The sequence below is a fragment of the Xiphophorus maculatus genome, chromosome 2 (genome assembly GCF_002775205.1).
Source record: "Xiphophorus maculatus strain JP 163 A chromosome 2, X_maculatus-5.0-male, whole genome shotgun sequence".
NCBI lineage: Eukaryota > Metazoa > Chordata > Actinopteri > Cyprinodontiformes > Poeciliidae > Xiphophorus > Xiphophorus maculatus.
This window is the reverse complement of record NC_036444.1, coordinates 9602610-9871185: the sequence shown is the minus strand read 5'-3', so window position 1 is coordinate 9871185 and position 268576 is coordinate 9602610. Positions and strand designations below refer to the sequence as shown.

The window sequence follows — 268576 nt, the reverse complement described above, 5'->3', positions numbered from 1 at the left end:
AAATTGTCTTTAATATGATTTCATTTGTAATGTCAGAGAAAATACACTTATTGGCATTCAATCCTTTGAAACAAAGCAGTGATTCTTGAAAAGAAGGACAAAACAGGTCCTATGGATAAAGCAAAAACATTGAATAAAGTATACACAAAATATATTTTTTTCAAATATCTGACTAAACTAACCTGGGCCATGTGAGCACAACAATGTATATTTTCCTGGTGTTTGCTGAATATTTTTTTATTTTAAACATTGTAGTAGGTGGATGGTGTCTGTAAAATCCCTTGTCCTGAAGAAGAACTCAGTACATTATAATAGTTTAAAACAAATAAAGGAATACTAAGATAATATATTATGACAATTAAGTATAAGTATTCAAATAGATAATTATTAAAGTATCAATAAATTGAATTAAAAATAATTTTTATATATTTTCCAACTCAATTGAAATTTGTCCCAAGTTTTTGTCAACACCGTCAGACATAAAAAGAATGTAAAAAAAATCAGGCATTATTGGTGGGCATCAGAACTTCTGAGGACCCCATGACGTCTTCCTTTCTCTTCCTTTGCTAAGAGGGCTAGGCACCTCTGGTTAGCTTATGTTATTCTTTAGTTTTTTTCTTCTGTTTTATTCCTAAATTGTTCTTCACAACCATATGTCAACACCATAACTGACAATTTACAAAATTTTGATGAAGTTTTGTGAAATAAATGGTTAATTTTGGTGTACTGTAAAGATTTTATGGACCTGATGAGCTACAATACTTCAGAATAACATCATATAAATTGAGGTAGTTTGGCATTTTGTCAACGCTGTCAGATGTCAATTCCATCAGAGTTTGTAACACTTTCAGTGATGGTGTTGACAAATCTCACTTAAATGTGCAGTTCAGTTAAAGGGGATTTATTTCACATATATCAAGTATTTTACTCACTAGTTTGTCACCACTTTCAGTTCTGTGTCAACTCCGTCATGCACTGTCAACTCTGTCAGATGGACTTTATGTTGTTTTTTGTTTTAAATAATATTTCTTTTGTTTCTTGAGAGGCATTGTCTGTAAAACTGAGTAAAAATATCACTAATGGGGTAATTAAAAAAATATTTTAGATTTATTTTTGGTGATGACAAAGTTCTAGGTCAGGTCCATTAAAGATGTAATTTTCGGGGACGTGCTGTGGTTCGATTCCCGGACCCAGCGATCTTTGCCGCATGTCTTCCCCCCTCTCTTTTCCCCTTTCCTGTCAGCCTACTTTCATATGAGGGACACTAGAGCCCACAAAAGACCCCCTGGAGGGGAGAAAAAAAAAAAAAATTTCAAAAAAATGTTGCAACTGGGAGCCTGCACCTTAAGCATCTTTACATTTCCAAAACATTATTTGTCATATTTGTATACATAAGCTTGAGGAATAATTACATTTTTTGGGGGGGGGGGAATTTAAACCCATTTTGTCCCACTTCTCAAGAATCACTGAAAGATAATCTGAGCATTTTACTGCATAATTTATTTGAATTGGTAATCCAAGACTATTTATTCATCTAGTGTGTAAATATGACAAATAGGCCTGTTTCCTTTAACCACTGGACACAATTAGAAGAGTGGTAAGATGTTGGAGAACTGCAGTAGAGAACATCATTGAGTAACCAAGTCTAAAATGTGAAACAGAGGAAGAGTATGTGGAAGTATCTCATTACTGTTGTTAAGTCATATGGAGGAACTGTGAATCTCTGGTTCGTTCTATTTTCTAAGTATTTTAAAGAGTTTATAGTGCCATGTACTCTCATAATATTTCATTTGAAAGAAAAATAGATCTATAGGATCAGATACTCAGTGTTAACTGTGATAGAGGATATGTGATGCTGTGGGTCTGTTTAATCTTCAAGATAGTTTGTGTCAACTCTTTGAAATGCCAGGAGCCTTTTACATAAAAATATGATGGTTTCTAATGGACAACTGGAAATAGGTCATTTTGGGGCCTTTCATCAGAAACATGATCCAAAACATACCAAAGAAAAACAGAAGTGGTTCAGAAAACATCAAATCAACTTTTTTCTTTGACCATTTTAGTCATAAATATTATATAAAACCTAAGGGGCGAGTTGAGAAAAGTGCATAAAAGAAACCTAAGAGTCTGGATGAGAAGTCCCTCTCTATGTACTGTATGCTCAAACATTGTGAAATGAAGGCTAATAGCTGTCCGAATGGTAAAAGGTTATACAGCGGGGATTTTTTAAAAAGCTGTATTTTTGGCCCCACTGAATAAATTCAGACACATTAAAACTTGTACCTTAAAAAAATTAAGTGTGAACTTGTGTTACTATCATGAAAGTTTAATCCATTTTAAGACTTTTTACACATCTTTACCAAAAAAAAAGTAACAGGAAGTAATGAGGGTGCTGTATCTCTTCTTTCACGTAAAATAACTTCAGGTAAAGGTACAACAGATAAAATCGTATTTTTCAATGATCGGCACCAATAAATCATATCTGAAGTTAATCTGTAATAACTACACGTACACTGCAGACTTTAGACTGACTATTGATAGTGAAGGGAGATGTGATAACTGGTGAGTGAATCTTGATAAAAAGTCCCGTTCAACATTTTTTTCCCCCAATCCCTTCCACGTCTCCAACGCATCTGATCTCACTTGAAACGCGGTGCTTAAAAAGGTATAATTTAATCTTCAATAACAAAATAACATTTCAGTTCTGGTAAAATATACATGGAAAAAAAGCTGTCGATATATAATAGGAAACAAACTATTTTGTACAAAAATGTACATCATTGCTCTTATTCTAGCAGTTGTAATAATATAGTATAATACAGAAACTGAAGGGCAAGGCTGAAACCAAAATAGATCAAGCTCTTCATAAAAAAAGTAACTGAAATTCATTGAATTTCAATTTGATGAAAACAGAACAATTAAATAAAAGCAAATAAATGAGCACATTCAAAGTACTTAATAAAAATCACATCAGCATTGCACATCTAGCTAGAACAGTATCTACTAGTGCCAGTGAATCTTTGCTCATCGTGAGGATTTCTCTAATTGTATCAGACAGTATCGGGCCACATGACACTACAGCTTTAGTTCACTGGATTCTTAGAAAATAATTGAAAAACTACTTTCATATCCATCAGCTGATCTTGTATAGCACTGTATATGGATGTTCAATAAGACTTAAGCAATTGCCCCCAAAAATCTAAACAGTCATAAATATGTTTTCAAAAAAGGCATTTGGTAATCACCCTGTCTGTTTTCCATTTTAACATCTCTTTTCTCCCTTTTCAAGCTATTCCTCTCGGTCTTTTATAAAGAGGTTAACCAGCTCTTTATCTTATTATAATAATGAATAGACATCAAAAGACCTTGACTCCATCGCAGCAGTTGGCCTTTCCAGACTCTTAACTCACTTGCATCTCTTGAAGATGAATCAACTTCCTGGATTGACATTCATTACCTCCCCTTCTTCTCTTCATTACATACAGTGGCTCTCAAATATCTAAGCACCCCTGATAAAAAGGCAGATTTTTTTTGATAGACCATGTTACAATATGAGATATTGCTCTGTATAATTTAACAGAAAACATAAATCTGTTAGGGGGAAAATCTAGAAACAAATAATGCGCCGTACTTGATTGCAGAAGTGTGTATAAACTGAAACTAATACCTTACAGAAGCATCTTTTGATTCAGTTTCACCATCCAGTCTCATCATCATACCACATCATGACTTGGTAATATTGGATTACTCTCCCATTCTGAAGACAAATCCTGTTCATAACCCTCTGCAGGGGAACCAAACGACTTTGAGAGCTGCTGTATAAATCAAAACTTTACTTTTTCTTTAGTGAAGCCATTCATGTGTTGATTTGGATGCGTGCTGGGATGCTGAAATGTTATTTTTTCTTATACCTGAATGTGTTTGGAACCGCTTTCTTTCTGTGAAGAGAAGTAACCCCAGATTATGATGCTGCCGCTAACACGTTTTGCTGTGTGAATGATGTCCTTTTAAAACTGTGCAGTGATTTTTGTTTGGGGAAAATGTCTTCCTTTGTCACCTTAGTTACAAATCTAGAGATATAAAAAATATACTGCACTGTTGAGCACAGCTAGTACTTTGCAGATTTTCTGCAGCCTGTTCAGTTCTGATGTCAGCCTCTTGGCAGCCTCCCAGAATAATTACCATCACAGCTTTCAATAATTTCTGAGAAATGTCTGCATTTTGGTGTACCACAGACTGAGTATTGAAACTGCGACAAAAGCTACTTCAACAAACTATTAGTTTAATGGTTGGGCGAACAACTTTATCTTTTTCTAACAGATTTGTTTATTTATTTGTTGAGGAAAAATTAAATATGTCACATTAAAGATGGAAAAAGTCTTGAAATTATTTGTCATGATCCAACTTTTTTTAAAACATAGAAACTTGCAACTGGGGTATTTAGCCTTTCACAGCCCACTGTATGCTTCTCAGAAATAAATAACCATCTGCAATGCTAATCCGTGCCAAGAAAAAAAAAAAATCAACATATTCCATTCCACAGAAACATAAATTTTAGGTTCCTCAGTTACTTATTTTCATAATTTTTTTTTCTTTTGTGTTTTTTGTAAAAATAAAGTTCCTGAAATGACTTAAAAAACGCAAAAAAATGTCTTCAGGCTTTGCTAAGCAAAAAAACAAACATGGTAGTAGGAGGGAGGGGTGTGCAACTAAAGAGTTGAGGTGATGGGAGAAAGATCCTGGCTTAGTGTTAGAAGGAGAGGTCCAAGTTGTTTTGTTTTCTGCAGGAGGAAGATGAGAAGCTGGGTTCTTGGTTCGGATGAAGTTGTCCTTCAACAACACTCCAGACTCCTAACAAACTCTTCTCACAAACCTGAACTGTCTTTGTGATGCTACAACCGCACCCTCAGTTGTTAATGAGCAACCCGCCCACCCAGCGGAGCTTGCAGGCGAACCACCGCCTGAGGGGACAAAAGTATTCATAATGGAACTGTTCAAACTCGGGGGTTTGACGGATGTCGCTTAAAAATGCGATGTCAAGGTCTGACTCGGTGAGGATGATAAGGAGGAGGAGCAAGACAAAAAGGAGTCCAATGGTGACGAGGAGCAAACGGAGGACGCTTAAGACAAACTTATTCACCTGTTCCACCTCGCTCAGGGCTGAGTCCTCCCCTGCTCCTTCATGTGCAGCTCTACCATCCACCCCGAAATCACCCTCTTCCCCGCGCATCGGGGTGCCCGCCTCTGACTCCTTTTCCTCCTCGATGCTGCAGGGTGCACCATTTATTTGGCGTGAGACGGCCATGTCTGTGCTGTGTTCAGCCACCGGGGTGGGAAGGACGCTATCTGAGGGACTGTAGGCCTCGTCCGAGATGACTGCCATCCCCTCACTGGCATCTGTAGCGTGGCTGCGGGACCGGGGTAGGAAAGACTCTCCATGGGACACCGAACGCACCGGTGTAGAGTGGGCACTGTCACGCAAAGACTCCAGACCTGGGGGAATAGGTAAAAGGACAAAAAGTGAAAAAAAAACTGCAATATTAGGTTGGAAAGGTTGGCTTGAAAGACTAAAATGTCTATGTGAAATGTTAGCACATTCCTCAATCAATCAACCAAGTCCAAGAATTTCCTCTGTTGTCTAGATAATATGGTTGTAAACAAATATGTAATCCATTTAACAATTTAGTCACATGCTGAGCCAGTTTAAAGTGCCAAATATAGTGTCAAAATGTGGTACACCAAGGTTAAGCAGGGTCAGCTTATAAAATACTATTTCTAACTTCTCATCTCAAACATCTCACCATCCAAACCATCATCCAGCAATAGACAGGGCAAGAGGAGCAGTAATAAGAGAAGCATCCAAGAGGCCTGTGGTAACTTTTGGGGAGCCACAGAGACCCAAAGCTTCAGTGGGAGAATCTGTTATTAGGAGAATTATTAGCAGTGCACAAATTTGGCTTTTATAGAATACCGGCAAAAACAACCCCCAAACCTCCCTAAAAAAACAGTTAAAAGTTATAAAATCCAAATTGTAGTTTACTAAAAATTATAGGAGAAGTATCAAACACATGGAAAAAGGTGCTCTTGTCAAATGACTTCAACATTTTTGGCCTGGTTGTACAACACCAAGAAAAACAAGATTTAACATCACCTGAATACACCATTGCTACATGGAGTTAGCAGCATCATCCTGCTTTATTTCAGCAGGAACATGGAAGCTCGTCAGTTTTGATGGGTGAATGAATGGCACTAAATGCACTCTTAATACTTGAAGAAAAGTTTATAGAGGCTGCAAGAGACTTTAGACTGCAGTGAATATTTGTCACCTAGCAGGGCAACAACCAAAGCCAAGAGGTGGAATGTGGTACAAATGTATTTATTTGTACCATAAATATTAGTATTTATGGTACAATACTAATAATACAATACTATTTGGTGTTAGTTTATCAAAAAAAATAAAAATGAATTACATTGCAAATGCTGGCAAATCACCCCCACAACATAATGTTCCCATGACCAAGGACACAGAACCTATCAGGCATTTTAATGGTAGTGTTAGCGTTTGAATTTGAAGAAACTAATAAAAAACATATCTTGCTCTTTATTCTGCCATTTGGCAAATGGGAATTTGAGTTTGATTGGTAAACCTAGTCAAACCCAAGAAGGAAGGTTTAGTTTTATTTAATGCCTGACAGTAAAAATCAAAAGGTTTTGAGTGTCTTTTAATGCCTGGTTTCAACAGTAATGGGTGTGCCGTTCATGGACAAGCTGCAATGTATTTCTGAAGATTGAGATTTTCATGTCCTTTTGGCTCACTGGAGGTCTGCCATAGAGCGGAGACAGTCACACCCTGTGTCCGATAATGCTTTTCTTAGAGTCAAAACATCAATGAATACAGTTTGTATTTCAGGGACTTTCCAACTAGAATAACAAAAGAATTCAACCTCGGGCAAGAAATACTAAACAGATATGTTTCAGCAACAGCATCCATAAGGTAAGATGTAAGGTACAACGCTGCCTTGCCTTGAATTTTGAGCTTTCTCATTAATCTATGTTAAAGTTTGCTGAAATGCTTAAACAATTTAATACACAGCCTCAAATAATTCCTGGAATCACAAGAATACTTCAATAATTAGAAATTCACTATGAAGTTTCATTAGCCAATATGAACTGTACAAGTTACAAATTACCATCATAAAAGAGGGGAACTACATTATTTGAATAAACTTCAACTCTGTTGACAATGTGTTACACATTTCAAAATGCACAAATATAAAACATAAGAAATATTTTTAATCATGACATTTTTAATATCCAGAATAAGCCAGAATGATGTAAAGAAAAATGTGCTTAAATATGATGAATTAGTTCTTGTTCTTTTGCTGGAACACATAATTTAGGACAATCTGATTTTGAAAGTTTTTTGTGTCCCCCTGTTGCTGAGCTTGGCTATAGCCAAGTCCCCTAAATCAAACAACAAATATTTACTAGCAGGGTTTAAAAAGTCAGATTATAAATTGTCCACTCTGCTGCAAATGATAAAAGTACAGTAAAGGAAAGACGCTCTACAGTAAATATGAGCCATGGCAGAGTACTTTGCTGATGGTATCACATTCTCACAAGGGTCAGAGCAGCAACATTACACCGTTACTGTAAAATGAGGGGGATTAAATTTAAGCATTTCATGAGAAAACAGGTCATAGAAATATTGTTTTAGACTCTTAGAATAGCAGAAAGGATTACATCTAAAATCCAAACATCTGCTGACATTAACAATAGTCAACAAAAGTTTTCCTTTAAAACAACAGCTGAAACCAAATAACCAAGAAACAAGGGGAACTGCATGAAGTGTGTCTCTTTACCACAATAAATATGCAAAAAACTGACAAGAAAACAAAACAAAACAAAAAAAGCTTCATTTGAGCCCACTTTACCTGCAGGACCACTGGCGTGAGAACAGGGCAGTGGAGTACCCAGACGAGGACTGAGTCTACTGGGCTCCTGCTGCCCCATCAGGGAAGGGTAGAGGGGCAGGACGCCGAGGGCCTTGCCCAGCATACGAGGCCCCAAGCTCAGCACGCGGACCTTTACATCCCGGTAGCAGTGGTTGATCATACGCAGGTGAACGTTCACCCGAGTGGTGATGCGGATCAGACACTTCACCATGGCTGCAGCATGCAGAAGCCTGTTCTGTCTTTATGGTCCCTGCCCAAAGTCCAGGCTTCGGGTTAATGTCTTTATTGCTTCTGACAGAGGGGGAAACAGTGGCTTTCTGCGGGCACTGCTATGATCAGCAGCATTAGCCTCCCAGCTTGGCCCCACCCAGGCCAGTGACATACATGGAGCAGAAGACCCTGGTTATTTTCAGCTGAGGTATTTATACCTCCCTAAGACATCTAGTCAGCACACACCGATGGTGGGAAAGTCTTACTGCTCTGCTTAATATATACGACACACCTACTTCTGTCTTCCATCCATATTATTGTACACAGAGCATAAAGTTAAGAGTATGACCATGTGTCACTGCTTTACCAATCGGTTCTGGAGCAGAAGACTGCAAGTAACTTCAGATGGCAGTATGTTGACAGAACAGAAACACAAGCGTACCCACATAACTTAAAGGCTCTGCTGAACTGTGTCAAAGTGACTGAGCGATGCTCACGCCTGCAGTAGCCTGTTTTGACATGAACTCAAACGGCTCCAGTTTCAGGAAGAACGTGAGAGTTTGAGATGTTTAGCTCAAGAGAGGGGAGGAATTCTCTAAAAACAGGCCAAGAGGATCTCTAATTCTGTTTGAGTTCAGAGTCAGAGACATTGCGGATACATAAAATAAAGGATTGTGTCTTGCAAAAGCATTCATTGGGCTTGAACTATTTCTGCAAGTTGTCACAGTACAAACTCATAATTCAAGGTGCTCCATTAGGATTTTAGGTGATAGATCAAAAACACCAAAACGAGTAAGTGTGATGGAAGGAAAATGATACCTGGTTTTCAAAATTTTCAACAGATACCATCGCTGCTCTGATCCTGCTAAAGAAACACACCCCCACAGCATGATGCCGACACCACCATGTGACATCACTACAAGGATTGTGTGCAGAGTTAGCTTTCCTCTACACATACCATTTAGACTCTAATCATGTAGTAAATGATATCTAATGACGTGGATTCTATTTTAGGACTTCAAGGTAAAGCACGTTAAAGACATATGAACAATTTTATTTCATAAACTCATAAAAATTCATAAATGTTTCATTTTCATCTCACTTCACATTTATACAACTCTCTGTGTTATGTTTCTGATATTAAATCTCAGAAAAAGTTTTGAAATTCTGGGTTACAACTTGACAAAATAGAAAATGTTCAAATGTTAGGAATGTATGATTGGCTTGCTATTGAGAAACACATGGGTTTTATCTCCCAGTAACTATTTTCTTACCCTCCATGATAGATATGTGCACAGCTCTCCGACGTGTACGGGGAACACTGCTGAGGCGAGGCCCATGGGTGATGGATGGACAACTCCTACTGGGCACAAGGCCAGACCTGTTATTTAAAAAAAACATAATACAGGTTTCAATATAAAAGAAGTAAGCAGAATGTAATCAGTAGGAGGCAGTGCTGTAGAGATATCTACAACAACAACTAAGTATGTGAGGTAATTTTTACCCTACCTGTGTATTTCTGGAGGTTCACGTTTGATTCTGGCACTTTGCTCCATTACCTCTTTCGCTACTCTTCCACTGTTTTAAGATAAAGAAACAGTACACATTGGAAGTTTTAAATACATTAAAACATAGACAGAGTACATAAAAGTTATCACTGCAGTAATAAGTAAGTATAGTACAAGAGCATACATGCTGCTATATACATGTTAGCAGTTTCAAAGTGTAATCAGTTGCCCTTCATTTCCACCTCTACCTCCCCTCTCCTTTTAGGTGTCACAACCATCCTTTGGGAAGAAGCAGCACAAAAGGTCGGGAGGTCACATCCTCTGGAAATAATTATATCCACCTCCAACTGTGTTTTTTAGTTTCAATGTCCTCCCTCCCTGTTATCACTCAGGCTGCGTTGCTGGGTAGTCTTACCTGTAGCGGAAACGGCTGCCCTTGAAGAACAGGTTGCTGCTGGAGACGGTGCGAACCTGACTGGACTTCTCAAGTCTGACCAACGAAAGGAAAAAAAAAGAAACAAGTCAGTTAAATTTACAGAAAGGACAGAAAAAAAGAATCATTAAACAAACTACTATTTTCTCCATGATTTGCTTGCCAGTAGCAAACTATGAGGAAATGCGTAAAAAACAAAAATAAAAAAACAGTACTAGGAACAGAAAACAGGATAACTAATATCTATTTGCATTGCACAATATAGATAATATACACAGGGTTTTTAGTGACACTCACAGGTTAGCTAAGCATATTCTATAGGTCAGGGGTGTCCTGCAACTTTTAGATGTGCCTCTGCTGCACCACACCTGAATAGCATAATTAGGTCATTTGCATGACTCTGGAGAACTGATCTACACAAGAAGGAAGTAATTAAGCCATTTCATTCCAGTATTTTGTACCTGTGGCACATCTAAAAACTGCAGGACACCGGCCCTTGAGGACTGGAGTTTGACACCTGTGCTTTATCTGAAAATGGCAGCATTTTGGGCTATATGTGCTTAAAAGTCTGAAAAGTGGAAAACAAAAGAAAAAGAGTCAGACCTAAAAACCCCTTCACATGCTTCAGTAGAAGAGCTGTCTTTACTGCACCTCTTTTAACCACTGAGGACAGACTCAGTTTTTAGGTTCTAATGACCTTTATTGTACAGTAAATAAAGGGGAGACAGAAGAAAATGTCCCAATCAAACTCAGGACAGCTATGTTGAAAACTATAGCCTCTAACCATGGTGCTAGCATTCTTCCCAGCACCCCAGACTAATTGCCTTTTGTTAATCAACTTCTATCAGCTGTAGATCATGGAGATCCTGACCTGTAACTCATGGATAAGACATTGGAAGCATCTATCAAGAAAAGCACTGAAGTGTTTGGAGTCTAAAAATCAGCATGACCTCACATCTCACTTCTCCAGTTGATAAACAAGCTGAAGGGAAGGGGTTTTAAGGACACCATCATGATGTGATGGTATCCTGTCTGACACTGTTCAGGGATGGAGAGAGGGCGAAAAAAACAGCCTAATAAGATATGAAAGCTGCAAACTCACTTGTAAAACGCCTGATTCTCCACACCACACTTCCAAAGGTGCTTGCATGCCTCTGGCGTGGGCGCAAAGTATGTTAAAATGATCTTTCTGTCCTGCACAACAGAGATATGGAGATTTGCGGGAAAGATTAGCCAGTTGTGACAAAAAGCCACACTCCAAGCAAGACACATTAAATAAATTCACTTGCTCACCTCCTTCTGATTTGCATATATGTGGAAAGTCTTGGCCTCAAATTTGAGCTTGGACACCTCGTTCCTGTCCGGGAGAGCAAGCGCAATCACGGGTACACGTACAGCCGAGCAGAAACAGAGAGCCACAACCTCTTTAAATATTCATGCAGGCACTTTGAGATCACATAAACAGCCAAGGCGCTCCATGTTAAGCTGACAAAACAAATTAGTGATAATATTCCCCAGAGGAAGGGAAAGAGAGAATAGAGGATGAGGGAAGCTGGAGAACAACTGAAGGCCAAAAAAGTAAGCTATTAAAAATACACAAAAGTGCATGTTACATTTGCCATACCACCATCATACCAAGGTGGCCATACCAAGGCCACCTTGGTATGATTATTGATGGCAACAATCATACCAGTTAAAGAAAACAAAATTACTCTGTTGTAGGTGTTTTTAAATGACCTATTATATCTTTCGCCAGTAAATGCTGTTGGTATGAGCCACTTTTCTGCTAAGATGTTCAACACATCTAGCTTCTGTAATTAGCCATCTGTTAGCCGCTGTCTCGAGGCACAGGCACAGGCAGATGAACAGGCTGTTGACAGTGGCTGTACAACCAGCTGTAGTACACATCATGTTATAAATAACAAAGAACAGGTGTGTCAGACTACATAAAGTAAAGGCCTGCCTCTTTTTTTAAGTCTGTGCTGTCTGACGTCCACACAAGATGCCACAGACCATGATGAGAAAGCTTTGGAGTTTTGTCATAAGAGGAAATGGATAAAGTCACTTTATAGAAAATAGATAAACATGTCCAAATAAATAAATTGCCTTTAAACTAATCAAATTTGCTTCTGGTGTATAACAAGGTTCTGTGATTGGCCCTGAATATTTTCTAATACACATAAATGGTTTTAGTGGGTAGACTAATGGTCTTTCAATCAGAAAGTTGCGTGTTAGTTTCCAGCTTCCTCCTGTTGCATGTTGATGTGGTCCTGGCCAAGCCACTTATCCTCAAGTTACTTACTTATCTGCACTTTATATGAAGGCGTGAGTGTTAGCACATCATATCTATCTAAGAGTCTTCATGTTTGCTCTCACCATTTAAGAAAGTGAACTCTCTTGTTTCCCTGAAGAACCACAAAGCCAAATGGCGTGAAGGCGAGAAAAGCGGGGTTCCCCGACACATCCTAAAATATTTTAAGATATACAATCAGATTTAGATGCAACAAAAAACAAAACAGAAGACATAGAGATATGGACAAAATTTTGAGACACAAAGGTAGGTAAAAGGCCATAAAATAAAATTATGTTTTGTTGCAACAGTGATGGTAGGATGGAAAAAGCTTTTCTCCTGTACGATTCCCAGACAACCGGTGGCAAGTAGACAGCATTTAGTGGTTCTTAAGACTACATTAGTATTAAGAATTTATTAGACACTGTGATCAACCATTCCTTAGTATAATATTTTTTCCTACTGAACAAATGTACTCATGTTTAAAATAAAAAAAATTCAAAAATTAGGAGTGAGATTATACAACTGCAAAGAGATTCTTCTTTTCATTTTGTAACATCTTATATAGACAATGACTAATATGTAGGCCATTGTGGCAAAAATGTGTGTTTGAGAAACTTCTGCCCTTTCTGTGGCAATAGTTTAACATGACAGCTTGGACTGAAATGCCTTAGAAATGTCTAGTAATTAGTAACATGGTAGTTAAAAAACTGCTTCTCACCTTACATGGATGCGGATCAACACCATATGTCTCCAGCATCTGGGCTTTCAGCAGGAAATTTCGCTCTGATGTTTCAGGGGTCTGTCCGCTGAGAAAAAGCAACAGCCCAGATGTCAGTCCATAATGAGCCACAAAAACAGCTGCAGAGGAAAGGCTTTGCCACAAGTGGGCAGCAGTGTGTTATGCTATGCAGCATTCATCCCTAAACATCTGACTCGATTGATACAATTAGAATCCTGTTGTGTCTGTCATTAAATATTTTAATACTTATCTATGCAGCAGCCTACATTTAACCTAATTTATCCAAAAAAAAAAAAAAATGCAAGCAATATATCGTTTTGTGAATACGTGTAATTGTGTATGAATGACATGTAAAAAACATCTGTAGCCTGAGTAACAAAAAATATTGTTTGTCTTTGATGGTTCTACTTTATAATTTAGGTTTTGTACTGATGCTAATGCCTATTTCCAACAATAGCCATTTATAATTTCACCTATGCAAAATGAATAAAAATGAGAAGATCTTACTTATCTTTTCCATCTGTTTAGACAACTGATATTTACCAAGTAGTGCTTCATAATATAGGCAATTACAGAAATATAAGGAGATGTTTAGTGATTTTTTAAAAGTAAAATCTGAATTAGACATTTATCTGTCATCTCTTACATCAGCTCAGTTTTGTGTATTTCTGCGATCCGGCGCTCCAGTTTCTCCGAGTGCTTGGGAAAGAACTGGAATTTGGAGCTGTAACCTTCAGGATGCTTCCCAGGGTCGTAATCACCAATCTCAGCTAGAGGCGGCATCAGAAAAAAGATAAAAGGAAGTTAGCTCATTCCCCAATCCTGGCCGGGATTAGCTGAGGTCCTTCATGCCACATTGCCCACTCTAAGCTGACCGTGATGCTGATTTCTCTTTACAAGGAGAAGCTGACTAGGCAGGCCATCTTTAATTTATCAGCACATCTTCCACCAAACAGGAGCCTGCCCTCCCATGAACGCGGTGCTTTCTGTGAAGCTTGCTGTGCCAGACTTCAGCATCATCTCTTGGACATTTGTTTCTGTAGCTGTGCACGTCTGACAAGATCCCAGATTAAATATTGCACCAGCTGAGAACAATTATAATTTACACAAATACTAGAGAGCAAGCCAGTACAAACAAACTGAAAATTAGGTGTGAAATGATGATTACATATCTTACATAAAACCATCTGCAGGTACTTTAATGGGCCTTTTTCACATATCTAGAAAAGCCACCGGAAATTAGCCTTCTAGCTAAACTAATCTGTAGAATATAGAAATCAGTGAGCAGCACTCATTTCTGTCTCTTTTACTTACCTTGAAGGATGTGGGCAGCCAGCATGGCAGCGTCTGAGGTTTTGCACAGGAGACGACCGTGATAGAGGTCTCTCTTTAGCTGCAGGAAGACCAAATATCTACAAAGGACAAACATATATGTCAAAGAAGCATTCAACGCAGAAATTTTGAAAACTAGAGTAGAAGTAGCGGTACAACAAACTCAATTAATTTCAAATCACTTTATCGAGATCACCTTCCCTAAATGTGGGTTTAATAATTATGTTTGATTTTCAGCTCTTTTTTATTTTTTGTAAGAGTAGAAACACCCTACAGGAAAGAGCTGCTCCTCATGCTTGTTTTTGTAGCCTCCAAGACTAGTTTCAAACTGATCCAACCGTTTGGCTCCTCAACCATGAACGTTAATGAGGCAACATTTGTAGCAGAGATTATGATAATGAGAAGTGGTGCTGACTATTATTTCCTGCTATCATTATTCTTTGTATTTTGGAGACACTGCAGTGGAATTACTGAACATCTGCTTTTAGGCAATAAAACAGTCAGGCAGACCTAATTTCTTCACTCTGTTACCTCCACAAAAGCTGATGACATCTATTTAAAAGTGGATATTTTTGTTGAATACAAAATGAATATTAGATCATACGACAGGACATATTTACTCTGCCTCCATTTGTTTACTTATCCTACTATTTCTGTGCCTTGCAGAGCATTCATACCATATGAGTATTTTCCCATTTTGTCATATTACTGACGAAATGTTTACCATACTTTTTTTTGTGCTATTTTTAGTCCCCTTTACTTTGATAGCCCTGGATAAAATCTTACCAAATGCCTTCAGAAGTCACCTAATACATACAGTTTAATCTCCAAGAAAATCCAGCTGCACTGTGAAGATTTGTCAGAGAATATTAGCGGACAAATATGAAAACCAAGAAACATCGCAGCAGCTCAGAGAGAAGTTTAAAGTGGAATTAGACTAGTGGAGATCCTCATCAGTTATGACAGGAGTCGCTAAATACTTGATAGTGTCGACCTTCTCGTTGGACTGTGACCCCAAGCGAAATTTTGACTTAGTAGCCAAAATATATGCCACACTTTCACATTAAAAAGTGTTTAAAATGTTACAAATCTTTCATCGTTTCCTTTTTGAATTGATGACAACATTGTGTTAATTTACCATGTAAAATAAGTAGAAATTTGTCACTGTAAAATGACAACCTTTGGAATAGCTCGTAGTGTTTTAGTCTCTTTGTAAGGCTCTAAATAATAACTCCTAAACATCAGAAAACTTTTCCAACTTCCTTCATTGGATTAAATCTCTGGGGGAAAATACACATCCTGGAAAAGCTGCTTATTTGTGTGTTTTATTTTTGTGTTTTGCTATGCAGCACACAGAACAGTCTAACCAAATCATGATGATTTTTTGCTCTCCCACCCTCTGCGCAGTGACCTCTCCACTGTCATAATCATGTATCATGCTGTCCTCCTTCCCTCCCACTCTTCTTTTTGCTTCACACTTTCAATCAGCCCTCCTTGCCCCTTATCTCCTCTATCCACTCTATTCATTATATACACTCTACATGCGGTGCACACTGACTCTCATTATGCCTCAAACAGAGTGGACTCCTCTCTCTTCAGTCGGGTAATGAAAACATGTGGACACAAGACACATTCACCAGCTGGCTGTGCTTTGCATCATCTGGAGGAAATCTGCCTTTTTTATTTCTGTAACCTAATGTGGGTATTAGGAACTGTGACATATATTCAGAAAAAATTACCAAGTTGAGGAAATGTGTTCATTTACACAGAAAAATCCTGCCTTATGTTGCTTTTAATGTGCTTTCCATTGTTCTGGAGAGCTACTAGGAGAGGCTTTTATGTTTCTCGCTGCTCCTCCTAAAAACTGCAATATTTAGCATAATGTTTTCAAACCCAGTGCTCGGTCATTTTAATTATGAAATGTTTACAAGTAATGTTTCAAAAAGAACCACGTTCGGCCAGTCCAAAGATTTCATACAAACATCTGCTCTGAAATTAAACATAAAAATAATCTTTCTGTAAAAAGGTCTTTGCTTATCATCGACTGAAACAGATGCAAATTACCTCTGTAGAAGAAAAATTAGGGTAAGAAGCATTTATTAACTCCTTTTAGCTGAATGCCACCACATGTCATACCGAGTGATTTCCTCCTTGAGAGCAACAGGATCAGGAGGGTAGAACTTTACTCTCAGACACATGGTGAACGGAGGCTGAGCTGCAGGAGGCAAAGAGAAAAGCTTAGACAGCACTGTAAGGGGAAATGAGCAAGAAGATTTAGCTTTTGTACACAGAAAAGAAGTTAATATCTTTTGTCAAATGTGCTCATAAGATGTGAATTTTGAACATGTTTACATATAAAAGTCCATATCTTTAAGAACACATGATGGTGGCATCCTTAAACCCTTTACATGCAGCGCGCTGTTTTTCCATTGTATTTTCCAGGGGTGAGGGTTGAGGGGTTTAAACAATAATGTGAAAATCCTCCAACTAATGTCTAGTGTTTCATATTTCTCTGTCTGCTGTTCTTTAGTGAAACAAACTTTCTTGCACTTAATATAATATGAACTGAAGCAAAAAGCTTTGTTGCCTCAAATTTAGGAAGGATCCGTGTTGGTTTACATACTTAAAGAGAAGTGAAGTAAACTTAAACAGAAGGTACTTACATTTCATTTGCTTTGAAATTGATTTGGTGAACTCCAACCAGTGCTGCATCAGGAATGAAAAAGAGCGACAAGGGAAAATGGCAAAATGTCTAAGCAAAAATTACCTCAGCAGTAGAAAATTCTCACATTGTGTCATTAAGCAGACACTTCCAATCTCAACTGCCTGAATGCTCGGTTGTTACTACTGACAGTTTTCTGGAGAAACCCATTCAGACAACAAGTGATGATATAACAGAGCTGACTGTGAAGTGCAGTGACATAAAGCTGTTTGGAATATAGATGATCTGTAAGTTTCAAGCAGATCTTTAGAAGATGTGAAGATGCAATACTGTTACATATCAGTGGAAGACACATTTCTCTGGGAGATCAACTCTTCCATGGAGACAAATACATTCTCTTTGCAACCTTGTCGGACCCACGTCCTGTAAATGGAACCCTGATTCTGTAACATATTTTTCCTGTGGTGCATTCTCATCAACAAAATCCGCCTACTCACAGCAGCTAATATAATAGCTCTGAGCAGACGTGTTGGAGATGTAGCATTATCGTGGGTCACCTGATGTCAGAATTTCTAAATGGTTTCATCCATAAAGCAAAACATCTATGCCTCCAAGTAGAAGCACACAAGCATTTCAGTCTAAACATAATCATTTCTATGAATAAATTCCATCTATTTGCATTATTAATTCGACTAAACAAAAAGAAACACATTTGAGCATCTCTGCTTGTACTTTTACAGTGGAAATGTACATTTTTAATTCAAAGACAAACTCAGTTTTTTCTCAGTATCTTCTTTTAAGGCAAGTTGTTGAATATTTATTGCAAATGAGAGCAATGAAAAGCCATCCCGTGGATGACCTTCTGTAGTAAAAATATTGTATCTTATTAAGAATAAAATGAATCTAAGAATAAAATGCCTCCAAAGATCAAATATCCAAAGCCAGAGTTCAGTCAAACACAGATGCTCACCCGCTGCTTGTCTGGATCCACATATCTGATGCCAAAATAGTCTTTCTCCAGTAGGTTTAGATGGTGGCAGAGGAGGTCAAACAGATACTGTCCTTTTGCATCCCGCTGTAAAAGAGGACAGGAAAAACTACACTTAGGCCACCATCTGTGCATGAATGTTCTGGAAGATTCAAAAACAGATAAGGCTGGGGAGAGATTTAATACATGAAACTGTATAGCTTGTCTTTTTTCAGATATCTGTGGTAATAATCCACAGCCAGAACCATCTGTGTCTGAAATAAATCCTGTCACACAGCTCAAAGAGAAGCGAGAAGACGGAGGACGGATTAAAAGTGCCCCGCTAGGGAGTTTTGTTACTATGTTGAATTCTGAATCTTCTAAGGGGCACAACAGCTAGAGGAGGAACACTTGAGAATCTTGAACTGGATCCAGTCAACTATTCGTAGTAGTGCAGTTCAAATACGGTTGCAGACAGTATAAGATAAACCGTTTTCAATGCAGTTAACACCTCTTAAATAATTATTTAGTAGAAAACGATGAACTGTTTCTTTTGACAAGTGTCAGTTTGCTTCAGGAGTGTCAGCCACAACAAGGTCATCACTGCACTGAGCTGGATGGAAACTAAGCTAATCACAAACCTTTTTTATTCTTATTTTTAACTAAATTTTTTGAATTTCTTTTAAAGACATGAATTTCTTTGTACAATATTACATTTAGTGGAATATGATGTTGTATAAGGATTCTATTACAGTTTAGATTCCTAAAAATAAGCAACATCTATCTGTCTGTCTGTCTGTCTGTCTGTCTGTCCGTCCGTCCGTCCGTCCGTCCGTCCGTCCGTCCGTCCCTCTCTCTCTCTCTCTCTCTCTCTATCTATCTATCTATCTCTCTATCTATCTCTCTGCTCCTACTCTCACTCTGTGTTAGATGAAACTGATGGTGACTGAAATGCCCCAGGCAGCGCTTTCCTCCCTGCTGTAACTCATGCTGCAGATAACAGGCACTTCATTAGGACAAAGGGCTGTCAATACCAGGCATGTTGTTTAATCAGCCTGACTATATATGACCAAATGCTGACTGGAGTGCAGCGGCCGGAGGTAGCTGACCTTTTTGCAGAGCGATCGAGGAGCTTCATGGGTGCGCACTGCTGTCACTTTAAGACTATTAGTCCAATGTAATGTCCCTAACAAAGCTGACATGCCTGCTAACTGACCAGACTTAAATAACTGAGGAGTAGCTTTCTTCCTGGAAGAAAAGAAATGAATTATTTTAATTCCAGTACATGAAACTAACAACTCAAGGTGTTAAGCACCTAAATCTCAATTACTTTTACAGGACCATGATCTCTAAACTACTAAAAGAAAATGGTCAGCAGCTTAGAAATAAGATGTGCCTGTCTTAAATTTGCACCTAGATATGTTTCTTAGAGCTTGCTTGTTTTGCTAAATGATTTCTATATCAGCATGTTCTGCTTCAAAGGAACGAGGCTGCGTTATTTTTTATACATGTATATTCTAAATTAGTCTTGTTCAGACTTTCTGAAGGATTTTTAAGGTTTTTCTTTGGACACAGGATGCATTTAAGTTCTTTGTTGAGTAATTTGCAACTGTTATGTAAACTCCTCAGGTAGAAAAGGTTCCAAAACTAAAGGGATGAATCAGTGTCATGTCTACGCAATGACATGAACAAAAATCTTTTCACAAAGACAGAAGGGCAAATTCACAAATTCAAGGCGATAAATGTGTACAAACGTGTCCTTCTGTTTCTGAAATGAAATACAAAGTCAGACCAGTTCTTAAAATACCTCTACTGAGCAACAAGCAGCGCTTTAGTCTGACACAATTTGCTTACATTTAAATTACATATCATGCTTGCGTTTAAGTGAAGGTCAACACATATTTATCTATATTTTTGTAGACTACAAGGAGAGCAAATAGCTTTGCATTTTCACAGGCCACAGTTTTCAATGTTACACTGGCTGCATTTAAAAAAAAGAACCATCTGCTGAAAGCTGATGGTAATTATGGTGCAGGGCAGAAAAATTAGACAGGGACCTCTAATGACATCTGCCTGGTATTTTTTGTCAATATATTCTTTCTTTTAAATTGTTTATTTGGCATTTAAAATCATGGTGTTAATTGGTTTAAAAATACAGATTCCTAGACAAGTAATTACAAAGTAAATACAAAGAAAAAAACCTACACATTTTCAGAACGTTCTGCAGCAGAGGACATACAGAGTCAGGAAAGGCATCTGCTCTTTTGTTACAAAGAAAGATCAGGCTTTGTTTAATTTTCAGCATCACTCCTATCAGCCTCCCTGCTTCTGCCCCTCCTCTTTTCTGGCTCCCGGTGGATCCTCAACAGACCAGCTGCATTGCTCTCCAGCATTCTCTCTAATTACCATGTTAAAGTGATTGCAGTAGAGAAAGGATGTCCTGATATTTCTAATTAATTCTAATGAACACTTCCTCATCTGGATAGTAGTCACATAGCATCAGGAGGTTCAGCAGTTTTAAGAAAACAGTATTTTGGCTTTAGAGCAACATCCAATGTTTTAAAAAGATCAAGTTAGTCAGGTTTGACACATGCTGATCTGCTGTTAATACGTGATTTTCACCTTAAAAATATTGTCACTTGAGGAGTCAAACTTTTTTACTCTTGACCAAAAGTGTCTGATGTATATAAAAATCAGAAAATCGTACATAATAATCGTATGTTAATACTTTATCTTTTTATCTGAAGAAGGATATGACTTTATATGTTTGTTTACATTTACACTCAGATTATCTTGCTTTCTCTAAGTATTATTTTATAGTTTGTCTTATAATATCTTTTGTAGATTTTTTGTGGTTACCCATGCATGGATCCAGCTTGCAAAGAGTTGTTCTGTTTCATAAACTGAGCACTTAACTTTGAATATTGAAAACAATAGTGAGTAGTATTATGGCACCATGCTGTGCAGTGCGTAGGTCATTCCTCAGCAGTGCTGAAACCATGCATAACACCCACTTGCCCTTGGCTGGACATGCAAGGAGACAATAGAAAACTCTTCCTTGATTGGTTATATTCAGACATAACCAAGTTGTCTATACTTCAGTTTATATATTGTGATGAATTTTTCAGTGTCCTCTCTAATGAATGAATAAGGTTGCACACTGAGTTGAACTCTCAAACTCAAAAACTCTTTCTGACATCTATCTACGTGGGAAAAATGCTCAGCGGTTCTGGAACATTTCAAAGCTTACAATGGGCACTTTCCTTTGAGATTAATCATTAAAATGGTCTCTATGTCGACACAGCAGCCCAGACCATTAATAAAAGATTGTATCACTTTATAGTGAGAGGAGCAGAAACATGATGCCTTTGACTGGGCCTGTGTGCGTGTATATAGGGCTAAAGGTATTTTAGGTCCTGAGGGGATTTCTTTGGTTTCATGAGCAGATTCCTTTCTGTTGTCCCAGTAGATTGAGTGATTGCCTTGTTTAATATGTCAGAGTGATTCAGGTCCTGATTGAGCAGCTAAGGTTTAAATCTCAACGGCACTTCAGCTCCAGCTCAAACAAAAACTGAACACGCAACCACCTGCAGTTTACATGGAGCCCACTTAAACTACAATGCCAATCAAATATTTTTACATATTTATGTCTAAAATGGTGGTTCAAACTCTTGAAAAGAATAACAGTAAAACTGGGTAAATCTGCCACTACTTGAAAATGGTGATTTATTCCAACATAGGTAATTGGCAGGTTGGTGTTATCTCCAAGAGTCAGGGGCCAAAGAGATGGGGAACAGCCCAGGAAAAGGGCATCTTAGAACCTCCAATAAACCTTGCAATATTTTTTTTATCTGCAGGAGGAAACCAGAGAACCCAGAAAAGGCCAGGCCAGGATTGGAACAATAGATCTTTCTTGCAGTGACGCAACAGTGTGAAGGGCAGGGCTGTTGTTAACGATTATCACTGTAGCTAACACTAATTTGACCATTTAGAACAACAAATCCATGGGATGCTTCCTATCTCGAGCTATCATTGGGTGAGAGACAAGAAACAACAAATCATACAAAAGAAAGCATCTTTGGTACATGTAAGCCACTACTCTAAATCCAAATAATAGATTAGATAGATAGATAGATAGATAGATAGATAGATAGATAGATAGATAGATAGATAGATAGATAGATAGATAGATAGATAGATAGATAGATAGATAGATAGATAGATAGATAGATAGATAGATAGATAGATAGATAGATAGATAGATAGATAGATAGATAGATAGATAGATAGATAGATAGATAGATAGATAGATAGATAGATAGATAGATAGATAGATAGATAGATAGATAGATAGATAGATAGATAGATAGATAGATAGATAGATAGATAGATAGATAGATAGATAGATAGATAGATAGATAGAGGGGGATGGATGGATGGATGGATGGATGGATGGATGGATGGATGGATGGATGGATGGATGGATGGATGGATGGATGGATGGATGGATGGATGGATGGATGGATGGATTGATTGATTTAGGAATAAAGTGTTATAAAGTCACTTTTGATACCCGAATTAATGTTTTTATTTCCAGTAGTGTTGTCAAAATTATGTATATTTTTTATCGATGCTTATTTAAATTTTTTAGGATTGCCATTTGCATTAAAACCAATAGAAATGTTCCTGAGGTATGAAGCAGACTATCTATGGTTAACATCTTGTTGAGCTCCCCCACCAGCAGCAAATTTACAATAGATGGCTCTTCCTATTTGGACCTCTGATTTTTCAGAAGTTGCTGTATAAAAATAGCTGTTAAAAGGAATCAACAACAATACCAGAATTGGGACTATTCACTATTCATTCACTGAAATGTTCTGGATACGTTTTTCATTCCAGACAATCTAGTTTAGTGACTCATTTGGCACAAAAATTGTTTCTTCAATTTATTCTCTCAGCTTGGTGTTCCAGCACTCTGTCCTCAATATTGGCGCTAAATCTATTCTCTCTAAAGAGCTTGTCTGCAAAAACTCTTCAAGAGATTTCTTAAAGGTTAAGGGAGAAGATTTTAAGAGCTTTCATGTCTCGTCTCTAGGCGAGCATCACTTTAGAAACACCTGTGCAAAATAAAGCTGCTGATATTCAATATGAACTAATACTGACACAATTATTGAGAAAATACAGAAATAAAAAAAAACACAACAAAAGGATTTACCAACTGTGGAACCAATTGATCAGCATATGGTTGAATTTTGCTGTCATATTAACTCAACAGCAGCTGTTAAAGAGAGTTATTAGCCCATAATGTGCAGCCCTGAGGAGAAGAGGGACACATTAAACATTTAATAGATAGTGACAGAACATCTCAAGACGAATCCAAATATTTTACTCTGAGTATCTTAAATCATTAAACCTTGCAGCACAACCAAAGTCGCCCGATCGTGGGAAACCTCCAGGACTTATGCAGCATAATGCAATATAGACAACACTGAAGTCTAAATAGACAAGCAAGAATGGAAGAGCAGATTTTTTTTTCTTTACAGAAACTGAAAAAGAATACAAACATAGTTAGATCCAACAAGTAAAAACATCAGACATTAAACTACAACAGGGATGAGTCTGTTTTTAATTTAAACTTCATTTGACCAGGTAAGTTATTAAGAACAAATTCTTATCTACAATCTGGAAAGAGAGAAGATTTGCATAAGTACTTTCAAAGTTATTCAACAAATAATTTAACAGTACATAGTGTGAAGTGCTTTGGGAAGCATTAGATAAGTACAGGCCATTTACTTTTTTTTAAAATCCAGGACAAACAAGCACTTGGATTTAAAGCTGGTATTGAAGTTATGAACATTCACTTTAGAGGTAAAGACAAGGCCATAATCTACATAATTCATATGATTCGGTGGATCATGTTATATATCTTCAAATAAAATGTAGCAATATTTCATAGTAATAAATCTTATATCATTGGACAGTCTGTTTGTTATCTCTTTGTTTCAAATAAAAATGCATTTGTGGGTTGCTCCTCCCTGTCGATAGCAAACAGCTTATTCTACTATCGACTCTTGTCCAGAAATATTTGAAGTTTAATAGTTTATTCATTTAACAAACAAGGGGCTCATGAATTCATTTCCCCTCTTCCTTATGCTCATTGGTAACTTGGTCACATACTGCTGTGGAATACCATCCCCTTCCCTCAACCAGCAACTGTCACAAGTCAGTTTGTGTGGTTCTTGGGTCACTCTGGCATAAATAGCACACTCAAGTTGATCTCACAAGTGTTCAATGGCATGGAGGTCAGGACTTCAGAGAAGGCTCTTCACCCTGTCCACTCCTAAACTCTGGAGGAAGTCTGTGGGGGCCAGTGCTGTCATCTTAGAGAATACAATTTGCTCCTAGGCAGTGAAGATATTGGTTTTCTGTTTGTTGCAGAATCAGATTGTCTCCAGTAATTGACAAACCTTGTTTTTCAGTGAGGGAGATGCAGATCCACACAGTATGACTGAGACATCATACTGTCTCTATCAAAAGTTGGCTTTGGCAGATGGTCACAACCCACATATTCGTCTCAGCTGCTCAAACCACAATTGCATTTTACTAACATTTTACTGACAAGAAGCGCTCTTATGACAAATAAATAATTGAGCAAACAAAAATATCCTTACTTAAGAGCAATTTAATATACTTGGTACACTGAACAATGTGTTATAAACAGCAGAAGAATGGTAAAAAGACCTTTAGAGTGTCAAGAAAGTTCACTGTCAACAGTGATTTATTTCTAAATCAGACACCCAATTATGTCAACATGCTTAATAAATGTATTGTTACTGTTTCTACATATAAGTTACAGTGTTGTGTTTAAGTAATAAACCACTGCCAAATGTTTTTTTTTTAACAATTGGCTTTCACATTGTAGGTACCAACATTTTCTTTGAATTTTTATTTGCACTTTATTTTAACAAGGTTTCTCCTCACTCCTTATCTACTTTTCTTATGTAATATTTCTCATGATTCCCAATATTAAGTCACATTATTTTTGTTTTTCTGTTTTTGAAATGGATTTTAAAAATCCTGACTGTAGCTTTCAGGGTTCTAAATTGTCAAGTTTCGTCTTATACTACTAACTCGTTGAAGTCAATTACTACAACTCAAACCCTTAGGTTTAGAAACTAAAATCCAGAGTCCCAAAGACCAAATGTTAAACTTGAGAGATCACTTTTTCCAAACTTGGTTGTGGTTTTATCACAGTCTGAACTTAGTACAAAGTAGTGAAAGATGTAAATATTTAAATGTGAAGATCTTTTTAAGTATTTGTTTGTTACTATTCACATAACATAACCTGTTTTTAGTGCTTTTAATTATGTATTTTAATAATCTTTTAATGTTTATGCTCTCTTTTTGATTTTCAATTAAAATTATTTACATACATGTTTACTAATGTGCTTGTGAATATAATACAGTTTTTCTCCTGCTGTTAGTCTCCATGCTGATGTAATTCATAATGTCCTGCCTAGCTTACCTGGTTTAGCTCTCATTGGTATCATTTAATGTTGTTCCATGTTTGTTAAACTCCTGCTCCTCAAGTGTTTGGCATTAAGCGTGTCCATTAAGATGTCAGAACCGCTGAGAAGATCCACAAACGTATGCTGGACACAACAGTATTTGACAAGGATAAAATTACACTAATCAAGGATATCATTATGAATACTGACAGGTGTGGTGAATCATCTTTATTTCTTCATCATAGTGAGTTAGTGAGTGCAGTCTATTAGGAAGCACATAAACCTGGTTTCCTCCTAGTCTGTGTGCCAGAAGAAGGACAACTGGGCATCAGGCCTTGACTTAGTTTGACAAGAACCAAAATGTGAAGTTGAGAAAATTAGGTCAGAGCATCTTCAGAACTGTGCCTCTTGTGGGTGTTTCACATGTGAAGTGGTTAGCATATATTAAAATGGTACAAGGGAGAGCAGTGGTAAAAGCTGCAACAGTGTCATGAGACGCCAAGGGTGATTGATGCTCGTAGGGAGTGAAGGCTGGTGCAAGTGGTCAGATATAGGAAATTAGTTATTGTAGGTCAAGTTTGGTCAAGAAATGATTTTTGTTTCTGAAAGAAAGTTTCAGAATTAACAGTGCATCACAATTTGTTGGGCATGGGACTGTATGAAGGTCAGGGTCCTTGCTGATCTCTGTCCAACACCAAAAACTCCAACAATGGCCACATGAGCACCTGATCAAGAATAACAAACCTGCTGTGCTTCATGATTTGTTTTACATCACAGGGACTCCTGGGGGAAACTTTAAGGATCTCTTGAATGTAAAACGTCCAGGTGACTTTTATTATATAAGGGGTCCTTAAATAACATTGTAGCTGAACGTGGATTCCTGCAAATTCTGCAAAAATACTAGAGTCTGTCCACAAAATGTCAAAATCAAAAAGATTCAATAACAATATTGACAATTACTCAGAACCAGTCACTGCAAAATATTTTTAGCAGCTTTACAAGGTTTCTAGATTCCAAACAGATGTACCATGGCCAATGAAAAGTGTCTGTATAGATGCAGATTTATTGCAGCGGTGTTTGTGACATCTGTGCCTAACTGATTCTTCCTGCAAGCAGGCAGAAATAAATGTTTCTCAATGAGGAATTCTGAGTCATCCAGCCCACCACTGATGGATTTCTCTGCCAGTTTCACCCTAATAGCCTTTCTGTCACATCTCTCAGCTCGTTGTGGGTAATCTAAGGTCCGCTCAGATTACACTGCCGTGTGTAAAATTTTAAAATAAGTCCAAAAACCACATTATTCAGTTGCTGGATTCCTTTTTGTCAGCTAATTATTTTTTATATTCAAGTGATGTTGTAGTTGTTCGCCAACTGTACAGCTTTAACTAAAAAGTGTGACAAATATCCCTACAACAAAATAAGCAGCACAATGGGTGTCATTCCAAGGATTAGCATAAAAACAATGCTTGATATGTTTTTCTTTCTGGGCTTTCTGCGCAGTTTGAGCTCTGATGTGCTGCCTTATTCTCCCCCAGTATAGAGAAAGCCTTTGTAAAATTGACTCAGCATGGCTAATTCAGTCTGTAATTTAGTGTCATGTATAATTTATAATTTTCAGCCCCTGAGACCTAACATTTTTTCTCACGCACTGATATCGTGCTGCAGATTCTTAGAGCATACCGCATAACTCCATCTAGTTTTAGCTCACAGCCGTGACGCATCGTAGCAGACATGCACACTGGAGATGCTGGCAAAGATTTGTTCACACATACAGGAATTAAGTTGTTAAGCAGCAACTCAGCCAGAAGCACTGCTTTATGGGTTACCCAGAGAAGATTCTGTGTATATAAGGTTTTACTGTTTCACCTTTATAAATTTCATTTAAGAACATCAGAACACTTAGCTAAACATTTTTTAAAGCGTCTTCAACTCTGAGGAGTTTCTGCTAAAAGAAATAAAATTGCTCATGATTTCTAACCATGCCTTGCGAAGTATTCACACCCCATCACCATTTTCACGCGCTCTCAAATCATAATCACAAATGTCAATGTTTTTATTAGGCTATTATATGGTGGATGTGTTCGAAGGAAAATTATATATGGTTTTCATAAGTCACCAATGTGAAACTTCAGTAAGAGAACATCATAAAGACCAAGGAGCTGTTTGATGCAGAGTAAAGTTACAACATAATACCAAGTTTTCAACATCTCATAATGCAAATGGAGATAGTCTTTCGCAACTGCAAACAGATCAGCACATGGCTGTAAAATCAGAGGCAGTGCAAGGAAGACTTGAATCAGAGAAACATTAAAAAGGTGCATGGTAACTCTGGAGGAGCTGCAGAGATCCACACCTCATATGGGGAAATCTATCAGGACAGCTACTAGTCAGATAGTCCACAAATAAATCTTTGACAATGTTGTTGAAATAAAGCCTTAAGAAGTCAGGGCTGGAGTTTGCTACAAACTGTGTTGGGGACAGAACAAACAAGAAGATGTTCAGATGGGGACAAATTTGAACTTTTCGCCAACATGCAACACGTATGGTGAAAACTAACATTGCATATCGTCATTAAGACACTACTTCACATGGTCCATCAACTTTTGCAAGGTGTTATCTGTATAATTTCTTCAAGGCTAAACCACTCCTTGCTGTTTCATCCCTCTGCCCCTTTACTTTTAAGCAATTCAGCAGTTTTTGTTCATGAAAACTATTCCTCAGTAACACAAAGCAAGGGCAGCCTTCCAGGTAGTGTCCTCAACTCTTTGTTTCTATAAAATGTGCACAAGGAACCATCAGGATTATTTTTTAGCCCCATGAGCTACATTTTAATATGAACTTTAGTTGTACTGTGCTAGTAATGTAACCTTCTCTCAGAAACCCAAAGGTGTTTTTTTTTTGTCTCTTCTGATGAAAGCAGTTTAATCTTCCCCTAAGACATCGTGTTTTAATCTCCTGTGTCAAATTAAACAAAACACTTTGCTATTTTTGCTACTTTGATTCTCCAATAACACAAACAAAGCCACTCATTAAAACTTTATGTTTCCCTTAATACCGCTTACAACTATTAGAAGAGGAGTGACAGTGGCCAAGAAAGTAACAAAAAGTGGGACTTTTGCCAGACAGAGAAGTATTTCTGTCAGTCTTCTTATATCCCCTCTGAATTTTTGCTCCTTTTTCATTATCACTGAAAAGGCATATCTCCCTGGCTCCCTATGATAATCTATCAAGAAAGATGATTCAATCTCAAGTGAGGAGGGATATCATTAAATGGAAAGGTCCCTTTTGCCTTCTCATGGCTATTACTGATGACATGATGAAATAAACTTTGGTGTAATCATTAATATACATATATGGAATATAATGAAATTCATGTAAAGGTTACAGCATAGGAGACGGTTCAGTGAAGGATGGTGGCATGGGCTTTTTTTGTAAAGTATCAGGTGTGTTTTACCTTATAGTTATAATAATTAACAAGAAGTGTATGGGTTCATGCAACAGGATTATCAGCTCTCTCTCTGTTGTTCCAAGTTTTGTTCAAGTCTTTCTTAAGAAATTTTATGAAATTTAATGTGAAAGGAAAACTCAATGAATGACAGATTTTGTGAAAAAAAAAATGTTGAGCATGCTCAACATTTTTTTATGCATACTAAGAGCCTAGAGTTGTTTTAAACACCTTATGCTGAGCAAAGTGCCCCCCCTGAAACCAGTTCACCCTCTTTGATTGTTCCCGAAGCCCCAGGAAATATCAGTGTCTGCTGGGGAATCCAGCCATGAAAATGGAAAAGGCCGTTTTGGCTCTGGAGAAAGGGTTGTGTGTGCACACAAGCGTGAACAGCCCACCATTCCCCTTATGTGCCAAAGCTCTAATGGATGCCCAAGGGAGATGCAATGTTCTCAATAAATTATCCACATAAACGCACTTATTTGTATATCCCAGGACTTTTTGTGTGGCTACATTTAGCCAAGAATGGGTCAAACCTCTTCAAAAAAAAAAAAAAATAGTGAATCACTTCATTGGGAGACATAACACAGACATCACTGAACTCTGAAGGTTTTTAACATTGAATTATTTCCTGTTTTGTGGAATGCTGCAAAATGATTTAAATCTCTCAGGATTTTCTTAAGTTTAAAAATAAAACTTAAAGTACTTTAAAAAAAAAAGCCTATGTCTTTCTGGCTTTCAAAAACATTTAAGATTGTTTTTAAAAATTGGAATTACTGTTGTTACAATGTCAAGTTAGTGATATAATACATAAAACCATGACAAAACATTAATCTATTTTTTACCATTCTAGCAGATACTTGTAGGTTTTGTGTTAAAACTTACTGATACTTTTACCTTTTATAATTTAATTCACATTCACAAAAATCCAAAGATTCATGTAAAAATGTTAACAACAAATCATGACCCTACCCCTAAAACCTTTCACTGTGGGTATGCTATTGTTTTAGTGAAGTACAGTACTGCCTTTTGTGGTCTCAAACTATTTTTGATGATATCAGACCTTAACCCATTTTCAAAGAACAGATGAAAAGGATGTAAAAAGCAGAAAACAATAACTATTTGATGGGAATTCAGGCTCTTCTGTCTTTTCTCTTTTTTTACGTTTGTTTCTAAATTGCGTTATATAGGACATACAATATATCACATTAATAGTGTAATTTTCAAAAAGAAATGATCTCTTACTCATCACGTTTCTTTTACATGTCAGAACCTGACAACTTAACATGAGCGTCGTCTGAGCTAAATCACATGGGCTAAAAGAGAGACCAACATTTTCAGTATTCCAGTTATACGAGATTTTACTGAGATGAAAGCACCTTTGAATATCTTATGCTCTAATTAAAGCCAAGTAATATCAGGCACCACTATAATGGGAGACACTATCTTATTGGTCACACATTCTTGGTTGACCTACACTGTAACAAATGGCTGTAAAAACTACAGCATGAAAATACAGTAAGGTGGCTGGGTTTTGAAAGCTCTTTACTGTGACCTGAAATGCGTATGGGAAGTATATGGGACGTGATTGGACCGCTGGATCACGTGCAGTTGTATTGCAGTTTTTTGTTTGTGTACGAAAATATATTTTATGTAGTTATATTGAGCTACTCTCGCTTGTTTGCTAAAGCTAACTTCAGTTATTTCTCAGTTAGCATTATGTGCAACAGAAGTGCATTTTAGTTCAGTTCACCTAGAATATGCAGATGGCTGTATTCTGGTCTTTTTGCGGAAGTTGTTTGAGGGTAGGATGCCTCAGCTGTTTTTTTTGTTTTGTTTTGTTTTTTCTCTCGTACATTGGGCTGTCAATGGTAACGCATTAGCGCACGCGATTAACCTGAACATTTTAATGCGTTAATATATAACGCAGCTCAATCGAACCATCTATTTTGACATCAAAGCCTCTGTAATTAGGAAGGTCAGAGAGAGTGTCTGTCCACTAAATCTTTCCTTTTCATCCTGTCTGTCTTTAACTGACATAAATGCAGTTTAATGTTCTGTTTATCTCATGTATTAAAACATGTTTTTCTTTCTTTATATTCTAGCAACCCTTTGACGATTTCTGGAGAAGTTCAGGACTGAGACCAACTCAGAACTCAGATTTAAATTGACATTAAAATAAAGCGATTTTGAAAAAAATATATATATATATATTTTTTAAATTAGAAAAAAAAAACATTTTTTGAGAGATTGGTAAATGAAGTTGCAAGTTCACATTTAAACTTTTAAAAGCTAGCAAAGTTTGCAGTTTCATGAACTACTTGTCAAGAAAACTGGCATAAGGGTATGAGATCTTTCCAGGCACACGCAGAAAAAGGTGCATAATGGCTTGGAAGAAATAAAGTAATCTTGTAGTTTGATTAAAAGTTAATTAAGTTGAATATGTCTGAATAATATGAGTGTAAGTAATCGCTCAATAACTGTCTACAAAAAATCTCTGATTAATGATCTGTAATGATTTAACAATGTGATAATTATGTTTAATGATTAATAATAAGAGAAAGATGTGATTTATTGTCAATGAATGTGAAGTTGTAATCAATTTGAAATTAATTCGAACAGGTTTAACAACAGGTTGAATGTGTTTAAGGAGTTATAATAAATAATAGTGAGTTATAGGAAAAGAGAGGAATGCAGTACAGTCCTGAAACAGGAAATGTCGCAAGCAGTTCTGAACAGATGGCCAAAGCGCACAGGATGGGTGGTGTGTTGAGTTTGGCTGAGGCAACGGAGAAAGGGGAAGTACGGGACTTTCCACTACGGTCAGCAGAAACAGGTTGGGCAATGTGGGGACTTTTTCATGAGAAAACAGCAGATGTGAAGCAAGTCACGTAGACCAAACCTCCCCATACACACACATGGTGGAGAGATGCATAAAAAGGGGCTGAGAAGAGGAACCAGTTGTTCCCAGTCCGGCGGCGCAGAAGGAGAGACAACTTTCAGAAGCAGATTGAGCCACGGACCGCACTTCAGAACCACGGGGGAGCTCGGACTTCACCACGCCAAGAAAGGACTGGGTTCCATCGCCCCATCTCTGGTTCTTCATTCGACCGTCGGTCTCGTCTCAACCCAGCAATTTCAACTCTGCAACAAGACTTGGAGGAAGGACAAAGGCCCCTCAGGGATGAGGAACTGGGTTTTGCAAAAGGATTCGGACCCGTTCTGCTTTGTTTCCTTTCTAAGGAGGATTTTTCCACACAAGGCAAAGACCTCAACCAAGGATGCTAGAAATTCCTGTTGCCAAAAAATCCATCATCGTCTGGGTATGAGTTGAATCTGCTCATTGAAATTCCATTTCATAACGTGCGACTTAAAGTTAGGGAAAGGAGACAGGGTAGTATGATTGTACATGTAAATTTTATTACACTGTTTTTGAATTATATACGATTGATTATTGATTTGTATGTCGCATATCCTTGCTTAAGCTTGCTTAATAAATTTATACTATAAAATTCTAATGAGGTTGGTGGACATTGGAATTAATAGAGTCATTTAATCTTTGTTCAGTTCTTGTAATTAAGGTAAAACTAATGTACATGATTCCAGTAAATAGGAGGCTTCATAATTTCCTTTGGTGAGAGTAAATAATGACCCTGGGACTTACATCTAAGTCACTAAACATAATCTAGCCGGTTCCAAGTGCAAGTTATGATTTAGAAAGTGGGCTACCGTTAACAGAAGTGGTTATTGGAATTATGCAGCTGTGAGGGCTACTCAGCTGATTGTTTCTTAACTGTAAAGGGTCATAACTTCTGGATTGGAGGTAGTTAGAGCTAGACGAATCACTTTCGCCACCAGTTTAAATAGATTATCTCTTATAGAGTACTTTTAGGGTAATACCCAGGTCTCAGAGATTTTCCGGACCTGTTAGACAGAGAACTGGTCAGTAGGCAGCCCTGGGACGTAGTGAGGAGTGGGCGGGGCTGACTATTGCAGGATAACCTTCATACTGTACTGTAAAATGACAACTTTTTGTAATTCTACTACAGGGATACTGTCATTTTATTATGATAAACGTGATGAAATCGCAGTAACCATGTTATATAATTACTGTGCTATTTTAAAGAAATTACAGTAACACTAATCAAATCACAGTAAGATAGTAATAAAAATTACAGTAAAACTGCAATAAAATCACAGTAATACTGTAATAGAATTACAGGCTACTGTAAAAAAAATTACAGCAAGGTTACTGTAAAGTTACTGTAGTTTCTTCACCGTAAAAATTACAGTAACTGCCTGGCAACCCTGCCGCCAGTCAGTTACTGTAAATCCTACAGTGACTTTTTTTACAGTGCACCTTAGAACAAAGAGACAATTTTAATAATTCTAAGCCCCGCGGTGTTCCATAACACCAAGCACTAAAGAGGCCATTATAACTCTTTTGATCTCTGCAGACAACAAAACCTAAAGAAACCTGCTTTAATGGATGCTTTATATTTTCATAAAGTGAATAAATTTATTATGTTTTTTGTGTAAAAGAACAGCATGTGCATCATATGTTGTAGAATAGGTGGAAACATTTTCTTTATTATCCTGATTTTGCTCTTTTCATTACATTGACAGTACAACCTAAAGCTACTTCTCCTACAGAACAACACAGTGGTCTGAAAGAGTTCTTACTTTTACCACCTCAGGAAATAAAAAGAGTGAACAGATCTGCTTCCTTTAAACTTGTGTTATTTGCCTGTATTATTTTGTATGACAGGCATGGAGGATTTATACTGCTGCTGCTGCTGTCATGCATTTTTGGTCGGCAAGAATGCATGACTTGCCGACCAAACGGTGAGCAGGATGAGCTGAAAAGTGCTGCTGATTTGCTGGTTGGGTATTCGGTGTGACAGCTTATTTCAGAGATTTACTGTGGTGTCACTTTTACAGGTCTACTGAGATATCCTCCAATAACATAATCCTTCACAATGCAGCTGATTTATTTTATTAGTGTATTTTAAGGGGATTTACTGTGCAATGGGTAGAACTGACTTTTTCACATTACAAGAGTGGACATTTTAGGAAGGATATATGACAGTTTTGGGTAAAAGTACAATGAAATATCTGAAACCAAACTCTTAATGAGGGGCTGAGCATGTGTATTTAGATGTTTTTTTTAAATGGTTGTAACAAGCATGTCCATTTGTAACAACTTACTTTATACATAGTGCTGAAAATATCTTCTCAAAAGTCTTCTTGAAGAATTTTAGATTAGATTATAAGTAGTGACACATTGTTTAGCGAAACCCACTTGGAGACATTTTCACATGGTTTCCCTTTGCCCAGTTTCAAGCTACATTGGGAAGTTTAAGAGTCTCAGTGTCTGCAGTTTAGTACCTTGGGATGTCCACAGGGAGAAGGAGAACAACCTAGAATAATTGGTCTGCATGTCTAATTAAAAAGTGGTATTTTAAGAGCAATGTGAACAGCTAATCTAAAATAAGTCTCTTAGGATAAAATCATAAAAAGAAAGAGCAGAAATAGCAATTTCAAAGAGCACTTTGAGAAGTCTTGGCTTCCTTTCAGTCCCAGTTTAATGTACTTTAACTTGTTCTCCAAAAAAAAGACTGATGATGTTGCTTGTCTGATGGTCAACAGATACAGGAAGGATCCTCCAAGCAAATATGTGGTAAGCTGTCACAGAAACAACTACATCTGTGACATTTTTCGCTTGAATAGAACATTGTTTCTTTTGTAGTAAATAATGTCTGTTTTCAACATTGGTCTCCCTGAGAAGTAAAAATGTTTCTCATAAGCTGATAGTAAAAGATACAGCTGAGCAGAACGTGTGCTTTTACAGCTCCTTATTCAAACGACTTTGAATAATGAAACTAATAGCAAAGGGTTTAACCTAATTTTGGCATATATCAGCAAGAGCATTGAGAATATTTCAACTTCTATCAGAACAGGTCTGTGCTTCAAACACATTTTGACAGTTTCATAGCAACAGTGGTATCCATGAGCGCCACTTTATACAAGGCTCTCTTACTCATGGCAGGGCTCTGCTTAAAGGAAGGTGGGCAACTTCTCGCAAAACATGCACAATGTAAAGATAGCACTGAGTTTTCAAGGTAGCAGTCTTAAATTTGTCTTTAGCTCTCACCCACACAGCTTACGTAATGTATTGATCAGACTATGCCAGACGTCAAATGGAAAAATAAGTAAGATGGAACTCCAAATAGCCCCAGTAGGGAAATTCAATGCAGTAAACAAATTTGTATAGTGTCATGCATATATTTAGGAACATGCCTGGATGAAATCATTGGAAAGTTGTGGTTGAATGTCCATGTAGCCTGCAGTCATATGATTCTCCCAGCTGCGTAGGATTGGATAGGTAGAAGGAAGTAGAGCAGGAGTCATTTTTAATTTTTGACCTGTGCACAGTAAGGTCATAATATAAACAGTGATTATTATCAGTGTTGTCCGCTACTATTTTCAGACTATATTATGTCTCAATATTTTTGTTAAAGGTTACTAATGTAAATACTTAGACATTTACTAAACTAAGTAAAATCTTAATGTGAAGAAAATAGAATAAGATGTTTTAATTTGAAAACGTACAAACTGTAATTCTAGATATAAAATAATTAACAGAAAGTTATAGCATAAAAAGGACAAATAAAATATTTAACAGATACTGTTGTGTAGGCACTGATATTGTATTTTAAAGTGTAATATATGACAACTGACAACACGTCAAAGCCAAAACAACAAAGCTCAACCATATAGCATAATAAAACTTAGAGAGAGTCCAAACATCATGTGGATCATCATCTAAATTTTCAGGGTTTTCAACACTCCAGCCTTTTAAAACTTTAAAAATCTAATATAAACCGGCCTATTTATGTGTAACCAGATGCTTTTTCTTCTACGATTGTCTTAAAATAGTAGAACAGATGGAGCCAGACAATGACTGTGGCTTTTACTTGACTGATTTAAGAAGCAGACATGAAGCAGTAGACAACACAAAAAGCAATTTTGAGAAAAAATGTTGTAACTTTTGAAAATAAAATAAATAAATAAATAAAATAAGACGAAATTTCTGAGTTGAACAAAAATATTAAATGTTTGAATTGTGTAGTCAACATAGTGATAACATCAACAAACTGCTGCAACCCTAGAAAGTTTTAACCCATAGTTACCATAGTAAGGTAGAAAAAATGAAAATCTCAATATGTGTGTATGCAGCTCAGGTACTAATAAACCAAACAAGTTGCTTTACTTCAAAGGTATCGCCAGTGCCCTCATTAAACTTGCATCAGTGTGCTGCAGAAAAAGCTTCCTTTTACTAAACAAGGAAACCTCCCAACGAGAAACTGTGTGGGGCACATCTGTGACAATCATGTTGGCTAAACAGCAAACATCCTCTCAGTTCAGCTTCTGTCACAGTTAAAGTAATGTCACAGCAGTTTGAAGGAGCTCAGTTAACCCGCAGGATGTACGCCAGAATGTAAGCTGCAGTTTTCAATGGTTTATTTATAAATAGATTTGCACAGCAACGTACAAAGATTATATTCATGACGAAGATAAAATGCAACTAACACAAAGAAAAAAAAAACAATTGGCTAAGCTCGATATGAGGTAGTTTCATTGGCATAACATTTTCAAACTCTAATAAATAAAAGCAGCATCTTCAGAACAGAACATTAGAATGTATCTCTAAAATTAGTTTTTCTCAACAGAGCTAATGGAAAAAGTAGGCAACCAGCATGCTGGAGAAATAGAGAGGCTTTTGTATTCCCTTGTTGATGCAAAGAACTACAAGAAAAACACTGCTTTCACAGATTTCAACTACAGCTAGCGACCAGGAAAAATTTAGATATTTATTCAGTTCGGAATTTTCTCATCCTTATCCATCTTCCAAAACGTTCTTAGTTTACCTAACATCAGTAAAGAATAAAACAATAAGAATATCTTACATGCAACATTTACTTTTCACATTGTGAATTGCAAGATAAGATTAGCAAAATGAAATATTGGATGTATTCAAGGCTTTTTTTTCCCAAGGCTAAGATCTTTTTGACACCTTGACAAGCGCACTATGTCACTGATTGAGGGCAGAGGATTGATGCTGCAAGAAGAAAGAAGAAAGACAAGGTGGAAATATGACATCTTGCCAGTGGGCTGACAGGAGTGCAGGTGAGTGCTGGTCCACTTAGACGAGTATGAACCTTGTCAGTCAAACAAACAGCATTCTGAGCCTTGAGCATCCAAAGCCATCAGCAGTAATGTAAGTTTAGGGCAGTCACTCAATATCCATGATGTGCCCTCATGTACTGTCCCCATTTTTTGCTAAAGCAACCCATTTTATGAAAAGCCTAGACTGCAGGATGTGGATGACTGCTACATTTGATAAGTGCTATTTGATAGTGGCATGTTTCCACATGTTTCTTCCCCAGGGACAAGCAGAAACAGTCATATTCAATAAATTAGAATAGGTTTTCAGGCACCCATTTGTCAGATTAAAAGTACTTATTGAAAATAACCTTTAAACTGCTATTAAACATACATTTCATTCATTCAATATTTCTGTATTTTTATTTTAGTTTTTCATTTATCTGATGTAATATTCTAATTTTAGATGCTATATTTTCATCACAATCAACAGAAATAAAGTCTGGAAACCCCAGTTTGTGTGTAGTTAATCTATACAATGTGTTTGACTTAGTGACTAGGCTCCTGCAATAAAAGGGAGTTCTCAGTAATAATCTAATTTATGGAATGGATATATCTTTTAATCTAATACCAGTAAATATAACTTCATGATTTCAGATTTTTTTTTCCTCCACATTTATGATAATTCTGTAGTTTGTGTTGGTTTATCATTTTAAACAAAGTAAGCCTTGTGATTACAATGTTAGAAAATGTGAAAACATTCAAAGAACATGAACACTTTTGCAATGTCTGTGAATCCACTCTGAAGACACAGACACATTTCCACAGACAGCTGACATATTGGTTGACATCCACCTTTGTGCCCTTTTATAGACCAACAGGTCTACATAAAAAAAAATATCAAAAAGCACAACCAATCCAGCTGGTTGAGCAAGAGAAAGACTGGTTCAGTTCACAGAGAGCAGCCAAGAGGAACAGATTGCTTCTGCTCCATATGATCACAGTAAGGACTGGTCTGAAAGGGGTCTTTGTTTACCCGGGGGGAAGCTACGATGGCATGGCCTGGCCACGCAGGGTGACATGTGTTTGGCACAAGTGGGTTTGGGGATGTTGTGGGAGGCAGCACATTTTGCTGCAAGCCCTTTCCCACCTTGTCTTTGTCACTTCCACTCATGCCAATCTGGAAGAAATGATGTTATTCCATCTAAAGGCAGGCGGCACCTTCAGTGGGTCTTCTTTTTTTTTTTAAAGAAATCCGTAAATATAAAAAAGTTTTGATTTTTACTGCTTATGAGTTGATTGGCTGCATATTTGAAAGCTAAACAACACTTCTTCATGCACACCCCTATTACAAACTAATACATTTACTACAATGTACTGTACATCTATCACCTTATAATAAACCACCCAGAGTGCAGGAAGTGCCAATGGCCAAACAATGTGTCTTGTCAACCATCTTTGCAGACTCTGCTGCTCCTGTTATGCTAGATGGATGAGTTGGTATGTGTTGAAGTTCTCAACACCTATTAGATGAGCACTTCCTTAGTCAGCAAAGGAAAACTGCAAGAGGAAATGTGCAGACAGAGTTGTCAGCAGACTTCATGGCTCTTAGGGAATTCAGGGTGCCCACTAAGAAAATAACAAGGCTGAACGACAAGAAATATGGATTCCCTGTTGTACAAAATATGTACCCACAAGATTCAGTAAAAAGAACAAAGTGGAGCATTTTATTGTTTTGTATCAAATTGAAAAAAATTTCGTCTTTTTCATATATTTGCTGATGAAAACTTGATGCCGTTGAGAAGTTTCTTGTAACATTTCATTCATAGCAATAGAAGATTTGAGCTAGAAACTTGTAATTTATCAAGGTCACATTTTCTACAGAGCGGTCCTGATCCGATATTGATATCGGAAACCTAACCAATAACTACCAAAAAACAAGTATTGGATATTGGCATACAAGCACACTGTTAGAAGGACTCCATTAAAGCATTTAGTCTGACCCAGCAGTGCTTGTGTCCTGCATGCAAACCCAGTTGTTAATAATAAATCAGTTGTTCTCATACCTTTTGTCATTGACTGTAATACCACTTGATCAAGCCTTTTCTAACATTCCACACTACAAAACAAGTAATAAAAGGATGAATGATTTGTGCTGACATCATATCAGGTAAATATCGGTATCGGCTGATACTCAAAGCACAAAATCCTTATTGTACCTTGTGTATAAAGTGTGTTTGGATAGTTGCCATAATGCAATTTTTTATTTTTTTCTCATGGCTTATATCTGTTTAAGTCAGCACTGTACAACTTTTATATATAAAAATGTCATCATGCCTGATGGATGGAGCCTTTTTATAATTGTGTTGAATCCCTGGAAATTCAAAATAATGGTGCATAAATGCATCCTAAGACAATTGATGGATTACATCTAGCGAGTTTGGGGATTTCCTCCTTTGATCCTAATTAAACTATTGTCTGTACAAATTCTGATGAGATTCTTTTTAGACATCCAAGACTGAGTCCTTGAAAATTCCATGTTGCATAATAAAAAAGTCCTCCAAACTTTTCAGCCTTGAGAGAAGTGAATCTTCAGCAAACCACCAGCCTTGAGCACAAACTGCTGATCTCATTAGCACCATGAAATCGGGCTCTTTAATGATTGGGGGGCCCCATCAACCCCCCTCTCACATCACGTCATCCATCTGCTCCACTGGGATTCAGTCCTACTCTTTAAACTGTGAGCCCACTGGAGCACCATGGCTGGATTAGCAGAATGTGCTTATCCTGCAACCTTCAGGCACTAATTACTGCACTAGAACAAGCAGATTTTCAGCCCCAGGCTGTAGTGCTTGCTGTACTGGACTGAGACATGCTCTCGTTTCCCAGTCTTAACTGGTATGCTGAGTATTGAAAAACTAAACCGGATATACACTACGATGGAGAAATTAAGACAAACTGAAATATAAATATGTCTATGAATATAATGAATACATTATTAAAAAAAATATTGCCACAAAAATAGCAATTCTGGAATTATGGCTGCATAAAGATGCAGTATAAAGACAAAGCAATGAAGAATGAAGTGGCTGCCATGGTGATCAGGTGCTACAGCCCTGCAAAACAGCCAAGATGCCATGCCCATGTCAGATTGAATCTTGGCAATAACCTTGAAACATTCAGCCAACTGCTCTTCACACCAGCAGTATTTTTCCAAACATGCAACATGACAGACAGTGCGGCAGCATCTTCTCGGTTCTAAAAGCAGAATATTCTTCTATAATCCTCTTGGATTAGCAGTTACATAAAATATCTTGATTGAGAGAAATAATCCACCACCGAATATGAGAACAAGGTCACAGTGGAAAAGAAAAATCTCTGGAGTGGGTTATTATCTCAACATTGCCAGACTATGTAGAAGGAGGTGGAGAAGATACAAGAGCAACGAAGGACAGTTAGTCCAGCAAAAACTACACTTTTGCTGCATTTCTCTTGCATTCGTTGAAGATAAAGTATTAGCTGAATGAAAAAGTATCTTTGAGAATAAGGGCAGGGAAAGATAATTCTATGTAAAGAAGCTTTAATTGTGCCCCATGTATAATTCTCTGTGGATTAAGTTTTGGCTGCCTTACTACAACCCTATTCTCTTAAAGATATACTCCAAGGCCTCCATCACTCTGTCTCAGGCGCTGCTGAACTGAAATATTTGTGACTGAGCTTAAACAGTATAATATTGTTCATCTGACAAGCTGCTGTGCCCCCTCTTACTGCCTCCCCACAGTGACTCATCAGGCAATAACCTTGACAAACAACCTTCAACACCCACACTCCACATAGCAACACTGATAAGATTTACAAAGTAATTTAGAGCTACTCTCCTCCATCTGTCAGCTTCCCAATTATATAAGTTTCCAAGCATTTATGTGCGCCCATAATTCACTCAAGAGTCTGTGCAATGCAGAGAGTTATTTCTGACTCCAGGCAATCAATGCTGGTGGCAATCTTATGGTGTATCTGGATTGTTGTTAAAGCTGTGCAGACTGATGATCAGAGGCCAACCGTGAGTCTGACACAGCGGAAGGCGGTGCTATCTCTTTGCATCAGTGCTAAAACAAATGACAATGGGATTGTGAGTACTACTATTGGTTTCTCTTACTCAAGATGACAGAGTGCAGAGAGAAACGCCAAGCACTGATCTGTGGGATAAATCCAGTATTAAATTATTAGCCAATGTGCCTGTTCAATCTGCACAAAGTGTGCATGAATTCAATACCTCATGTACTTGCAACATGGAACTGTAGTTATTGACAAGGTGTCGTGTGTATTACCTTGCAAAAAGACTGCAAGGTAATGAACTTTTAGAAATACCCATGTTGCAATGACAGATTTCAAGTTTTATTGGGATTTTTAATACTAAACCAACAACAAAGTTGAGAATAATTGTGAAGTAAGACCAAAATGATACACAGTTTTTTAACAATTGTTTAAAACTACAAATCTGAAAATCCTTTTTATTCATCTACCTCCTTTACTTTATAATCCCACATAATGTTGAACATAATGTGCAAAAAATAGTCAAATTTGAAATTTGGTCTCATTTTTTTCTATGGTGACAAGGAGAAAACCTTAGACATAGACATAGCTGAAACTGCAACAAAATTTGTTTCTATAAAGCATTAAATCAGGTTTGAATACAAATGAATGCCATACTTTAGAAATAACTTTAAAAATGCATCACTACCCTTCACCTGCTCAAATTTGAAATGGTAAAATAAGATCCAAATAAAATACAGAAAGATTTGTGATTGTATTGTGAAAATTGTTGAAAGGTAATGTTCAGCAAGGCGCTGTATGTTGCAAAGTTATAAGATTAAGACGGATGCTTCGGGGTTAAGATTTTGTACATTATGCGGAATTTACCCCCACATTGTGTCCAAAAGTGTTTACTACTACCAATAGAAAATCTATTACATATGAAGATATCTTCTCACAATTTATTCCATATTACTGTTCTAAATGAGTCTTAAGGCCTAGACGGCTTGGCAGAGCCATGGAGAGATAATGCAACCCTGATGGAGATAAAGGATGCATTAAGGAAAGGAGGAAGCAATAAATAATCTTTTAACAGTCAATGTGAGGATGTGCAGAATTTTGAATCAAAACGATTAAACCACTTAGCTTTCATGCAGAAAACAAATGGTATGTAAAAAACAATTTACATGATAAAGTAAACAAGACAAATTTTAAATATTTGAGATAATTCTCAGTTACTCACCCCCACTGGTCCATAGCAGTCAGTAAACTACTTTTGAGTTTGGTTCTAGAAAGTTCAGTTTTCTGTGTACTATGCTTCATAAACTGCTGGGAGACTCTAACCACTAAGAACATAATTTTGAAACAGAATACCTATATAAACTAAAAATATTTCATTTGATTTGGGGATTTTTTTGGATTAAATTTATGTGTAGATACCATAAAAATATAGCATTTTTACTGAAGGTTACAATGCAGTGGCATTTCCTGATTTATAAACAAAAGTAACAATCATAATTGAATAATTAGGTTCTTTCTTATTCTTACCATTAGAAACTTCCTGTGATTGTTATATATCATTCCTCAGCCTTCTATACCAGGGCTGGAGATACTGACAAAAGAGCAGAGAGACACTTTGATCTCAAAGTATTCTGGCATATGGCCGCTGCCTGCAGCAGACTAAAGGGAGCAGGTCAGGGGAATGGCAAAGATCAGATCAGCCAAAGCATCTTGACAGGTTGCAGTGTTTGGCGGTCAATGCAAGGCTAAATTTAGACAAATCTTAGGCTAAAAACTGAACAAAAAGGCTACAAGGAAAGCCTACTCTTTAAGCCGGTATTGAGTACTTTACTTCAGAAACAAAAATCTTAATAATAAATCAAAACAGAAATATTAGCTGTGAATGAGTGGGCAGTGAATTATTGACAAGAGTCTAACACAGAAGGAGCAGGCCTGACATCTTGGCAGTAATTACAGCACAATTTTCAACACATCCTTAGCTAAAGCTCAAAAGTCAAAAATCTATTCTCTCAATACTTCAGAAGGATTTTTTTTAAAGTAAATGTCTAGTCAATATGTGGATTTACAATAAATTAAACTTAATCAGCACTGAAAACCTGTAACCCTATAGCATAGCATTATCTAAGACTGTCTAGAAATATCTTAGTATTTGAAATTTTCTCTTGGTATAACAAATGAATTATTCATGTAGTCTTTCATTGATTATTTAGCTGATTGCTACTATAAAGTAAAGCTCAATATATGTGGTGATGCAGCTACTGCAAAATAATTTTAAAAAGTTGACCCACCCTGAATGTCATAAAATCCTGTATGGTTTAACCTGGTGAGACGATACTGATGCTGTTTTTGCAATTTTTCTAAGTCACTTTGGTGCATTTCTTGAATCATTCTCGACATTTGTAAAACAGTAAGCAAATTTCTCAAAACAATTCATACAAAAAGCAACGCATCATTGATCACTTGTAAACGTGAGTCTCTTTCTCAAAATCCTTATTTCATCTCTCAATAGTAAATACCTGTGTCAGTGAACACCTTGTGTCATTGTGTATGCATAAGATAGTCAAATTGCTTTGTCATGTGGTCAGAGATCAAAGGCAAGATTCACAATTACATTTTTATTGTAATTTACTGGCATTACAACAACTACAATACAAAAGAGTTTTGCAACATGTACACAGAAACAAGAAACTACTTTTTGATATGCACAAGTGACACAATGATTTAAGATTGAACAAGTTACTTTGAAATTTTCGATTCTTATCTGAGAATGCACAAGGAAAAACTGAGAAAAATCAAATTTGACCAAGAATCCAGCAAACACACAAGACACTTGTAATTGAGGAACAAAAATCCACAAATCACAGGCGGTAGCTACTACAAGGTAGGAAACTAACAGGAAAAAAGTGCATGTTACTCATGCAACATTATCTCTCAATGTTGCATGACAAAGCCTACTCACGCATTGATTGCACCGCCTACGGTCCATGGTGATCCCCTGCCTTCAATGTCAATAAACCATATGACTGCTTAAGATTGACAGCCAATTCACACCCACAGGAGGAAAGATCTGAGGATGTCGTGAAGGGTATTCCTGTGGGTTTTCTGTAAAGCTCTGCTGCCACTCACCAAATATCAATCCTCATAAATATAGGGGGGCAGTTAATGCCAGCTGAAGAGAAGGCCTTTCAATGAAATCCTGAGCAGACAGAAGATTGATAATTTGTCTTTGAAGATGGTGGAATAAACTTTATGCTCAACACAGAAAGTTAGGAAACTGAGTAACTGACTGTCAGGGTTTATCCAAATGAGAATGATTATCTAAGACTGTCTAAAAATATCTTAGTATTTGAAATTTTCCAAACCCTGACAGTCAGTTACTGTAACTGTAACTGACAGTTACTGTCAGTTTTATTATTTTATCATAATAAAATAGGAGGAATAGTTTTAAGCAGCTGGATGAATCAGCTGAATCTTCTGATGTATATGAACCACCATCAATGACAAACGTAACCCAATCTGCATTAAATTATTGCCCTGAATAAAACAAACATTTAATCTAATACTGTTAATCAGTGTTGGACTGTGATTTCTTCTTTTATCCAAGAACTAAAAGTGACAATGATGAAGGCAGGCATTAGAATTCACTAAAACAGACATTACATGTAGTCTTTCAAGCAATACGAGGGGCCTCCATTATTTAATCAGAATTTGTGATTTTTTAATTTCTCCAGCATCTTAAATAAAAATGTACGTAGTTATAAATTATGTTGTTACTAAATTTATGTATGTACTGGTATTTTTTTCACAGACAAAGATACTACTACAGCTGTTAAGACTCTTCACACCTCAAGAAATGCACGAAGATGTAAACATTACAATAGAACCAGCCTTCACAGACACCGATGACCATAAATATGTTTATGATTAATTATCTCTCATGCATGTAGAGGTTATTAGACACTCTCTTCTGTAGATTCCCCCTCTCTGCACCTGCAATGAGAAATGACTGCTGCTAAAAATAGCTAAGCTCACCACAACCCTGACCACATCATCATCATCAGTTTTCCCCATGGTTTACCTCCTGGTATCTCTATTGATTGTGCTGATTCTAACTTAATTGCATTTGGATTTTCCTGTATTACATGAACCAATACCATATAAATACCTGTTGGCACATAATCAGTATAAACATAATGATATCATCCCGTTTCTTTTTCAGGTGTATATAAAGCTGTATATTCTTGTTCATCTCAATAATTTTGAAATCATAGGAAAATGTCAGGGGTTTTTTTTGGGGCCCACATTTAAAATATTCAACATAAATTGAAGAACAGATCTGATTAGATAGCTTCTCCAACCAAAGAAGCCTCAGATGTTTCAAGCAGAACTGTAAGAATGACATTTTGAGCTGCAGTGTAAACAGTCCTTTATTACCATCAGGAGCACCCCCCCCCCACCCCCTTGGGGCAGCAGCGAGCTCCATGAACACCATTAATAAAGAGAGGAGCGCCTCTGGTGAAATAATCCCCTCCAGAGTGTAATTCAGCAGCCATATGGTACATTTCTGTCTATGCACTGAGCCAAAACAAAGACACTGCTGCCCCTAAAAGCAGCTTTTACTGTCCAGAATATTTTTTCTTTTTGTTTGTTTTTCTACAACATTTTGAAAACTTCCAATATCACAGGTGTAATACTAGCCTGGTAAAAACCTACACCTCTTTCTATGCTTTGATACAGCTATTAACCCTCAGAAATTATTAGTTGCTGATTTGATTGGATATGATTTTACCCTATTGCTAATGTTTGGACATGATATACATGACATACTACGATATGAAGCTCACTGGAAACTGTGTTCACTTCCTCTGCTGCCATTTCTAAGCGACAACGCAGGCAAACTGCAATTCTAAAACAGCGCAGAAACTCAACTTCTTCTGTTTGCTAACTGGCCACGATGAAATGTGTCCTTCTTCCATAAAATGGATTATGAATGTGCAACATAAACACTGAGAACTAAAAAGAGAGCTCCACTCACTCTTATTAAAAGGACTTTTAAAAAAAAATATTGAAAGTTTTGACCTTGTGATGTTTTCAAAATTTGAGTCCAGAGTTTATTGAAAATGCACTGTTTACCATTTTCATAGTTAAAACACAGTCAACCTTGCTTTCACCTGAAGTAGGGTTTTATTTAATTCTATTAAAAACAAAAAAGCTACAAATCAGCACATTCATTTACAACCAGTAAACAGGACTACATTAAAGCATCTTCTTCAATATGTTTGTCAAATGATCATCTCCCCTGTGCTGCCCTTTGACAGACATCAATTAGATAAATACAGACATTAAATGATCCATTTGGACAGAAATAAAAGGAACAAATCCCTAATGTATTTATGTTGTTAACAATACAAGTAAAAAAAAAAAAAAAAAACATGATCAACTTCTTTTAAAATTTATTTTAGGGTAGTATCAAAGGGCTGTGAGAGCTCATTTAGTGGAAAATATGAGTTAATAAAAATGCTGATTTCCTTGCTTACATAACAGTGAGCTCAAAAAGAAATTAAGACAGTCCCTGAGAAACATGAAGCCTTAGGATCAAACACACAACTGCTCAATCTGAACCTCGAGTCAGAATTTGGCCTAAAAACCCAATTTCCTTGAAGTGGTAGCTTTTTTTGACTCCTTGCACTAGACTTGAGTCCAGTTTCTCATAATAGCTATATTACTGCACACAGATGGGAAATGTGTGAATCTCATTACTGGATTTGCTAAAATGAGCAGACAATTTTTGGAGACAGGAAAAGAAAGGAAAGAGAGGCAAAAACAGACTTACTGCCTAGTGTATCTGGACACAACCTAATGGAACAAAAGTGATTATTAGTGTTTTCTTTGATTTTTAGGCACTGTAGTAGCAGAAAGATGAGGACACCAGGAACATATGCTGTGACAGCCACTGTGTCCCAGGCTAATTAAGAACTGATGGGAACAAATTGAAACATGAAGAGTAATTTGGACAAGGGATGAGAAGTAAGATAAGATTTGCACTGTTCGTAAATCTGATGAACAGGATAGTTTAAAAATTCTAAAGCTTGACATTTTCATTACTCATTAGCTTCTCTGTAAGTGAAATCATTTTTTAGAAACAAAACATGAAAAATCATGATTTTTAAAAAAAAAAGAAAGGTTTGAGATTTGTTGCTTATTTAGCAGATTTTTATTTTTTTAATTAATAAACAAATCCCCAAAATCTGCATATTTATTTTAGTAAATTTAAAATCCTGATAATACTACTACAATACATAACACAGCTTGAATAAAAATGATTATATTTGGAAAATACATTTTCACAACAGTAGAAATCCATTCAACAAAGAAAGAAATCTGATATCAACCATAAGGTCCTTTACATGGTTTAGAGAAATTTATGGTCTGTGAGCTAAATAACAATAAAACATTATTTATACTAGAAAGCTTTTCTCTCACTTAATGCATTCAAGAAATAAAAATCCTAACAAATAAACAGTCTACAGCCAGAGTAGTGTAAGACAGTCTAAAAATGTCGCACTATTGTTACTGCTTTTAATCAGAGCACATTTGCTGATTGGAGCAGGAACCTGCAGTGGACAGCTCCCTTTGTGTCTCCAGCTTGTTGTGTGTTTGTGTGCGGCCTGTCTCTTTGTCTACTTTGTGTGTGTTCATCTATCTCCTCCTCCAGAGACATGCATCTCTTATGACTGCTCTGACACACATATACACACACAAAGGGAAGGAAGACTGATTGCTTGCATGAATAGCTGTTAGTGTAATCTGCCAACACAGACGCATGTAGAGTGATGGGAGATGCCCAGGCTTTTTTTTTGTTTGTTTTTTATGCTAAGATGGAGCAACTATTAATTAGCATAATGCACAGAGATAGTGCTAACATACAATGCTTTTAATAAGGAAACCTGTCTAACTTCCCATTGAGGAAAGTGTTTCTCGAGAGGATGTCTGTGGTGAGTGGGTGGCAGATGAGACTTGGATGAACGTAACTTTCTACAAGTATTTTGTCAAGCTGTAACTGTAAGTAACAAAAATCAGAATCAGTATATGTTATTTTGACATAATGATACACCACTACACATGATTACCAAAATGAAAAATAAAACAAAAAACTCTATGTCTTCCTAAATTCCGGTAGATGATTTGGCTGTTTGCCATGGAATACCTAAAAGGCACCAACAACGTTCACGTTCTCTATCGCAGACGTGATAGATGGCTAATAAGGGAAGGAGTGAAATAGACATGTGAACAGAGCTCCTCTGTTCAGCTCAAGAGGCTCTCTTCATCAGTAAGAAGGTGACTGAGTCTTAAGAGCTGCACACTTATTGATGAGAGTGCAGAGGGGGTTTCCTAATGAACTCCTTTTTTTTTTTAAGGTACGGAACAATATCAGAAACCTTTGTGGTTGTTGCAGATCATGCCTCTTTAAAGAACATTCTTCCAAATACTGACATTTTAGATTAGGGATGCACTATGTATCTGCATTAACATTGGTATCAGTGATTGTTTAACATATCAGTACAGGTCCCATAAGTAAAAGTGGCCCGATATTAAGAACTGATGTTTATTTCCACCCTATTTACGTTTGTTTGTATGTGTGCGTGTGCGTGCATGTGTGACAGTGATTGTGATCACTGTCACACATGCCAAGACATACCAATTCGACAATGATTAAGATATTGTCGAATCGGGGTGCCTATGTTCGAGTCCATCCAGACTTTTTCCATATGTTGTTGAACAACGGTGGAATAACCTACCAAGCACAACTGCAGTCTTTCAAGGGGTAGTATCATGTAAAATCAACAATTTTGAGCTTTACAATATGTTATAATGCCATTCTCTCATCAAAAACATACTTCACAGAGCTCCCCTTCCCCAGAACTCTCCGATTCAGCTCCTTCAAACTAGCACCAGCAGCAATTAGCACACACCTGGTGGAACTGCACATCTGCTGAGCTCATCAAATGAGCTAGTATTCAGTGAAATGCTTAACAGAGGTGTGATGTGTTGATGACTTCCTGAATGCGGCTCCTTTAAGAAACTCTTGAACATCCAGTTCTTCAGAGGGCATGTCCTGTCCCACCTAGTCCTATCTGTTTCTGTACATCATTCAATGCCTGTACTTTATTTCTACAATGTACTGACTAATAGTCTTCATTTCAAGTAACCTATTAGCTTTGATAACAAATGCATTGTTATATCCTCTTTAGTAAGTTGCAGTAAATTGACTGAATTTTATATAGCGCTTTTCTAGTTATAACGACTACTCAAAGTGCTTAACATTAGAGCCACACTCACCCAATTGCACTCACAAACACATTTATACGCAGATATGCCGATCAATAGGCAACTTGAGGTTAAACGCCTTGTCCAGGGGCCCAACAACACTGAGCAGACAACACACAGATGTCTCAAGTTTCTCAAAAACATGCTCAGGAATCTTTGGATAACTGTTGTTATCAGGAAACTATGGTATCACCATTCATCTGCAATGAGCAGAACGGCATTAAATACACTGTACATTGTCAATTAATGAATTCAGATTTTTTTTGTCTTTACTTGAAATACTGCATATTTTATAGGATACTATACCATCACAAAGTCTTTACTGAAATCAGATTATTTAGAAATTAGTCATATCTTGTCTTTTAAATTAAAGACAAATAAATTAAGAAATTAAATTGCAAACTAACTATATTTACTTATACAGAACCATACCTTGATGAAATACAGATGAAATTCTTAATAAAATGCACAACACAATTCAAATAATCTAATAATATATAAGGTCCTGGCCAGCACCAAAACAATAATGTGTATTCACAGATGCAGAGGCAAAAATCAACACAGATCAGTTAGTTGCCTGAGGTGACAAAAGCAATATGAGCAACAAAGGTGAAGATGCAAAAAGGAAGAGAGAAATGGTGCTAATTAGTTTTCTTTTTTTACTGTGCAGCTGAGCTATGAACTTCACTGTTATGGCCCCTGGCCTCTTGAGGCTATACAAGCTCCTTTTTTGTTGTTATGCAGGTACAACTGTGAGGGCACACCTTCCTGATTGGCTGCTTGGAGGTTGCAGGAGAGCAGCCACCCCATTGGACCAGCAGAGATTTGTAATGCCGATCAGACATTGATGAGCCTCACCTGCTCCCTATAAAAGGCACCTGAAATCATTCCTCCAGGAGGGCAGCTAGCAGGAAGTGGTTTTGTAAAGCTGTTCCCCCACCTTTGGGCAATTTAAATTATTTGTTCTTGCTTTTTCTGTTAAGTAGTTTGAATCTGCTTTAGATTGGTTTGTACAAGCTAGAAGCTTGTGTTTGTGTTTGGGAGGTTTGGTGCTCCCTTTTGTCCTTTCATTTGGGTTGTTTTGAGTTTACTTTAGACTGACTTGTTTGAACATTTTGTAATTTAATTTGCACTTAACCATTCTTGAATTTGTTAGCCCTTCTCTTTTGTTTTAATTGGGTTAAGTTGTATTCTGTTTTGGTTTGTGAAATCATCTTTTTTTGTAATAAATAATTTTACATTCCATTATTTTTCTCTGGACACATTTTTATGTTACCGCCCCTGAACCCCTAGACCTTGGGGGTGTAACATTCACGATTGAGGCAGAGAGAAAAGGAGTGGCCCATGGAGTAGATCACAGCGGGATGAAAGTAGGACAAGGCAGGAGGACATCAGGAAAAAAGGCTCTCATAATGTAACAAATGTTCTTTTATGATACTTTAAACTTGAGGGCATTACCGCGGTTGCTCTCTTTTTCAAACGTCTGGAGCTGCTTGGCCATGAGAAGCCTGTCACGGCTGTCAAAACCCATCTGATGTTAGTTCAGCACCTGGCCTATGGGCTGGTTTACACCCATGTTAGAGTTCATTTCCATCACAAAGGAACTTTAGTGGCACTGTAGAGTATGCCCAAGGATTAAGAAACAACTACCATATTGGTTGAGAAAAATATGTTTCCATGAAAAAGTATAAACTTAGAAATTAAGAGCAGAGCTGCACTATGTTAACATTATGCATTAATAAATCTGCTGCACTTCAGCTCACCAGCACTTCCGACTGTTCTTAAGACAAAGTACATCACTGCTGTTTTTGTTTAAGTGTACTACGAAACTTTTCCTGTGCTTCCTCATTAGTCTGCGGAGGCACACGGGCCTGGAGTTTAGAGAAAGACAAAGGCTGGAGTCTCTCAAACAAGAGAGAGAGAATGAGTGAAAGCTCCAAGGCCCATGAAAAACAGCAGCAGGGTGATGACGGGCTAGCTTAGAAGGAAGAAGTGAAAACAGTTCTGTAAAATTTGTTCAGCTTAATGGCAAACCTTTCTTTAAAAACCACTCAGTAAAATAAAGTGCCACAATCGGTTTCACCCAGTTTATTGCAAACTATGATTTAACTGCAACAAATGTGATTCACAGTAAAACAACTATAGCATTCTGTGTGTGAGAACACTGCATAGGTTTTTAGACTTTTAAAAATGTGTGAAAGCAGTTTATGAAGAGGTCTAGAGCAGACTAGATAAGTTAGATTTATAATTTATAAAACATCCTTCAGCCACCAGAGAACAATCACCAAGCAAATAAATTGATGATGGATCCATTCAAACCAGTTTGTCCCACCATGCCTCCACCTGCAGTACAGCCTGTTCCATCATTATTCAAGCTAAGAGTCAAAGTTAATTCAAAGTCAAGTTTGAACAGAAAACATGATCCAAGATACATTGCAGGGGAAAGTAAGTCTTCTGCTTTGTTTATATGCCTTATAGGACATTAATCTAGCTATTTGAGGCAGCACCAGTACATATGTGTTTACAAGAAGATAATGGATTATTCCATTTTAAAACTTCAAATATGAGCATCAATAGATTTAAACAAGTCCTGATTTTTTTTTAATGCATGAGACTAGATAAATCCATATCACAATCTGTCTTAAGTTCAGCACAGCGCAAGAAAACGTCATTATGACGTTTATCACACCCTTGTCATGAGAAAATCCAGATTGCTTACTGCTTTTCTCAATCTCTTGTCAGTTTCTTTTGACCCCCACCAATCTCACAAACCCAGATTCTCATTATATCATAAATACATTTAAATAAATGTTTCCAAAACTTTATTTTTACGTTTTGTATTTTTGTAAATTTGTGCAATTGAAAACTTTTCTTATCCAGCTATTTTTTTTTTACAACTATACAGTTGTTGAAAAGGTTTGCTCTTTTTAAACTCTGTATTTCAATAGCACCTCAGTACAACTATGTTGCAAAGCAAAAACAGGCTCAGAAGGGAAAACATTTTAGCTGTTGGGTATCAAAACTGCATCCACTCACAGACAGCGATGAAAATGCTGTGGGATATGGTTCACAACCCGGAGCAGAATGGTCTTGAGGGGGGAGACATAAGGAAACAAACAAAAGGTGAGTCAGACTCTGACTTTTCATTTTTCAGTTGTCGTTTTGCATGTCCAACTGCTGGGAAATGCTCATTAAACATCATAAAACACTGCGAGTAAATCAGGTATTATGTTGCAGCTAGCTAATTAAGCTGGGATCTGAATCATAACATTCGGGAATCTGCACTACATTTGATTCTCAATATATCACAGTCTGAAATGACTCGAACTGGTCAAACGTGAGCTGGATAAGTGTAGGCTGTAGAAGATTTGTCAAACCTTTATTCTGTATTATAAAAAATACAAAATATGCATTTCATTTTTTTAAATATTTCAACTTATCGATCTCAATAGCAAATTGTGGGTTATTGACATTAATTATAAGTAACATAATAAATTCTTGCGTTTTTGTTTTTTTTCTTTGCAGGATGGTGTGAGCATGGTGCGAGTATGTGCCTGGATAGGTGTGAGCTGTTGTGTGTTGGCCATAGAAGGAAGTGCTTTTCCAGGGCAGCATTTATGCAAAAAATATGTGCACAAAATAATCTGACTGAACACAACCTAAAATTCAACTTAGGATGTTATTTACTCCAAAAAATACTTATTAAAATCTCTTGGATATAACCATTAGCATTCTGTTTGAATGTAAGCTATACACTTCCAAAGATACCAGAGATAATAGTCTGGTATTTGATTATCTCTGAGCCATTTATATCACTCCTGTACATTAGGGCAGGAGTTACTAACACCCATTATTAGTCATAAACTTAACCTTTTTTTTTTTTTTTTTTTTAAATAAGGTACTTTAAGAAATTTCCAAGTTGGTTTTCCCCAGTAGTCTAAATGTGGAGTTCCATTGAGTTGTGCCAACTCATTTGCAAGGCTGCTGCTACCAACAAACCGTGCAATCTGTTTGTGGTACTATAGCTCCAGGCTTGGTCCTTTTTGTAAAAAAAAAAGAAAAAAAAAATGAAAGAAAAAATTTACAGTGTGAGGGGAACGGGATAATCAACCTCTGCTCTTTTCCACCTTTCTAATTAGTAGAGTGGTCAGAGCACAGATTTATTGCTCCGGCAGGGTGTTTAATAATCATGCTTTCAGGTACAACATAATGACCTCAGGCTTTACTTTGTTTCTCTTTGTCACACAATACATCTCAGTAAGGACAATGGAGGGCTCAGCAGACTGATCCCGACATGCTGACAGACTGCCTCCATGCTGCCCACACACGCACATTCACCCCTTCACACAAACACAAGACACACTGGGGGAATACAAGAGGGCCCTTTGGTCAGAGGGACCTGAGCAGGGTCTGCATTCTTATTTAGTAGTCTGATCTAAATATCATAAAGAGTTGTGGATTCTAAGGTCGTGTTTCATTTCTGTAAGTGTACACCAAAAGTCGTTTGACATTGTGTCTTCAGATAAGCACAGTCATAAATCCCAATGAGCCAGTGCAGGTCATGCACAGCTTAATTTCCATGAAATACTCTGCTGTACAGCAACACTATTTGAGAGGCCTCAGTGAAACACAGGAGCATTCTATTATACACTGCGTCCAAAGGCACTAGTAGCTCTTTCAACACCATGGTCCAGCATTCCTATCACCAACAACTAATGACCGGCAAAGTGCGACTGGCAAAAGTCATCCCTCACATCAAATCCCAATGAAGGAGTCTGGATTTTTCCGACAGGAGCTGCCATTTAGATGCAAACTGAAGTAATCCTTAATTACCACAAATCATGCTTCACAGGTTTTAGCCAATCAGCTGTTCAGCACAGATGCTGGTAAAGAGACGTGACATTCCCCTGAGATTCTATTTCATGAAACATTCAGACAGAATCGGCCACTATGAGGAATACACATAAACAAACATTTCTATTCTGCCATGTTAGACGGGCTCAGTTTAAATATGATATTTTTGTCACTGATATATTTGTGTCCAGAAGGAACAGAGGAACAACATGTAGCACGTGGAGCTTCTGTGCATGTTCTCCTTCAACTTTGGTTTCCAGTTTAAGCCATAGGCAAGATGGACTCCATCATATGTTTGGAGACTATTATCTTGAACCTTCTGGTTTGAGATTTTGATTGTAACTATCTTGCTTTTAAACAGATCAAAGCTAAAAACTGGTTAGATTCAGAATCATACAGATAGTTGTATCAATTGGGTACAGAATGACCTAAACAAGTAATTTTTTAGAGGATAAGTCGAAGACATATCATTAGAATATACTTTATCAGCTTCCCCTTTGCTTCTGTTTCTTACCCCATTAACATTTTCAACTGTACTTTTATTTAAACTGATCTATGGGATAAAATAAACGAAAATCATCAGACTTTTAGATGAAGGAAATCAATGCAACACAAAGTAAAACAGAACAGTTTCATCAAACAAATCCACCGACTATAAAACTATGACATCTAAATTAGCTTCAGTTGCTTTTAATTTTATACTTCACATTCTTCTTCCAATAAAGAGAACTAGAAGTAGATAAGAGATATGTTGTGCACTGAATGTTTCCAATGTGTTCCGAATAAGAGTAAAGAATTTATTTTCACATGAAACTGTAGATAATATAATAACTCCCAAGTGTCAAAAATTCTGCCAGGAATTTATGTTATCTAAAGTTGTAAGACTGAGTTGTTTAATGGGAACAGTGGGGCAGTTTCAGGAATGTCTGAGCTGATGTGGACAGATGACCACTTGTGTCCTCTCATTCCAGTATGGAAGGCACCAGTGCTTGCCAGTAGTTTTATAAGACGTCCTGACCACCGAGTGATCCCACAATTTCTCAGCGTAACTGCACAGTCACCGGAGCAACAGCTGAGGCACTGGCATCCTGCTTCAAAGTGAAGCACCCCTCAATACACAGTGTCCCATCCCCCAATGGGCTCCACTCAAGATGTCAGCACAGCTCTAGATAATGTTCAAAGGTTTTCTTTATTCAAGGCACTAACCAAGAAAGCCCTATTCTTTCATCTTCTCCCCATTTTTTGTTGAGGTAAAATAAGTGGCATAAGCAGAACTAGCACACTAAAGCAAGATTTACTGAAAATAACTGCTTATTGTACAACCAGAAAAAAAACAGAGTAGAATTTATTGTGTAGATTATTACTTTCAATGTTTCTCATTAAGTTCTTTAGGACGATTTTCATCTAAGAAAGACAATTGTATAATTGGACACATAGGGGTTACTGTCTTCTGGAGATGTAAGAATCTATCAGTCTATGTCCTCTCTGTCAATTAATACTGTAATATTTTCCAAGAAATCCACCTATGAATATTTGATCGTAATTGTTGCAACTTAAAGACACAACAAAAAAAAACATATAGAAACTATTGTTAGAAAATTTTACAAAACTGTTACACAAATCTCTTCGGAATGAGAGTAATAACATTATTTAATATCTTGATACGCTGTGCAGACACTCTCTCTGCACTGATGAAGACTAACTCACACAAATGCCTAAAGTGGCTGACAAGGCAGAAGAGTGGGACAGAGTGAAGTGTCTTGCTCAAGAACACATTAACTGAGACAGGCAGAGCTGGGGTCTGAACCCGCAACTCATTGGTTATAAGACGGACTTCCACCACCGTTGCCCAGCATATGAGAAAATGAAATCACATCTAAACAACTTTTGCTATCACAAAAGTAACGGAATGTCTAATGTGTTTAGATTTGACAATGGAGGCAAAATGATCAGGCTTTTTTTTAGCACTTAATGTTTTACAAAATGTCCCACTTTTTCTCATGTACGGATATGTGGAAAAACAACATCTGGCATGCAATGATTGGTTACTAATGTACCCCAAGTATCACAATTTCACAGTTAGGATGTCAATAAGATATTCAACCTATTGAATGAAGTCTCTCTGCTGTTGGTGCCAACACCTGACAGATCATAGCATCCATACCAAAGCTTATAAAGAGTTTAAGAAGCACAGCAGGGAAAAAAGCAGTCCATAAACTTAAAGTGATCGCATGTGATATCATAATGATGATATTTACTAATAATAACAAATCTCATGTAGCTTTGTGTGGCAAAATAAAAAACTGAAAAATGATTAATGGTACTCCGATAAAAAACAACTCTGAATGAAAAGTCCAAAACCCATTAAATATGCAGAGTGCTTTGGGGGTGTGATGAAGAAAAATAATAAAAATGTTGAATATGTATTCAGCTTTGTTACTTTGTATATTTCAGTCATTAGGAAACTGCTAAACAGTTGATTCTGCTTTGCAGATCGACTGAACTCACAAAGCAAAGAAGGCATGGGGCTCTTCATTCAATCTGCAGCTTGGTTGAATCTACTTGTAGTGGCCTACGTAATTATAAGTGCTCACTTTTCTACCCTCAGCATACTGGAAATCTCTATAATTTATTAAAGTAAAACTAAGGTTCATCCATCATGGTTGAGAGTGCACTAAAAAGATGGGTGCATTTTCTGTCAAACTGGTAAAAACCTCCCGTGTCCTGCTGAGTCTAATTTTGTACTTATAAGTTCTACTGAAGATGGCTGTAACATGTAGGGGACACAGGGACAGGAATTAGGAAGTAACTAAAAATATTACAAGATAGGAAATTCAAGGCAAGACAATGGTAGGATGATGAACTAAGCTAGGGGCAAATATGAGAATGGAGCCATTAAAAAAGTTTGGTTGAAAGTCAGAGTGATGGAATCAAGTGTCTACTGGAAATAAGTTCACTCCACTCTGAAAACGGGATAGGACAAATACAGAAGCAGGACAGAAAGAGACTGGAACACAGAGAGAGAGAGAATAAAGTGCGGCTTTGAGAATCTATGACTCGCCTCTTACTTTGCATTCCCCAGTCTCAGTGTCCTGATATCCAGCGTTTTTGTTTTTTTTTTTCCTTTCCCCTGGCAGGCCATAAAACCTGGAGGGAAGCGACTAAATGTGGAACACACACAAGTAATGTGGCCAGTCAGGTGGATTATCTTGCTCCCTTACAGGACGGGGTTTTGACGGAAAGATAATCAGGATGCCAGACAGTCACGGCAGAGCTGGAGCATTCTCCTGTTTCATTCTGCTCCATGCTGCCCCTCCATCCACTCCGGTGACGTCAGCTACCCGACTCTGCTGCAAACAGCACACCTGCTGGTATCACAGTCCATCTGGCCCAGCTCCATCACTTGCTCAGCTCTCTAAGCACAAATACAGGTCTGTTTACAACCTAGGCGCACTCCCGCAGCACTACAGTAAATTTCGTGTCGGTTTCACCGTGGCTTATTGGGGAGAAGAGGAGCAATTACAGTATAACCTGTTGACAATATTGCAGTGGCAAGACTTATTAATATCAGCGTTTCATTGTTTGACAGGTGCAAAGATCTATTTGTGATGTGCAGAGCGTCTCTAAGGATGGCTTTTCCCATTTCTTACAACTAAAAAGGATCAACAAACTGAATCGTTTTCACTAGAAATTGAAGTGACAGGTTCTCTCACCTGCTTTTTTGTCTAATGGGCATGAACACAGAACCTGCACAGTTATCAAAGCAAGGCTGTCAGAGACAAATAGCTCAGGGAAGCATTTTGCAAGAGTGCTGGCTTGTTTTAAGTTTCAAAGCAGCATGTTTTCTCTGAGAAAATCCAGTTTCTCTACTTGATGTTATTAAAAAAATTAATTAATAAATGTGACAGCTGCACTTCAATAACACATGGTACATTTTGGAAAAATATAGATCAGCAATGTGCAACTTCAGAGTTATTTCATGGGATTGCTTAACGTGTGTAACTAATGGAAAACTGCATGAAAAGCTGAATGGACAACCGAAAATCAATGGCAAATAAACTGATGTAAAATGGGAGACACATCATTTAAATAAATACCTTTAATACCTTTAGGAATGTGTGTTTTCATTCCTGTGTGTAATGAAAGCACAAAGGAATTGTGCGCTTTCATTACATACCAACAACCATCTTAAGGCAGTTGGTTTTTAGGAACCATAAAGCAAATTTATGAAGGGCACCGTACAAACATAGAGAAGAATAATTGACTCTGGTCACACATGACCAAAACCAAACTTTCTAACCTTCTGAAAAACAATATGGTGTGGCTGTCTACTCATCATTCAGATCACACATGGCAGTGGAAGCATCATGCTGAGGGGGATGCTTTTTGTCAGCAGAGAAACCAGTCAGAGTTCATGGAAACACAGCTGGAGATAAATACAGGGCAATCCTGCAAGGGAACCTTTCACAGTATGCAAAAGACTTGGACCGGAAGTCAACGATCCAAAACATACAGCCAGAGCTACAAGGATACGATCTAGATCAAGACTGAAAATCTTGCCTCAGGACTTAGAAAAATATAACGTGTCTTCTCCACCCAATATGAGCTTGGAACTATTTTGTAAATAATGGGTAAAAACAACATAATTCTCATTGATGGTTAAAGCAACTGTGGGTCAATGCCTCCCTCCACTGCAGATTTGTAAACACACTGCACTATTTTTGGGGTGTTTTTGGTGGGAGTTAACGCCAGCATTGTGGCATTCAGGCACTGATCCACTGTTCAAACACTCGCATGAGCACACACAATTGCAGCACTATTCGGTCCTCTGCGGAGCGGCCGACAGGTGACTAACCTGAATGGTGCACGTATATTCCGTATCGTCCAGCAGCCTGACAGTGCAGCTGTATTCCCGCTCCAGATTCCTGAGGCTGCCACTCATGAATCGGCTCAACATCTTCTCCACAGATTCGCCGCTGTGCCTCTGCGTCTACGGGACCAGAACAATAAAAACTCCACACCAGCGTGCAAGTGAATGTCACACCGAGCGCACTCCCCGGTCCCCTACACGACCAGCAGCCGCGTATTCAGCCACCATTGTTGTCCCGATTAAGTTTTCTTTGCAGTGGGGGTCCGTGTTGTTGAGCGCAAAATCCAAAGGATGCCCGCATCCAGATCCGGAGCCAGATCCAGGAGGCAGCTCGGGGGATGGTGTGTGCCTGTGGTCGAGCAAAGGATTATCTCTCACCATTCACCGCTGCCACTTCGGCAGGCGGGCGGGTCCCAATGCAAACTGACGTCAAAGTGAGCCAACAGGAGAGTGAGGCGTTTTGTCTGGGTTTTAGGATTATTTCCAATACAGATTTTTTTTCAACTCTGCAGCTTCTCTGACACAGCTATCTGCATAGCCACAATACAGGCTTACAAATCATAAATAGGACAATTCGGGTTTTTTTTTGTTTTGTTTTGTTTTGGGTTTTGTTCCAGTACTCATTACACTAGTGTATTATTTTTACCCAGATTCATTCACCCAAGAGAACCAAGAGTCTTTTGGGTCGAGATATAAATAAATAATTTTGTGTGGGATCGAAACCATTTTTAAAAAGACATCCTTGTAAGGAGTTACACGTAAAATAAATATATTTAAAACAAGCCAGTTTGATTTTCTGGTTTTCAATAAATACTCACAAGGTTGACCCCCAAACCTCTGACCTCAGGTGTCTCAGCAATTCATGTTTCTGTTATAGAATGAAAATGAACTGGATTGGTCTGCCACCTGCAGGTCGTACATTGAAATTGACCTGAAATTGACTGATGTGTGTAGAGGAGCACACATCATCAATAGTCGTTATTTTGTACCTAATTAATGTCACCATGAGACTGCCACAGGTGAAAAAGCTATTTAATAAATTGTGTGCATTGTTTTTTTTTTTGGGGGGGGGGGTCAAAATGCAAATGACGGTTCATTTTTAGTAAGTTATCTGGGATAGACAAAGTAGGCGACACACACAAATACTAATACTTTGCCCTACAAAAGTTCCCATTAATAATAAAAATATAGCGAGATATGTTCAGAAAATAATATTTTTTATTTGAAAAATGATGCCCGAAAGCCTTTCAAACCTCCTTGCCGTGACCCGGATTCGAACCGGGGTTGCTGCGGCCACAACGCAGAGTACTAACCACTATACGATCACGGCGAGCTATAGCCAGAGCTGGGGAGCGGGAGTTCAAATTAGAGTATATGTAGAGACAATAGTCCAACATTGCTGTGTTGCATGAAATATTTTAGGAGCTGTAAAATGTATTCTGCTTGTCAGTCAGCAGCGTGCACCTCGAAGGTTAATTTGTTTTATGTTGACTTGCTGCACATCGCGATAAGGAAGGTAAGTAACTGCTTTATTCAACTTCAAAATAAATTGTAGCTTTACTTCGACTCCCTTCTAGATGAAAGTAAAACTCGGTTATCTTCTGACGCTGTTAACAGATTTTGCAACTTTGGCTAGCTAATGATACATTTAGTAGCCAGATAAACGCCCAAACATTTCTCTTTCATGTGAATAAATGCGGTCAATAACTTATAATATTATTAACTTATAATATTGTCAAATTACTATGCCAAATAATTCGTCCTAAAATAATGAAATTCTTTTTTTTTTTTTTTTTTTTTTTTTTTGCAATAAGTGATTTTGGCATTGAAATCACCCCCTTTTTATTGCCAAAAGGTGATGTTGGCAAAATTACTTTAGGCAAAAAATGACTTGGGCCATTATGACGAATTGATTTTTATCACAGTGCGCTGCAAAAAGTATTTATACTCATTGGAACTTTTCCACATTTTGTCTAATCTTTTTCTACAAATGCAAATTATTTCATTGGGATTGGTCTACTAGTAAACCATTATAACTGTCTTACTATATTCATTGTCCTTATGTGAACCTCGCCTCGGTCTGCAGTTTTTTGCAAGCTCTAACAGGTTTCTTTCCAAGATTACTCTGTATTCAGCTCCTTCCATCTTTTCATCAGCTCTGAGCAATGCAACTGTATTTCTGCTAAAGCAAAACACTTCTAGAGCATAATGCACCATTGCATTTGAGCGCACAAAATCGTTAACAGATTCTCTCATCTGATCTGTGGACATCTGCAACTCCACCAGCGTGTGCAGTGAGCCTTTTTACTGTTTCCGTGGATTAAGTAGATAAGCACGTCTTTGGTTTGCAGGTGTGCAATACATTTCCCGTGCTTGAATGACTTGTTCAAAGCCTGGTAAATTCTTTTAAAACCCATCCCTGCTTAAAACTCTCCGTAACTTTATCCTCGACGTTTCTATAACGTGCCTTCTTCTTTATGATATTGCTAATTCTCCTTAATAAACTTTAAAATCTATCTAAAATAAACTTTATTTATGCTGAGTTTAAAATGCATGCAAGTGGGTTGTATTTACTAACTCATTCCACGGGTTCTTATTTTGAGTAACAGAGGTTTAGGCAGATGGCTAAAAATACTTTTCAGATTTCAGTTTGGAGAAACGTTTTAATTTAAAATAATAAAAAATGTATTAAAGGGACGAAGTTTAAGGTGTATGAAGATTTTTTTCAAGGCACTGCACAGTAATGTGGTCAAATGAATTCAAGATATCCCTCATGAAATAAGCTTACCACTCAGTATCCAAAAATGTACAAATTCCCTGATGAAAAACAAGTTTTGCTAACATATTTGACTTTCACATTGGTTATTGTGCGGATTTCGTCAGGGAGAAATTAAATTCAGCATACTTTTGTGATTTAATTGTCCAAAAACAAAATGAATGAAAAACCACCATGTAAGGAAAAATTACAGTATTTATTCTTATGTTAAAACAAAACTACATATCACAATATTTTCTAAAGTTTCACAATGCAGAGATTAAAGGAGTACTGTTTATGTGATAAATTATTAAAGTAATGTCTTCAATAGGCCAGCCAGCTTGCCACTGAAATAAAAAGTGTTCTTCACAAGGAAAAAAATCGAAAATATTACTGTCATCTTTTAAAATTCTTTACAATGTTTATGTATTTTATCCATTTCTGTTCTGCAATGGAAACGAACATAAGCAGAGTATATATCTTCTCAATCTACTTATTATCATCAATTGTGTATTTGATAATGCATTACAGAGAAAATGCATTATCAAATACTGTAAAAAAAAAAAAAAAAAAGAAAGAGAGAAAATGAAAAAGCTTTTTTACAGTATTTACTCAGATGGTCGGAAATCCAGCAGTTCATTCTCATCGTTCTCTTCAGGTTCGTTGCTCCATGTAGTTGGAGTTTTGGCAGCGCACTCTGCCTTTCTGGTGAAATGTCGATGCGAAGGAGCCAGATTCTGATGCTGCTGTGATTTGCTGTGTGAAATGTTGCCCGTGGTTTGAGCTGTAGCACCGTTTGTTTTTTTGTCTCTTGTGTGATTCTCCCTGTACAGCTTACAGGATGCAACCAGAGGCTTTCCAATGTCCACCTGCTGGCTTTCTGTGTGCCGCAGATTACTGTCCTTGTTAGTATAGTGTAGATCCACCTTGAGTACTACTGATTCCTATCAAAATGACAAAGGAATCACACTCATTGTAAAATGAATAAACAAAATGTTAACAGAAAATTAAAAAAATATATTAGTGCCTACATACCTTCAGCTTCTGGAGAGAGCAAAGTCTTAAAGTACAGTCCGGGTTAAGCGTTTCATTTAATAGTAGTGAGTCCATATCCTCCGAGCGACCCGGTCTGGAAAATATGTCTTCCATTGCCTAAGGAATGAAACCATACAAATTTTGATTAATATTACATGTGTTGAGTAACTACAATAAAAATATTTGCTCTACATCACCCCTGGCAAATTCAGAAAACAAACTAACCACACGATGGCAGTATAATCCGAGATTACACATACAGACAAATACATGCATTGCACAAGAGGAGTGTATGACACTGCTTTGATTTCAGGCTTTGTCATTGGTTGCACTATGCTGGAAGCCCATATTTGGAGAGGACTTCCTCAGACATGGAAGGCGGGGGTGTTAGTGGTCATTATAGAAACCGGGAGTGGAAACTAACTACATTCTATCACGACCAATGTGGAATTTATGTAAATACAAGCTGCAGTGTTTAAATCCAATACTGACAAATATTTGCGATTGAAGGCATGAAGGAAGTAATGTGTGTTTAAGATCTAAATTTGTGCACACTGCACACCTTTTTTTACTCTCGTTGTATGCCGTTATCACCTTTCAGATCTATGTATTTCCTGCTTTGATAACAGTAAAGTCTGAAATAAAATATCTGATTGTTTAAGTATAACGTAAATACTTACAGGGTTGCTACTTAGCATGACAGTACAGTCCTGGGTTTGATCAGGTGTAGTTTTTATAGTCGCAAAAGCAACCAGTACATTGGAGAACAGAGCTGAGAAGCTGACTTCCACTTTCACGCCGCATAGAAATGTCAGCTGCTTCTTTCGTGGCAGCTCTGAAAGAAGAAATGAAAACCTCTCTTATATATAAACAAAAAAAATATATTTTCCTATTCAGACTTTTTTCCATTTAAAGAATGAAGATTTTATTTTCCAGAGCTACTCACTGCCTTTCTGCAATTTCAGTTAGCCAACTTAAGCAACACAATAATTTCTGATCAAGAAAAAATCTCACCCAGATTGTGATATCAAAACTGAATTTCACAATGGGTAAAATTCGTTTTAAGTACGTCTGACATGTTTAAAAATAGCCTCAATCGAAGTAAAAACAAAAATAGGTATTGAACCATGAACAAGTTCCCTATTTTGAGGAATCAAATACTATGACTGGCCTTTTTTTTAATGGTATTGAAAATATCTTAAACCACAACCATTTCTCATGGGCTTTCACAGGCTGTGGCATAGGATCTATGAAGATCACTGAACAGTAGATTTACTCTTTTGAATTCATGGGGCAGTAAATTGAGATTAGCTTTGAGGAAACCTATCTGTCAGGGTGTGTTTATATCTGGTATCATCAGCAAAGTTTTCTTAAGAACCTAGACAGAATAAAACACAGATGGGGACTTCTCCATACTCACCATTTGCCTGCCTCCAGCAAACATCTCGTAGGTGTAGTTCTCTTGTGTGACCTGCAGTTCGAACTTTATCTTTGAGGGATCGTGGTTCTTTCATGGTGTGTTTTATCTCCACTGCCTGTTTGCCAGTTACGAGAGGGTCTTTACCAACATCTGATTTAGAACCAAGGAGAAAGTGTACGTTAATGATGACACAAAGCCAAAACCGACTTGTATTACTGTGCTGTAAAAAGTATTTTCTCCCTTACATGTTTCTTCCCCATTTCTTTTTTGTCACACTTGACGTACAGTATATGGTTGGACTAATTTAAATGTCAACAAAAGACAACCTGCAACATTCTAATATTCTTAAAGCTATTTACAAAAAATTGTGTGGAAGGAAAAGACAGACATGAAGACTTTTGAAAAGTTTTACATCTAATGTAAAACTAACTCAGCATTTCAGAAAAATAACATAATATAGTATGACGCTTTCAAAACAAAAGAACTAAAGTGAAAAGTTCACTGTCTTACTCAAAGTGTTTTACCTTGAAACTTAAATCAAATTTTGATTATGCGGTATGACCTTAAACCAGCCTCCATGCCAAAAAAACCCACCAACATGCCTGAAATAAAACAGTTCTGCAAAGAAGGTGCCAATATTCCTCCAGAGTAAAAGCTTAATGGTTGTTTTTACCAATATTGGTGGCTCATTCAAATTAGGTTTAGGTTTTCACATAACTGCCTCCTAGGATAACTATTTTTCTTTAATAAATCCAAATAGCTTTTAACTCGAATTAACTTTGCTTTTAAAACTAGTTTGATGATCTGAAACATTTAGGTGTGGGAAAAATAATTCTGGAACGTGACAAATACTTTTTAGCAGCATTGTTCAAAACATCAGGAGACTCTGAAATAATAAAATGCTTTAAAAGTTTTAGTGAAAAGTTGATGTATTTCTCTTCTGATCATGGGACTGGATGAGTTCTCCAAATGAGAAATGATGAATGAGTACGTTATGGAGGATATGATTCACATGAGCAACTTTGAGGAACTGGGGATATTTGAAAAATTGAATAATGTTCAAAACAACTGATTTGTCAGCATTATAATTTTTACAAGTTATTCTATTGAAATTCAGAAAATATAGAGATTTCAAAAGCTGACAGTTGTTTAAAAGACCAGTGCAAAATTGGGGAAAAAAAAAAAAAAAAAGAGGATGTGCCTTTGTCTGTGGCTCCTAAAAAGATACATTTTACTGAGATAGTTTTCTGACCAATCGCAAAAACAAATCTACAGATTAGTTTGTCTAAATAAGTTCTCGAGCACTTCGACACAGATTGCCATCAGCAAGGGCTCATGTCTCGCTTCTACCGATTTCTGAGTGACCCCTTGAGAGCGGAGGCAGGGGGGGTGCCGAAACGGCAAAGCAGCTGTCTCGTTCCACGCAGCTCTCAGGTTTCTTGGTGTTCTCTCGCCAACAGTGTGAATTTCCAAAGAATGAGGTCACATGCTACTGGTACCCCAAAAATGTATTTCCTCAGAGCCCATCGAAAAAGACAACCATGCTTTCTCAATGGGAGAATTTGATATCCTTACATCTGTGATCAGTTGACCACACCAAAAAAATACCAAGTAAACAACATTAAAATGCAGTGCTAGGGGTCATAAACCTTGTCTGTGCTTCAGGCAGCATATCAAAGGACAACCTGTTCCCTTCAGTGCTGTTTACACTGAATCTCTTGGGGCCATTACAAAATAACACTGAAAAAATTTAGCCGAATAGCAGATAAAGTATTAGATGCTATTATGCGCTAGTCTGACAATTGCTTCTTCAAAAAGTTTCAAAAAATAAAAATTGAACTGATGCCAAAGGTATTTCTGTAGTACTTTTGAAACACTCACCTTCAGACACTCGCTCTAAGACATGCGTGACTTTGGCTTCCTGGAGAATATGCTTGTTCAGGTACTTTGTGAAGATGCCAGTACTCTTGCCTCCATCCTGGACCTCGTAGGCCTCAGCATCCTCGCATCTGAAAAGATTTACAAGGTTAATGTGAATCAAACAATAGTTTTTTTTTATGTTGCTTTGGTTTTCAGTGTCGACCAATTATTGTTTCAACATTTAAATAACAATATTATCTATATAAATGTATACATACGTGGCATAACCATACACTGTGTTCCCATTTGGTCTCAGTGACTTAATGACTGATGGTATACAACCCTGGTTGTACCTAAAGAACATTGTTTGAAAAAATTCTGGTGAGATTAAATTTTTTTTTAATTGATACATCTTTTTGTTCTCTCCTATGAAAATTGAAGTTGATTAGTACACATACCACTTTCTACAGGTGTCCAGCAGGATTACACTCATGGCAGTCTGCCTTTCTTGCATTTGATTCATGACCCTCTGAACACAGACACAATTTTTGGTTTGGTACGGCTGTGGAGCGTCGACTGCAACCAAATAATTCCTCCCAGCATGCTCATACCCATGACCCGCATAGTAGAAAAGCCCTGTTAAGTGAAAAGAAATTGTATTAAATAGGAGTTCAAATCTGCTAATTTCATAACGAAGGGATTCTAAAGTCCTGGGGTGGAAAAAACGTAATATTACATCACGATCACAAAGAGAATCAAAAGGACAGCTGATGTCTTTTTTAAGACACAGATCACACTAGTACAGTATTCTAGTGTGCCATGACCATTTCCTTCTTGTTGCTATTTTATCATAGACACAATTTCTAACTACGCGTCTATACTAGTGTTTCCCTTTCCACTGTTTAAGAATAGTATTCACTTACTTCCCTTTTAACATTCAAAACTACTTTTTGATACTAAGTGCTGTAACACATCTTTAATAAATAAATAGTTTTTATACTAATGGTTTTTTCTAAAGTTCTGCCTAAATCAAGTCTAGTAGCCACTTATAAAAAGTGTTCTCATCTGCATACTTAAATACACCTACATGATTATAAACAAGACAATAGTTCAGGATCTATGAAAAACAGCAAAGGACGTGAGAAGGGGAAGTTAAAAGCAGCATTTCACAACTGTGAGATGCTTAATTCACACTGCTCAGCACGTAGCTAATTTAGTCAAAAATAGACTCACCATAAACTCCCCTGTCAAGAAGCTGAATGAATTTGTCGATGGCAGCCATCATCTCCTGTCTGGTGAGGTCCAGCAGGGAAACCACCCTAAACCCAAGCTGCTGCAGCAAGTTGCCCAGCTCGTGGACGTCCATGACGGGCGCCATCAAACCAGGGTGGCAGCTGTAATTCAAGTTGCCAATGAGAAGGGCAACCTTATCAGTGGCTGAAAGAGAGAATGAGATGAAGAAAGAGCAAATTATAGCGATACTTTTCTTTTGACTGTGTATTAGAAATGGTGTCTTAAGCGAAACTGTACCTGTTAGTGGAGGCTGTTCAGGTTGCACTAAAACATTGAAAGAAAAGCAACACAAGATTAGCATAAGTGAAAAAAGAAATGAGCTGAAATAGTAGAACCCTTTGTGGTTATTACTGCATTAAACAAAGCATGAACCATAAGCAGAAGAAATGTTGGTTTCACTTCACATCACTTTCCTGCTTTGTGTCTAAGACATGGACTAAGCACTATTTGGAGACTCACAACTTCCTTTTTACTCTGAAGAAATGGGAAAGTACCTCTACCACAATGGCAAAAAACCAGCAGAACAGAAGGAGTATGAAAAAAATCTTGTCTACCTACAGTTTCTTTTACTCAGAAACAAAGACAGTTATGCAGGAGGAAAGGATAAAAATTAGGAAAATATGTTTACAGTTCTGTTTGAGACTTACCAATATTGATATCAACAGGTTCTGTCCATCTCTCTTCTAGGACGTTAGATATCGAGCACAGATAGGATCCGCCATGTTCTGCTGTTACACCATCAATCTGTAAGATTAAAAAATCAAATTACTTTTATTTAAGCACACTTCCACAAATGCAAATAAGAGTTTATTGAAATATTGACCATAAAATATGGTCAATATTTTATGGTCAATTATTTCCCGACCTGTTTAAACAATCGGGTTGGGCTTAAACCTGAGCAATCGTTATCAGTAGCATAGTAAGCAAACCTTTATTTTCTTGCCTCACCTGCAGTATATCACTGGTCTTGTCCAGCAGTGGCTGTCCATTTCTGTACCACTGGTAGTGTGGAGTGGGGATGCCAAAGGCAGCACAGCGAAGGCTGAGTTTTGTTCCCAGTTGAACTGTGTCTGGTTTGGGATTGATAGCGATGTGAGGCTCACCCTGCCAGTCAACTGGCAAACCTGAAAAGGGGCAGAGATTGTTATACAGGTATGGAATTTGTCTTATGTGGAACATATGGTTGTACAAATTAAATTAGCATAATACCTGATTTATCAATGTCCAACACTTTCACCTTCACCCATTCGCTGAAGACGTAATTATGAAAGTGGTCATTGACTCGGCAGACATATCGCTGAGTTTTAGAAGCTCTTATAGTCAGGTCTGCTTGAGTACCACCAGGCACCTGACGAAAAAGCATGTGTGAACACATTATAATGTTGTTAACTGAAATCAAAACTCTCAGTCATTTCACCCCTTCACAAATTTCTAGACACCAGTTAGTCGTTTTTTTGTTTCCTACTACTTCTATTTGTTACCCACAAACAAACCATTTCAGATCAATGTACTCAGCTGTTGAGTACCCATTTATTTCACTTAGAAGATGGTGATGAAATGTGGAGATAAAAAAATAAAAATAATTAAAAACTTGCACACAATACAATTGTATGTTCTTTTCTGATGATAACGTATATATATATATATATATATATATATATATATATATATATATATATATATATATATACGCTATACGTACTGGGTTGTACCTTTATCAGTATTGAGACAAATTTCTGACAATTGGTGTAAATAAAAGTAATAATTGATCATTAAAATTAGTAGTGCACGATGTGGAATGTGGCAGTAAGATTCAAAGTATTCCTTTAAAATACATATACAAGCAATTTACTTGGATCTATAACAGATTTGACGAATTTCATAAGCGCTGACAGATCCAAATAAGCATGAGAAGCAAAATAAATACAAGATTGGGTATAAGTACTCGAAATATGTACAATTGAATTAAGCTGTGACTATTTATTCCCATAATTCATGAAAATACTGAACTCTAAAGATACTCAATGGTACATGGACATACAAAATTGTTTATTTCTGAAAAATAATTCGCAACGAGTGGGTGAGAAAATGGCAGGAGGCGGAGTATGAACGCTGCAAGATATTTGTTGTACTTACGTAATCTATTGATTTAAATTAAAATATTTACTTTTACAAATCAAAACATCAGTTGCCGACTTGTGGTGCCTTGTTAAAGGTACGAATTGAATTGTTCTACGAATCGAACAGTGACGGCTCCATTTCACCAAAACATCCATTTCAACATTTGTGGCGCAAATGACCAATTCGAGATCTCCCGTTTCAGGACAAACAAACACGGAAAAAGTTCACCAAAGTTTAATGTTTTAATAAATCCCCTCACCTCCTTCTCATCTTCAGAGAACCACTGGTAGCTGAGAATGCCTTTGCCCTCAGCACGGACTCGCAAAGTCACCTTGTGATTCACGGGTACGCACACCGAGACAGGGTGGCGCACAATGACGATTTCTGAAACAAATCACGACAGAACATCAGTCATATGAAATCACACGCCGTTGTGTTTGTTTTCACATGGATCGTACTGAATCGTATTTGCGGTGGCAAATACAAACCTGTAATCATTATGGGGCAAGATCCAGTCATTTGTGCATTTTCCTCTTCTTACATCAGACTGTAAGAACAACACTGTTAAAAAAAAGAGTATATAAACACAAAAAAAAGTCCCTAACACATCCGGCTGAATCACCCATAAACGTTCACTTCTCATTTCGTTTTAAGTAACGTTTTAGTTATTTCTGCTACGGTTTGTAATATTTTACTGCATACCTGCCGTCAGCCTCGGACCTGATGAGCAGTTCTCTGATCTCTCACAGAATGTGCTTTCCTGTCCTAAGCCTAAAAAAACTTCTAATATATAAACTCCCTTTCCCGGAACAAGAGAAAGCGCACATACATTACCGTAATTGTACTATGAGAGCATTCAAAATACAGGCAAAACGTGAAATTATGAAGAAAAGCCCGTCAGAACCTTTAATTTTCGTCAGCTGTGAAATAAAATTCAGCTTCATACTGAAAGAAATACATGATATGAACTCCAAGCTTTCCTACATCAAAATTAAGCATGCAAAGGAAATCCAAAGCGAGCTTCATTTTGAGGCTTTACGGTAAATGAGCGAGTTGTCTCCTTTTCCATGCAGCACAAACCGCAGACTGAGGTCACAGTTAACGGAGATAGTTAAAGACACTCCGCCAAGGTTCGTCAAACTTAATGGAACAGAGATAATTTTTGGTTTAGCAGCAAGTTCCAGATCAAATCATTCCAGCATCCTTACAAATGAAGTGATGGAAAACAGGCTTAAAATTTTCACATTTTTTTAAAGCTATTACACAACTTTCATGTACATCGTAATACAGTGAAAGTAACAAAAATAAAGCACAAGAAAGATTTCTAAACCTCGAAAATATGAGTATCAGTTTGGATGCATAAGATAGGTGTCCAAACTACATACATACTTACCAATCTGTAATTTTTCTCTCTGTTTTGGAGAAAACATATTTTTCAAAAGATCTTCATGTTAGTACTTTATGTTGTTTAACCAGTTAGATTTTTTTTCCCCATTACATTGTGAGGAGAAAACTGTCTAAATTAGATATATTTTAGTAAACATCATAAATGTTAGTGATATTTATGATGTTTACTAAAATATATCTAATATGATTGTTTCAGGGTCAAAATGTGATATCACATTTTGACTGAAACAACCATATTTTTCAAGCTGTAGACATGCAGCAAAATGAATAATTCAAAATGTCCACACACCAAAGTAAAAAAAAAACGAAAACATAAAACAGAAATAATTTCAAATAGTTATATTTTTCTTGTCTACACTGAATTTAACCAATTCAAACACTTCACAGTGCCATGGACTAGAAATAGCTCTATGGGAAATATGTGTCCAACAACACCTCCTCTCAGGGTCATATGTATATATTTATTGAGCAATTCAGTTATTGACTGATTTATTATTTTTAAGTCCTTCTCTGGTAATCTCTCTTGATGCGAGCTTGTATGGCAGGTGTTGTCCTTCAGTGATTCCCGAGAAAGACTTTGGATGTAAGCTTTTAACTCGCAGCAGCTGCATTTTGAACCTTATTGCATTGACATGATCAAGTGTATATTTAATCCATTGCTTCAAGCCAGCAGAGTTGGATCCAAACAAAGCAATGACTTTTTTTCTTGATGACTTTCAATTAAAAGTGATCTCTATGACAAAGTGTATATGGTTATAACTTTTGGTTTTCATTTCTTTGTTTAGGCCAAAGCCTCGTTCTGGAAAATCTGATGTTCTCCTGCACCTATTTGTGGGCGTGCTATTAATAGGGCCCCCACTGGCAACACATGCATGTCTATGATAGGCGGTTACAGATTTTCCTCACACACTCTAGCCCCAAAGCAATACCGACAACCACTCAATGGTAAGCTGGATAGTCTAACCTTTTTCATAGAGACAAATGCTTTGGCTCTGCTTTTGTGACATGGAAGTCAATAGCTGATTTTATGTTTGTGCCTTAGCCACGAACAGTTCAACTTGATAGTGCATACTATTTATAACTCACTTCAATCTAAGAGCTTGCTTGGTCAAAGGACATTTAGTCTAAACTTTGTCTCTGAGTAAAAGGTTCTGTTAGTATTATAAACTTACTTTATTTTCACCCACAGGTCCTTCAGCTGAAGAGGATCTTTTTATTTCCCAGGGAACTTTTACATGGACAGCTCAGTTCATTTTGAGCCCCCCTTTTTCCCCTCCTTCATCGTATATTTTTTAACCACAGGTTTATATATCTGGGATTTTTTTCTATATATTTTTTTTGTTTATTGCCTTAGTGGACAATGACTTCCAGAAGGCCAATGACTCGCTCATTTTCTGGCAATGGGAGAACCAGCAGCTTCAGTGAAGAGGAAGGCAGCTCTTCCAACGGCCGATCTGAGAGCCGCAATACTTATCTGTCCAATGTTAGGCCTGAAAACAGGTAGGGGAACTTCTTTTATGATCCAAGTCTTTGTTTGCATTGCTGCTATCATGGTAGTCTCTGAGTCAGACGGGTCAAGTTAAACAATCACTAAGACCTGCAGAAAAAAATGTAGGTGGAAATGTAAATAAACAATGTTCAGCACAAGAATGTTATCATACTGAGTACCCAAAGTGGCTGATCCAAAAAAAGTTTCCGTTTTAAATTGCAAACTATCTTAGAGTTAAAGTGGTTCTTGTACCTTAAGAGGAGCGTAGTTACAACAGGCCAGGTGAGTTAAGATGATCCAGATTTTAATTATTCACTGACGCTCCTTCATTTGCCTCCTTCTGAATAGCTATTCAAGGTATTCTCACTACAGACCAGCGAGGTAATTCCCTATTTTAAAACATTCCTCCCGAGATCCCAACTAACATGTTAACCACAAAAACTGGTTTATCCCCAGAATGAAGCCAACGCGTTTTAACTGCCCAGTGTTCAGTTCAGTTGACACCTTTGTTTTGCTTGATCTCTCACATGTTTCTGTGTCACCTTTTTCCTTTTTACAACCTCGCCTCTACTAGACATTTTCATTAACATGTTGCTTAAGAGCACCCCATGAATGTACTGCACCGAGGTGGAGAGGACACTGACTCTAATGTGGCCGTGTTTCCTTCTAGGAGCACGCTGTGCAGTGTTATGGCTCAGCTGACTGAGGACATACAGCCATCTTTTGAGACCACGCTGAAATCTAAAGCTGTGTCAGAAAACTGCAATGTGAAATTCACCTGCGTTGTATCAGGTAGAGCCGCTTCCTCGTCTTGTCTTGTCAAAAACCAACAAGAAATTCTTGTTGGTTTTTGAGAAACTGAAACTTCTCAGGTTGAAGAGATCAATACACACAAAGACACAGGATGTGACTAATATGGAAACAAAGGGCAGGATTTAACTCCTTGGGCATTATATTAGATACTTCCGGAATTTAAGAGCACAATAGACTGGTTGGTTCTGGGTGTTTTTAACTGCAGGCAGATTGTTTGGGTGGGACCATCTGGCTGCAGCAGCTGTTAAGTGTTTGGCACATCAGCAACATGATGCAACAGACATGAAACATGCTGACTCTATTATTCATAGAGGCAATAATAAAGTAGATCCATGTTGAGTTTATTATGTTACCACGTAGCTTTTCAAGAGAATATGCTGCGTAGACAATTTCACATTTGTAATGCAGCACTTTGTGGTGTGAGGACTTTATTTATTTTTTTATTTTTTTAATATAGGTTACCCAGCCCCAGAACTGAAATGGTATAAGGATGACATGGAAATGGATCGCTACTGTGGACTCCCTAAATATGAAATCCACCGAAATGGGAAAACTCACACTCTTCATATTTACAAGTATGTCTAAGGAATTTGTCCAAATCATATAGCGTGCCAGTGAGTCTGATGTTTACATACACCCATCACTGCCATGAATCACATTTAATCCTGGGCTTTTAATAATGTGTTTCAATCATTCTTTTTCCTGGGTTGAATGATCAGACAACTGGCAGCTTGAATGAAATTAAAATGTTATATATGAATTTATATGTGTTATATAATGCACACAGGTATATATACAGTATATATATATATATAATTTAAATTGGCTGTTCTTTGGTCATCGTTTTAACATGATGACCAATAAAGAAGCTGCAAAAGTGATTCCCTGAAATTAGTTGTTGCCTGCATTAACAAGACCTTTGGGGAAAACTCTTATAGTCAGATGAGACAAAGATTGAGCTCTTTGATCCCTGTCACAAGAATTATTTGTAGGAGTCAAGGTGCCCCTCTTGACTCCTGTCCTTAGATTTGAAGCTTTCAAATCTAAGGACAGTGCCTCAGCTGTGAAGATTCGTGGTGGCATCTTGCAGGGGATCTGTTTGGGCTGCCAGTGAGACAGGAGCATGATACAGTTTATCATCTTCATCATCAAACCTTTGGCTTAAGAGTTGAAACTTATACACAAGTGGGTGTTCCAACAGGACAAGCTCAGAAGAGGCTTTGTAATGAATATAGTAGACTAACACCAAGCGTCTGGAACTGCCTCAACAAAATTACAAATATTTGGATTATACTGCCAATAACAGAAAACCAAATAATTTAAATGTGTTCTAATGTTTCTAATTAGAACAGTGGCCACTTATCAATCATGAAACATACCAGAAGTTTGTTGATGATTCTAGAAAGAGCTAGGTTTCTCCAGAACCCACTGACAGATATTTATCCAAATATTACTGGAGTTGTATGTCTTTGAAATGTTAGACTCAAAAAAATTAACAATAGGAGACCTAAATTCTGTTTTTAAAATGTATTAAAGCTGTTTATTGTCTCATCATTTCACCAAAAAAGAATGGGTTAAATGCACTGGATAAAGTCCAACACTAATGTGACATTAATGTTGTAATTCCTGCATTCAGAGTGATGCAATGACAAAGTCAGAATATAAGAACAGGATTTTCTTTTTTCAGCTGTACATTGGATGATGCAGCGATCTACCAGGTCTCAGCCAGCAATAGCAAAGGTATCGTCTCCTGCTCTGGAGTTTTGGAGGTCGGTACCATGAATGAGTACAAGATCCACCAGCGATTCTTTGCTAAACTCAAGCAGAAAGCAGAGAAGAAGAAAAGAGACATCGAGGAGAAAGGCAAGAAGGACAATAAAGAAAATATTAAGAAAGAAGAGCAGCAAAGTAGCCCAGAGCATCCATACAGGAAACGCTCTGTGCCACCACTGGAGGAGAAGCCAGTGGTGAACAACTCTGCCACAGCAGAGCAGCCTGGGGATGTAGCTCAATCAAAGGCACTTATTGCAGAGGGCAAAGATGCAGGAGACATCGCCTCTGTAAACAATTCTTTGGGGAAAGAAGAGTCAGCAGAAACATTGGCTAAAAAGAGAATAAAGATGTCAAATGGTGTAGATATTGGGGTCAACACCAACATTAGTAAAAGCCATATGATGGGGAACGGAGGTGAAAATTCATATGATGGCGGAATCAGTTTGGCACAGTTTTTGGCAGAGACTATTCAGACCCAGTCTGGTGAGGAAAGTCAGGAGGAGAAAGAGACGAGCATAGTTACTTTAAGAGATAATAAGGAAAATGATACTGAGGAGAAGTTGGAAGAGCAGAATGAGCAAGAATGCATAAGTGAGAAAAGGAGACAAGAGGAAATAGTGATAGACAAAGAAAATAAAAAGGAAAACCAACCAGAGGCAGCACACACAATAACTCACAGCAGACTCCAGAAGCCCAGTAGTTCAGAAGTCAAACATTGCAGCAAGGGTCAAAAGGATCATGACCAGCATAACATTCATACCTCCATATCCTCAATGCTGCACTCTGTTAAGGACTTCTTTTTTGGTAAGAGCAAGAAGGACTCTTACAATATCTCGCACACGGACAATGAAGATGAACATTTTGACCACTCAACAGTTCTCCCTGAACCAGGTATGCCTCCATCATTTCAGCTGCAAGCAGGGCATAGTTCTGAGGTCCTGGAAAATGATGTTGTACCAATGGAGACAGATAAGGCATCAGAACCCTCAGAAATTGTGAAACAACAAGCAGCACCAGCAGAACCTATTCAATTTAACTGTGAAGACACAGGTCTACTACAAGATCATAAACTGATTCCTGAGATCGTGAATGAATCTGCAGGAAAGAGAATAGAAGAGGCTAATGAGACTGTGGAGGCCATGGAGGAATCTACAGAGGCAGAGAGGAGCAGTCCAGTGGAGAAAAAGTCATTGTCTGGGTTTCAAGTTCAAGCTGAGGTAAGTAGGCAGTCTCTCTAGGCCGCTATCTGTCATTTCCAGATTAAGAAATGGTTTTATCAAACAAAGTTGAGCTACACCATGTTAATTTCTTAACATCAGGTAACCATAACATAGCATGCACATAGACATTTATGATCGTTTGCTATTTTCCTCTCACATGTGAAAAAGTTAGACAGTGCAATTACTTCATGGCATACAGTGTAATGTCACTGATATACTACAGATAACGTGAGTCATCTATGAGTGAGCAGAGTCGAGAGTTAGTGTGTGTGGGGGTGCGTGTGTGGAGAGTGGAATAGGGAAGTTATCACAAACTTGCTGTTGATGCATGTGGGGGTGGGGAATATTGGACATCAAAACTGCACAGTGCGAGACAGCAGGTGAAATATCTTCGATGTCGGCCTTTCTGATTGGAACACTGGTGCGTCAGAGATTATGATGAAACATGAACATCTGAAACGGCTCTTGCATTACTTTGCTTGGCAGATGGTTGGGCAGGTTCGGCAAGGAGTCGTAGAGAGTCTAGGGGCAGGTTCCAGCATGAAAGGAGGGCCATGTCACTGTGGTCAGATTCCTCGCTGACCCCCAACCACCTCCCTCTTTGGGTGTCCTAAAATAAACCTTTTCCTCATGCAGCCAAGAGGGTGGTGGTCGGCAGTTCTTTAGTCATCTTACTCTGCTCATTTGAGAATTGTTTCACTTCTGACGAAACATTGCTATATTTAAAGTTTGCTACGCTTGAAACACAATCACGCATGTTCTTGCTGAGCTTAAACCTTGGACTATACTCCATATCTGACTGTCTAAAAGTGTTGTGAAAACGTATGTGCCTTCATGCAGAATCTTATATTAATGGAAAAAAGGCATTGCAAACCAGTCTGGCTTTATGTGAAAAAATAATTGCCCTCTTGTTGTATCATGAATGAACATATCTTGGTTCTGTTTATCTAGCCACACCCAGAGCTGTAGAATCTAGAAATCACATAAAGAGAACTTACTAATCTAAGAAAGGAGGCTAAAAGAACTCAAAAAGCCCCAATCAAAAGAAATTCAAAAAAAGATGGTTACAAGCCTTTGGGACTCCAGGAAACCATAATATCCATGGAAGAGTTGCAAGACCAAAACCATTGCTGACCAAAAAGGCCACAAAGGCTTGCCTCACATTCCTAAAAGAAAAAAAATATCATGATGATCTTTTAAGAATTTTTTGTGGAAATCTGGTGACCCAAAATGTGGAACTTTTTGGAAGATGTCTGTTGAGTTACATCTTGCATAAACTAGACCAGGATCTCTGCATAGATTTTGCATATTGTTCCTGTGCACTCAAAGGTTCTCTCTGGGTATTCTGGTTTCCTATCATAGTCCAAAAAATATGCATTTAGGTATAAGCATAAAATGCATATTTTATGCTTATATTTGTTATGGTTGTTTTTCCTATGTATCAATATAAATAACTAGCAGTTGTTGCTGCAATGGATGGCATAAACAGTGACTAGGTTTAAGTGGCAATTATTTTTTCATAAATGCCATTTTCTTCATAAATTCAATCATCATTGGGCGTGCCATGGTGGCGTAGGGGTTAGCGCGACCCATGTTTGGAGGCCTTGAGTCCTCGACATGGCTGTTGCAGATTTGACTCCCGGACCAGACGATATTTGCCGCATGTCTTCATCCCTCTCCTTCCCCCTTTCCTGTCAGCCTACTTTCATATAAGGGACACTAGAGCCCACAAAAGACCCCCTGGAAGGGTAAAAAAAAAAAAATTTAATCATCATTATGAATTTACTTTTTGTCTCACTCAGGCTCCTTAGGTTATCTGTGTCCTGTGAGGGAACTGAAGTAAATGTGTTTATTCGCACATCTGTAAAGTTTGTAGCATACGACTTCTATGATTGTGTCATCGGAGAGAGTTAAGTGGTTTTTTTCTCAAATGGCTGTTGCAGTTATTTATACAGCAGTGTCAAAGCACTTAATTTGTACTGAATGTGACACCAGTTCCCATTCCACAGAAAGCAGTCACTTCTTGTTTTCCTCATAGTCACTGTGAGCCAAGCATGTTGTCACGAGGAAACACTTGGCTGCTGGATGCCTTCTGTATAAAACTGAAACATGTGAACATGTGCATAGATTTTGCATATTGTTCCTGTGCACTCAAAGGTTCTCTCTGGGTAATGTGGTTTCCTATCATAGTCCAAAAAATATGCATTTAGGTATAAGCTTGCAGGAATGGTTGTTTTTCCTATGTATCAATATAAATAACTAGCAGTTGTTGCTGCAATGGATGGCATAAACAGTGACTAGGTTTAAGTGGCAGTTATTTTTTCATAAATGGCATTTTCTTCATAAATTCAATCATCATTGGGCGTGCCATGGTGGCGTAGGGGATAGCGCGACCCATGTTTGGAGGCCTTGAGTCCTCGACGCGGCTGTCGCGGATTTGACTCCCGGACCAGACGATATTTGCCGCATGTCTTCATCCCTCTCCTTCCCCCTTTCCTGTCAGCCTACTTTCATATAAGGGACACTAGAGACCACAAAAGACCCCCTGGAGTGGTAAAAAAAAAAAATGTAATCATCATTATGAATTTACTTTTTGTCTCACTCAGGCTCCTTAGGTTATCTGTCTCCTGTGAAAAAGGGAACTGAAGTAAATATGTTTATTTGCACGTCTATAAAGTTTTTAGCATACGACTTCTATGATTGTGTCATCGGAGAGAGTTAAGTGTTTTTTTTCGCAAATGGCTGTTGCAGTTATTTATACAGCAATGTCAATGCACTTAATTTGTACTGAATGTGACACCAGTTCCCTTTCCACAGAAAGCAGTCACTTCTTGTTTTCCTCATAGTCACTGTGAGCCAAGCATGTTGTCACGAGGAAACACGTGGCTGCTGGATGCCTTCTGTATAAAACTGAAACATGTGAACACCACAAGCAGGAACACCGAAAGCATTAAAAGACGATTATGTATGTTGATGTTTAAAGTGTTACATGTGTTTCACCAGTAAGTCATTTAATGTTTGTCTATCATAGGTTATGTTACACAACCTAGTGACAGCAAAAAAAATATCTGTCAGCAGATTTTTTGTTTTTTGTTTTTACACAGATTTGTCATTCTTTCACTGCACAGTACTTTGTGTAAACAGCACACCTTTGCCTACAATGTGGGGAATTCCTGTGTCTGACTTAATTGAGCACGCAAGGACTTCTAAACTCTGCTGCAGTTCTTTTGGGGGTGGTGTTTGTGTTTTGTTTTGTTTGAATTTTTTGTAGTTAGAGCTGTGGACCTTTGATTAATGATTAAAAGTAGTTGGAGTAAACAAAAACTTCTGAATCCAGACTTCTAGACATGCTATTGGACCTTTCCGTATGTACACACGTTTGGTTTCAGCTACCTTACATGTGACATGAGGTCAGTGTCCTAAAATAAACTGACATCTTATAAAACTGAATACTTTATTGACTTGAAAGTCATTTTTTTGTTCTCATCATTGTTTAATAACTGATCAGCTTTATTAAATGACCAAAGAGTTTTGCCTGTCTGCTTGGCTGTATATGATGGCATTGTAATACGAAGTCTGCCAGGAACTGTCAGTGTCAATGCTTCTGTTGATTTACAACAGAAATACTTGTCTGGGTCTAAATGTGTCACACTGTCAAAGGTCAATGCTGTAAGTTCTTTTTAATGAGCTTCTTAAAAATATTATGATCCCACAACTTGGCTCAGAAATGTTTTAAAGAAGGTGTCTGTTTACCACCTATGCATCTATACAGCATAAGTAAGCTGTTTCAAAATATGTTCATATTTCTTCAAAAATCCAGTCTCATTGTCATAATAACTTAATATTAAGAAGTTATTCTTCTTAATATGAAGAATAACTTGATTAACTTTCTATGAAGCTATCATAATCCTATTTAAAAATAAAGAATCATGAAATATATGGGATTAAGAACATTAAATTAAGCAACAGCCATTAAAAATAATTAGGAACTAGTAATTAATGAAGACAATAATTAAGTCTTAAATCTTACGAAGATTATATTATATTAAGAAAACCACAATACAAATATAAAAACAAGACACTGCTACCCTAATTACTAATTTAATGACATGCAACTACAAATTACAGTAGTTGATGTTTTGTGACAAGGAATTGAACAAATAAAAATGTTATCTAAACTCACTAAAGATTTGACATTTGTAAATATCTTATTGGTCTCTCAGGAGCCTGAAGAAAAGCATTTTCTGGTCTAATTTTAAGTTTTATCCCTATTTTATTCTGAGAGTGAAAAGGAAAATGAACCAAGATTAGGAACCAGCTTTGCTCTGTCAGCTTTTTCACCACTAACATAAAACTGAAGAGTACTTAACTTTTGCAGGACCACGTGTGCTGTCTCTTACTGAACAAGCTTGTAGAGCTGCATCTGTGGTTAACACCTATGTCTTTCTCTGAAAGTCAACATTTTCATCAGAAGCACTTTTTTATCTTAGGTAATCCTAATACCAGCAGGCTGAATGTTCTGTTCCAATTTCTTAGATGGCCAGCTTCCTCAATTTGAATCACGTATGTAATATTGCTTAAAAATAGTACAAAGTAATGCTGAGCACAAATCCAAGTAGTGAAGAAAAAGCTTGACTACTTGCTGGAGCTGTATGCAAACATAAGCAAATGTAGCAGCATACTATGCGAAGAAAAACAATGATCACAATGCAATATAAAGTGTTTATCAGAGGTCTTTGTCCCAGTGGGATAAACCTTTTTGGGATGAGTTCAAACTGAGCTGCTCACTAAGATTCTAAGGTTCTTAGGTGAGGGAGACATCACAAGCCAGTCAGGGGAAGACCCAGAGTACTGAGACAGCTATGCAACACTAAACACATTTTTTTCTATGGATTTTCATATTTTTCAAAGACATTATTCTCTATTCTGGAGGTGCTTTAATGTCAACAGTGATTGTTTCATTTTAAGCAGACCACGGTTTGTTTCTTGAAATATCCTGAGTCATTTGGGCAGGTGTGAAAGAGCACCTGCCCACCCTAAGAGAGGCAGTGATTATGTATTTACTAGAAACATAAAGCTGACTTATGACTTTTTTTGCATTGATTTTTCATACATGTAATCATTGAGACCTTAACATATCTCTCTGCATACATTAAAGCAAGTTGTTTGGATTTTGGAGAAACCTCAGAGAATTCATAAATGTAAAGCTTGAATGCACTGCCTTATACACTGTTTATTTAGAGGAGAAAAGTCTTTTTTTTTTTTTTACTTTAACATCAGTACAACTTTTCTATCCTTGTTGTCTCTGAGAGATCTTTCATCCATACTGCAAAAACTGCAGATCTTTCCATTTTCTTACAAACAAACATTGCTGATGATGTTTTTCTTGTCCTGCTTTTGATTTGACCTGACCTTTTTTTTAATCTGCTACCTGTTGGCTGCCACCCACTAACTGGTTTTGTCTAAACTAGCCAAATAATATGGGTAATATCCTAAGAACCTCTAATATATTTACACTAATATATTTAAAAAAATAAAAAAAATACATATTTATTATTAGCCCTATAGGCAGTTAGGACATTTTGAAGAGACTGAGAAAAAACAGGTCTTGCATGCATGTAATATAGTAGGTGTTTGTATGTAGTGCAGCAAGCAAATTCTGTTTCAAAACTATTTTTAGGCTATGTGAAAGACTACTGGAGGGGATGTAGAATTAATAATATTACTTTTTATTTCATGTTCTAACAGGAAGGAAAGAAAAACTCAGAAATAGTTTCAACCATAGAAGAAGAGCTACCACAAGATCAGGGGACAGGTCGACCGCTTGTTCTTCAAAAGCCTAATCCAGATTCTGGAAGAGATGACTCTTTATCTCAAAAAGATAAAGAATACTCCCTTCTACCCCCCCTTCTTAAGGTAGAAGATTACTGCACATTACCTCAAAGTGTTATCTCATTAACAGAAAACCATAACCCTGGAGTAGCACTTATGGAAACTTTAGAAAAGGAGGAGGCCAGTGTTCTTAATGTGGACAAAGAAATGCCTGACATTCAAGAGTATCACTCCTCCCACAGGCTATCTAAGGAAGAGAAAGCTGAAGTGAAATCAAACAAACAACCCTGCTTGAATATAAACAAATCTGAGATTACAAATATATCATTCTGTTTTCCAGAAGACAAAATCAAGCAGTGTGAATCTGAAACACCGAATAGGGTGCTGCCTGCTCTTCCTGCCACGGTAGCTTACAGTGCAGAGAAAGATCATCTAAAAGAAGAGGCCAAACGCTCTTCGCTAATTCAGGAAGCTAATGTTGCATATCCGCCCTCTGAAGTCCCACAATGTTTAGAAATGGGTGACCTAAAAAGTCAACGTGAGCAAGCCACTGTGGTTGAGGAAATCGCAGAAGACCACCAACGTAAAACCCTACCCAGTTTAAATTTCAAGGAGATGTGTGAGGTAAAAGAGAAATACAGTTCTGCCTCACGGGATGATGTGAAAATGAATTGGTGCAACAGCCTAAAAACACAAGAGCAATTGTCTCTACAAGTTGATAATAGAGAAGTGAGGAGTGAAAGTTCACAGCTAGAGTCAATAAAAGACACGATACTGAATGATGAAGAGTTGAGCAAACCAAAGACACTTGTAGTAACAGAAGACAATGCAAACAGCACTTATGTTCTAGAGGAACACAGTAAAGCTTCTTATTCAAAAAGCAATGACTTAGCTTGGAGTGCAGAGCATGATTGTAGCACGGTAAATATCCCATCAGTCCAAATATCTACCACTGAAGACATCCCAGATATTAAACTGCCTATGCCAGAGATGAACATGAGCGAAGAATTTATAATTCCAACCATCAATACAATGGAACCTGATCTGAAAGAGTGCACTCTGCCTCTAAGTATTTTGGTTCAAAACAAGCCAGGCTTAAATGATTTGCAAAAACATGATGAAACTCATGAGTCAAAGACAGGAATCCAAGAACAGAGAGAGGCTGATTTCCCAGGCACAATCCCCACGCAGAGAGGAATGCAGCATACTGATGACCTCTCACCTACAGAAAAGTTAAAGGAAGTTGCTCAAGAAATGGACGAACACCAAAGCAGTGCACAGCTCCCTCTCATGGAATGTGCTTCAATTCCTGTTATAAATGTTTCCTGCAGTGATGATCTTGAGAGTAATACATTGAGTATCAGCAGTGGAGGTGGGACAGAAAATGAGGCTTTCGAAACTCAAACAGAGACTCTGTTTGTGGTTCCACCAATATCAGTCTCTTGTCATGAAAGCGGAGCTGAGCTTAAACCGCCTGCTCCCACCAAGACGACAGAAACCGAAACTTCAGCTGACACGCCAAGGGGAACAAAGCAAGGTGTAACTGAAAACCTGAGTGAGAAGCCAGAAATACCTAAAAGAAAAAAATACTTAAAGGAAATCTCTGATAAGAGCCTAAAAGAGAACACACCAAGTATGGTTGGTGAAACTCCAATGTTAAAAGTTGGTGGCAGTATGCCAACTTTTAGTAAACCAACAGATGACAATATTGTTCCTGAAGCACTGAAGCAAAAGTCCCCAAAAGATGGCAAAAGAGAGAGTTCTGTTGAGGATTTTCTAAAAAACAGACCATCTGTTGAAAGACTAAGCTCCAAGCCCCCAACATACCCATCTTTAAGTCCATCCAGTCTACGCAAATTTATGTCCAAAGCAGCTCCAGAGTTGGACAACGAGACTACAGCCAACGTCCCTGCAATCTCTGTGGAAGATCGACAAAGCGACAAGGCAGATGAAGATTTCAGCGGGGGGTCGACGCCAACATCATCTCTCTCCTGTGAGAGCAGCCCTCGGCTTAAGCGCCGGGACAGCCTGACACTTATACGTTCTGCCACCCCTGAGGAGTTGGCCTCTGGAGCACGACGCAAAATCTTTATCCCAAAAAGAGAAGAAGAATTGGAGGGAGCAGTGTTTAGTGTGCTAGAGGGCAAGAAGGAAAGTCCCTATATGTCACCAAGCCAGGCTCGCAGAGCTGCGTTGCTACAAGCCTCCACGGGACAGAAGACTCCACCAATGGAGAGGCGCTCTCCACTGATGAGTCGCAGAAAGGCTACATTGGAAGTGCCAAAGGTTGTGGAAGAGACTCCCACCATAGAACCAACCAGCACTAAGGTAGAGGAAAAACCAGCTGGAAAGAAGACAGATCCTTTGAAAGGTAAACAATCAATAATTTTCATTCATAATTTTGTCCTATGATTTAAGAAATAGGTAATGCTATCTAGGAAGAACTTTAGGTCAACTTGTTTTTCAGAATTTAACATTCAATAAAATATGTCCTGGGAAGGAAATCCCCAATAAGTTCTTCACATACTTTTACAGTGTTTATTGATTTTAAGTACACTGTTTCTCACCAGCTCCCCAAGTTATCCGCAAGATCAGAGGAGAGCCCTTCCCAGATGCTTCTGGACACCTGAAGCTGTGGTGTCAGTTCTTCAATGTGCTTAGTGACTCCACCATTAAGTGGTTCAAGGATGAGGAAGAAATACTAGAGATGAAGAGAAGGTAACCCCCCCCCCCCCCCCCCCCCCCCCCCCACAGATGTTTCACCAAAGATCAAACCACAAACATTTTTAGACATACTAAAAATAAATTAAAGACATAAACTAAATTATATTTACATGATGCGATCTTTGACAACCAAAAGCTGGACAAGTTGTAAAATCAAGACAATTAGGAAATAAGTATTATTTGGACCCCCATCCCCATGGTCCTCTGTCATTCTCATATTTTCACTGCAGAGTTGACCAGCTCATGTGACTGTGAATCCCACAGCCATGGCACAGAGGGGCGATTCTCTGGCTAGACACATAAACTGTAATATGACACAATATTTTCCCATCTCATGGGTGCATTATAAGGTCTATATATGTGCTACTGGTTGCTGTGTCAGCAGACTGCTTCCACATAACGTGACTTCCTTACTTAGAGTGACACCTTGTGGATTTTTGATGAATTTGAATGTAAATCTAACGAGGCTCTCATTTCGTTTTTCTCTCTTAGTGGAGGAGATGAAAGCCAAGTAGCTCTGGCAGTTGTGCATGCATCAAGCCAAGACTGTGGAGTATATGGGTGTTCAATCAGTAATGAATATGGGACCGACACAACTGACTTTTTGCTCAGTGAAGAAAGTAAGAAAAGCAATCAATTGATTAAATTATATAATTCAATTTAATTTAAAATATTTTTTGTCCTTTTTTTTTTGCAGTTCTGTCTGAATTCTTACTCAAGGAGGACTTGGAAGGTACTTTTCATTGCTTCTTAAATCTAGAAAAAAACACATTATTGTTTTTTTTTAACCTAACCCTGCTTTAAGCCCACCTGTGTTCCTCCTTGGTCTTCATGAGGCTGTTGATTCACTAATGTCCTCCAACAAACTTCTGTGGCTCTAACAGAGGGTCACAGATGTTTATACTGAGATCAAAATACATACAGGGGGGACTCAGTTTACTAAAAATATAACTACAGAATTTTATTGTCTACTGGGTTTCATTTAGGTGTAGTCAAGTAGAAGGGGGTGACTAGAAATAGCCTAAACTCTTTTCAGATTTGGATTTGTAAAAGATTTTTTAAAACAATATATCCTTTTCCAGTCACTGAATAATTATCAAACACTTTGGTTTATTAAATAAAATCCCAGTAAAATACATTGATGCATTGTTGTTGTGTTGAGACAAAACGTTGAAACACTGAATAGATTTGCAAGGGACAATAAAGCATTCCTCTATATATTTTCTCCAGTTGGAGAGGAGATCGAGATGACCCCACTGGTGTTCACCAAAGGCCTGGCAGACAGCGGCACTTGGGGGGAAAAGTACTTTGGTCGCCTTTTTACCGAGACTGTCCACATTGGGGAGGGCTGCACTCACAAAGCCAGCAGGGTGAAGGTTATCTATGGCCTTGATCCCATCTTTGAGTCCGGAAGCACCTGTATCATTAAAGTTCGAAATCCCATCGCTTACGGGACCAAACAGGAGAGCACCCTTGCAGAGAGAAATTTGGACATTGCAAAGCAAGTGAGTGCAATTCAAATTGCAATGTGACAAATCTAAGCAAAATATGGTAAACAACTTTTTTTTTTTTAAAGGAGTGTAAAGTCCAAGACATGATCCGAGAATACTGTAAAATATTTGCAGCTGAAGCGAGAGTAAATGAAAACTTCGGCTTTTCATTAGAGTAAGTACTGCTTGTACAACTGAAGTATAAAACTATAATACGCTACTTTTGATAACCCTAGTAACATATCTTGGTTCTTACAGAGTTATCCCTCGGTATCTAATTCACCGCCCTGCAAACTCTGTGCCATATGCCACAGTGGAGACTGATCTTACAGGAGACTTTGGGAAATATTGTACCATAGATCTCAAAGGCAAGCTGTTTTCACAAAACATTTCAGAGCTGGATCAGAAATGCTGCACCTTCCAGCATTGGATCCATCAGTGGACACATGGAAATTTGCTGGTCACTCAACTGGAAGGTAAGCCACACATATAAGTTATTAAGGAAAAAGTGATCAATTATGTAATTTGTGATTAATGCAAAGAGATTTATTGATATTCTTTTATTTTTGTAGGCGTTGAAACAAAAATTACAAATATTAAAGTTGCCACCAAGTCGAAAGGGTTTGTATCTCCCTCTCAATATGCAGATGTTTCTGATTGTTTGCTTCAAAATCAAAATGCAAAACCAGATTTGCCTCCCGTGTTTCAGATATCAAGGACTAACTGAATGTGGCTCCCCGGAAGTATTTGACCAGTTCGTGATGTATCATCAATGCAACTACTACTGTGGACTTCTTGGGCTTCGAGCGCTTAAAACAGATCTGCAACAACCGGCCAAGCTAAAGGGCTCCAGAAGCCCCCTGCTCAACCGAAAGCTAGGCTCCAACAGCCCACAGTTGCAGAAAAAAGGGCAAAGCCCACAGATGTCTAGAAAGACCAACGTTAGCCCAAAAGTAGCCAGGAAAGCTCAAGAAACAGATAATAATAACTCAGATGAGAAACAAAAGCCCGCAGAAGGTCTTTCCTGAGGTAGGAAATAAGACTTTCATTTGATTCCATCATGACGAATCATGAGATATGCGACCCATCTCTAGTTCCAGGCTTAAAAAGACAAGGACCCTAAAGAGTAAAAGCTTAGCACACCAAAGGTTATTAAATCCTGCTTATGAAGAAAATTGGGAATCCCCTAAATATCTCAACGTTGAAGATAATCCTTTCCTTTATTTCATAAGTCAAAAGTGCAATACAACTAAATCTTTTCAAGAAAACTATTGTAACCATTAAAGTAAATATTTTTCAGCTTCCCAAGAGTCTTAGCTTCTTAGTGAGTGGAAAGAATAGTGTCTCCAAGCAAACTCTGCCAAATAATACAAAGGAAAAATCAACAAAGAGGTATTTAAAATTAAAAGTTTAAGTTGTACTGTACCTGACCGCAGCCACTGAATGTGTATGTATTATTACTGAGTGTGTACATCTGTGATGTAGATTATATATAAAAAAAAAATATTAGTACACTTAAAGCTGCCATTGCATCTTGTTTAATTTCTTTAAACACCAAAGTCCAACACACGGTGTGGAAAAGCAGCATGAAACACTAAAGGTTTCATTGGGCACTTTGCTTTTGGTTTTATAATTACTATATATATATATGTGTGTATATATATATATATATATATAGTCTATTTATTACAAGTCAGTATGTTTCATCACTTTTTGCAGAATTTGAGGTCATGTTTTTGTAAATTGATCTGCAAATCAATATGTTTGAATGTAAAACAATCCCAGTGAATGTTCAGAAAATCATATTTTCCACATTTATGAGGACTGCTGTGAAAGATTTATGAAATGTGTTGAAATAAATCCACATTTCATTGTGATAGCACAATTGTTTTAACAAAATCCCTGGTATGTTGTTGCAATTAAAGCAGAATTTATGAATTTTTACAAATCATTATCTGTAGTGCCAATAGGTGTAAAAAGGTGCTGTATTAGCTTAACTTGTGAACTGTAGCTGAATAATAAAGTAGCAACAAAATAGCAGGAATAATTTTTAAGAATCCTTTGATTCCTTTTCCTGCATTTTATCTTAAACAATAAGATTGAGTAGAAAAGGAAAGCTAGAAATCTGACCAATTTTTAACAAAAGCCTTTTCTGTAGAATTGACATAAAAAACAGAAATGTTCAGGAATTTCTGGAATGGGTTCAGTGCTAATGATTAATGAAGTATTTCTTCATACTGCATGAATCTGTAATACTGCCAGAAAGCACAACAATTGGGGAAATTTTTTAAATGAGGCAAAAGATTGCTTTTATGTGTACATATAAAGGACAAAATCTAACATCTGTGTGAAGAAAAGTGACATATTCTTGAGGGGAAAGATGTAGAAAACTGACTGTTTGCACTGAGTGCTCTCTTAGGTATCTTACAGAATGTCAGCTGATGTATTTTTTTCTTTTTTAAATAAATGCATAAAATCATATCAAATCCAAGCATTAGTTTTATTTACAAATCTTTTCAGAAGTTCATATTCAACTTTGCAATTATCAGCAGTATTGAAATTTGCTACACACTTTAATTCAACCTTTTTACATTCACCAAAGTTTGGATTTAATAAATTATTGAAGCAAAATAAGTGCTTCACTTGTGTTAAATAAATTAAATTACAGCAAATTTAATTAAAAAAAAGATCAAAAAATATTTCCTATGTCAAATATTAAAACCTTTACATTTTCTATTCCTACTACTATATATATATATATATATATATACACTTGCATAGAAAGAAGCTGGGCTACATGCAGAAAATAAAAAGAATCCAAATACATTTGCTAATTACTAGTTGAAATTAGGCATGTTTTGGTAATCAGACTCTTATCAGAAACCCTGTAATAAAAAACTAACTGAACAAACAAAACAATAAAATACTAAATAAGGGGTTATTTGATCTTTTTATGCTTTTAAGATTATTCTAAGATTATTCTTAATAATATGAAAAGTCAGACCAATTTTTCTTTTGTCTTTGCCAGAGATGTACTTTTATATGTGTTTAAAAATGAACAGAAAATCAAGCTGATATAACTTTCTCTTTTTGACAACAAAAAGAAAAACTACTTGCATTGTAATTTAACACTTTTAAAGAAACTAACATTACCACTTTTTTCACATTTCTTTTCATGCCCTTGACAGATGTACGTATATTTTCCCTTTTGAAAGAAAACATCTACTCAACTAAAAATAATACGAACCTGCCTAATACAGATCCACACAAAATGCCTTCTAACAGTTTTGATCTTTTTGGCATAATGTTTGAATTACAGTTGCCTCTTCATCAACAGGTGGAACTCACAAAGATTATTATTTATTTACTTCTTTTTTTTTTACTATAGGAAGTTTAGCAGCTTTAAAAGGCTGCAAGTGCAAACTTCATGAGGATTTTTTTCTTTGTGCTGGTCATGTCTACATGCAACCTGACACATCATTAATGTTACAACACTGGCAACAGTTTGACAAAAATATTGTGACATTTTGAACAGTATTCCAAGGTTCCTCAAACCAGATGGTGCCATTGTTTATGGTGCTGCAAAACAAATTAGAAATGTAAGAACAAATCTGATGTATCATACAACCTTTTTTTATTGCACAGTTATCATAAAGAACTACATAAATAAAAATAGAAATGTGTACCTTTCAAATAAGTCTTGGCAGCACTTTTTAATATTTTCATCAGTATCAGCGAAGGGAGACGTTTTAAACAACTGCACACAGTCAAGTGGGGGAACAAAGAGGAGTCCTGAAAAGCAAAGTTACATCTGGTCTATTACATTGCCTTGAAACAGACTCTGAAATTGCACAAAAACAAATTTTTGACTTTTACCAGCAATGCAAGCGTTGACTAGAGACGTACAAGTCCCAGTGATCATGGCTCTCACCACCAGAGCTGAGATGTCTCTTCTTTTTGGTGGGCATATGGCAGCTATAAGAATAACGTGTGAAAAGGAAAGAAAGGAAAATATTACTGTAACAAAGACTCAATTATGGGTTTAAAAAAAACAACAACATGATAATGTAAAACAAAGATACTCACACAAGCCTCCAATCACAATGCCGAGTGAGCTGAAATTGGCAAATCCACAGAGAGCATAAGTTGTAATTATCTCCGAACGAACCTGAAACAAGAGAATCATGTTTTTTTCTGTTGGGTTTTTTTTTGGCGCTTGAACATTATTTTCCTTCTGTTTTTTGCCCTATGTTCTTAGAAATGCATTCAAATCAAGGAAATGCTTTTTCTCAACAATTCTCTGTCAGAGTATTGTGTCTGCTGAACAACAGTCAATTCAGTAGTTTTCAACATCAATATTTAGACCCAAACATAATTTATCTACATTAAAAAGCTTTTTATATTGGTTTATGTAATGCTACAAGAATTTTGGCTTCTCATTAGCTATAAATTACAATTATCAAAATTAACAGAAATAAACGCTTGAAGTACAGTATGTCACTATATGTAAAGTTAAAATTACATAATATATGGATTTTACTTGTTGAAATAAATTACTAAAATAAATTAACTTCTGATATAATTTATTAAGTTACACCTGTAATACTTACAGATATCCACATTCTTTTGCCTCCAATCACTTCATCAAGTCCATTGAGTCTGTTACTCTTCAGATCCGACAGCTTCTGATAAGCGACAAACTCATTGAGGAAGAGCTTTGTACCAATAAGCTCAGCCACGGTGAAACTCTCATCATATGGTATTCCCATCATGAAGGTGATGGGCATGAACACATATGAGCAAATTAACTGCAAACAGCAACAAAGAAATAATTAAATTTATACCTGATTGCTTGCACCTTTTTTTTTTAAATTACTAAATTATATTGCAATAATTAACTGTAAAGTAGCAAATTTAGCTTCTGTTACCTCAAAGGTGATTTCAGGATATCCGACCATACCTCCAAGCCAACTCAACGCGCTATTTATGAAGCCCAGGATAGCAAGAAATGCTATGAGATTAGCTGCAATGTTAGCAACAAGGCCTATAGATGCAGATGCACCGCTGCTAGCAGCCTCCAAAATGTTCTGTTCATCTCTACAAAGATAAATAAATTGTAAAACAATTTTACACACAAAGCAAACAACTAAATCAGTGCTGTGAAAAAAATATTTGCACCTTTATTTTGTGTGTTTTTACACCTAAATGTTTTAGATAGTCAAAAAAAAGATAAGAAAAACAATTCATTCTGATCAAAGATATCTCAGAATCAGAATATTCTGTTAGTTTTCCAGTGATGTTCACTTTATCATTAAAGTTAAAGAGGTAACCCTTGTTGGTAATAATCGGGTTTGGGTGTGGCTCAAGACTGCATGATTTACTAACAGTGATGATTACTGTTTCACAACACAATAGAATGCTCTGAAAGTGCAAACTCACCCAGCAGCCACTTTGATGTTCTTTTCTGAATTAAACTGACTCTCTTCTGTCTCGGGATAGGACAGCTTAGACATAGCCAAAGCACATGGTGCAGCCATCACAGAGGCCGATATCAACGAAGACGCGTCAATCTGAAAAAGATTAAGTTTGCATATACTCAACATGTTTTCCCCAGGTTTTGCTACGTTTTGCTAAATTTAAGAACATTTCGGCAGATTAGTTTTAATATTTCACATATACTGACATCAGCAAATTCCAGTCTTTGTTTTCTAAATATTACACATTGTCAGCATTTTTCTCATGTTCAATAAAATTTTAAAAGATAGATTGCATAAAACCTGTACCTTCTTTATAGGACACATGTTGTTATGTTCAGAAAGTGATGGTAGGTTTGCATATGTAAAGTTTAGTTTGAAGTCTTTTAAATCATCTCCCAGTATGTTGCAGCAAATTTGAACAGTAGAGACAAATCAGAATTCCTTTTATTGTCATTGTGCAAGAAAGAAAGCGCAACACATCATCAAAACTGCTTCAATGTGGTTCAGTCTTAATATAAACTTAGCAGGCAGGAACACAGAGTTCTGCTCTTTTAAGTTTATTTCCACAGAAGAACTTATCTTTACAAGCCTCCTCTGGGGAGGAGAGAATACTTTGTACAGCACAAAAAGATTTTCTATGGTTCATGAAAGTTCTGATCTTTCATAAAACATGAAAGTTTATGTTAACCTTTTCGAGTTTTTTTGCACCTACTGAGTTTATTGTAATCTTTTGAAGTCAGTTTTTATCATTGACATGTTGTAGGTCAACTACAACCCCTGCCAGCCCAGAATACTCCCAATTTGTGCACAGGGAGTTGGGAGTACTCTGCTTAAGGCAACAAAGACCAATCAAGATTATAATGATCATAGTATGACCTTCATATTTTCTTACCATTGTCAGAATGTCGATGTAATATTATTTTTGGGAATTTTAAAGGTGTATTTAACTAGTTCTTTTCCTTTGTGAAGTGATGATAAAACCAATAAATCCAATGAGGTTGAAAATCAAGAATCTGGTGTTGAAGATTTTTTCTTTCAACTCAGGCTTGGACACAGCCTCAGTGTGTCCAAACAACACTGCAGCAACCAAGACTCTAACCTACAATGAAGTGAAAGAGGTTTCAGCATCAGCGCCACCGTCCAGGGTCAAGGGCCCTGGACGTAATATTGTGTAATGTGCACCACGACTTTTGGCGTACAAGCTGCCTTCATTTTGTTTAAATTAATTACCTGAACATGCCTTTTATGAATTTACATTTGTATATTTTCATTCACTCTCTACTTCCTTTATATTTTACGTTTTATTACTATGAACTAGCGCCCTTTTGTATAGAAAATACATTCCAAATATCTTATGGGCAACAGATTAAAGGGTTGTTTTTCTTTTTTTTTTTTAAATGAGAACAGGTGGAACATTTTAATTTGATACCTGCCTGTGCCTGTAATATGCTGGCATGTGAAGAACTTTATCTCACCCCAAATGAGATGAACGCCCCCATGACGCTGCCTGCAATAGTGGCAAAACCACCAGTCATAACAGCATGGATCTCTGATTTGGTCATGTCCTTCAAATAGGGTCGAATCAGCAGCGGAGCTTCAGTCTAATGCAAAAACATAAACAGTAATTAGGCATATTTAAAAACTTCAGCTTTTTTCTACACTTGATATCATTCTTGATTTGCTTGCCAAACTAAAAATATTTCCTTTAAAGTGATGCAAAATGATGAAGGGCATACCTGCCCAACAAATATGTTTCCTGCCACGCTTAAGGTCTCAGTGGGCGAGGTTCCCAGCGTTATCTGCATAGCCCATGAGATCTGCATGGACAAAAACACATGGCTTCGAGTTACAGTACATTATAGCACACACACACAGAGACCTACAGAAATATGTGTGATGCTTTAAGAGACATTTTTTACCTTTAAAATGAGCCACTGCATTGCACCCAGAAAGTAAAGGACAGACATAATGCTGCTGAAGAACACAATGATGGGTAAAGCCTGATAGGAAAGTCATAAATTAGTTCAGTACATTCAGCACTTGGTACTTAAAGTGCTCATATTTTTGAGTTTTCCTACACACTCACTTGAAAGGCAAAAATGTTGCCAATCAGGTCACCGAAAACAAACGATGATCCCTCTTTGGTGTAGTCAAGGAAAATCTGTGATCATATGGTGCACAAATGAAAGAAAGGTAATAAAAGAAACAGGGGTAAATTATTTAAAATTGTTATTAACTTTATAAGTACATGCAGGGAGATGACAAGTAGTTGTTCTGTTTTATCACATGAAGTTAATTTACAACTTTGTAGATACTTGGAGCACACTTTAAAAAGTAATTAGGAGGCACGTGTGTACTCATATTCTGCTGACTTAGGCCTGGATGCTCAATAAAATTGCTGAAGATAAGAGTGTATGTAGATTCACTTAGTTAAATATTACATCACTAACTCTGTTTATCATATAAAGAAAGCATGTAGTAGAGAGAAACATGTTTTGAGAATAGAATAATCTCTGTCACTCAGTGGGAAAATTGTAGAGAAATAGAAGCGCACATATGGACATATTAAAAAACTAAAAAAATGAATACTTTTATTATTACTGATATAATGTAGATATTCATATTATTTAAAAATGTTGTTTGTTTATAATATATACTGTTCTTTATAAAGCTGAAGCCTATTTGTGAATGTACAACAACAAAAAATGGTATTGTTTCTATATTTTCTTTAATGGACTCATTTAATCCACAAAAACAAAGTCATACCTGCACTTGTTTTCCAAGCCAATCGAAGGCTACAAGACCTGGTTGGGTTCTTATAATGAACAGTCCAATACAGAACTGCAGTCCCAGACCCCAAAACACTGGCCTCCATGAGATCTACAAAAACAAAGCTGTTATCTTTATCACTTTATTGGGGCATGTTCATTCACTTAATACAGGGAGGCACTTCAGCTGAATCATTAAATCACGAGAGCAACCAAGCTTAGTGATATCCAAGGTCTCTGTGAAACAGAAAACGTGACTGATAGAAGCCATGCATGTTTTAAAAGAGTTGTAAAGGACTATTCATCGTTGATTAGAGCCGGTGCGTGCCTAAGGGAACTCACCATTGCCCTGTGAGCCGAGAAGAGGAATAGAAGCACGATAAACATGCACACACCTCCGAATGAGATCAGCTGCTCGGGACGTTTGCGTGTGTCTAAAGCAAGCCACACCACAAGCAGGCCCACGACTGCTAGGATGAAAACCCTGCCAGACACAAAAGAGCAACATGCATTAGATGTTTAACATGTGCCATCGTTTAGGGGGCTGCTTTAACACAGAATACATTACATACATACATACAATTAAAGATGTTAAAACTATTCACCATTTTAGCCATTTCAGGTTGGATTTGAAGCATCGAACTGCGGGTTTGAAACACCGGCTGATGCTTTTCCCCTTGTGCTTCTTCACAAGTTCGTATGATACAGCAGCAATTGCCAGACAAGTTAGGACTACGAGAGCAATGGCCCTCTGGAAATTCAGCACACAGGCGGCAATAAAGTACGCCACATATCCTGCAGGGAAGAGTACAAAATAAGTTACTTGTAATAACTGAACCAAACAAAAACATGTGCATAAGTCCTTACTGCACTAGTTTTCAAACTTTTTTTCTATTACAAGTACCACATAAGTGATTCCAAACACCACCGAACTATTAAATATTTTTAAAATAGTACAATAGCAGGACTTGGAATTATTTAGTTTGTTGTAGAACCACTTCCACCAATGGTACTTTTATCACATTGTCTTACCGAATAAATCTCTGCTAAATGAATAGACTTGGTTTATTACCTGCTCCAAGTATGCCCAGCACAATGTACTTAAAGATTTTGGAGTGATCCTTGATGTAATGTTCTGTGGCATCAATTGGCTTGGAAATCTTACTGAAAGATTAAGCAAAAAAACAAACTAAAAATACAAGCATGTTACATTTTCTTTAATGCTTTCTATCAGTAAAACTTTCTTCAGTGATTGAAGTTTTCGTGATTTGGATGTACAGTGAACCCTCGTTTTTCGCGGGGGTTACGTTCCAAAAAGGGGAAATCCGCGAAGTAGTAACCATTATTTTTTTATAATTAGGCTATTATACAATGAAATACTCCATAATACATTGAAACCAAAGAGCAAAACTTTTTTACAGGCCCAAACATTTGTTTAACAAATAAAAAGTAGCCTACTGTATAAACTTTTTTTTTTTTTTTTTTTTTTTTACAAATAACTACTGTACTGTAAAATAATAATTTTAATAGTGACTCGCGTGTATTTCACTGCTCTTCTGACTGAGCCGCTGCATCCTGACTCCGCTCTGTAGCGTTTTTTTTTGTTTTTTTTGTTTTGTTTTTCTTCTTCTAAAGCAGGTGTGTTTTTTCGAGAGAAGAACATAGTTGTCGGTAGTAGCGGTCGCTCTTTTTTCTTCTGGGCAAAAAGATTCTTATAAACCGACATGCCACCATCGATTATGTAAAATTTGGCAAGCTGTTTTACGTACGTGTACATATTAAACCGCAACGTTGTTTATACACTAGGATCTAGGTAGAGAAGAAGCGGAGAGACTGTTTAGCCAATCAGAAAGCACAACACAATGCACTACGCAAATCCGTGAAAGGTGAACCACGAAATAGCGAGGGTTCACTGTACTGCAATTAACACTTCATGTTGAATGAGGCAATAGCAGTGCAGAAATGCTGTTCAGATTTTTTTTATACGGACAGCCACATGCTAAAGGTGTAAACTAGACTTCCTGGGCATAATAAACATTTACATCCAGGAGGACTCTCTAATTACAAAACAGTTTCTATGTTTCCAACACAAAACTTAAATTTCATAATCGGACAAACCTGAGGTATGATCCTAGTTTCTTTCCTGATTTTACAGGCTGACTTTTGATGCTGTTTGTGTCAGTAGTTTTCTCCTCCTAGCAAGATAAAGGCATTTTATGAAAGCAAAAGGAATACGGTGCTACTTTCTTTGACTGATAATGAAATAAATACTTACCAAAACTTCAAAAGCATGGTTGTCGATGCCATCTTCAGGGTTTTGGCTTAGATTTTTAAGCTTGACACTGTTTTCGTCCACTGAAAAACATAATCATTGTTTACTTCTACCCAGCAGCCAATGTGAAAAGCAGCTTCAACTTGCAAACAAACAAGAATGCTTTTTTTAGGCCGAGCCTCTGGGAACTCTACGAGATAAAGCAGTTTTAAAAAAAAAAAAGCCTACAAAGTCCTTAGGGTTATCATACAACCCCCAAAAAAGCCAGGTGAAAATATTCAAAATACATAGTTTAATTCAAAGAAAAGTAGAGCTAATGGCTTACTTTCTGTGTCCTCCCAAACCGAGCTGTCAAATGCTGGACTGTAAAACACACCTCCAGGAAATATACTCTGCCCTGGAAGCATGTTATTATTAATTAACAGGCATGATTTCCTTTCTCCTTTTTTACAGCTTTTTTAGGAGGTGAGAGTCAGAGGTTAGAATCAGCGTCACTTGGCGAAAATGACAGAATGGAGCTTACAAAACAACACATGATTGCACATCATGCTGACTGTGTTTTTAACTGGCCAAATTACTAAAATAATAAATGATAAGATGAAAAGCAAATGATGAATCATGGGAAGTTGTTATTTTTTTCAACTTTTCAACTTTTGAAGGAGTAGTTTGAAGGGACACACCCATGACACACTATTGACTGTAAAGACTTTTTGGGGGGTGATAAAAAGAGTATAAATGCCATTAGGTTCTTAAATAAATCTATTACAGTTTTATTACCTGAAATACAACATTTAGAGAAACATTTACTCTCCTATTTTTAGGGAATGCCAGAAGATTATTGGAAGTATCCTGCCTGTGATTCAAGTGTGTCTGCACTCTATAACAAAACCATACATAATAAGAACAGGTAAAAAATTGAAAACACTGGAATGAAATGACTGAAACAAGAAGTAGCAACATTACTTGTCTGCTGACTTGAATAAATTGCAGCAGTCTGTAACAAACCTTCAGCATGCTTTGATTTTTTTCATTTGTTAACAATCATAAACTTCAGTGTATTTTTTTATGAGTTTTTGTAGTCATTCAAAAATAATACAAATCTGTGAAGTGGATGGAAGGTACTCCCAAAGTAAAAATCTGAAAGGTGTGGCATGCATTTGCATTGAGCCTCTTTTACACTTTATTCCACAATTGTTTTATTTCACCTATTAATAAAATAGTGTCCACCTGTTGGTAATTTTACTTCAGTAATTCAGAGATTTGATTTATTGATGGAAAACTAACTTGAGCACATCATGCCCCATGTGAAACATGGTAGTGGCAGCATCTTGCTATGGATGTTTTTTCTTAGTGAGAGGGAAACAGAAAATGGATGGAACTAAACAAATGCTAAGGAACACATATTATAGACTTGAGAGTGGGATAGATATTTGCCCACCAGCAGGACAATAACTCTAAACATGCAGCCAGTGTTACAATGTAATGGTTGATCAATGCAATGGTTCCCAAAGTGAGGGGCGCGCACCTTAGGGGGGGCGCAGTGCCATTGCATGGGGAAGCATTATGGATGAATGGAAAAAAAAAAACAGTTACACAAAAGTGTTTCACTGTAAAGATTGTTTGTAGTGTGTTTTGTTGCAACCTGATGTGTGAAATAAACTTCAGTGGAGTTTGAAAACAAAATATGTGTATAGGTTTATGTCTGGTTGAACGATGTGTGTGCCCAGTTGATTTTACTTTTCTTTTTTGGGGGGGATTTTATTGTAATTCCTAGGGGGGGCCAGGAAATCTTTGGGAACCTCTGGGGGGCCCAGAAGAAAATCTTTGGATCAATGCATATTTGTGTGTTAGAATGACCTCGACCAAAATCTGACTGAGAGTTTTTAAGGTAAAGATGGATGTTCACTGACATCTTGTGTTCAATCCGACTGAGCTTGAGCTATTTTGGGAAAGAATGTCAGCCTGTAGAAGAACAAAGCCGGTAAAGACACAACTTAAAAAACTATTACAACAAGGATCTGAATACAACTTCACATCACACTTTTCAGATTGTTATTCTCTGTAAATTTTGCAGAACAATTTTGGTCAAAAAATAAATAAATGAAAGTTACAAAAACATTTCTTCCACTTCACAATTGAGTGCTACTTTTTGTAGGTCCATCACATAAAAACACAGTAAAGGTTTATAGCTGTTAATTAGTAAAAAAAAACGAAGTAAAAAAAAAGTTTAACATGTGTGAGTATTTTTTTCAAGGTACTGTAGCTGTTTATTGTTTCTAAACTGTTCTAAAACATTATTACACCACATAAAGTTCTGTTTTGTTGCAAAATGCAGCTATACCATGGTTCATAACACTCAATGTGGACACATGCCTGTCTGGAAGAATATATTAAATGATTGTTGATGCTTAGAAAGTGCTACTTAGTTGTGTCTGATTAATATTTAGAGAGCTTTTGAAATGCTTAAACCTATTACATGAGCTTAATGATCCGTTGAAGGTTTGAGCAACAGAACCATTAAACTCAGGTCCAGTAACTTTAAATATTTGCTTCATTATTCCTGCTAAATTATGTAGCTACAAACAATTTGAAACTGTAAATACTCAAGTCAATGATCTGCTGAGCAATGGACACAAAAAGAGACGAGACACTAAAGCAAAGAAGACAAAATTAGGATTGTACTTTACTATTAATTAATTTATTTGTAATATAGGCCTAATGTCATCAATAGTGGCTGACTTTGCACGCAGTGTATTTTTCCCATAGTGTGTATCTTGTTTCGTCTGATTCCAAGGAACTAGACTTGTTGTTGTGTTTCTGCTCTACCCACTGTGACTAGCGGGAAGGAGAACACGTTGTTAATAATTCCCTCAGTTATGTCTTGCAGGTTTTGTCTTACCGGTATCTTGGTCAAAATCCAAAGCTTTCTCAAGTCATAGTTAAATTCAAGTATAACAAAGGTACTCTGCTTTATCAAACCATTATCCATCAATCCTGGATCGTCTTCTTGGTTCGTGAAGGTAACAGACAGGTATCCCTGTTGTTATAGTTCAAACTGAGGGATCCTAAGGCATTGTTCTAGAGATGCTCCTGAGTCTTTTTAAATTTGATTTATTGCTATATAACACAGATTAAGAAGAATTTATAAATGGTTGGTAATATTCTGATGCTACATGTCCGATTGTTATTTACAAAGTCATTAATTACTATTACTATTATTAGTAGATTTTCTTTTCTTGTTATAAGTAAGTTTGCAACCATCTTGTCTATGTAATCTAATTTATGTTGTCTCTTTAGTACAGAATATTGAACATGCACATGAATATTATAACTTGGCTTTAATTACAAATTTTTGATAATCATTGAGTTGGTAAGTAATATATTTCATTTAATTTAGATAAAGGGTAGGACTAAATAAGTGTTCACTTCTTAGTACTCCTCTTCAAACAGAAAAGTAGTGGTAAACAATTTATTTTGTTCTTGGTTATGTATGCACGTGTTTTCTCTGTCCTATGCTTGTTTCAAATCAAGAAGAGTCCAGCCACACTGCATCAGAAACTGATTTCAGCCATTTGTTTCCAAGTTCTAGTTTCAGTCATGATCAATATTTCTTGAGTGTAGGTGAGGTTGGAAAATTAAACATAATTAATAGCGTATCTTTATGGCACCACTCTTTCTTCACAAAGACAGACTAGAGCAACAATAACAATACAGCAGACAAAGCCCCAGTCTGTCTATTCATTTCCAAGTCCATCTCTTAAAGAAGACACAGGTACTAAAACACCTTTGTTTTAAGGAAAGACTCATTCACAACCTGAAGGGTCCACCTTTTGTCCCCAAGTATTCTGCTTGTTACTGAAGGAATACATTTCTGATTAAATAATCCTTGTTATAGAAATGTATAGTAAAGCCTTAAAACAGGGGAAAGTCACATGCTTAATGTTTAAAATACAAACTTTAGTTAATCATCGTGTTATATTTCAAAGCTGTCTTTGGTCAGAAATGTATATGGGTAGCCATGGCTTCTTTGGCTTCTATTGGCCACAAAGAACTTATATCCATTCAGAGTCACCTAAAGGTTGTTTGTATCAAGGTTTAAAATGTATTTACGCTTACCTACGTAATATTCGAGAACTACTGTCGTGTGTTTCAGCGGCAGCCAGTTTCTCATTTTGCCTGTAAGACAGCCATGAGGGTATGAATCACCCAAGACGGAAAAAGGAAAACCAAGTTGACGTTAGCAGCGTTTAGCATAGCTTAGCTATAATACCCTACAGCAGTATGAACTTTGTACTATATTTAAGTTGCTATATAACAGCATTCTAGATCGTTGGGCACACGAGTATCAAATGGTAAGCGTGATTTTCATAAATAAATAAATTATTTAACTGCTTCGCTTAAATGTTTTCGCTTTAGCATGTTGTTGTTGGCTAGCTAGCCTGGCTCCGATTCGTTTTAGCTAGGTACTATGTTAGCCAACTCACCTCGCAGCCTATGTATTTTTGCCCCAATCTTACTGTCATTGGTGAATGTTTTAGGAATGTATTTTGCGCTAATGCATCTTACATTTAAAAGATAACTTATTTAGACGTTTTGGCTTTGTAGCTAATGCTAATGTTAGCACTGGAGTTGTTTTTAATCTTTAAGACAAGTTATATTTTTGAAACTGTAAATACTCAAGTCAATTTTGGAGTGTAGTAAGCTGAAACCATTGTGAAAATGTAATGAGTCTTCTATTGTAATTTAGTGCAAATTTCTGATGTCTTCCATAGGTTTATGAGAATGCAGAGACATGGGTGACATGAAAACCCCAGATTTTGATGACCTTCTGGCAGCCTTTGACATCCCAGATGCCACTGGACTGGATTCTAAAGAAGCCATCCAGGAAAGTCACGAGGAGATAGATAATCAACTAAAACACTCAGTAATCTGTCTGGATGACAGCTTACTCAGTAACCCAGTTGCCACAACAGCAGATGTTCCTCTTGTTAGTGTTATAGTGAAAAATACAAGTCGACAAGAGTCACTTGAAGGTTTCAGTGACCGGCTTCATTCAGCTCCAGGGTTGCAGAATGGATACAAGGGACAGGAGGCTTGCATTAAGCCTGTAGAACCATCCAGCACAAGTTTTTCTAATTCATTTCAGGCTGATTTGAATGGGGAGAGTTCAAGAAACCTTCCTGGAGGAATTCCCCTTCAGCAGAAACCTGATGAAACAGCAGTATTTTCTCCATCACTTTCCCATTTTAGTCCCCCCTACAGTCCTCAGACAGAGGCATTGTATAGCAAAAACCAAAAGGTTTCAAAACAAGAGGGGCCTTGTTGTCTAGAAGCTCGGGTTTTGGTGGAACCTTTAGTTCCAGGCAGGGAACAAAAATCAGATATTTTTTTGTTCGATGCGTCTCCCAACAACACTAAAGAGAGCACACCAGAAAATGGCAGAAGCAACGATCATCTCTCTGATAGCAATATCAGAGGTGAAACAGAGAAAACCACTAGAGCATGTTGCCCATTTACCTCTTTAAGCAGTGAGCAGAACTTTAAAGAGACAGAATCCCAAAACACAGAGGATGTTACCAACTCTTATTCATCTGCCAAATTTCAGACATCTGAATTGCCCTCATCTAATGATGCTCCAATTGCTCCAAAAACTAAAAAGGATCCCATTGAGAACACCGATCCCACAGAATCATCAGCATCGCACAGCGATTGCGTTAAAGCTAATAACATGGCACCCATATCACCAAGAAGCCCCAGGAGTCCTAATGAAGTAGTGAAACGGTTAATGAAACCCTCTGATAGCCCTGTAAGCCTCTGCAGTGACAGCAGCGGTAAAACATCCCCTGCAGTCGCATCTGTTTCATCCCCAGCCATACCCAGGGTCAGAATTAAGACTATTAAAACCACTTCTGGTCAGATCAAACGCACAGTGACCAGTGTGCTTCCAGACTCCGAAACAGACGAGATTCATTCTGCTTATGAATCCTCGCCATCGCAGAGTATGATCAGTGAAGATTCCTTCTGCAACGTGTCCCCTCGTCAGTCTCAAGCTGTTGATTGCAGTCCCAGGAATAACCCAGCATGCACATCTTCACCCAAAATGCCCAGAAGGTCTGAGGAAAACTCGAGAGGTTTTAGGACAGGGTTCCACAGAAGTAGTCGCCCTGTCCAACGATCTGTTGCACACGATGTGCAGAAACCAAAGAGAGTTTCATCTACGACAGGTCACACATCAAACACAAACTTTCTTCCAAAAGCAATGCACTTAGCAAGTCTAAATTTGGTCCCTCACAGCGTTGCTGCTTCAGTTGCTGCCCGGCCCTCGTCCCATCAACAAAGTCAACACATTCTTTCCTCCTCAGTTTGCAGCACTGTCCCTCTGGTGCATCAAGTCAAAACAGCCACACCTTTCCCCCGTTCATCTGCCCCAAACACAGCTGCAGGAACCCTAAACAGGCTTTTGACAAGTGCCAACCCAGTGCCTGTATACGTGCCTAACCTGAGCCCCCCTCCAGAGTGCAACATCAAGCTTCCGCCTCACGGATATTGCTGCCTCGAGTGCGGGGACTCGTTTGGCGTCGAGAGGAGTCTGGCGTTTCATTACAACAGGAGGAGTGTCCAGATCGAAGTAGGATGTACGCACTGCGCAAAGACCCTGGTTTTCTTTAACAAGTGCGCCCTGTTGGCACATGCACGGGAGCACAAAAGCAACGGCAGCGTGATGCAGTGCACGCAGCTCCATCTGAAACCTATATCAGAGGAGCAGATGTTTGTACCTCTGAGCTCTGAGTCGGCGAACACGGGCCCATATCCCTCGACATTAGTCTCACCAGTCAGTGAACCCGTCATGCCCTTAAACCCAGACAGTGTGATTCGCAACAGGTTCCGTTGTCTGGAGTGCAACAAGCAGTTGCCAGACTACAAAGCGCTTGCAGGTCATTACCAGAAGATGTCAGAAGATGTGGAAGGGCTGGTGAGTAAATGGGGTGAAAAAGTATGAGAAAATGTACTTTGCATCTTTGTTAGTGTGGATTAACTCAAGAGAAAAAGGAAACAGTAATGTGATCAAGTTTCAAAGGCAGAACTAGATTGTAAAGGCTTTAGAGCTAGATGTTCAAATATAGTGCCAACCTGCTTAGTGCAATGGAGTCATTCGTCTATAAAACGCATGAGTCGGAGTGAAACCTTCCCTTGTGATGGCCTTGAGTAAAAATACTAAAATTTAATGTTATAAAAAATGTAAACAAAATGTACAGTATAATATGATGTAAGTGCTTATATTTAAAACTGAAGCAATTATTCCTGCTGCTGACAGTTTTTATTATTTTGGTGTAAACTGAGACAAAGATTAATATTTAGATTAACAGTAGCTATGAACTAACCTTTTTTATGGCACATTATATGCTCTTGTTTGCCATTTTGTTACTCAAGTATAACAAATTCATTTTGGCTGCTTAATTAATCGGGCCAGCTGTTCGGTTACAGCCTGCAATTAGCAGCTTAAGTGATATATTGCTCATCCCTTGCTAATAGTAGCAATTATAAAAAACGTCAGCTTAATAAGGATATTGCCCATTTAGTCAATAGTTTCCAGGACCAGCAATATTTCCTGAAAAATTTCCATTTTTTGTAAGTGTGGGGAAAGTATAATAGCTTTTTTTCAGACAGCTGACCAGCTGTGTGTAGCTGCCTTTGGGAAGCAATATTATGGCACTTCTCTGCTTTGTACAAAACTCCAGCCAGTCGTTGAAACTGTATCTTTTTCAAACTTCGGCAGACCTTGATTGCGCTATTCAGTCTGTTCATATTCTGTGGTTATAGTCGGCATTTAAACACATTTTGTGGTTAAGCTGCATCACAGACAGGAGTTATGTGTATGTTCAGCTCCTGTAATAGGAAAAAAAAGTAAATCATAAGCTTATTCCATAAAGTTGAAGTATCTATTCTTTGTTTACATTTTTAATACATTTTATGCTCTTTTCCCCACCTTGTCCTTCTCTTTCATTACAACAGATTTGTAAAGTTTGCTCAATGTTGTTGCCAAACAAGTGCAGCTTCAGAACTCACCTGCGCCTCCACGCCCACAAGTCCCCCTACTGCTGTCCTGAGTGCGGCGCCCTGAGTCGATCTGCTGACATCCAGAAGCATGTCAAGGAGAACTGTCTGCATTATGCTCGCAAAGCTTGGTACAAGTAAGTAGGCTAAAGAAACAATAGTTTTTTGAAAATTCACAGTAAGGTGTTATAATAGTGTTTCTTAATATATTTTCTTCCAGATGTCTTCACTGTGACATGGTTTTCAGAACCCTTTTAGGACAAAAATCTCACGTTGAGGAGAAACACTGCGAGATCTTGTACAAGTGTTCAGTCTGTCCAGTTGCCTTCAAGACCTCTAACGGCTGTGAAGTACATTTAAAAAATAAACACAAATCTAGCAAGCAAACTCCTCAGTAAGTAAACTGCAAATGGTCGGACAGTTCTAAGTTGTACTTTTCATTTTAAGAGTTGTCAACACGTTTATTCTTTTGTATTTCTGCAGGTTGGTATTTAAGTGTTCCTGCAAGGCACTTTTCAATAAAAAACACAACTTTTTTCAACATTTTCATGAAAACGCCAACAAGCGAGTTACATGTGTGTTTAAGTGTCCAGAATGTAACTCTGTGTTTCCACAAAAGCGGCTGTTGATGCAGCACTTCAAGGTTAGTTCCAAACATATTGCTTATTATTGTTTTGAAGTTTGCAATCATTTCCCTTTACGTAATTGGGGGGGGTTTAACTTCCAAAAATTTTGTACTTTTTAAAATATTGCAAGTTGTACTATATAGAGAGAAATTTAAACACAAATTGCAGGTGTTCTGTCTTGTTACACTACTGATTCTATTCAAACAAGCCTTTTGTGACAATTTTCTTTTAGCTTAATTCATTATAAAGTATAAGGTATGGTGTCTTTAACTGCAATGAGTGATTTCTTCTGTATGTTTGTCATCTGACAGAACGTGCATGTAGGAAATTTGACGGCAGAGACAGAAAAGGACAGTAAAGAAAAAGAAGGGCTGGATTGGTTCCCAGAGTCTCATCCTGTCCAGCAGGAGAAGAGTCACATCACTCGTAAAAACACAGACAGTCGAAGGAAGAAGTCAGAGCAGGATGCCAAATCTCGCGTTAAGCCTCGGGGGTGGACATGCGGCGAGTGTCTACAGTGCTTTGGTGAAAGAGAATCCTACGTTTCTCACATGAAGATCAACCATGGAAAGGTAAATGTTTGACTACAACCTGTCAAAATATGTCCAAAATTGTCAGAATTAATAACAAATTTACCAACGGCAATTGAAAATGAAAAAGTATGATGTGATCTACTTGCTCAGTGATGTGTTACTCTTTCCTCCATAAAGCTGGAGAAAAGCTATATTTCATCCACTTTCTCTGGCAACTCACAAAATAACTGACTTAAGAACATTCAGGAAAAGATAAATGTACAACAAACCAGATTTTTATTGTACTAGTATTGTTATTGTGCTCAATGAAGTTCAGGTTTTTGGTATATTTAGGTTTCTTAATGTGGTTAAGTGGGTGCAGTTTTACAAGCTCGTCTCATTGGAACTATGTTTGATGTTTTTACCTCAGTCAATGAAGAAATATCCTTGTCGCCACTGTGAGCTGTCGTTCAACACAGCCACCAGTCTGAGGAGACACATTCGCAGTGAACATGATGGTAAAAGAAGAATTTATTCTTGTTGGTGAGTTTAAACAACCTCAAAGTTTATATTAATCTCTTGTCTGATTTTTTTTTTTGGCTTTTAAAGAATTTACAGTAGGATTTTCACCTTTGACCGTATTCCATAGGTACTGCACAGATCCAAAGACAACCTTCACAACAAGTGTGATGTTGAAGAACCACATAAGTCTTATGCATGGAATTAAAAACCCTGATCTCAGGCAGATGCCCAAAACATCCATCAAAGAGTTCAAAAGCCCTTCAGGGAAGGTAGGTATAAATGAATAGATAGATAAATAATCAAGCTTTTTTTTTAATACCAGACAAAGATGAACCGAGTAAGTAGCAAAGCCTACTTTCAAGTTATGATTTCCTTCATTGTTTATTTTATTTATCGCTCTAAAAACAATTTGAAAACAGCTTTTTGTACTTACTCTTATTTATCTTCTTCTGTTAATGCAATTTTATGATTTGAAACTTTTGTGTGAGATGAAAAAAAAAGCCAAAATAAGAAATTTGTAAAGAGCTAAACACTTTTTAACAGCAGTGTGTTTTATTTGTAAAAATAAAAAAATTAAAAAAAGAGTTCCTGCAGGCCATTGTTAAAATGTAACAGATTGTAGTGATCATAGTTTTAACCGGTTGTTTTATGATTTTCTTCAGGGGATAATATCAGCGTCGCCAGTCAGGCGCAGGCAGGTTGACACCTCGGATCGCAGTGATCTCGACGCCCCTTCAGCTAAACGTCTTAAAACTCAGTTCCGCTGTTCAAAGTGCGGTTTCATCACGGACGACAGTACCGAGTTCCATCAGCATATACCTCAGCATAAAACAGATGAAAACACTCCTCAGTGCCTTCACTGTGGTCTGTGTTTCACATCTGTGGTTTCTCTTAATAGACATCTTTTTATTGTGCACAAAGTCAAAGATCCCAAGGAAGATGAAGAAGAGCAGGAGATGAGAGATGTTGGTCGGTCGGCTGGATCAGCCGCGACTGCTCATGTGAATGACTTTAAACCCTCGCTGGATGAGGAGCCAGAAAACCCTCCCTACACCAACACTTCAGACTTTCATTTAAAATTAAAAACTCTTTCCTAGACAGATTCAGCTTCTCCCCAGTAGTGAAGGTTACATCTGTCCCAGAAAAAGCTGCATTTGTTTGCCCTTTTTTTTTATGGTGTCAAGCCAAATTTGTGCTTCAACGTCAGCTTGACGCAGAACCTACGCTATGTGGCTCCCCTTTAGCTTGACGTGCACCTGTCCAGAAAATAACTCCACGTCGTAGCAACACATACTAACAGCTGCTATTGGCCCAGGTGGTGTGTGTTTACATGGATCGCTGATTTGCTCATAATTAACCCCCATGTGGATCAAGAGCATAAAATGTAACGGGCTGTAACTGAATCTGTTTGCTCACCGGTTTGGCCGTGTTTGTTTTGAGCTTCCAGCAGCTCTACCGGTCTGTGCCAGTATTCTTTTGCACATTGTCTTCTATTTTTTCTCTTTTTGTGTTGTGTTGCATTCAGTAGTGACTGTAATCAGCATTCAGTGGCTTGCACTGTCCTCAAAGAATCGACTACGTTCAAAATAACTTCTTTCTGAAATCTAAAGTACAGATTGAGGTGTAACTTGGTTTTTGTGTATCTGCATGCCTATCTGTGTTCAGGTTGCACACTTGGGGTAGTTCACATCCTTCACATTATCCACAAAACGTGAAAGTTAAGTTAATTGGTAACTAAATTGACCCTGTATGCACGTTCACAATTTACCAAGTGAATGTGCACGTGTGTGTGTGTGTTTGTTTTTAAGTTAAACCTGTAATGGACAGCCTTGTCCATCTGTCCGCTTGAATTCTTGTCCCATGGAAGCTAGAAAATACTCCATGCTTTATACATTGATTTGATGCTGAAGCATACGTTTGGCTCATATGACTTTAGTTATTTTAATGGATGGGGTACAAAGTTTTGGGGCCTTTTTCATTTTTGTCATTTTAAAAGAGTGCAGTATATTTAAGCAAATCCATATTTTTATTTGTATTTTTTATAAAGAACAGTATTGTCATTATTCACTAAAGTAAATTTACTTTGCATGTTAGTAATATGTTAATCTTACTTTTCACATAAAACAGCGCTCGTCTTTACTTTTAAATGTGTTTTCAAAGCCCATCTCATCAGGATGCTCAGGAATATCTGTTTAAAAGTCAAGTCTCTATATTCACAAATTCCAGAGATGGTAATGTGATAAGGTAAAATTTAGTTTTGAATGCCACAAACAAGTAGGATTATTGTTCATTTATTGTAACATAAAACATTTGAATTTAGCTGTACTTTAATTGTAGTACTCGTAACTACAAAAAGAAAGAAGAACAGTACTTTTAAGACCATAGACAAATATAAACAAAAGGCTATTAAAGTTGAATTTTACTTTTTATGTGTTAAAATTCCTAAAAGCAAAAAAAAAATAAAAATCTGTATCATCCGGTTGGCAGTGGGCATAAAAAGCTTGATTGGTGCATCTCAGTTTTAAAATGCTCATGTCTTTATGTTAATGGTTAAATATGTGTTGGTCATCCCAAATTTGACTTTTCTTTTGTGTGTCGTGTGTGAGGAGGAGACAATGAGGTATTGAGGTTTTGCTGCAGCATTATTGAAAATACCTCATATCACCAGAAGTGTATCTTTTCAACAAGTTAATGTCAGTGATAGTTTCAAATCAGGGTACATAGATTTGGGTAATCCAGAGAAGATGTGAGTGTGAGCTATGGTGTTACATCTAGGATACTGTTTTCTAAACCCCAACCCGTGGACGCAATCGAATGCAGAATTATGCCAGGAGAAAACTAACTTGCGGATCTGCGATCATGAAGGATGTTTGTTGTCTGCAGGTTCTGATTTGTGCAGCAGTACTTCTTGTTTTGTGTTGTCCACGTGACGGTTCCTACCTCCACTATAAATGGCAGTGATTGTTAAATGATCCGAGGCTTTGGCAGGTTGAAGTTAATCTCAGTGCAATGTAAGCAATTATATTTTTAGAACTTGTATTCTCCCATGTTAATGAATTTTATAAATTATTTTGGGAATATTTAGGTTTAACGGTCATATTGACTTGATAAGCAAGTGAACTTTTCTATTAAAGTGCTCAAAATCACACTATAGCAGTTTGTCTGCTTGTAGGTGGGAAGGGTTAACTGTTCACAACTTAGCTTTTTATAACATTCAGTAAAACGCATTTGTACTTTTGATACAGTGTAGAAAGCGGACTTGTATAGAGGAAAAAGAAACGTGTACATACAGTGATGAATGAAACCTGGATTCACAGCATCCTCTAAGCCATTACATCTGTTCAGCATGCAGTGGCCTACATGCCTTGCTGTTACGTTTACATGAAGTATTTACAAATAAACAGGTGCATTTAATGAAACATCTGCTCCGTCTTGTTTTTGCAGCATTAAACATTTGTATTTGGGTGACGCTGGTATTTAAAAGTGACAGGTCACACTTCACACAAGTCACCTAAATGAGCAGTGTCCAGCCAATAAGCACCAACCACTAGAGGATGACCTCATGCTTTCAGAAAATCAAGCCCAGCCCATCTTGGTATAAATGCCTCTTCTCGTATTTGGAGAGCTGCAAATATTTTTAATTATAGAAATATTAAGATAAGCAAAGGGAGAAGCAGGATGACAACAATCTGTAGAGGGGGATTTTTGTCTTCTTTCATCCTTGTCTCTTATGTCGCGATGACAACCTCAGTGATGCTTGATTTAACCGAACTGAAAAACAAAGTATCCCAGCTCAAGGTGAATCCCAGAGGAAATCTTTGGGCAACAGGTAAGAACATTTTTAAACTGCTGAAAAAAATGAATTTTGTCTCAATAGAGGCAGTTTTAATTGGGAGTCTGCATTTTATTATTATTAATATTATTATTATTATAGGGCATTTCATGGGCAAGAAAAGTGTGGATAGTTCCTTACTGGAAACTGTCTTCGAGAATATTGACGCTCCATCTGAAGACAGAGATGTGAATCCTGTGGCCAGAGTGGAAGATGTGCAGGCACTGATCACCAAGATGTTGAGGACCGCTCAACAAACAAGAAAACAGACACTGGAAATGTTAGTCTAACTTTATTATATTATTGTTTACTGTTAATTCATTGTATCATTTAAATTACTGTAAGCTTGTTTGATTGGAAATATTTTTGTTACTGCTACTACTTATCATTACTATCCTTTTCACCTTATGTTGCTTTTATGTAATGCTTTTGTAGTATTTTGTGTCATTCTTAAATTAAAATGAAATTGATTATAGTTAAATTAATTTGATTATGATCAAATTATTATTTCATTTAATTATAATTTAATTATACAATTATTTTATAATGATTATTTAGTACTTTTTTCACATCTAAGGGTTACAATTATTAGTGTTATTTTGCTGTTTTTACAGTAATTTCTTGTGGATATTTTTATTACCACTATTATATTGTTGTTTTGGCTATTTTATTATAATTAATATTTAACATGAAGTTATATCTTACTACTATTTTCATCTTATTTGCTATTATTACAATTACTACACTATTTCACAGTATATATATATATTTTTTGTTTGTTTTAATGTAGAGAAAGAGGAGATCCAGCTTGAAGAAACCAACCTCTTACCTGTAACAATACGAGCACCAACTGATGAAGATCAGAGATCCATTATTTTTGTCAAGTAAAAAAAAAAAAAGACTAATTTAAGCAAGGTATTTTTTTTTCTTGTGATATTTATTACATTCCATTCGTCTTTGTGTTTGTTATTCAAAATATACCTGTGCCCTTCTTAACATGCTGTATATTTCTGTTTCAATAAAAAGAGCAAAGAAGTTATATGTAGTGCGTGTTTTATTAATGTATTTTTAATAATGGATGGCTTTGGATGTCCTGGCGCCCCCTTTCGGCATGTCTGTTTATCATATCCGGGTGACAGAGCTGAGCATCAACGTGCTTCTCCCCATGTTACTAAACTAACCAGCAGCTGTTATGCCTCTAATAATAATGTGCGGATACCCGTGCAGTGGTAAAACACGGAGGACAGAAGAACTGAAGGCGCATTTTGAAGAGACCACCGACCGACAGGTTCACATTGTTGGAGACCGAGCTCTGGGCGTTGATAGAAACAGTGTTTATGCAGGCAAGTTCGGCTAGCTTCGTTCCCATTCACTATTGTTCGGTGCTGTTCGCTTTCTCTGAACTTTCCGACCCGCTGACAAATCGTCTTAAAAGTTATTAGCGTCACACTTTGGCTTTATTCCACTCTGTTAAATTGTTTGCGACCCGGGCATGTTTTATTCGAGTACCGGGATACCGTGGCATGTAAATACTTGATCCGGGTTTTTAAATATAATCGCGTTTCAGCTGGTGGGAAATTAGCGAAACACGTGATCTGAAACCTGGTTCTTTTATGCAGACATACTGTAGGTGTGTTACAATTTTTCTACCTGGCTCCCCTGGGCTAATAAAACCAATAGCCCTTAATCCTTTATCTTTACTATAAAAGTTCAAATATGTATAGCGCAAACCAAGTCATGTATCATATTTCTCAAATATCAGAACATTTTATTCCACACATTCCAGCTTCTGTAATGTTTTTTTTTTTTTACATTGAGCTGATTTAAAAATATTTTCAGTGTTTGATCCTAAATCAGACTCATGAATGGATTTATTAGTAATATTTTAGGTGCATAAAGAAAATAGAACATTTCTTCAAGGTGCAACAAAGACATATAATTAATGTTTTTATATGATGGTGCTTATGCATCCCCCTTTCTAATGCCACCTTGGGCAATTGCCCATGTGGTTTACATCAAAAATGTCCAATCCTGAAGACTTCTTGTACAGCTACTTTGACAACTAAGAATAACAAAAAACATAATGTAATAAAACACAAAAGTGAATATATGTTACCCTTGGTTAACTTGGTGGAGCATTGAAATTGGATGGTTAGTGTTTGTTATAGTGAGTTGTTATGGGTTAAACCTGCGGTTTTGTTGCAGATTCCCAAAAAGAGAAGGACACAAGAGCATCTCTAAAAGCTGAAGTAGAGAGGTAGGTTTACCCTCCCCTCTCTTCCACCACATGCAGGATGTTACAAGACGTTCTTTAAAATCCGCCTTTTTTACACATTATCTTTGTTCTTTTTTAGGAAGGTCAATAAGGACAACATTGTAATTTTAGACTCATTGAATTACATAAAAGGTATATATCAAGAGTTACGCGAGTTGTGCGAATTCTCATTTTAAGTACTGTGATGTAACCTGTAAGATATCTCACAGGTTACCGCTACGAATTGTTCTGTCTGACTAAGCATGCGCAGACACCACACTGCCTGGTAAGAATGCAGGTGGGGAAAAAATAACCTGTGGATTATAATGACAAAACGGTGTAACTAATATTGGGGGTCTTTTGATGAAGGTGCACTGCTTGACATCAGGTGAAGAAAGCTCATTGTGGAATAAAAACAGAGAAGCTGCAGAGCAATACAGCCAGGACATGTGAGTAAGAAGTTAATACACAAAGAATTAATAGCAGTGATGATTAATTTGTTACATTAAAGTGTCATTTTCTTTGTATTTTGGGTTTATGTTCAGCTTTGACGCACTAGTTCAGAGGTTTGAAGCACCAGACTCCAGGAACAGATGGGACAGTCCTCTCTTCACTGTCCTCAAAGACGACATTCTTCCTCTTGAAGCCGTTTCTGATGCGCTTTTTAAGAGAAAAGCCCCTCCACCCAATCAGTCCACCCAGAGCGTAAGGAAATTCACAAAAGCCATATTGTTGGATGTGATGTGTGGAATCCTTCTGAGACTAACAAAGGGAATTTCTTTTGTTGTTGTTGTTCTCACAGCAACCCCTCTCCTCAACAAACTTCCTGTATGAGTTAGACAAAATCACACAGGATGTTTTGATGGTACGTCCTCCTTTATATTTCTGTAAAAAAAATAAATTTCAATGCGTCTGACGTTCTGCCAGTTTGAGATTGACTCACAATTTAGGAAATATGTTTAAAGCCAGTCTTAAAGACTCAAGCAGACTTGTAGATATGACAGATTATCATTTCCTGTACTTCAGACATAGCAAGCTGATAAAATCAACATGTTGCCTGAGAGTAATTATCTTTATAAAGCACCAAACAGAATTAATCATTTCTCTATCTTTGAATGAGCTTGTTTTGATTTCTAATTTCTGTTATTTTTAAATAGTAAAAAAAATGCTTCAAAAACAACAATTTTGTAGTTACTGTTCCATTGTAGTTTTTGTTTTTATATTCAATCTTCATTCAATTATTGTTAGATATGATTATCATATCTATTTTCAACCCACTGCATTTTTTAATTAAGGCAATAAAAATCTTTCAGGCTATTTTTAACGCCCAGAAAACAAGTGTTCCTGGAGACCTTATCTCAGTTCCAGGAGCTACAGAAAAGATATCCTTTATGTTTCGAACCAAGGGTGATATTTGTTTTTCTGACTGCTGTGATGTCACAGTTCCAGGTAAGTTTAATTGCACAATATTGGTGGGTTCATTTATTATTCTCGTCTGATGAAGGAAGTCACATTTGCTTGCAGATGGGAGGCAAAGGCCTCATCATCAAAGACCCCATAAACGCCCCTGAACTGAAGGCAGAGCAGCAAGCCAAGGTAAAGGTCTCATCTGTAATAAAATGCTGAGAGACGTGACTGGTGGAAAGCAACCAAGGCTCCCAGTGGCTTCCCTGTGACGCTCCTTCTCAGAAGCAAACACTTTGATTATTTTTTCACCTTTGAACACGTCCATCCGAGCAGGAGCTGATTTAAAAGCTCCGTGTTGGTCTGCCTGCAGGGATGGGTGCATAATTAAGTTCCACATTACGTCAGTAACATTTTTGCTGTGTGGTTGTGTAGCTTTCATGTAGGTGCTTTAGAAACACAAACTTTCTGCCTGGTTCTCTGAACAACTTTATGTCCTTAACCCATAAATGAAACGTGGAGCTGACCAGGACCGTCAACATGGCAGAGCTGAGGAAACTACGGCGCCAGTTCATCAGTTACAGCAAGATGCACCCGACGGAGAAAACGGGGCAGATTGCCAACATGTTTGTTCAGTATTTAAATAAGGGTCTTCATTAAATTAAATTAAAGAGCTGGATGGGTTTTATCTGCTTCTTGACAAGTACAGATGTTTAAATTTATTGCTGTATCGTCTTTATCTCGTTTTTTTTTTGTAATTAAAATAAGTCATAAATTGATTTGAGTACTTCTGTTTATTAAATAAAAAGCAAAATTTAGCTATAACGGCTAATTATCTACTATCCCTAGGTGTTTGGAGAGGCTGGGGGTAAATACTTCATATACATAATTAATATAATTACATGATTATCAATGCATGAAGCAAGTATGAGGGGTGCCTCATGACACGAGGCTATTTAGATAGCCACTGAACCCTGTTATGCTTGTTTTGTTTGATTTTTAGTTTGATAAAAGGGATAAAATAAAAAGACTGACACAAATTGAATATCATTCACAGATTATGCATCTTAATCACTAAAACCATAAACACATGGCAGCTATCAAGACCAAAAGCAAAGTCCATCAAGAAACTAGATTTAGAAGAAGAAAACTTATTAACTCTCTGACACTTTGTTTCCCAAATCTGAATTCAAATTTTCAAGAACTTTAGCTGTTTTTTATATAAACTGCATAGTGTCAAGTTGTGTATTTTAGGGTCATTCAGCCTGATCTGGCACCAAACAAATGAATACATGGGAAGGCACTTCCAGGTTAGGGATAGGTTCAGTGATGCTCTGGGCCCTTTTCTCGCTTTGTTCTGGGAACTCTTTACTAACTGGTGGGCTCTGCTGGTAAACTGAAAATGAGTCTTCAACGTATCTACATTGTTCATACGCGCAACATTGTTTTTATTTTTTCTTCAAAGAGCAAGGGAGAAAAGAAATGTGAAATATTTATCTTTGAGTCCTCACTGATTTCACGTCGACAGAAAACTACCTACCTGTTGTCTGAGAGTATTTGTATTTTTTATTTGTATATTTTTTCATACTGTTCGAAGGCCGTGTTTGGATCAGGTGTGCAGAAGTGACTTTTCTAAGTGTAGATATGTAATATCTTACAGTAATCACTGGGATCACACTGAGCTTTGTTATTATCATGTTAGCGTTTTGTTAGCTGGTGGTGAGGTTTGTGTTCGTTATTTTTTAAATAATTTTTAAATAATAATTATTGTTCAAAATAATAATTTTTTAAATAATTAAAACAAATGGTCAAAACAGAAATGGTTCTCCATGGCCATCTAAGTCTTACAAAAAAGCAGTCTGCACTCAGCTGGAGGAAAGTTTAAGAGAAGTCTTGATGTGATACAAAAAGATTGTACAAAAAAAAATAATAATGGTCAAATACCCGTCTGTATGATCCAAACTTGCAAAATGTTACAGGAGAAAATAAAATTCTGTTTTATTTGCAAAAGGGGAGCAGAACGACAGAGCTAACTGTAACTACTGAACTGGAGAGTTTCAAATCTTACTTTATTGAAATAGGATATTTTTGCATCCCTTTCTAATTATTGTACTCAGAATTAAAAATTCAATCTCAAAATTTTTCTCTGATTGATTTGCTTCTGCAGTGAAAGATGATTCTCTTTTAAGGCTTTTTAATTTTCTATATGTAATTATTTATTGAGCCACATCAATTTCAGTTTGGAACTATTTGTGTCAGAAATCTCTTTATTAACAGGATTCATGAGCAAAATCTTCCTGAATAAAATTCCTTCAACATTTGAGTCTTTGTGTTAGAAAATTGTCAGAAACAATAAACAAGACAGATTTTAACTGTTTATCCTCTGGATATTAAATATAATGTAGAAACACTACATCAGGTTTCAATAAATTGTATCCCATGCATCTGCTTTATAAATAGATGTTTATTGAACAAAAGGTGAAACACATTTAAATATTTTTACAAGTTTAATGCATTTTCAAAGATGCTAATAAAGCAAGAAGTACAGTAGCAAAATAAAGAGATTTAACAGGACAACATATTTATAAAAGAGGCAGTATTTACAGAATTGTGTTGATTATTGTTTTGTGTTAATCAACGTTTTTCTTCTTCAGAGACATGGCGGTGCCGAAGATCCGGTCCCAGTGGCTGAAGAAGGGAGCGTAGTTGCTGCTCGGCTTCTGGTGGTGCAAGTCGTGGGCCGGGGCGCCCCCCAGCAGACCGAAGGGCACCAGGTGGCTCAGGGTCCAGGGCAGGTCGTAGCCTATGTGGTCCTCCACGGACATCCAAATGCTCAGAACTGTTATGCACCATGTGCTCAGTGGATGGCACCTCAAAAGAATCGGGTCCAGGTTGCTCCAGAAGCCCACGGTCATCAGTTCTGGAATGCTGAGCTGCTCCGTGGACCAGGAGAATGGAGCCATGTATTCGTGGTGAACTGCATGCACCCAGCGGTACAGCTGCAGGTTCTTGTGGTGCACAAAGTGCCAGATGAAGTACTGGGTGTCAAAGAGGAGCAGTATAGCCAGTCCTTCGGTGAACAACTGATATAACGTAGGAGCGTCTCGCGGCAGGGTTGGTGTTGGCAGTATGAACATGCCAATTATGACAGCCGGCAAAACAAAAAAAATGTGGTTATAGAGAGATGTCATGAAGCTCTTGGCCATCATTCCTAGCGTTGGCCTCCTGTTTTGCTGGATCTTATACTTGTGGAACAAAGGGACCCTTTCCCCCAAGAGGTCCAACACAGCAAAAGGCAAACTAAAGCAAAAGTAGCTGGAGAAGGCAAGGATGACGGGCAAAAAAGGAGACGAGACGAGAGACAGGTGGTGAAGAAGGAGATGGTCCCAGAAGGGCTGCAGGAGACGGTCGGACGCCCTGAAATGAGGGGACCTCAGAGAGAGCTCGCTGATGTTCAGCATCTTTCTGCTTGAGGCTGCTGCTGCTGCTGCTGCTGTTGATCGAGATAAGATCTGGCTTTATATAGTGGAGATCAACAAACAGGACTTTGCTCTCAGTCAAAAAAAAAGAGAAAGAAATGCCTGCTTTTCTCCTCACAAGAGCTCAACGTGTGCCAAAACATACCTACGTGAGCTTACCAAGCACGTTCATTAGACACAAGAAACAAAGAGCTTCAGATTAGGTTTAATCCAGCATAAATAGAAGACAGATCAAGAGTGTTTGTTTTAATCCCATCAAAATCTCTGTTTACACATTTTTATATCTGTCTTTAACAGATATTTATAAAAATGCTGATTGATGTCGATGATTCATTTTGAAATTGACACATTTATGCATTTTAATGCAATGATCTGAAAACAGGACAGCACACTGTACTGATAATTCCTCCATATTAGTTTGGAGGAATGTAGCACATTCCTTCCAACAGAACAGCATGAACTCATTGTTCATGTTGGTGGGTTTTCTGAAATGTGTTGTTTGCTTTCACAGTTTCTCTGAGATTAGGGTCACCTCTTTGACTTGGTCAGTTTACAACATTACAGTATCCCTTACTAATCATTGTTTGGCAGAGTGACTTGGGCGGTCTGAGTAACTGTTTGCTACATAACCCAGTTTTAAACGATCAGGTAGCAGACAGACGTTCAAAATTCCTTGTTATCTTCATGTCATTGTCTAGCAAACAAAATCTGGAGCAGCAAATAAATTAATTAGTCATGGCCCGCTTGACCTCTTCTCTGAATAATGCTCTCCTTGGGATATTGCTGCAAACTATGAACCCATGTCTGTCTGGTGTGTTTCTTGACCTTAATGATGTTGCTGAAGAAGCAGGTACTTACTAATTAAATGACTCTTCGAGGCAATTAACTGCATAAAATGTTAATAATGGCTAATACAGAAGGGGCAGTATATTTCTTAGACTTGTGTTCATAAAACCTTGCATATTTTTTTCCACTTTATAAATATATCCTGCTTTTTGCTGAACTAACTCATTTTGTAGAAGTGTACAAAATGTGAACACATTCTAGGGGTGCAAATACTTTTGGGATGCACTGTAAGTAGCAAATCAGAATATTTATCTACTTATTATTAGGGACTTCTAAACAAAGAACCTGGAAAGGCTCATCATCAGAAGAAAGATGGATTCATTTCAAACAGGATTCAACAGATGATATGATCAGAGGTGGGTAGAAACTACGTATATTTACTTTAGTAATTTTTTTGGGAAAAAAAAATATTTCAGGTGTAATTTCATTATACCATATCTTTCACTTCTATATTATTATGAAGTATGCCTTCTCGTACTTTACTGGGTACTTTACTCACTGAGTAACTTCACTGAATGAAGAACACATTTCTACCAAAATTGCAGTTTAGGTCAAAGTGGGACATCTTGTTTGTACACAAGCTTTGTTCTACTATATTCTGCTGAGCTTGTGCCATTTGGAGGTCATGTGAACACCACACAATAAACTGGAAGCACTTTACACTGTTTTAACATGCAGGTACGGGACCTGCTGTTATGTATTAGTGAGATAAGTTTTATACAGACAAAAGAGCATTCTTTTGCCGAGAATTTATTTTGTAATTATTTATTATTATTATTTAATTGTTATGATCAGTTACTCAGTACTTAACCTTTTTCTGAAATACTTTTATTACTTTGAGTAAAATATGCTGAAGTAGTGTGACTCTTACTGGAGTATGATTTTTGGCTACTCTACCCAACTCTAGATATGACCAACCCTGTGCACACAAATGCTGCTTATTTTCATAATTCATCTGCTTTGAGTATATTCTTTTAGATATTATGCACCCACCCAAACCCCCACCCCCTCCAACAAAATGCAAACTAGAAATATAAACTGTCTAAAGCAACAAAAGTAGGGAGGTTGAATTCACAACCCTAACTTTAAAATATTTTACCAATATACGTACATCACCTCAGTTTCTACTTCAGTAAGTCGGATTGTATTTGTTTCCATCTATTAAATAACTTAAGCTGCTTAACACAATGTAAAATACAAAAAAAAATAAATCTGTACATTGTATTTCCTACCAAGTCAGCAAAATCTTTTTCATAAAAGTCCATAATCATGGCTCGAGGCAACTTTGTTTCCAAAGATGGTTTAAAGGGGTGAATCTTGCTGTTAAAATCTGCCAAGATTTCAATTTCTTTTTTAAACAAGTGGGTTGTAATCTCACTAGTTATAGATTAAAGACTCTCTTATCAGTGGACCCGGATGGTAAGCTTGGCCTTACAGTTGTGATTCCATCACAGATGTAGAATGTTTCTCTGGATGAAGTTTTAAAATACATTTAAAAAAAACACACACGGAATAATCAATAGAACGTGATTTATTTTGAGAAGAGATCAAAATAGTTAAAATTGTTATGGTTTATGAATTATGCCATTCATTCATAACAATAGCAAAAAGCTCTTCTTTACTTCTTCTCGCTGGCCGCCTTCTTTGAAACCGTTTTGTTGGTGCTGGTGTATTTTTGTCGATCATTTCTACAGAGAGAAGAGAGCAAATCTTTTAGGCGCCATCATCCATCCTGGTACTGAACTTTACCAAAGATGTCAGCTTATGGCATGTGGAATTGTACCTGCTCATTTTGACTTTATTTCTACATCCCAGCCCTCCCTCCCAGTGGCTGGTGTGCGTGCCTCTTGTCATCATGCTCCCACAGCTGATGCAAGGCTTACCGTTACCGTATGGCTGCAACGTCAAACAGAAAAAACTACATTAAAAGACAGCAAATCTTCAAAACAAAAAGCTATGATTATTGTTTCATCTTTAAATCTGCTAGTTTAACAAGGGAAATAGTTTTAAGCGCTAACTGAGTGAAAATGTATCCTCCACCTGCTCTTTGGCACAAAATCCACAGATCATCCTGGTGGCGAGTTCCATGGGATGGTCCTGATTCTCGTCATGACACACATTACAGGCATAAGCCCGACCACAGCAGGGAAACCTTGCAATATGAGGGGAGATTGTTTCCCAGGGCTGCGACATTTATAGCAACATTAAATAAGGGTCACTATAGGGACGATACCTGAGCCAGCGATGGCTCTGCTTGAAATGTTTACACGTTCCTTTATCCGGCAGCGGCTTCCCCTTCTGGACTGCCGGATCTCTTATTGATTTGTAGCCGTCAGCACTCGGACCTGCAGGGAAGAATAATTAGGTGCAACGGAAGTTAATGGTCTGAAAATGTACTAATGCTAATACTTCAGGTTTTTCCACACGCTGAGCAGCTTTTTGAACAATATTATGTAAGTTTGGTTGGAAATCCAACTGGGGCAGCCTTCTTGTTGTAAGATTATAAACCTTTTGCTGATCCATGTAAAAGCAAAGTGGGCTCTGACCTGTTTTGCTGGAGGAACGAGGCTGAATGTACTGGAACCTTGTGCTCTCAGCCAGGATGCTGAGTTTGCTGTGGCAGTTCTCACAGTTGAACTCCTTTGTTTGTCCATAGAAAACATTCTAATAAAAAAAAAGAGAAAACAAGTCAAGTACATTATATGTACTCCGCCCTTCTTTGATGGCCTTTTCTTATGTTCATCACCTCCACCGGGATCTCCTGAGAGCAGCTGAGGCATCCTACAGTTAGGTCGCAGTCCTGAAGTACAAGGTCAGAGGCGGTGGCGTTTTGAAGGTCCAGGTATCCCAGGACGTCACTGTAATGGTGGATCATGCAGGGCCTGAATGCGGCATTTATATCCGCATTACACTTTTCACACTGAGCTGAGCAGGCTGTCCTTCCAGTAAGAGTCAGATCTGCAGTCACCTTACACCTGAAGCCAGCAAAAAGCAGCAAAGGGTCAGGTTTAACTCTCAGAATCAGATCAAAAGAAAAGAAATAATTTTTTTGTGTTCTGATAAATTACCTATTACACTGCAGACAAACAGTAATCTGTTGGGCAATAATGGTGGCAGTGTTTTCCCCCAGACTGAGGCCCTGCAGCTTGACTTCGGTGCCCCTGCGGGGATCGCTGATTTTGATGTTCTCCACCAGATGGCTCGCATCTTCCTCCTGCAGCTGACCTTCATCACTCTGTATAGGATTCTGGTGCTCTTCTTCCTCGGATTCCACATCTTCTGTCTTTTCAGTCGAGGTACGGACGCCCTCATCAGCGGCGACACCAGAAGCAGGGTCAGAGGTTTCAGTCACAGAAATCTGGAGTTCCTGGTATGTTATAAACTGCAGGCCGGCTTTTTCTAAATCAACGTCTTTCTTAAGCTAGAACAAAGGCAAAACAACAAGGGTTGATGAATTGTATCTTCATCGAGTGCTGTAGTAAACGCTTCAAGGAGAATTACAAGGAAGGAAAGGAGAGCTGACCCTCTATCATGGCAGTCAGATTTCCTCCAAATACAACCTTTTCATCATTTTTTTAATCTATAAAAATGTTGCAGGCAATAAGTGGATGTCTGACAGTTCTGCAAATTTAGAGACTGAAAATATTTTCCAATCTCTTTTGCAAGTCACATATGCACAGTTAGACTGTGCATATTCAATCCTAAATATTCTTTTATCTAAATAATCCAAGGTTCAATTAATGGGATATGAGGACTAATTTCTAGTATTTTTAAAAACAATTGTACGATTCCCACATTTATAATGACCAATTTTCATCTATCTCTGTAGAGGTCAGGCTTGAAATAAAAACACTTGTAAAAACCACAAACTATTAGATCAGTTAAAAAAAAGAAGTAAAACAAATTGAAGAATTTTTCTTCTTTCCATGTTTAATTGCCCTTTTTCACACGTATCCAGACCTCACAAATAATTATTTTGATTAATTTTTACTGAATTTTCCCTTGCCTCACCTGTCTGGCTCCTTCGGTGAACAGTCTCTCCAAGCTCCGATCCAGCCAGCGAAGAAACGGACGAAACAGCAGCTCCACCTTTCCCAGTAGCTGATTGGTAGCATGCTTAGCCTGAAGCCACTCCAAAGACACTTGCTGCACATGCCTGTACAGCCAAACATGTACAGAAATGCATGTAATATTACAGGCAACACTTAACTGTATGTGTTAAAAAATATATATATCATCTACTTTGCCATGACTGAAGGTAAGTTCTGGTCCAATGGGATCTCTAATGTAAAAATCTGTGAAACATAAAGATCAAGAGGTGTTTATTGCATGTCAAGCCGTTAACATGATATTGTGTTAAGTTTTCTTAGAGGTAAAACTGGGTTCTTTACCTCAAGGGGGTAGTTGTCTGGGAAGCTAACCATGATGTCAACTTCTTTGAGATCAAAAGGCTGTAATAACACAAAAATAAATGATCAAATCACTTGTTTCTACAGGCTGGATTTAGATCCAGTACCACGACCCATGTTTGTTCATTCACAATAATAAAATGTACCTGGATAAACTATAAAAATAACTATATAACTAAACTATAAAAATCATGTTTTTAATGAACAACAAGAATGTTACCCAGTCTGGATCAGTGGCCTCTACAGACGCCCTGTAGTATGTCAGTTTGCCGTCACTTCTCTCCTGAATAATCAGTTGATCTTTGGGGAAACGCTTCTTCAGCTGCTTGATCTCTGTGTCTCGCAGCTGCTTGGCCATGTCCTCAGTCATTTCGCACAGCTTCACCTCCTGCAGGCCACCGGGATGGGGCACCGGAGGATGGCCGGGTGTGGATTCACTCTGAATAGCAGCAGCAGACGGATCGTCCAATGGAGGTAACTGTGGCGGGTGCCAGAAGCGACATCTGTCCTCCATGGTGCAATGTCCAGAGAGAAAGTAGCGACAAGGGCGGCGGGCAGAACCTGGGGCAAACTTTGGGTTGTGGGTAAGTGGCGAACTGTCTCCCTTAAGTTGACCACAGCCCTGAGAGTTTGAGGGATTAAAATCAAGCTGGCTGGGTGACTCATGATCTTTTCCATCTTCTCTTACATGCAGAAATCTACACCTCTTGCCAAAATGGCAGTGTCGTCCTTGGGAGAAGTAGCGGCACAGCTGCTGTGTTTGTGGAAATGACTCAGCTTTTTCCTCATCAACTTTCACTTCTCCCTCATTCTCCATTGTTGAAACCTGAGGGAAAGTACACAATTTCTATTTCACAGATAATTGTCACGTAGTAGTTTCTCTAGTGAAGCAACAGCAAGAATTAGCCATTTTAACCCAAAGCAATGCTCTCAGAGAAAACATTGTGTCAACACTCCTTTTATTAAATTAAAAATGTATTTATATCAAATATTTTTTCCACTTGAACAATGATGGAAATTCTTAGACAGACTAAAAACATGCTTTTTAAAAATAGAAATATGCAAACGAATAACAGGTTAAAACCGAAGAAAATCAAATAAGTAAAATATCAAAACAGTTCATTTCTTTTTTCCCCTCTATATTTAGTGTACAACCTAAATATTTAGTATACACTATATATATTGTAAACTATATATTTAGTGTACAACCGTTTTATTTCACATGGTTACGATATGGAGCAATTAAATATATGTTTCTTTGTTATTTTTAATCTAGAAGATAAAATGATTGCCAGATCACCTAATTTTAGCATTAGCATAAACTAAAATAACTTCGTTCACTCACGGTTGTTGGACAAGTGTTGTTTCAGTGAGTTAATTCACGAAAATGTAGTTTTTGTGGAAATGTAGCCTTACCTCAAATCCACTTAGATTCAATGAAATACTTTTTCGGGAGTAAGATAAGCTCAGCAGTATTTTAGAGCTTCAGGATAAAGGTGGACTTTAGCAACTGTCAGCTGACGACACAGTTAACTCTACGTAAATACGCCCTTTCTTCTTCTTTAGCGATTGGCTGGCACTCCCCTTGTAGAAGTACTTTCTTTGGTTCTTGCCGCTTCCGTGACTTTTCACCTGCAGTTCAACACATTAAACACCTTTCATCAAGTGTAAATGATTATCTTCTACTGTGGGTGCCAAGAAGAATCGTCTTTACTTGTGTTGTAACCTGAGACTCTATCGCCACCTAGTGTCCTGGAAGATGAGCACATGACATTTTCTAAACTGTCAGATTCTCAATCCACATGTGTTGCTGTCTCACGTAAACTTCTTTTTCTGCACTTAATTTTTTTTTTAAAGGAAGTAGTTTAACTTCATCCTCCTGCAGTTTTTTTCATGGCGAACCCTCATAAACATTTGGATTCTGAAACTTATTTTTTATCTTTGAAAAAGTAACGTTTTACTTATTGATGAACCCACTAAGGAGTCTGATGTCATCCTACTATAATTAAAACAGCTGCATTTACTTGTGGATTTAATATTAGCAGCATTTAATAGCTGCTTTTTCAGTTTATATCATTACCAGATTAGTAATTTAAATTTTAGTTTGTTGAGCAAAATAGGGCAAAGCAGCGTCTCACTACCTAATCCTACACTTCATCACTCCCTTAAAAGATTTGTTTTAATTATTATATTTTGGCCGATACCTGATACTTGACCATGTATGTGTAAATGTGTCCATGACGTGGACACCGAATAGAGCTGTGGATCTCTGATGCATCTCCAGAAATCCCATTGGTCTTTTGACTGATCTTTTGACTCTTCTGGGGTGTCGGATTAGGTGGCTCACTTGATCTTCAGATGTGGAATACTCCTCATTTTAATGGATGAATGGATAATGAAGTAATAAGGTTAAATCTAAAATAATACATTACATTTTTTTTGATTAATATGTACAAAAAAAACTTCTGGTTTAGTGAGTGAAAAACCACTAAAACAAATTGAAGCTCATGACTGTCATGTAAAAAATGTGAAAAGGTTCTAGGGGAATGAATAATTTTGCTCAATGTCTATAGTGACCAGATGGGTGTTTTTTCTTGTTTCCTTTTTTTAATGTTGTGCTAGACTAGATTGAAAGCCAACTGGGGCAGCTTTGTTAAAGGTCTTTGCTGATTCACCTGGAAACATGGAGAACTGGGCTCTGACCTATTTTGTTTGAAGCATGAGTTGGAATACCCTCAGTTCTTGGAATCCCATAAGTGCTGAGCTTGCAGTGGCAGCGCTTGCAGCTAAACTCATTTTTGTTTGTCTGCAGGTCAGGTCACATGGTCTGAAGACAAGTTGCTGGCTCTGTTGCAGAGTGTTATGGTCTGCCAAAAAAGTAAAAATGCTTTATTTAAAAACAAATTTTCAGCATATATAATTTATATCAAGTTAGTTTGTTTCATTTAACATTTTCCAAAATACAATTCACATTCTCTCTGAGCATTCTATAATAGTGATAGTTTTACTCAGATGAATGATAGGTCTGTATAATACTTTGGTGCCACATAGTGGAATAAGAATATACAGGGGCTGTACATAATCAATATGAAGATACCCCCTGTTTATTAATAAAGCCTAACAGACAGATTCTTAAGCTTTTTTTCTCTATTGCCCTTTGTTATTACCCTCAGAGTAAAATTCCTGCTAAATATGATATATAGCTTGTTAGGTCTGCTGCTGTAGCAACATCCCCAAACAGCACTTCATTCTCCATGCTTCACAGTAGGTGTAATTTGAATCCCTCTGAAATTCTCTATTTGTTTAATGTCAGACATGTTATCTGCTTTCGTCTCCAAATAATTGACACTTCAACTCATCTGTCCAAGGATCATTATTCCAGAAGTCCTGGTCTTCCTCCACATACTTTGTGGCAAATCTCAGTCTGGCTTTATGTTCTTCTTACAGAGCAAATGGTTGATTTTCACACCACACATGGAAATTAACCCTGTGTTGAATTCTCTGTACTAAACATGACAAAAGCTAATAAAATCTAATATATTAAAACATAAATTGCTAAACAAAGCAGTGGTGATTCACACCTTTTTTTTCTCCTAGCCTGGGATTATGAGTAGGGCTTTGAACTGCAAAAAATAAGAAGATAAATCACAGCCCTTCTTGTTCTGATAAGCTTCAGAAAACATAATCACAGTCTGAACAGGCACTAACACTAATCCTTTAAGTTTTTGAGACACTGAGCAGCTTTTTAAACAATATTATGCAAGTTTGGCTGGAAATCCAACTGGGGCTATTACTTAGGATCTTAAACCTCTGCTGAGCTGACTGAAAACAGGTATAAGTGGGTTCTGACCTGCTCTGTTAAAGGATCATTTCATCAATGCATCAAGTTTAAATGAATAAAGAAAAAAACATAATGAAATAAAAACTAATTTATTGACACTATCCAGATGAATAAAATAGATTTTGAAATAAAGTTTCTGTAATAAGAACAACTTGCCTTTTAAAAACAGTAAATGCAAGAATTAAAGCTTATATTCTTAAAATAAATCTTTAAAAGTAAACATATTTATAGTTAAACTGTACAACCTTGCTCAAGATTTTCAAAAAAAAGCTTTCTACAAATTTTACTGGCAAAATTCCAAATTTTCTTTGAGCAGGGATAAATAAAGTGCTAATGTCCATCTCCAGCAGTCATTAAGTGAAAAATAGGGCACACCATTATTTCTGGCAAGGTCACCTTGTTGTTTTCAAGGGAAAGCACTCAGTCGTATAAAGCTGCACAAGGTTTTAAGGGAGATAATCTTTAGATCAATTTCCGCAGTATTGCAAAGACTAATTTTATGTCTGGTGAACCATTTCTGGGCTGGTTTGATCATATGCTTTGTTCATTATATATTATTTTAAAAAGACTAAATGTCAATTTTATTATTATTTTTTTTAAGCATTTTAAAGCAGTGGCATTTTAAAGAGCTCAGAGTTTATCCTTTGGCAAAAAATAATAGTGCTAAATCAGTCACCTGTCTATGGAACAGTTTAGTCTATCAGTAATTACTAATATTTTCAAAATGCACAGTGCTTTTCCTTTAACTATATGGCAATAAAACAATCTAAGATTTTCTCCAGAAATGTAAAAGGACCAAGTTAGCCACTTTGCACAAACCAATATGTTTGTTATTCAAAAGAATCACATTTCTAAGTAACAAAGTTGCAAAATCTTACCCTGCAAACACACCTGTGGTAAGACAAAAACGTAAACCAATCTCACAAAATGTGAGAATTTTGTAGGATGCTCATATGAGGGCATCCTACAGACATTTACAAGTAAATGACATTGGAGTCATTTACTCCCAGTAACAGGAACACCAAACAATCTAAACAAAAGCAAAACAAAAAGCTTTAAAAATCACAGTCAGACTGGAACTGTTAAATTGTGATGTTCAAATGGTGAGTTCCTGGTCACTGGCTGCCTGAGCTCCTAAACAATCACTGTGTGCAGATTCAGGTCCCTTGGGGTCCCCCTGTGACAGAAGGGCTGGAACTTCAGATAAAGCTCTAGAGTTCTTGCCTTGAGAATGAAGAGGCTTTCCCTCCATCTTGCTGTTCTGATGAGCTAAGTCTTTCAGCAGGGTGCTTAAAACTTGTGAAACCTCCTCAAGGCTATGATAGTCCTCAATAGAGTTTAAGCTGTCCAGGAGTTGTTTAGTGAGTTTGACGCATTTCCTTCTCAGATCTGACTTCCTCGCTCGTTTGCATGAGATCATGTCAGATCGTGAGGTCGCATCTCCTTCTTTAAGGACAAGAAAGGGAATCACAATTTATTTATTTTTTTCTAGATAAAACTTTAATCTTTTGTGCAGAATATTATTTTTTTAATGCTTTCTTACCATTTTTCCCATCTGCGTGTCCTGCATGCTCGCTTGAATGTAGGACAGCATAGCGTGTTTCCCAAATGACCGGGTCTCTCTCCAGGGCCACTCTCAGCATTTTTGAAGCTGCCTTCTTACTCCTTTCTGCACTGTCCACCACCTAACATGAGAAAATTAACAAAAGGAGGAAGACAAAGAAGAATTCAGCTAAAAATGTACTTTTTCCACATTTTGAATCGTGTAAACTAGAGAGTCAATGGGTTATCTGGTTTAACTGCCAGATCGTACAACGAAAACCAAAAATAAATAAACCAGAACTTATCTTTTGTTAGACTACACCAACCTTGAACTTAGGGAATGTTGCAATCTTGCTGATTGATATGGCTGCTGGACATCCCACCTTTTTTGTAGATGGGCGACGGGTTTTCTGGCAGCCAAAGCTGTTGTCTTCTAGCTGTGTAATGTGAAGAAATTCTGAACTTAATTCAAAAGCTACCAACCTTTGTACATTGGTAAAGCTTTGTTCTCTTGGGAGACTATTAGGTTGTAACAATAATTATATATATATATATTCTTCTGGATTGAAGTGTATCGAACCATAACTTTAAAACCCACAATAATATTGGCACTATCTGCATCGTTCTAGATATTGTTTCTTCTGATGTGTTCCTCTGATATGTCTCTTGCTTCAATGCATCAATGCTTTTGTGTGCTGGTGTAAACTTACCATCTTTCTAGCTTTTTCTTCAAAATATTTCTTCTTCTGGGCCACAGCAAGATCTTTGCCTTGATGGCAGACAAGCCTTTTAGAGCCCACAAACATGAAAGGGATTCCGGTGAATTCAATCGAAGGCATCCCAGAACCGCCGGCCCACTGCCAGTGGACTCGGTTCACAGGTAAAGGCTGCCAATCTGTGGATCAGCAATCACAATCATACCGTTTACAATGAGCTGCTAATGGGCTTAATTCTTGTGCCTTTTGTGATGTCATCAACCATCCAGACACACACACACGGCATAATATTTTTTTCTGTTCAGTGTGCTTTTTAAAAAACTTTTTCAAAGTGGAAATCTACACTTTTCTACCCAGCTGTGTTTTTATCCTCAATGTACATTGGTTAATAAAAGTAAGCAAACAAATAAACAGACCTTGTTTCTTTAAATATGGCAACTCAAGTATTTTGGCAAGAAAAAAAAAAAAAGAAAAACACTTAGACCTAACGGAAATAATGTTATTCTTGGTAACATTATTTATTTGTCTTATAGGAAGAATACACGTGCCATTTCCATACCTTTGTCATTGTAATGTCGGTCCACAGAGAAAGTGACAAACTTAGCCAGCGACTCCTTCTCCAGTCTTTTGACCAAAGCGTCCACATCTGCAGAGCGTTCAAGTTGGCTCGCCATATTTCATATCTGAGTATTTAACCCGCACAGAAATAAATGCAGAGAAATAAGACCACGACAGATCGCCTCAAAGTGTCCGTGAATAACATGAGAACCAATAACTGTATCCCATCCGTCCCGCTGATCCAATATGACTCCCACCTTGTAATGTAAAAATGGATCCGTGCTGGAACCAAAACAAAGCTGTGGCGTGTTGGGAAAGAATTTGGTCCGGAAGTGTCCGTGACAGGACGAATTAACAGTTTGTCGCCCTCTGCAGCAGGGATGTTCAAGGTTTATTTGGCAGTTTTTAAATCAGTTTTCTGTAGCATGGTATATTCTGCAAGAAGAATTGAACCAAATATCTAAATATAGTTAAACTCTAATTCAGTTTTCCTGACCAGTTAAAAAATAATAAATAAAAAAAGAACACTTCAAAAGTCTTGAGTGCAAAATCTCAACCCATGACTGAGTTTGAGCAATAATTATCTTGCATCATGGTTTTCAGCTCAGTTTTTCTCATCCCATTTTTTTATTCACTTGGCATTCTTTCTTCAATATGTCTAAGAAGAGATTTTAGAATTTTTGGTCTAACAACCCTTAAGGGATTGTTGTTTGTGTGTTTTCTTGTCACAAAACACATCTCTTGCTTGCTTGTAAAGTGTGAACTTCAGGGCTTTGGAAACCTGTTAACTCTGTGTTCCCAAGTTCAGAACGAAAGAAAGTGAGTCAGCATTTAGTTCCTGTGCTCCTTGACTCTGACACAAACTCCCTGAAAAACTGAAATGTGCAGAAAATGTTGACTTTTTAAAATCACAAAACCATTTTTATTTAGTCAGAAATAGTTCTCTGACTAAGAAACTATTTGAAAAATGTGTTATTTTATGTCTTTAATAGCTGTATTTCAATTTCTGCTTCTTTCACGTATTACTTTCATAGAAAGCTTTATGGGTTTATGCAATCAACCGAAGCAGCAGATAACTGTGAAGTAAATATACATTATGTACATATGTACATGCAGATTGTAGCTCTTCTAGGAACTGCACATCACACTAAAAGACCTGTTATTTGTAAAAAGAGAAAAAGAAACACAAAAAACATTGACACCCATGAATTCTTGTACAACTTTGTGCTGGTTTATAACAAAATAACTCTAAAAGATGTTGATTGTTTTGCTTGCACAAGAGCCTGTTTGAAATTGAATCTTTAGACTTTGCATTTTCCAGAAGCACAGTATGAAGGTATTTTCTTTATTGTTAGAAAAAAATCCAGCATATCCTTTAAAAGGTACCTCTCCTTTGCGCCTTGGTTCTTAAATAGTGATACACCACTAAAAGAGATATTAAGAATTTAGTTTTTTGTTTTTTTTCAATTTGAAACAATTCTCCAAAATGAGTACTATATCTTGTGAACAGTGCGCTTTGAGTTACCAGTTAACCAGGGTGCATGAATAATTTGTCAGATCTGTTTGATACTCGATGCCACCCACGCTGAGAGCGGAGCATAGGCAGACACTCGTGGGCTGGAGTGTTCAGCAAAGCTGCTGTGTCTGACTGCAGCATCTTCAGTCATCAAAAAAACTGCCTCCGATTTGTTCCTAATGATGGCTTTTGCAGATAACACCATGGCTATCTGGACAGATTACTTGGGACAAAATTCTCTCCTGGAACCTCTATGGGACACCCTGAGGCTAAACTACCGGGACTATGTGAGATCTCCACTTTTCCCCATTGTGCTAACCGTCTCTTCGTATTTCATCTTCTGCACTCCTTATCTTGTTTGTGACATCATGGGGGATAGATGGCCATGGGTGCAACAGTTCAAGATACAACCTAGCCACCGGCCGACAGCTTCTACATTGCTGCACTGCACCGGTGTCACCTTGTACAACCATGTGTTTCTCGTGCTCCCTGCTTCAGTGGCTCAATGGTTATGGAGACCACCGGTGGACCTCCCGGACCAGGCTCCCAAACTGCTAGAGCTGATTGCTGGGGTGATAGGCAACCTCCTTCTCTTTGACTTCCAGTACTTTATTTGGCACCTGCTCCATCATAGGATCCACTGGCTGTATGTCACCTTTCATGCTATTCACCACAAGTACTCCGCTCCCTTTGCTCTTGCCACCCAGTGTCTGGGTGGCTGGGAGCTGGTCACAGTTGGGTTTTGGACCACTCTAAATCCTGTCATCCTGAAATCTCATCTACTCACCACATGGGCTTTCATGATAATGCACGTGTATGTTTCGGTGGAGGATCACTGTGGCTATGATTTCCCCTGGTCCACATCTCGTCTGATACCGTTTGGCATGTACGGAGGACCCAGCAAGCATGATGTGCACCATCAGAAACCCAATACTAATTTTGCACCTCACTTCAGTCACTGGGACAGAATATTTGGCACACATGCCGACTTCAGCTTCTGTAATGCTATGAAATAGCATGCATTTGACAGCTAGTTGTATTATAGGCTTGTGCTATAGTATGGCTGTGCATGACATTTTTCTTATAAAAACACATAAACAAATGCATGAAGTTAATGAGCTGCTTTATTGAATATGCATCAGGTCTTTTCTTGAGTGTGTTTCAATATCCAGTAAGTATGCTTATGTAACAAACTCCAATAAAAGCATTTCTCACCAGTATGTGTGGTCTAAATTAATCATGAGTCTCAAATTTGTCAAAAGAAATTTAAGATCATTTAAATGCAAGATATCATTTTTTTTTCTACTACCTTGAATACTGCGTACCAACTTCAACAATTATAATAAAAATGATCAGAATAGACAGATTGCTTAACACTATGCTGGTCATTGATATATTTTCCACATTTCTTCATTAGGTTACAAAAACATTAATCTGTGTAACTTATTTGTGAATTATATTATAGACTGACACAAAGTAGTTGTGAAAAGAAACAAAAATAAGACATGCTTTAAAAAAAAACTGAAAAATGTGACATGCATTTGTGGTTAACCTCCCTCAATCAAAATGTCGAACCACTTTTTGCTGTAAATGCACAGGTGTGTCTAACAGCTTTGCTAGACTCAAATGTTTACCCATTCATCTTTGAAAAATAGCTCCGTATCATTTGGATCAGATTGAGACCACTTGTAGACAGTGATTTTCAAGTCTTTCCACAGATTCTCCACTGGATTGATCTCTGGTCTTTGGGCCTCAGGTTCTAATGCATGAGTATGTTTTGATCTAGAGTTGTAGTGCTTAAGGTAATCTTACTCCTCAGTTTCAAGACTTTTCCAGCCTTCACCAGATTTTTTGGATTGCTCGGATTAATCATGATTGTTCTCTAACACGGAATGTATTTGTAGTACCATTAAGCAACAAAAATGTGGCCTCTACAAATGATGTGGCTTTAGGTGAGCATGCCACACTTTTTTAAATATGATTTATACATTATTTTTCCACAAATTATGTGTTATTTATTGTTTCTCTTTGACATATGATCTCAATAAACTGCTCTGAAGACTGTGTAAGTAACAAGGTTAAAGTAAAAAAAGTTTCGTAAATTTGTTAAACACTGCAGTCTATCCAGTAACTCACACTGGTACAAAAAATGGCAGGAAAAAAAACAGTGTTCATTTTGGCCACTAGGTGTCGGCAAAGTACCTCCTTTTAAAGTTCACGCGTCTGTTTTGTTTTACACAAATTTGCGATAAAAATGTTTTTATTTTGTTGTTGCACATAACCTATCTTGAATATAAGAATTTAGTCACCTGAGGTCATATGGGTTGGTTTGGTAAATTGTTTATTCAGCGCTCGTTGCTTGTATTCCGGATGTTGGTGGCGCTGTGTCGCCTGCCTGTGTGTCCGTCCGTGTATGCGCAGTTAGGATATGTCTGGGCAGCAACAGTAGCAGCAGCAGCAGTAGCAGCAGCAGCAGCAGGGACATGTTTGAGTAAAAACCTTCGTTGTTTTCTCTCAGGAGCAGCTTTAAATCTCCGCATTAATGATGGGACAGTGTGGAATTACGTCCTCGAAGACGGTCCTGGTCTTCCTAAACCTGATATTTTGGGTAGGTTTGCAGGTTTTTTGATTGTTATTATTATACGTGCGTCACACAAGTGCACCCCCCCCACCACCACCTTAGCTGTGCTTGTCTGCAGTCAGCTGCCCAACCAGCTTCAACATGTCTGATATTTGTGTTTCACAAAAGATTCACAGAAACAATTGCAGCAGAAAATAATCCACTTAAAAAATTCAGGGTATGATACTGTATAATTTCCGCTAAATGTTTTTGTATTTGCTAGCTGAGTTTTAGCGTTAAGGAGCCTTTGTTTGCAGTTGTATGACTTTCACTCTTCCTAGGGGTGGGGGATCCTGTGTAGATAAAAACAGACCAGAGAATGATGCAGCAAAATTGTTTGCTAGTGGTCTTAAAAATAGCAAACTCACCAGGCAGGAGAGTTGTGTTAGCTCAAATCAGTGAATAAAACATTATTTTAATGGTAGATGCATGTTGAGTTGTTTAAATAAAGTCAGGTAATTTCACTTTTTTTTTATCATGTGCATATAAATTAAAATAAAGCAAATATAGGGATAAAAACAATAATTTGACTACATAACCTCAAAAGTACTAATGTGCTTTTGAGGAATGTATGAGGCTAACAAACAAGTCCAAATAAAAGTAAGTAAACAAAAAAAAAGGTAGTAACTTTGGCTACAATTGCTGGCAAAAACACAATATTGCAACTTCACTGCTATATAGTGTAGAATAGTTTACTTAAGTTATATTTTAAGACAACCCCATCAGCACATATTGATAGCCTTAGTTAAACACGGAAAAACTAAAATTGTTCTGATAGCAAAACCAACAATCCAATATAATTTTTTTTGTAATTATTAATCAAGTGAAAATTACAATCTCTGATCTATTGGTAGATCTCGGTTTCTGTTTTCTGCAATTATTTGTATTCTTATGGTTCTAATTTCTTATTAATCACTTAAAATATTGGAATGTCACTTTCAGTTGTTTGGTAACATAAGGAGCAACTCTTGCTGCGTTTTTTGGAGCCAATATTTTTAAGGGCTTTGTTTTTCAAAAAATGGGTGGTTGACGATTTCTTTTCCTTTTGTTATGAGACCAATTTAAGGTTTTATATAAACAAATTTAAGCATTATGCTGGTAAAAGTATCCACCCTCGAGAAAAGCAGCTTTTAAGCAACAACAAGTTTCCTCTGAACTGGTTTTTCCAGCATTTCCAGCCAGAGAAAACTTCCAAATAGGATAATCTAGAAAAAAATGTTTTAAGTACTGATCTATAGCAACAACAATCAAAAGGAGATTGTACAAATTTAATATGCAGAGGAGGCAAGAAAATGTATTGTTTCAGAACATGACATTAGCTTTGAAGCATAGTGATGAAACTGTAGTGTTTTGGGTTCACTTTAGTGCTTCTGGTCAAGGCAGCCATCCATCCATCCATCCATCCATCCATCCATCCATCCATCCATCCATCCATCCATCCATCCATCTTCTTCTGCTTATCCGGGGTCGGGTCGCGGGGGTAGCAGCTTCAGAAGGGAGGCCCAGACTTCCCTCTCCCCAGCCACTTGTTCCAGCTCCTCCGGGGGAATCCCGAGGCGTTCCCAGGCCAGCCGAGAGACATAGTCCCACCAGCGTGTCCTGGGTCTTCCCCGGGGCCTCCTCCCGGTGGGACGTGCCCGGAACACCTCACCAGGGAGGCGTCCAGGAGGCATCCTGGCCAGATGCCCGAGCCACCTCAACTAGCTCCTCTCAACATGAAGGAGCAGCGGCTCTACTCTGAGTCCCTCCCGGATGACTGAGCTTCTCACCCTATCTCCGAGAGAGCCCAGACACCCTACGGAGAAAACCCATTTCGGTCACTTGTATCTGCGATCTTGTTCTTTCGGTCATGACCCAAAGCTCATGACCATAGATGAGGGTGGGAACGTAGATCGACCGGTAAATCGAGAGCTTCGCTTTTTGGCTCAGCTCTCTCTTCACCACGACGGACCGGTACAGCGCCCACTTGACAGCAGACGCTGCGCCAATCCGCCTGTCGACCTCCCGCTCCCTTCTTCCCTCATTTGTGAACAAGATCCTGAGATAGTTGAACTCCTCCACTCCTCCACCCTGGAGAAGGCACTCTACCCTTTTCTGGTTCAAGACCATGGCCTTGAATTTGGAGGCACTGATCCTCATCCCGGCCGCTTCACACTCGGCTGCGAACCGCTCCAGTGAGAGCTGCGGATCACGGCCTGATGAAGCCAAGTCATCAGGCCGTGGTCAAGGCATTTATATAGGTAGTAAGTAACAAAAACTAGAAAAATCCGACTATTTAAGTAATATTTACTGAAGATTCATGAATAAAGATGTATAACTCAACTATGTTGTACTTTTTTATTAATAAAGAGATAGTATACAGAAATTACATTAATCCTTAAAAAAAACAGGTGAAACATTTTTGAAGTATTTTACATTGTGGTTATTTTTGCTTTGACAGCAGTAAATGTAATGTAACATTTTCTGGTTACTCACAGGCCGCTGCTGGCATCCTTTGTTATGTTGGCGCCTATGTTTTCATCACTTATGATGACTATGATCACTTCTTCGAGGACGTTTACACTCTGATCCCTGCAGTCATCATCATAGCAGTAGGTGCGCTGCTTTTCCTTATTGGACTCATCGGATGCTGCGCCACAGTGAGAGAGAGCCATTGTGGACTTACCACGGTGAGTAAACCAGTTCCACTGTAATATTGCGTGTTTTATTTCACGTAAAATTCTTTTCTAATTTATTCTGTTTAGTTAAACGTAGAGCCACAAGTAGTGAATAATACATTTGGAAAAAGTAACTTGAACAACGGTATCTGCTATCCATGTATCTATAATCTTGAAATCCAATCCACAGTTTGTCGTCATTCTCCTGCTGGTTTTCATGACGGAAGTGGCTGTGGTGGTTCTCGGATACATTTACAGAGCGAAGGTGAGAAAGAGAATTGTAATTGTCTAATTTGTGACACGGACGATCTTTTCTGATAACTCTTAAATTCAACTTCAGATTATTATTGGCAGTTTAGCTAAAGTCCTCCTGCTAACAAAATTGCTGACCCATAAAATTGAGAACCACAGGAAAGGGTGTTGACTGAGTTGACTAGAAAAACCAGAGGTAGTGGATTGTGCACTTTCATCTGTGTGGTTTGACATCATAATATGGACCGGTCTGCCTAACGCTTGACTCAATTGTGTCTTAGCATTTTCATGGGAACAAAGGCGGGAAAGTGTGTGTGTGTGTGTGTGTACTTAGCCTTAAGCAATCATCCGCCTTCTCCAATCAGCCCATGTTTGCTGTGAGGCTGCTAAATATTGTCTTTGTATCTAATAGAGCAGTAATGTTTACCCTTCTTTACTGTTTCCAGGTTGAAAATGAAGTCAACACTTCTATCATGAAAGTTTATGATGAGTACAATGGCACGAACAGCAACGCCCAAAGCCGGGCCATTGACTACGTTCAGAGACAGGTAAATAAAAGAAAAAAACCTTTTATTTGTAAGCCATCCACGATGGCCTTGTGTTGTTCCAGCCGTGCATCTGTTTCCAACAGATGCAATAACCATCATTATTGACTTTGTTGTTTTCATTTTCAGCTTCAGTGCTGTGGCATCCACAATTTCTCAGACTGGAAGCACACACACTGGTATGAAGAATCGAAAAACAACAGCGTTCCCATCAGTTGCTGCAAAATTGCAGGCTGCACAGGGTCTCTTACTCATCCTGAAGACCTCTACCAAGAAGTAAAAAGGCTTAATTTTTTTTTAATAAGGACTTGTAGTTTTGAATGTTTGAACATCATTTGTGTGGGTTTGTAGGGTTGTGAAGCGCTGGTTGTGAAGAAGTTACAGGAGATTATGATGTATGTCATCTGGACTGCGCTGACGTTTGCTGCCATCCAGGTAATTCGCTCATATTTTGGTACCGTTTGTTTCATTGCATTTTTAATGCGTCAGCCAAATGATGTAAAATCTGCCATAAATCTGTAATAGATTTATGTAATTATGGTTTTAATTAAGATTCAGTGTTTTCATCTAAATAAGGTTACCGGTTTCTGAGAGGCATTGTAATAAAAGCCTGTTTATTTTGTAAAGAAATGTGGACATTCAATTTAATAGAACCAAACACAAACCAAAGTAAAGACCTTTTAAATGTTTTTGTAAAATGTATATCTAAAAATTGAAATAGTTGGAAAAGAATAAATTAAGATGCCCTTATTTGAAATGACTGACAAAATCCAAAGAACTGTCTGTGGCCTTGAGAAAGACGATTAGCAGCATTTGAATCTATTGAGGAATTTAGAGGTTCAAAAGAATTTGAAGTCATTCTCCAGAAATGCCACATGATTAAAGATTTTTCTTCTTCATGTCCTTTTTTCTTTCCTTTCTTCCATATGCCCTTATGTCCTTCCTTGTGCTCGACCAGCCTTTGTCCTTCTCTTCTACCCTCCTTACTTTGGTGTCTCCTTCCTTCTCTTCTACTTTCTTGTCCTAATTTTGTTCCTTTTGTCCATCCCTTCTCTCTCTCCATTTTTGTAGTTTCCCAATTTGTTTTTTCATTAAAATTTTTATTTAGAAACAACATGAAGAAAATCATAGTGGGACTTAGTATTTAATGTAGTAAATGTAAAGAACTGATAGGAAAAAATGAACATGGAATAGTATGGGATATCAGATGATAAAAGTGTGGGAATGTTTGTTTATCTTTCCAGATGTTGGGGATGCTGTGCGCCTGTGTCGTACTGTGCCGCAGAAGCAAAGATCCTGCCTATGAGCTGCTCATCAGCGGGGGTACCATAGCGTAAAAAGTGAAACACTTTTCTCAATTTTTCTGAATATGTATCATTGGTGAGTGGATGCAAAACCTGTGATCATACTTATCTTTATACACTAAATACAAGTAAATGTATGCTAAAGTTCATTTTTCCCCAAAACCCACTTGGCCCATTTTATTTAACTCTTCAGAGAATTACACATAATACTTCTCCTTTTTGGTGGGACCTGAGGTTTATGTTTATTTTCACCCAAGTCAAATTTTGAAAACATGAGTTAAATATAGACAGGAGAGTTTCCTTATTGTGGTTTGCATTATTTATATTTTTGAATCTATTATGTACTTGAATGACAGAGGGAGATTTCTATTTTGTTCCTGCTTACTGAGGATGCCTAATACTCTATTTAAAATTTTAACGGCATAAAAAATGGACACCACCTTCTCCTGATTCAGCAGCATGGTTTTGTGTGCAAGTTCTTACAGAACTGGCTTTAACTTATATGAGCTTTATTTTGGGAAATACATGTATTTAACCTTTGATGTATTAATTGGTTTTCAGATAGATTTGTTTTTCTCTCATATCTGTTTGTTTGATCCAGGTACTCTATTACAATATGGTTTATTCATATTGTCTCATGTAGCAATGATGAGACTTAAGAATGTAAATGATGTGTTTAAGTAAAAGTTTAAAACAAATGATATCTCTTTTGGGTTTGTTCAGACATCTGCATAACACCTTTATTCTTTTTCTTATCCAATTTTTTTCTGTCAAGATTATGGTGTTTTCTTGTTATATCAGTTTCTAAAATTCTCAGATTGTCCCCAAGCTAGTTGTAAGAAGCTCAGTTCAAAATAGTATTATGTAAAATGAAATTCAGACTTTAGATTCAATGATTTCTTCAGGATGCAGCAGAGATGATGTGGACTTTTCCAGATATGGAAAAGACCACATCTTTTTACTGTAACCTTTAAAAATTATGCTATTATCTTTTAAAGCTAACAGATTGTACCATTTACTTAATGTATGAAGCACAAATGAAATCAAAATGATAAAAGGTTGCTGCTTCCATGGAATTTAATTGGAAAGTATCTGGCAACTGACACCAATGAAACACAGTTGATTTATTGATCATCTCAATAAAATCAAGAGATTTCTTTGGTTGACCCATCTGGTGCATGAAGGTAAGTGTTCATCCAATGCTAGGACAGACAGAAATCTGCAGTCAGTTTTTCTGGGAACGGTTAAAATGCCATTTCCAAACAATTTAAGATTAATTTTTCTGCAGTCAAACTTTGCTGCCTTAAACAATATTGTTTTGTACAAATAATGTAATTGTGTATATACTTTTATTGACCTGTTTAGCTCTGGTCAACATCTACAGTTATATCAATAAAATTAGAGTTGAGCAAATTCACCCTAGGGTTAACAATTCTCAGAGAAATTGCAAAATCGCTAACCCCAGAGCTACATATTAAAGCCTACAGGACTCTGTTAAAAATACACAGAACAAATATGGCTTGTTTCTGTTGCCCAGAGACTGCCTCTTCATTGTGACTCGACTTTAGTGTGCGAAGCATCTGCAAGAAAAATTAGCATACCTCAGACGTCATGTGGTGGAAGATAATTTGGACTCGTTTTTCAGCCATTTGCTCAATCGCTCACTCTGTATAGCAAAGTATTATGGAGTAAAATGTGAGGCCTTCTAATCAATAGCTTGGTCCAAACTGGCTCATCAATAGGACAATGATCCCAAACACAAAACGAATGCAGATGTTGCAATGGCCCAAAGCCAAGACTTTGACACCACTGAACTGTGGTATAATTTGAATAACTTGCACAAACCTCAAAAAACCGAAGCAATGTTGAGAAGAGTGTGCCAATAAGAATGTGATAACCTTTATGATGTTATGCACAAAGGACTATAAGTTAATTCAATACATGGTGGTTTTAACAACTCACATAAGTGATATTTTTTCTTGCATAGCTTTTACTAGTTTCTGCTTCGTCTTTGTTTAATAATGAGAGCATGGAGTCCACAGGATGCTTCTAGGCACGTGTATATAAATAATCTCAAATGCGTCAAAGACCAGATCTTTATTTCCTGCTAAGTAAAACCAGAGCCGAAATAGGGCTTGCTATTATTTAGACTGTCATATTTTATATGTTTATTTTAACTCTGCTTAATCACACAACCCCAATGTTGCCTATACATGTCGCTTGTGTGACTGTTTTTGCATTCTTAAAGTGACTCTTGTGTTTATATAAATGAAAGCTACCGAATGAGTGGCCTCTCACCAAAGAGCTTTCAGACACTAAAGACAGCAGTGGACTAATATACACGACCTACAAAAGGTTCAAATCTTAATATGAGTACTAGCATGCCTTATAAATACCAATGGAAACTTCACAATTATGTACTTTTTTTTACTTTTTGCAAACAAGACATAAATTACATGAAAGACAACAACAGAAATCATACAAAACCTTTAAAACTTCAGACTCAACATTGAACTAAATTGTGCGAAGAAGTTTTAGTCCCGTGTTTCTGTGCAAAAGATCCGCACGACTTAGTTGCCAACAGTTTGAGAAGGAGACAGTAAGATGATCCCAAAGTATATTAGGTTTACACTAACTGCTGTATGTGTAAGTGCCATTATTTACAGATCTACAGTATGTATGTAACATTTCTTTAGTTTGGATTCTTGGCATAAAGTGGTTCAGTGTGTTGTGATCAACCGTTAATTCAAAGGATTGTAAAGAACAAAAAAAATAGCCCTTCTTTTGGAAATATGTTCTACGACCAGGAGGGTCTGTGGTTTGTCAGGGAGACCTTTTCTGAAAGCATGCATGGCACAAAGATGCTTTGTGATTTCAAGGTACAAAACCATTCTGAAATGTACATGTAAAACGGGCTGGCCTGAAAACTTATTCCTTAGCGAGATAAGAACCCGGAACCAGACCAGACTGACCATTTCTTTGTACCGTCCACCAGCCATCTTCTCCCTCATGTATCACAACCACAATATCCCCAACAGATATTGAGAGTTCATCTTGCCCCTAAAAGAAGAACAGGAACAGTCAAGTTCACAAATTGTTCCTAAAAGGCAAGAAAAACGGAACATCTACATAATCTATAGTGCCAATGACCAGACCTGTGCTACATAGTCGTATACAGCCTTGTACTCGTTGGTGCTCTGGTTGAAATGCTGTAATCCAGGAATGGAAGCATATACACCATCCGATGTTCCTGCTGAAGACAAACAATCGGTTGAAATTATTAGGTTGAAAGTTGCAATTAACAACTAAATAAAATGGGCCATGAAAATAAATGTCTTGATCTAATTATGTCATCTTCTATCCAGCTTAATAAATCTTTTGAAAATAATCTTCAGTATCATTATTCTAAACACTCAGTAGATGAGCAGTGCTGTTTAAAATATTCCTCCATCCAAATAAATGTTAGAAGACATGACAGCGTTTTCTCGTTTTGTCGTTTTACCTCTGTTAAAAAGAGTGCACTAGTTTTTGTCCTAAATTTAGTAACTCGTTTTAATATCTGCTGGGTTAATACAAAAGCTTTGACTGTCTTGTCTCTAGAGTTTTGTTTCTCTTTTGACTGAAACAGGTTTGTGTTTAGAGCCTTGGTAAACTTTTGTTGTGCTACAGCCACAAACATCTATGTATTTCATTAGGATTTAAAGTGATTCACCCACACAAAGCACTGCAAAATTGTAAAGGAGAAGTGTTGCATGTGTTTTTACATTATGAAAATCTGAAAGGTTCTACATATTTAGCCCTCCTTACTTTGACACATTTAAATAAAATCCAATGCAAACGGTTGGCCTAAATAGTAAATAGAGTCCATCTGCATGTAATTTATTCTCCAGGTGTCCTGTGATGGTCTCTGAGGTTTTCTAGATACATTAGTGAACAAATATTCACTAATGTATCATGAAGACTATGGAAAACCACAGAAAGTATAACTGTGAGCTGAGGTTTACCTGTCCTAGACATACAGTCACTGCTACAGCACAATGGTTCATGTGCTGAAATGGCCCAGTCAAAGCCCAGACCTAAATGCAATTGAAAATCTGAAGTCAAACGTAAGATGTGATGTTCAAAGACATTTAAGAGTGGGCAAAAAGTTCAACACCTACAAATTTGGTAGATTTGAACATATAGACTTAAGGGGCTGCAATTGCAGCAAAAGTATTGACTCAAGGGTGAGTTTGTTCATGTGTGTGTACTGTACTTTTCAGATTTTTGTTTGTAAAATTTAGAAACCCATCTGTCGTTCCCTTCCGCTTCACAATTCTGCACCACTTCATGATGATCTGCTGCATAAATGTCAATGGAACTGATGTCACGTGACAAAATGTAGAAAAGATTTAAAAGTTATTGCAATGCTTGCGCTGCACTGTGTTTATGGTTAAAACTCACAGGCAAAACCTATATTTCTGTGGAGATTATTTTTATAAGAGAGAAGCTACAAGTTAGTTCACCGGTTGAGAAAAGGTTTATCAACTAAATTTAAGCAAGCTATGGCTTTTATTCATCTTGCTTTGTCTTGGCGAGTCATTATGAAAACTTGTAGGATGAGTTGAATAACATAGGTACAATACCAGGAGGTTCTGACACTCCTTCATTGATGGTCAGCTTGGAGCCAAATGTACAGCTTCCTGGCAGCAGATTTGAAATCCTAAAGATTATAAAAAGTTGTTAGAGAAGTCCACTAAAACATGATTGAGAGAGAGACAGAAAAGTAGAGAGAGAGAGAGATAACAATAATTTTTATTGGCTGTCATAATCCAACCTTTTCTTGACTCCCTCTACAAATCCAGCACTGCCGTTCTGCAGAGAAGCATTATTCTCATAGTAATTTTGATATTCAATCGGAGCTGTGGGCAAAAAAGAGGCATTAAAATCGACTCAGTAAGCTCCACCTAGCCCTGATATAATGCCTACTGAGCTGAAAGATAATATTGAAATGACTTCTCAGTACAGAACATATTCAAATGTTAGATGTTAGATGTTGAGAGGAAGCCTGCAGGCGTTACATACCTGGGGGCGTCAAGTTACACTTTTTCATCTCCACAAAGTTGTTGTTGTCTGTGATGATGTCACAGTTTTCAAGCGAATTCCGCACATTCTCACAACACTGAAACAAAAGGTTTGTCAGGAAGGAAGAGTAAATATTTGGCGCCGTATCCCTGACAGCTCAATAGGTGTGAAACCAGCTGACCTCGTCATCTTTGACACACTGCATCGACAGCTGGTTACAGTGCACCCACAAAGCATTCCTTATGACACTGATGCGATCTTCTTCTTGCTGCTGAAATATCTGGAAGACATTCGTTTTGGTGTACAGAAATGTGGTTAGCCTCTAGTTGCAACTCCATATTTTAAACCTCATATTTGTTGGCATTAAAGAACATATTCACGATTATGACTCTCTTTCTTATTTACTGCCTTGTTTTTGTTCCCTTCTGTGCTGGAACATGCTGTGCTTTGACAGTGTTCACCTGTAACTGAACTTATCGGGATGCTCACAGCTGCTGTAGGGCTCCAGTCTTGTTGATGCTATCACATTCAGGAAGAGTTGGGTCATGGAAATGTTTTTTCAGAATAATGACTTAGTATGTGGTGTGCTAAGGGGAGGTGTTACATATCCTGACTGAAAAAACAGACATGCCACTGCTGCTCTGGCGCTGCGTTGGTGTTGCCAAACCAAAAAGCATATTCTAAGTAACAACTAGAAAGGAACAACAGCGTCTTACCTCACAGACCTCAACATGCGTCGACTCCCACTCTTGTCGAACCCGGTCAAGTTGCTCAATGTTTGACTTGTACTGATTCTCTAAAGGCAATCCACACCAGTTTTACATATGAAATATAAAAGTAACACTTACACTTGACAACCTTGTGTTTAGATTCTGCATATTATACTTTTTGATTATTAATAAGACAAAGGAAGTAAACATGACCAATATTCAGAAAAAAACATATTCCTGGTAAACCACATTGGATTATAACATAAAACATGAATTTACAAGTTCTTTCTCCTTAAATTAGCAAGCGTCTTTCTCCTTACCGGCTTCAGCTGCAGTTTCTCTACACTGCTTTGATTTGTTGTTCATCTAAAAGAAATGGCAGAGGAAAAAAAATTGTGCATTTTATTTTTTTTCTCTTCTTTAGGTTAGAGTCACCCTTGTTTCTTCATGCTTTGATTCAAAGGAACCAGACTGTTATTTAATCTTTTAACGTTGAGTTTGTCATGAGTTTTTTCCTCTTTTTGTCTTTGTTTGTTGCTAGTTCATTTTCATTGCGGTACCTGATCATCTTAGAGGAAAAACTACTTTCACATTTGTGCCAATCAAATGTGACACAACCCGTAAAGTTAAATAAAAATTGTACAAATGTGCATAGCCTTAATCTAATACTTTGTTGACACATCTTTGTTAACTGACAATAAAATTTAAGGAGCTGGGAAATTTCTGGTTGCCACTGGTTGTGTTTTGTATGTGATAAACAACCCCTGCATTCTCCATTTGTCTGAACTGAGAAGATGGGTTGAAAGAGAGAAGCCTTTGTTTCCAAAGAAAACATCAAACTGTCAGATATACCCAAAGGTAAGTCTGACAAGTCTGGAAAACCACATATATCATCATAACAATGCCAACAGTGAATTTTTGTGGTGGCAGAATCGTGCTCATGGGATTTTTATGATGCAAGTCAGACTTTTGTCAAGGTGGATGGAGCAATGAACAGTTCAAATCCCAAGAAAGTCTTGACAAGAAATCTTTGAGTCCCTCTGTTAGGAAGCCAGAGCCTCACAATCCAATATATTTGAAAAACCCTTACAGTGGAGTACAACCTTATTAGTGGGATTTTGATTGACTCCAAACAAAGAAGACTTTGATGCTGAGATGAAATCAAATGGTGTTTCAACAAAGTATTAGTTTGAGATTGTACACAAACTTCATTTTTGCATCATTTTTATTTTGTAGATTTTTTTTATTTCAACATATTTTTAAGTTGAATTGTATAGGATACATATCACATTTAAATGAGGTGTAAAAAGCTTTAGTCTCATTTTTTACAACACAGAACCTGTAATTTTAGATGTATTGTAGCTGACGTTTTTCAGGGTTGAATAAAAATTTTAAGAAGTAACTACAAGCATTGGATATTCAATGAGTTTTTAAGTGGTGCTGGAAGTAATAAGATACCTATTTAACATGTACTGATCATAACTATATGCATCAGGTAGTTTCTCTTTCAGCATAACATATTTTAACTCACAGCACAGATTGATATTCAGAAGAAGCAACCCAGTTAAGATGATGTAAGAATATGAATTGTAGATTTAGAGCTACTTCCAAATTAGTGGGATGTGTCATCACTTTGCTCATGTTGGGAAGAACATTAAAACTGTCACCCACTGATGAAAGAAATTGATGACAATGTTTAGGAAGAGCAAAGGCTTAAGCAAGCCATAAATCAGAAAACTAGTAGTAGGATCCACAATCCAACAGTGGTGGTAGATTTATTCTGAGGGTCTATTTCACGGCCATTGGTATTGGTGTACAAAATGCAGCTAATTTGGTTGAAAGTTGGACACAATTATGTGTTCCAAAAGAACAATAATGCCAAAGACCAAAGGAATGCCTACATGACCAAAATACAGTATGAGAAGCAAAGCATCATGTCTGTTATGCTATGTTATATATGTTATGCTGAACCTGTTATTTTAATCATTGCAGTAAGCTCTGCAATGAGCTCTGAGAAAGGCAAAAAAGGAAGTGAGAATGTGAGTTCTAAGAGTTTTTATTTTTAGATGCCACGATTGTTTAATGCGTTTTTCTATCATCAATAGCTAATAGGAAAATGTTTTGTTTGATTTGGGGGCTAAAGACTGTTGTTACTTTGAATTATAAAAGTTTGTGTTTACCTCACATATTTAAATAAGATGTTCACCAATCATTGCCAAATAATTCACTTCTAAATAAGTGTAATTCATCCACGAAGGATTGTACATGTGTAACATATTTGTGTAGAATATGTATGGTTTATTTTATCTAGATATACATTTTTTGTGTTCGTGGACTGATTTTTTAAAATCTTACAGAACTAAACATCTGCCTAAAATAACCTGTTTGAGCTTCTTACAGTAAATCATAAAATCGCTCAAAATTTATTTATTTATTTATATGTGTGTATAGATTCCATACACTTGGTGCAGTACAACACAAGTCTGTTTATACGTGTTTTCATTTTTATGGTTGTTAATTCTGGCTACTAGCAAATGAAAACCCATAATTTAGTTCCTCACAAAATAGAAATGTTGCAATCAGACTAATTCAAATGGACCTAATTCAAAATGGAATTGACCTAAACCTAATTCAAATGGAATTGTTGGCCAACTGAAATGCATGCATACTGTGGAGCATACACACTCAAGATTGGGTTGGGACTCTTTGCATGAATTATTGCACCAGTGGAGCTTGACATGGAGGCAATTCGCAAATTGCTCTATGGAGGTGTTCAGCAAGCGGAGCTTAATTTAATGCTGAAATTCCCCTCATCGCCGCAGTCACTAAAGAAGGCATTGTGTCTTCAGTGTGGGCAGGTGGAAAAATAAACCCAGCATCTCCATAAAGCTTGTCAGCATAGAGGAAGCACAAAGTGCTCCAAAGTTTCCTGGTTGCCTGCTTTGCTAGCTTTGGTCATAAACCAAAGCCATAAACCAAACTTTTGTAAATTAATTACTTTTGCAATTAATTAGGTTTATTTGGACTGGTTTATTTTGTTTTAAGCTCAAGTGATAGAAACAACAGAAGGAAGTGTGATTTCAAAAGAACAGCAGTGTGTTCTGCTTTAAAGCAAATGTGAATTTTAGTGCGTGGTGCTTTACACCACGCACCACATGAGAACTTTTACACCCCACTTTAAAAGTTCTCATGTACTTCTGAGTTAATAATGAGGAGAATGACGTTGTTTGTAACTTATCCTATAAGCTGATGTAATATACATGGCCACGAAATGTATTTTTTAATAATTGATAAAGGGACAGGTTTACATAAGACTTTTCTTCTTCCTTTCTCCTACTCCTGTAGAGTAAGAAATTTAAGAGTAGGCATTTGTGACTTAATGATGATGTGTTAAATTGAGTGAATAAACTGACTGGTTGATTGATTGATGTTCAAATTTTCAGAAAATCTAATGGAGGGTGAAGTTTTTTTGAGAGTCACACGTCACTTACCTTGTCAATCTGTTTGGGAGTGGCCGTGGGTGCGTTACCCAGCTTTTCAGCCGTTTGCTCTGCCTCATCCGCCTCCCTGCAACGCTGCTCGTAGGACTTTTTAGACTGTAAGAGTAGGAAACAGAGACAATGTGAAACCAATGACACCCATACATTGTGTGTGTGCTTTTCAGTGTGTAGCTTAGACAGGGAAGAAAGATTATAGGGGGCTTGGTACTGAAAAAAGAGGTCACAGCGAGGAAAAGTAATAAAAAAAACAAGAAAACACTTGCCACTTCCTTCCTAGCTGCAAAACATTTCACATTTTATATGTCCACTGCACTGCATAGATATTTACAAACTACTTGGTCTTTAAATATAAATATTTAAATATTTAAATATAAAGACCTTGCGTATGAAAGCAGAATCTACATGAGCTAAAACTGATAAAGTGCTGCATGTGCGACATACACTGTGGTTCTCAAAAAAACAAATAACAAAGTTTTGATATCTATTGCCATGAAAACATGAATTGACCTTACATCTATGGTTTTCTTGTAGAGAGAGACTTTTGTTTTCTGGACCTTCTCCATGATGACCTCAAACTAGTTGGAAAGGACATTAATTCATGTTAGAGAGAAGGAACTCCCCTAAATTTCCTTGATATGTAGTCACCAGAAAAAAAAATGGACATGAACCTTTTTTCTCTGCTCTTTCTGTCGCTCTCTGAACTCCTCCATTCTCTTCACCTCTTCCTTCAGGAACCCAGAGAGCTGAATGTGCAAGTTTCCAATGTTTTCAATTTCTGAAAGAAACCAGAGCATGCAGTGAAAATAGAGAACTTTCAGTCACAGACGTTATTTAAGAAAAAGCAAGCTGATTTTTGAGGGGGTTTGGAATATTGTATGCTTACGTGTTTTCATTTCATCAAATGATGCTCTCAGAGTGCTGTGAGAGTAAATCGAAAACTGTTACGACAAGCCAGACAATCATGTCTTTTAGACATTGTTGCGTAGCACATAATGATCAGTATTTTTGGCTACAAAAACTCCCCACCCAGATCACCTACCAAATCTCCGCCGAACCTCCCGCCTTTCGAGCAATTGAGACCAACTCTTTGCCATATTTTTCCTCGGCCGACGCTCTGCGCACATAACACATTTATAAAAGTTTCCATTTAGAAATTCAGACATAAATTACCTCAAAAAAGACACCTCACCTCATTTTCAGGAGGTCCTCCACATCCTTACACGTACGCCGACCCTCATTAAGTCTCTGAATAAGATTTTCATAACCAACGTTGCTGATGAAGTCATTCCCCTTCATAAAAGAAGCAGAAGATTCATTGCTACAGCTCAGTTAATTTGAATGAATGTGTTTTCCCCCTCATCTATGTGTTTTAACTGCAGCTCATTTAGGGTGAAAGGCAAATTGTCAGTTGGAGGATTCTGAATGGAAACAGCTATGGTGGAACCAGTGTCAAATTTTCACATGCACCCTAACGTGGTGAGATTTTACATATGCAAACTTGGAATAGAATGAAAATATAAGGAAACATAGACAAATGGAAACATTTAGCTGATGGTCTTGTCTGATCATTGAGCTCTTTGTGCTTCTATTTAGTAAATAAGGGAGTCAAAATGAATCAGGAACCTAAAAACGCAGAGCACTGGCACTTAATAGGAAATATTCAAAAGATATAATGAACCTGGATGATAACATCAAAGAAGCAAAACCCCAAACTGATGTTATATGCAAGAAGATACAGTAACACTGTAAAACACAATTTTGCTTCTTGTAACAGAAAAACACAAGTGGCTCTCCTGGAAACAGAGCCACTGACAAAAGTAACACGTTAAAATTTGTTTCAGTAATAGTAACAGAAAACGTATGAGCAGATATAAAGAAAAGACTAATCTGAAGTCAGCTTACAAAAAAAGTCAAACTTTGAAAAGAATATGGTTACAAAATAACAAAATACAAAAAAGGTTAAAATGTACTATTTTCAAATTTCCAGTAAAACAGTTGCAACAAGGACTTTTTTTTTCTCCTGTGACGCTTCCTCAGCTTTCAACTACACATAAATAAAATACAAAAGAGGAATTAGTATCATTAAACTATACTCACCCAGAAGGACTCTTTAAATTGTAGGGCCATTTTGGTAGTGCTTTAAATTAATCCCAGCTGAAAATCTCTACTTTTGCTATCAGTCACAAACCCTCCGGGGTGTAGCAGGCTGTAGCGCGAAGCAAGTCAAATGCATCATGGCACACTCAGGAAATAAACTTGCAGCGGTTTTCACTCTCTTAGTCATGTCATTTAAATAAGGAATAGCAGAAGCGGGTCAACATCCGCCGTAGCTGAGCTGACACGTGTGGTAGCAGCCCGTGCAACTTCTCCTTGTATGTGAAAGATAATAAGTTTTCTAAACTTCTCATAAATGCTCACATGAAACCAGAGGAAATGCTTTTCTTCTGAATTTCTGTTAAAATGTTTATCTAAGGTTTAAAACGGAACCAAGTCTTCCTGTTCCTCCAGGGTATACACAATAAGGATCACACAACAACAGAAATGTCTTACTAAGTTTTGCAATTTAGTAGAGTACGTTGCAATTTGTCCTAGTGGTGACATAATACGGATGCCAGTATAGGATTTTGTAGCGGCTCTACAAAACCTGTGGATGACATTTACTGGTGCATATCAGGTTTTACTTACAATATCATGCAAATGTTCATTTTTATTTCAGTAATTTGATTCAAAATGTCCTTTATTATATTGACTCATTAAACACAGTGGGGTTAAATTATTCTTTTGAATTAATTTTGATAACCGCTGATTTCACCCAATATTAGGTCAAAATTCAGGCCAACACAATATAACCTACACAATAATGGGGAAGGTTGTTATCTTGAGTTGTCCAACAGTCACTGATAACTTCCACAAGAAGCCTAAGCTACCAAAGGTCATTGCTAATGAAGATGACGTAGTAATGTATTCAACAATAATAATGGGAAGTTGAGTGAAAGGAAAAATTGTGGTAGAAAATGTTCTTAAGCAATTGTGTCCAAGACATTTGTCACAACTGTGGGATTCCTTGTGTTAAGCCATGGATGAAGGGAGGAGCTTATAATCCAAGCTGCTTGAGGTCCAGTTGGACATTTCCACAGACAGTGATTTCGAGAGCTGGGTCATCTGCTGGTGTTGGTCCACTCTTTTTTCAAGTCTAATGTCATCTAGCACTTTATTCTTCTCGTTGCTGACAATGTATATATGGAGATGCTAATTTCATTGTGCAGCAGGACTTGGCCCCTGTCCTCATTAGCAATATTACCAAATGATCGTGGTATCACTGTGATTGACTAGTAAGCTCTCCTAATGTGAAAGCCAACAGAGAATCTATATTAATCCATCTCTTCTGAGACATGCTGCATTGAATGAATGTTTCATGCAAATGGAGCCCTGAGCAAGTACTGAATTTCCATAGCGTGCATAATTTTTCATAAGCTGCCATTTTTATATGAAATATTATTTTTAGCTGGCTTTATGTAGTATTAGAATTTTCTTACTAAACTCAATTTTCATTAACTGTAAGTCACAAGCAATACAACTGAAACCAGTAAAAAAATGATCACTTTTTCTGAACTGTAAACTTCTAAATTTGAAGAAAATTACAAAAAAAAAAAAAAAATTCTCTGCTAAGTTTTCTGGGATTTAGCAAATGGAAATAATTTTGATAATTGTAACATAAGAAGCGTGGTCTGATTTGACTTTAGACAGTGAGAAAAAAAAAAGTTTCTGTCTTTTTATGTGGTGTATGTCGATATCCAGTTTCAACTACCTGTTTCATTTTAATTACCAAACTAGAACTTTTTGTTCATGTGCCAGTTACTGGAAATATACTAGTATCACAGTTCCCATTTCACAATTTAAAGCAAAAAGGGAAAAGAACTCAAAGAAACAGAGAGAAGCCAACAATGAGGTTATAAATAATGGTTATAATTCATCATGTGACAAATGGAGGTGTCTGCCATAGTCTGTAACTTCACTGTTGATAAATATTTCTTGGTTTTGCAAAATTTCTGTCACTGAAAGCTGCCCATCTCCGTCCTGGTCCATTTCCTTGATGAGGTGAAGAGACTGTTGATGACAATAAAGTGAAATTGTTATGGCCTTTCCAATTAATAGCTGCAATGACGCTTCCATTTGAAATAGCAAAAAACACAGAACTAAACAAATACTCATAGCTCAGCCTGAAATATAACCTTAAAGCTCTCTGCTGAGGACTTATCTAAAATATATTTAAAGACCTATCTTCCTCTGACAGAGTTAGCTTCATTTAGCCATTTGGATGTCAGCTGACTTTTCCCCATTACCAGTGATGTTCCCGTTGAGCTTAACTGTTTTAAGTGAGTAACTGTGTTATTGCTGTTGAGGGATGCAAACTTTGACACAAAGTTTTAATTCTGTCCACCTTTCTTTCTCCACTGCAGCTGCAAGAGGAACCCTAATGCTCCGCCATAGCAGATTTTAGAGTTAGCTGGGATTACTCTTTTTTTTTTCCTGCTTGCGCAACAGAGCATTATGGTGTGCACTTAGTTCCACAGATAAACAGTCTACAAGTGTTAAGGTATTCAACAATGCAGCATTTGGTACATCCAAAACTGACAGGGTCGTGCTGGATATTTTTGGTATGAATATGCATGCCATTACACCCGTAAGAATTATCATCCAGAAATAAGAAAAAAAAAACTGCGCGTGCCTATAGCTGCCCATAAAAAAAAACTATACAAATGGAATAACTTGGGAGTAATTTGTAATTTGGGTGTTTTTTAACCCAGCAGTGGAAGAGTCTCCACAAAGAGATTAAACAGGTGTTTAGAGTACAGAATAGGATCAACCCCCGCCTCCCTCCTCATATGTTGACACATGCTTAATTTAGTTTGTCGCAGCTTTGCAACCTTGGAATTGTTACACCTTAGAAATTGTAGATTAAAGGGACATGATAAAGGGCAAATATACAGAATGCTCATGTTCCACTGGGTTGTTTCCTCACAATCATTGTTGTCTAAATGTTTTTGCTTTCGTTGTACTTCTGTGTATTTAAGGCCTAACATAAAATTCAATCTCAATAAAGAGAAATGAAAACCTGATAAGTGTAAAGGACGCTCATGTTTTTCTTCCAGCTAACTTTAATAGAGGCGCTGAAGCTTACTTCCTCTCTTGCTGAACCATAGCTATTAGGCGCAACCCAGCGCAGCTGTTCATCTCGATCCAGCTTGCCGTTCTGATCTTGGTCGTACAGATCTTGAAATCGTACAGATTCTTCAATCTCCCACTGTGTTGGGGATTCTCCTGATTTCCAAACGAAGAACAAAAGTTTAAAACAACAGGCTGATTGCAGAGAGTTAATTGGGGGGAAAAAAAAGATAGTATCGCCCTACCTTCATTGCGCACGGTCCCAATAAATTCCGTCAGGGTGATAAATCCGTCTTTATCTACATCATATTCATTCAGTACATCTTCAATGGCAAAGTCCTGACAGAAAAAAACACAAAAAGTCAATTTCAGTTGATGCAAACCACACTGAACAAAGAAATGCATTATCATATCAGATTTTGTAGGAATGAGAACTAAACTCAACTCACTGCCATGTAATCGACTTCAAATGGGTGAGTGAAGGCAAGAAACTCAGTCGTGTTGAGGCCAGGTGTGCCATCCATGTCGGCAAAATAAAAGCGCCTCTTTTCCTTTAAGAGAAGCTAACAGTAATATGAGAATATGTTACAGCATCAGTTAAAGAAGGATGTGGAGTAATCAGCGAGATTTTACTTTGCTTTATAAAAAGGGCTCATACCCCCTGAACCTTTTCACATTTCATCATGTTACAATAGCAAACTGTGTATTTTACTGGGATGTTATATGACCGATCCAGCACAAAGTAGCACATAGTTATGAAGTTAAAGTTTTCCTTTTTTTTCCCCACAAATTGTGAGGGCTGCAGAAACTCACAGAGTAGGTGGAGAATCTGTTGAAAGCGGAACTATCACTGCTCAGGATGCATACTTCATCCTGAACACACCGCACCCACCTTCAAACAGGGTGGAGGCAGCATTATGGTGTATTGATGTTTTCTTCACAAAGGGCAAGAGAGCAGGAAAGAATTGATGTGAATCAAATAAAGCTGCACAATATATTGAATCGTAAATTATTGTCGTAATAGTGTATGCAATACTGCAATTGCAAATTACTGCTTAGACACAATTCAGGTGCAGTATTATATTTCAAGTGGCAGGCATTTATACTCTGCATAAAGATAATATTTTTTGACCAATTGGACTGAATAAATCATATTGATTTATTAAAATGTCACCGACCCAAACACAACTGAGAATTTGTGACAAATTTACAAATTGATGCTGACAGACCTCCCCCACCGAATCAGACTAAGTGGGAGCTATTTCTTAAAGAACAATGGCCCAAATAATTGATCATTAGATGTACAAACCTGGTAGAGACATACCCACAAAAAACTGGTAGGTGTAACTGGAGGAAATGTGGTTCAACAAACTACTGACTCAGCAGGGTTTACCACAAATGCTGCCCTTATTTCTCAGATTTCTATATGTACAAACTTTTCACCAGGTATCATTTACCTACAATATAACAACTGTGCTTCGATATGTGTTGGTTTGTAATACAAAATTCCAATAAAATACAGTTTGTGAAAAGATTTCATGAATACTTTTCGGAAGACACTGTATAACACAAGCCTACTTGTCGAAGAGACTCTTGCTCTGGGTCCTCCAGTACAGTGTCATCATCAAAAGTGACGAGTTGCTCATGAGCAAGAGAGCTGTACTCCTCCCAGGTAACAACACCGTTGATGTTAGTATCAAACTGAGTGAACCGCTCATTTGCATCTTCTATGGCGTATTGTTTGTAGACATGCTGAATCCACAGAGTTATCTCCTCTAAGAATAAGACACACAATGTGACCAGATTAAAATGCATTTCAACTGGTCTATTTTTGCCTTTTTGACCTTACTTAAAGTTACCTGCACTTAGTAGATTGTCCCTGTTTGTGTCAATCTTCTCTACAACTGCCATCATCTTCTTTCTCTGCTCTGCTGGGCTGAGTTCTTTTATTTCCCTGGTGCTCTAAAAAACGCAAAGATAAGTGGAATGAAACATTAGCAAGGGATTAACAAATCAAACATGACCCAAATATAAAATAACCTCTTCTCCTAGCAGGACAGCCATGTCATGGTCAGGGTTGTGCTGTTTCCCGATGTAATGATCTTCATGGACATGTTCAGGTGAGCCTAACTGTCCAACACTAAACTGAAGCATCAGCAGGAAGAGGAATAGCGTGTGTTCCATCTGTTAAGAAATAGATTGAAAAGTAAGTAAGAGTAAATGTAAACATGACAAACAGAAATATCCGATGCAAGTCTGCTATCTGGTGGTCTGCAGGTGGAAGTTCAAACAAAAACCTTGCCAAATTGAAAACATAACTCCTGCGCTTAGTATATGAGACTAGTGAAGAAGATTAAATAAGCCTAGCAAAACAGATTTATTTTTTTGTCTCGCGGTAGATTTGCTAATAAGAATAGCGAAAACTGTGCAAATGGAAAAAACTATAGAAGAAGAGAAAAAGCAAAGACAACGTTAATACAAATACTTTCAGTTAAAACAAGACAAAAATACCTTAACTGCAATTAAGCTTATTTATACAGTTATTACAAATTAAAAACGTTATTACCGTGAAAGGTTGTCAGTACAAGTGTTTACCTTAGCAATGTTCAAAGTCGCCGGAGTACGGGATGTCCGGTAAAAAACTTCAAATTAAAAGAGGCATGGGAATAATTGCTTATTTTCTAATTTGATAAATGTATATAATCGGTTGAAAATTCCTTAGAAGTCAAACTGAAAATTGCGTTTATCGAAGCCTTTACACGTTTATCGAGAATAAACGTGTATTTATTTCTTTTAAATACGGTTTTTATATGCTTCAGCAAGTACAGGTTATGTTGTTATGATTTTAATTTTTGATGTTTATGTTTAGTATTATTTCACGACTACCAACCGAGATCTTGACCCAAAAAAACTGTATTTAAGGAATTGTAATCTTTTTTACTAAATGCTATTACTTTGAAAACAAATTCATGTTGTAAACTCAACCAACCGTCCGTAGATGTCCCGCCTGATCTCACTGGTTGCCATGGCAGACAATGCAAAGTCCCGCCCATCAAAATATGTACCACCCATTAACCTACGTTATACTGTACGTGACTGGCTGTTGCTTGTGCCGTTGCCAGGTTACTGTAATTTCATTGGAGAATTTTGGCGTCAGTCACAGAAATGAACTCAACGCGTTTACTGCTACCACTCGAGTAGGTTGTCCTTAATGTCATGTATTTATCTGACATGTTTTTTCCATCACCACTGACCAGAAGACAACTTTGCATTCGAGCGTTCATTACCGACAAACACTAAGGACTGAAGTTGAGGCGGGCCGATGTCTAAAGACAACCGCCATGATGGGAGACGGCGTGGCGCTGGCCAGCACCGTCTCGGCCCGAGAGTTAGCCAAGGTGTTGACGGGAGGGAAAGGTCTGGGAGCAACAGCTCTGGCTCCTCGCACGGAGGAGGCAAAAGCAAAAGTACATCCACGCTTTCATCTAAGGTATGTATAAAGCAGCAACTTTGCTCATAAGGAAACATTAAAGGCTCAAATGAACAGTTGCTTTGCTGCACCGAGACATGCTAGGTTAGCTTACATGTCTGGGATGGGCTTACTTACCTTTTAGTAGGTGTTCTACCTTCAAAAAAGTAGTTCCCTTTGAACTTTCCCTTTCGAAACAGCAGCGCCAGTATTTTAACCAAATGTTGTCTGTTGTTTAATTATGTAAAACTTGCTCATACATGTGGGAATGTAGCTGAAAATAATTATTGTCCTTGTAAAATAGAGACATGTGAGTAAAACCAGTAACCCACCCATTGGCTCATTGTTTTCTTTTGCACTGTTCTACTGTAGTTATGGCTACTGAAGATGAAGACTTGCGTTGCTTCTATCTAACAAGTTTGATATTTTCAGAATAGCTATGTCTCTTATGAATCTATTTGAAAAACATCAAGCATGAAATTGGTAAAAGTAAAATATTTATTTATTTTTGTCTTTTTTGTCTTTGATTAAACGCAGGTACACTAGAATAATACTTGATGTATAAGCACATCAAAACAGATAAACTAGCACTTTAGTATACCTAGCACAAACTCCCCCCCCCACAATAATCCTGCATAAAATCACAATTTTGTTGTCTATTAAACATTTAGATATATATTTGATTTATTTTAGGCTCTCGTATCACAAGGCAATAAAGCTACTTTTTTTCAGCGCTTCAACGACAACATATTAAACACAGTCCTTTTGAAAATAATGTATGGAGCATAACTGAATTCAAAACCAAAAATCTTGTTCAAAAATCTTATGGATCTTATGTTGAAAAATATTATGTTGTGTTTTGGTCAACTAAAACAAATGCTTCTTCATGTATGCAGTGCACTCAGATTTTATGACATTGTCACATGGGAATGCTACACAGTTTGATGATGATACAGGATTTACAGCTCGTTATCAAAGACGCCAACTCAGTTACACATCAGATTTTTATGAGCATCATTTCCAACTTAGGACATCATCGTCTTAAAGTCATGTGGGGCTTAACTTTGCTGCATCTTTTCTGATCAACGAAATGCCCTTAAAGTCTACTGCTAATAAGATACCTTGTGGGCAAATAGGTTTGACCAAACGACTAGCTTTGCCTTCCCGCAGGCAAACCATAAAAGCAACTTTGGCTAATTTAATGCACTAATATTATCCTAACATGAAACATAACTTACTGTTAACTTCTCAATTGTTCAGAGCTTGCAAACAGAACAGTGAGAGTTCAGACATAACATGTGAACTTCTGTTGTGTCACTGTTGAAGAATTTGAGGTCTTGTTTTTTATTTGGATGTCATGTCAGAGCCAAACATGAGTAATTTTTTTTAACAATTTAAAATCTGTGAAGAAAGTGTCTTGCATTTCCAAGAAGCCCCTTGGACTACATAAAATCCCGTTAAATCAATTGGCAACCAAAGTCTATGTTTTAATCCAAGTATAATTTTATTATCTTTGCAAAATAAATTCATGTACATTGTATATTGTTTTCTACATGTTTAATAAGAAAAAGTACAAGGGCCTCAATTTTCAGCTTGTTGATGTGCAAAGCTTTAAAGACAGACCTCAAATGATTCTCAACAGAATGTGGTTCTACAAAGGATTAAGTGGGGGAGATTGAATACAAGTGTACTGCACACATTTTTCAGAAAAAAAAGAAACATCTTTTTCCATCCTTTTTAACTTTTCTGATGTTTTGCACGTTGGAGTCATCACACCCATAGGATGCAGAGCATCCCTCTGTGGATAATATGTTTTGTTAACTCACCCTAACAGAGCCCTGTTAGTGTCACCCTGCAGTTGTACTCTTATCCCTCGGGCAGAGGGGGCAGGCTCGCTGCATGCACATGACTGCGCAGCGCTGTGGCAGAAGGAGAGTGAGAGACGTGAAGCAGAGATAGCGGGGGATCTGATGCAGAGCTGGGAGCGAAGACGAGGGGAGCTGTAAACATAGGAAGCTGCATACAGTAGCTAGTAGAGGAGACTGGCAGACAACAAGTCAGGCCTGAGAAGTGGCTGCTAACTCAGCAGAGTGCCGAGGGCTCAGGCTAGATTATTGAAAGACAGCTCTGGACAGAATAGTGGAAGGGGAAGGAAGGAGTGATGGGCCATTCTCTGCTTGTCTCTCTCAATCACCTTTGATAGAGGAGTTGGCACAGCTGGGCAAGATGATATAGCAGAGTGGACTACACAGTGGGCGTCTATTTTGGTCCTGCTGTCAGACAACGATGTCACCTTGGACAAATGGCAGTGCCGGTTAGAAGGAACAGGTTGCATGGAATGGGCTACTAAGTATGTCAGGAGTGGATAAAGACGAGGAACCCGCTCACAGACTCTACTTCTACTCTGTATGTATGATCTAATGTTTTTATTCCCATGTTTTGCTAATGAGTCAGTGCTCCCTTTCTGTTCATGCTTATGTCTGTTTGTGGGTCTTGCCAAGAGGGAAACCTGACACTTGCCCCTTACTCAGCACTGTCTTGAAATTAAACAGGCGGTGTAGTGCATGGCAGTGGACACCCTGGCCAAGTAAGATAACAGTAGTTAGACACTAAAGTGTTTATCTGCTCTGCAGGCCAGGTGACAGCTTGCATACAGCTTATTAAGTAGTCATTAAGTGGATCACAACAATGTTGTTGCAAGGCTCTTTGTTTACCTCGGCTATTGCACAGGTGTTTAGGAGTTGTGAGTAGGTACAGTATTCTTAAAGAGACTTTCATCTACTGGCGGTCCAGGTTTGAGTGTAAACCTGTTCTCCCTACATGACAACTTTTTCATGTTTTACTGTCCAGTTCTTTGATGTTCTTTTATGTCTTTGTAGTGTCTTTCTAGTTACCAGAATAAAGCCCAGGCCACGCCATTTGACAAGTAAAGAATTTTGCTCACCAAAAGTAGGTCAGCTGGCCATCTCCCTTAGGGACGTTAAATACTATCAGACATTTGCACGCATGCTGTTTCTGCATGTGTATCGCCAAATGAGTCATGTTGATATGTATTCTGGTAGGTTTAAATGAAGTGGCATGTTGCATTACATCATGCCAAGTTAATGCTTGTTTTCTCACATCTTCAGATATAACTGAACATATCTGGGGGTTTTTTTTGTTTTTTTTTTTTTACATAAACCAGAAGAAGAATTGTTTCCTTCTGTGCAGCAACAGTCTGTTTGAGAGGCAGCCAAGTAAAGACACAGTTTGTTCCATGACTCATGTACGTAGTTAAGTGGAGAACAGCTTCTCATTTTAACTAAGCTTATTTCAGGTGGTGGTTATAGCTCAACTATAAAACGACATGAAAATTAATTCCTTTGATTTTGATTTCACACAAGTCAAAGTATAGATTCAATAATTTAGAGGAAGTGCAGGAGTGGTACAGGCATTTCTGTGAGGAGGATAAACACAAGAAGGAAAGATCCAAACTGAAAGGCCTTGTGCTGTTTCTTCGTTATCTCCCTCCTTAAAAGCGGATTATTTCATATAAACAAGTATTATTTTTATGACATTTCTCTATGTGGCGGTGATTTTGGGAGTTGCTGATCCAATGTTTTATCACAGACCATATTGATGTGTCTGTGATAAAGGGTGCAAAATCTGACTATGTTTTTTGGGGGGAGGGTTTGTTGTGTTTTTTTTTAGTTCATAGGATTTTTTGACTCGAGTTTGCAGTCAGGTTCACTGATGCATATTCAATGTGTAGGTCAACCGTGATGCTCACTGAGCACAGAGTGTGTTTAAAGCCTCTGCCTCTAGCTGTTTCTTGTCATGGTCTGTGCCATTAAACCTCACCCCTATGCTTATTATGTTACAATGTTGTGTCTTCAGTTCTGGTTCAAACATTAGCAAGCACGGGTCAACGATTGGAACAATATTTTCTAATATACTTTTATTTGAAAATACTAAAAATGCATCAATTTCACAGTAACCTTTTACATCATTAATCCTCCCCCCAACTGATGCCCATTAAAAGCAATAAAGTACTTGTGTAAGGTTGTGTAACTTTGTGTGCATCAATGTTTGAAGACCTGAAGACATTCTGCTGCTGTGTATATTTCAACTGTTCAAAATCTGTGTGCAGGATATCTTAAAACGGAGGTAACCATAGCAACACTATTCATTTCAGGATGTGCCCTAGGCTAAAACTGGAGTTTAAAGTTGTTTAATGATTTACCAGTCTGAATTCTCAATTTTTTGTTTTTAATTTTGAAGAATTGTAGAAATATGGACTATCTGTCAAATGTTTTAAATAACCTAAATATATTTTTTTCTGTATCAACCATAATGTCCTCTGAAACACCCTACCCCTCCTGTTTTGGTGACCATTAACATGATTTAAATATTTGTTGTGTGTTATGATCACTTAGTTAAAGCGAGTATACGTTTCAAGATCTTGTGAAAAACTACAACAACTCCAGACATAAAAGTTTTGTGAGATCTTGAGTTACTCGTGTGTGATCCTGTAAAACATGTTCTTCTTAATAAGAATGTGTAGCTCAAGTGAAATGTATATATTTTACCAACAACAAAATTGTTGAAATTGGTGACATTTTAGCACTACAATGCTCTTAAGCATGTCTCAGTATGTGGAAAACTAATTGACCAGGGGAAAATTTGTAGTAAGTTTTTCTCTCTGTCCTGCAGACCTCCTTTCAGCGTTCCAACAGCCACGACAAAGTGCGAAAAATAGTCGCAGAAGAGGGTCGCACTGCTCGGAATTTGATCGCCTGGAGTGTCCCTTTGGAGACCAAAGAGGAGGAAGGTCGGTAACTGCATGCAAAACAAAATTTTCACCAATAAAATTATTCATGTGCAGGGGGTGTCACTAATTGGTTTATTTGTGTTTAGGTATTCTTTAGTGAATGCCAAATGTTTAGTTATTTATTTTTAGTATCCTGCTGATTTTACATAAAGCTCAATGTTGGATGGATGCAGTGTATGTTGGGGATTTTTCAAACTGTTCACTGGGCAGCTGAAATGAAAGCCAAATGTAGCTTTTTTTTCAGCTGCAGACTTGGAGTCAGGATTTCCGAGAAGTTGTCAGAGAAAATCCCTGGTATTACTTTTATTACTGAGGAGGGCAGGATGAGGAGATGCAGCTCTGAGAATGTAGAGTTCATAAAATCATTGAGGTTTTTAGAGTTTACACTGCACCTGTACAATGTTTGCAGTCCAGTCTTCTTAGAAGGGAGCAGATTGACAGTTGGTTTATTACCAGAACTTGAAAAGATGGAACTGCGACTCATTAAGTAATTGCTGAGTTAATACACACACTCTCCATTATGTTTGTGTGATTTCCTCTGATTGAATGCATCATGAGGTCACTCGTGAGGGTTACTCTTTGTCTTTGACACAATAGCATAATAATAATAATTCCTTTTAATTATTTTTGTTTTTTTGTCGTACATTAAAAGTGCCCGACAGCACAAGGTCTTCTGCACTTTACTCTGACTGTTTATATATGCTAACATCCTGCTTGTTGTAATGCTTTGAGGTTTGTTTGCTGTGGACATGCAGCAATTTATCCCACTTTCCAGATTGATATGTCTATTGACATAAACTAATTAAAGCTACACTATATATTCAGTTGCAGTGTTCATTAAAGTTTTGATTAGTGCAATATAGTAATCCAAAAGGACTGCCTACATGAAATATGAGGTGGGATATTATATTTAATGTGCTGTTTGTTTATTCACTCTTTGCTTGTCAGGAAAATATTTGCCGAGTTGAAAGGCCTTTTACTACCAAGGCCAACATCTGATTTGTGTCTTTGTGGCTGGGTGGCTAAAGCTTATGGAGCGTGGTATGAAAACGATGATTTGAGCCAGAATTTCCTAAGACAGCTGCAAATTTACAGCAATATTGCTTGCATACATAAGCAGAGAGCACTGATTAAAGCATGAGAATTAAAACTATTTATTTTAAAATTACTGTATTAGGAGACTTTTTATTTTATTTTCAGCCTCTCAACAGTAAAATGACTGTAAAAAAAATGACAATATTTTTCCTCACCGTTTTAGAAACTACAGTTAATTCAGCTGCACATCAATGCATAAATATTTTGCCTTCATTAAGTAACTTACAGTTAAGTGCTACGTTGTATCCTTTCTTAACCCTCTGCTCATATTTTAGAGAGTTTTAATATTTTTTTCAGACTTCTGTTAGCTTTTTTTTTACAATCTCTCCAAATAAATGGCTTATTTATAAATCAAAGTTGCAAGGTGTCTGTAGAAAGCTTTTTAAAAAGATGTTTAATCATATTTTTAAGACTTGAATAATACGGTCAGAATTTGGGAATAGCTGAGAGACTTCTGGACTTTAGTCCATCTGACACAGAAAGATCCACTCAGAATTTTCTGACATCCTTCCAGCGCTTTAAGTATGTTCAGAGGAAGAATTGATTTACCACCAGTTATTAAATTCTACTTTAATATATTATACGTATTTTGGATGTGAAGTTTGTCTCTGTTTGCTTAGTTTTTCTGTTACATTTTAGTTGATGTCAACATTTTTTTTTGTTGCCGAGGGAAAAGCTTAATGAGGTGTCTGGTTGATTTTATTGTTTAAAAATATGACCTTAACATTTCTGGATTAGTTGGATAGCTGCAAAATGTATTCTTGGCCCTTTTGTTTAGATTTGTATTCATAATTTTCTTTTGTTCTTAATTTTGAGAATTACATTTTTGGAGCATTGGTTGGCATGACCATATTCATGCTTTGGTCATCGTTGATTTGTGACAGTTTCATTGGATTAATGCAAACATATTGACAGTTAACATATATTTTTTTTAGAAAGTAAATAAGGCTCATTATCTGTCTACTTTCATCCCTTAAAGCAAAATCCAAAGGCTGTGCCAGCAGCTGTTCAAAGCCTCAAAGGGTCAACGCTGGACAACCGAAGAATAAAAAACAGGTTAGAATATCATCTTGTTCCAGTAGAGGGCCCTCTTCACCAACAATTTGTCATTTTCTTTTACATCAGATCAACTCCCTGGTTTACAATGTATGAGTAAATCCATACATTTGTATAGAGATGACTAACATGCATTAGTCATCTCAGTCTTTATATAAAAGGATTTAGCATATACATAATCTAAGGTAAAAAAGGTTAATGCCAGAAGGGTTTGTGTTTCCATTATATTCTGTTTGTGCACAGAATGCTGGTGTGGAAAGTAAGAGCACATCTGGAACCGTATTGGACAAGGGTACTGACAAGAGCCCCACCAAAGCCAGACAGCCCCGCAAAGTGGACCTGCGTGCTCGATACTGGGCATTCCTCTTCGACAACCTGCGTCGGGCAGTGGATGAGATTTACGTCACATGCGAATCTGATCAAAGTGTCTTAGAATGCAAGGTTAGTCTCATTCATTCATTCATCATAATCTTGGCTTTCCCAAATTGTTGAAAGCCATAGTGTAATATTGTTGTACATTGCCTTCTGAAATTGAAGAAATAAAAAAAAAAAAATCTTTCTCTCTCACGTGTGGCCCTTAGAAAATATAATAGGTGACCTTAACAGACAGAAAACGGGAATGATTTAGTCTGATTGTGTGTCAGTTAGCAAAAAGTGTTTTTGTATCTTTTTCTACAATATATGCAATGTTTTTGGTTTCTAGTGGTTAGTTGTTTATTTTTGTCTTAATAAAAAAGTGTGCTAGTTAGAAATTTTAAGTTCTGATGCAAAGATCATTTGGTCACAACATTTCTTATTTAAATTTTACATTCCTATTCATACTTGCTTATGGCACAGGGATTCTGACGTTTTGTTTAGATAGTTACTGCACATTCATATTATGTGCAGTAACTATATAATATATAATATTTTTAGTGTTTCTTTTTGAAATGCATCTTCTGAAACAGGAGTTGGCTGTTTTAGCTCCACAGATAAAAGATAAAAAATTTTTAGATAAAATTAACAACTTTAACTAAATATTTTTTTTCTTGATGCGTTGGGATGGTTTTCATGGAACCTGTGCTGTTAGTTGTTCCTGTAGGACATTTTGACATGACAATACATGTCCACCATGCTGCATTATGCTGAACATGGTTCTGATGACGGCGCTGGTCCATTCCAAACCCCGGTTCCCCACGGTGGGCTTGGCTCGGTGTCAGTGCCACAGCACAGTACCCGGTGGTGCGATAACCATGCTGTCTGTTGTCCTGTGTCAGAAGACAAGTTGCTTGGTGTGTGTCCTGTTTTTATTTTTTTATTTTTTTTCCCCCTCTATCCATACCCCACTCTCTCACTCGCTACTTTCTAATGCTGGCTAATGGGCATGAAGTGTTGTTGCTGGTCATAATCCCCTATCCCACCCAGCTTGGGCTTAATGGACACTGATAAATGATGGAGTCAACTGGAGAGGAAACAGAGTGCTTTGATTACCCCCAGCGACAATCCCCTGGTGGAGCGGCGAGCTGTCTGTGTTGTATGCACTTACAAAAACAGCTCACCATTTTCCACCTAAAACTCTATGAACATTATCATTGAAGGGAAGTGATGCCTAATTATCCGCTAAGGCAGTGTTACTGTAATATATGACATAATTTCATGTAAGCACTCTTTACTGACCTAATAGAAATTGCTTTCTGTGTCAAATGAAAATTGTTTTCTGAGCAGACGGGATGATATGTTTTTCTTAATAATGCTCTTCTTAACCAAGAGCAGAATGGAGACTCTGACTCTCTAACAGGATAAATGGTCACCAGTTGTTTCTTATAAACGTATTATATGTTTAAATAGTTTCTGTTTATACACCACTTTGATTGCTTCCCACCTGCTTATATTATCAAGAATATAAGCAGTTCCCTTCCCATGTTGTCATTCATTACCAAATGAACACCATAGCGGACTGTGATGGTTGACCAGTGCTAATCAGCAGGCACACTGCTATACGCATCTTTCACCGGATTGACTTGTCTATTAACTAAAAGCACCATGAAGCTTTACTCTCAATTACCACTCCCTTCATGCTACACATCAATCAGTTGTGTCTGTTTCATTGCAGCTCTGGAAAAAAGCTTCTCACAGGCCACCACATCTGCAAAAGCAATGCTGCAATTCAGTCCAAGTGCAAATAACCATTTGTTGTAAAGGATGTAAAGGATTGGCATGCTGCTCTGGTCTTCGTTAGCGCTTTCCTGTGAAGTGTTTGTCTTTACATAGCTCTTGTTATCAAGCAAACCTATATTAACTTCCTATGGCTGTGCCTGTTACTTAATATTGATCAACCAAATGGGGTCGCCTTGCTATATGATGGCTTACATGTTTTTAAGTAATTATTTGAAACAGGTTTTTATAATTGTGAAATCTCATAAAATAGAGTTAAGGTGAAGCTAGATTTACTGGCTTTAAGTTAAAGGCTTTCTGTAAGTCATCAAAAGTCTTGTATGTAATGGGTATATTTTTTTCATTTAAAATGTATGTTAAATATGGCAAGATTTTTAAAATCATGTCTTCAGATTCAAACATGACGAAATTAGATAATAAAAGACTAGAGCATGATTTTACTTTTTTTTTTAAAAATCAAAGCACAGAAACTTTGCTGTCGTCTATAAGGTAGATCGTCCTCATTGCTGTTCAATTCTCAGGAGTTGGTTTCTTCCTTTTAAGGTAGCTTCATATGCTAGCTTTTGGGTGGCCAGAGAGCCCTTTAGGTGGAAATTGTTATTGTTGTTTATATATTTTTTTAAACTAAAAAAGATCAATAAAATTAAGTGTGGCAAACGGTCTGAGATGGATTGTACTTAAGGTATTATATTGCAGCATATGTATTTCATGTATGTGATCCAATGTTATTTTGTCTAAATTCTTAGGTGTATAGCTTCTGTAAGGATTATGTTCTTGCCCAGAAGAAAATGTCACAGGGTTGTTTTTTACTTTTCAACAAAAATCCTTGTTTATGTTTTGCTTTAACAGCTTTCATAGCTTTCAAAGTTAATCAGTATTGGCAGATCAGATACTGACAAATCATGAAATGTTTTCCTTTTTATTAAATCCTTCAAAGTTGGTGCATTTCCCCATATTTAATCAGTAAATGCTACTTTGAAACCTTTCAGACTTTACTAGTTTTTAATTCTCTGATTACTATTTGGTGCATCTGAGTAATATCAACTTTTGTCCTTGATCTTTAATATTTTTTAGGAGGTGTTGATGATGTTGGACAACTATGTTCGGGATTTCAAAGCACTCATAGACTGGATTCAGCTTCAGGAAAAATTGGAGAAAACAGATGCCCAGAATAGGCGAGTATTTTTTGTTTGTTTTTTTAATTAATTTTATTTACCGTTGATTTCTGTCCTTATTTGTTTCCAAGTCTCACTCAATCCTTCTGCTAAGCTGTTCTCAGCAATGAGACGGGAAGTGCGGGTGTCTGCTCTATGGCTTTGAGTCACAAACAGAAAAGATCAATAGTCTTGGCTTTAATTCAAAGGGATCCATGAGTTTATTGGCTTCTCTTTAACACAGTGACCGCTGCAGTCATAAATTGACTAAGAAATTAAATTCCAAGTGCCGCCTCCCTATTTGTCCATATAAAGTGTACTGTTAATCAATAGGGCAATCTCAAACTTTTGCATGTTTTTGGCAATTATTAGCTATTCAGCTTTTATACATATAATGTGAGGCAGGTCTATGCATATGGATTTACAATGAATCAGGAAATTTCAAATAAAGCATCTCGTTAAAATTGTGCAGACCGACTTCTTTAGCGTGGGAGGTGCGAAAGATGTCCCCTGGACGCCATGTAATGCCAAGTCCCACTGCAGACAGAATAGTACCATCTTCAGGTACACGTCGCACCCTAAACTTTGGGTAAGCATACTATTTTCTTTTAAGCATTTGTTTTTGACAATGTGTTTTTTATTTTTTAGATTGCACTGTGAATTTGATGATATTCGAAAGAGCAAACAGTGTGTAGCAAATAGGCTGACGATTATTGAGGTATTGGTTTAATGTGATTTGTTGAGGCTCTCACTCTTCACTCACAGAATTAGTGAAAAGGTGTAGAGGAAAGCGTCGGTTAAAGACTGCTGAAGCATTGGTTCAATATGTGCACTGCTTTGTAATCTGATGCTGCAGGAAATGGATATTGATCATGACAGAGCCCTGTTGTATAATCCAGTTCTATGCTAGCTCACACTAGAGCCTACAGGGAGGGGTAGACGGACAATCTTTTGTAGTTTGAAGTGTTTTTCAGGGTCTTACCAATAAAAGCTTTGTTTTTAAGTCAATTTTACCTCCATGTTGATATTTGGTTGACCGCTTACATTGCCTTTTTTTTTTTTTACATTTTTGTTTATATGTGTCTCTGATCTTCATTAGTAGTACTCCACCAGCTCTGGCCGCCGCTCGGCTCTCCCACACAGGGCCCAGCTGGGCGGACAGAGTAAAGTGCACTCAGGCCACCCACAGCACCAGTCAACCAACCACATTCCCAGCAGAAAAACCCAGTAAGAAACAACTCAAAAGCCAACTCCACCCTACTGTCAAAAAAAAGTATTTATTAACCCCCCCTCCCCCCAGGTAAAAAAGATGCAGAAGGCTGGGAGACGGTGCAGCGGGGACGGACTGCCAAACCCCGCTCTGCTTCCATGGTTGCCAAGGTCAGTCCTGTCTTGGCCCATGTCCCCGCTAAGCAGGACAGCGCCAAGTGTAATCGGTCACATCTACCACCACAGGAACAGCCACAGCGCCGTCCTGTGTGTCCCTCGGACAAGGACATGACCCAAACTGACTTCAGGCAGCAAGTTACTGAGGAGCCTGTCCCAGTGGAGGAGGTTGAACATCCACAAAATGGACACATAATGGAGGTACTAATGTTGAGTACCGCATGACATCTCTCTGCTAGAACAGTCCCTGGATATCAATTATTCACATGGAGCAGTGTAACATTAGCTCATTTTATCAGCCGCATTTGTTTTTGTTTTGGGCTCTGAGATATTAATAGGCAGAGCGTCCAGACGGGCCTGTCAGCTTTGAAGCGATTGATTGTACATTTTAGAAGCAGAAAGACTTGTTTTCATTCTCATGAATAAAAGCTGACAACACCTCAAACACACTTGGTAAGGGTGTGTTATAACCTTTGGTTGTTGTAAAATACAAATCTGTATATTAGTCTACCAGTTCAGTTTGTCTCCGATGACCAGAGCATGATTAGTAGACATGGGCTGGGAGGAGATTGTCACCATATGATAACCTTAAGTTAAAAATGCAGTATAATGATTTATATTTATTAATGCAATATCTGAAAAGAAAAATCAATAACATGATCTATTGCTTTTATTTAAACCTAAAAGCAACAATTACTCCTAGCACTACAGATCTTTTAACATTGATTTTGACAATTATAATAATGCTTTCTACAACATGTATTCATTATTTTGATACATAGACTTATCACTTAAATAAACTTTATTTGCAGGACATTTTTCATGCAGATGTATTTAACACAAAGTGCTGTAAGAAGCGTAAAAAGAGATGAACCGTTCAGTATAAACTCCCCAAACTAGGACAAAGGTTTATCAGTTAAAGGATGATGAAGTGAGAAACTGAAATCATTTAGTGAGGAAACAATAAATAAACATAAAAACTAGCAAAGACTAAACATTATAAAAACCTAAACCCTAATAAACTTGCAAGCATTTTATTAGAGTTTTCACATGAAAAAGTATTGAATAACCACAAAACCTTTTTAATATTGCTCAATGAAACAAATATTGCAAAACATAAGTGATAATTGACTAACTAAAAACTGAAGGACATTAGTTTGAACAGGTAAAGGTTTAAGAACAGGTAAAGGTAAAAGGCAATTTCATACATTTTGCTGTTTTTTCAATTTTTTTTTATTAAAGATCTGATTAATATAACAATTGGTTCTACATATTATAGAAGTGAGTACTTAAACTATTGCATTGGACTGAGAGAGAAAATAGTTTTGTTAAGTTGTTAATGTGGCTTGTGTAACTTAATTTGGAATCTGATGCGATGCAGAGGTTTTCGACCTGATCTGCAGAGATTATGGCCAGTTGAAATGTGTTTTTTCTGAGAGGCTGCTCATTCTGCTTTTTAATTGAATTGCACGATATTAGCTGGTTAGTCAGGTTATCTTCCCAGTTAGTGCCTGCAGTCGACATGCCACTCGTACCTCGTATATCAGTTTTAAAAACCATTGCCTTTATGAAAACGATGAGGAGTTTTCATAAAGGAAGTGAAGGAGCACTGTATTTATTATTTTGATACTTAGACTCTTAAACTGATACATAAACTTTATTCGCAGGACATTTTTCATGCAGATGTATTTAACATAAAGTGCTTTTTCCTTTTCTTTTTTTTTAATGGCTGAAAATATTGCCAAACAATTGAAATATTTTTTTAGTGTCAGCAAATGGAAGTTTTTTTTTGGTCAACTATAGAAAAATCCGATTAAATCAGCACTTTGCCATCTGATTAAAGTTGCTTCCAACTCGAGAAATATTGTGATGTAAAGTTTAAGAACATTATAGAACCTCAGGATATCTTGACAGTGGTGACTGGCCCATGTCTAAAAGCATGTTAGTTCAGCTTCCCTGCATGATTTTGCTTTCTTGTATGTGGTTGATTACAAATGATTTGTTTTAGTTTTACATCATCATAATGAACTGGATGAAAAAAAATGCATGTCTTTAATTCAGTTTGTGTGTTTGTGTGACTGTTGGTGCAGCCTCCAGCAGAGCCTATACAACACTCAGAGCACTGTGTCGACGCACCCTGTGAAGACGTGTCTCCCCCTGTAGCATCACTTGTCCCATTCCAGGCCACAGAGTGCCCCCAGTCCAAAGCCCCAGTCCCACCAACAGACTCTATTACTATGTCAATCCCAGTCTGTGCTCAGACCATTACAGCATCCGTCGACCTGCACCAGACGAATGGGCTCAGTAGTATGTTGGCCTCTGGGGACGCTGGAGCTGAGGGGGGCGCGTCACAGGGCATGACAACATCTGCTCCAGGACGGGCCGAGGCTCCCATGGCAGCGGTGAAACTGGAGAGTGTGCTGGACCCCACAGAGCTTTCTACTGTGAGTGCTGAGAGATGGAGGAGCAGAGGGAGGGGATGGCTGAGAGGGCAGAGATCCCCTAGGGTTCTTTATCGCCTAAACAAAGTCGGTCTCAAGAAACCTTCAGACCAAAATGTGCAGACATGACCCTGTAGCTCTGTTTAGTGTTGGGATAGCAGCATTCATTGGTAAAAATAGCTGTGACTAGATGGCTTATGTATTACAGAAAGCATTTCAAGACTGTTGGTTAAAATGAATCTCTCAACTTCAAGTAAATGTTTGCATGTTTTTTGGTACATGAGATTCTGCTCCAAATTGTATGCAATTATAATGCAATTGGTGTTAAAAGGCAAGTGTAGTGTCTTTTAGGTCATCATGAGACTAATTTAATATAAAATTAAGAAATCCCAAACCGCCCTGAAGAAACTCCAAAATAAATTATGCCTTTTCCACTTAAGATGGTTTGAAGCTTGTGCTTACCTAGAATTGTGTATTTTCTATTTTTTAACACTCCAATCCTTAAATTAAGATTTAAGTTGCCTCCTTCCACCATCTCTTCACCCTCACTGTTAATGTGCCCTGCATGACTTTTGGATGCTTCCCGACTTGTAATAGTTGTGGTGGTTGTGTGGTATAAACTGTGATTGGATTGAAATGGTATTTTGATTCTTGATGCACGCTCATAAAAGTCATAGCAGAACCTTTAACTGATTTTAAATAGTCCTTTACCTGGTATAATAATAAGAAGTAAATCACTTCCAGTGTATTATGCTTATACCATTGCATGTTTAGTCCTCAAAGATACTTAGAATGAAGCGAAACATGAAACCAATCATACACATTAATCTATAGAAGAGTTTATATTTCTTTTAAAGGTTTTATTTATTCCCAGATATCTTTTATTACTTTTTTTTTGTAAGTTAAATATTTTTTGTAGTCTATTTACCCAGCGTAAAGTGTTTAAGTTTGAACCATGTTACATTTTTAAAGTGGTTAATTTGTTTGTCTAATTGAACTGGTGGATGTGCGCAGCCTCAGTCAATGGCAGAGGTTCTGGCCAAGAAAGAGGAGTTGGCGGACCGGCTGGAGAAGGCCAATGAGGAGGCCATAGCCAGTGCCATCGCTGAAGAGGAGCAGCTGACCAGAGAGATTCAGGCAGAGAATAACGACCTGGAAACTGACAATGAAAGTGATTTTACTGTAAGATTACTCATGCTTTATTTGTTTTACTTCACCATGTTAATTTTTAATCAGAAATTAATTGATTAAAATTAAGAAATTTTGTAAATTGATTAAATACAACTTTCCACCAAAGGCTAACAGTTGTGGGGTTTATGGAGGCAACATCGATTGGAGCGATATGTTGGCTGAATTTGATGGTATGGAATGTAACGTCTGCCATTTTTTTATGCAAGAGTCACAGAGGTCAGTATATTTAAATTGGTTTCCCTTTTTGTAGCTCGAGAATCTTGGCGTCAGAGTACCTCTTGGGGGGATATGGTAGAGGAAGAGCCGGCCCGCCCTCCTGGACATGGAATCCACATGCATGAGAAATTGTCCTCTCCATCACGCAAAAGGTAAAATATTTTTCTTTTACGCAGATTTTCCAAGTGCTGTTTGGTTTAATAAAGTGATTTCCCACAATATTGTTTTGTTCTGCTCTGCCATTTCAAAGTGATCAGATGTAACTACTTAACGTTTGAGAAGCAATTTGACTGTTGTCAGAAACTGTTTGCAAATTATATTTTGTTGTTCAGGGGATTTTAGGACATGAAAGTTCGCTAACCCAGAACTAGTATTTAACTGTTCTGTTTAACTGTAGACAAAACTATTTTTGGTTTTGTCTTCCAAAAATACTATTGTTTAGTTTGTATAGATAAAGTTGAATCATAATTAGTCTAGCAACTTACACACATCAATAAATCTTTGTGACTGGAAGTTAGCTACAACCAATTCTGGAGCTAAACGGACAAAAAATGCAACAGAAGGCAACCTAAACAATGTGCTTGACTTAAATGAATTACAACCTGACAAAGAGATGGTATTTATCAACTACTTTTGTAACATTTGTACCCCAGAGTGTAAAGGAATCGTTCCAATATTTTCTTGAGAATATTTACATAAAGACGTAATACACATTAATTAACTTTTTTTTTCTCAGCTTTCTTGAACTGAAATCTTTACAGCTACTCTTTAATTGTTCCATACCTTGCTATTTGTGTTGATGACACCTGGCATAGCTTGAGACATGAGGAAGTGAGGAAGATTTTATGGAACTTTCCTGTCTGAATGGTCAATTCGTATTGGGCTCAAATGAGTGGAATTCTGTACCAAAACGTGTCATTATCATGTTTTTTTGTACATTTTTACTCCTGTTAAAAGATGAAGTTTCATTGCCCTCAGTTTTTCAGAAAAGTATTGACCAAAGTAATCAGAAAGCAGGCCAAGCCATCAGTTTAATTTTCAAGCATCCGCCTTACAAAGGTGAATATGGAGGTGTGGAGGTGAACCTACATACACATGTTATCTACAGTCAATACTGTCTGCAGTGACTGTAGATAACAATATAAAGGGTGATTAAGTGATCTTTTTAAAGGGTAATTGCTGCAATATTTCAGATCTAGTTTCATTGATTCTGAAGCTGTTGTCCTCATATGGAGGAATTTTTTGATACTTCAACCTTCCCTTTTTCCCCCACTAATTGATATCATGATTGTAGGAGCCATATATACATTTTTGGAACCTAATACAAAATGTTATTTGTGTTTATGTGTATTTCCTCTGTTGTTTGAAAAAGATAAGCGTCTTAATTGTATTGTGTTTGAGCTTATGACATGGTGCCTTTTGATTGGTTAGTGACTAATTAGTTTATCCAAGATGAAAGTACTAGCTCTTTGTAGAAGTCTGGCACCTGGAGAGTAACACAGTCTTTTGACCGTCACTTTCTATTTGTTTTGAATCTGTTTGTTATTTTTATGTTCTTTTAAGTTAAGTAAAAACTGAAAGATGACCGTCGGATTCAAGACCTCTTTTTTCTAGAAGAAACGTGTCGCGTATGAAAGAGCTTTAAGGGGCTAGACTAGTGAGAGCTTGCCGCACTTACAATGATCATAAATTAGTTTTTTTTAATCCCTTGTCATTTTTTGCAACCTCCCACCATTTTAAGGCAGGTCACTGAATGATTTCTTTCCATAATTTTTACAGAACAATTGCGGAGTCAAAGAAGAAACACGAGGAGAAACAACTGAAGGCACAGCAGCTGAGGGACAAACTCCGTGAGGAAAAGACGCTCAAGTTGCAGAAGCTCATGGAGAGAGTAAGTCAGCTGGCCTGATGGCTAGGTTACTAAAGAAACTTTATTCAGGCTGTGCTCACACTGGCTCACAACGAGCATGTCTTTCAACACACTGCCTCATAGAATCACTAAATATTAAAATTCTCTCCTGTTACATTTAGGCCAGCTGGCCGCAGCCAGACATGAGATCTCTTGCCAAAATCTACAGCCTTTCATGAAGTTTGTTTTCATTCTCCAAGCCATAGCAAAATGAAAAAGTCGTAGAATAAATTGGGTTAACCACATAAATTCATAAAGTGGTGTTTATTCTTATTAATCCCCACAAGGACTTGCAAGTGAAGGCATAAAATGGGGGCAGAGGGGATATCACTGTTTAGTCTTTATGAATCTATTATGCATTCTTCTAGTCTCACCTCACCAGCTGATCACTCTTCACTTTCTGTAGGAAAAGGATGTGCGAAAATGGAAAGAGCAGTTGTTGGACCAGCGTCGGAAGATGATGGAAGAAAAGCTTTTGCACGCCGAGTTCAAGAGAGAGCTGCAACTCCAGGCCATTGTGAAGAAAGCTCAAGAAGAAGAGGCCAAGGTAGAGAAGGGAATTCCTAAAAAATTCTAACAATGTGTCCTTTCCAAAATTTAAGTTTGAAACAACATCACTTAGTTTATGTTGTGTGTTCTTGCCATTTTCTGTTTGTAACATCAGGTGAATGAAATAGCTTTCATCAACACTCTGGAAGCCCAGAATAAGAGGCACGACGCCCTAGCCAAGTTAAATGAATATGAACAACGCCTTAATGAGCTGCAGGAAGAAAGGCAGAGAAGACAGGAAGAAAAGCAGGCTAGAGATGAGGCAGTGCAGGTTGGGTTTCTATTTATTTCATGTTTTAGTCTGTTTGTATTTTTAATTTGCCAATTTGACTGTTAGCTATATCTACATTTAGTTATTTTTCTTTTGCTCTTGTAGGAACGCAAGCGGGTCTTAGAAGCAGAGCGGCAGGCAAGAGTGGAGGAGCTGCTTACGAAGAGGAAGGAGCAGGAGGCTCGTATCGAGCAGCAGCGGCAGGAGAAAGAGAAAGCCAGGGAGGATGCAGCAAGGGAAAGGGCCAGGTTTGTGCTCTAACATTGCTTAAATTTGGGTGTTTTTAATCTTGTTTTAGGACACATGTGAATTCAGTCCTGTTTTGATAAAATTATGAATTACTTTTTTTCATTATACAAGAATATGTACTTTCACTACTTACTAAAATGCGAAAAAGTTCAGAGTATGACTACTTTAATCTCTTACTAAAATTCTGCAAATAGATGTAAAGCATTTGTCAATTATCTGTTATATTATTGAACAACATAAGGTATGTATGTGAGCATTTACATTTAACTACATCTTTTTAAATCTAAAGAGACCGAGAGGAGCGTCTGGCTGCTCTTAGTGCCGCCCAGCAAGAGGCCATGGAGGAGCTTCAGAAAAAAATTCAAATGAAGGTGTGCATATTTTGCTGTTTTTGCAGACATGCTCGAGAAATATCCTCTTTCCTAATAAACCTACATTGTTTTCATTGTTTTTGGATTTCTCCCAGCATGACGAGAGCAGCCGAAGGCATATGGAGCAAATAGAGCAAAGAAAAGAGAAAGCTGCTGAGCTCAGCAGTGGTCGACATGCGAACACAGACTACGCCCCTAAACTGACACCTTACGAGCGCAAGAAACAGTGCTCACTTTGTGGTGTTGTGGTATGTAATGTTTCAGAGCTTGTGTTGTCTTGTGTGTCATTTTGCTCAAACATTCAAATGGAAATTCAGCATTAGCATAAAATTCTCCATACAGCAAAATAATATGAAGGGTCAAATTAGCTGAAAGTGGAATATCTGTTCTGTAACTTTAAATGTGTCAACAGCTAACTCTGAATCAGACTCAAATGTGTGACAAATGCCAAATGTCATTAACTATTTACATAAAATAATTCTTAGGAACATTTACCAAGAGCGGCATTGGCATGTTGCCAACCAAATCATCATAAACATCATATCAACCAGCACAATGTTTAAATGTTTATAGCTGGTTATGCACAAAGAATAAATGATAGCTGCTGATAAACAATAGGAAACGGCGGAAAAGAGCCGAGCAATATGGCTAAGACTAATAAAACACGCTGGACAACAGAAGATGGAGGAAGCCGGCCATCTGTGAAATCCTGTGACTTGTCATTAAAGGTGGATGCTGATTCACCAGATATTAAATATTTCTCCCTTTCAGCCACACACTATTTAGCACAACTCTGTTGGGGTTATTTCAATGTTGAGAATCACATGGTGGAAATGTTGTGGAAATGATTAGCATTGCATTTAGACACACACTGTTAAGTACAATTGATAATGTTATAGGATTTGCTGACCTGAATCATTATTTGATGTTAGCTTGTTTAATTATAAAAACAGGAAAAGACTAATGTACCGTTTTTTGGGCTTTGGTAATTTGAAGCAACTTTGATGCAATATTTGGCTGTCTCCATAGGAAAAATGCTGACTTGAAGGTTATTCAAAGGATTTTTAAAGAGTGCTCATTTAAATGTTGATTTAACAGCATTTATTAAACTGATGTATAAATTACTATATTCCTTTTTTTTTTCTTTTAAAGCATCTGGCAGTAAATTGCACAAGCACACATTTATCTTTGATTAACTGGCTGCCATTATAACAAGGGTGGGACACCTTGGCACTTCCAACCGGCATCAGATAAAGAGAAGGGTCAAGGGCAAAATAGGGAATCTTGTTAAAATGTTAACTGACCTTGGGCTGACATCTGACACCAGAGATCACGGATGGGTCAACAGCGAGCACTTTGTTTAATGACATTAAACACAAACCACCTCAAATGGCCGGTTTGCAGAAAATGATTAAAAACTATTGCTGCTTTCACTACTGCTTCATTGCGTGGCAATTTATCAGACAAGCTCTACAGTAAGACCTCCTTGAAAAAATGTTCATACCCTTTGAACCTTTGTGCTTTCAAGTTACACAATGTGCAAACTTCCATGTATTTATTAGGGGTTTTATGTATTAAACCAATACAACAAAGAACATCATTAGTATGTGTAAGTAGTAGTTCCAACTCAGAATCTGTGGCAAAACACCCGATCAGACTCAGAGGACAAAGCAAAACATTCAATTTCTAGAAGTTCAAAGCCGTTAAAGACATTTTACAGAATATGCAGTGAAAAGTGGTTCTAAAAAAGTATTGAGTCGAATTTAATTAATCCTTAAATTATTCATATTTAGAAGTAAAATATTTTTAATTCATTTGTTGATCATTTTTTTATGTTTCCACTGATATTTTGACAATGTATTTTTGAGAATGAGCTGAAGTCATTGAGACTTGACCGCTTTCTTACAATTACCTTGATCTTTAACTCCCTCAAAATATTCACAAATGTGAAATAATTGAGGAAGTATGAATAATTTTGCAAGGCACTATTTATCCTGTGCAGGTAAAATAGTGACAAACACAACCTTCCTTAAGTTGGAGTTAGTGCAGCATGCGTTGTACAATTTATTCTCTAAACTGAGGTTTAGCAGCCATAGATTGGCCCATTGTGCTTATCTGTGTGATGTATTGTGTCACTAGGGTAGAACCCTTTCTTGCTCTTGCCTCCATTGTGCCCATTGCACTGACCTCTGACCACTATGTTTGCTTTTGCAGATCACCTCAGAGGTGCACCTGTTCAGCCACACCAAGGGCAAGAGGCACCAGCAGGCCGTGCGAGACAGTAGCAGCATCCAAGGCCGGGAGCTCTCTGATGAGGAAGTGGTGCGTATCACCAGCACGCTGCTGGGAACAAACATCCCTTTATTGTGTCAGAGACTAGTGCCCTGCTGCCGCTTGTGTTTTGTAAATAGACAAAGTGAAACAGCAGTTGTCCTTTTGACGTAGGCAATGTGATCGTTTATGGATCCTATTATATTCTGTCACAGCACTGTTGCTTGCTTTGTGAGGTTAGAAATGTACATAGTTAGGCTTCAGTGAAGGTTTGATGTTACCCTGTTGTCCCTAGGCCTTTTTTTTTTGTCATAGAGTGGCTTTCTGTGGGAAAGCAGCTTCTTATTGCAAGGCACTCTGTCAGGCTGCAATATGAGATTGGCTTTTCAGTAAAGCTCATTGTGTGGCTGACAACTGTTGGTGCTAGAAGCAGCCCCTTTGGTCTTCCTGCTCCTTTTATTTTACCTTTTAACACAGAACAATCAATACCTCTGACTTTTTGCTCTCTCCATTATAATAATTATTTCCTCTTATCTCACTATTTTTAGGCACTTACTGCATTTTTACTTCCCTCTTAAGTCATTAGGAGCATACATTCGGATTTACTTGCACTATTTTATAACATTGTCACTGTTTTCCTAAAAGGTGTAAATCTAGTTTTTTAGTCAAAATTGTAGAATATTCAAATTAATCTCACCGTTTTTAGTTGCTGTTCCTACTGATCTGTTGTTTCAGTGAAATATTTTAGCACAGCTTTGGAACCATGCAGCTATTGTGAAACTTAGCACAAACTTACATTTTTGTTTTATTTATGTTTTTTACCCAAGACTTTTTGGGTAAAGTTCAAATTGTGATTATTGCCTAGATCAGATTAGAATGAAGAATGTACTACAGTTTGCATTTTTATTTTATTGATCATCTCTGTCAACTTTGTATGACAATTGTCTGATTATATTAAAAATTTACTTTTTATTACCTGTCTTGCAGCTTTTACAAACTGTATGGTGGGTCTAGTTGCCTTGAAGATAGATTTGTTCTACGCAAGTTGAAAATCTAGTTTTTACTACTACTAATAGACCTTCTACTACTACTGCATCCATTGCCACTGTTACAACTAAGAATATATCTACCACTACTATTACTACTACTAATAAAAAATAATAATGTGCAAAATGCATTTTTTATTTTAAGTATCTAAATAAATCAGTGTGTTACGTTTCCTTTGTGGTATTTAGTATGTGTATATTTAACTTGCCAATTCAGATTTTTGCCAATAGAGATTTTTTTTTTAATCACTGACATTGTAAGGTGCTATAAGGTCACAATACTCCCTCACTGTTCCAGTCTTATTTTACTGAAAAATATTGAATAATACCCTTGAAACAATACAAACTTGTTTTAACTGCATATGAGGTAGTGCTCTCAGATATAAATGAAAAGTTTGTCTTAATTCTCTTATGATTTGGTGAGCTTATTTATTAATCACCTCAGAAAAAGGTGCTTGATGTTGTTATCTTGTTCTGAAACACTAAAACAAATATCATTGTGGTAATTTGATCTTTTGTAGAAGGATGGCTTTACCTTAAGACCAACATGACATGCAGATGTGTGCCAATCAAAAGGGTTTTGTATTGAACTAAAGCACCAGTAAACAGATAAACACATCCTGTAAAATATACATTTGTAAAAAGCTTCCTTTTTAGATGTGTGACTGGTCAGGTTGTCAGGAAGAGCGAGAGACATTTCCAGCGCTATCACATTTCTGCCATCAGAGCCAATCTGTGATATTGTGCTGGAGCTGCGCCCTTGGGTCAGTGTCTTTGGTGCTTTGTTTCTGTGGTTCTGTGGTAGACAGCTGTCTGTCATCAAGGCTGAAACTCTTAACTGCTAAACTTGCCAAGAAATTGTAGTTCGTGTCTCAGTGTTGTCCACTGATATTCCAGCAGCGTTTGATCTAGCTGTTGAGATTTTTGTAATCCATGATGTTTTGGTTTAGATGACTAAAATACTTCCATTAGGTAAGTGGCTTGTGCCTCTCAGAGATATTACAGATCAGCTACTTCTCAATCACAGGACAGCTTTGGTCATGAGTCATGACTGACCTGCAATATTAGTGATAAGAGGGGAAAGATACATACGTATAAAGAATATAGAAATTGAAATGTAATGAATGATTTGTTTTCAAAAATCCTAAAGCAAAATACTCTAAACAGCACAACAAACTTTGTCACATGGAAATTTAAATTCTTGAAAATAAGACGATGTGCTATAATTTGTTATAAGTTTTCTGAATTAATTAGTTATAACAAGAATAAATAGAGACTTACTCTGCTAATGTGATGTATGACTTTCTTTTTAGGCTTTAAATTTTGTTTTCAAAATGTAATCCATGCCTTTTCTTCTTATGGAAAAGACCGTTTCACTTTCTATAGGTTAAGTTTGGATTCAGTCTGTACTTTTGTGGAACTAATTTGCTTTTGCACAATTGAGGTTTTTATTACCCCTCTCAGTGACAGCCTCCATTCAGACAGCAGGTGCAGAGACAACACTTGACCAAAGGCTATGGTATCCCACACACAGGTTAGCTCCACTACTGAAAAGAAACCCTTTATCTGATGGCCATCCTATTCTCTGGGGTGCTAGATGACAGGATAATTGGGTAATTGGTTTCTTGCACATGCATCGTGGTGTCCAAATGGAGTTACATTCCCCTGTCTGCTGGTGGAAACATCAGAATCATTTGACAGTGCCCAGACAGAAGGCAACACCTCCAGGGGGCTTGCATGTTTATGGGTGGGCTTGTAGATATAAAAGACAATGGAGAGTTAGAGGTAATCACTCGTGCTGGTGGCACACAATGTAGATCTTTTTACATGTTTGTGAGCAGTTGTGTATTCACTAGAAAACTACACCAATCAAGGTTTTGAGCCATTTCTTCCTTTTTTTTATTCTCTAGTTGCTAATGGGTATGGTGTGTTCACTGATATGAAAAAAAAATAGTTATTTTGAATTTCTTAACCACCTGTCATCAGTTGGCACTCATCAAGCTAAAATGTGTCCAATTCTGATCAATAGCTGGTTCCTTTGTGGGTGTCTTTGTGTTTATTGTGCAATAACATTTCAATGTAAGTTGTTTTGGGTTTGACAATAATTATGTTTCATATGTTAGGTGTTTACAACCCTGCAACATTTGACTGAATAGTTTAAACATCCAGAAAATTAAGCTGGTGGTTCAGTTTCTCTCTGTGTTATATATTTTTATCTTCTACAATTGATTACATTTTCTAACAATAATTTTCCAGCTGTATATATACCACATACCTTTTTCCATTATTTTTTTAGGAGCATCTCTCCTTAAAGAAGTATATTGTGGACATACTGACAGACAGCTCCGTCTCCTCTGAGAGTGTGAAGGATGGTGAAGAGCGCCAGAAAGCGAGGAAGAAAGCAAAGAAGCTTCGTGCCAGAATGAACTCCAGGTAATAACATCCTCTTTTTCTCTAATTCTGTCCAACAGTTTTTTGTCCCGCTTGACTCTTATCTTCTCACACACTCGAAACAAACCTGAGCCAGAACTTTTTTTATATATATATATATGTGACAAGGAGTCAGAAAGCGGATTATATTTGCATCCTTGCTGTCTACAAGATGGCACTGATGAGGTGAATTTATGACCACTTTCTGTGATTGGGGAGCAAAGCTGCGGATCGATCCATAGGTCCTCTTCTTCCCTCTGTACAGAGCTCTTCTCCAAATTGCTGCCATAGCACCGCCAAATCTGAAGTCTCCTTTAGTGTACAAGATATATGTTAAAGGCGGTATGAGCATGTCTATTTTTTTTTCTTCTTCTACGTTATTGATTTTTAAATGATGCATCAAAGTAAATCAATAGTAATCAACAAATGGGAGGTGATGGTGCTATATGTCATAACCTGAACTTCAACTCTGTCAGATTAATTCACTGTCAAAAACGGGAGGAGAATGGAAAGAGACGATGTTGACAGTTTTTATTGACTAACAGCAGGTATAGAGATGTTATTGAGGCAGCTTATTGGAGGATTTCATCATAAACAAATTATCATCAACACATGGGATCTATTTTATATACACTCTCACACACATGCCTATATACACTTTTCAAACTGTGATAGTCTAATTAATTTAGCACTACGAAACTTCAAATAAATGGTGTCATGCTTCTAAAAAACTGTGAACACCAATCTAAAATGATTAGGAAACAAATTAATTGTTTCTAAATCATTCTATAAGTTTTTCATAATAAGAGTCATTTTTCAGTCACATTGTGTTTGACATATGTCCTGAATAGCACTGTTGAATTAAAGTTTGATACAAAAAGGAAAGTGAAGTTACTCCAGCAGTATATGTGTTTTTGTGTGTGTGGTTTTTTTTTAGAGGTTTAATTTTGGTTAAAATCTATCATTCTATATTTAGCTTGACATTATAACAACATTAATTGAAGGAGAAAAAAATCATTTTCTATATTTCCCATAATAGAATACTTTTCACTATGTGTTTGACATATTACCTGTTAATTTGGGCACTGTGAAGTTACTTTCACTCATTCTCTCATTTTAACCATTTTTATCTAGTTAGAATGAGAGAAAATAATTTTGGCATTTGTGGGATTTTTTTGTCTTTTTTTTTCTTATCTATAAAAGTGTTACTTCAAAACTGAGATATGTACTGTTAGTTTGTGCAATGTTACATCCCTACAATGAACACATAGAAGTGTGTAAAAAGTGTTGGTTATTTGGGGTTTTGCACACATTTGAAATAACTTGAGTGGCTGAGAATTGAACTTCTTAGCTCCCAGGATGAGGATAACTACTCTTTTAACTGATCCACAGCTGCTGCCTACCCCTACTCTGACCCAGCCTCACTCAAGAGTTATTGCAAACCTTACTGTGAGGAAAATAATGTCTTCAATTGGTGAAGTTATCCTGAAACTCTTGTGTTAGACCATGGGTCACCTGCTAAAGTTATTGATGCCCTAGATTTTTAAGAAGGCAGTTTCGATTAAGAAGGACCACCTTGAATTAAAATGGCTAGAGTTTTACACCTGATGATGATAATACTGGAAGGCAGCAAAAGCTGAAGGTAAATTTTTGGAGCAAATATTTTTAAAGTAATCGTGTAACATTCCTTTGGCAACTACAAGTGAACTTTTTGTAAGCTCATAGCTACTCTTAGCCTAGCCTCTACCAACCGCACACTGTGCCTATAAAAACTTCTTAACCCGTCGGATGTTTTACCCTTTTATGACTTTTACTAATCAAGTATGACAACAAAATTTGACTTTTTTTTTGTATTTATTTTTATTTTTTTACAAAATTCACAAAAATACTGTTAAATTGAAAACTGATTTCTACAAAGTAAAAAATAAAATCTTTAACAGGAAAGGAGTGATTGCATAAACATTCAACCCCTTTAAAAGTGTCTAGTGAATTTGTCCTAATAGTGTCGCAATGAGTGGAATGGAGATCACCTGAGTACAGTGAGGCAGTCTCAAGTGATTCTAGTATAAAGACACCTGTGTCTGGAAGGTCCATTCACTGGTTAATCAGTATTCCTGGCTAATATTACAGCATGAAGACAAAACAACAACAAAAAAACCCTCTCCAAGCAAATCAGAGAAGAGGTTATTGAAAAGTATCAATCAAAGGGTGAATGCTAAAAAATCTTCAAGTCAGTAATCATCCCCTACAGTTCAGTTAAATCCATCATCAAGAACAGGAAGGATTATTTCTCGTGTAAATCTACCTAGGACAGACAGTCTTCATAAACTGAGTGACCGTGCAAGCAGGAGACTAGTGCGAGAGGCCACAAGGAAACCTGTAACTACATTGTAGGAGCTATAAGCTTCTGCAACTGAGGTAGGAAGACAAGAACTGTCGCCTGGGTTTTTCACCAGTCAAAGCTTTATGGGAGATTAGCAATGAGAAAGCCACCGCTGGAAAAAAAAAAACATACATCAAGTTTGACAAAAGACATGTGGGAGACTCCGAAGCAGCATCATGCCAGATGTGGAGACGTTTCTCAGCAGCAGGCCCTGGAAGGCTTGTAAAGGTAGAAGATCAAATTAATTTAACCATATGTAGGAAATTCCTGGAGGACAATTTGTTCCTACCTGCAAGAGAACTATGGCTTTGGAGGACATTTATTTTCCAGCAAGACAAAAACCAGAAGCATCCTGCTAAAGCTACACAGAAATAGTTTGAAGACAAACAGGGTGGATGTTCTGGAGTGGCCTAGTCGAAGCCCAGACCTTAATCTCAGAGAGAATTTGTGGCTGAACTCGAAAAGAGCCGATCCCCACCAACCTGTCAGAACTTGATCAGTTTTACAAAGGAAAATGGAGTAATATTGCTTCATCCAGATGCTTCATTTCAACCTGACTGAGGCAATCCAAGTACACTCTGGGTTGCATTGCAGCCAAAGTTGAGTCTACTAAATTTTGTTGTCAAAAAAGCCAAATTTTGTTGCTCACAATTGATTTGTAAAAGAAATAAAATTATAAAACATCCAACAGGCATCAGTCAGGCCTATACTTTTTATAGGCACTATTTTTTTTTATTACCAATTTTTTGATGGGGTCCCTTAAATTCCTGAGTTTGATTTTTACTTCTTGAGTCTTAAAAGTTGAGCATTCATGGCTAAATGAAAGGGGAAAAACTGCCCATTGATGTCTCAGCTAGAATCTTGACTAAATTTGATCCAAGAATGAAATGTACTCAAGACAGGCAGTGATGCATTACGTTTTATTCTATGTGAGAGCCAAACCTGGATTATTCATGATTTTATGGCTTTTTTTTCATCCAACAAAGTTAATCATCCACATCGCACAATTTCAAGTTCTTTCTGTTTGAGAGTCTGGATTAAGCCCAGGTGCATGTTTGACCGACTGCCATAATTAACCGAATCTGCGCTGAGTTTTAACTAATTTCGTGTGGCAAAATATTCATAGCTAAATCAGTTTATTTATATTTTGTAGTACGGATGGAATGAAGTGGTGGGCTGCAAAAGGACATTGAGAACCAGTCATATGTCAGTAGTATATGTAAAAATTGTTTAGCTTTAAACAATTATTAATAAAAAATAGTCTTAAATTTAAGAAAGCTTAAGAATATTTAAGAAATAAATCACAGTAATCTTTAATGAACAGTTATGATGACACAAATCTTTGTAGATGGAAACTAAGTCTCATAATTTCCTAACTCCCTTCCTAACCTGGAAAATAATCTGGTTTAATGAATATGGAGTTGTCCTTGATCATCCAGACTAGTCTGATCTGAATTGTGAAATGGGTGGAGATCATTTGTCAAACAGATGGTTTTCTACATTGATTGTTGCTGTTGAGTACTGTTTTTTCTTAAAGCCCATTCTGAACATATGTGGTGTTTGTCTTTATATTGCTGGAGTTCTGCTATATTGGTGATTTGCTAACTAAAAACAAGCTTTGCTTTTGTGAAACACATTTTTTCTTTCCGCGTCACAAAAACCCCTCCATTATAATCATGTTTGCGTAAGGCAGACTTATTTTCAAGCCCTCATTACAGATAATGTATGAATTATGAGAAATTTCTTAAGATAATATATTACTGTTATGCTTTTCAGAAGAGAGTATACATTCTTAAATGACTTAAGAGACAATTACAAGCTTAAACAACCATCCATCTCCTACACTTTATTCTCTGTACTGGTGGGGTTTTTTGCCTTTGTGAGTCTCAGCGGTGCTACGAAAGTGACAACATGATCTGCCTCTGTTCACCATCACTCTGCAGCAGACCCGCTGAGACCAGCACTCAAAGGCAGCAGCCCTTTAGAGGTCATAAATAACACAGAGCTCCCGTAAACATAAAGGTGAGCCACTTCACCGCTGGGTGGAAATGAACCATTTTATTGGAACACCGTATGGTGTCTGTAAAAAGTGAGGGGTTCCCACACCCACGCTCTCAATGCTGTAATGCAGTACTGTTGTATCATAAAACAGTGCAATCGTACCATAGCCAGCATTTTTATTTTTAATCAATTTGACCAACATTCGATAATGAATGTTTTTGAGTTCAAAATAAACTAGTTTAATTTTATGTAAGCAGCATTTAAGGGCAAGACGGTTCGTTCTTTACAGGAGTGTCCTTGATTTGCACTTGTGCACTTATGAAGTGTTTGCTGTTGATCTAACCTCTAATTATTATGCTGTTTTAGATTTGATAGAAAACATTTAGTTGATAAGTGGTCAAATAAACATGATTCTTTCTACGCACAATAAATTGATTATATCTTGATGTTATTTCTATGCCTTTCCTGTAGTTTTTGCTACCCTGTTTTCTATAATTAGAGTTCTGAAGAAAGACTTTAACTAATTCCTTTTTGACCTAAAAGGGTATAAAAAATTCATATATTTGAAAAAGTAGCAAACAGTCCTCTGTTTTTTTGTTTTTTTTATTTACGTCTTATTTCTTCCTTCCTTAGGTTTCTTACCTTTGTCTCGTTGCTCTTTGCTTATTGTGCAATTAGTTGTCATGCTCTAAGAGTTCCTGCACAGTCGTAAAAAGTCTGCCAAAGAATGAAATTAGCTTTTGTCATTTTCCAAGTCTGGAATTGAATGGTGTCTTCTGGATTTGAGGAACACATTTATATTAAAACCCAACTAGATTAATTGTTTGTATAAGTGTCAAAACTCAAGTCCTGAAAAGTACAGATCGTTGAACTGAAAAATATATAGGAAATCTGTGTTCTACTAATTGACTATGCTTAAATACCTGAGTTCATTAGTTGATCGAGCATAGCTGGTCCTGATTTGATAATGTAGAATATGGACAAATCCACCTGTCTGATCCCTGGAAGTATCTGATTCCATCAATCATGAGATTAATTACTGGAAGACCCTTGTTCAGACTTTGATCAATAGTTTCTTATCATGTTTGGGAATTCCTGATAAAAGATATTTACCCTTAATCAAATTTCTCTTGCAAAGATGCGCGCGCACACACACACACACACACACACACCCCTTTTCCCCCTCAACCTGATAATGTCTAATGTCACTGAAATAATAGCACATGGTTTTTCTTACTTCCACACACTGTTAATGTGAGACATCAATGAAAATGTTACACTGTATTCTCAACAAAAGCAAGACAATGGTAAAGAAAAAAATCCCAGTATTAAGTGTTGATGAGATGAGTTGACAATAGCAAAGCATTTGTCCCTACGGACCCAAAGTCTGTTTATTTTAAGCTGAGTTACATGACGATTGGCTGAGAGGCCAAATAAACTGAGTGGGTTTGAACTGTTTTCCCACTTTGATCCTCTACTTCCTTTACTGACAGGCAAAGGTCTTTTTTTTTTTTTTTCTTCATGGACTTTAAAGACGTTTTCTGCTTCTCATTTTGCAGAGCGAAGGAATATGAGAATTCAATGGAGGCAAAGAATCAGGTTCTTGACTCCCCATACAAAGCCAAGTAAGTGTAACTATATTGGTCATTAAAACCTGATAGTTTTTGCTTTTAAAAAATGGTTATGCTTAAATAATTTTGCAGTTTGTTAAAGAAAAGAAATCTATATTACAAAATATTCAGTTGAACTTCCTTTAGGTAAGATTAATTTCAATAAGAATTTGGACTTTTTTTATAATGCAATTTCATCTTGCTACAAAACCAATCATTTATTGATCTAATAAGACATTTTAAGTTTGGAAAAACTAATAATAGTTTTATATTAGTCATATGTGTGTGATTAGGATCTTTTCCTGCATCTTGTTTGTTTAACGTACTGTTTTATTTTTTGTTAAATTATAGCAATTTCTCCGGGTTCCTCCCACAGTCCAAAAACATGACTGTCAGGTCAATTGGTCTTTCTAAATTCTCCCTAGGTGTTTTACTTTGATTTTAACTTTGATCAAATAGTTTTTACTTTTGCTTAATTGAAATGTAATTTTTACTTAAGGTTTTGAAGTATTCTGTTTTATTTCATGTATATTCATTAAGGCATAATAAATCTATTGTCTAACTTAAAAGTTGGACAAATTTACAGTTGTTCTTAAGTTTACTAGTTATTTTACCATATGTCATTATATATTTTGACATTAAAGCAGGTCAGTTTGTTGCATAATTTATGTAGGATAAGTTGTATCTAAGATAATAAAGCTTGCAAATGGTTAAATGTATCCATACTAATTTTCTTTAGATCTGCTGCTTTTGGTAAAAATTTAACATGAAAACTAGTTTGAACAAATTTCCCTTTTTTCCTGTCCGTTCAGATTGCAGCGTTTAGTTAAAGACCTACTGAAGCAGCTGCAGGGCCAAGATGGAGGACAGTGGGCCAACAACAAAGCATCTGGACTGGACAGAACTCTGGGAGAAATCTCTCGTATCTTAGAGAAACGGGTACATGAACAAGTCAATTACACATACACAAAGTTTCCACACAATTTTAGGTGCTTGGATTATGTTTTTGGTCTTGCTTTGTTCTAAATGTTTGCTGATTTGTTTTTGGTATTATCAATTCAGTGAGCATTAGTTTTTTTGTTGAGATTCACTTTCCGTTTTTACAGTAACATTTATTCCCGCTACCCTGCCCCTGGTGATTCCCTAGCAATGAGCAAATTAAAGACCGATGCACACTCTGCAAAAAAAGATAAATGTGTTCTTTTACTGGAGGTAAAAACAACAAAGATTTTTCTGGCAAGGATATCTCATTCTTCACACGGGCTCAAGGGCAGAACTCTTGGGAAGTTTGCATAGGTCTATCCTCCCACAACATTTGGATATAATACTTGTTGGACACCACACCATAAAAAGATTCTGCCCAGATAAATGTGTCGTCAACAAGCTACAAGAACTCTTACACTTGGGCTGAGAAAACTAAATGATGTCATTTTGTTCTTGCAGTCGTGGGAGAGGAAACAAACTCCTCTGTTCCTGTAGAGTAAAGGCCCGCATTGTGTTTTCACTGTTCACATGTTGCAAGTAGAGGAGCTTCCAAGCACAAGAGCAAATTATGTCTTTTGTTTAGACAACTGTAAATATTAGTTTACCAATCAAATAATATAAGTGTGAATGAATTACTCACAGCTGTAAATTATGTCTATATAAGCGTTAGTTGAAGCATCTGCCCCAGAAGGTTTTCTTCCCCCGCAACAAAACGCATCAATTTGAAAGTGAAGGAATTAAGAATTGCATTAACAGCCTCCATGCTTAAGATGAGGAAAATATACAGCCCACTTCCTGTGACGAGGTGTAAATTTCATGCCACGTTGCGGTTTGATCCTTCACAACAGCCTTCTGTGCATGCCTCTGGGTTTTAGAATAGAGATATTATAATCCTCCAACTGTAACAACGGGGGCGGCTGGAAGGGCCATTACCAAATTTCCCCAGAGATTTAAAGAAAGAGGTGGCGATGGTGGGTGGCAGAGCATCCTGTAAGAGATGAGGAGGAGACAAGCATGATATGAGCAGCACGCAAGCTGTTGCTACATGACGACTCCGCCCCTTAGCTTCACAAACTCCCAGTGGGAGGTCAGGGGTCAGTGGGCCACAGGGTTCTATTCAACAGTAGAGTCACAGAAAAGAGGCTCATCAAGTCTCTGTCTGCTTACATTTGGTTTGTCTTTTGCCTCAATTTAAAGGAGATTTTTTAACTCTTTTGGAAAGTTTTGCTTTAACACCTATCATCACAGATATCCAACCATTGTTCAGCAGAACCGTGATTCAAACATGAGGAAGCTTGGGGACCACTTTCCCCTCTAATCTTTTGACAAACTCAAATAAATAATCTCTCCATCAGAGAGTTGCTGTCTGGCCCAAGAGTCACTTCAAATTGAAGCCATTTAGATTATTTGACCTAACAAGCATCTCATGTCACAGACTCACCTAGTGATTTGTTTTTCTCTCCCATATCTGATTCAGCCTCCACTTTCTTAGCTAATTCTTTAGGCAGCATTCAACCCTTCTATCCTGCACGGTTGTTTGTGCCCCTTCCTTCCCACTTTACATCTGACGCTAGATCTACTTTCTGACCTAAGTCTGTTTCTCCCTCTGTGGCGTTTAAGGGTTTGTATAATGTCAAAACTGCCAGCTTTTTTTCTTTTCTTTTTTTTCTCTTTTTTTTTAAACGTTATTTACGGTGATTGAGGAAAGCAGGGTTTTCGGCCATTTTTACTTTTATTTTTCTTTCACACACCTGCCTAATTATTAACCATGTTTATTTACTTATAGTTAAAATGTTTACAACCACTTTTAGATCAATTTTACCTAAATAAGAGGAACGTATATGACAAGTTGGAGACTTTGAGGAATGTGGTTCTCCGAGGAACCGGCAACTGCAGAGTGTATTTACATTTTCATTTGGTTCCTGTCAAAGCCTGGTTCAGCTGACTGGTGGACCTGATGGAGGTTGTGAGGGGCTGTGGGGGAAGGTGAAGGACAAAGTGGCAAGACAATGGCATTTCTTGGTTGGGCCTCTGCCTGTGATAAACGCAGTTTGGATCAGCAGTGTCACAACTATGCAGCCATAAATTACTGGAATCAAGGTAAATAGAGGTTTAAGAAAATTTACGGTTTCAAAACTACTTCGATTTTCAGATTTCATTGTTCTGGTTAAAAATCCTTTCGCAATGCCAATGAAAACGCCAGAGTGGACAGAAGTTGTTTCTTTTGTGATTTTTCCTGTACAGGGTATTAAAGTAGTGGCCCTCTCCCGCTTGTTGTTGAGCCCTGTATGTCAGATTTTTAATTTGATTGTAGTATAAAACTGGACAAGAAACATATTGTCTGCACAGGGTAAATATTGAAATGCATCATTCTTCATTGAGATGAAACGCATGTCGTATTGTATACACAGAAGTTTACACTTGAAAATTAAGCTTTGAAAATATTTAGTCCTGCAATTTTGTGGTATACAGGTGACCTGGTCCACTGTATGATGATGGGATTCATGTGTACCAAGACTCATCTGTCATATTAATCTGGCTGCTCTGCGTTGTAGCATTAAAGGGGGTGTGCACCTGACTTTACGTCACTGATTAAAGTCTGTCAATAATGAAGTCTGCCCTTTTGTTGTCCGTCTGTTTGCGGCACTGCATAACTGAGACTGTGTCATTCTCTTAGCAGTAATTAAAGTTCCTGGTAGGAGGAGACTACTGTGCGCAATTTAGCTGGGCTGCTGGGTTGCAGATATTGTTGCAGGAATCACCAGCTGTCTGGGCCTTCCCATCAGCTGGGATAACAATAGTCTGTCTGGACAATAATTGGATGAGACTGCTCCTGTTGTATAATTCAGGAGCTAATTCTCACCCAGGTGTTGCTCTGGTCTTGGGGAAATTGTCTAACCTGTCACTATGCATTGTCGGGTCTTCTGCTAGGTCATTAACAGATAGAGTAGAGCCTTAGTGTTTGCTGTATTCTTTTGGGAAGCGGAATTATTTCAGACATTTTAACCATATGAGAAAAGACGAATAAACTCTTTGCTCTTTACATTTCTTCTTGGTTCATGTCTGTCTGGTGATCAAACTGTTTAAAACATGGACAACGTCAGTCACTTGGCTGTGGACTTTATTTGTCAAGTTAGGAAGGATAGTCATAGACTTAGACTTATTTTATTGTCATTGCACAAAGAAACATAAATGAAATTGGCAATGAAATATCATTGCTTGGCCACTGGAGCACACACAAGTGTGCCTATAATTACATAATATACAAAATAATAATGTGTTGATACATATATATGTTGCTAAATATATCTAGTCATGAGATTTCCACAGTTATAACCCTAACTGAAAATACCAAAATTCCACTAGAAACAAAAAAATTAAGATGATTGTATAACATGACTTGTTTAGAAAGCAGTCACAAGTTCATTTTTAAGGACCTGCTGTTTTCTAGCATAATTTCTTTCCAGGAGGTTACTTAGCTGTGATGCTTATAGAATCTGTATTCTGGTGCCTTGTAATATGATAATAAGCAGTTAGCAGTATCAGTAGATACTGCTACCGATACCGATACAGTTGGCAGTATCAGTAGATACTGCTAATTGGATGCAAGTGTTTCTCATTCTCACTCACACATATTCACAGGAAACTAAAGTAGACCATGTCTGCCTTAAGTTAGTCTGTTGGTTTAAAGCTAAGTTAGCCTTCATCATCACAACAGAAAAATCTGTCGGCAGGAATGTAAATGAACAGACAAGCAAGAAACGCTGTTCTATTTTTGTTTTGCAGGAGTCTCCAGGATTGGATAGATCCCAGTGTGCTCCTTTAATACCATTTGATGACCTACTATGAAAGAGCTGCTTTTCTCACTTAGCTTAGAGGCTTTTAGATTGGTGTGTTGATGGGAGGGTTAGCAGTGGGGTAGGTCAAACTCTGTGACTGAGACTTAATTGATTAGACATGAAAACTGTGGAAATATACATAAAAGAAGTAACAATAAGGTCTTACCCAATCATTATTTCAATTCTTCAGGCATTATATGAGTTATTTCACATAATGTTTATGTTATGACATGTTTAATGTTTTTGTCAGACGCACATGTTACACCCTCACAGATCCTTTACAGTGTTAACCAGAATTTAGGAGCAATTTCCTAAGCAGCAGGCATACATGACAGATGAAGAGCTTATCTGTAATTTGGAAGAGCACTACTCTCTCAATGTGTTCAGGCATGTTAGAAACTTCTCATCTGTGGAACAAAAGCACAGATGAAGTGGATGGATTTTAGTGCTGACACAGTGCTAAGGAACCTTGTAGGTTGACGTAGTGACGGGCGGTGGAACACATCAACCTGTGGCGTATGAGGGTGGCCCTCTGTCATCAGCTCTGTGCCAGTTTCTATCATCTCTGTCAGCTCAGATACAAACATGCCTGGTAGCCATTGGATCTCACGCCTGGCTTTGTACTAGTTGATGTAGAGGTTACTATAACAACACTTCTAACCTTCTATCAGTTACTCTATCATTACACAATGGCAGGTTGAATCTTTTTACATGTGTACAAATTAAATTCTGTGAAATGAACATGGACCAGTTGCTGCCTGGCATAACAGCATACAACGGTTGTAAAATTGGTTTCAAACTGCAAAAGAAATTCAGTTTTACTCTTTCTACATGTTTAAAGCTGTTACTGCACACTCCCTTCCTTCAGCTAGCAGAAGGAAGGCTCCCACAATTTTTCCCCGCTTAAGAATATTTCGTGCTTCAAAGAACCCAGGCAACCAATAAGTATTACAAATAATTTTAAGAATGATCATTGCTCAATATTGCTGATTTAATACAAATAATGATTGATTGTTTGTTCTGAAATGAAATTGATCATTTTTATTTGAAGTTATTGTGGTGAAACTGCGGTGTTTTTACTTAAAGGTTGTCAGACTATTCAAGGAAACTAGGAGACAAGCCCGTTGTGAAAGAGTGTGAAGCTTAATAGATGTTAAGGTTGAAAGAAAGAAAGTAGTCCTGTATTCAAATAACATGTTGTAGTAATCCTAGTGGATACTGACACAGCAGGTGTGGTAAGACATACGCACTTAAAAAGGGCCCTCCAGTTTTATAGTCTAAATAGGTTCTAGTATCCTGATTTCTCCAGTTGCCCTGTTCTTTAATTACCAGACTGACATTTTCTCACTTTCACTTGGTCTGTTGTCATCTGCCGAGACCACCCTGGTGCTAACTAGAGCCTGCAGACCATTTGCCTTTAACTGAAACTTGATTGTTGTGGGGCGGAGCCAGACTGTGCACTTTTGAGATTAAACAGGAATACTTGAGGGACCACTTTGTTTCAGATTTCAGTCCCTCGCCTCCGTAGGAGAGGAAAAAGGTTCCCTCCCTCCCTGCTCAGTGCGGTATAATCCCCTGTCCAACCGGCTTTCCGCTGTCCCCCACCGACTGTAACTCTTTCTGTCTCTTTGACTCGACAGAATAATGCAGACCAAGTGGCCTTCCAAGTGGGCGGTGGCCTGAGTGCTTTGGAGCAAATTTTGCAGGTCATCACTTCTGTTACCACACCCACTGCAGTCCCACGTATTCCTATCAAGTGAGTACAATCCCCAAACTTCCCATTATTATTATTTTTCTGCCACTTTCTATCTCCAACTACAATGAGAGATTGTAGCCACATTTGTCATGATGTGACAAAGTTTCAGTTTCAAGCCAGCAGGGTGAGCTGTCTCTTAAACTTGTAGTCCTCTTTGACTTTGTTTTTTTTTTTCCATCATCACCAGTTGCTTTTAAAAACTGAGGGACACTCAGCATTGACTCTGTTTTCTTTTTAGAAGAAGTACAACTTTATCTTTAGCTTAATAATTATTGCTAGAAAAGACAGTTGTATTATTATTATTTGCTTGAAGCGATATTTATTTTCTAAGTTTAATTTTCTTTATGTAAGTTTGTTGAGCCAGAATATTTTTTATGAACAAAACTGTCCATAAGAACCATTCTGAGAAGTTCATTTTATTTTTGTCATCGTCTCCTAAAACAAGTAGATGCAGGTCAATTTTGCTTGTTTTTTGTGTTTATGGTTATTTTTATATTACGGTAAATATTATAAAACAGTATTTAGATCATTAGGTGTATTTGACAGAAGGAAAAGTTGTTTTTTATGCCAAACAGAATAAAGTTTAACAAACAAACGTATTAAGTTATGTCTGAAGAAAAAATCTGTTTATTGGTTAGGAAAAAGCTATTTTGAGATGATCAAAGATTCCTCTTTGGGGTCATACAGATACCTCATAGTTTTTGTTTTTTTAATGATGAATGTAGACTAATATTCATCCTCATCCTGTTCTTATATGAACCAATCCTACGCTCTTAATGTCCTCCTTTCTTTGGGTCTTTGTAACTTCATTTTATGTTGGCTCTCATAACCCTGCATCATTTTCTCTTTTGGGATTTACATAAGTACAGTTGGTTAATCTTCATTGAAGTAAATTCTTACAGCAGTTTGTTACAATAAATCGTCTGAAAATGTGTTCAGTGTTCCCCTTTTAAGGAACAAGCAGTAGTTGTATTTCTCTTATTGGTATGAGTTTGTGTTATTCTCCCAAAACATAAAAGGCACATGTGTCCCATCTATTATATAGAGCATGGAACATTTTTCAGTTGGGGTCTGCATGGCCTGCTGTAGATAACCCCAAAGAGACTGCTGTGCTCACAAGTGGAACTCCGTAATGGACTCGAATGGCCTTGCTCTCCCATTCATTAGCATTTACTGGTTTCTCTGTCTCTGCTAATGGACAAATGCTTCTTATATTTATAAGGCTTTTAAAGGACATGGCATATGTATTGATTTTTTTTTTCTTCTCGCATATTTCAGAGCCTTTCAATCTCGGTTGCAATATGAAGGAATTCCAAGCTCACTTCTGTATTTGAAGAAATAAGATTGTGAGCAGAGTCTTTCTGCTCATAATCGTATTGCAGTACAGATGTACGCCTCATTTAAATTTTCTTTGCTATTAATACTTGTTTTTGCTTTAGTGCGATGAAGACTGGACTCATTCTTTTTCTACATTCCTACATTTCAAGCAAATGCAGAGGGATTTTTGCCTGATGCTAAACTGATAATTCACTGAGCTGCTAAGAATTTTTAAAATTCCAAGCAGTTTTAACCAGCAAAGAACAATTCAGTTCTGATTTGACTTCATTTGGTGTTGTTTTAAACAAGCTCCCATCTAAAGTAGTCCCAATGACTAAAACTCCTGTGAAATTGATTTTCTTAATATTTTCACAAATAAAGCTACTGATCATGAACTGTGTTTTGAACTGATTTCTTACAGTTTGAGTTTGATGAGTTAACATATTTTGGGTTTCAACTAGACATCATCAATTGCAGTCTACATTTGTTTAAAAGAAAACAGCAAATTAATCCTTATACTTATCACCAGATTGGAAGCTCAGGATTGCACTGAAACATCTTGCATTGTTGGCACATCACTAACAAGAAGTTATGTACAAATTCAATGATTCCTACAAATCACTGAGTTATTCCTTTCTATAAATAGAATAAATGTTTAATAAATAGCAAATTTTGTTTAGAAGAAACAATATGGTAACGGTATAGCTACTGTATATATATGAGTATATTTATACTCATATATATGTTTTAGTTCAACTTTCTTGGCTTGTTTAACTTGAAATGCAGGACAGGTCAGACTTTCCTTTTGTGTCACTCAGGACAGTCCGGCTCATGACACAATTTGACACAAAGACACAACCTGGCTGTCTGCTTATCACAATCTGTTATCTGGATTGCTGCGTGGCCTAATGGGCTTCCATACAGACGCTAGCTCCAGAGTGTGCCACATTATCTGTTTACAGAGATGCTGCCATATTGATCACCTCCTCCCACCAGATAAGCAGAGTGATTTACAAAAAAAGGCAGCTGCCGAGATGCTCACGCCATATCTCTCCCCAGGGAGTTTGATTCCATCTTGTTAGCATTACATTAATGAGCTAATTCCTCTACAAGGCTGCACTAATGTTCTGGTGTAACCCTGCGGTCGCTGTGGAGTGCAGATGGGAGTTTATGCAGCTCAACTGATGAGCTAACTTTTGACTAATGGTACAAGAACGTCACAGACAAGGTTGGACACATCTGTAGATTTGGGTCCAGTAATTTTACCAATTAGTTACAGTTCTACAACTTTAATTACTTTGCCTGGTAACTCATACATTATGAACCAGTATTTTGCATGCAGTATGTTGTTTTATCGTATTTCTAATCTAAAACCCAGCTTGTAACTTTGACTGATCTAAGAAGTTTGCAAAACCACACAAAATCACCAATGAATTAATGTTCAAATAAAATCTTTTTCTTAGAATTTAATTTCTGAACTTGAATTTGAGCTTGACCCCCTCATATTCTATGTGTGTTGTGATAAACCAATGACAATTTTGTGGCCAGCTTTGTAATGAGTGATTTTTTTTTCTTAAGTGTTTGTCCAATTTTTAAAATGGTTATATTTGTTAAAAACAGCAAATATACAAATGGAATTTTAAAAAATGTTTTTTTCTAAGAAGTATAAAATACAGCAACTTGGCTGCAGTGTTTCATCTTCCTGATATCCGTTGAAAATCTTGCTCCTTTGCAGCATGAATCATTTCCTTTGAAAATAACTCCTTAAATGAATGTGCTTTTTTATTTACATTTTTTAACACCTAACTTATACTTACTGGCATTGTCTGACAAAAATTGAGTTGTAAACTTTCTTCTGGTGTTTGGGCATGTTGTAAGTTACCAATAAGAGTGAGCTCCAGAGGAACGCACGTGTTAACCCAATTTGTACTTCCTTCACCATCTCGCCTGACCTGGTGTATCCTGTGAAATCAAACCTGCTACCTGTGGTGTTATTTCAGGATGTTTTCTACTATTTGTAAGAGCCTGTGTCCGTTTGTCTGTGCGCACACTCATGTGAATGGCACAGTGTGACGGCTCATCAGATTTCTCCTCCTTCATACCTGGCCAGTGTGGCACAACAGCCAGAGTTGATGTCTTGGAAGCTCTCAGGGTATCGGAGAGATCAGCAGCAGAATCAAATTAAATGTCATTTAGATGGCAGTGAATGAAGGGATTGTTTGACAGCACAAGGAAATGGATTTGCTCCTCACCTTTTATTTTGGCTTAGGGTTCTTTTTCTTCCCCTGTTTAAGAGGCGGGGGCTCAACCTGATCTGGAAGTTAGTCAGATTTCGACAGTGCGACTCCCGTCAGGCTTGACTGCACACATAGGAAACACTCAGAAAAGGGTGAGGAATTTGAAACTCGGGTTGAGAAGAGCAGATCTCAGGGTTGATAACTCGCAACAGTGACAAAAAAACCCTAAAGAGCCCTATACTTGATTGCTAGCTGAGCATGGATCTGGACATTTAACTTCATAAGTTAAGTTAGTGACACAGCTGAAAACCTGTGGAAGTTAGTTTTTACTTTTGGTTTTTCCAGAACAAATAATGTATGAATAGTTGGGGATTATTTTTACAAAGCAGTCTTTACTTCAGGAGCTAATTTCACTTTGTTTTGAATGTTAGCATATTAAATTGAAAGGTCAGTTGAGCTCCTAATCCCCCAGTAAATCTAATCATGTGTAGGCCTGTGGGTTAGCAGGTTTGAAGCTCAAGCAGGGTTTGACAGTATCAGGTGTGCTTTATTCCTTTACCTTTTAGCCTCATTTCTTTATAGACGTAAAGTGATTTTCACAGGTAAACCTGTTTGCCCTGGCTGTAAGAGGTTAACCACTCGGTGTTAGTGAGCAGATTATGGTGTTTTATTATTTTTGCCTTTATGCCTCTAAATGTTTGTATTTGCATTAAATCGGCCTGTTAACGCTTATGCCACAGGTGAGATAAGATAGTTGGTGGTTATGGACATTTTTAAACCCTATTAACCATAATCCCTGTGTAATAAGGTTTCCATTGTGTTGTGAGTTAAGAAATCTGTCCTGCTTACATTGACTTACAAACAGCAGTCTCCAAAATATTTCTGTGCAACTTGAGAATGGGCGGTGTGGCACTTTACCAAATTGTTCCTCAAAAGAGCTGTCATTGGGGGCTTCAGATTGTGAGATTCCCAGAGAGGTTGACCTATCAAGTGTCATGCTCATCAAGCTCAATTAGATGGGAGGAAACCAAAGACAGATCACTGTAGTGGTCCATTGTACAAGTTGGTGTAAGGCCATAAACTGAACATGCCTTTGACAACCTCTTCATTTGTCCAGAGATGACCATGGAGACAACCTTATTAGCTGGCTTACAAAGTTATTGCATGCTCATTACATGGTGCTGGGAGCCTAATCTGTCTTACTAGGCATCAGGACATTTTTCTTAGAGTAGGCTTGGCAAGTCTGAGAAATGGAGCTATATGTGCTTGTTTAAGTTAATTTTAACTGGTCAGCCACAATTACAGGTTATCAACATAGATTTTACTTTATCAGTGGGGAAAACTATTGTGCATTTTCAATGTTTTGAAGTTTATTACTTTAATCAAAGGAGGCAACACTTTATATTTTTTTTTTACATGGAAATGCAGAATTAAAACATTTACACGAATAAGTTACATATGTGCTCCACAGTCCCCACAGAAGACATTTGGAATCGGACAAAATCTAAAATCTAGATCAGCTTGGTAGATTCTAAATCAAGCCAGGATTTGATGTCCACTAAAAAGAAACCTGACCGCATCTCTAGTTTTAGTATGCAGTAAAACAATATAATCTTCTATGCTGACAAGAAGCTTCCATCATAAACATACTTAACTAAACAGTGGATTTGTATTTGTATAGGGTTTTTTTTTATTGACTAATTGTCTTAACAACTTTTTCTTAATTATGACCTGTATATAATTTAAACTTTTGCATAGGTTTGCATGCAAAATATCAGATGGTAATCATTAGCAAAATATACTGTATACATATAAAAATTAAGAATTGGGGAAAAAAAAAACTCTTCCTAAATCTTTCGAATTGTCCACCATACTGCTCCGGTGGTTTAAAATGCTGGAATGACCAAAAAAGGTTGTTGACCGACAGAAAGAAGGCCAATTTGTGTTTTTCATCCTGCAAAGAGAAGACCAATTCAGTTGTCTAGAAATATCTGTAGCAAAAAAACAAGGTATGGAAGAAGTGACAAAAATTATTTTTAGCTATCACTATTTAAAAAGTATGGTTGGCAAGTTGCTAGCCATTTAGATGTTAGTTATACATTTTCAAATTTTAATTTAACAGAGATGCTATTTTTACTCAAGATAACCATACAGTGTAAATCTAATACTCACCCATGTTTAGTAATTGTTAAATGGAACACGTTGCATGGCATGTTAAAAAAAAATAAAATAAAGCAAATTTTCTTTTTACTCTGCAAATCTAAACTCTACATTTAGTTAAAGAGTGCTGAGTTTAAAGTTGGTTAGTTCCTCAGTCAGAGTTTTTTTCCCTTGAAAGTTCAATCACTTACCTCTTTATACACGGCTTAGGACGAACATTTGGCAAATGGAGTCTTGAGTCTCGGTGTAACCTGAATGCTATTGACCAACGTGAACTTTATCTGGCCGTTTTTAAACATTTCTTTGCTAGTAATTAAGCCTGTCCTGCCTTGCCATTTAATCTGTGATAGATGGCAGATAACCCCGCTATTGTGCTCTGCTTTACTCAACAAGTGCATAGTCAAATACCACAATAGTGACTCGAGTCACCCAGAGTAACTCCTGTCCTTTAGTGGAATGCTTATGGCTCGCTCTGGCTGTTCTCTTAGGCTGTGTGAGGTGTGTAATTATACAATAGCATTGTGAAAAAGTATTTGAGTTGTCGTTTTGCTATTTGCATTGAAGCTTATCTCTGTCGTGCCTTCACTCAACAATCAGGGTCTGAGAATCTGAAGCTGTAAGGCTGCACACAAAGCAAAGTCTGGTTGGGTTCTCAAGTTACCTTCCCTCTTGTTACACATACCCTAATCTTTTTTTCTGTTACTATTTCCAAAGTGTGTGTCGGTTGATAAACTCTTACTCCATCTGTCACGTAAAATTGTAACAATTTGTAAGGGAACCTCTATTGTGATCTTATTATTTTTGTTTGTTTCTTACGCTTTATTGTTAGCAGGTGTTAAACTTTCCTGTCTGATGTGAACAGTGTGCAAACACTCCAAATATTGTGATTCTCACATTAACGCCACACTCTGTGTCAGGCAGTTTTGCACAAAAATCTGTCCACAAGAAACACAAAGCAAAGAATAGCGTAAGTTACTGACAGACTACAGTGAGCCCTCTCCTTGTGTATTTTCCTCTGCTGTGCCAACGTGGTTTTACTGAAAACGCACAGCAGATGTGAAGGTTCGGTACATATCAAAATGTTTACCAGTTGAAGTAAACACGGCCTACTTTAGGCACCAAAGAGGGGGATTCCTTTCTTCCCGCGAGCAGATAGGACACGCCATTTCTCTAATGGCTAAAATATACAGTTGTCAAAAAATATTAACTGATGAAACAGGGCGAAAGGGGAGTAGCAGTCACCGCGGAATGATTGGTCAGTTATCTGAAGCATTAATCTTCTCTACAGCGTGTTGTAGAGCAGACAAAATACAGAGGCTGCTGCCCGGGGCTGCCTGGCTGCTGTTGGGAGCTGCTAAGAGAAATTGTTTTATCTCTCCAGCGGAAATGCTGCACCATCTCTGCCAAGATGGGACTGAGATAGCACTCAGCACCTCTAAAGGTGGCTACAGAGGGGAGTCTGTGCATTAAATAGCTGATATGAGTGTTTTATTTCTCAAAACTGCTTCCATTCTTGCACAGTCAGTGAAATATCCTTCTGACAGCTGAAGATAAAGTACATCCTTAAGAAAGCACAATTGAAGAAGATTGTTTGCTTTCCTGAAACCTGCAGGTAGTCTTTGCGGTTCCCAGGTCCTATGAATGACTGATTACTGGTGTGTTTTTAAAAGAATTGCAACCTGAGTTTTATTTGAATTACTGGTTGATAATGACTTGTCTTTCTTCTTGTTAGATCTCTCTGTGCTGCTGTAAATACCTACTGTCTGGTATGCTCCTCCTGTACCTTCAACTGCAGTTATGTGCTCTTTAGCAACAAGATAGTCTTCCTCATGGACCTGCTGCTTCACCAACTAACAGTAAGTCGAGACAAACATTGTGTGATTTGCATAATATTTTTCATTTTAGATACTAATAGTTAAAGGATGAAATATTTAGTCAGTAGACCTCTAAAGCATTTCCTAGATTTTTTTTCTCACACTAATTTAGTTAAAACATCATGTTTACTATCAATTTAAACTTTAGGAAAAGGTTTAAATTAGTAGAACACATTTCTCTGTCTAAAAAGAGCAACAAATCTACTTTGCAATATATTCTGAATTGTAGCCTCTAACATCTTTATTATTTTGCAAAAACTACAACTATATAATTGAATAATTTGCTGTAAAATCTATAAAAATTTGTACTGATAATGAACTTGACATTCAATGTGTTCTGTAGTCTTGTGGAGGTTGTGCTTACATTTTTTAAAGATTTTGATAAGCTCTGTAAAAGCTCTGTAATCTAAGAATAGTTAGAGCCCATCTTATTGCCTAAATACATTGTTAACAAGCAGAGTTTAAATGCCTGGTTGTGGAACTTTATAGCTGCCAAATATTACTGCAGTCCTTTCCATTTACGTAATTTCACACACTGATATCGCAAGAATAATTGTAATTGGATATTATGTAATGCTCTGGAAAAAATGGAATTCCACCATGTTGGAGAGGTCTATTAAAAAAGAAAAATTAAATAAAGCAAACAAAAATATAGTACTGCTGTGAAATTACTTGTAAAATTACCATTGCCCACAGTTGTTGTGTACTGTTTAGCAGTACAGTTAAAATACTGAACATAACTGTGTAGTAAAGAAATCTTTTTATAACTAGGAATTTTTATATTTCGAGCTGTATTTGTCTCTGAATGGCTTTGACTTTATGCAGGGAGAAATGTTTTGCCAAAAGACAGATTTGATTTTATTTTTTTTTCCAACATTTAGGTGAATTTTGTTTTCATAATAATATTAATGCATGTTTAATATCTGTGATAAATAGATGTTATTACACTCTTAAGAACTCTATAAGGCTCATGATGTCGGGCAGCAAACAGCCCAGTTGGAAGAAATTGTTCGGCTGGCATTAAGTCGTTCTAACAACGCTCCCAAAGAAATCTTGCGAAACTGGCTTATTGTTAGAAAAAATATGGTGTCAGTGGTTTGCTTTTACTGGTTGTTAATACCCGTCATGATACTAATTTATTGGCTATGAAAAACTTTTATTTGGTATCTTAAGTGCAAAAGCTACTGAATCACATGGCAAAGCCAAAAATCACCACGCTAATTTAAAAGTAATGATTAACTTACTTGTATTTCTAAGCAAGTTAGTTTTTAAGCTATTTTACTTAAGAGTTATTAAAAATATAGGTCTTAAATTGATATTACAAGGTCTTAAAAATCAGGAATTTAACCTACTGAAACAATATGTACAAATAAGGAGCCCCTGAGAGCTACTTATACAGGTTTAACCTGTTACTTTATATACGTTTACATTTATATCTATGGTGAACTTATATGTTCCTACCATCAACCTGGAAAATTATAAATCTTTGCCTGATTTACTTAAGGAATTGATCATTTTTAATATTTTTTGAATTTCAATCACTTGCCTTCTTCCACAAAAGGTCTTGTAGTGTCGGTCTTTTTCTGACATCACAGTGTTAAGGAAAAGAAAGCAAGACTGAAAGTTGCGAGTCCCAGTGTTTCTTCCCACAGATGCCTCCTGACAGAGGGAATGTGAGTGCTCAGTTAGAAAAGGCAAGCAGGCTGCATTGCGGCGACATGTCGGCCCATATCCTTCAGCACTCTGCTAGAAAGACTGTAAACATCAGCTCACTCCAAACATCCAACAGTGGCGGCTCTACACTCACAACACAGACAGGACAAGGCACAGCCACAGGGTTGTGGTGCATGCATGAACTCTACTGGGGCTTCCTTTTTCAGTCGAGTTTCAATCCAAAGCAGTCGTATTTCCTCAGGGCAGAGAGGGAGAGGTTAGCCTGTATACTCTAGTTTATATAAAACACATCCCAGCAGCTGCTCTGCTGATGGACATCTCCAGCAGCACTGCGGGAGATGAACTTCTTCTTCTTCTTTTTCAATGTAAATTGAGCTCAGCAGTTATGCTCGCTTCTACCATTGTTTTATGACGAGTTGTGATAAAGTTTTAAAAATTACCATTAAACTTAGGCTTTCTTTAGTTATTGTATTCATAGGCATGCACATATTGAGTGCACATCTCATTTTGGTATGCGTGTGTTAGCAATTGAGTGCAGCAGTGGGGGTTGGACTGAGCATGCCCTCATTTAATTAGATTTGTGGAGAATGTTGGTGGATTTACCTACGCTGTCAGCATTCACCCTGGCTGTTGAAGCAAATGTGAATGTTTTACCTTTGCCAGGTTTCACAAAAGCAAAGGCACTAAATTTCAACTGTGGAGCTCTGCTTATGTGTTACATATGATGCTTGGAATGCAGATGAGAAGGATGGCTATCCTACTAGTTTGTCTAATTTCTCTCAAAGGCTTTCTTTTTTAAATAGGGCAGAATGTCCAATCCAATTTAATTTTTAAAGCACTTTAAAAACCACATTGGACCTAAGTGCTTTACAGAAATGTATGGATGCATAAATGGATAGATGGATGAAAATAAAAAATAGATTAAAAAGATATAAAATGGCTGTGAAATTAGAAAAATTAAGAATAATAAAAGATAAATAAGTAATAATATGTTCGAAATCTCACATGGTATTAAAATCCTGCGGGACAAAGAAGAGGTTTTAAGATGGGATTTACAGATGGCGAGGAGGCCTGTCTGATGTGAAGAGGCAGACCGTTCCATACTGCTAAGCAGATCAAAGACCAGCGATTAAAATGTAAAAATAAGATCTTTCTCCAATTTTTTTCCCCATACCACACTGACAACAGCACTCATTGGTGTGGGAGGAGCAATCAAAGTTGACCATTTTCAATGTTTGTGAGGTTGGAAGAAGCACAAAAATTTAAAGATTCTAGGGGCAAAAGTGTTTCCTATCGGGTCATGTTGTCTGTTCATTCAGGCATAAGTGGGAGTTGAATTTCAGCAGACTACAGAAGACCGTAAGAGTCCAGTTCTGTGTGTCTGTCTTGAGACATGGTGGATTTGGAATACTGGTAGACATTTGGATATCTTTAAATTATTATGCAAAATTTAGTTTTTGCATGTTTTTGTCCTTTTGTTTGAGTCTCTACTAACCACCTAGCCATTTTCTGGCAATTAGTTCATCTTTTTTGGTGCCTGGAAAATGAGCTGTTTCACAAACCTCCCATTTATAAAGTTGCAATCGTCAGGCATTGCCCTGTTACCTAGCAAACTCATTCAAGCACAGCCCCTCACCTAGCGATCAGATCAGAGCTCTATCACGATTTGGTCAACTAGTTTTACCGCTATAGAGCGGTTTTTTTCATCAGCCATTATACAACACGAAAGTGTTGTATAATGGCTGATGAAAAAGACTAGTTTTGTTATTGATGTACCATTTAGAAACCACATGCTGCATTCTTGGTGGTTGTACAGGAGGCTCCACTGTACACTGCACAATTATACATCTTTTTGTAGCCTTTTTCAAATGTATAAAGCGCAAATGTGGAGTTTGCCCACTTGCTACCTGTCACAATAAGGAAGTTGTGAGTTAAACACAACTGGAACATCACGATGTAGTGTTCTTACTAAAATTGTACAGACCTGTAGGTTTCCTGTCATTCAAAGACAGACAACTTAGTGGCTTTGGTTTGTTTTTGAGAAAACAGTTTTATTTAACTCAAAGCATGTTATGGTTAAAAAAGATAAATTTTCAATGTATCTATGAAGTAGGAAATTGAATTGAAACAGCACTCTCAATTGGCTAAAGCTTGTCATTAGGTTAGAGCTCTTCAATACTGATAATCTGAAGGTGATGACCAAATCTCTGATTGGTGTGTCTTTAGGTTTGTCCAAACACTAAAACCTTTGAGAATTATCTTTTGCATTTACTGACGGACCTTTATTAAACCAAGTTGACCAAGTAGTCTCTACTAACCAAGTAGTATCACGTTGGTCAGTGCTACTACAATGTCTAACATGACATTTGCTTCCGCTTGTGTTTTTGTTGAGTTGTTTTTGTCAGATGCCTCTTAGTTATGCTTTTTTTTTCTTCTGTTTCATCAGCTGTATGTTCCAGATGAAGACAAATCCATTTTTGGCTGCAGCATAAACAAACAGGTCTTTGAAGGGCTCACAACAGGCCTGCTTCAGACCATTGCTGCCATTTTGAAGCCCCTGTTTCTCTGCGTTGTTGAGTCGGGCCAATGTGAAAACTTTTGGATTTCATCTTCAGGTGCCAAGGTCAATAGCTCTGCTGTAGAGTCCTACAGCACTCGACTTCAAGATCTTATCAGGTATTCGTCCTTTTGTATTCAACTCTGGGTATTTCATCCTCCTCCATAGTTCCTCCTTCTTCTTACCTCTATACTTTTTTACCTGCTTTCTTTCAAACTCCTCTTTATTGCTGGTGAACATCCGATTTCTTAAAGAGCAAGTCATATGTAAGGAATAGGCTAAGAAAATGTCATTAAACTTGGAAATGATCCATGTGGTGTCTTGTTAAAATGGGAGTAGTGTGAGAATGAGTTGTACTCTGGCCAGGTTCCAAAACGTCCTTTTTTTTTTTTTTTTTACACATTCAGAAACTGATTCTAAGTAATATTGGTTCCTGTGGCGCTTACACATCCACATAAACAACAAGCACTTCCACAGCTTAGAAAGGTCCCCTTGAACCTGGCATTTAGGCTAGCCCCATTTGGTTGACCTGTAAGAGTTGTGATAGAGATGGAGAAATGTGGACCGTGAGGAAAGGCAGGCCCAACACCCTGAAGCTTTGTAGACTAGTGAAGTCTTTCCACCATCCCTCCCACAAGCAATGATTTATCTGGACAGAGCAGCTGCACAGGCACACCAATCTCATCCACTGACCCAGGCATAACCCCAGAGTCAGGGCAGTGCCTGAGAAAAATTGTCTCGTCAGACTGATGATCTCAAGTATGAACCTAAGATTTACCTCTACTGTCCTTTAATGTATGCATGGCTAAGGACAAAAGAAGAAGACATTCCAATTTTTACAGCGCTAATTATACCAAAGTGTCATTAAGCCATTTCTACGTCGGCCCAGAAGGGTCAACAAATGCCAAAGAAACAACAGCAAAAAGTCACAACAGAACTGATCCTAATGCAAAAGTTGTTAACTTGCCAAGATGACTTCAGTTTTAGCTGTTATCTTTTTCATTTTGTTGACCCGTCTGGGCCTTCTTACATTTCCACATTGCACAATGAAGACCTGAGAACACAACAGGTCAAGAAAAATGTTATGGGGAAGGTTAAAATAGGAATGGGTTTAAAATTCTATCCTGTGAGCATCTAATAAGCTCACAGGATAGTGAGATTAGTTCGTAATCCCAAAAATGAAAGTGTATAGCAAACCTACTAAGACATGCTGTTCAAGGAGAGCATCAATCCAAGAAGCAGCCAAGGGTACTATGGTAGCTGAGTAGGATCAGCATAAATCCACAGCTCAGGTAGAGGAAATATTTGGCAACTTGACCTTTGTGCTCTTCACAAATCTGGCCTGTGCGGAAGATTATTGTCTAAAGAAAAAGAAATAGAAGTACACCCAAAATTGCTTACGTGTGCACGGGGCCTTAGAAGTGTCAAGCTGGTATCAAAATCCACCAAAAGACTTAACTTTACTAGTTTCCACCACTTGTGACTCTCAATGGGCATTCAGGGTTAAACCTAAACGTCTATGTGTTGTGCTTATTGCAAGCAGTGATGTTTTTCTGTCCTCGAATCAATAGACTGTTGTAGCCAGTTGCTCCACTCACACCGTACCGTTCAAAGGTCCTAGGACTTACAACTGAAACTGGCTCAGGAATGGTGTGGTCGGGGTCGATTTATGGACCACTTTTACAATAAAGTCAGACAAAATAACTGGCGTGCCATACCGCTCAGTGGAAACGAGACAGTAGTCATCCCGGTACTGATGTGAAAGCCTTGACTTTCAACCATAATCTCTAGATTTTCATAAACTCGCCTTACTCAAATGATTCTTTCATACCAGAATCTTCTAGAAGACTAGCCCCGGGTCAGCAGACTGTCAAGGGCCCAAAGCAGGGCTGGCATGGGGGCCACAACAGCCGTCTAATGACACTATTAGGGGTGATTTGTGGCTGAAAGAGTACAGGGAACATGATCATGAGTCCTGTCATTGGTAGAGACAAATTGAAGATATCACAGTAATAGCTGGGGGTGGAGGGCTTAGGTGAGGTATTGGCTTACAGTTGCAGTGCAGTGGGAGTATGCACAGTAAAGGCCTTTGTTTGCTTGTGTGAAAGAGCCTTTCACAAAGAAAAAGGTTTTCTTTAAAAGCACATGCAATAAACCATGTAACGTTTTTCTCTCTTCTCCTTTTCTTCAGTTATGTAGTAAACATGGGCTTAATTGACAAGTTGTATGGATGCTTCCTGTCAGTCCAAAGCCCTATAGATGAGCACCCCAAGATGTCTGCTTTTCTGGAGCAAGCCTCATCTCTGCTGAACCGAATGTGTGAGCTGTGCTTTGTCGTAACTGGACGGTGAGCTTTTATTAGACAGCTTAAATGTTTCTGGAATGTCTTGATCTTCTCCTGACAAATACACACTTCATTTTGCGCAAGTAATGACAGAGACTCATTACTTGCCTCCCTGTTGATAGTTTACCATCACTGGGATCCATAGGCAATCTCATGGTTATTCAAACAGTTTGTAGTTCCTCTGAAAGTCCAGCCAGCAAGCTGGCAAAGCTGTTGTTACTGCACACAGAGATAGAGATCTACTTGACCCAGTGCTCTGTCACTCACCATAAACCTTAGTCTGCGGTGCAGGGGGGAGCCCACCCACATGTGCCATGGCGACCTCCACTCAGAGAGGTTCAGTGGCGCCGCTGACAGAGGCTAAGCACACAGTCACACCAAGGGACATAAGCACCACCATTCCTGACTTCAAAGGAAAAAAAACTCTGAACATTGCAGAAGAAGAACATGTTGTTTCTTTTTTATCCGAAGCTGTAATTTAATGGTTGCAGAAATAGTGACAGAAGACACTATGAAGAAAGCTTTGCCTTAAAAAAATGATAAAGGATGTAATGCGGTACCTGTTTAGCTCATCTGTTCCAAGATTTGTTCTGCTAACAGCCTATATGTCATCTATAAGAACGTTCAGCGGGCCACAGAAATATTTGGACCATGCCAGTTGCTGTGTCAGGGGATTATAATCGCATTTAGAGGCTCTGTTCTCGCCTAGCAGCATATTTCACACAAAGCCTGTTGGCTAACATCAAGTATCAGCATGCACTGCAGGTTTCATCCCGAGGTCAAACACACTGCTGCTGTACATGGCTGCAAATCATAGATGCTGCTGCTGCTGCTGCAGGGGTATTAAATAGTCTGACTCTAGTAGCTGAATGCTTTTACTGGGCGCACAATATCTGAGTAGGCCTAATTAGCGGCAATTACTACATAATTGTTCTGGATAGACAGTATTGCGATTCTAATTTTTTATTTAGAAATATATCAATATAGCTATCAATCAAACTTTATTTCAAGATGCCTTTTACTATTGCGTAGTAAAACCCTTCAAGTATAAGCCAAACTCACCTTGCAGAAGTATTCACCTCTTTAATCATTTATGACATTTTTTGGCTACTACAACTATATACTCCATTTTATTTTATTGGGATTTTATGCAATTGACCAACACAAAGGATTTCATAAAAGTAAACTGAAAGGAGAGGTACATTTCAAAATTTGTACCAAATAAAAAAATGAGAAAAAAAAAAATCTAATAAGATCCAGTGCAACAAATTGCCTTCAGATGTCATCTAATTAGTCAGTCCATCTGTGTCTAATTTATTGTCAGAACATACAAAATGCAGTTGTTCTAAGAAGGCCTCAGATTTTCTTTTTAGAAATCGTCAGTGAACATAGCTGACAAATACACAGGTGAGGGACAACTACGGAGGCGATAAGAATGCTGCAGGCCATGAAGGGGACAAACCGAACCTATGGAAGAAGCTTTTATCAGATGAGACAAAAATGTTATTTTGTAGCATATGCAAAAACACCTAACACTAATAGCCGTGCAGTGAACAATTTCATTTTTAGTAAAAACAAAAAGACAAACGCATAAGAAGCTGTGTGGTTGACATGGCACATTCAGACAAAGTGTCTTAAAAAGTTGTAGACATGTTCTTGAGAGGTACCTGTGAAAACTGATCCTTTTATCATTTGCTCCAAATTTCTTACCAACGCAGATTTAGGTACCAGTGGGCTGACTGTGTGCCAATAAGACAATGTAGATCTTGCAGTTTGATGTCATTTTTGATGCATTTACTGAAAGTAAAATGTTTTCCATGCTGGTCATGAGTTGTTGTCTTGTCTTATTTCTGCTGATCAGCATGTTGCTTTCCTGTCTCTTGTCAATATTGTGGATATAATCAAATACATGTGGGATTGATATAAATTAAAGAGATTAAAATAAAGTCTTGTCTATAATTCTCGACATGCTTTATAGGAATCTAAATAATTTCCATGAGGCGATTTTTGCTATAAGCCTTGCCTCACGGGAGGTCTAGACTTTCCCTCTCCAGCAGAGTGCATCACTCAAAGTTCATTGCCAGCAAAAATTTTTATAAACACATACACTCTCTGCAGTCTAGCCCAAGCTGTCCAGATTCCCCTGAGCATAAATGGTTAATGTCTAATCTTATTCTATGTCAATGCAACACGGATCAGTCGAAGTTCTTTCTAAGTGTTTTTGTAGAAAAAAAAAAAAGACAGTTCAAAAAAGTATGTTCTATTGCTAATTGAAATATTCATTTTCTGTTAAACAGTGCAATAATTATTTTTTTATTTTTTTTCTCCACCAGGGCTCCCAATATTTTTGACAATAAACGGCAGGATCCAACTGGACTAACAGCCGTTTTGCAGTCCACTGACCTGGTGGGAGTGGTGCATACCCTTTATTGCATCCTGCTGCACAGTTTCTCGCCAGAGTCTGCCTCCCAGACTCAAGAACCCTACGGCCCTGGGGTCATCCAGGTGGCTATACACGGCATCCGGTTCCTCAACAGTTTTGCCATTCTTGACCTATCGGCATTTCAGGTATTTATTTATGTTTTATTTTACTTTTCTTTAATTTCTTTTTTATTTAAAATCTTCTCCTTTTGTAGCAGACCCTCATTTTTATTTTTACTGCCAATACCTTCAAAATGGACATGTGTCATGAAATGACAATTTCACTGAAATGTTTGTAGAAGGTTCTTAATAATATTGCCCAAAAGTGTTTAAATCTTCCCTCTGGACCATATAAACATATTCTTGAAGTATGTTAATGCTAGCCATTCAAAGAGAAGTTGTTCTCAGTGGGACTAATTTGACCTGTGAACATAAACACAGGAAACCTTTGACCTCGGGTCATGTTCGAGGGGAGGATTAGAGAGCCCAGTGGATGAAGTTAGGATGAAACACAAGTGATTATCACTGTACGAGGAGCCATACATTACCCACTCTGTGGAGGAGAGCGTGACAGCTTTGCTTTCTTAAGTCGCCACACAAACTAAGAGCCACACAAGCGAGCCAGAATGCTGTTAATTATTTTAATGCCTTGGGGTAATTACTTTGAAGCAGCTTCCTGTCACTGACCCGCCATATTCAGTCAACTCAAAACAGCTGGAAATGAAAGCATTTTCCCTGCCAAAGTTTTATGAACATTTTAAATTATGTTGCTTTTTTGGCTGGGACTTGTAATCACCTTGTGTTTCACATTACGTCTCTGCGACAGCTTATACATATCAGTAGTGATCGGTTGATCAAAATTTAAGCCGCTGGCTCGCTCTTCTGCTACATCAGCTCACGAAATCGTGTTTAAGGCAGAATTTAAAGGGTCGAATGAAATAGAAATTACTTGTATTGTGACGGATGCGATTGGATGGAGTAAGCTGTATCTTATCCGGGATCTTGGAAATCTGTCCTCTTTTGTCTGTGACTTTTGAACTCAGATTTTGTTATTCTTATTTTTAAATTGTTAAAGTAATTATACATAATTGATACCTAAAATAAAGGTATCTGAGTTTTATCTGAGATAAAACAAAAAAGAAAACACCTAAATTTGGTTGTTAGCCCTCCAACCCCCTCCTCAGATATTGTTTACAGCTGTTTAACACACCCAAACCTTTAGTGCAAATTGCAATGATCTTATGGTGCTCTGTCACACTGGCATGTTTAATAAATACTCTCTGAGCTCCTCCTTGTATCTCTGCTTCTAAGCAGGATTCGGCTGTTTTACATTTATGCTCTGTTTGATTTACTTCTATTTCTATATCTTGTACATTTTCACCAACAGAAGTTCTAAACTTTTATTGCTTTGGGTAGTTGTATTGTTTGATACTTAGAAAGAATCAAACATACTTCACGTTTAAATTAGAGTGAGCGCTCACTGATGTGTTTTATCCGTTGTTCGACCAGTCTGTTCTTGGAGCTGAAGGCCTCTCTCTGGCGTTCCGACACATCGTCAGCTCGCTGCTCTGGTACTGTACCCAACATTCCTCTGAAGAGCTGCTTCACGAAGTCATCATCTGTGTGGGATACTTCACTGTTAACCACCCAGACAACCAGGTAAACCACCCACTCAGATTGCTGATTATTGTAGTGTTTTTCAAATCAAATGATTAATATAATGAAAGATTATAGGCATTTGCCATAAATGTGATCATTTTAGGAGGGAAGAGGGTTGTTTTGGTTTTTATGTTATTTTTGTCTCAAATGTTTAGAAGTGTCATAAAAGGGCATACATATTAATTAAATTATAGCAAGACAGTCAAAATCTATAAATATTGGGTGTGATATACAGAGGTACAAATACATTCAAATATTTTTTAAATCAAATTCTGTTGAAAAAGTGAACCTCATCTATAAATTTAGAATAAAAAAAAATATTACATAAGATCAGGAAAATGAGTTTTAATTCAGAACGTTTTTGTTGTGGCCATATTGGGGAGTCGTTTTCCAGAAAGGAAAGTTAAGTGGAACTGTGAGAGAAGAAAAGTTGTAAGCAACAGGGATACCTTTATTCTTGAAAAGTATTGTAAAGCAAAACCAGTTCAAGAGTTTAAAGGAGCTACACAAGACTTGAACAGCAGCTGGAGTCGGTGCTTCAAGAGCCGCAAACACAAAGATGATTCCAGAATATGAGCTACAACAATATGAAATGCTTAAAATGGGTATGTCTGTCTAATGAATCTGTTGCACGTGTTTCACTTTAGAATATAATTTGTGAAATGAATTAATTTATCAGAGACATTCTAATTTATGGACATGCTCCCATGTTAAATTTGTTCAGTTTTGGTCTGATCTTTTTTTTTTTTTTATTCAGATCAGGGATCCTTTGAGGAGTGTAAAGTTGTCGATTTTAGGGTGAATAGGCTGATGATATCATCTTACTATTGTTCCTCTCATGTATTATTTGTCAGAAAAAGGGTGTAGTTTTGTAATTGTAACAAAAAGCACCTGTTTAAAGATTCATGCCTTGGCACCTTCCTTCTTTTGGTCTGTGTGTCGTTCATTGTCCCACAGAGTGAGCCTTTGTTCTCACCTGGAAAAGCAGAGCAGTATTCTTGCCTCAGTGTTACAACTACTTAGGGGGCTCTGTGGAAGTGAGCAGGATGTGATGAAGCAGACCTGGCTGCTGTGTAGCTGGCCGTCATGCATGGCCCGTCTACCGGGCCCCTGATTAGCCATGCTACAGTTGACTGGGCTTTGATTAGGCTAAGCCTGACCCACGCGAGCAGTGTCCTGTTTTTAAATCTAAAGCAGTTTATTGGCTAATTACTTCTTCATTTTTGCTTTATTTATGTTTAAAATTTCTTCCTGAAGCTTGTTGTTTTTCATTATTAGAATGAATAAATCTAACCATATTTCATTTTAAATCCAGTTAGTGTAATAAAATAAGTAATTTAATAAGTTCTGATGTAAATTAAGTATAAATGACATCCAAACAAAGAATACTTAATTCTTGCTCATGTTAAGAAATATTTTTCATTTCTTCCCTATGAAGAATCGAAAACAAAACTCCTTTCACCTGGCTTCTGAGTTTAAAAGAAAACACATTTAAGTATAGATTGTCAGGAAACAAGATCCAATCCAACTTCACACAGTTGATCTTTGCCAGTGGTCCAGTTCCTGGAATGCATCCATTCAGTTCTTCACCAAGATGGATAGCTTCAACAAGGAATATTTAGAGCAGCTTGAGCTTTTCTCCAGCTAATGTAAGCATTGGCAGGACACAAAAGCGGCCCGACCCGAGGCCTTTGCAGTCACAGAGACTGCTGATTCACTGTCGGCACACTAGCTTTTGTTTATACACATACTTTAGAAATAGAGCTGCTCATAAAATGCAAAACTTTGAAGCAGACCTATACGTCGGGATATATTCCCTCAGCTTTGAGGGGGCATGAGTAATTCAACTGTCATGCAAAAAGAAAAGAAAAACTTTGAAAGAGTGACCTAGTAGGATTATGTGTTTTTATGTTTGTTTGTTTGTCTATCTAGTAGCATCGCTGCTTATTGGGGCATATGTAGCAATGTGTGTTTTTTGCCTCCCAAAAAAGTGGAGATGTGATGAACAAACACGGCTAAATAAATGTCTTGTCAGGAACAAATTACTGTACTTCCTTTTTCTGCTAGAACAAAGATGTACCGGTAATCTTCATGTCTTTATCTTCAGTGATTCATTCATGATTCATCTGTAGTGATGATGTGCTGTGTCTTATAGCTGATGAGATGGTAATTGTTAACTGGTGAAATGTTAACCCTCTTGATTCTGGCTTACTTTTCAAAAAGACACAAGCAGTTTTAGAGTGTGGAAATCTTAGAAAAACACTGGGTTTGTTTTTTCAGGTCATGGAAAACCACCAGTTCCACTCAAGTAAAATGAGCATCAAAACCACTCTTCTCTATTTCAGGTTGTTTTAATGCAGTACTGTTTGTGTCCTTCGGTATATCCAGAGACCTCTTTGTGCTTGTTAGAAGTGCACCAATCAGGCTTTTACTGCCCAGGTTTAGTTATTTTTAGAGCTGACCTGCTAACTATTCTGACTCCTGTGTCTTAACTTCGTTTAAGTGAGGTTTTAAATGTAACTGAAATTAATAAAATGTACTGAAAGTACCTTAAGAGAGGTAGCAGTTTGAAATGCAGAAGAAAACAAATTATGCAGTTTTGCATATTTTTCTAACCGATCATTCCTACACTCAAAAGAAAAAGTGAAAGAATATGGTGGTGATTTGCTAATTGGTAGAAGGGAAAACATAAAACTTTTCAGTTTTGATGCATTTATTAAACATTTATTTTTTTAAAAATCAGGATTTTTTTCAGTACTTGACCTGTAAATCACCAGCCATAGCGAATCATTCAGACATTGTTTATTTTGTTGAATGACTGATCATTCAATGGGAATGTTGCTATTTTAGGAAGAAAACTAGATCTCACTATCTGTGAGTTTAAAAGTTGAAGCACAAGGGATGTTTGAACATTGTGGACAATATATTTCTATGAAAACAAGTTGGCTATTAATTTGGGCTGCTGCAAGCAAGATTTAGATGTTGGAAGATAACAGGAAGCTGAACATATTACAGAAAGGTCTCTGTTGTGTCATTTTTTAGAGTTTCCTATAGTAAATATAATGACTTTGAGATTACAAAAAAGACTGGCGAGAGTTCCAAAGTTAATAATGGTGTTATAACTTTAAAGAAAATAGTTATAACAGTAGCATTACTATTTTAGTAATACTACAAATGACATTCATTCCAAATATGCTGAAGACAATTTAAAATACTATATAAATATGTTTGTTATGTTAAAATAACAACAAAATAATCAGAAAATTTGCAAGCAATGCTCTTTTGTAAAATAGTAAATAAAATATGTTTTAATTCCTTTTAAGTTTAAGGTAAAAGGTTTCTAACTTAAACTTATGAAACTGTAAAGTTTAAGTAGTAGATATATTGTCAAATTTTCAATTAGCCTAGAAAGTAGAAAAACATGAGTTTAAATTCTTTTTTATATTACGTGAAGAGATTTGATACAGTCAGACAAAATGTGTACCAGATTTGCATCAGAGCTTTACAAAATCTGCCACAATATCTCTGATTGTGGCAGATGTGAGCTATGGATCATCTCCTGACCTAACGGTGGAACATGCACCAGAGCTCAGCCTTATCTGTGGGGTCAGTCCTCTTCTTCCCATTCTCTTTGAGGGCGTTTCCTTCACCCTGCAGGCCAGAGTCAAGCTTAAGGTCTATAATTCCTGTTAACCTGATGTCGAAACTCTTCCTTCAGCAGTCCATTACTGGCAAGACAACCAAGCCCTCTGCCTGCAGGGTAAGTGTAGCTCGTGCAGACCATCGGGAGCCAGCAGCGGGGAATACACTAACTGCATCAGCCAGCAGAGTAAACAGAGACAGAGGAACACTGACATTCACGCACAGTCCACTAACTGGCAGAAGAAAACCCTATTGTTAGCTTGGTACATGATTTACACTCTGCTTTAACATTGAATTCAGGTCCAAAACTCTTTTAAGTGAAGCAGCGGACATTTTTAATCCCTGCAAACCTTTCAGTGCAAAGTTTTCATTTGTAACACTTTTGTCAGGTTAGTTTCAGAGCCCAGTTATCAGCAGCAGAATCTGTGGTGGAATGACAGCATTTGCTCATAGAGATAAATAAGAGTTATTTAGTTTTATTATGTAAACAGAGTGTTTCACAGGGTTTTAAAACTGATGGGTACCTTAAACCTGAAGTTGAAGTGGCTTTGTCAATGTCTGCCACTAACGTAGTCTGAATGTAGTTTACACAGTCATTGTGGAAGTCTTTGGAAAAAAAAAAAAAACACTAAACAGTGACTTTGTGTGTCTGCTCTGCCTCCTGTGTTATCAGTAAAGATGTTCCACTGGATCTGGTTTGTATTGTGAGTTTAAGTGTCAGATATATGGCCCTACTTTACCTCCAGCTCCTCCTAAGGTGTTGGGGGTGTCTGGACAAAGCAACACCTATAAAAATACCCTTACATGTTAAGCTCTGCATCTTATGTAAATACAATATCTTTTCAAGAGAGTGTTGAGCAAGAAATGTTGTTTTATTTTAATTGTCAGGTAAAATATGGCTGTTTTTATCGCCTGTCATTGACTCTGCTTCCACGCAAGGTCTCAGCAGGAATTTGTTTGTTTCAGAACATTAATTTTACACACACTTTGTGGTCGCAGAATGGGGAAGTCATGCAGTCGAAGCACAATAAAGCTGCTTAAAAAAAGCCAGGACTTCTAACTTAAGAAAGAACAGAGTAGCCACGGCACTTGAGTTTTCTCAGGATTCTCTGTTAAACGTGGACCAGATGCACAGATTCAGAGCCCAGTTAGTTTTATGATGCTGAGCTTTGAGCTGGAGATACCTCAACTGCTTAGTTTCAGTATGGATGTTGTTTTAGATCCTGTTGTGACTCTTCACCTGGAAAACAGACAGTTCTGTCTACCTCCAGACTCTCTGTACCACCAGCTTTTGTTTGATGTCTTTCTGCGTCAGGCACTTGAGGCTGGACAATTTGTTTAAGCAGCTGAAGATTGGATGAAGATGCATCGTGGGAGATTGAGTTTGCTGTGTGATTTATGCATTGGATCGCCTCTAAGCTCCACCTCAAATGTCTACTACATACTGTGGCATTAAATTATTGTACATAAATCCTATAAATTAAAACAGTAGAATGATCAAATTCTCCTGCTGTTATAGAATTATATTTGGAGTACACATTTTGGAGTATTTAGCTGTCTAAATGAAGGCTTTCTGTTTTCCAATGGGATGTCAAGATAAAATGTAACTAATTCACTAGTGCGGTGAAAAGAATCATAGAAATATTATTAACATAGGCAGGTCAGTATCTAAACTAGTAAAAATCAAAGTCTAGTTTGTTCCAGAAATCCTTAAAAATGCCTCAGCATTTCAGTAGATATCAGATATAGGGTAGAAAATATTCCCACAGTGACTTATCTTAGCAGATTGTAATATTTCAAATTGTCATATCTAGTGCTCTCAATATTTTTAAGTATTTCTACGACAGCTGAGTTAAGACTAAACTGTCCTTAAAGACTCTTTTTAAGTGACGATCGGAAATGAAACTGTTTTGTGTTCTTTGAAACACAAACAAAAAAAAGAGGGCAGCTCCGCGGCGCCTCTCTTTAAACTGATAAAAGCAGTGACTTATCGCTTTGTTTATTCTGCGCCTCAAACTTGGAGTGCGTTATCAGAAAGGGGGGGAGGAGCCAATGAAAGGGCATTAGTGTGTATTTGTTAAAATCGTGTAAATCTTTTGGATTTATGTCACTTGGACTGTGGGACCTCACCGCAACCTTCTGGTTTCCATTGATGTTAAGTCACCGGTCCTGTCGGTCTGTACCTGTAAACCTGCGCAGCCAAGATTTAGCATGTTGACCCTCCTGGCTCTCAGATGGTTGATGATGGCCGTCTCAAGTTCAGGGGAGATGACCGGCTCATTAGGTTTGGACCTTATTTTTGAGCTCTAGTCAAAAAAGGGTTCCAATGAAGTTCCAGTGAGGGGCTTTTTTGTGAAGACATTGTGTATTGAATACTGCTAAAACATTCCCTGATAAATCAGTTTTATTTGGTAACAGTGGTTGTTATCAAATAAAGAATTTAAGAGTTTCTTCCACTTTTGCTTTGGCATGAAAGTTTGGGAATCGCTGCTCTAAGACATGTGGATTTTGATGGCTAATATTGGATGCTAAATTAATCCAATATTTAAAATGTCAGCTTAATGGTTTTGAGTTTTGTTGTAAAATAATAGGAAAAGCCTGTTGGCAGCAGCTGCCCCCTCATAATGACGACATTGTCAAAATTGTAAAACATAAATATTTTTAGTACTTTTCTCATACCGTCTTAGGTTGCAATTCCTAAAGAGAAATCCAAATTATCAAAAATTCGTTGGTGGGTCAAAGCTTCACACAAAACGGAGAAAAACTGAGCGGAGCTGCAGTGCTGTCAATGGCTTTGCTCCTTTGTGGAAGTTCTTGGTAGAAGTTTGCACACCACATCTTTCACCTCCAGCTCCACCCCTTCATGCCCGGGTTGCACTGTGAATGCCCTCTTAACCCAAGTTTAACTCCTACACCGACTCTGTGCTTTGAAGCTTAAGACAAGACTTGAAAGTTAAGTTTGAATTGCTAATGACAACATCAGTTTGCGCTTCAAATTTTCCCCCTGTTGCTCTGCTCATACTGTTGACATTCTGCAAAAACATCCCCACCATTGTTTTTTTTTTTTTTTTTTATAGTCTGTAATTGTGCAGTGGGAGGCTCTGCCCCGCAGGTCTCCTCCTAATGGCTGTTTGTGTGTTGTTTTAGTGGCAGATTTACGTGTGGGAGGGGCGGCGGGTGCTGATTTACAACCAGCAGTGCCACTGACGGGTTTTAGTGACTGACTACTCGCTTGTTGTGTGTTCCAGGTGATAGTGCAGTCTGGCCGCCAGCCCAGCGTTCTGCAGAAACTTTGTCAGCTGCCCTTCCAGTACTTCAGCCACCCACGTCTTATAAGAGTGTTGTTTCCGACCCTCATCTCGGCCTGTTACAACAACTCTCACAACAAGGCGATCCTGCAGCAGGAGATGAGCTGCGTGCTGCTGGCTACTTTCATTCAGGTAAAAAAAAAAAAAAAAAAGAACCGTAAAAGTCATGCAATGTTATCAGATGTTTTCAGACAAAAATTGACTGATAATATATTCATCCAACCTGCTGTTGACTCTGAGCATCTTGTATTTAAATAAGCTATCGAAATTAGGTTAATTCACACACCTCTCACAATTCAATCACATTAGCAGTCCATTAGCTAATTGACAAGCGGCGGTCTGAGCCACCGGTGAATCTGCAGCAGGCAGGCTTTTACCAAGACTAATGGATTCCTTCACGGTGGATTTACCTGCCACTGGTTCAACTCCCAGCAAACATCTCTTCTCCTTCATCTTCCTCTGACAACAAGCCCTCCTCGCCACGCTGCAGCCACTGCTGTTTAAACACCGATTAACTTCCATTCAAAGGGAGACAAGCCATTGTCATTTCTTTCAAACAAACCAATAATGCATGGCGTCTTGCCCCGTTGCCCTCAACCGTGTTAAGCTCAGCAACATTCCTCCGAGTGGAGCAACTTAATCCTGGATAGCTGAGTAAATCAAAGTGAGATGGAACTGTCACATCACCTTTACCGTTTCCTTCATATAGTTGTACTTCATTTGCTTATGTTGTGTAATTAAGAAAAGTAATTACATTTTTTCATAAATTGTAATTGCATCCTCACTTATAGATCTTCTCATTTTTCCTAGGACTGTGTTCCAAATGAGAAAGACTCGGAGACTAAGATATATAAGAGCGGTAAGTTATTCTATTAAGACAATACTGTTGAGTTTCTTCCAGGTTGTGTCTTTTTTAAACGGGACATTTTGTCCCTTTATTTGGAGAAATTCTACTCTAACAGAGTAAGGATTTCTGTCAGGCGCTGCGTATAAATGATTGTCCGTTTTTCCCTGTGCAGCTACCCGATGTCTGCAGAATGACTGCCTGCTGTCCTACCGCTTTCCAAGAGATCAGTGGGACTCAGCCTTGCAGTTTTTCCTCAAGAAGCAGGAGGAGTGATGGAGTTGAACTCTGTCCTCCGAATTAAAAAAAGCACAGTTGCAAAGGGTAATTTCTTGGTGACAGTCTTTTCATTCAGAGATTTATCTTTAGACTTTGTCAAATGTAAATATGTCGAAGCCTTATATGTTGCATCCATTTTGATTTCTTGGAAATCTTGTTGATGCAAAAGAGAATTTGCACAAAATGTCTTATTTGTTCTTTACAGTTTGAACACTTTACTATAGTCCGTTTACGGTTTAAGTTGTTTTGCATTCATTTGTTTCTGTTGCACAGTTAATAGACATTTAACTATACTGTAATATACAGGTTGCCAAGCATTCTCATCAGTGCTGTCTGTTAATTTGTTGTATTTTGGTGGTTACTTATGCGTTAACTACTCCACTATATTTTTTTTTTCATCTCTTTGTATTGCAAGGTATTAATTGTTGACAGGAGGAACTTACAAGATGACAAGTGTGTTGTATAAGCATAAATACTGCTCACAGATACTCGTTACTTTATTCAACTAGTCAGTTTACTGCTGAGTCGTTTCAATCCATTTTGTTTGTGCAATTCATAGAAATAGGATAAATTTAGTTATTTAGAATTTGCCGGTCATTTTTAGTAGTACGGTTTCTGTTAATTTATTGGATATAGACTCAGAATGGTTTGTTGTGTCATTTGAAAGTTGATGGTTCATTTGAAAGATATGTGAGGTTTTTACAGTGTAATGACATTGTTCTTCTGCTTGTGGGAGCAATTTACAAGTTAATATGTATGTAGTATTAGTCTAAATAACTTATTTTTAAGTTATTTTCTGCACTACGTTAAAAAAAATAGGCATTTGCTCTTCAGATAATTCATTTACTGTTTGAACATTTCATTTGAATCCACCTCTTCCTGTTGTGTGATTAGTTGGGGAAAAAACATTTTCTTATACTGTTATTTATAATTTGCCAATTACTTTCTGTACTGTTTCTGTTAATTTATTTGTTTTTGTATCACAAGAATCTGAGTCTTTATGTTGCCAGTCATACTGTTATACAGAAAATGTTTACGATTTATGTTTAATTTCATAATTTGTCATCATTGTTTTCATGTTGTTCAAGGAGTCATTTACGAGCTAATATATTTCAGTTAATAAAGTTATTCAAAATACTATCTGTCCACTTGGTTCTCTGATTTATTTTAAACACAAGAAGCACCTCCATAGATGGATAGATGGATACGCACAACTTTGCAAATGATACACATATGAAAGATTTTTATCTTTTCTGATTTTGCCATTTGAAAGGGTGTATTTGAGTAAAGAGCAACTGACATTTTTCTCAGATTTGAAATAAAAATAATTTTGGTAGACTAAGCCTGATTTTCAGTCATAACTGCCATGTGTCTTGGCATGCTCTCCACCGGTCTGGGTCCAGATAATAACCTAATCAGTCCCTCAGTAAGTAGAATATGTGCTTGTGCACGACTACAGGAATGAAGTGACTGTCATGCATGTAATGTTGATTTTTTTTTTTTTTTAAATTCAGTAATCTCTTGTTTTTCCCAGAGCGGAATAAATGTGCCAGAATGTGTATTTGAGAAATGTAGGGATCTAAACATTCAAACTGAGCCTCTTATTTTCCCCGCTGAGAAAGTGGTACCATCTTCCAGCTCTTTCAAGTTTGCTTTAAATCAGTAATGCTGAAATCTGGGGCCTGTTAAATGTTCAAATGATAAATTGCCTAAACGCATAGGCTATCTCAAAAGTTTATGGTTTGTATGTGAAATTTTTTTTCTACGTTATCTAATATTTTACGAATGTGTATTTTCTTTGGAAGATGAGCTATTGCTGCATTGAAATCTTTGGCATATTTAGTGTAGTTGGGGGGGGGGGGGGGGGGGGGGGGGGTTATTTATTTTTGTTTTGGGCTTTTTTTTAAATTTATATATAAATTTCAATGGGGCTCCTTTTCCCTGGCTGATAAAAGCCGATCCTCCTCAACAAATTGCTGAGGTGTAGTGTGTCAGTCCCGGCTTGACCCGCTTGCTCTCCTGTCCAGCGGCTATTTGTCGCTCAGGATTCCTGCTGGAATGAAAATAAACTGAAGACACGCCGGGATGCGTCCGCAGGCTGCATGGGAGTCCCCTCAGCGCTGCGCTCCGGCGCGTTTAGCTCAGAGTCCACTCAGTGGATCCCTTACAGGTGATGCCAGATGCAGATAAGGGGCCGCCGCTGCCTGAACACCGTCTAGACTTGCAGTCCAACAATACAGGCCTCAACTCTTGCAGCCTATGGTACTATTGCTGTTGTCCAAGTAGAAGCCAACGTGTCTTTATATCACTTCAGCAATCTCGTGTACAGTTTGCTTTGAACCTGGCTGCAAAGGGCCGTTATGTTAGAAAAGAGAGCCAACGTAAACATCCAAAACCCCTAAAGCACACCAGCGACAGAGCAGCCGCAACCTATTGTGTCTGATTCGCTGACCCATGACACGGGGCAAAAGCTTAATAATATCTTGTCAACGATCAGTCACTGATCCACTTGGCTCAGAAACCATAAGCAGATTACATCGGTTATAAAAATATGTCAAAGCCAAACCCGAAGCCAACTTTGTTACTTTGCAGCAGCCTTTTATATTTCCAGCTGCAAACTTTCTGCCATTTCAACGATTCGCTTCATAATATATTAATCTTATTAGGGGCTGGTGCACGCATTTTATTTTCAGTTAACGTTTTCAGCAAACTTTAGTTGTTATGAAATTAATTGATCTCCAGAATCCCTAAAAAAAAATAAAAAAAAATAAAATCTTTCTGCGGTTGGAAACCTAAAAGGGCCTATAGGCCTACTTCCAAATTTAAACAGGTTACGCGAGGTTATTACCGGTTCATTTCTCTTTTTTACATCTTGCACCATTTTTCTGCAATCATGGTCTACGTTTCGCAGACGTGCAGCATCATTCCCAGTTTTACTGATTTTTTCTTAACACTTTTCTGAACAAACTCTTCAAACACTATCAAATGTCGCTGTTCATAAACGATATCAAAAGGTAAGATCTCTGAGGCTTGTCCTAAATTTGGAGCCGATGGGATACTTCCTCTGACACGCACAACTAATTAATTTGACCCCATTTTCAACTAAAAAGTAACTTAGTGTCTTATTTGATAAATTGTTTATGAAAGGAAAAAGTAGTTTGCTTTATAGGAATAACTATTATTGTTATTATTTGTCCGTCTGTTTATTATCCGCACATATCACGGTTAGAACATTCAGCAAATTATTTGCTCTTTTTTATATTCACAATTCACAAAGACAATTCAGCTTTGATTTCTATTTATAACTCTTTTTAAAAAATTATTATTTAGCTTTTTCTTCAAATTGCTTGCGTTATTGGCATAAATGGAACGTCTTGAGAATTCTTCAAAATCGGTGTTGTGTTTAGAAATTGACTTCGACATAATTTCAGCTAAAATCTGTCTAATTTCACCAAAACACAAAGGTTGCAGTCGTCGCTAAGGAACACCCTTACTATGGATGACGTCATCCCCATAACTTTTTAAATTAAGAAACCAAACTCTTCTAATTCCCGCAAGCTTCACTTTTCATAGGCAATTTACATATCAAAACATTGATTTTTTTTTTTGTTTAGTTTGACCTGCTCTGACACCAGCATTCATTTTGTCCACTTTTCTTCAAGGAAAATAAATTATATATATATATTTTAACTTATTAATTGACAAATTGATTATGCATGCAGTAAGCAATTGTTTTATTTATAAGATCAGTTATGTTTGCCTTCATAATAAATAATAATAACTTATTTTACTATAAGAAAGGCGAGAGGTGCACCTCTTTCATCTGATCCAATAATTTACAACAGTCTAGTGAAACTTATAGGTCATGCACATCTACACAGGTTGCATTTTTCTGACAAACATACTGGAATCGTTGACGTTCAGGCGTCCAGCATGGGCTTTATGTGCTTGAATCCCATCACATTCTTCCCAGTATATCCAGGTAGCTATTGGCACGATTTTGTTTCTTGTTTTGTTTTGTTTTGCTTTTCTTTACAGGTGGAAAGCCCCTCGTGTTCATCTACAGCTGTGTATCCAGGATGCAGTCAGACTTCCAGTCCTCCCAGTTTGGACCTGCGCGAATCTATCCTGCAGCATAATCCATCCTGGTCCATGTAATGTCAACGGGGTCTTTTTGCGCTTCCTTGATTGGATGGTGAGGCTGAGAGCTTCGGGTGTTGGGGAAGGGGGCCCTCCAGCTGACCCCGACGCCTCCTCACGTGTCGACGGGACTCGGAACCATGCTGTTCGGTGTGTCCGGTAGTTGAGACGACAGGGAGGTCACGTCGCTGCCCGAGGAGTTTCCCAAAGAGCCCGACTCAGAGAAAGAAACCTATGGGCGAAAGAGCCTGGATCAGTCACGTGAAAAATGATATCATATTGTGATTTTTTATTTTGGTTAGGAGTTTATAATTAAGGTCAAACATTTTTTTAAATTTTTTGTCCGTTTCTCTTTTTCCTAAATTGCAAGATTATCTACTAAAACCACAGCATGAGTTTTTTTTAGGCGTTTTTTTTTTTTTTTTTTTTTTTTTAATGCTACAAAATCTGTTCCTGGGTTATAATGCATATGCTACAGTTTCTTCCTTTCTTTCTTTTCATGCAACTGCAGCTGTGTGTTTTGCATGCATTTTAAAGCACTCTTATGAATGCAAATGTAGCCCACCAGTTGCTGGAAAGCAGGCTGGTCCAAGTCGGTCTGCAGGGCAAAGTCGCTGAGGCTTTTCCAGGGAGGCTGGTAGGTCTGCACCTCCACTGGATTCCCCTGCACGGCGTTGTCGTGCCGGATCGGACTCCCAGCCACCAGAGGAGTGCCTGTCAGGCCCTGCAGATTCTGGCAGGGAATGAAAATAGTTCATGAAGATCTTGCACAGTTAGGGAAAACGTATAATTCACAATCTATCAAACGAATCTAAAATAAATAAATATCACTGCAGAACAGAGCACTTTCATTAGGAAAGGAAGAACGCAAACATGCACTCTATGAAAAAAAACCCCACCGAAATTTAATTAAAAAATGTCATTTAGCATATATTTTTTATTTATTCTTAATTATTAATTTAGATACCCCTTTATGTCTCCAAAATGTGTCTTATAACATTTTAACTACTAGGCCCTAATCAATATTATCATTGTTGTTGTTACAAACAAGACATGCAAACATTATCCTATTATTATCTAATTCTCTTTGTATCAAGAAGTAGTTACAGTGTTGCTCTTCTTGATAAAGTTTTAAGAATCAAGAACTGCACGTCACGTACGGTTTTGTCGCTCTGCTGCTGTTGCTGAAGCTGCTTCATCAGAATGGACTTCTTCTTGTCCTTGCAGCGCTTGTTCTGGAACCAGACCCGGATCACCCTGGGGCTCAGGCCGGTCATCTCCACCAGCTGCTCCTTCATCAGGGCGTCCGGCCTCGGGTTGGCGTTGTAGCATGTCCGCAGCGTGTGCAGCTGCTTCTCGTTGAGCACCGTCCGGACACGGGTGGTCTTTTCGGACTGCTTGTGGACGTGGTTCCGGTGGTGAGGTGGGTGCCGGACCGAAATGGAATCTAAAGGGAAAGACGTTTAAAAACGAAATAATTCGAGCAACAAATTTGCAATGTGTTGAAAAAATAAAAACTAAAAATAAAATTAATTAATTTATTAAAAATAAAAATAAAATGAATTTGGAATAATAATAATCATCATCATCGTAATCATAATAATAACTACTGTATACCAGCAATGTGCAGCGGTCTGGTGTGAATGTTCCCGGGACTCAGCGGGCTTCCTGCAGAGGACCGATCCACCAACAAGCCGTGATCGGCCTGACACAGAAGCTCGCCGTCCCGCAGCGAGAACTCATCCCCCGGCAGGAGGTGTCGGCTGCACACCGAGCACCGAAAACACTCCATGTGATACACATTGCCTCGGGCCCTCATCACCAGGTCGCTGCTGCAGAAGCCCAAGTCACATTTTGCACATTTGATGCCAAACAATCTGAGAAAGACACAGAAAGATGTGGATTTGTTATTGAATAGCTCGATGCTTTCTCAGCATGTTCAAATGAGCCCAATTATCGAAACCTATTGCGTGCTTCTCGTCTTTGTTGTTGTTGTTATTATTATAATTAATATTAATAATAATAAATTTCACAAACTTCCACAGTGGCCTTCTCTACCTTGCATAATCTCTTTTACAGTAAGTCTTTCCGTCCCGGACGAAGCAAGTGCACGTCTCATCCAGATACTGGTTGCACTCTGCACACTTGAGGCAGGCTGCATGCCACTCCAGGTCCGGGGAAACTCTCAGGATGTACTGGTCGTGTATCTGACTTCCACACCCCACGCACATTGCGATTCCCGACTTCTCTATGAAAAGGAAACACATTAATGTGAAACTTTAATGGAATGCATGTTGGATCCACTTTAATCTATAAGAAACTAATGCAAAACAAGCATGAACGCCGTTCCATCAGCATTAGCTGCGGCGTTACAATATTGTAGACGCAGAAGCCAAATATTATTGATCATATCATGCAAGGTTATTTCGCAGATTTTTATCTTATATGAATAATTACATGGCAATCCATGTGTTTTCCCCAAGTGTTACTTTCGCTGTATTTATATATATAAAAAAGATTGAGAAATCCCATTTCAAATGGGTTAAAATAGACATAAACAGTAAATGTTCCTCAAAATGAAAGTAGCCTATCTTACTTTTTGAACGATCCCCCATATCATCCAAGAAAGAAGTGTTGAGCAAGACGTCCACCATACAGGACAGAAAGTCGAGTTGCACGCCCACGGACGGAGGAGAGCAGCGGCGGAGGAGCCCGACCGTCCCGTCCCTGGCTGCAGGATAAACTTGTATTCCTCCTCCGGGAGGTGGAGAGAAAACAAAGACCATCGACCAGTGACGTCTGCAGGAACCAGGACCTGTGTAGGTCCGGGGAGAGGGTGCCATATGCAAATCTCCGCTTGGACCCCCTGCTCGTTGTTTTCTGTGGGCAGGCTTTGAGTCTGTTTATGTTGCTCTCTGCTGGCAGTGCTTGCTAACCACTCTTCTTCAAATGTGCAAGTTGGAACCTGTTACTTAAAATACACTTTTTTTTTGTTAAATATATCGGTTGGTGCCACATTTATTTGCTTTAACAGGCCACATTTGTTTACTGAAATTTGCTCTATGATCTTCATCATTACCAGTTTATTTTTAGCTATTGGTTATTTCTTTCACCTGTAGCCAGCATATTGGAAAGAGTCCATAAAGTAAATGTTACTAATGATAGCATCTTACACTAAAACCATTTCTGAATAAAAATGTGTATTTTTCTTATTTGGCTGTGCTCATTATCTCCTTTTATATTTTAACCTTTTTTTATTTGTATTTGTTATTACTTTGTTCTTTATTTTGGTGAGTGTATTGCATATATTGAGTCACACCGCTGTGGGGCGACCTCTACTGGAAAAATTTTCACATTGCCACAATTATAGAAAATCAACATCTTAAAAATGTGAGTTTAAACACAAAGTCCCTAGGATACTTGGTGCGATGATTGAAATTTAAAATGAAAAAGTTGATAACTAAATTTGAAGTTCATTAAGATCTTGCACAGTTTTATGGCTTTTTTTAAGCTAACACCAATGTAAAATAATGTGAGATAGAGCTACACACATAATGCAGGCAATACTCAAGTACATATCAATCTTCAGAGGGAAAAAATATTTATTTGTTTTTTTTTTAGGTTGTGCTATTCTACTATTCTATCTAATATAATTAGATAGAATAAATATCCATCCATTAAATTTCTTTACACCCCTGTCCCTAGTGGGGTCGGGAGGGGTGCTGGTGCCTTAGAATAAATACATTCTGTATATTAATATATTTATTTGAAATGGTCAGAAAAAGAAATAGAGAAATGTCTTTATTTTAAATAGTAAAATATAGTAAATAGTACAACAGTTACCTTTTTTGTAGAGTAAAAAATTACTTGCTTGCACAGTAGTGTCAAATTTTAAATAAGGAATTTTTTATATAAAAATGTGTGTGTGGCTGGGGGGGGGGGCGTGCGTGTGTGGGGGTGCGCGCGCGTGTGTGTATAGCTCTTTTTATTGAAACATTGAAACAAAACAAACATTATTTAGCCAACTTATCTAAGCTTTAAAAAAAATTTAATAAAAAAAAATTACAGTTATGAGGCAACATGGAGAAATGTAGCCAAGCTCTCCGAAAGATTCTCGGGATTCTATCGCGAGATTTCCCTACAAACGTCCTTGCATAAAGTCCACTAGCAGATATATCCCTCCGCTGCATCCAAACGAAACCTCAGGTGTCCATTATGAACAGAGTTTTAAACAAATCATCTCTGCGGAATCTGGTAAGAGTTTTACAGATCTATTATGCGTTGCTTCGTTTTAGGTGTTTAAGGTTCCCGAAGCTATATATTCCTAAAGTGTTTTTGTTGTTGATGCTAACTGGTTAGCTCATTCGGTTGGACTCATTGAGCAATTACTTTGCTCAGTGAGTCTGCATATGCATCAGGTCACTTCTAATGTTGCATCAATTATTATCTGCATGTTAGACACTACAATAGCTGAAGTTTAAGGTTTTGTTTCAGTCAGTTTTCTTTTTGTGTTTGCATCGCTAGCTTAGCTCTTATGAAACCTCGTAATGTTAGTTACCAAACTCCAACTTTGTCAATGACAAACATAGTCATACTATTATGAAATATATTGTAGTTTAATATTTAGCACTGTTACACATTATATTTTACTTTATCTTAAAATCGTCCCTAGAATTGATACCTTAACAGTTTATGTAAACAACACAGCTGTAATTTGGAAATTAACATCATGCTAATGTAAATGTTTAAGCTCACTGAAACTATAAGGTTCCTCTAAAATTCTATAATATTATTAAATTGTTGAAATGTATGCTTACTCTCTTTTTCATTGTTCAGCTGAATAAAATGTACTTTAATATGAAGCTAGACCTGTCTTTAATTTTATTAGCATTTAAATGAGAGAATAAAACTGTGCGTCTGCTTTTTATTTTGTTCTGTACTTTCTCTGAATGTCTTTTCGTATCGTGTCACACTCATCATGTCTAGATTCGGCTGGTAATATCCTGTCTGTGGCTTGTCTAGAGATTATTTACCTGCCATCATAATGTTCCATGTTGACTGTCCCAACACTAGTTTGTACAGTCTTGTTTCCACAAAATGTCATGGGCTGGTAAAGGATTTTAGTGGTGTGATAAATTTGAGTAAATGGAACACAGTTTGACATTATTTACACAAAATACAAAAATGGTTACCAATTATATATTGCCCCATTCCTAATTTATATTTTTAAGCTTTTTTTTCTGGCCCAATATTTTGAGTCAGAAATATTATGTATGTATGTTGTGTTTGAATACCAAACTGGTATTGTAGAGCTGACAGCCCCCGATCTCCGTCCCACCTGTCAGCTCTGTTCATTCACAGCCTGCGGCCACACATGGTGATTGATCTGTATTTTCCAACAGACTGGCCTCATCCAGAGGTTTCAGAGCACCTTGGTTGTTGCAGAACACAACAATGACAAGTTGACCCCCATTACTCTCAATGCCATCACTGCTGCCGGTAAGCTGGGTGGAGATGTGTCTTGTCTGGTTGCAGGAACGAACTGTGCAAAGGTAAGAAGTATTTCTGCTGCTAAACGTTTTTTTTTCTCGCTAAAACTATATGTACAGCAATTTGTTATAAACAAAACTTGCTCTGAAACAGGTTTATTCATGATCCCACACCTTTCAAAGCATCAAGTCTACGTCTGTTAATTTTGTTGGCCATTAAAGATTAATAATAAATGTAACTATACCATCACTAATGCAAGCCCTTGATTGTTAACCAACATAATTTTTCTTTCTTTTGAGGTTGTAGAGGAGATCAGTAAAGTGCAGGGTGTGAAGAAGATTCTGGTGGCTCAACATGACTCTTACAAAGGTGCCTTGCCAGGTATGTTGTTCATAATACATTTATTGAACAAGTTGTTCTTATTATAATGTTGGTATTTAAATACATTTTCAACATTAGTACACTTTCAAAGCTAGGACATCATTCAAGTTATGATGAAATCTATTTTTTTTAAACAAAGCACAGAGAGCTTGTTGTTGGATACCTTGGCCAGTAATTTATAGGTGAATATAAACAGACTGCAAATTAAACCTGCAGTCTGAGGTTTAATTTTAATATGATCAGATGTTTTTCTGTTTGGTTTGCAGAGGAGTTGACTCCCCTTATCTTGGAAACACAAAAGCAGTTCAACTTTACTCATATCTGTGCTGGTGCATCTGCTTTTGGAAAGGTAAAATCCTGCTACACCCAGAATTCTTTGCCTCCGTCTCTGATCAGTCATGTATTACCTATAGCCATACTCTCATTGCTTCATTCAATAGAATCTGCTTCCCAGAGTTGCTGCCAAGTTGGATGTTGCCCCAGTTTCAGATATTATTGAAATCAAATCTCCAGATACGTTTGTCAGGACTATTTATGCAGGTATGACAACCTTAAGTAGACCACTACAAATTATTGTTCTGAATTGGATTTCTTTTTAAATGATAAATTTTTGCCCTTTTTTTGTTGATTTAGCTTTGTTTTGTGGTTTAGTTCTGAAGTGAAATATATCTTGGTACAGGAAACGCTCTCAGCACGGTGAAATGTAACGAGGCGGTCAAGGTCTTCACTGTCCGAGGGACGGCGTTCGAAGCAACTTCAGCAGAGGGAGGAAGTGCTGCATCAGTAGAAGGTGTTAAAGATTCAGCCTTCTGTGTTTGAGTACAGCCTTAAAAGAAAACAAAGCAAGCTATACCAGTACGAGCAAGACGAGCAAAATCCTGTCTTGCTTGTACTGATTGTCGCCGTTCTGATTTGCAGTTGCTTCTACTCCTCCTGCTGGAGTTTCTGAGTGGCTCGAGCAAAATTTGACAAAGAGCGACCGTCCTGAGCTGACGAGTGCAAAGGTTGTGGTGTCAGGAGGTATGAACCCACCCATCTTTGACTCAAGATCTCAAAATGAATTTATCACTGTTAATAATGGGTAGCACAAAAAAAAAAAGAAAGTCTCCAAGCACCTAATGTTGAGCTGTTATTTTTCTAGGAAGAGGCTTGAAGAGCGGAGAGAATTTCAAACTGCTTTACGACCTTGCTGACAAATTGAACGCTGCTGGTACGATGAGAAATATGAGGGTTCATTTGTTATAGTTGTGCTGATTGATTAAAATATAAATCTGCTGTTGTTTTATTGCAGTTGGTGCATCCAGAGCTGCAGTGGATGCTGGGTTCGTCCCTAATGACATGCAAGTTGGACAGACTGGCAAGATCGTAGCACCCGTATGTTCAACCTTACATCAGTTGAATATTAGTGGAAAACACTTGATCAACAAATGAAGGGAGCATTGGAAAATTGACTAACTTATAGTTAAGAGATGAAGTTGTTTTCTTCTTTAAAATTTGAGCAGATCTTAAGCTCAGCTGCAGCATTAATGTTGTACACTTTACTGTGAGAATCGTCTGCCATCCTCTACACAACAATTCAGTGAGATAGCGATGGCTGCTCCTTTTGAAAAGCTTAACTTCCTATTATGATTCAGCCAGGATACCCCAGCTATGATTATCCACACATTAGGCTCCTTTGAAATGTGCCTACTGGCACATTTAGCGGCGCTAAGTGATTTAGCTGATCCATTAGAGCAGAATGGAGTGGATGTCTAACCAGAGCCTCAGACGTGTCGTTTTCATCATTTTTTTTTTCTTTCAGTTTGCATTAGATCATTAATGGGTACTGTACTTCCTCTGAATCCTCAGTTGGAACATTCACTGTATAGTTCAGGTCTTTGGCACCTTTTAGGAAAAATATGTAGAAAAGTGTCTAAATGAATTTGTAAAGTTTTACCTTTTAGCTTCAGAGTATTCATTTCATTTTGGTGTTCCAAAAAAAAAAAATCCCTTGAAAATGAATGCAACATTGTTTTTGAAGATTAGGATGTTTAAGATTATATAATTTGTAATTCACATTGTTCACTATTTTTCAGTATAGTACAGACAGTTTAAGAGAATGACAAAATAAAGTGTGAGTGTGAAATATTGGTTACCAAGTCTCCAGTGACCAATATTTGCCTTGGTGACCAATCTTTGTTGTCAGATGACACCAATATTTAGCTTAGCAAAGCAAGTCATGCTCACTGCTAAGTACGGTTGAGAATATATCATGCTGGGGGATCCTTTCTAAAGGCTCTGGAAAATACAGTGATTAACATCATAGATTATTTGATACACTGGAATGTCTTAAAGAATAAAATCTGGTCAATACTATCAGTTGATTGAAACAAAGGTTGTTAGTGGGTCTTTCAACAGGATAATTTTACTAAACTTATGACCAACTCAACACAAAGCTATGTATTATCTCTCTTGATTAGAGACGAATTTGTGATTCTTCCCTCTCTGTATGTATATAAAACACCACCAGGTGCTGTTGTTTTTTTTTAAGCAAAGTGTGGTTGTATAGCATTGATAGGCATCATTATTTGTGCAACTGACGAGTTTGTTAAATGCTGCTGCAATGAAAATGCATTGGTTTTATATCTTTTTTTCACATGTCTTTACCACCGGTGCCAACGACTTTATCTGTGGTAGTGAAAAACTTTGTTGCAGGTTTCATTAAACATCTGACCTGGGTTTTCTGTGCTGGTTTAGCTGTGTTTAGTCACAACTAACCTCTATTCGTGTTTCATTTCTTAGGACTTGTACATTGCAGTTGGAATCTCTGGAGCGATCCAACACCTGGCTGGAATGAAAGACAGTAAGGTAAAGTTGGAGGACAAAGACAGATTTTATTTTTATAAATCCATTTTTCTGCTTTCCTGTGCCTTCATGCCTCATTTAGTTAAGCCAGCACTAGTGGTGTTTTACACAAATTTCAGGCGTTTCTAATATATTATTGTTTTCCCTTTTAGACTATTGTTGCCATCAACAAAGACCCCGAAGCTCCCATTTTCCAGGTGGCTGACTATGGCCTTGTGGCGGATCTTTTTAAGGTGAGTGTCTATGAGCAAAACAAACTCGTACTAAGGTATGGCAAACCCAGTGTTTTATTAGATTTTAGTCCAGAATAACAGTCAGAATATAACATTTGTTTCCTAACTTATAAATTTTGCAAGATGCCTTATTCCACCTAATGGAAATGTGCAACTGCTGAATTATTAAGCTCTTGAATTAATCTAAGGAGGGTTCTGGCTGGTGCGTGCTGCCATGAGGAGACCACATTAGCATCTCAGGAGATATCAAAACTGATCAATAGCCGGATAAGAGTTGGCCTCGGTTGGCGTTCTGAGCTTCGACTTGCCAGACCTCTTATACGCTCAGTTGCGTTCTTGTGTCAAGTTGGTGCTCGGGGATATCGAGCCAGGCGCGTTGGCATGACTAACACTGGAATCCAGTGCCGTCTGTGAAAGGCTAGCAGGTTATATTTTCATGTGTGTCCTGTTGGTCATGTTTTATTTAGCCCTGCAGTAGTGGCTGAGCAGCCCAGGTGTCCTGACAAACTCTGTAGGAGTGATTAGGAATAAGCTGGTGGCAGCAGAGTTGTGACCTGCTGGGTGAGATCATCTTACATGTGATCACTCCTCAGATAACTGATTAAAATGGATGGGCTCTCTACTTTTTTCCTAAATGGACATTGATACCCTGCAGGAACTCGGGCAGTGACTGATGATTCTCCTCAGACGCTGCTCGAGTCAAATGCGGAGGCATGTGAATAAATTAGCATGCATATTTATCGCTTAAGTCAGTAGCATCATGCAAAAGGATTCATACCTCTTAAACTTCTCCGCATTTTGTGACACTGCAACCACAAACTGCAGGATTATGTTGAGATTTCATTGGACGGGTCAAGATAAAGTAGTGCATTATTATGGGGGGGTGAAAAGTTGATGAAAAGTAGTTTTATTTATTAGCTTTTCTTTTCTCCAACCTCTTTTCCTCTGATACCCCATAAGTTAAATGCACTGCAATAATCTCCCCTCAGAAGTCACATACATACTAGACAGAATTCATTATTTAGAATTTTAATCTCTTCTTTGAAGGCCTAAGAGGTTTATTAGAGAACATTGATGAACATTATCGAAATAATGCCGCTGATAACGACACACAAGTAATTTCATCTGTTTTTCTCTGAAGGCTGTTCCTGAGATGACGGAAGCTCTGAGCAAGTGAGGGGAATCGAACCAGCGCTTTGTCGTACAGATGGTATAATTAAGAGAGCAACCACAGGAAACAGTCACTGTCTTAACACGTTTTTGAAGCTGTATGTTGGTGTTCTACAAAATCTCATTATTCGTTAAATTCCAGTTTTGACGTAGGCTGCAGATATCAGATGGTTTATGAATAACCTCTGATTGCATCTTTTTGCTTTCTGTAGTACATGTAAATTGTATTTAGTCTTGGAACAGTACTTTGGGATGTCTGAATTTTACATGTAAGATGTCTCAAAGGAAATGTACAGTAAGTAAAGAGATGCTTTTGAAAAGCAGTGTATTAAACACATAGTTCAAAACATCTATGAATTTGCCATGTTTTGATTTTTATTAAGTTTATTAAGTTCATTGCTTTACCTTGATCAGAGAAACGTTTAGAAAGTTTCCAATGTGGTCACAAATCTTAAAGGTTCATGCTATCATTATTTTTTTTTTGCACTTTATTTAAACTCTCACATTTCTTGCTCTTTTGTGAGACAGTCATTCCCATTTGTGAATATTTACACAAAACTATGTAAAACAAAGAAAAAAAAAACATTTATTTAAGCTTACATGAAACCTGGAGGGTTTTAAATACCTTAATGTGGATTGGCAAAATCTTGAATAATCTTATTAAACTGGGGCTGGACAGCTTCCAGTCATGGCACCTGGAGTAATTACAAATCATCTGACATTTTAAAAGTCCAAAGATAAAATTCCTTTAACTCTGACTGTAGATAAAAATGTAGAAAGTTAAAGAATAGAAGTTGAGATGATAATATTTTGCCCTGCAGGAGTCCATCGAGAAGGACTGTTAATGAATTTGGAGATGCTGACTTAGACACTGCTGCCTGTTTCCAGATGATGTAACGAGACAAGATTATTTGGAGAGCTCTAAAGTGTAATAATAATAACGTTAAGCCCTCAGCACCATCGTCTTCCCCTCTTCATTTTCTAAAAAAAGAAAAAGAACATGAAAAGCAAACTTGTCTGCACAAGCAGGTTTTTTTTTTCTTTTGGGGGGGGGGGATTCCAGACCTTGTTGGCGCTGCTGGTTTGTGTTAGGAAAAGTAAGAAATTGTCAATTCCTGAAAAGTGTAGCCTGATGAATAATCCGTCTATATTTTATCAGTGCCCCTTGTGGTGAGTTCATCCTCTTAAGTCCCAGCAATATAAAGAGGATTAAAGGCAGAGTTCATGTGCCAGTGACTTGTCAAGGGTAGTTGAGTTTTTTTTTTTTGCATTTGATCTGACGAGTAAGCCTCGATAGTTGGTCTGTGAAGTCCTACGCTTCTGACAGACGGTTGACTGAAGTCTCCACTGATCCCATCATCCTGTATTTCTCCTCAAGCAGAGGCTCGTTACCCTGCACGTGGATAACAGGCTTGCCGTGAAGCCCGATCCGGCTCTCTTGGTTCCTCTTGTTATAAATGTTCAGTCTGCGCTCCAGCTCTGGGCTGGTTTTGGTGGAACCAGTCGGACTGGGCGGTTTTAGATTAACGGGGTCCAAGCCCTTCTGAGTGAGACAGGAGTCCTCAGAAAGCGAGTAGAGCAGCTCCTGCACCACGGCGCTGGGACTCCCTCGCGGCTGGGGGCCCAGGGCCAGCGGGCTGCTGTACGGTGGCGGGTAGCAGCGCTGGTCGCTGTAGTCCGTGGAGGTGGAGGCCTCGCGCACCGTGGAGCTGCAGTCCATGCTGGAGCCCAGTGTGTGGCTGCTGATGCTGTGCTGACGGGCGCTGAAGCTGCTGCGGGACACGGCGGTGGTGGACACCTCGCTCACAGAGCTGCTGGTGCGCTGCAGTCGGCTGGACGGCGCCGCGTCGGCGCTCACTAAGGTAGAGGGAAGCTGGCTGGGGTTGTTGGGCAGATGGACATCTATCGCTGCCGTGGTGATGACACGGGCTGGGTCTGGGATACCCATATCTGCAAAAATATATTTTTTAATAAAACAACCTTGGAATGAAGTGATCTTGCTGATGGTTCCTACAAAAACATTTGTGCACTTTTGAACTTTGTCATCTTTTGTCACATTACACCAACAAACTTCAACAAACTTTAGTTTTGAGAGTTTATACGACTCAAAACTAAACGAAGGCATAATTGTGAAGTGAAAGAACAGGAAAAAATATCAAAAATCTTCACAAATAAAAAGACTTAGACCTTTATATTCACTCCCCTTTACTTTGATGCCGCTAAATAAAATGCAGTTGAAACTGTTGTCTTTAAAAGTAACCTAATTAGTAAAATAGGCTCCACCTGTGTACAATTTAGTCAAAACATGAGCAGAGCTGTTCTATGAAGACCTCAGGGGTTTGTTAGAGCACATTAGTGACTAAATAGGGTTGTGACTAACAAGGAAAGTGGAAGAAGATGCTTTAATCAAATTTGACAAGAATTTAACTTTTTGGTCCAACATGCAGAAGTTAACAGCAAAAATCACACTTGACACTAAATTCCCACCTTAAAACATGGTAGTGGCAGCCTCATGCTGCGGGGATACCTTTATTAACCAGGGACTCTAAAAATGAACAGATTGATTGGATAGTAGGGAGAGCTAAATCCTGGACAGAGACCTATAAGAAACTGTAAAAGTTCTCCCAGTGGAATAACGACCCTAAACCACAGAGGAAGTTTAGGGTCGCCATCTATTCACAGTAGATTCATGTCTGTGAATAGAAGCTTTCTGTCTGATTTTCCTAAGACGGTTGGACAAAAGTTTGAGCTATGTTCCTGTTTAACAATTATGGACTGCTTGTTGTTGCGCTATCCATTGAAACCCCAGTTTTGTGTACCAGCAGTTGCAATGTGACAAAATGTGAAAAACTTCAAAGAGAACAAATAGCCTACAAAACCACAGTTTTGGTTTGCTGATACCGCTGCTTGGCTCGCTGTAGTACTGGCTGATGTAGTTATTCATGTCATCCTGACCATGATGATCTGAAAATAGGAAAAAAAGGAGGATAAAACTCATCCCAGCGTAAATATAGTGTACACTACAGTAGTTATAAATTATAACGGTAAAACACAAAATCAGTGTAAGTTGCATAAGAAAGAAGAAAATTATTCCCCAAATCCTCATTTATGATAATACAACCTCTGAGGATTATTAAAATGGAGCTGTGGTAACAAATAAGTAGTAAATAATAAATAAAATGCATGAGTAAACACTTGGAATAGTACACAATTGTTAGATGTTTAATATTAACGTTATCTATATCTTTCTGTGTAATAACTAGTTAACAATATGTTTTATGCAACCTTTTACAGGTGAGCCCATGGAATATTTGCTTATTGATAATGAAGGTTTTCTTTTTGTTTTAAATATGTTAAGCAAATAAAATTAAACCAAATTCAAAACAACTAAGCTATCAAAAGCAAACTCTGTATTACATTGTAATTAATGGCTCACTATGCAGTTGTATAGTATAACAAAGCGATATAGATACTGCAATTACATTGAAATTTTTAAACTTAATTTAATGATTAATTTCTGTTGCAGATAAATTTAAATGTAAAATGTATGAAATCAAATTAAATTATTCAACAAAAACAGTAAGTAACTGACATAAATTCCTAAACATTTCTAATCCAAAAAACAATAATTTCAGATAAATTTGTGACACATTTGGATTTTACAAATATAAGTTTTTGGAAACGTCTCTCTGCATAACTGTTAATATGCCCGACTCCACAGTACATTGATTTATGCCTGGGGTTTTATTTTTATGAGTCTGTCCTCATTGTTCAGTCCAAACAGCGACAGACACCATTCCCCGAATGATCAATACCACTTGAGTGTGAGACTTTCGAGCCCAGCTGAAATGCAGTTCGACTTCAAACATGCAGTCTGTTTCACGCTGTGATTTATAACGCCGATAAAGAAAATGCTTCGGTGTTGTGAGCCCCTGACATCACCTGTACAGACAGTGTTCTGTGTCCTCTGAGTTATGAGCCGTCTCTGTGTGAGAGGTTTATAGACCAGGCTCTGGCTCACTATGTGATGTATAGTGCAGGCGTGGCACCAGAATTTTGATGAGGAAGGTGAAAAGATTTATTCCGAGGACACCAACACCCTTACACGGTTTGATGAATGTTTATTCTGTGGAGGATAAAGGAAGTCGTGCTACATTTTCTGCAAATTCTTGTCTTCATTTGCTAATTTTGTTGCCTCCAGCGGGCCAAATTGTCAAGTATTCTTTTTAAAGTCAACTAGACAAATTGTTCTGTTAAATTATATGTTGGACAATATGCAGAGGCAGTACTAATATCAGTTCTGCGCTTTTATGTCGCCAGACATAAAAGATCATGGCATCTTAACAAGTTTTTAACATTGCTCAAATCTGACCTGAAGTGTACAAAAAGCACACAATAGATTCCACAATGCTGTTTTATATCAAATAAAAATTAAGCACAAACAGAAAAGCTGTGGGTGGAAAAATACGAACACCCTCTAAGCTTCCATAGGATTTAGGAGGAGCAGTAGCAGCCTAATGCTGGTGTTTAAACTACTAATTAACAGATGATTAGCAGTGTGACCACACCGATGAGAGCAGGAGTTTGGGCAGTTTGCTGATAACAAGAAGGAAACACATCAGCAACGACTTTATGACAAGTGCTGCTGATAGTCAGTTCAACAAACTGAACATTAGAAACATTTAACAGAGTGGTGAATTTTCAGGAGTTGATATGCTTGACAATTCTGAACATGCACTTCTGAGAGAAAGTAGAAAAAAAAAAATTATTTTCAGATTTCAGAGTTAGCATGTTAAATATTACGGTTCATTACAGTACAATTAGATAAAGAAACCAGAAGTGTCTGCTATGAAGGGTCACTGCTAAAGGTGTCTCAACAAGACTTTGAATCATAGTGTCTACTCATTTTTTTAAAGCTCCTTTTCAATTTTGCCCTTACGTAATGACAGTTTTGAATGTGCTGTGCTTTTTTTGGACAACTTAGATTAGTTTGAAATAATTCCGGAAATACATAAGGCCAGATCATAATCATTGTGTCCTGATATATAAAACACGGAGTAATCTTTTTATTGGGACTGTATTGTCAGAATCAGGAAGAAGGCCTGGAGGGAAAACGTCTTCTAAAAGACCTCTAGAAAGCCCAAGAGAACTATTGTTCATGTCTAATTTAAAAGATTTAAAAGGTCCATCGGTTTGGAAGGAACATTTGCAGAAACTAATGGTGTCTTGGAGGTTTTCTAGGGTGAACTGACTTAGTTCTTTTTTGCTTTATGGCTTTCAATTGTTAACATAGTTTATATGCATGTCTATCTTTATAAGGACACACTGAATTTATTGTCACAGATTGTTTCACAAAATCTTCCCCACATTTTTTTTTTTTTTACCATTTTGTCTCAGCAGACAGTTTTAAAGGCTCTGATTTATTTGAGAACAAAAGAATCACAAACAAATAACAAAGAAGTGAATCTTTCTAATGTTTCAAATAAGTTATTTGCAACCCTTTTTGTGGTATTACATATTTTTTTGCTGCTTGTTTACTGTCCACCCCAAACTTTACAATTAAACCTTTAGCTCCTTTCAAGATATTCAATTTCTCCACCATTTATTGGTGAATGACCATCTTTCCTCCTCCTTTAGTTGTCAGTAATAAACCACAGCTGGATGTTTTGGGCGGGTTACCTGCAGCCCCCCGAGGCGCCCTAACATTGGCTGGTCTGTGATGGTCAGAGGCCCCCGCTGCTAACCCGTCCACCTCCTGGAAGCTGCTGCTGTCTTTCCCCCACATATGGTGGATCTGCATGGCGGCTTCACGCTCTGCTACCAGATCCAGATCCTGCTGGGCGAGGTGGGCCCTCAGCTGTCTGATTTCAAACTGTAAGGAAGAAAATCAAAGGAAAAAGAGAACATATGAGGAATTTTAGCTTTTATTTTTTTTTTACTGCAAACAGTGACAAGGGATGTTTCTCAGCCCAAATAATTTATTTACAGTGCTATGAGAGAGGGTTTGCCTCCTGATATTTTCTCTTGGTTCGTTGGTTTATATGTTTTTCATTACACTGCTTTTTATATTGGGCTTTCTTAGCTTTATTTCTTATCAAAACATGTTTGATTTGTCTGAAACATTTCAGAGTGACAAAAAAAAAAGAAATCTGCAAGAAAGTAAATACTTTTTAAACAGAAGGTTATATTATTTGCAGACTTTCCAAATGTGATAAAAAAGAATAATTAATTATAAAATATAGAGCACCTTCAAACAGATGTCACGACCATAGTGTAATTTTTTTTCTTGTTTGTATACATTTTGCCCAGCTGTGTAATAGTTTCTCTCGTGTGGCATTTTGCTGCCCTCTGCTGGTTTCACGCTGCTACAAAACAACATAAGAGAGATGAACTAAGTGAGAACTTACAGCTTGTTCTTGGCAGATCTGGGTTAGACGATCAAGCTGCTCCTCCCGCACTGCTTTAGCCTTCTCGTACTGCTGGATCTCCAGCTCCATTTCCACCTTCACTTGCAGAACATATGCTGGAAAACAAAACAGACTGATCTAAGTTTTTAATTTAATTTGTGTAATGTTTAGTTAGAGGGAAACTTTCCAGAGAAAAGCATCAGATGGACTTAAAGCAATTCTGGAGTTGTAATAAAAAAAGACATCATCTGACTGTCTGCATCTGACAGTTTATGGCACCAGTAATGCTTTCAGCCTCGTGTTGGGTTGGAGTTACATTTATGGACATACTGCAAATATTGGAGGAGTCAAAACTTTGCTTATACACAAAGCCAATATAAAGCACGGGAAAACTACCTCCAAGATATTGTCATAAGTTTCTAAACGCGTTCAAAAGTGGAGATTATATAATTTTGGAAAGAATTTAAAGTGAAGATGTTAACCTGGCGTTTGAAAACTCTGTAAGGTTTATTAACAAAGAAACAGAGTATAAGATGCTAATAATGAGCCAACAGACGAGACAGCCATCTTCAGTTTTTTACACTGCGGAACTGAATGCACCCTAAGTAGTGGGACAGGTTGTTTTACATTTGAGAAAATGTTTTGACCATAATGTTGCGGATGTACATCCTACTGATTAGTGCTGTGGCTGAGATTAATAAGCAAACTTTATGCAACCAGTCGTGTCTGTTTTTCTGCTGCATGTTTTAAGCACATTTAACTTTATAGGTAACCTTAATATTGCATGTGGAAAAACAAATATTACACACAATTAATAATAAAGTCGATAATAGAATTTTTTTTTTCTCATTGGTGTTGCACCCAAGCCTGAAATGAGCCCGATGTTTATGTATTTCTAGATTAGTCTTATATTTGACAAATTTAACTTTCACAACTTGTAGAATTTTCAGGAATTTTACCCTGAAATATGTCTATACTGAGGGGTTCATTTCGTTTATTTTTCTCATGCACTTTTTGTGGCATACAATGAATGCTTTTGATTTTGGGAGCAAAAGTAGTGCTTTAGAATAGCCTTAAAATGTTAATAGATTAATTTAAAATAATAGCAATAAATAAGTTTTAAGTGGCAGCCATAGTCCCCGGGCCACCAGGTGGCCCCCTTACGCTGCTGAACTCCTCATACCAAACACTTGATCTGATGTTGATTATAACATAATTTAAAATTTGCTCCTACAGTCTCTGAATGGTGAATTTAGTATAGCTAAAAATTTCTTTACATTTTCAATAATAAATGTTTTTTTTTTTTGCATAATTGTCATTATTCAATGGAAACTGTTCATAGTTTGAAGGTATATTAACAGTCATTATTAAGTGCAAAATAAATGAAGCTCAGGGCGCCATACAATATTTATTTGAACTCATCTTGCATTTCACTGAACAACCACACGAGGGAGCAACATGTTTAGTTCTGTATAATCTGTGTCAATGAGCTTTTTGGAGCTTCACAGGTGACTTTTGATAAATGACACCTTGCCCATTATGAGGAAAAACTAAAACAAACAAATAAATCTCAAGACTCAACACAGCGAGTGCGGTGCATTATCTGTCTGAGAGGATGGAGGAGACGTCGGCCCCTCCTGGCTCACCGTCAATGATTCTCTTAACCCTCCAGATGCGCAGTGAGATAATGAGGCCGATGGCGTCCCAGGGGCTGCTGGGGCCGTTGGCCACTGTGGAGGCCACCATGGGGGCCAAAGAGAGAACGATGACAGCTCCATCAAACACCTGCAACAAAAAAAGCAACCCTTGAGTTATAACACCTGCAGAAAAAGAAGCCATCGATTCACTTCTCATGGGACACATGAGAGCTCACCTCTACTTTGTTCTCAATGTAATCCCATATTCCCAGCACCACAATCCTGAACACCGTCTGAGAGCAGCAACAGAAACAGAAAAAAATGGAAACATGTGGAGTAACTGTAGATATTAAACCCCACACTAAACACAGTTTAATTAAGGCATTTTCTTAATTTCTCCAATTTACTGGATATAGTTTCACGTAATACAAGCAAAGCTGTAGTATTTCATGTTTACTGCAATTTTGCTCCTTTTCTGCAACCTGAAAAGCCCTTTTAAAAGTTTTCATCAGAGCAGCATGAGCTTCCTTTTGTGCCAAAATCATATGAATGTCCTGACTGTTTATATTCATTGGGAACCTGACAAAACATGTGTCAGTGTTTTTATAAATTTAACATCAACTTCAGCTATAAAAGAACTGTTTAAATAATCTCACTGCCTGTCTGTGTTTGTCCGCATACCTCAGTGGGTCTGTTCTTCTTGAGCCCATACTCCTGTCATCATGCTGCCTTGTCTGCTCACTAACCATGGCATTTTGGCTGCAGATGCATGTATACAGTGCTTGCATACTTGGACTTTTTTGTAGTTTGTCATGTTACACGTACAAACTTTAATGAGATGTGTTTGAATTTTATCAGACAGATCAACTCAAGGTGATGGATATTTGTGAAGTGAAAGGAAAAAAATACTGTAGTTTTAAGTTTATGTTTTTGCAAATTAAGATCTGGCAATCATTGCATACTTTGCATATTCCCAATTTAGTTCACCTAAGCTGACAGGCCAGGCAAGCAGAGAATTAATCTGAAATCTGGTAACTCTAAGAAGGTGCATAGATTCACCTCTCAGGTTGAAGAATCTTTTAACTGGGTAACAATTAGTCATGTAAGTTGCAAGTCTGGTTTTTGTAGAAGAGCAGCAGGAAGAAAGCCGATTCAAAAAAGTCCCATTTAACTTTTTGATGCAACCGAGTGCATTGTTGTTTTAGGCTTTTAATTTCTAACACATTTTATTAATTTTTACAAGCATGCTATAGATATTTTCAGCAAAGTTGTGTATGTTTTTTATTTATTTTGACATCCTGGAACCAGTGTGGAGTAAGTGGATGTATTATTGCATATTTGCACTAAAATATGCAAGTTGGAACCTACGAATCCGGATTTCTGATCCTGTTTAACTAAAAAGTATAAGATAAGGTTAGTAAGGAAATGAGAAGATCATACCTCTTCTCATTTCTTTGCTTTGTTTTAGGCCTTTAGCCTAGGTTGTGTGCAAGCTCTGAGCCATTTCCTTACACCATTTTTACCATATAGAGAGAAATAGAGAAAAGAACAGCTTTACTCTGATAGAAGATACTTAACCTATAACCTACATCTCCCCTCCCCTCCATCTATTCACATAAGCTCTGAAGCATTAAGTTTGCTTGAGTGTGCTGCAACATGTATGGGGAAAGTGAAAGCTCACGAACGCCCGTGTGCTGATGTTGACACGAATGCAAAAATATGCAAGAAAAGCTTTTCAAGTACCAACTTTTTCTGTGCGTAGTTTTTGTGCAGACGTTCTAAGCACTAGCTTGTGTTTATCTAGCACAAAAGAGAAATGAAAAAGACATATGAATATATACTGATGTACAATGTGGCTGTCATTATAGACATGAACCAACATCACACCAACTTAATAAAGATATAAAAGCTTAGCATAGACATGCAACAATGTCTTCAGCACTTTTGTTTTCACAATGCAAAACAGTTAGGTATCTGTAGGTGATGCTATTTTAATATCATCATTTTACAGTAAAAGCAATGTATTTAGTTTCATTAAAAGAAATGTAACAGATTTTTTCGATTTCTCTCTTCTTTCAGTGATTATGGTCTATGCAATATGGTGTAAATCACACAAATAAAACTGGCAATATGCAGCTTAAAGGTAAAAATAACAGTGACGACAGCAACTTAAACCGATCTAGACAAGTGTTTGTTACATGCTTTATAAATGAAGAGAGTTCAAACGCAGACATATGGAACCTTATAGCAGAAGCTAAAGCTTTGGAAGTCAAATGTAAGAAATGAAAATGAATGTGTGAAGAAAATGATAATCAATGAAGAACATCTGAGGTGTTGGAAAGGAGTGACACAGAAAGCTCTATCTGCACTTTAAACCATCTTTGCTGCGGATCAACCAAATAACCTGAGACGAACTGTGCAACAGCAGAGACACGAGTGCTTTGGAAATTCAGTCTTCTTTATGTGAATCTTTATCAGATCAGAGTACCAAAATGTGCTTGTGCAGTGAATAAAGGTACCGGGCATTTCAAAGCTGTTCCAGTATTGTGTTGAGAACCTGCTGGTGCATTTCATTGGAGCAACATACTGCACAGCGCAGCATTAATCGTCAGGTCGCTGCATTGGCTGTAAGTGAGATTGCTATTGTGTTGAGCAGGCGAGGACTCACCTCAGTGAAGAACACAGAGAGAATAGCCAGGCTGATCCAGTGGATGATGCTGGCAAATTGGGATGCATTATTAACTGAGGGCATAAAACACAGTAACCTATTATTTTAAAAGACAGAGGGGCACACGAGCTAAACATAGGTGATACATTTCACTGCATCAAACATCAAATGAAAATACCAGCGCATCCACACGTATACATCTCCAGATTGAAGCCTAAGGCAGCATCATACATATTCATTCACCACATACTGTACATGCACGTGTCTGCATCTTCCCCTCTATTCATCAGGCTACTTGCGGACGGCATCAAACTGCGCTCGGCTATCAGCAGAGACATTTGTCTTCACGCGCCACATCTCCCTCCATCTGTCTTTGTTTGCTGTGTTCAGTGATCTGTCCTATCAGCCTATTCATCTTCCTCCAAGTCCTTCCCACAATCCCACAAGTAGCAGACTCTGCATTGCTTGATTTCTTGGTCTATCTTCCTTCTCACATTTGTCTCTCTTGGTAATTTAACTGGTCAATCACTCAGTTAGTCCACTGGGAACACATTTTGGAAATCGGCAGAGGAAAATGGTCTGTCAGCATGTGAGCCCTGCAGACATAAAGCAGGGAATCCACTCAGACCTTTACCTCATGGAATGTGAGTGAGTCGTAAAGTACAATGAAATTTTGGATGTAGGAGCTTAGTATTGTTTTTTTGTAGACTTTAGAGTTGTTCATAAATTTAAGATGTAGTTGAATTTGTGTCCCTGTGACTTAATTGTTTATATGTTTCTAGTATTGGTGGCTGGAGATGAAATTTATAGAGACTTAGCACAATATAAAAACAAACTTGGTGCTTTTGCATATCAAATACTTAGAGCAATGTCATCATTGAAGATATGCTGGAGTAAAGATGATAATCCATTATATGTTTAGAACATGTTTGACATTAAATTTAGATTAATAAGAAAAATGCTCCAAGTTAATCAAATAATTTTTAAGATATACAATATACTGCAGAATTTCAGTTACTCTTACAGTAGTACTGATAAAGAGTTGAAGAAAGTTGATGCTCGTTTTAGCTTAATATTTGCAAACATCAACATTATAATAAAGTATATTTGAATAAAATTTCCTTCTGTGCTTTATTTTAATCTTAATGTAGTATTCTTGCAGCTAAACCTTTATGCCAATGATGGCGTAATGAACCTGCCCCTTTGTCTTGTGTATTAGATCTATGCTTTGACCCAGTGCCTTTGAATAACAATCAGTAAACAGTTGTGCTGAGCAGACCACTTTCCTGCCTCTTCAAGGGCGTGTTGCATCCAGTCTAGACTGTTAATAATGAACAGAACACACCAACTTCATCAATATTACATCCTCAAAACCGCACTTGCCATCCCCTCCAACGTGATCACAGCCACGTTATCTCGGTAAGCATCACTCACACTGCAATAGCTTGATGTCTATGAGCAACTCCACTGTCAGCAGCAGCACCACCAGGATGACACAGGCCACCAGGAAACAGTTGAAACCTGCTGACAGCAGGCAGACCTGCCACAGTGCCGCCCGGCGTCCGCAGCAAGGCTTCAGCCAGTTGGACCTGAGAGGAGGGGGAGATGTGGAAGAGATTAATAATATTTTAACAACATCAAAAAGTAACATCTGCGACAAGGCTGAATATCAAACACAAGACATGCAAAGAGACAGGACATGTGTGTTGGAGAGGTGGATAACCTATTATTACATCTGTCAATGTGTATTTCCCCCCCTCAGTTGATATAATTTCTTACAAAGTATGTTTTTCAATTTAAATATAAACCTTTTAAAACAATTATATTTGATAAAGTAGTGTTATGACAAGGCTCTTTTGTCAGATTTAAAGCACCTTTAAAAATTACAACCTTGAAATGGGCATCAAACATACTAGTCATTAAGCTCGCATTCTTTGTTTTAATGTTCTTTAATTGGTTTGATGTAATATTCTGATCTTAAATGTATTTTTGTTAACTGTAAGCAGGCACTATTTTACTTAAAAAATATTGTGATTCACATGCTGTACTGCTAAAATGAAAAATAGGAACACTTTGCAAAGGGGTTTTAAATGGAAAGGTGTGTGTGCAAGTCTTTTTTTTTACTTGGTTTGCTTTCAAAATGTAAATTCTCACAAAAACAATAGTCACTATCAGTTGTCACCTAAAAGCAATGTCTGTCTGATGATAAATGGAGTAAAAAAATAAATAAAAAAGCTCCTCTTTTCTGCATCAGCTTCGGTTGAAAGAGGCAAAGAAGCGAACAGCCAGTTAAAACCAGAAAGGAAGGATGAAGGAGTAGGAAGGCATAAAAGAGGAAAATGCAGAGTTTAGCGCACAAGAAACAGAAGGCATTAAAAACAGACATAAATCTATCATAAAAAAGAAAGGAAGAAAACTCGCAGAATTTATTTTAAAAAATTTATAGTTTATACTGAAACTCACCCAGTATAAATCAAGAGTTTATACTCTTGATCACAGAGTTTATACTCTTAATCACAAATAAAATATCTCAAAGCAAACAATCCTTTTTGGATCTTTTCATCTAATTATGGAGCTGTAAGGTTAAAACAAAATCAAGCAGTATGATGAATCCTGTTTATTAATACTCTATCTATCTATCTATCTATCTATCTATCTATCTATCTATCTATCTATCTATCTATCTATCTATCTATCTATCTATCTATCTATCTATCTATCTATCTATCTATCTATCTATCTATCTATCTATCTATCTATCTATCTATCTATCTATCTATCTATCTATCTATCTATCTATCTATCTATCTATCTATCTATCTATCTATCTATCTATCTATCTATCTATCTATCTATCTATCTATCTATCTATCTATCTATCTATCTATCTATCTATTAATCTAATCTAATCTAATCTCATCTGTGGGAACATTAATAGAAAACTTACTCCGATCAGCTTTACAGTCATAAAAAAAAGATGCTTTCTTTAAGTAGAGAAGAAGGAGAGGATACATGTACTTTATGACTGGAGTCATTTTGCTATTAACAGATCTAAACAGTCTATTGATCCTAAACCAAGGTCATCAGAGCAGCTGGAGTTTGGCCATGCCGTTGGTCCGTGCCAAGAAATCAAGCGGCGCACTCAGCCCTCCATAGCAACCTTCTCTAGCTGCCAGTTCCTGCAAATTAGAGCCCAACACCAGGGGCGACAAAGAGGCAGTGAAGGGTAATGGTTCTTTCCCATGTGCAAACGTACTCTAAGGGAAAAATGTCAAACCACATTGGCTAAAGAAAATATTTATTCATTAAGATATTTCATGCAGTAACAGAACATTTGTGGGAAAACTGTTAAAAGATGGAATGAGCAGCAAAGGAAGCCCAGGCTACAATCTGAAAAGCACAATTTAACTCATACTGTGTGAAATCATAATTCATTCAGACCTTTCCCAAAAGGCTGGCAGAAAAGGTATTAATTTAATAAACCTGTAAAGAAAAACACTGACTGGAAGCAGAGTAAATGGCATTGATGGATTACTCCAAGCTCAGAAACTTAATTTTAGGCAAATCTCTTTAAACCTTGAACACCCAGGACCTGAAGTATTTATGAAGAAGAGGGATTACTTTAGCGGTGGAGCAAGGCAAACAGAGAAAAAAAATCACCAGTTCAGGGTCAAAGCGGGGCCATTTTATACAGGCTACCCCTCACAGACTGCTCACAAATGCAAAGAACACAGATGCACGGTCTGTGTGCAGATAAATGAAATCTGCAGGGCGGCGCGCACCGTTCATGAAGCCATCAGCTGAGCAGCTCATGCAGAGAAAACGCACTGAGGGACGATCGAAGCACGTCTAGCAGCAGCAGAGTGAGGGGATTAGATCATGAGACTGATCAATAGTAACCTGTGATGGAAGTGATGGCTTGCTGTAAATGATGCTGGCTGAAAAGCCGCTCCAGCTGCACAAAACGGACAAAGACGCAGAGCAGGACAACTGGCACAGGCAGAGTGGGTCTGGCTGCTCTGTTGGAGCCCCGCCTGCACAGACCTGACAGAGTTTTGGCTGCTTTTACCAGTTGAGTTATACTCATCCTATCATATGGGGTGTCTCTTTCATTACATTGTCTCTAGCAATTAAGGCACAACAAAATACAAGTTAAACCTGTGAAGCAGTGACACGTTAAACTGAAATTAGAGAAGAAAGGTTTTGTTTTTGTGTAAACTTTTTGGTGAAGAGATTGAGCAGGAGAAAGAGAGGCTGCAATCAGAATAATGACAATCTATTAAGTTCTCTGGTACATCGATTATAAAAACACAAGTTAATATGTACAAATACAATCAAAGAGTAAACAATAGGGAAAATATTGTATTGTTTATCCTGATTTCAATAAACTCCAGTTGAAAATGTTTCCAAACCTCAAAATAGATTTTTTTTTGTCTTTTTTACTTTTGTTGGTCTTCTTACTTAAATGTTACTAATCATCAGAAAATAAAAAATATATATATAAAAAAATTGTTTTTATACTGAGACCATTTATCAAGGAAAAATATCCAAACCAACATATAAAAATATAACTGCCTCATTGGTTTAATCCTGAATTAAGTGTGATTAATTCAATTCAATTCAAATTCTAAACTACTTTATTGATCCCAAAGGGAAATCAAATATTTTTGTAACTCATATTGCCCAAGACTTTCAAAGAGTTGTTGTAGATGCTGGACAGGAACATTGACATCATTCAACATCATTCCCACAGTCAAACATGGTGGTGGCAGTGTGATGCTCTGGGCCTGCTTTGCTGCTTCAGGTCCTGCTGTAAATCAGGCAACCGTAAACTCTACTTTCCAGCAGGAACTCCTGAAGGAGAATATCTACTAGCTAGTGACCTTGAGTCTTCCTGCAGGATAATATGAAGGACACAACTAAATCCAGTTCTGAATGGCTCAAAATAAACATAAAAATGTTTTGTAATAGATAAGTCAAACTCTGGGCTTAAATTTGTTTGCGATTCAATGGTATGACGTAAAACAGGGAGTTCATTCTTGGAAAGGTGCTGCTGCCAAAGGTAACACAACCAGTTTTTAGATTTACTAAGTGACTGTTTTGTCAGAGAGGATTTGTTTGGTTTGAATAACTAAACCTCCTTTATACCTCAACTCACCATTAAAAGCTGCTTTTCATATTTACTAATATGACTTCTGTATCAAAATCTGTGAGAAAATCCGACATATGCAAGCGTTACTACCAAAGAACTAAAAAATAAATACTCCTTTTCCACTGAATTATACTTTAAACTTAATTAGTCTCAGAGCCTATGCTCTAATTCAGGTGCTTTACATTTTTCTTAAATAAACGAACATTAGGACAGTCTTCAATAGAACAACTTTAGCCAAATACATTTAAAAAAAGATCCTTCTTGACTCAAGTTTTCCGTCTCCTTTCAGTCTCCCCGGTTCTCATAACTATGAATCCCTGTGGTTCCTTGAGTATAAACTTCAACCAATTCACACCAATCTGCTGAACTCAGCAGGCTCGGGCAGAGGAAAATGGGCCACAACTGTGAGCCTGCAGGCTGCTGAACAGCACAGGTTGGAATAGTTTGTCACTTTCAGACTGCTCAAGCAGTCCATTTCTGCACCTTACTATTAATTTTAAGGAGGTATTTTAACTATCTCGCCATCTGTCTACATATGAATACTCCTCCCTGTTTTTAAGAAAGGGACAAGTGATTTGGAGACAAACTATTAGGCAATCTTTATCCTGTTAAGCTTAATATTTCCTTTTCCGTGTAACCGGAGCTGAAAAACTGTCTTCTATCACAGCCAAGATAAGCAAATACACCCAGAACGAATTCCAGCTGATGATTAAGTGTGATGAATGAAATGATTAAAGTAATCAATTGAAGGTTTTGGAGATTGACTTTCTTGCTGCTATAAATCTACAGCTTCATGCACAGGGGAAATAAAAGTAACCGTAAATTATTCCAGCAAAAAGAAGCGACTGACTGAATACAGTTGCCAATAGAACAAATTTGGGATCCAGCATGGCGCCCATCGTCCCTCTAATCCATCGTTCAGCACAATAGCAGCACTCCAGTGGTTTTTAATTACAACAAGGAGTGATTGCTTAAATTGCCCATCTTAGAACAGAGGACAACCTAAAACAGGAAAGCCTGTACCTGACTTTACTAGAGAAATGAGCTACAGATACTAAACGGAAACAAACAGGAGTTACAAGCACAGACGAGTAGACAAGCTGCTGCTGATACATGTTTTTTTCCCCACTAGGACTTCGTTCTCGACCTGAGAGAAACCCATAGTTTGCATTTTTGTGAATATAACCCCCCCCCCATCAAAACTGACGGTGAAATGTCATCTGTTGTGTTACGTACAATGCCAAGCAGGAGTGACAGTCTGATAAAGAAATCTTGTGGTTGTTTGAAAAAGAGTCTTTTTAGACATTCATCAGACACATAACAGGTACAGTAAGGATCTGGTTCCAATAGCTATTCAAATCTTGTGCATCATAAGTGACACATCATACACATACACAAGGTTTACCTTGCTTTTTTCTTCTGATATATAAAGCAAAATAATAGGTCAAAAACCAATGAACCATTGTCCATTTTGAAACTGAATGGTCTCCCTTAATTTAATGGCTGCTGCAAACAATATTTTGCTTACTTTTGGCAGAAATTATAAACAAGAGGGAATTAAGAGAGAAAAGATTGCACAAAGTCAAAAGAAAGAGATGTCTAGCCCATGATTTAGGTAAGCAGTCACACAGAACACTGCAAGTAAAGTAAACTATAATAATGGAACGTAAATTGTAGATAGTGACCATAATTTTTTGCGTCACCCAAGGCTGGATCTCAGTAAATAAAGCAATAGGTCAGGAAGCAGTGACAAACATAACTCTACGGAATGCACAGGAAAACGCCACAGCGATTGACAGATTGAGATCATGCAGCATGCAACACATTTCTTCATTGTGTCATTCCTAGGATGGCACACAGCTTAGTCATGAAGGTATCCGGTGGTTTGACTGATAACTGAGAGCATGAAACTGCAATGACAAGGCGTCTTGGAATGCCTGTGACCAGATAATCAGGAATTTCATTACCAAGGTTCATTGACTTACTGTAACACATGGACATTGTTGTCCTTAAATACTTCTTAGCCCTCTATAATTAGAGCAAGAATATATATATTTTTCATTTAAGAAACCAATGCAGATATTCACTTTATATAAAGCAGCAAAGCTATGAATCTAAATAGATAAATAATAGTACAATATTTTATTATTATTTAGTCTGATCATGTTATAAGTTCTGGTCATCTCTTTTACTGTGCTGCAGGACTTGGGCCAAAGATGTCGGCAGACTCAACAGGAGGAGCTGTTGACCCACACAGTGAAGTAGGTGCGAGTGCAAAACTAAGTTCACCTCACAATCCAAAAGCTTGTCCTTATCAGTGAATGACATTGTTGTGGAGGAATTTAGGAACAATGTTGATCAGTTAATAAAGGGTTTTCCATCAGCAGCACCTGGCTGCTTTTTTTTTTTTTTTTACCTTTTCAGTCCTGTAGAAGCAGTTTTCCCACACATAGCCTGTTCAGTTTGGCTTAATTTTTCTTTAATAATTACAATGTGGAATTTTACTTATTTATGTCTTTGTTCACCTAAGGTAATGTTAGATTGTTTCAGAGCCTGGGAAAGACCAAAAGATTCGAATAATGTCTTGTTATAAAACCTATCGAGATGGAAAGTCCATCTAAGCAGACAGACTCGGTAAACTATTTATCAGAAAAAAAGCTAAAGGCAAAGACACTTAGCCTGTTGAAATACAAAGCCTAAAGAGACAACCCCAGACTTGCAGTTGGAACAGAAATGCAACTGCAGTCTACAGTGTTGACTCAGAGGGTTTAATACAAATACAAGCCACATATTTCCAAAGGTGTGTAGAGTAGCTAAAAGTGTGATATTCCTCAAGAATAAGTGAAGTACAGTAAAACTACTAACAGTACCTTGTTATCTAATGGTTACTTCAAGTATATGTAATTAGTCACTACCCAACTAAATTGTATATATATGTAGCTGCATCCACTTCATAATTATTTACCACAGAAAATACATTGAAGTGGGTTGTAATGTGACAAAATATAAAAAGTATCAATGTCTTTGAATAGTTTTGGAAAGCACAATGACCTTTATGTTTACAGTCAAGAGACGTGCAGTTTTTGATTGCACACTGCTAAATCCCGCAGGGGCCATAAGTTTCACATGGTGTTACACCAAAGCTCTCACTGGGACGATAATTTGCAAAGCTGTCGGATTGTTCCCTTTGGTTCACCATTGCTAAGGACGTGTGTTTTCTATTCAATATGTGAGCAAGACAGTGATCTGAATAAGACGGAGGCTGGAAGTGGGTGTTTTGGACAGGACCCATCTGTCCCTTCCCTCCGTCCCACAGAGCCTCCAGCTTCAACTGGGCCAAACAGGCAGAGTCCAGTCGGCCATCGGCTGACCATGTTCGTGCACCAGGGGCCTCGACGGCGAGATGCCGAATGCTCTAATTAAGCTTATGCTGTTTGTCTACTTTTCTGCATGGATGCCAACATCACAGCATGCCAGGAGGGCTGTGAGTCACGCTTCCTGACTCGAAAGCCACAGACACTTGCTTCCAGGGGTGCTTAGGGAGGGGTGTATCCTGTCCTGCAGAATGCTGGGACTGCAGCATGGCATTATGGCGAGAACAAAACAACACAAGGCCAGAACAAGAAGGCCTTGTGGGCAGAGAAAGCACCATCACAAGGCTCTGACATTTCAGGATGGCTGTGGTGCTAACAACACCTTTTGTTTTCCGCCGGTTATCGAAATTGTGAACACAAACCTGTGTGGAGCAGAGAAATTGCCCTGTCATTAAGCTACAACGAACACATCAGTGGAGAAAATGCCCATTTAACATGGTGACACTAATGCATTTATTTTCAGTTATCGTCATCTTACAGACTTTATTGTAAAATGAGGCATGATTCAACATGGCAGGTATAATTACAAAATGCAAATATGAGCAATGGGGAGAAGAACAGCAGAGCTTTTCACTGGCAGGGTAGATTAAAGATTGCAGTAATTGCAATTCTGCCATAATTAGAAATGTAGCGCTTTGACACAAAGAGCAGACATGGTGGCTCACACACAACATCTCTGATATCTTCTTAACAATGAGCTCATATCCAGAACATTAATCAATACGTAATTGCATTTCTAGTATTTTTACTTCTATCAAACTACTTATGGATTATTATCATGTCACTAACTTATTTGCAGCTCTTTGATATCTAAGTTATGCGGAAAACTAAGACACTCCATTGAATGTTCAGGTTTGTGTAAAGAAATACGGTAACACTTCATTCGAAGGGGTGTGCATAAGACTGATGTGATACTGTCATAAACATGACATAACACCTATCATGAAAATGAAGGAGTCTTCATGAATGTTTATGACCGTTGTCATTAAGTGTTATTCAGTTAATATTGACACTTCTAATGCAAAGTTGACAGATTTAATGAACTTTTAATGCAAGTTTTTAATTTAACTTTTTTAAAGTGCCTTTACTAACCAAATAATGCACCATGGAAATGCACCATTCTTTCTTGTTGGATTGGTCTTTGTCATCTTTCTAGGTCCAGTTCTGTTTCAGCTTTAATACTTTTATAGATGATCTCATATTTTTCTCAAGCACACTCTAGTACATGGCTGAATTTAGGGTGAATTTTATGGTGAACTGGCCAGGTTCTGAAGCTGCAAAACATCCACAAAACATGACACTTCTCCCTTCATTATTCACAGCTGGTATGTAGTGTTTGCTGGAATGGTGTATTCGATTTTAATATGTCATCGGTCCTTGCACATTAATATTTAATCAGTCCTAAAACTTTGACAGTAGCAATTCTCGTCCTGATCTTTGTCTATGAATTCTCTCGTCAACTTCAGTCTGGTTTTCATGGTTTTCTTAGAAAACAAAGGTTGTCTTCTTGCACACGCACAGTGAAAGTCAAACCTGCACAGCCTCTCTTTGTAGAGGCATGCACTTTCATCCAAACTGTAGCAAAATTCTACTGTAGGTCCAACGACGACACTTTTAGGTATTTGAAAACCACATTTAACATCTTGCAACCTGCTTTCAGGTGACTTGTTTAGACAAACAGACCTGAGGATGTTGGTAGTTGTTTTGAAGGTCCCTCACTTGGAGACTATTTTGAATAGAGTTGAAAATTACGTTTTTTGAGACTAGTTTAAATCCCTCACCAGGTTCATAAGCTGTGACAATATTCTTATCATTGGCTCCCAGTGTGATGCACATTTGGAGGCCAATGTGTGAGAGATTTTCTCACATGGCAATGATAAAAAAGTGTGGCGCTCTGTGTAGTTTCAGAAGCCATCATGTTTCTTTAAGGGATTTACACCTCAGTATAACAATGGTGAAACTAGTGTTTCAGGTTTAACATTATGTACACAATACGTGGTTTTATGAAAATAAATACACTCGAATCTGATTCCTACCCATCCCTGTTGTCCTCTTCATCAGGGTTGGAGATGAGCTGGGATCCAGCCAGAGATATGTCCAGGGCTGCCAAAGGCAAGTCTCTGTAGGTGAAATTGACTAGCTGGACTGGAGCCAAGCACTGGTTGTCGTCCTCCACCTGTTGGGAGATGACCTCCAGATCTGAGGCTCCACCCTGGGGAGGAGCTCTGTGACACAAAAGATAGACCACAACCAAAGCAACAACACAGTTAGGGTGCAGAATGAGTCATATTACATTTTTTAGTTGATTAAAGATTAACTTAAACATTTTGTATTTAGGTTTTCAACATCTCCAGTGGGATGGAGATTATACCAGTGATTGTTCATGAAATTCAAGGTTGAACTGTAGTTACAGAAAAATAAAATCATACCTTGACATATTCAAGGCTCTTGGTGTATCAAAATTTTTAGAGCATACTTCAAGTTTTGTTTTAAATATGGCTTAATTTGTGTTGAATAAATAATGACATGATAGTATTTGTTGTGGGTTTGATTTTCTAAAAATTAGACTTCATTTTGCAGATATATTTTTAATGTTAAAGCCCTAAAATTGAAATTGGGTGTACGCCACTATTTTTGACTGTATAAATGTTGTTAATGCAGACTATCCAAATCCAAGTTCTACATAATACATAAAAAGAAACTCCAAACATTAACCAGATAAATACTGATGATCAATGGAGACTTGTTTGTGGGACAACATAAAGCAAAAACATTTGCCCAGAGCGCAATGATTATCTGACATACATGATTAAATGCCAAAATGCTATAAAGACAAGTCTTTCAATTGAAGATTCAGAATGACTTCTTCACAGTACCATTGTTAAACAGTCACGCTAACTGAACTGCTTACATTAGTTGACCAAAACCGAGAAATGGCATTGCAATTCTTTCTCATTCAGAATTATATATACAGTATATATATATATATATATATATATATATATATATATATATATATATATATATATATATATATATATATATATATATATATATATATATATATATATATATATATAGCTTCATCTTTTTTGAGATGTAAGCTAAATTGGGCAGAACCCGGCAAAGTATCGTGAACTTGAGTACATAGAGAGGACTGCAATCCGAGTGGCTCAGCCAATAGAGAGCAAGGATAAGTCACCCTGGAACAGCAGACACACATTGCTTGGCAGCAATCCCAGAGCAGCCAGCGTGGGGACATCAATAACTGGAGTACTTATCAGTGGAGGAAGGCATTGATTACAAGACAGGGAGAACAAAAGCCAAAGGGGTTGGTGAATTTTGCAACCTCTGTGATAGAGGTGAAGCAGTAGGGAAACAACTGGTTAGAAGATGATCACTGAGCAGACTGGAAAGGAACATTCGCAACATGGCAAATCAGAAATATTTGCTTCTCACACTTAACTTATTGTTTAGCCCTCGCAACACGAAATGCCTGAGCCTTTTTCTTGTCGCCTCTTTTGTAATGCCAGTGGAGCTATAATTGCATTTTTCAGCTCGAGGGTCAAACATAAACAAGGCACAAAATGTGCCTTTGCATCCCAATTTTATCCATGGAGCTGGCACCTCTGACAAGCTGCAACAAGGACACTAATCATTTATGACAGACACAAACTGTTTAGTGCATCAATATCACATTTTTAGACAGTCGTGGAGAAGGCCAGGAGCAATTGTGTGCGGAGCCCAGGATAAGATGGCTAATTGCCATCCTGAGGTGGGAGCAGGCGCTTCCCATCTGAAGACATTGTGAAGCGGTCTGCTCAAGGCTAGGCTGTTTTCAGAAATAAAAAACAAAAAACATTACAGCAGTGAATGACACAAGAATGACACATGAAAAAGGAGAGCGTGGACGGCTTCAGGGACAGGGTGTACAAACGATATGCCTGAGCACCTTAAGCAAGAGGTCCTAATTACAAATGTAAGACACATTAAATGATCCTGTTGTTACAACCATGTCAGAAATGTTCTCATTTATGACTTGTGGTTTCCCCAGAAATAAAGTGATTCATTTGTTATTCTAGAATGTTTTTTGTGGCAAAAGCACAAACGATTATATAAAGATTAACAACTAAATTCAACTCAATGTTGCAGCAGTTTGTCCTAATGTAGCAGGATGCATGACTAATATCCTTAATCTGCAGGGGACTTACTGTGACCGAAGAAACTAATCTAATTTTTAAAAAAGACAAAGCAAAACAAACTGCACAAATCTAAAGGTTGCATTCGAATCTAAAAATCTGAAGTATCCATGTGTTTGAAATGTAAATCTTTATTTCTTCTTGTTAGAAATATTTGAAACCCCTGAGAAAAGAGAAAAACACAATCATGTTTTTTTTTTATTCATACATCTAAGTTTGAAAATACTTAATTCATTGAACAGTTTAGATTCGTATGAACATTTACATAACCTTTTCAGCTTAAGCAATAATCATGCATTGATAAATTTTATGTTAAATAAAATGAGAACACAAAAATTGAAATACTGCTCATTAATATGGGAATATTGTCCCAATCTCGTTGTCTCACAAAGCAAAGTCTAATTACTGTCAAAGCTATCATCATGAGCTCTGAAAATGAAAGAGAGCACTTTAGGAGTGGTGAACTGTCGAGTTACTGTGCAGTGAAAAAACTGTTTGCCTCCCTTACAGATTTCTTTTGTTTTTTCATTACTGGCATATTTAAATATCTGAGGCCATTAAGCAGCTTTTTACATCAAAGATAGTACTGAGTAAATACAACAAAATGCTTCAAATTATCATTTTGTTCAAGTAAAAAAAAAAAAGAAAAATGAAAAAAAAAAACTATGTTAACTATCTGTGCCATAACCAACAAGTCTGTGTTGGACAATTGTCCACTTGTTGCACAACAATGAAAACCTCATACAAAACGGTTTGCATTTGCAGTTAGAACATTGTTGTAGCTTCATATCTAGACTGAAAGTACCATACACATTACATTTAAATATTCTATATTTTTTGACAATAGGAAACAAGGAAAATCATTACCAACAATTTATTTGTGTGGCTATTGGCTATTTATATTTTGGTTTCTGTTAGGTGCTGCCATCAGTCATGTAAATGGCCCCATGTTTAAATTAGTTGAACTTTTGTACATTTTATTTCATTGTAACTGCAAACCTTTTCTTTTCTTTTTTTGGAGTGGAAGGTGATGACGAGGGAGAAAGGAATGTGAATTACTAGCTCAAAATAATTTCATTGAGAAATAATTTCATTAAAGAAAAATGATGTATGATTTAATTTCTCCTCCGCCCCCCTCCCAAAGAAATTAGATAAATGGATTTATATTGAGTCCCTTTCACACTAATAATTAATAAAATAAAATAAAACTCAGTGCCACCAACTGCCTCCAAGAGTTACAAAATTAGCAAATAAAGTCCACCCGTGTGTAATTTAATAGAACAAATCCAGCTGTTCTATGAAGGCCTCAGAGGTTAGTTAAAGAAATGTAAGACACAAATAGCACAAGTAAGACCACAATGCACAGCAGGCAGGTCAGGATAAAGTTGTGAAGAGATTTAAAGCAGACTTAGGCTATAAAACAATGTCCCAAACTTTGAACATCTCACCCAGCACCGTTTAATCCATCACTGAACAAATGAAGAGTATGTCAATTGCAAACCTACCAAGACATAGCTGTTCACTTAAACACACAGGCCTGGCAAGGAGAGCATTTATCTAGGAGCTGCAGAGATCTTCAGCTCAGGAACAATAAGTCTGGCAATAAGACAATCCTGGTTGTTCACTTCACAAATGTATTAAAGAGTGGCAAGAAGAAAGCAATTGGCAACCATTGGAGTCAGCATCAAAGCAGATTTCAAAACAACTATGTTTCTAAAATATTAAATAAGGCTTCATGAAAGACCTTAAAGCTTTTCCTACCACTGTCAGTATTTTATTAAATGTTTATTTACATCTGATGTAACCATTTATGACCATTGAGTCTTTAGTGGTTATTCACAAGTAAGACTTAGTTGGTCTGAACTCCATTATCAACACCTTTTGATAAAGGCGGGCCTGTTCAGTGTGACCTGGTGGAATAGTTGTCTACTGCAAAAGTGAAAAGGTGTGATATTAGCATTTGTTTTGCATTTCTAGCAAATATCATTTTAAAACAGTCATATCGTTAGAGACAGTTTATCTTGCTTGATATGCCATTCTGTTTGCAAATTTTGCTTCACTAAATATTTTGAGTACAGACCTCAGACAGATGTTACAAACATGTATCAACTTCTACATAAATACCCGTTGAATGCAAAATTGGTCATGGAATAAAATATTGGGTTGTTTTTTTGTAAGGAAGTTTTCTAAAATAGCATTGCATGAACCACAATGGCCTTTTGAGATTGGAATTGGGTTACAACAGCAAAAACAAAACAAAACAAAAAACCTTGGAACTCAGATTGGCATCTAGCTCAACTGTACAAACCAAACTTCCGTTTTCTAAAGTAAGATTGCAGATAACTTGGCGAAATTTAAATATTCTTGTTAAAAAGCTGATGCTATTGATGCATGTATCTGGTGGGAAGTCATTTCCACAATGCTGGGTACATTAGTTTCCTGTCCTTACTGTCATCTAAAGGTGTAGAACAGGCTATGGGACATATTTTAAATAAACTAAGGGGCTCAGATTATGTACGCACATACTTTCTGCTCACTGGAGCATGTGGAGGAATGATAATCTGTGTCACTGAGGAATTTGTTGCAGTACCATGAGGGCTTGACAACACATCAGAGAAAGAAAACAATCATATTAGTTTTGCTTGTTTATCAGTTAAAGCTAAACACCAGCAAATACTTAACATTGTGTCTTTAAGGTAGTGTCCCAATTAAAGAGATGGCATAATAGATTTGTAAGATCTTTTTTCCCACCACCTCACCTTGTTCTTTGCTGTGAATTCCTTTCATGATGCAGGTACCTTGAGCTTGTGAAGCACACATGACTTCTCATTCTAAAGTTGTTTTTAAACTTCTAATATCACTCTCCAGTCAGTTTCCAAACTTTATTTTTACATTGTCATGTAATTTGGTGTTTTATGTTTAGAGGTAACATTCATAGCTGAACAAAATTGTGATTTCAAAATCATTAGTAAAAGTATCACAATTTTCAATTCACTTTGTGCATGGGCGTTGTACCGAAACGTTTCAAAATCATTTGAGTTTTTTTTTTTTTTTTTATCAGGCCACCTCATTATTGCTAACAAAAGTAAATAAAAAATATGCTTTTCAAGTTATTCCATTTAGTAAGGAAAATAATTTCTCCACACAAACTGGCACAATCTGGAAAGGTAACGACCCCGTGTTAAATTATAATTAACTGTGTCACTTTTATGGTTTCATTTAAGTCACCTAAAGACTAGCAGCTCTGTAGAATCCCCACATAACTCACACAGAACCTGTCTAACAACATGAAGACTAAAAGATCTCCAAAGTAACACATCATGCCCCAGTCTAAAGAGATGCAGCAGGTCTTTATGGTATGCTTTTGCTTAAAATTATGCACAGAAAAAAAAGAATGTACTATTTATTTACTCCATGTCAATTTTCCATTCATTATTCCTCTGCAGAAATTGTTCTTTTACTACTAACAACTTTCTGTTCATTAACCTTTGGAAAAGGATGTGCTGTCCTGATTTCTTTGCTTGCGGTGCTAAACCAAAATATGTGAAAAATCCAGATCTAGATGAAAGCTTCTTGGTAGCACACACAAAAGAATACAGAGTCTGTTTGACGTGCATCACAGTCACCAATTCATTTCCAGGCCACTTCAACGAGAATCGTGCCAACATTTCAGCCCACTGGCTGAGCATGCTCAGATGAAGGCCAGTGGGATGAAATGCCTGGTTTTCTTTGAGAGATAGGTTAATGCGACCCTGAAATCCTATGTGGTTTATATCGAGAAGCTGTCTCCTATCTTGGTCACTTCCTGTCATTTCCATGCAAATGTTTTGTCTCAGCTTCAGCTTTTTAAACCAACTATTAAATAATCAAAAGCAGCGATAAAATGCTGGTGGGAAGCTGAGACAAAAGACCTGATTGGCTCCAAGCAGCATCCTGCGCTTTGCAGAAGATGCAGCTGACTGAACACACTTTGCATTCACCTCTCACTCTGCTCCACACTACTCCACTTCGCTTCCTCCAACTCAGCTCCCTCCCCTTTCCTCTTTCCCTGGCCCTAACCTCCCTATAATCAGAATGCGGGGCTTGTCGGAGGGACCACACACACAGAGTAATTATTAATAAGAGAAGATGACATGTGAACATCCCTCCTGAATGGTAAGTGAAGCTGGCACAGGTTTGCTGCACTCGCACGCTCAAAAGAGCTTTCCCAGAGATTCCTACTCATGTGAAGGTCAAGAAAAAGTAGGAATCTCATTCTACTAATCTCAGAATTAATGTCACATTCACCTGGATTGCTTAAAACGTAATACTTTGCCATGTTTTATACTTACTGGGTATTGCTCATGTCTTCTTGCTGTTAATATGTCTTCTTTAAATGAAGCCAGGAGCTAAATCCACCACTGCAGAGATGTGGTCAGGACCATATCTACAGATAAAAGACATGCAAAAGTACAACAAAAATTATAACACAATAACCACAAATTTAATCTTCTTATACAGGGTGTAATTACAGTCAGTGTCATGAAACATAAAGCTGAAAGAGACAAATTTATGAACAATAATCAATAAAACACCAGTGTCAGTTTTTAAAGATGCCTTACCTGAACTGTGGCTTTAGGTGTTTTTCCAACTATTTTCCTTGGGAGCACTAAATTGTAATTGATTTTAAATCTTGTCCAATATATACGATCCGCTCTGTGGATCGAGGGCTCAGGAACTTCACACCCCTTGCATAGTAAGTGCAGAGGGATGCTTACTCTTTGTTCCCCCTCATACAGAGAGCCATTTACGTCCGACTTTGCTCAGCGAAAGTCGGCCCAGCTCTTAAACAGACATGGAAAGTTACAGGTGCATCTCAGTTTATTTGAATATCATTGTAAAATCAATAATTTCAAAAAGAGAAACTTCTGAACAGCTGTGGTAAAAATACATGCAGGTTTTTTTTTTTTTTAAAAAAGAACCAAATAAAGTTTAAAATCTTTGTAACAGGTTTTATTTCCATACATCTAAATTTATTATTCAGAAGTAAAGCAGTCTGCATTTTTCTTTACAACCAAAATATTTAAAGTAGTAACTGAAATATTGTTGAAGGCACAGCTTTCCACTTAATCACTGAACTAATATTTAGTTCTACAACTACTGTTTTTGAAAACTACTTATATGTATTGCAAGGAGAAGAACAACTCCTGGTACCTGTGATTGGAACCCAAAGTCATTGGACTATATTTTATAAGTCTTCTACACTGCTTGTTATTTTCTCATAAACAACACTTTTGATCTGAACCCACATTGGGCTGCCCACTTCATGCGCTTAATCTCAAGGATGTTGAACCAAAATCGGCTACTGGGATGTTTGGGGTCATTGTTGTTGCTTTCACATCTGTCAAACAGATGCATTATACCTAAAGCAATATATACCAAGTGTTTACTTTTATTAATACTGATGTTTGTGCCTTACAGCTAATGAAAGCCTCAAATTTAGTTTTTTTTTTATTATTTCAATATTGCTTAGAGTCACTAAAACAGATTTTTAACATTCAGTATTTTAAGCCCATTATAGCTTCCAAGTCAAAACTTGACAATTGTCCATCAGCACTCCCACAATAAGGGTAAACCACAAAAGGTCACTGCTAAAATAGCTGCCTGTTTATAGAACGCAGTATACAACTTAAATGAAGGTTTAGTGGAAGGATAAAGTGTGATAGAAAAGGTGCACGAATAAAACCAATTCAAGAATTGGGTAGTTGCGTGAGTCAGTGCTGCAAAAGTCACCACACATGGAGGGCATGAGCTACAGCTGTCACATTTCTTTTGTGTCACACATGAACCAAAACACAATGTCAGAAGCACCCTAAGCGGGTGGACGGAGAAAAAAAACCCAACTAACATTCATTGATTAAAAGCTTTTTTATGTCAAATAAATTTAACATTTGAGCTGGACTTTAATGTCTTCAAAAGACACTGGATCATAGAAGTCCTGTGTGAAGTTTCCACACTCTGTCTGGATTTGATTTAATCTGCTGGTTTTGGCTCAATGTGTTTTATCAAGTCTACAATTATTGCAGGGAAGTTTTAGAGCACATCATGCTTTACTTTGCTAAAAAGAAATAACTAGATAGAGAAGCTAATTTAAATTAATCTTAACATTCTATATCTTAGAGAAACAATATTTCTCTAAGAATATTTTATTAGCTTTAAGACTTTTATTATTTTTATTTTTATGATTTTTTTTACTAGTTTTAAGACATAATCAACAAAATAAACAAAAAAAATATATTAGTAGATAGTGAAGCTTATAGCTTCTATGTTTGAAGGGAATGATGGGGATAAATTAACATTTTAATGATATTGCAATTTACTGAAATACACCTGTATATACAGACAGTAGTGCTTTAATGTAACCTGATAAAGTCAGATTAATCGCCTTGGTTTCATATCAATATGAATCTGTGGTAATATGTGAAACTGAGGCTACCCTTTAAACACTCATTGTCAGCATTCACAGCCAGAGAAGCACAGCAGATTAAATGCTGCTCAGGAGAAATCAACACAGGTCATTCAAGGGCTGAGAGTGTTTGTTTCACCGCAGCGCTCCAAAAATATGGACTTTGGAAAGAAAAGAAAAAGGAACAAACAGATGATCTGGAGACGAGATGTGTTCAAAGTCATAGAGGTTAACACTTTTAGTGATTGTTACACAGTAGAGGTGACCAAAAGGAAAAGTGACAAACAAGGATCGAATTTCCCAATCAGCATCTTGAGTTGACCCTTGTTCCAATAAGTGCTGCAGCCAATAGCGTGAGCGCTTCCCAAGTGAAGGAGGTCGTCCACAAAGGCACTCATTTTACTAGGCTGTTTCATTTCGTGTAACAATCACTCTGGGCTATTTCTGGCCACTCTCTCGGCATTTAACGTAACAAGGAGGCAATTTCAATCATTTCCCTTCAGCTCTATAAACAGTTATGAGGTTGTTAACATTTCCATTCTGCGCTTAGCTTAAATTCTCATTTATGGTTCAACCAACACACACACACACACACACACACGCACACATACCCCTCCCCCCCCTCCCCGCACACACACACACACACACACACACACACACACACACACACACACACACACACACACACACACACACACACACACACACACACACACACACACAAACATTAATTATCTTTAGGCTTTAAATAAAAACACACTGACCTCTTGAGTATATTCTACATGGTCCCTTCTCCATTGACCACACAGCAGTGATGGTGATATCACTTCCTTAGCCGATTATTATTATTATTATTATTGTAATGATGATGATGATGATGATGATGATGATGATGGTGATCGGTGTGACTGAAGCTCGGATCTTCCTGTGTGTAGGCAGCGATTAGGCTTAAATCTGCGTCGACTGCGCACACGTATCGCTTCTTCTCAGAGGATAGAGAACACCTCCTCTGGGTTGGAAGCACCATCCTTTAGCGGAGACGACGAGGCTTTCACCGGATCAGTAGATGCATAATGTGCTCGCAGGGCTTCCCCCACAATCACACCAGGGACTCCATGTGCCTGATGATGATGATGATGATGATGATGATAATAATAATAATAATAAGAGCTGCTCGACGAGGAGCTGTCCAGGAGCTGAAAACAGGATGCCAGCGGTTACAGATGTGCGGTGGGAGAAGCCAGCGCAAAGGAGACTGGACACAGTTTTCATTAAGAAGCCCAAAATGCAGTCGATCGAGTCATAAATGTCCATGATAAAGACATGGAGACGGCATTCTGTACGTCCCCGTTTCTGTGCCACTCTGGAAGCGTCGACGTAGGAAAGCGCTCTCGCTTCGCTTTACCTCCTGAGTTCCTCGCGATAACAACCCACCCGCACGGAAAAAGAGAAATGCACAATATTCAGGTACTTTAAAAGGCTTTTGTGGCGGCAGTTAGAGTGTTAAACGCGGTCTATAAGTTTGCAGTCTCGCCGTTGGTATTTCTCTAAAAATATACATGACCTTACATGATAATAAAAAGGTCAGGTCATATTATGAAGGCTGGCAGTAAAGAATACAGTAAAAAACTTGTATGTTTTTTGGGGGGGTATGTCTATATCAGGTTTACAATTCTAGTGGCTATAATACAGTATGTGCACATTATGTGCAAAAATGTGCAAAAACATCTTTCAACGTCCATTTTTCAGTCTCACCACAGATTCTCCTTTGAATTTAGCTCTGGATCGGGACTGGGCAGCTATAACACATAAATATGCTTTAATCTGAACCATCCCATTTTATCTGTGGCTGTATATTTTAGAGTTGTTGACCTGCAGGACATCCACTCCAGTCTAAACAGGTTTCTAACAGGATTGTGTTGTGTTTTGCTCAGTCCATCTTAAAATCCACTCTGTCCCACTTCCCTGACTCTGCTGAGGAAAAGCATCTTCCCACCATGTTGCTGCCAGTTGGTTTCAAAGCTCAATATTGCTCTCATCTGACCAGAGTGCCTTCTTCCATGTGTTTCATGGGTCCCCTATTTGGTTTGTGGCAAACTGCAAATGGAACTTTTTTTTGTTTTTCATGTCCCACACTCTGTGGTCCGTTGAGATTTCAAAGTCAGAACTCATATAGGAGCACCGAGAGAAGATCAGGTAAATGTTGCTCAAGAAACCCCAAGTCAAGCATCGCAGAATCCTGTCACTATAGGCAGGAGCTATATAGTGACTATAGCTCCTGCCTATAGTGAGGAGGCACTATAGGCAGGGGCCTATAGTGCCCCTGCCTATAGTGCAGGCCCCCATTTGTCACAAACGTGACAGAACAAAAAAGTTCTGTCACGTTTTTGTCAATGCATATTGTTAAAAAAAAGTTCAATGCCGGATACCCGTCCAGTATTACCAATGCTGCATAAGTTCTACCAACTTTTTCTTCTAAAGGATTCACTGTTTTTTGGAAGTGATTGCATTACTACGAAACTAAAAACCCGAAACCAAAACGTTAAAAGAAAAATGATGCCAGTTGGTGAGTCAGCTAACGGTTCTGGGTAAAAACAATTACTCGTCTGAGAGAAGCAATGCAAGATTTTCTGTGACAGAAAGTTCTCACGATGCCATTCATGCCTCTTCACATACCAGCAATTGTTTGCTTTCTACCAAACCCAGAAAGGCAGCGTTCCCCAGTCCGTCAAATACTTCCCTCATCTATCCTCTGCCTAATGCAACAATTGATCTGAGCTTCAGAAAGAAAAAAAAACCCTTCTAGCCTACATATAAGGCAAAAATGATCCCAGAACATTATCAGATACTAAGAGATGGCGAGGAAGTATCAGAGGGTTGACATTTCACTTGCCATTTAAAAAAAAGTGGACAAACTGCCCCTCCTGCATTCTTTTCAGCAAAAGCACGCCCACACGAGAACACTGCATAGGTGCATGAAGGTGCCACAAAGATTTACCTCAGGAACCAGAAGCATTTAAAGCTGGGATTTCAGGAACTGGTAAAAGGAACGTGGTAAGTGACCCATTTCTGATAGAAACTAAACAAATTAAGTTTTATGAGAGATCTTTTGATTAAGTCATTCTTCTGAAGTGTGTTTTCATAGTTGACATTTCTAAACTCTGACAAGTTTTTTTTTGGGGGGGTGGTGGAAACTAAACATATGTTCTCTCTTAGGATAAACCACAACTAAAGTAATTCAAATGATGGCAGGTAACTCATCCTATCAATTGTGACAATTTCTAAACATGAAGGTGTGCTTGGAAAGATAACTAATCCTGTAACATTTTCAGAACATGGAAAACCCTGTGATCCTCAGGAAGCTACATTTTGCATGAATGAAGGGACATGTTATAAATTACCAGCTATGAACACACTCTCCTGCATGTAAGTAAAATAATAAAAAAAACACAAACAAATTGATTTTACAAGCCAATATGTAAATGACAAAAATTACTGACACATTTTCTTTTTTATTATTACTTTTAAACACTTTGGCACTTTAGCTGCAGTGAAAATTACAAAGGAAACAGATGTGAGCAGTACCACCTTCCTAGTTCTTCTCAGGATGGATACGATAGAGGATTATTAGCTGCCATCATCGTTGTAGCAATCATCCTCTTGGTGGTGCTGGTTGTTATCATTTACTACGTTCAAAAGTGAGTAAATCATTTAGAACTATTTAAAGTTTAAGAGTTATATGCTGATGAATCTGAGCTCTAATGTAAACAAACAAAACATAAGTTGTAAGCTTAGTTTTCTTTTTTCCGTGCACAGGATGGTAAAGGAAAAATCAAACCGAAAGAACCACGGCAATCAGAAGACGAAGTTCCCAATATGAGCTCTACTGCCTTTATGTACATGTTTGTGCATGTGTTTAATGTAATAATATATTATTTAATTTTGATGCAGTTAATACAGTAATTTAGAGGATGATTCTGCATATTTTAATGTGATAAAAATATATATAAAAGGTTTGGAATAAGGATTAGTGGTTGGGAAATGAAGAACTTGTTACATGTTAATATATTTGTTTAAATGTGCAACTGAGACAACCAAATTCTAAGTTGTGAAATATCTGTTAAAAAAAACCCAACCCATTATAAGTGGATGTTTTAAAAAAGTGTCTTAATTTAACATTTATTTTTAATATTTAATTACATGCAGATTCTTATTTTAGAGACATTTTATCCATACAACTGTTCCTGTCACACAAGCCAACCATTTAGAGCCTTTTGCTGAATGCAATCAATTTCTATTTAAAGTTTTGTCTGTTATTAAGCCTTAATGTGTATTTGGTGTTAACCATAGTTGCCTCTGGATGTATCTTGACTGGACATAGTGATCTCACTTCCCAGAAAGCTCTATGTAATTTCACCCGCGGTTTTCCCAAAGCTGGAAATGCGAGAAATGCAAATGGCAATCTTTGCCTCTGCTG

The 268576-nt window shown here is 37.5% G+C and overlaps 17 protein-coding genes and 1 non-coding gene across 30 annotated transcripts; 7 read left to right on the top strand and 11 right to left on the bottom strand.

Moving 5' to 3' along the window:
• Positions 1–4625: 4625 nt before the first annotated feature.
• LOC102228025 (FERM domain-containing protein 5-like) lies at positions 4626–59688 on the bottom strand. Its single transcript, XM_005798220.3, has 14 exons — positions 59309–59688; positions 18103–18207; positions 17134–17176; positions 16607–16685; positions 14453–14550; positions 13785–13908; positions 13118–13205; positions 12483–12571; positions 11400–11463; positions 11209–11300; positions 10089–10163; positions 9675–9743; positions 9440–9546; positions 4626–5493 (listed from the first exon to the last, which is right to left on the bottom strand). The coding sequence occupies exons 1-14, from the start codon at positions 59408–59410 to the stop codon at positions 4907–4909; spliced, it is 1722 nt and encodes a 573-aa protein (XP_005798277.1). The 5' UTR covers positions 59411–59688; the 3' UTR covers positions 4626–4906.
• Positions 59689–60581: 893 nt separating this feature from the next.
• trnah-gug lies at positions 60582–60653 on the bottom strand. The gene has a single exon. It is a non-coding gene; the product is annotated as a tRNA-His (tRNA).
• Positions 60654–62276: 1623 nt separating this feature from the next.
• Positions 62277–70953, bottom strand: LOC102219298 (mucosa-associated lymphoid tissue lymphoma translocation protein 1-like). Of its 2 annotated transcripts, none has more exons than XM_023346603.1 (15): positions 70510–70953; positions 70296–70368; positions 70067–70191; positions 68896–69034; positions 68635–68810; positions 68334–68430; positions 67924–67950; positions 67627–67830; positions 66852–67029; positions 66672–66746; positions 66415–66542; positions 64534–64683; positions 63794–63948; positions 63114–63230; positions 62277–63022 (listed from the first exon to the last, which is right to left on the bottom strand). In XM_023346603.1, exons 2-15 carry the CDS (start codon positions 70324–70326, stop codon positions 62687–62689), a joined length of 1938 nt encoding a protein of 645 aa, XP_023202371.1. In that variant the 5' UTR covers positions 70327–70368; positions 70510–70953; the 3' UTR covers positions 62277–62686. The 2 variants fall into 2 exon arrangements, with proteins under 2 accessions (XP_023202371.1, XP_005798333.2); XM_005798276.3 differs by having other exon boundaries at positions 70296–70354.
• Positions 70954–71520: 567 nt separating this feature from the next.
• alpk3 (alpha kinase 3) lies at positions 71521–89046 on the top strand. Of its 3 annotated transcripts, XM_023346573.1 has the most exons (15): positions 71521–72159; positions 72404–72714; positions 73052–73084; positions 73374–73495; positions 73974–74091; positions 75204–76506; positions 82258–84712; positions 84912–85059; positions 85558–85685; positions 85763–85798; positions 86296–86570; positions 86642–86730; positions 86814–87031; positions 87128–87176; positions 87265–89046. In XM_023346573.1, the coding sequence occupies exons 2-15, from the start codon at positions 72575–72577 to the stop codon at positions 87581–87583; spliced, it is 5433 nt and encodes a 1810-aa protein (XP_023202341.1). In that variant the 5' UTR covers positions 71521–72159; positions 72404–72574; the 3' UTR covers positions 87584–89046. The 3 variants fall into 3 exon arrangements, with proteins under 3 accessions (XP_023202341.1, XP_023202356.1, XP_023202347.1); XM_023346588.1 differs by lacking the exon at positions 73052–73084; XM_023346579.1 differs by lacking the exon at positions 71521–72159 and having other exon boundaries at positions 72173–72714.
• LOC102219803 (sodium/nucleoside cotransporter 2-like) lies at positions 89042–97438 on the bottom strand. The gene is made up of 18 exons (XM_014468479.2): positions 97398–97438; positions 97076–97155; positions 96919–96995; positions 95873–95964; positions 95406–95595; positions 95143–95284; positions 94799–94912; positions 94119–94193; positions 93952–94032; positions 93769–93849; positions 93508–93633; positions 91995–92125; positions 91484–91652; positions 91166–91363; positions 90642–90723; positions 90432–90530; positions 90242–90347; positions 89042–90134 (listed from the first exon to the last, which is right to left on the bottom strand). Coding segments are annotated over exons 1-18 (1965 nt in total). The 5' UTR covers positions 97399–97438; the 3' UTR covers positions 89042–90013.
• Positions 97439–101291: 3853 nt separating this feature from the next.
• znf592 (zinc finger protein 592) lies at positions 101292–110195 on the top strand. The gene is made up of 9 exons (XM_014468493.2): positions 101292–101424; positions 101845–104045; positions 105086–105264; positions 105348–105521; positions 105611–105770; positions 106065–106325; positions 106696–106808; positions 106915–107056; positions 107450–110195. The coding sequence occupies exons 2-9, from the start codon at positions 101865–101867 to the stop codon at positions 107882–107884; spliced, it is 3645 nt and encodes a 1214-aa protein (XP_014323979.1). The 5' UTR covers positions 101292–101424; positions 101845–101864; the 3' UTR covers positions 107885–110195.
• Positions 110196–111753: 1558 nt separating this feature from the next.
• On the top strand, positions 111754–115056 carry kti12 (KTI12 chromatin associated homolog). Of its 2 annotated transcripts, none has more exons than XM_005798221.3 (9): positions 111754–111962; positions 112825–112876; positions 112974–113026; positions 113104–113159; positions 113243–113322; positions 113419–113578; positions 113676–113738; positions 114187–114255; positions 114794–115056. In XM_005798221.3, the coding sequence occupies exons 1-9, from the start codon at positions 111812–111814 to the stop codon at positions 114935–114937; spliced, it is 828 nt and encodes a 275-aa protein (XP_005798278.1). In that variant the 5' UTR covers positions 111754–111811; the 3' UTR covers positions 114938–115056. The 2 variants fall into 2 exon arrangements, with proteins under 2 accessions (XP_005798278.1, XP_023198842.1); XM_023343074.1 differs by having other exon boundaries at positions 114187–114322; positions 114398–114882.
• A 1667-nt stretch (positions 115057–116723) lies between these two features.
• LOC102220316 (cholesterol 25-hydroxylase-like protein 1, member 1) lies at positions 116724–118697 on the bottom strand. Its single transcript, XM_005798280.2, has one exon. It carries the CDS (start codon positions 117736–117738, stop codon positions 116908–116910), a length of 831 nt encoding a protein of 276 aa, XP_005798337.1. The 5' UTR covers positions 117739–118697; the 3' UTR covers positions 116724–116907.
• A 1418-nt stretch (positions 118698–120115) lies between these two features.
• On the bottom strand, positions 120116–124736 carry LOC102228530. Its single transcript, XM_005798222.3, has 12 exons — positions 124428–124736; positions 123232–123837; positions 122994–123053; positions 122845–122897; positions 122614–122758; positions 121671–122023; positions 121349–121577; positions 121149–121266; positions 120836–120947; positions 120643–120754; positions 120386–120498; positions 120116–120290 (listed from the first exon to the last, which is right to left on the bottom strand). The coding sequence occupies exons 2-12, from the start codon at positions 123826–123828 to the stop codon at positions 120221–120223; spliced, it is 1962 nt and encodes a 653-aa protein (XP_005798279.2). The 5' UTR covers positions 123829–123837; positions 124428–124736; the 3' UTR covers positions 120116–120220.
• Positions 124737–126965: 2229 nt separating this feature from the next.
• Positions 126966–129983, bottom strand: LOC111610757. Its single transcript, XM_023345541.1, has 5 exons — positions 129670–129983; positions 129105–129289; positions 128721–128831; positions 128396–128537; positions 126966–128298 (listed from the first exon to the last, which is right to left on the bottom strand). Exons 1-5 carry the CDS (start codon positions 129782–129784, stop codon positions 127949–127951), a joined length of 903 nt encoding a protein of 300 aa, XP_023201309.1. The 5' UTR covers positions 129785–129983; the 3' UTR covers positions 126966–127948.
• Positions 129984–131291: 1308 nt separating this feature from the next.
• Positions 131292–132365, top strand: LOC102220847 (cholesterol 25-hydroxylase-like protein 1, member 2). Its single transcript, XM_005798282.2, has one exon. It carries the CDS (start codon positions 131364–131366, stop codon positions 132198–132200), a length of 837 nt encoding a protein of 278 aa, XP_005798339.2. The 5' UTR covers positions 131292–131363; the 3' UTR covers positions 132201–132365.
• Positions 132366–133603: 1238 nt separating this feature from the next.
• LOC102228800 (tetraspanin-3) lies at positions 133604–139260 on the top strand. Its single transcript, XM_005798223.2, has 7 exons — positions 133604–133792; positions 136282–136473; positions 136652–136726; positions 137160–137261; positions 137388–137534; positions 137610–137693; positions 138503–139260. Exons 1-7 carry the CDS (start codon positions 133727–133729, stop codon positions 138593–138595), a joined length of 759 nt encoding a protein of 252 aa, XP_005798280.1. The 5' UTR covers positions 133604–133726; the 3' UTR covers positions 138596–139260.
• Positions 139261–139342: 82 nt separating this feature from the next.
• LOC102221102 (proline-serine-threonine phosphatase-interacting protein 1) lies at positions 139343–150359 on the bottom strand. 2 transcript variants are annotated; one of them, XM_023350638.1, is made up of 15 exons: positions 149934–150359; positions 149026–149126; positions 148876–148950; positions 148720–148754; positions 148505–148611; positions 148349–148411; positions 147828–147932; positions 144657–144702; positions 144343–144422; positions 143808–143906; positions 143627–143723; positions 143379–143463; positions 143188–143264; positions 141718–141812; positions 139343–141622 (listed from the first exon to the last, which is right to left on the bottom strand). In XM_023350638.1, the coding sequence occupies exons 1-15, from the start codon at positions 149961–149963 to the stop codon at positions 141491–141493; spliced, it is 1227 nt and encodes a 408-aa protein (XP_023206406.1). In that variant the 5' UTR covers positions 149964–150359; the 3' UTR covers positions 139343–141490. The 2 variants fall into 2 exon arrangements, with proteins under 2 accessions (XP_023206406.1, XP_005798340.1); XM_005798283.2 differs by having other exon boundaries at positions 141718–141815; positions 149934–150356.
• A 1440-nt stretch (positions 150360–151799) lies between these two features.
• On the bottom strand, positions 151800–155630 carry rcn2 (reticulocalbin 2). 2 transcript variants are annotated; one of them, XM_014468491.2, is made up of 8 exons: positions 155598–155630; positions 155043–155186; positions 154862–154964; positions 154581–154777; positions 153452–153565; positions 153248–153341; positions 153019–153158; positions 151800–151943 (listed from the first exon to the last, which is right to left on the bottom strand). In XM_014468491.2, exons 2-8 carry the CDS (start codon positions 155184–155186, stop codon positions 151800–151802), a joined length of 936 nt encoding a protein of 311 aa, XP_014323977.1. In that variant the 5' UTR covers positions 155598–155630. The 2 variants fall into 2 exon arrangements, with proteins under 2 accessions (XP_014323977.1, XP_023206422.1); XM_023350654.1 differs by having other exon boundaries at positions 155569–155604.
• Positions 155631–156161: 531 nt separating this feature from the next.
• On the top strand, positions 156162–221097 carry scaper (S-phase cyclin A associated protein in the ER). 6 transcript variants are annotated; one of them, XM_023347304.1, is made up of 32 exons: positions 156163–156492; positions 161164–161281; positions 163356–163432; positions 163676–163873; positions 166661–166761; positions 167213–167329; positions 167840–167967; positions 168041–168120; positions 168196–168327; positions 170217–170570; positions 171582–171749; positions 171865–171928; positions 172009–172126; positions 173754–173865; positions 174290–174430; positions 174548–174703; positions 174809–174951; positions 175242–175323; positions 175419–175571; positions 177538–177645; positions 180937–181073; positions 187014–187079; positions 187877–188003; positions 193528–193643; positions 201090–201213; positions 205352–205581; positions 207654–207809; positions 210140–210374; positions 211737–211886; positions 218777–218968; positions 219647–219695; positions 219856–221097. In XM_023347304.1, the coding sequence occupies exons 1-32, from the start codon at positions 156325–156327 to the stop codon at positions 219954–219956; spliced, it is 4401 nt and encodes a 1466-aa protein (XP_023203072.1). In that variant the 5' UTR covers positions 156163–156324; the 3' UTR covers positions 219957–221097. The 6 variants fall into 6 exon arrangements, with proteins under 6 accessions (XP_023203064.1, XP_023203060.1, XP_023203072.1 ...); XM_023347296.1 differs by having other exon boundaries at positions 156162–156492; positions 167843–167967; positions 168041–168327; XM_023347292.1 differs by having other exon boundaries at positions 156162–156492; positions 168041–168327.
• Positions 221098–223767: 2670 nt separating this feature from the next.
• On the bottom strand, positions 223768–226896 carry LOC102229919 (insulin gene enhancer protein ISL-2A-like). The gene is made up of 6 exons (XM_005798228.2): positions 226696–226896; positions 226158–226347; positions 225717–225976; positions 225260–225546; positions 224665–224832; positions 223768–224331 (listed from the first exon to the last, which is right to left on the bottom strand). The coding sequence occupies exons 1-6, from the start codon at positions 226883–226885 to the stop codon at positions 224215–224217; spliced, it is 1212 nt and encodes a 403-aa protein (XP_005798285.2). The 5' UTR covers positions 226886–226896; the 3' UTR covers positions 223768–224214.
• Positions 226897–228232: 1336 nt separating this feature from the next.
• etfa (electron transfer flavoprotein alpha subunit) lies at positions 228233–234566 on the top strand. The gene is made up of 12 exons (XM_005798229.2): positions 228233–228353; positions 229502–229651; positions 229889–229970; positions 230237–230319; positions 230411–230510; positions 230650–230760; positions 230889–230990; positions 231112–231180; positions 231262–231344; positions 232752–232817; positions 232967–233047; positions 234189–234566. The coding sequence occupies exons 1-12, from the start codon at positions 228315–228317 to the stop codon at positions 234222–234224; spliced, it is 1002 nt and encodes a 333-aa protein (XP_005798286.1). The 5' UTR covers positions 228233–228314; the 3' UTR covers positions 234225–234566.
• tmem266 (transmembrane protein 266) lies at positions 234186–265499 on the bottom strand. Of its 2 annotated transcripts, none has more exons than XM_023345939.1 (11): positions 264864–265499; positions 261986–262080; positions 255492–255680; positions 246364–246518; positions 244930–245003; positions 242498–242554; positions 242271–242409; positions 240625–240740; positions 239897–240089; positions 237092–237181; positions 234186–236167 (listed from the first exon to the last, which is right to left on the bottom strand). In XM_023345939.1, exons 2-11 carry the CDS (start codon positions 261997–261999, stop codon positions 235530–235532), a joined length of 1665 nt encoding a protein of 554 aa, XP_023201707.1. In that variant the 5' UTR covers positions 262000–262080; positions 264864–265499; the 3' UTR covers positions 234186–235529. The 2 variants fall into 2 exon arrangements, with proteins under 2 accessions (XP_023201707.1, XP_005798287.1); XM_005798230.2 differs by having other exon boundaries at positions 237119–237181; positions 264864–265495.
• Positions 265500–268576: the final 3077 nt, after the last annotated feature.

What these genes read in the sequence shown, in the direction of transcription:
- LOC102228025 (XM_005798220.3), bottom strand. Translation starts at nt 59,410, where the DNA reads ATGTTGAGCCGATTCATGAGTGGCAGCCTCAGGAATCTGGAGCGGGAA. An exon ending in AATATACGTGCACCATTCAG is followed by an intron (nt 18,208 to 59,308) that starts GTTAGTCACCTG and finishes CCTCTTTTACAG; the next exon opens with CGGGATGCAAAAGGACAGTA. An exon ending in GGCTGCCCACATCCTTCAAG is followed by an intron (nt 13,909 to 14,452) that starts GTAAGTAAAAGA and finishes TGCCGCCTCTAG; the next exon opens with CTGAGATTGGTGATTACGAC.
- LOC102219298 (XM_023346603.1), bottom strand. Translation starts at nt 70,326, where the DNA reads ATGACTGGATCTTGCCCCATAATGATTACAG. An exon ending in AGACCAGTGATATACTGCAG is followed by an intron (nt 68,431 to 68,634) that starts GTGAGGCAAGAA and finishes TTAATCTTACAG; the next exon opens with ATTGATGGTGTAACAGCAGA. An exon ending in ACCTGTTGATATCAATATTG is followed by an intron (nt 67,951 to 68,333) that starts GTAAGTCTCAAA and finishes TCAATGTTTTAG; the next exon opens with TGCAACCTGAACAGCCTCCA.
- alpk3 (XM_023346573.1), top strand. Translation starts at nt 72,575, where the DNA reads ATGACTTCCAGAAGGCCAATGACTCGCTCATTTTCTGGCAATGGGAGA. An exon ending in ACTCAAGGAGGACTTGGAAG is followed by an intron (nt 85,799 to 86,295) that starts GTACTTTTCATT and finishes TATTTTCTCCAG; the next exon opens with TTGGAGAGGAGATCGAGATG. An exon ending in ATTTGGACATTGCAAAGCAA is followed by an intron (nt 86,571 to 86,641) that starts GTGAGTGCAATT and finishes TTTTTTTTAAAG; the next exon opens with GAGTGTAAAGTCCAAGACAT.
- LOC102219803 (XM_014468479.2), bottom strand. An exon ending in TCTCGGCTCACAGGGCAATG is followed by an intron (nt 94,913 to 95,142) that starts GTGAGTTCCCTT and finishes TTGTTTTTGTAG; the next exon opens with ATCTCATGGAGGCCAGTGTT. An exon ending in GCAACATTTTTGCCTTTCAA is followed by an intron (nt 94,033 to 94,118) that starts GTGAGTGTGTAG and finishes CTTTCCTATCAG; the next exon opens with GCTTTACCCATCATTGTGTT.
- znf592 (XM_014468493.2), top strand. Translation starts at nt 101,865, where the DNA reads ATGGGTGACATGAAAACCCCAGATTTTGATGACCTTCTGGCAGCCTTT. An exon ending in CAGAAGATGTGGAAGGGCTG is followed by an intron (nt 104,046 to 105,085) that starts GTGAGTAAATGG and finishes TCATTACAACAG; the next exon opens with ATTTGTAAAGTTTGCTCAAT. An exon ending in TGAAGATCAACCATGGAAAG is followed by an intron (nt 106,326 to 106,695) that starts GTAAATGTTTGA and finishes TTTTTACCTCAG; the next exon opens with TCAATGAAGAAATATCCTTG.
- kti12 (XM_005798221.3), top strand. Translation starts at nt 111,812, where the DNA reads ATGCCTCTAATAATAATGTGCGGATACCCGTGCAGTGGTAAAACACGG. An exon ending in GAGCAATACAGCCAGGACAT is followed by an intron (nt 113,323 to 113,418) that starts GTGAGTAAGAAG and finishes GTTTATGTTCAG; the next exon opens with CTTTGACGCACTAGTTCAGA. An exon ending in TCACACAGGATGTTTTGATG is followed by an intron (nt 113,739 to 114,186) that starts GTACGTCCTCCT and finishes AAAATCTTTCAG; the next exon opens with GCTATTTTTAACGCCCAGAA.
- LOC102220316 (XM_005798280.2), bottom strand. Translation starts at nt 117,738, where the DNA reads ATGCTGAACATCAGCGAGCTCTCTCTGAGGTCCCCTCATTTCAGGGCG.
- LOC102228530 (XM_005798222.3), bottom strand. Translation starts at nt 123,828, where the DNA reads ATGGAGAATGAGGGAGAAGTGAAAGTTGATGAGGAAAAAGCTGAGTCA. An exon ending in AGGCCACTGATCCAGACTGG is followed by an intron (nt 123,054 to 123,231) that starts GTAACATTCTTG and finishes GTGTTATTACAG; the next exon opens with CCTTTTGATCTCAAAGAAGT. An exon ending in CAGACAACTACCCCCTTGAG is followed by an intron (nt 122,898 to 122,993) that starts GTAAAGAACCCA and finishes TATGTTTCACAG; the next exon opens with ATTTTTACATTAGAGATCCC.
- LOC111610757 (XM_023345541.1), bottom strand. Translation starts at nt 129,784, where the DNA reads ATGGCGAGCCAACTTGAACGCTCTGCAGATGTGGACGCTTTGGTCAAA. An exon ending in AAGAAAAAGCTAGAAAGATG is followed by an intron (nt 128,832 to 129,104) that starts GTAAGTTTACAC and finishes CACATTACACAG; the next exon opens with CTAGAAGACAACAGCTTTGG. An exon ending in CAACATTCCCTAAGTTCAAG is followed by an intron (nt 128,538 to 128,720) that starts GTTGGTGTAGTC and finishes TTCTCATGTTAG; the next exon opens with GTGGTGGACAGTGCAGAAAG.
- LOC102220847 (XM_005798282.2), top strand. Translation starts at nt 131,364, where the DNA reads ATGATGGCTTTTGCAGATAACACCATGGCTATCTGGACAGATTACTTG.
- LOC102228800 (XM_005798223.2), top strand. Translation starts at nt 133,727, where the DNA reads ATGATGGGACAGTGTGGAATTACGTCCTCGAAGACGGTCCTGGTCTTC. An exon ending in GCCATTGTGGACTTACCACG is followed by an intron (nt 136,474 to 136,651) that starts GTGAGTAAACCA and finishes TCCAATCCACAG; the next exon opens with TTTGTCGTCATTCTCCTGCT. An exon ending in CTGAAGACCTCTACCAAGAA is followed by an intron (nt 137,535 to 137,609) that starts GTAAAAAGGCTT and finishes GTGGGTTTGTAG; the next exon opens with GGTTGTGAAGCGCTGGTTGT.
- LOC102221102 (XM_005798283.2), bottom strand. Translation starts at nt 149,963, where the DNA reads ATGGCCCTACAATTTAAAGAGTCCTTCTGG. An exon ending in GGAGGTTCGGCGGAGATTTG is followed by an intron (nt 148,755 to 148,875) that starts GTAGGTGATCTG and finishes TTACTCTCACAG; the next exon opens with CACTCTGAGAGCATCATTTG. An exon ending in CGCATGTTGAGGTCTGTGAG is followed by an intron (nt 143,907 to 144,342) that starts GTAAGACGCTGT and finishes AATGTCTTCCAG; the next exon opens with ATATTTCAGCAGCAAGAAGA.
- rcn2 (XM_014468491.2), bottom strand. Translation starts at nt 155,186, where the DNA reads ATGGAACACACGCTATTCCTCTTCCTGCTGATGCTTCAGTTTAGTGTT. An exon ending in CTGTCCTGCTAGGAGAAGAG is followed by an intron (nt 154,965 to 155,042) that starts GTTATTTTATAT and finishes TGCGTTTTTTAG; the next exon opens with AGCACCAGGGAAATAAAAGA. An exon ending in GGACAATCTACTAAGTGCAG is followed by an intron (nt 154,778 to 154,861) that starts GTAACTTTAAGT and finishes TCTTATTCTTAG; the next exon opens with AGGAGATAACTCTGTGGATT.
- scaper (XM_023347292.1), top strand. Translation starts at nt 156,325, where the DNA reads ATGTCTAAAGACAACCGCCATGATGGGAGACGGCGTGGCGCTGGCCAG. An exon ending in AAAATGGACACATAATGGAG is followed by an intron (nt 168,328 to 170,216) that starts GTACTAATGTTG and finishes CTGTTGGTGCAG; the next exon opens with CCTCCAGCAGAGCCTATACA. An exon ending in ACCCCACAGAGCTTTCTACT is followed by an intron (nt 170,571 to 171,581) that starts GTGAGTGCTGAG and finishes GGATGTGCGCAG; the next exon opens with CCTCAGTCAATGGCAGAGGT.
- LOC102229919 (XM_005798228.2), bottom strand. Translation starts at nt 226,885, where the DNA reads ATGGTCTTTGTTTTCTCTCCACCTCCCGGAGGAGGAATACAAGTTTAT. An exon ending in TATGGGGGATCGTTCAAAAA is followed by an intron (nt 226,348 to 226,695) that starts GTAAGATAGGCT and finishes TCCTTTTCATAG; the next exon opens with AGAAGTCGGGAATCGCAATG. An exon ending in TGTAAAAGAGATTATGCAAG is followed by an intron (nt 225,977 to 226,157) that starts GTAGAGAAGGCC and finishes TGTCTTTCTCAG; the next exon opens with ATTGTTTGGCATCAAATGTG.
- etfa (XM_005798229.2), top strand. Translation starts at nt 228,315, where the DNA reads ATGAACAGAGTTTTAAACAAATCATCTCTGCGGAATCTG. An exon ending in GTGCATCTGCTTTTGGAAAG is followed by an intron (nt 230,320 to 230,410) that starts GTAAAATCCTGC and finishes TTCATTCAATAG; the next exon opens with AATCTGCTTCCCAGAGTTGC. An exon ending in AAAGGTTGTGGTGTCAGGAG is followed by an intron (nt 230,991 to 231,111) that starts GTATGAACCCAC and finishes TTATTTTTCTAG; the next exon opens with GAAGAGGCTTGAAGAGCGGA.
- tmem266 (XM_023345939.1), bottom strand. An exon ending in GAAGAGGACAACAGGGATGG is followed by an intron (nt 246,519 to 255,491) that starts GTAGGAATCAGA and finishes CCCTCCTCTCAG; the next exon opens with GTCCAACTGGCTGAAGCCTT. An exon ending in AGATCTGCCAAGAACAAGCT is followed by an intron (nt 240,090 to 240,624) that starts GTAAGTTCTCAC and finishes TCTTCCTTACAG; the next exon opens with TTTGAAATCAGACAGCTGAG.